At 43.3% G+C, this 282,532-nt stretch overlaps 1 protein-coding gene across 1 annotated transcript; it reads right to left on the bottom strand.

Annotated features, from left to right (window-relative positions):
* Nucleotides 1-743: 743 nt before the first annotated feature.
* Nucleotides 744-135,826, bottom strand: LOC126202969 (UDP-glycosyltransferase UGT5-like). The gene is made up of 6 exons (XM_049937111.1): nucleotides 135,632-135,826; nucleotides 78,867-79,107; nucleotides 68,797-69,374; nucleotides 52,611-52,833; nucleotides 13,983-14,202; nucleotides 744-2,405 (listed from the first exon to the last, which is right to left on the bottom strand). Exons 2-6 carry the CDS (start codon nucleotides 79,105-79,107, stop codon nucleotides 2,105-2,107), a joined length of 1,563 nt encoding a protein of 520 aa, XP_049793068.1. The 5' UTR covers nucleotides 135,632-135,826; the 3' UTR covers nucleotides 744-2,104.
* Nucleotides 135,827-282,532: the final 146,706 nt, after the last annotated feature.

Raw genomic sequence — 282,532 nt, forward strand, 5'->3', positions numbered from 1 at the left:
TTACGATAACAGAAATTCTTCTACGGAACAGAAGGAGTTGTCGAGGAGAAACTTTTTCAGTTCGTTTTCAAATTTTACTTTGGTCTGTATCAAATGTTTTGTATCACTGGTTAAGTTTCCAAAAATTTTAGTTGCAGCGTTGTGTACCCCTTTTTGTGGTGAAGACAGCTTAGTGTGGAGTAATAAATTTAATTTTCCCTTCTGGTGTCTGCAAGATGATTGTGTTCGTGCACCAATTCTTATGGCATGCTTTTAAGCAACGAAGACTTACTTTCTTAATGATGATTGCACTAGAACATTATTCCATATGATATTATTGATGAAAACATGCAAAATGTATCTACTAACCAATTTCTCTCTTTCCAAGATTTGCAGTCATTCAAAGTGCAACTGTGGCTGAACCAAGTTGTTTTAAGTGTTCCAAAATGCACTTTTTCCTAGTTTAAATTTTCATCAATATTAGCACCTAGGAATTTTGCAGTTTTACCGTATTTCTTCTTCCTTATCACATGTTACTCTTGAGACTGATGTAGTACCCCTAGATGTGCAGAAGTGAATATGTTGTGTCTTTTAAAATTGAGGTCAAGACCATTGGCAAAAAACAAGTCTATGATACTTTTAAGAACATTGTTCGCCATTTATTCTCTTTCCGTAGGGATGCTTGGAATAAACTATGCTGTATTTATATTTTGTGGATTGCCTGAGAATGTGACTCGCACACTATTATGATACAACTGCACACGAAGTGTTTGATCGCTTTATTTCCACACACAGACTCATACTGCAAAATTGAGTACAGAATGCATAAGAGAGCAAAAGTAATAACTAGTTTACACACTGTGGTGTTATACAAAATGATTCACATTTCTCAAGTCTCAAACATTTGCACTTCGTAACATACAATAAATTACAATAATACTCACTCCACTTTGACATTAGCAAACATTCTGACTGCTCGGTACATCTGGTAGTTTTTGTAGCATACTACTTCTCTGAATAGTGCCGTAACGAAATATACTAAACAAGTTGAGTGTTCATGTGTAATAATAATAATTAAAAAACGCTTTCGCAACTTTTGATAGAGGGAGACAAGGGAGAGAAGGTAATATAAGAACTTTGATGCTTGGTCTTTGGAAAGAGGTATGACAACGGACTCAAAAATGTGAACAAGGCACGATAAATAATGTGAGTAAATAACGGGTAAAGAGGAAAAATGGGAACCACACAGGAATACAGCTGCAAACAATATAGAAGAAAGACGGAATGAAATGCTATGTTGCAAGGGTTGTGTAGACTACAATGATGGGGGGAAAGGGGGGGGGGGCACTACGAATTGGTGTCTTCGCTAGCTGTGGAAACTTAACTCGTCCGTCATACTTTATGAAGTGGGGTAATTCACTGGTATATTTATGACCAAAAAATTTTCTTATGTTTACTGTTAGTGTGCACTTTAACTGGTTAGTAAATCTAGAAACTTTAATGGGACACCATTTCGCTGAAGGCGCCGATAGCGAAGTGCTCGGAAAAAGGCGTGTATTCAGTCCTTATCAGTAATCAGGACAAAAAAAAAAAAAAAAAAAAAAAAAAAAAAAAAAAAAAGGTTCAAATGGCTCTGAGCACTATGGGACTTAACATCCATGGTCATCATTCCCCTTGAACTTAGAACTACTTAAACCTAACTAACCTAAGGAAATCACACAACACCAAGTCATCACGAGGTAGAGAAGATCCCTGATCCCGCCGGGAATCGAACCCGGGCGTGGGAAGTGAGAACGCTACCGCACGACCACGAGCTGCGGACCAATCAGGACAAACTTTAGAAAGTGGAAGAGACATCTGACAGGGAGAAGATATGGAAATAAAAGGAGAAATAGCCGAGGAATCCGAAAGAAGAGGAAAGAACGGCATTGGAAACAGCAAAATAGGTCGACCAAGAAAAAATAAGAGACTTTCTTGAACAACAGGCAATGAAAATTAGCGAATGAGACGAGGAGAAGACAAGGTACGCTTAGAAATGAAATGAGAAGACTCAACGATGTAAGAGAATATCACTTTTCAAGGACTGAGAGATCACTTGAGCTTTTGATGGGAAATATGTGAGAAATTAGTCCCTTTTTTTAGAACTTTTTGCCTTCGTCTTTTTTGGGACTGGCTTCCGAAATAACCTCAGGAGATACCTCAGTACCAGAAGCAGTGCTACCAACACACCGACAACAACGAGCACAATGAAGGCGATGACGTCGAGCAGCAGGTACTGGTACCAGGTGAGGTCCAGGGCCGCCGAGCGCAGGTGGGGGGCCCCTTTGTGCCTCAGCACGTACTCTATCCAGTAGGCGGCTTCCTCCTTCAGCGGCCTCGGATTGTCTCTGAATACTCGAGAGCGTTGCTGTGCCGTTTGTCGGTAACTGGAAAGTAAGAATTATTGTGTGAGCTTAGTCAGTGCTAAGGCAGTAACAGGTAGGTTTCTCGTATTCAGAGCTATGTATGAGTGTAGCAATTCTACTGGTTTCTATAGCTACATCGGTAAACTGCAATACAGCGTTGAGACATTGCACTGACTATCAACAGCCACATTCCGTTAAGAATGAACGCGCAAATTGTGATCATGGTTCCTCATCAGCTGTACAATATTTCAGAACAAATGAAAATTTCTGTCAGACTGGAGCTCGAACCCAGATAGCCCGCTTGTCGTGAGTGGTCGCCTTAATCACTTTGGCTGTCCGAGCATGCTTCCAGGAGAGAACAAAATCCCTATTTGTCCTATTATCTGCTCTCCATTGTGCTCGCACTATCTACATCCATACTCCGCAAGCCACCTGACGGTGTGTGGCGGAGGGTACTTTGAGTACCTCTATCGGTTCTCCCTTCTATTCCAGCCTCGTATTGTTCGTGGTAAGAAAGATTGTCGGTATGCCTCTGTGTGGGCTCTAATCTCCCTGATTTTATCCTCATGGTCTCTTCGCGAGATATACGTAGGAGGGAGCAATATACTGCTTGACTCCTCGGTGAAGGTATGTTCTCTGAACTTCAACAAAAGCCCGTACCGAGCTACTGAGCGTCTCTCCTGCAAAGTCTTCCACTGGAGTTTATCTACCATCTCCGTAACGCTTTTGCGATTACTAAATGATCCTGTAAAGAAGCGCGCCGCTCTCCGTTGGATCTTCTCTGTCTCTTCTATCAACCCTATCTGGTACGGATCCCACACTGCTGAGCAGTATTCAAGCAGTGGGCGAACAAGTGTAATGTAACCTACTCAGATTACTAAAGTCATGTGATGGCGATATGCATATACAGGATGTAAATTTTAAGTTGATAATCTTGGGGGACATCTGCTGCTGCTGCTAAAAGTAGTCCACCACCCCAGCCCCCTGGCGTTGGGGCGGGAGGCAACTTTAAAATTTGAAATGGGAACCCTCATTTTTTATTGCAGAACCAGATTCTACATAAACTATGTACATTTTGTCTTAAACATTTCTTTTGATTCGTGTTAGTTGGCACTGTAATTCAAGAAAATCCATGTTCTAATTTTTGCTTGGAAAATGGTCACGGACAAATAAAAAATACTTTTTTACTTCGTAAATGTTGATTCGCTAAAACTAAAACTCTCCCTCTCTCCCCATAGGGCGGTGTTTGAGAGAGAGGAATTAGAGTTTTACAAACAAAACTTATCCGAATCTGCGGAAATAATTAATTTTTGGCTCAACATTTGTAAAACTCTAATCCCACTCTCTCAAACGCCATCCTATGGGGAAACTTCGAGAGTTTTAGTTTTAGCGAATCAAAATTTACGACGTAAATAAGTATTTTTTATTTATCCGTAACCATTTTTCACGCAAAAATGAGAACATGGATTTTCTTGAATTACAGCGCCAACTACCAAGTAACAAAACAAATGTGTAAGAGAAAATGTACGTAGTTTTTATGTAGAATCTGATTCTGCAATAAAAAAATGGGCGTTCCCACTTGAAATTTTAAAGTTCCCTCCCGCCTCAACCCCAGGGGGCTGGGGTGGTGGGCTAATTTTAGCACCAGCTGATGTCCCCGTCGAAAATAATCAACTTTGTATTCTACACATTTTTTCGCGTCAAGCTTGTTTTCCGAGTTATTCTGGTTTGTCAACTTCAAATTTACACCCTGTATACAGATGGCGGTAGTTCCGCTTACGCAGGTTATAAAAGGGTAGTGCATTGGCAGAGCTTGTCGTTTAAGCTTAGGTGACTCACATGAGAAGGTTTCCGATGAGATTATGGCCGCACGAAGGGGCTAACAGACTTTGAACGCGGATCCACAACGTCAAGAGTCTGTCGAGAATACAAAATCTCAGTCATTATCTCTCACCATGGACAACGCAGTGGCCGATGGTCTTCACTTAACGACCGAGAGCAGCGGCGTTTGCGTACAGTTGTTACTGCTAGCAGACAAACAACACTGCGTGAAACAACCGCGAAGTCAATGTGGAACGTACGATGAACCTATCCTCTAGGACAGTGCGGCGAAATTTTGCTTTAATGGGCTATGGCAGCAGACGACCGACGCGAGTGCCTTTGCTAACAGCGCCTCTCCTGGGCTCGTGGACCACGTCGGCTGTACCCTAGACGACTAGGAAACAGTGGCGTAGTCAGCTGAGTCCTGATATCAGCTGAGAGAAGGGCTCGAGTGCGGCCGAGACCCCACGAAGCCACGGATCCAGGTCGTCAACAAGGCACTGTGCAAGCTCCATGATGGTGTGGACCGTGGCCATATGGGATGGACTGGATCTCTGGTACAACTGATCATTGGCTGGGAATAGTTGCGTTCGACCACTTGAAAGCTATTTGCAGCCATTCTCGGACTTCATGTTCCCAAACAACGGTGTAATTATTATGGATGACAATGCGCCATGCAACCGCGCCACAGTTGTTCGCCATTTGCTTGAACATTCCGAACAGTTCGAACGAATGATTTGGCCAACCAGAACACCCGACACGAATCCCATCGAACATTTATGGGACATAATCGAGAGACCAGTTCATGCACAAAATCCTGCAACGACATCACTTTCGCAATTATGGATGTCTACAGAGGCAGCATGACTTCGTATTTCTGCAGGGGACGGACTTCCAACGGCTTGTTGAGCCCGTGACACGTCGAGCTACTTCACTACGCCACGCAAAAGGAGGTCCAACACGATATTGAGAGGTCTCCCCCGGCGTTTGTCCTCTCAGGGCAGTGCGAGCACAAGGGAGAGTAGACACCAGGACAAACGAAGGTTTAAGGGGCTCCGGAAAGGCTCAAAATCATGAAAAGTTCAATTTTTACTTTTTTGCGTTTTCTGAATCTGCAGAATATTACCTTTTAATAGATATATAATTTATTCAATTCCGAAGACTACAACTATTTTTAAATTTTTTTTGAAATGTGTTCTACATGGGCGTGACCCACTGTGGCGTTGTTAAACTGCTGTCAAATGGTGTTATTATTAACGTCCGTGTTCATCAGGTACATTTTAGTGATGTGAGATAAAGTATGTGTTGTGGCTAACCTGTGATGGTTCAATATATATCGCTGGTGTCGATTGTTTCATGTTTATTTACTCTGTCGTTATCTCGAAAATATTCGTAATTAATTCTGTTTCTTGAGTCTCTGTTTTGTTGAAGTATAATAATGAGTAAAAGTAAAGTTATTAGAAATTTTCTGAAGGCTTTTAAGAAAACGAGAAATGTTGGAAAGCCAAAGGTATGTGTTATTACTGTAAACAATAAAGACGATGAAAATCCCCAACATAGCTTGTGTCCCAAAGAAGAAGACAGTTGGTGTAAATATAACAAAGGATTGCTAACTGGTGAAGTGTACACTCATAAGCATAGTCTGCCTCATGCAATAATGGAGGTGATAAAACCTATTTTCAGAGACTTAGCAGTACCTGAACTGTTGAAAAAGTGTATTCACGGAAAAACTCAAAACCCCAATGAAAGTGTAAATAGTGTTATATGGTCGAGAATCCCCAAGACTGTATTTGTTGGAATAGAAACACTTCACTTTGGTGTGTATGATGCTGTTGCGACTTTCAATGATGGCAACATTGTAAGGTGCAAGGTATTTAGAAATATGGGAATGAAGATAGGTTCTAACATGGTACGAGCGATGCTTGCTTTAGACAAGGAACGCCTTCGGGCTGCAGACAGGGCTGTAAAGAGTCTAGAAATATAAGCAAGAGTAAACAGGAGGAGGAACAAGAGGAAGCTGGAGGAGGAGTTTGCAGAGGATGAAGATAATCCATCCTATGGACCTGGAATGCACTAAAAAGTTAATCCAATCTTTGTCGCTCGATTCCCAAAACTTTTATTTTCTCATACTAATTACATGTTTTCTAAGGATCTTCCGAACATATTTGTTTCAAACTTTCAGTAAATGTTACACAGTACCTTCTGCATAATTTAACACAGCCTTTTTCCAAAAAACTGTATATTTTTGAATATATAAATAAAAAATTGCAAAAAAATGTTGTGAATTTTCATTACAATTGAAAAAAAAAATCATCTTTAATAACTGAACTAAAATTTTGTAAAATCCCTGTGTTAAGTTGTAGCCCATATTCCAATAAATAATCTGTAAAAAGTTCAACTTCCTACCTCAAATACTTTGTGAGGAAAGATGTAATTTATAAGCGTTATTTTAACATTGCAAGTATAGGGCGTTCCGGAGCCCCTTAAGTCGGTGCTGGAAAATGGTTCAAATGGCTCTGAGCACTATGGAACTTAACTTCTGAGGACATCAGTCCCCTAGAACTTAGAAATACTTAAACCTAACTAACCTAAGGACATCACACACATCCATGCCCGAGGCAGGATTCGAACCTGCGACCGTAGCGGTCGCGCGGTTCCAGACTGAAGCGCCTAGAACCGCTCGGTCACCCCGGCCGGCTCGGTGCTGGAAGCGTGAGCAGACAGCCGAAGTGGTTAAGGCGACGGGTTGCGACAATCGGGAAATCTGCGTTCGAGTCACGGTGTGGCACAAATTTTCATTTGTTCTGAAATATTCCACAGCTGATGAGGTTCCATAATTTAAATCTGCAAGTCCATTCTCCGATGGGTAAAGATAATCTGCTACGTCCTGGGGAGAACATTGCGACTCTGACAGCTTCGAACATAACCGTCCAACATCAATATACACTAACGCTTAAAAAGAAAGGAAAGGATGTGACAAAATGAAAAGGTAAGAAATCACTGTAAACCGATTTGTTCCTGACGTACACTACAGCACTAATAAAGTTCATTAAGGACAGAAACATTCCCAGTCGAGCTGTTCAACTCTTAAAAAATGCTATATTGTGCACTCGTTAGTAGTTTCAGTGTTAGGTCACCTCAAAGAGAACGTTGATGTTATGTTGATGTACCTAGCATCGACACTGATCAGTAGCGCAAAATAGTCTTTATTCCAGTTCCACAGACCGAGTGGGTATGTTTCCGTCTTTCACTGCCTGTAAATGAGTCGGGAAATTTACTCCCAAACCAGAGTTTTGTTGCCCGAATAGGAAATATCTATCCTCTGTTTCGGATAAGTAAGTGATTCAAGGTTACTATGAAAATCAATGCCTCATGGCTACGTCGTAGTAAATGAAAATTTATATCCCGTTGAAAATTGAAACTGGATAATTCTGGTTTTCACGAGCAATCGCCTTGTTTGTTGTAGTTTCAATCCGAAGAACTCTACCCATTGAAAATCTCCTTATCTCTGCATAAATATTGCAACGTAGGATTCATTTGAATGTGCTTATTATAGTAAGCCTTGGGTCACCCGCTACGTTCTACTGAGCACAAGCGCCATAGAAAACAAACGGAGCTTGACAAGTCGGCCATAGCAGAGCATTGCCTAGAAAACGGACATAAAATACAGTTCGAAAATACAAAAGTGTTGGTTCATGCATCTACATACTGGGACTCCGTTGTAAAGAACGGGGCCGAGATTCGTTTAAACAACAACCATTTCAACAGAGACCAGGGGTACACACTCAGCAGGGCACGGGGGCGGTCGTTGGACATCGAAAGAAGGCAGAGACAGATGCGCGACGTGGGAGCGGCAGTTTCAAACGTGGCGCCTGCCCCTGGCGCCACGTGACGTCACCGGTGCTGCCACGGGCAATAGCTCCGCTACCTGCCCGGGTCGACTTACACGCACGCGCCACAGTAGGTCTATCTGATTGGCTGCTGCTGATGTCATCACGCCTATATAAGCGAGAAACGGTAGAATAATTGACACCATCAAGACAGCCATCGACGCAGCCATCCCCACCAAAACCATCGCCTCCTTCAAACCGCACCTTCCCCCCGAAATACTCAGACTGATCCGAGAAAAAAGAAAACTCTACCGCGAAATCAACAAAGACAGAAACCCCGACCTTAAAACAATCTGGAACAGACTAAACAACGAAATTAAGCGACTCACCTCTGAGCACAGACAAAAACAATGGGACGAAACCTGCTCCAAACTTGACTACAGACAAGGACGCAAATTTTGGAACAAGTTCAAGACACTCACGGGACAAAACACTGACAGGACATTCAAACTAAACGTAGACGACTCCCCCACCACCGACCCCACCCAAGTAGCAGAAGCCTTCAAAACCATCCTAGAAGACACCCACAAATTCCCACAGGACCCCCTATTTATCGAACCATTCCACCACACAGTCACCACAGAACTCCCCCTGCTACTCGTCTCCCCCACCGCCCCCACAGAAGAAGAAATTAAACTGCAGAATGTAATCACCGACAGAGAAATTAAAAAGGCCATCTTCTCAGGCAGAAACTCAGCCCCTGGTGAGAACGGGATTCAGCGTCTTCACCTCCGCAACTGTCCCCTCAACACTATCATCCCCCTCCTGTCCCTCCTTTTCAACTTCTGCCTCTCCCACAACACCATCCCCACAGCGTGGAAATCCGCTAAAGTCGTCATGATCCCCAAACCAGGCAAACCCAAATCAGACCCCAAATCCTATCGCCCCATATCCCTCCTTGACGTCCTCCGCAAGACCTTCGAAAGAATAATTACAGACAGACTCACACACTTTACTGACAAGCTCCAACTCATCCCTCACCTCCAGTCCGGCTTCCGAAAACTCCACTCCACCAATGATCCCCTTCTCCGACTCACATCAGACATAACAAGACACCAGAACCTTGGACAGTGCACGCTCGCTATCTTTCTGGACATCGAGCGAGCATTCGACAAAATCTGGCATGACGGACTTTTATACAAGCTGCTTAAGACAGGCTTCCCACCGCAGACAGTACGACTAATCAAAACCCTATTAAACGACAGACGCTGCCAAATCCACATCAACCAAACCACCTCATCCCCTTTCCGTCCCGAAGCAGGAGTAGCCCAGGGTGGGATTATCTCCCCCCTGCTCTACTCCCTGTACACCATTGACATCCCCACCCCGACAAGAACCACCGAACAACTCCAACTATACGCAGACGACACAGCATACTGGAATTCGGGACCCTCGATAAACACCATCAACAACCAGACAGCGACATACCTGACAAAACTAGAAGACTGGATGCGACAATGGCGCATCAAACCCAACCCCACCAAAACCCAACTTATCCTATTCAAACACCGCAACATACACAAAAAAACAAACCAAAATCCCGACCACATCTCCCTCACGCTGTGGGGCACCCAGCTCCTCCCCTCTTCCAACGCCAAATACCTAGGCGTCCACCTTGACAAGTATCTCAACCTAAGCAACCACATCAAGGAGACCCTGGATAAAGCCCGTCAACGACAACACCTCATACGACGGGTACAAGGCAAATTTACAGGCTGCAATGATAAGACAGCTGTAAATACCTATAAAACCTTCGTCCGTCCACTATTTGAATACGCGGCAGCGCCTCTCGCCTGCATCTCCAAGACCCAAGCAGAAAGAATCTTTCGCACCGAAAGGCGAATACTTCGCAGCATCCTACGACTCCCACCCTCCACACCCAGACAAGAGGTCTTTGAGGAAGCAAAAATCACCCCTGTCCAAACAAGATTAGCCATCCTTAGAGCCCGCTATGGGAAAACCACCCTCACCTCCCGACCTGACCTACACACAATATACACCCACAGACCCAGACACAGAAACAAACCCAAACACAAATACACCTACCCACCAAGAACAATCATAAATAACACCCTCCACACCTTCCCTGACACTATACACCAACACGAACACGCAAGACAATTACACATACAGAACAACGACACTCCTACCCCCCCACACCTCCAGGCGTTGAACCCCGACCGCCCGCCACCATAAACCTTACCGAATCGATAGCAACAAAACGGCACATAAACCTAACTCCACTGTCGCCCTGACTTTTGTACCCTTGTACTTTTGTTTTTATATTTCTATTTTCATCTCTACCACTAGCTCCATCTCTAAATCTCTAATTCTATTTGACTTCTACAGCTTAAAAATTGTAAAAATTGTAATTAGTCTGTAAGATAACAAAACAATTGTAAATTGTCAAACTCTATTTTAGGAAAACAGTAACTAGTATGTAAGTTAGCATTAAGTACAAAATAAATACAGAAAAGAAAAAATGTAATACCCTCATCTCTGGCCCCAATAGAGCAACAAGCTCTCCAGCGGCCCATCCGCCTCCCTTCAGGAGCGGAAATGAATAGTATAAAAAAAAAAAAATAAAAAAAAATAAAAAATAAAAAATAAAAAAAAAATAAAAAAAATAAAAAAAAAAAAAAAAAAGCAGCCCCGGCAGTCAGTGAACTGACGACGGTGGCGGAGGCGGTCATCGAAAGCTCGAGGATTTTATTCGAAAACCGAGAACCTTTTATTCAAACTACGCAAAGACTGTGCATGAAGTAACCTGGCTCTTAACTGCAGACATGGGGTGCTATGGGAGGGGACAATAGTTGTGGTGGAGGGTATGCTCCCAGAGGACACAGCACTGAGTGGAGATGAAAAGCTGTAGACTAAGCATATGCAGAACTTCTAAGCCGCAGCCACAAATACAGCAAACGATTGTATTAATAGTTTATGCCAGTACGACAAATAACTCAGTACTCCCGAAGTACAGAGCCGAATAAGGAATTCAGCACACAAACAACTGAACTGGCCGTTTCTAATGGGCTAACCACACTGCTGAAGAGACCATAGCAAACCTTCGGAAGGAAGGATAGTCTCGCACAGCGCTGAGAACGAGTATTCCTTTCTGTGGGGCATGTTATTTTGTAAGGGTTCTATCCAAGGCGTGTTTATGATGGCTGAAATTCACTCTGAAGATCTGTTTCAGGAAGGCCAGCACCTTCAATGACTGTTCGCTATATGGAGACTGCTCTACTCGCTGTCAACATCTACCTTGAAAGCTAAAAAGAATCTCAATGAATCCATGAAACGTGATGGTCACATAATATATTAGATGCCATTAATTACGCCATCTCTGCTGTTTCCGAGTCGCTTTATGAATGCAGAAATTGCCCTCATGTCTTGAGGCGTAGAGGGAAAGGGATTGCAGTGGAACTATATCCGTGTAAAAAATGGCTCTGAGCACTATGGGACTTAACATCCGTGGTCATCAGTCCCCTAGAACTTAGAACTACTTAAACCTAACTAACCTAAGGACATCACACACATCCATGCCCGAGGCAGGATTCGAACCTGCGACCGTAGCAGTCCCACGGTTCCGGACTGCGCGCCTAGAACCGCGAGACCACCGCGGCTATATCCGTGTATTCCAGCATATCGTACTGTATATTATGGTAACCAAAATGAAACAGTCCCATAAATATCTTCAACATTTCGTAGCCCTGTCATCAACTGTATAAACATTAATTTTAATTTTAATAATCAACAGCCTCAGTTGCATCGTTTACCTAGAATTTACCTAGGTTTCAGTAGGGGTAACCCAACCTTCTTTAGAATAACAGTACCGTCTTTCCATAGTAGACATCGTCAAGCTAAAACTACAAATGCTTACAACGCATGAACGTCCTATTGACTTGATTCTAGACCATTTCAGGTCAAATATAAAATGGTTCAAATGGCTCTGAGCACTATGGGACTTAACATCTATGGTCATCAGTCTCCTAGAACTTAGAACTACTTAAACCTAACTAACCTAAGGACAGCACACAACACCCAGCCATCACGAGGCAGTGAAAATCCCTGACCCCGCCGGGAATCGAACCCGGGAACCCGGGCGTGGGAAGCGAGAACGCTACCGCACGACCACGAGATGCGGGCAGGTCAAATATACTAACCTCGAATAATGACCATCTATTTTATATGGCCCGTATTGCCGTTTGTTACAGATTAGATATAGACTTATTCATAGGTTCAATCATGTCCATTTGTGTGTTAAGTCAATAGGACGTTCATGCGTTGTAACCACAGATAAGCAAATGCTTAACAATTACGCCTTAAAAATTTCTAGACCTAGTCGTAATAATGACGATGTTGGCTTTATATTATCCTTCCCACTCCTAAGTTCTTTTTAGGTGATTAAACTTCGTGCTTTAGCACAAAAATTTTCTAGATAGGCCATACCTTGTAAGCACATGATTTCTTCCTCATAATATGACCAACGAATACTTCATAAATGTTAAGACAGTCAATCTACGTACGTTCTGCACAGGTTAACATATACGCCCTTTTCCTCAGTTATACCTATTATTTCACTTTACTAGTAAATTCAAGGTCAGGAGTTAAGTTCACGCCTTGTCACAACAAGTAACTATCACACAGTTTAAGTGCAGGCGCAAGGTATTGTGTCCGCCTAGGCGGGCCTCATGACGCTACGGTCAGTTCCAGTACAGCACTCGTGGCTGCGGCATCGCGGTCGCGAAGTGGGGCCGAGGCAGTTCCACATAAGTTTTATAGTCTGACGATAATTTATGGATTTGTAGTTTTAGCTTGACGATGTCCACTATGTCCAAACGGTAGTTACTGTTATTCTGAAGAAGGTTGTGTTATACCGACTGAAACCTAGGTAAATTCTAGGTAAACGGTGCAACTGAGGCTGTTAATTATTTAAATTAAGTCCCATAAATGCCGTACAAAAAACCGCACAATATGTTACGGTTGCTGAACATACCGTACTGACGAGGTTTCCTGATGGATAATGGCACACGGCCGGCCATGGTGGCCGTGCGGTTCTAGGCGCTTCAGTCCGGAACCGCGCGACTGCTACGGTCGCAGGTTCGAATCCTGTCTCGGACATGGATGTATGTGATATCCTTAGGTTAGTTAGGTTTAAGTAGTTCAAAGTTCTAGGGGACTGATGACCTCAGATGTTAAGTCCCATAGTGCTCAGAGCGATTTGAACCAATGGCACACATTCTGGATGTCCCGAATCAGACTCATCAGAAAAAAATGAAAAAATGAGGATCGAGATGTCGCCGATATCATTTATTCAGAAATGAACACGCGCATTTTGGTGTGGAAGCTTTCACTCACGCACAGTAGAAAAGTTGTAAGGATGAAGCTGCAGGTTTATTTTTGAAAAATTTCTAAGACTAACCTCTTCAAGTGCCACTTGCAAATCTGAAGAATGAAGGTAGATCCAGATACATCTAAGACTTCTTGAATTTTTTAAAATTTTTGTGAAATTTACAGGTGGACTTCGCAATGCAACACTCAATGGAGTGTAGATCCTCTGCAGCTTATATCTGTCTTGTGTAACATTTCCTAGTGATCAGATTCGTTCCAGACTATAGCTCATGACCATATTATTGTTTATAATACGTTGTTAGTGCAACACTCAAATACTGTTAAGGTCTTTTTTGCACTTGGTCAGACTATATATACTTCCGACATCTGATGTCTTTGGCAATTAAATTCTGTGTTTACGATACGTGATGTCCGTTATGACCCTGAATTATTTAACCACAAAATACTTCACTAAGTAAGCATTTTTATGCTAATCGCAGAAAAATGCAAGCTGAGGATTTAGGATGTGGAATTAAATTGCAAAGAACGACATCCATACCTTGGCACTTCCAAGACTTCTTTTATAGCCCAAGTGAGTGATTCCACGGACACGTTTGAGATTGGTATTTTGATTCCAAGTCCGATCCACTCCACGCGGTTCATGTTGCAGTTCTGGTCTCCAAACACAGGGAATCCTATGAGTGGAACACCGTGGTACAGCGCCTCTTGAATGCTGTTGATGCCGCCATGCGTCATGAACAACCGTACGTTCTTATGTGCTGCAAGACAAGAGCATAGATTAAGTACAAGAATCTAAACGTTACTAAACGAGAGTCGTTAAAAACAATCAGCTGCAGTTTTTTATGTGCTATGACTGCAGAGTAAAATGTGTTTTCGTTTATTGCTGTTTAATAGTGTTGTATTGTACACATGAAAATTTCTCTTAGATTTGATATATATGTCCATAGATACACAGTGAGAAAATCGTCAAGAATGTGGAACATCTCATAACATAGGAACATGTAACACATATTTACAAAAATGGAAACGCTAATGTTCTAACCCTCAGTGAAATGGTTCTTGGGTTGTAGAATAAATGCCTTCCCAAAAGAAGACGAAGTAAATATTCCAGAATTGGAATCCAGAACAGGTGCCAAAATGTGCAACGTAGAAGTAAATATCCTCGTAGTAGTGAAGTAACTTAAATCACTTAATAAAAGAAAGTCTTATGGTCCGCACTGTATACCTATTAGGTTCCTTTTGGAGTATGCTGATGCATTAGCTCCATACTTAACCATATACAACCGTTCGCTCGACAAAAGATCCGTACCCAAAGACTGGAAAGTTGCACAGGTCACACCAAATTCAAGAAAGGTAGCAGGAGTAATCCACTAAATTACAGGCCCATATCGTTAACGTCGATATGCAGCAGGATTTTGGATCACATATTGTGTTCAAACATTATGAATTACCTCGAAGAAAACTGTCTACTGACACACAGTCAACTTGGGTTTAGAAAACATCGTTCGTGTGAAACACAACTAGCTCTTTATTCATATGAACTGTCGAATGCTATTGACAAGGGATTTCAGATCGATTCCGTATTTCTGGATTCCCGGAAGGCTTTTAACACTGTACCAAACAGGCGGCTAGTAGTGAAATTGCGTGCTTATGGAATATCGTCTCAGTTATGTGACTGGATATGTGATTTCCGGTCAGAGAGGTTACAGCTCGTAGTAATTGTCGGAAAGTCATCGAGTAAAACAGAAGTAATTTCTGGCGTTCCCCAGGGTAGTGTTATAGGCCCTTTGCTGTTCCTTATCTATATAAACGATTTGGGAGACAATCTGAGCAGCCGTCTTCGGTTGTTTGCAGATGACGCTGTCGTTTATCGACTAATAAAGTCATCAGTAGGTCAAATTAAATTGCAAAACGATTTAGAAAAGATATATGAATGGTGCGAAAATTGGCAGTTGACCCTAAATAACGGAAACTGTGATGTCATCCACGTGAGTGCTAAAAGGAATTCGTTAAACTTCGGTTACACGATAAATCAGTCTAATCTAAAAGCCGTAAATTCAACTAAATACCTAGGTATTGCAATTACGAACACATTAAATTGGAAGGAACACACAGAAAATGTTGTGGGGAAGGATAACCAAAGACTGCGTTTAATTGGGAGGACACTTAGAAAATGTAACGGATCTACTAAGGAGACTGCCTACACTACGGTTGTCCGTCCTCTTTTAGAATACTGTTGCGCGGTGTGGGATCCTTACCAGATAGGACTGACTGATTACATCGAAAAAGTTCAAAGAAAGGCAGTACGTTTTGTATTATCGCGAAATATGGGAGAGTGTCACAGGAATGATACAGGATTTGTGCTGGACATCATTAAAAGAAAGGCGTTTTTCGTTGCGACGGAATCTTCTCACGAAATTCCAATCACCAAGTTTCTCCTCCGAATGCGAAATATTTTGTTGACACCGACCTACATAGGGAGAAACGATCACCACGATAAAATAAGGGAAATCAGAACTCGTACGGAAAGATATAGGTGTTCGTTCTTTCCGCGCGCTATACGAGATTGGAATAATAGAAAATTGTGAAGGTGGTCCGATAAACCCTCTGCCAGGAACCCTAAATGTGATTTTCGGAGTATCCATGTAGATGTAGAATAAGTAAAATATCTGAAACCTTTCATTTGTTCGATAATACCAAACTTGTAACAGACATGTAGAGGTATACACGCTGAAGTTCGTAAGACTATTCTTAGGCTATTGTGGATAGATACCATGAAACAGAAAGCTGCTTATATCTCTTATTAAAACAGATAGCACTTCTACACTGAAGATTTGGCGGAACACTTACATTATTTCGTACTATTAATAACATATACGTCAACTTGTTCTACCAAGGAATTCATCCTCTGAATAGAACGCCTTTGAAGTCAATAAATCTTCTAAGGTTCTGGTGAACTGAATTGTTCACCAGTCGACCTTTTTATGGCTGTTAACAAGTTACTGAAAATTTGTGTTCCTGAATAATGAATACACCGACCAGTCAAAAGGTTGAAGAACCATCTTTTGCAGAGCGGAAATTCAGGGAGAGAGTGAATGAGTTTCAGGAAAATATCGACAGTGATGTGGAGCCACGCTGATCCCAGTGCCGTAGCCAGCTGCGCTAGATTTACAGTTGAGGGGATCCATGGCACGAGCAGCCTGATCGACCTGGTCCCACAGATTCTCGACTGGGTTTTCATCTGCAGAGTTTGGTGGCAGGGAAGTGCTGTAAAGTCGTCCTGGTGCTTTTAGAACCGGGCCCGTAACACTGCCAGCCATGTGACACATTGCATTCCCTTCTGGTAGATACCATTGTGCCGAAGAAAAAAAAAAGACTACATGAAAGGGTGGACATAGTCCCCAAGAATAGACGCATACTTGTGTAGATCCATTGAGCCTTCCAGAATAACGTGATCACCCAGGGAATTACATGAAAACATTCCCCAGATCATAACGCTCCATCCTCTGACCTGGTCCGCAGCTCGTGGCATTTCGGTAGTGTTCTCGCTTCCCGCGCACGGGGTCCCGGGTTCGATTCCTGGTGGGGTCAGGGATTTTTCCTGCCTCGTGATGACTGGGTGGTGTTGTGTCGTCTTCATCATCATCATCATCATCATCCATGCCCATTACGGTCGGAGGAAGGCAAAGGCAAACCACCTCTGCTAGGACCTTGCCTAGTACAGAAGTGCGGGTCTCTCGCTTCTTCCCCTACGATCCTCGGAGCATGGGACCTCATCATCATCACTTCCGACGATTATTGCAGGGCAGTACACGTCACCGGCCATGGACCATAAAACGAAATTCATCTGAGAAGGCCACCTGTCGCCACTCGATGGACTTCCAGTGCGGTACTGGCATGCAAATTTCAGCCTTCGTCGCCAATGAACAAGTCAGCTTGGATGCATGTACCGTTTGCTGAATGGTCATTGAGGAGACGCTGGTAGGAGCCCTGTGGGTCATCTGAACGGTCAGTTGCTCAACATCTGCACATCTATTCGCCTGTACACGTCTCCGCAGTTGTCGTTCACTCGTGTCATCTATGGTTCATGGTTCACTGCAGCTGCGTCGGCGCTGGTTGTGGATAGTGGCATTTTGCCATGCACGGTGTACTTTAACTACGGTGGCAAGCAAACAGTTTACAGACTTAGCCAATTCGGAAACGCTTCCTCCACTGGTCTGAAAGCCAATGATCATGCACATTTGTACGTCAGATAAATCGGTCCTTTTCCACGTTACGATAACGACTGCACTGTTTTTCGTATCAACCGAGATACTTTTTTTTGTCCTCCATTGCCAGTGCTGCCACCTGTCGTATGTGAGTGGTTGTTGAACGTTGACGTGAACATAGGCAGTGATCATATTAATGTGACTGGACTGCATAAATGGCGTTAAATATTTATGTAAATTATTACTATTTATACTACTGTTTCTATGAACTGAACTGATGGTTTGAGAAAGAGATAAATTATTTATAACACGTTTCATGAAGAAATAAATGTGTATTTGTTGGAGAGGGAGGAGGAGAAGGCGCGGGCAGTTAGCGTACATGCGATTTCATGAAGAACTTTAATGAATTCATTTGTTGTGAAGCTATAGGTACAATTTCGAAAACTATAATTGAAGGGTCAGGGACAGGAAACTAGTGATCACGTTTGTCGATTTTAAAAAGCCTACGATAGTATCCATCGTGAATCTCTACTGTCAATTCTTAAAGAATTTGGTTTATATCAGAAACTTGTCAACCTCGTTGCAGTCACCCTTCGAAATACTAAAGCAAGAGTAAGGTTCAGAAATGAATTCTCTGAACTTTTTGAGATTCATACTGGCCTTCCACAAGGCGATGGATTGTCTCCATAATTGTTCAATTGTGTGCTGGAGGAAATCATGAGTGAATGGAACAAGATATTCCCACCGTATGTTAAGACTGGAGGAAAGATTCGACTTAACTGCTTGCATTTGCAGATGCTGTTAGCAATCAATATTGATGAAGCAAAGGTTCAAGTAGAACAACTAGAACGATTAGCGACAAAGGTCGGATTGCAAATTTCGTTTGATAAAACAGAAATGATGCCCAGCTTCCCAGTTGACACATCCCATATCATACTCTATAATGATCAAAAAATTGAAGTAGTAAAAAAGTTTAAATATCTTGGTGAGATTATTACCTTGAATGTTAATGAAAGAGCGTCAATAGATAGTAAAACATTAAAACTTCAGCGAGCGCATAGAACCACTTGGCCAACCTACAAAAACGGTCTCTCTCAATAAATGCTAAATTTCGACATTACTCCTCCGTCGTTAAACTGGAAGCAACATACGCAAGTTCAAAAATGGTTCAAATGGCTCTGAGCACTATGGGACTCAACTGCTGTGGTCATAAGTCCCCTAGAACTTAGAACTACTTAAACCTAACTAACCTAAGGACAGCACACAACACCCAGCCATCACGAGGCAGACATACGCAAGTAAAACACTACTCAGGTTAAATACTCAAGCAACAACTGACAAATCGCAGAAAGTTGATAGAAGAATACTTCGAACGAATTATCTGTAAGAAACATCAAGTCAATGGGCAGTGGAGACTTTTGCCCGATTCAGTAGTGTATAAAGAAAGTGAATCCATTATTGATACAATGCGGAAAAGAAGGATTGCATTTTTCTGCTACATATCTCTCCTAGCAAATACTTGAATCCTGAAGCAGCTTTTTGAATACTTCTGGAACAGTAAAACCAAAAACATCTGGTTTAAAGAAGTACAAAATGATCTGGATGAACTGAACATCACCACACACCAAATTCAACCCAGAGAAGAGAAACTGCTTCTGAAGAACAAATACACACGGCTGACATTCAAACCATCAGAACGGAAGAAGTATGTCATATCTGCAGAAAAACGAGCAGCCAGATCACAGCGAGTGAAGTTTTGGGAAACGAAGAAATTGCTGACTGCTAAGACCTAAACTTAATCATTGTAGACTCTGTTGTATTATGTTGATTTTAGTGCCCCAATTTGGGAGTAAACTATGTTAATAAATGAATTTTAGTTTCGAGTCGTTCGTAACACAAGTTTATTTCGCCGAGTAAATGTCACTCAGATATCACTGATACACAATAGTACGGGAATACACTGATAAATGATAGTCTGTTGACGGCCTTATCCTGGTCCACGCAAAAAAAAAAAAACATTCACATGACTACCAATGTTCGCCGGCCGGAGTGTCCGTGCGGTTCTAGGCGCTACAGTCTGGAGCCGAGCGACCGCTACGGTCGCAGGTTCGAATCCTGCCTCGGGCATGGATGTGTGTGATGTCCTTAGGTTAGTTAGGTTTAATTAGTTCTAAGTTCTAGGCGACTGATGACCTCAGAAGTTAAGTCGCATAGTGCTCAGAGCCATTTGAACCAACCAATGTTCGCTAATAGGCGAGATCTTAACCAACAACAGCTAATTCATCATATAAGGAAGATTAGGCTGTATGTATTATGACTGTCATAATTGCTGCCCCTGTTGGGTATCCTTTAAATAAGAGTTTTCCCAGACTTCGTCCCTCGTCTGCTTCTTCTGATATCTCTGGTAAATTTTCAACGTCTCGCTCCACGTACAGGACATGGTGGAGAGGGAATAAAGCTTCAGAATTCTATATTCAGATGGACCCAGTATTTTTGTGCTACTTCTCGCTTCCTTCACTTCTGGAAATGAACTGTATACACTACTGGCCATTAAAATTGCTACACCAAGAAGAAATGCAGATGATAAACGGGTATTCATTGGACAAATATATTATACTAGAACTGATATGTGATTACATTTTCACGCAATTTGGGTGCATAGATCCTGAGAAATCAGTACCCAGAACAATCACCTCTGGCCGTAATAACGGCCTTGATACGCCTGGCCATTGAGTCAAACAGACCTTGGACGGCGTGTACAGGTACAGCTGCCCATGCAGCTTCAATACGATACCACAGTTCATTAAGAGTAGTGACTGGCGTATTGTGACGAGCCAGTTGCTCGGCCATCATTGACCAGACGTTTTCAGTTGTTGAGAGATCTGGAGAATGTACTGGCCAGGGCAGCAGTCGAACATTTTCTGTATCCAGAAAGGTCCGTACAGGACCTGCAACATGCGGTCGTGCATTATCCTGCTGAAATGTAGGGTTTAGCAGGGATCGAATGATGGGTAGAGCCACAGGTCGTAACCCATCTGAAATGTAACGTCCACTGTTCAAAGTGCGTCAATGCGAACAAGAGGTGACCGAGACGTGTAACCAATGGCACCCCATACCATCACGCTGGGTGATATGGCAGTATGGTGATGACGAATACACGCTTCCAATGTGAGTTCACCATGATGTCGCCAAACACGGATACGACCATCATGATTCAGAACCTGGATTCATCATGAAAAATGACGTTTAGCCATTCCTGCACCCAGGTTCGTCGTTGAGTACACCATCACATGCGCTCTCTGTGACGCAACATCAAGGGTAACCGCAGCCGTGGTCTCCGAGCTGATAGTCCATGCTGCTGCAAACGTCGTCGAACTGTTCGTGCAGATGGTTGTTGTCTTGCAAACGTCCCCATCTGTTGACTCAGGGATCGAGACGTGGCTGCACGATCTGTTACAGCCATGTGGATAAGATGCCTGTCATCTCGACTGATAGTGATACGGGGCCATTGGGATCCAGCACGGCGTTCCGTATTACCCTCCTGAACCCACCGATTCCATATTCTTCTAACAGTCATTGGATCTCGACCAACGCGAGCAGCAATGTCGCGATACGATGTACCGCAATAGCGATAGGCTACAATCCGGCCTTTATCAAAGTCGAAAGCGTGGTGGTACGCATTACTCCTCCTTACACGAGGCATCACAGCAACGTTTGACCAGGCAACGCAGGTCAACTGCTGTTTGTGTATGAGAAATCGGTTGGAAACTTTCCTCTTGTCAGCACGTTGTAGGTGTCGCCACCGGCGCCAAACTTATGTGAATGCTCTGAAAAGGTAATCATTAGCATATCACAGCATCTTCTTCCTGTCGGTTAAATTTCGCTTCTGTAGCACGTCATCTTCGTGGTGTAGCAGTTTTTATTGGCCAGTAGTGTATATGCCAAACAGCACTGTGTATCGGTGTCTACATTGAACTACAACAGGCTGAATAATTTCGTTCAAAGGTCGGAACAAAACAAGGGAATATAGTAGGTTCAGAAAAGCACTAAGAAGTTCAAACGAACCTTGAGGGCAGGTTTACTTTTAGAGGATCAATACATATAAATTTTCACTCAAATTAGACTCATCAAGGTAATGGAAATGTATGAAAGAGGAAGAAATCTAAATAGATTTAGGTTAAATAGACAGGGCGGTACGTTGTGTAATTTGTCTCGTGCGCTGCACACTGCCAAGAGCGCATGGATTCTGGCCACAGCGACGAGTGTGACTTCGCATGATACCACAGCAGCTCTTTGGCATGGGCAAATGGATCGTTGCAATCTGCCATTCAGTCTTCGAAGTTCTGCGGTCACGAAAGCAGATATCTCAAGGTCGCCGGCTACGCCTCATCCCGCGCTGCAGTGTTGCCGTGTCTGCTATCGGCCCAGTCTATCGTCACGCTTCGCTGCTCTCGAGTGTTTGGTTTGGTTTCGCTTGTTCTGTGAACTCATTCTGCTTTACACACAGCATGTTCCAGGAGGAAGTGTCAATATTCAAGGATGTGATAGGAACGCTCATTTGAAGCAAAAAGCTTCATTTGGACTTATGCCCTGCCCTCTTCTTTATTGTTTCTGAATAGAACACATTTAATGCAAATTATTTATTTTCTGTATTATTGTATTATTCGATACGTTGCCAGGTTTACACATGTACACATATACTGCAATCAGTAAACATAACAAATATTTCACAAAGATCAACTGAGAAAGTCGCTATGTGTTTGTAGCATAACTGCACTGCACCATTGCAACAATGTGTTGCTGTTCCTTGCACAGACTGTTGAACTACACATTCAGAAGAGAATGGGAACCTCGAAGAATATCCATTCCACGCAGTGTGCTGAGAACTCTGGCAAACACTCTACGATCAGGTATTCGACTTGTCAGTAAGCGCCAACGGTATTCTTTGATAGCAGCTGGAATACTATCATCGAAAAAGCCGTAAACGTTCGTCATGCACGCATGGTCTTCAGTAGCGTAGATGTGTGGCATTTTAGCCGGTGTGTGTTCAACACAGTTAACCGTTACTTCTCTCTGATACACTTTCAATCCTTCACACTGTTTCTCTCTCAACACACTACGGACAATAGCGCATCCTACGGACGGGTCTAATTGGAGAAAGACATCCTGAGCAAAGAGGTTCAAAGCACCAAGACAGGTTGTACTAGAATAAAACGTTAAAGAGACCGGGTGTATCAGACACACATGTGCGCACCGCTAGCCCAAAAACAAATGTACATTATCTATAAAACCTCATTTTAGGCTATCATCAGATGTTTATTTTTATGCTCAATGTTGCTGATTTCGATCACCAGGCCATTATCGTGCCGAAGCAAAGCGTAACCATCTTGTCACTGCAACATTTGAAGTAAACAACTTCGATGTGGCTAGGAAAATGTAGCTTCTTTTACAATAAATAATCTTCAAAAGTGGAATGAACAACTTCGTTGTAGGTAGAAAAACATAGCTTCTGTTACAGTAAATAATCTCTAAGAGAGATAGATATGTTGGAGGCACACACAGAACGATTATACATAATCGTCTTGTTTGCTTCTGCTACATATCTGTGTCTTTTGGAGATTATTTAGTGTGACAGAAGCTATGATTTTCTACCTAAATTGTTCACTTCAATGTGTTAGTGAGAAGCTGGTTACGTTTTGCTTCGGCGTGATAATAATCTAATGATCGAAATCGGTAGCACTGAGCATAGAAATAAACAGCTGATAGTTACCTACAATGAAGTTTTACATATATTTGACAGCTGTAAAGCCCCACCTCATCACAAATTTAAATGTGCATTTAATGTGTTCCATTTCGGAAACAATCCGAATAGGACATATGTCCACACGGAACTTTTCAATGAAATAAGCGTTCCTTTCGTAAACACTGAGTATTCCTCTGTAGTTATGAGTGATACTGCCCAACTGCAGTACGAAACTGGGTACGGGGGCTTTAAATGATATCGGTTTTGGATACAGAATAAGTGACGATTGACGCAAATTATTTTACAGAACCTAGGGATATTTCCACCCCGAGGGCTACATTTTTTTGTGGACTGCGGATTTGCTGCGTGCGGTACACAACAGACGTGTGATGTATGTGGACAAAGCTTGGGTTTCGAAATGCATACCAACAAATTTACACTTCTTGAAGAATTATGGGAACATGAATTTGGGCGCCAGCCATACTCCTTCGAGCGATGTTGAGAACTTAGTGTGTTACCAAATTATACCTTCATCTTTCGCAAATTAAGTACATAACAAAACATCATTACGTGGTTGATTGTTTTTATAAAAAGAACTGGCATGTTCCACAGGTGTCGAAAACAAAGTGAAAACAACCATTCATCCTGTCATACTGGACGGTTTTCATTGAAATTTGAGAACTTCAATAACATGTATGCCCTTCGTGAGCGTTTACCACTTCCCGACGCCTACGTAGCATGCTCTATGTCACGGGGGTCACGCTATGGTATTCGTTCTCATTCTTCAACGAGAGCCCATGAGAATTCTTTGAGCGTCTGTGGTGGAACAGGACGACCACGAACATGTATGTCAAGCATGACCCACATATATTTTATTATTTATTGCCAAACTATAGACCTGTTACCTGATGTTTAAAACAGGTCGTACATCTCACAATTTTCGTTTTTCATCTTTTTACAGTTTTCTTTTCTTTTGTTTTCTTTTGTTTTATTTACAACATTTACAAAGAGTGATACTTTTCAAAATAACTATAATATAAGGTTGAAATATAAATAAAATTTTGTTGTTTTTTTAAGAAGAATATAAAAAGAAGATAGTATAGAGGAGAGATTTGTTAATACCATCGCCGAATGTGACTGACGGTGAATACCTCGGAATGGTTTCTTCGAGCCGTTGACCGCCAATCTCTCACACACACACACACACACACACACACACACACACACACACACAAATGGTTATTAGTAGAGAAATAATGTCGCTTATCCTATTTATTACTAGTCCTATGTATTAACTACTTTAGGTGCCCATCCATGTACAGCATTTGGTGTTTCCTTGGCTAGATCGCCAGCACTTTTGCTTATTTACTGTCACATCTCAGCTTCCTCCTCCTGTTCCTCCTCATTGTCACTATTTTCGCTGTCACCGTGGGAATCTTTTTTTTTTGTTTTGGTTTTAGGGCGCAAAACTGCTATGGTCATTAGCGCCCAGTCTGTGACTTAGGAAACGGTAAAAAACGAAAATGGAAAGCAGCATCAATGGGAACGAAACTCAAAAAAATTGGAGAAACTAAAAGGAGAAGAAAAGCTTAAAAATCCACTACAGAAACGGGTTGGTTGTCCCCAAAAAGAGCTTCAAATGACAGACGTCATCTCACTGGCACTAATAAACTCGAGAACGCGATCGGCCGAGCGCATGTCATCTGCTAAAATGGAAGATATATCAGGCGACAGGTTTTAAATTGTAAGACATTTCCAGGGGCAGATGTGGATTCTGACCACAATCTATTGGTTATGACCTGCAGATTGAAACTGAAGAAATTGCAAAAAGGTGGGAATTTAAGGAGATGGGACCTGGATAAACTGAAAGAACCAGAGGTTGTAGAGAGTTTCAGGGAGAGCATAAGGGAACAATTGACAGGAATGGGGGAAAGAAATACAGTAGAAGAAGAATGGGTAGCTCTGAGGGATGAAGTAGTGAAGGCAGCAGACGATAAAGTAGGTAAAAAGACGAGGGCTAATAGAAATCCTTGGGTAACAGAACAAATATTGAATTTAATTGATGAAAGGAGAAAATATAAAAATGCAGTAAATGAAGCAGGCAAAAAGGAATACAAACGTCTCAAAAATGAGATCAACAGGAAGTGCAAAATGGCTAAGCAGGGATGGCTAGAGGACAAATGTAAGGATGTAGATGCTTATCTCACTAGGGGTAAGATAGATACTGCCTACAGGAAAATTAAAGAGACCTTTGGAGAGAAGAGAACCACTTGTATGAATATCAAGAGCTCAGATGGCAACCCAGTTCTAAGCAAAGAAGGGAAGGCATAAAGGTGGAAGGAGTATATAGAGGGTTTATACAAGGGCGATGTACTTGAGGACAATATTATGGAAAGGGAAGAGGATGTAGATGAAAACGAAATGGGAGATAAGATACTGCGTGAAGAGTTTGACAGAGCACTGAAAGACCTGAGTCGAAACAAGGACCCGGGAGTAGACAACATTCCATTAGAACTACTGATGGCCTTGGGAGAGCCAGTCATGACAAAACTCTACCATCTGGTGAGCAAGATGTATGAGACAGGCGAAATACCCACAGACTTCAAGAAGAATATAATAATTCCAATCCCAAAGAAAGCAGGTGTTGACAGATGTGAAAATTACCGAACTATCAGTTTAATAAGTCACAGCTGCAAAATACTAACACGAATTCTTTACAGACGAATGGAAAAACTGGTAGAAGCGGACCTCGGGGAAGATCAGTTTGGATTCCGTAGAAATGTTGGAACACGTGAGGCAATACTAACCTTACGACTTATCTTAGAAGAAAGATTAAGAAATGGCAAACCTACGTTTCTAGCATTTGTAGACGTAGAGAAAGCTTTTGACAACGTTAACTGGAATACTCTCTTTCAATTCTGAAGGTGGCAGGGGTAAAATACAGGGAGCGAAAGGCTATTTACAATTTGTACACAAACCAGATGGCAGTTATAAGAGTCGAGGGGAATGAAAGGGAAGCAGTGGTTGGGAAAGGAGTGAGACAGGGTTGTAGCCTCTCCCCGATGTTATTCAATCTGTATATTGAGCAAGCACTAAAGGAAACAAAAGAAAAATTCGGAGTAGGTATTAAAATTCATGGAGAAGAAATAAAAACTTTGAGGTTCGCCGATGACATTGTAATTCTGTCAGAGACAGCAAAGGACTTGGAAGAGCAGTTGAACGGAATGGACAGTGTCTTGAAAGCAGGATATAAGATGAACATCAACAAAAGCAAAACGAGGATAAATGAATGTAGTCAAATTAAGTCGGGTGATGCTGAGGGAATTAGATTAGGAATTAAGACACTTAAAGTAGTAAAGGCGTTTTGCTATTTAGGGAGTAAAATAACTGATGATGGTCGAAGTAGAGAGGATATAAAATGTAGACTGGCAATGGCAAGGAAATCGTTTCTGAAGAAGAGAAATTTGTTAACATCGAGTATAGATTTAAGTTTCAGGAAGTCGTTTCTGAAAGTATTTGTATGGAGTGTAGCCATGTATGGAAGTGAAACATGTACGATAACCAGTTTGGACAAGAAGAGAATAGAAGCTTTCGAAATGTGGTACTACAGAAGAATGCTGAAGATTAGATGGGTAGATCACGTAACTAATGAGGAGGTATTGAATAGGATTGGGGAGAAGAGAAGTTTGTGGCACAACTTGACTAGAAGAAGGGATCGGTTGGTAGGACATGTTTTGAGGCATCAAGGGATCACAAATTTAGCTTTGGAGGGCAGCGTGGAGGGCAAAAATCGTAGAGGGAGACCAAGAGATGAATTCACTAAGCAGATTCAGAAGGATGTAGGTTGCAGTAGGTACTGGGAGATGAAGAAGCTTGCACAGGATAGAGTAGCATGGAGAGCTGCATCAAACCAGTCTCAGGACTGAAGACCACAACAACAACATCAGGCGACAGCTGTAGACGGGCGCGTAACGGAGTAAAATAGGGGCACTCAATTAAAAGGTGTCTTACGTCCACAGCTGAGAGCAGTGGGGACAGAGCGGGGGAGGATCGCCGCTTAAAAGATGTCGATGGCTAAAAAGACAGTGCCCAATCCGGAGTCTAGTTAAAAGTACCTCCTCCCGACGACGCGTTCGGGAGGAAGAGGTCCAAGCACGGGGAAGAGCTTTCACGTCCCGCAATTTATTATGGGGAAGCGTCGACCAATGTACGTGCCATAAAAGAACAACACGACGACATAAAACGCTCCGTAGATCGGCGAAGGGAATCGATCGAATAGCTGGCCGAAGAAGAGAGACTGCAGCCTTGGCCGCTATATCGGCCGCTTCATTGCCACAGATACCATCGTGTCCTGGGAGCCAGAGGAACGCCACAGAGACGGCCCCCAAATGGAGCAAGCGCAGGCAGTCCTGAATCCGGTGGACCAGAGGGTGGACAGGGTAGAGAGCTTGGAGACTGAGGAGAGAGCTGAGAGAATCTGAACAGATAACATACTGTATCCGCTGATGGCGGCGGATGTATTGGACAGCCTGGAGAACAGCGTAAAGCTCCGCAGTATAAACCGAACACTGGTCGGGAAGCCGAAATCGATTGGGGGTGTCGCCAACAATATAGGCACTCCCTACACCTAACGATGTTTTCGGGCCATCAGTGTAAATAAATGTGGCTTCCTTCATTTGTGCACACAGAGCAGCAAATGCCCGACGATAAACAAGTGAAGGGGTACCATCCTTGGGAAACTGACTAAGGTCACGGAGCAGGCAGATCCGGGGACGGAGCCAAGGCGGTGCTGTACCCCAAGTTGTCAAGAAGGTTTTAGGAAAGCGGAAGGAAAGAGAATGGAGCAGTTGACGGAAGCGGACTCCCAGTGGTAGTAGGGAGGAAGGGCGGCCTGCATACCCTACATCCAAGGAGGAGTCGAAAAAAATGTCATGGGCCGGATTAGCAGGCATGGAAGACAGATGGCTAGCATAACGACTCAGAAGGACAGCTCGCCGATTGGGCAGCGGAGGTTTAGCAGTCTCAGCATAAAGGCTTTCCACAGGGCTGGTGTAAAAAGCTCCAGACACTAAACATAATCCACAGTGGTGGATAGAGTCGAAACGCCAAGAATAGACGGCCGAGCAGAGGAGTAAACTATGCTTCCATAGTCCAATTTCGAGCGCACTAAGGCGCGATACAGGCGGAGAAGGACCACTCGGTCCGCTCCCCAGGAGGTACCATTCAGGACACGGATTGTGTTGAGGGATCGCAGACAGCGAGCCGAAAGATAGGAAACGTGGGAGGACCAGCACAGTTTTCTGTCAAACATTGTTGTTGTTGTTGTGGTCTTCAGTCCTGAGACTGGTTTGATGCAGCTCTCCATGCTACTCTATCCTGTGCAAGCTTCTTCATCTCCCAGTACCTACTGCAACCTACATCCTTCTGAATCTGCTTAGTGTATTCATCTCTTGGTCTCCCTCTACGATTTTTACCCTCCACGCTGCCCTACAATGCTAAATTTGTGATCCCTTGATGCCTCAAAACATGTCCTACCAACCGATCCCTTCTTCTAGTCAAGTTGTGCCACAAACTTCTCTTCTTCCCAATCCTATTCAATACCTCCTCATTAGTTACGTGATCTACCCACCTTATCTTCAGCATTCTTCTGTAGTACCACATTTCGAAAGCTTCTATTCTCTTCTTGTCCAAACTAGTTATCGTACATGTTTCACTTCCATACATGGCTACACTCCATACAAATACTTTCAGAAACGACTTCCTGAAACTTAAATCTATACTCGATGTTAACAAATTTCTCTTCTTCAGAAACGATTTCCTTGCCATTGCCAGTCTACATTTTATATCCTCTCTACTTCGACCATCATCAGTTATTTTACTCCCTAAATAGCAAAACGCCTTTACTACTTTAAGTGTAGAAATGATAATTAAATGAACACCCTTTAAATGAACACCCTTTAAATGAACACCATTTAATTATCATTTCTATTCTAGCAAAGCTGCATGGTCATATATAGTTAAAATACTTTAAGTGTCTTAATTCCTAATCTAATTCCCTCAGCATCACCCGACTTAATTTGACTACATTCATTTATCCTCGTTTTGCTTTTGTTGATGTTCATCTTATATCCTGCTTTCAAGACACTGTCCATTCCGTTCAACTGCTCTTCCAAGTCCTTTGCTGTCTCTGACAGAATTACAATGTCATCGGCGAACCTCAAAGTTTTTATTTCTTCTCCATGAATTTTAATACCTACTCCGAATTTTTCTTTTGTTTCCTTTAGTGCTTGCTCAATATACAGATTGAATAACATCGGGGAGAGGCTACAACCCTGTCTCACTCCTTTCCCAACCACTGCTTCCCTTTCATTCCCCTCGACTCTTATAACTGCCATCTGGTTTGTGTTCAAATTGTAAATAGCCTTTCGCTCCCTGTATTTTACCCCTGCCACCTTCAGAATTGAAAGAGAGTATTCCAGTTAACGTTGTCAAAAGCTTTCTCTACGTCTACAAATGCTAGAAACGTAGGTTTGCCATTTCTTAATCTTTCTTCTAAGATAAGTCGTAAGGTTAGTATTGCCTCACGTGTTCCAACATTTCTACGGAATCCAAACTGATCTTCCCCGAGGTCCGCTTCTACCAGTTTTTCCATTCGTCTGTAAAGAATTCGTGTTAGTATTTTGCAGCTGTGACTTATTAAACTGATAGTTCGGTAATTTTCACATCTGTCAACACCTGCTTTCTTTGGGATTGGAATTATTATATTCTTCTTGAAGTCTGTGGGTATTTCGCCTGTCTCATACATCTTGCTCACCAGATGGTAGAGTTTTGTCATGACTGGCTCTCCCAAGGCCATCAGTAGTTCTAATGGAATGTTGTCTACTCCCGGGTCCTTGTTTCGACTCAGGTCTTTCAGTGCTCTGTCAAACTCTTCACGCAGTATCTTATCTCCCATTTCGTCTTCATCTACATCCTCTTCCCTTTCCATAATATTGTCCTCAAGTACATCGCCCTTGTATAAACCCTCTATATACTCCTTCCACCTTTATGCCTTCCCTTCTTTGCTTAGAACTGGGTTGCCATCTGAGCTCTTGATATTCATACAAGTGGTTCTCTTCTCTCCAAAGGTCTCTTTAATTTTCCTGTAGGCAGTATCTATCTTACCCCTAGTGAGACAAGCCTCTACATCCTTGCATTTGTCCTCTAGCCATCCCTGCTTAGCCATTTTGCACTTCCTGTCGATCTCATTTTTGAGACGTTTGTATTCCTTTTTGCCTGCTTCATTTACTGCATTTTTATATTTTCTCCTTTCATCAATTAAATTCAATATTTCTTCTGTTACCCAAGGATTTCTATTAGCCCTCGTCTTTTTACCTACTTGATCCTCTGCTGCCTTCACTGCTTCATCCCTCAGAGCTACCCATTCTTCTTCTACTGTATTTCTTTCCCCCATTCCTGTCAATTGTTCCCTTATGCTCTCCCTGAAACTCTCTACAACCTCTGGTTCTTTCAGTTTATCCAGGTCCCATCTCCTTAAATTCCCACCTTTTTGCAATTTCTTCAGTTTCAATCTGCAGTTCATAACCAAGAGATTGTGGTCAGAATCCACATCTGCCCCTAGAAATGTCTTACAATTTAAAACCTGGTTCCTAAGTCTCTGTCTTACCATTATATAATCTATAGGATACCTTTTAGTATCTCCAGGATTCTTCCAGGTATACAACCTTCTTTTATGATTCTTGAACCAAGTGTTAGCTATGATTAAGTCATGCTCTGCGCAAAATTCTACAAGGCGGCTTCCTCTTTCATTTCTTCCCCCCAATCCATATTCACCTACTATGTTTCCTTCTCTCCCTTTTCCTACCGACGAATTCCAGTCACCCATGACTATTAAATTTTCGTCTCCCTTCACTACCTGAATAATTTCTTTTATCTCGTCATACATTTCATCTATTTCTTCATCATCTGCAGAGCTAGTTGGCATATAAAATTGTACTACTGTAGTAGGCATGGGCTTTGTTTCTATCTTGGCCACAATAATGCGTTCACTATACTGTTTGTAGTAGCTAACCCGCACTCCTATTTTTTTATTCATTATTAAACCTACTCCTGCATTACCCCTATTTGATTTTGTATTTATAACCCTGTATTCACCTGACCAAAAGTCTTGTTCCTCCTGCCACCGAACTTCACTAATTCCCACTATATCTAACTTTAACCTATCCATTTCCCTTTTTAAATTTTCTAACCTACCTGCCCGATTAAGGGATCTGACATTCCACGCTCCGATACGTAGAACGCCAGTTTTCTTTCTCCTGATAACGACGTCCTCTTCAGTAGTCCCCACCCGGAGATCCGAATGGGGGACTATTTTACCTCCGGAATATTTTACCCAAGAGGACGCCATCATCATTTAAGCATACAGTAAAGCTGCATGTCCTCGGGAAAAATTACGGCTGTAGTTTCCCCTTGCTTTCAGCCGTTCGCAGTACCAGCACAGCAAGGCCGTTTTGGTTTATGTTACAAGGCCAGATCAGTCAATCATCCAGACTGTTGGCCCTGTAACTACTGAAAAGGCTGCTGCCCCTCTTCAGGAACCACATGTTTGTCTGGCCTCTCAACAGATACCCCTCCCTTGTGGTTGCACCTACGGTACGACCATCTGTATCGCTAAGGCACGCAAGCCTCCCCACCAACGGCAAGGTTTATGGTTCATGTCAAACATAAGACCCAAGAATTTAGCGACGTCCGAAAACGGAAGGTTGACAGGTCCTAGATGTAAGGAGGGTGGAAGAAACTCCTTACGTCGCCAAAAATTAACACAAGCGGTCTTACTGGGAGAAAAACGGAAGCCGGTTTCCATGCTCCAAGAGTGGAGGCGATCGAGACATCCTTGAAGACGTCGTTCAAGAAGGCTGGTCCGTTGAGAGCTGTAGTAGATCGCAAAATCGTCCACAAAGAGGGAGCCCGAGACATCAGGAAGGAGACAATCCATAATCGGATTTATGGCAATGGCAACCAGTACAACACTCAGCACGGAACCCTGGGGTACCCCGTTTTCTTGGGGGAAAGTACGGGAGAGAGTGGTGTTCACCCGCACTCTAAATGTGCGCTCTGCCATAAATTCGTGAAGAAAAAGGGGCAGCCGACCTCGAAAGCCCCAAGAGAACAGTGTGCGGAGGATGCCTGTCCTCCAACAGGTATCGTATGCTCTCTCCAGATCAAAAAATATTGCTACTGTTCGGCGTTTCCGGAGAAAATTGTTCATGATATAAGTGGAGAGAGCAACAAGAGGGCCAACTGCAGAACGATGCTTTCGGAAACCGCATTGGGCAGGTGTTAAAAGACTGCGGGACTCCAGCCACCAAGCTAAACGGCAATTCACCATACGCTCCAAAACCTTACATACACTACTCGTGAGAGAAATGGGGCGATAGCTAGAGGGAAAATGTTTGTCCTTTCCAGGTTTCGGAACAGGAACGACGATAGCTTCCCGCCATCGTCTGGGAAAAGTACTGTCGGTCCAAATTCGATTATAAAGGCGAAGGAAGTAACGCAGACTATGGTATGATAAATGCAGCAACATTTGGATGTGGATACCATCCGGTCCTGGGGCGGAGGAGCGAGAAGAAGAGAGTGCATGTTGGAGATCCCGCATGGGGAAAAGTGTATTGTAGCTTTCGCGATTTTGAGAGGAGAAAGCAAGAGGTCGCACTTCCGCTGCACGTTTCTTCGGGAGAAACGCTGGCGGGTAATTTGAAGAGCTCGAAATCTCAGCAAAGTGGTGACCCAATGAGTTAGAAATTGCGACGGGGTCCACTAATGTATCATGCGCGACAGTGAGCCCAGAGACCGGGGAGAAACTAGGCGCGCCTGATAACCGTCGAATCCGACTCCAAACTTCCGAGGAGGGAGTGAAGGTGTTAAATGAGCTAATAAGGAATTTCCAGCTTGCCTTCTTGCTATCGCGGATGACGCGACGGCATCGCGCTCGGAACTGCTTATAGCGGATACAGTTGGTGGTGGTGGTGGTGGTTAGTGTTTAACGTCCCGTCGACAACGAGGTCATTAGAGACGGAGCGCAAGCTCGGGTGAGGGAAGGATGGGGAAGGAAATCGGCCGTGCCCTTTCAAAGGAACCATCCCGGCATTTGCCTGAAGCGATTTAGGGAAATCACGGAAAACCTAATTCAGGATGGCCGGAGACGGGATTGAACCGTCGTCCTGCCGAATGCGAGTCCAGTGTGCTAACCACTGCGCCATCTCGCTCGGTATAGTATATAGCGGATACAGTTGTCCAAAGTAGAATAGGGCGGAAAACGCGAAGAGCACGTCGCCGCTCACGTATTGCTTCACGGCATGCCGCGTTCCACCAAGGAACTGGGGGGCGCCGGGGCAATGCGGAGGTGCGTGGTATTGAACGTTCCGCAGCTGTAACAATAACGTCTGTAATATGAGTGACCTCATCGTCGACGCTAGGAAAGTGACGGTCATCGAATGTCGCTAGAGACGAAAAAAGTGTCCAATCGGCTTCGGCAAACTTCCAGCGTCGCGGGCGCATATATGGCTGTTGAGGCTGCAGTCTAAGGACACATGGAAAGTGGTCACTCGAGTGTGTATCGTCAAAGGCGAACCATTCGAAGCGCCGAGCTAGCGAAACAGTACCGACCGAAAGGTCCAAATGAGAGAAATTTGTCGTGGAGGCAGACAGAAATGTAGGGTCCCCAGTGTTGAGGCAAACTAGATCCGTTTGGTGGAAGACGTCTATCAATAGTGAGCCACGCGGACAAGGATGTGGAGATCCCCAAAGCGGGTGGTAGGCATTCAAGTCCCCAACCAGCAAATAGGGGGGTGGAAGCTGACCAAGAAGATGAAGGAGATCAGCTCGTGCCATTGGTGTGGACGATGGAATGTATACAGTACAAAGAGAAAAGGTATATCCAGAAAGGGAAAGACGGACAGCGACAGCTTGGAAGGAAGAGTTTAAGGGGATTGGGTGATAATGGAGAGTATCATGGAGAAGAATCATGAGTCCTCCATGGGCTGGAGTGCCTTCAACAGAGGGGAGATCAAATCGGACAGACTGAAAATGGGGGAGAACAAAGCGGTCATGGGGACGCAGCTTTGTTTCCTGTGGACAGAAGATGACTGGCGAGTAGGATCTTAAGAGGATCGACAATTCATCCCGATTGGCTCGAAGGCCGTGGATATTCCAGTGGATAATGGACATAGGGTGAACATAAAATGGAGGAATGTGACCAAGGTTGCCGTCAACTCAGCGACTGCTCAGAGCTTGCGACCGACAGCATGGAATGGCATTCAGCCGAAGGCAGAAGATCCTGATCCATAGGTTTTTCAAGAGCAGCTCCTGCCACCAGCGATCGGCCGGTTGATCGGCCGCCAGCAGTGCGCCTCGGCGACACAAAAGACGGCCGTGGGCGATTACTCCCACATGGTGCTGTAGATGAGACACGCCGTGGCGGAGAAGGAGAGGAACTGGGTTTCTTACTAGCCTTCTTGGAACCATGATGTTTAGATGAAGGAGGAACCGATGGTTGTGAAGTTGGGGTACGTAAAAAATCTTCACGAGTATGCTCTTTTTTCGAAGTCTTGGTGTCTGACTTTTGGGCTCGAGATTTAGCAGAACCCGATGAAGGGTGAGCCGTAGAGTGGGCAGGCGAAAGTTGTGAGGTTGAACAGGCGATCTTTGCGCTGGCCGATCTGACGACTGTGGCACTAAAGGTGAGGTCGCAAGTCTGCGTGGCCGCCTCCTTTGTTGGCCGAGGAGAAGCAAGGATAGTGCTGTATTTTCCTGTCGGAGGCACGGTGGGCTGTCGACTGTCGAATAATTTTCGAGCAGCAAAGGTCGACACCTTTGCCTTCACTCTGATTTCCTGTATGAGCTTTTCGTCTTTACAAATGGGGCAATCTCGAGAGGAAGCAGCGTGGTCACCCATACAGTATATGCAGCAACGGGATGGAGATGGACAAGCACCCTCATGGGCATCCTTGCCACACGTAACACATTTGGCCGGATTGGAACAAGACTGGCTGGTGTGATTGAACCGCTGACACCAATAGCAACGCGTAGGGTTTGGGACGTAAGGGCGAACGGAAATTATCTCATAGCCTGCTTTGATTTTGGACAGGAGTTGAACTTTGTCAAATGTCAAGAAGACAGTGCGGGTTGGAATGATGTTCGTGTCAACCCTTTTCATAACTCTATGAACAGCCGTTATGCCCTGGTCAGACAGGTAGTGCTGAATTTCGTCGTCAGACAATCCATCGAGGGAGCATGTATAAACAACTCCACGCGAGAAATTTAAAGTGCGGTGCAGTTCTACCCGGACAGGGAAGGTGTGGAGAAGTGAAGTACGCAGCAATTTTTGTGCCTGGAGGGCACTGACTGTTTCTAACAACAAGGTGCCATTCTGTAATATGGAACAAGACTTTATAGGACCTGCAATTGCGTCGACACCTTTCTGAATAATGAAAGGGTTGACTGTGGAGAAGTCGTGACCTTCATCAGACCGAGAAACAACAAGAAACTGTGGCAACGATGGAAGAACTGTCTGTGGCTGAGACTCAGTGAACTTACGCTTGTGAGCAGATATATTGGAAGGTGAGGAAACCATTGCGTAAGAATCCCCTCTCTGAGGGCACTCCCGCCTTAGGTGATTGTTCACACCTCAGGTCACACCTCCTGACAAACGGACGGAGGGACCAATCGGCACTTTCGGAAGGTATCAGCTTGGGTAATCACCCCTCCCTGGGCCTGGCCGTTAGCAGGGGGTACATACGTGTCCTACCTGTCTACCCGGGGCGGGGAATTACGCGTTACCCCGTCACCGGCTACGCATGGAAATGCGTGGGTCGGCCTTCAGACACGCACAGGGAGGAAAAAAGAGAAAGGGAAAGGAAGAAGAGATGTCTCAAACGCCGCAGCGGAGAAAAGGGCAAAGAGAAGAGGTAAGGAAAAGAGACGGACAAAGGAAGGACGAAGACTTGCAAGCGGAGAAAGCAAAGAATTTGTTACAGTTTCGAGCGTCCGTCTCCGGATGTAGGCACAAAACATACTCCCAGAGGGTGAGAAAGGGAAGGAAAGAGGCGGAGGTGTGGGGAGGGGGGCGAAGAGGGGGGATGGGGAAGGATGCGGAAAGGGAAGGTATGCAGCCCGGAAAGGAAGGAAGGCCACATTAGCTCGGGGTCCCATGCTCGCTACGCACGTATCCACAAAAGAGTTGTAGACCCCCTAGGGAGACTGTGTGTATCACTGTCCATCCTCTGGAGATTGTTGTTACGGTGCACATAGGCATGTCTGTAATGTCTTGTCCGCATGTACTCTTCATGTGTTGTTTTTGAAATACTGTTTGTCAGTGCATTTAATTGTGCCCATTGTTCTTCGTCTCTTATTGCTGTGTATATATGTCTGTATCTGTGTAGTATAAGCGTAGTGTATGTCTATTGTTCGCGTATTGCCCGCAGAGACAGTGTGTTCTGGGGAACCTTTTTCCCCGCATGTGCGTGTAGGTGTCTGCCTCAGACTCACATTGTTTAAGTGCATCGGATAAGGTCAGTGTCCGGTTAAGAAATGTACCATACCGTGGCTGGGATCGATATGTCTCATTCTCAACTGCTCTGTTACGTCAGGGAGGTAGTCGTGCAGTCTACGTCCCTTATCACTTACATCCCACTCACCTCGCCATGTATCCAAACGCCAATTTTGAAGGTGACGTATCGTCTCTATCAGCACACCGGTTATTGTATGTACCTTATCTAGTCTCCCCACCTTTAACCAGTACCTTGCAGCTTTGTATTTGATCGTGATATCTATGGGGCATATTCCGAGCACCACACACAATGCATTTGCTGAGGTGGTACCGAATGCTCTAGATAGCCTAAGTGGGACACTTCTCTGCCCTCATCTGACCAATGCTTTGTTGGTGATCACGTTCAGTCTATGTGCCCACATGCTACCTGCGAAGCTGAGTACTGATTCGAAGAGTGCACAGTGGTATGTACGTATGACTGGTAGAGGTAGTCTGTACTATTTTGAATTTAGCCTCACCAGTTTGTGTAGTATTTTTTCTGCTTTGCCTGTTGTTAGCCTTATGTGTTCGTAGAAATTCAATTTTTCATCTATGTGTACCCCAAGATAGCGCGTAATGTGTGCTCGTTTGATGTTTGTGTCCCCAATTTTAACTGAAGGATTCCTTTGGAGTGATCCTTTCAGTAAAGTGTATGTTTTGTTTTAGGTTATCCTGAGTTTGTTGTTGTGACACCACCGAGTAATTGTTTTTAGAATTCCACTGGCTCTCTCTTCTAACTGGGCTCTGTTGTTTGCAGTGACTACAACTAATAGGTCATCTGCATAGGCGACAATTCCGTCTGACCTGTCATCCCCATCCAGAAGTTGTAAGAGGGGTTCGATTGTTATGTGCCAGAAGATGGGGCCGCAGATCGATCCTTGAGGACAGCGTTTGGTGATTCTTTTAATTACATATGCACGATGGGTTTAGGTCGGGACTCACCGCTAGTCATTCCATTACTCCAATGTCCAGGCTTCGCAAGACATCGCTGCTGACACCTGTCGCATAGGTCCTGGCACTGGAAGGAATTCAGGGCCACCATCTTATGCAGCAACCACCACATGATCCGGCAGGATATGTTCGATGTACTGCCTGGCGGTAAGGCAACCATGGACAACTACAAGATTCGTATGGCTGTCTACATTTGAGGCCTCTCCACAGCATCACAGAACCTTCGAAATATGTCAATTTCGTAGACAACATTAGGCAGGTACCGTCCAACATGGGTTTCCACACATGAACACGACCATCACTTCTCATCAGAGGACATCTGGAATTATGAAATTGGCAGTTGACATGGGATCGGTAAAACTGAAGGCGAGGTGCAAGATGATGTCTTGTCAAGCGGGATACTGTAACAGGACGTCTGGATCACATAGCATTACAGTCAGATAGGACAAAGCGGCGCCAGTGCTCTGACGTTATCCGTACGACGTTGCAACTCATAGATGTCCAGATGTCAGTCTTCACATGTTGTTGTAATGCCCAGGCGGCTTTGTGCAGTTCGTCTTGTGTGCTGTCTCGCTATAGCGTGTCCACAACCCATGGATGACACATGGAGAGGCATTGGCAACTGTAACAACGGACCGATAGTCTATACTTTCTGGATCAAACAGACAGCCCTTGCAACTTTAATTGCATTAAGATGTCGCAGTCAGTGTGCTTGGTGGAATACAATGTACACAAATGACAAACGCCATGTGCGTACCTCACTTAAAACACTGAGACACTGGTACTCACACCCGTCTCAGGAGTCAACTGAGAATGTGATGCATAACACTGCCAATAGACGGCAAATGGCTCTGAGCAATATACGACTTAACTTCTGAGGTCACCAGTGGCCTAGAACTTAGAACTAATTAAACCTAACTAACCTAAGGACATCACACACATCCATGCCCGAGGCAGGATTCGAACGTGTGACCATAGCGGTCGCTCGGCTCCAGACTGTAGCGCCTAGAACCGCACGGCCACTCCAGCCGGCGACGGCAAATGCTTTTGATTTTTGCCTACAGTGACAGTGAAGATCGCAAGCCATACTATAAGGGTACAGCTGCCACCTGCATCAAAACAGATCGGAAAGACATGAATTCCACACTAATCCCTTACCAGCATGTCGATGCTTGTAGACCCGCATCGGAGTCGCACTTCGTTGCATATATGCTGCAGCAACACCCTCAAACGGAAACTTTTTGGCCGCCCTTTGTATCACAGAGCTTCCATCATCACAATGCACCAACGCATCACTCTCGATTACAGACAGAATGATCATAGAAACATCTATGGCGTCCCATGTCACGTGACTGTAATATGCATCCAATTATTAAGTTTCCAAGAGCTGTGGGCGGCAGTGGCCGAGCAGTTCTAGGCGCTACAGTCTGGAACCAAGCGACTGCTAGGTTCGAATCCTGCCTCGGGCATGGATGTGTGTGATGTCCTTAGGTTAGTTAGGTTTAGGTAGTTCTAAGTTCTAGGGGACTGATGACCTCAGCAGTTAAGTCCCATAGTGCTCAGAGCCATTTGAACTATTTTTTGTGGGCGGCATTTCAGCGATGATGGATGAGGCCGGCTCCCAACTCATTCGGAGTCTCGTTTAGTCGTTTCCATGCAGCCTGACCATCATCATTAAAGAGGAAGGCGTCCATTCAGTGAGAGAAAATCCCTGTCGGTTGGCACCGCTATTACATCGTCTAACGTTAGTTGTATAAGGCTACTGGTAATAACCAAGACTCAAAATGGTCCGTACAGCGAGTACGAACGAAATTAAGTTGTTCGCCCTTTCCCTATTCGCACATTCGTTGTTCCGAGGCGCGTGTGGTCCATCCATGCAACGGCACCTAATGACAAATGTTAGCCCATGGTTATATTACATTTTCTCCATTCACTGCTAGTACGTCAAGAAGGAAATGATATTTCCACCCTACAGTGTTTCCATGTCCTCTTTCAGAAGATTTTCCATCTGTAGCTAATCACCCCTAACACAACTGAAAACCATGTCCTGACTACCTACGAATATATCGAAGTAATCAACTCTTGAACTGTCGCGTACTCTTTCTTGTTCTGATATGCTTATACAGGGTTGGTCAGCTGCCGCCAACTATGGGTTTTATGCAACCCACAACACTTTCAAAAACCACGTGCGTCATTTTCATGTTCTCTCGTTCGCCACACGCACACTATTAGTCTTATAGAAAAAAATGAACAGGACCTTTTTGTATGTTGTTGTTGTTGATGTGGTCTTCAGTCCTGAGACTGGTTTGATGCAGCTCTCCATGCTACTCTATGCTCTGGAAGCTTCTTCATCTCCCAGTACCTACTGCAGCCTACCATCCTTCTGAATCTGCTTAGTGTATTCATCTCTTGGTCTCCCTCTACGATTTTTGCCCTCCACGCTGCCATCCAGTACTAAATTGGTGATCCCTTGACGCCTCAGAACATGTCCTACCAACCGATCCCTTCTTCTAGTCAAGTTGTGCCACAAACTCCTCTTCTCCCCAATTCTATTCAGTACCTCAATAGATATGTGATCTACCCATCTATTCTTCAGCATTCTTCTGTAGCACCACATTTCGAAAGCTTCTATACTCTTCTTGTCTAAACTATTTATCGTCCATGTTTCACTTCCATACATGGCTACACTCCATACAAATACTTTTAGAAACGACTTCCTGACACTTAAATCAATACTCGATGTTAACAAATTTCTCTTCTTCAGAAACGCTTTCCTTGCCATTGGCAGTCTACATTTTACATCCTCTCTACTTCGACCATCATCAGTTATTTTGCTCCCCAAATAGCAAAACTCCTTTACTACCCTTAAGTGTCTCAGTTCCCAATTCCCTCAGCATCACCCAACTTAATTCGACTACATTCCATCATCCTCGTTTTGCTTTTGTTGATGTTCATCTTATACCCTCATTTCAAGACACTGTCCATTCCGTTCAACTGCTCTTGCAAGTCCTTTGCTGTCTGACAGAATTACAATGTCATCGGCGAACCTCAAAGTTTTTATTTCTTCTCCATGGATTTTAATGCCTACTCCGAACTTTTCTTTTGTTTCCTTTACTGCTTGCTCAATAAGCAGCTTGATAGCATCGGGGAGAGGCTACAGCCCTGTCTCACTCCCTTCCCAACCACTGCTTCCCTTTCATACTCCTCGACCCTTATAACTGCCATTTCTCCTGATAACGACGTCCTCTAGAGTAGTCCCCACCCGGAGATCCGAATGGAGGATTATTTTACCTCCGGAATATTTTACCCAAGAGGACGCCATCATCATTTAATCATACAGTAAAGCTGCATGCCCTTGGGAAAAGTTACGGCTGTAGTTTCCCCTTGCTTTCAGCCATTCGCATTACCAGCACAGCAAGGCCGTTTTGGTTAGTGTTACAAGGCCAGATCAGTCAATCATCCAGACTGTTGCCCCTGCAACTACTGAAAAGGCTGCTGCCTCTCTTCAGGAACCACACGTTTGTCTGGCCTCTCAACAGATCCCCCTCCGTTGTGGTTGCACCTTCGGTACGGCTATCTGTATCGTTGAGACATGCAGTCGGTGTCAACGAAATATTTTCGCATTCGGAGAAGAAATTTTGTGATAGAAATTGCGTGAAAAGATTCCGACCCAACAAAAAAGTCTTCGTTTTAATGATGTTTACCCCAAACCCTGTATCACGTCTTTGGCACACTTTTCCCTATTTCTCGATAACACAACGCGGGTTGCTCTTCTTTGAATTTTCTCGATGTACTCCGTTAATTCTATCTGGTAAGGCTTGCAGACCTCGCAAGCAGTACTCCAAAAGAGGACGGATAAGTGTAGTGTGGTGATGGTGGTGGTGAGTTCCATGGGACAAACCGCTGAGGTCATCGGTCCCTAGGCTGGCACACCACTTAAACTTACGTTAAGGAGAAAACACACACACACACACACACACACACACACACACACACACACACACACACACACACACACGCCCACGCCCGAGGGAGGACTCTAACCTCTGCCAGGGCGAGCCGCGGAAACTTTGGCAAGGCGCCTCAAACCGTGTGGCTGCCCCGCGCGGCACAAGTGTAGTGTAGGCAGTCTCCTTAGTAGATCTGCTACATTTTCTAAATGTTCTGCGAATAAAACGCAGTCCTCTCCACAACATTTTTGTGTGGTCTTTGCAATTTAAGGTATTTCTAATTGTAATTACTAGACATTTAGTTGAATTTACGGCCTTCGTAGTTAACTGATTTCAAGAGAACTCTTTTGAATGCCACTTTTGGACGTTTGTCTTGAATAATTCGAAAACTACGGTCTGTAGCGAAAACGTAATCTAGTAAAAAAATTTAACTATATTAAATTTTCTAAAAGAATGTCCTTTTCATTTTTTCTGTAGGAGTAATGTGCGCGTGTAGTGAGCGAGAGAAATTCAAAACCTTGACCCTTGCGTGTGGTATTTGAAAGTTTCATGGGATACATAGAACCCTTAGTAGTGGTACCTTGATCAGCCTGTATATGCTGCGTAGTTAAGTCAATACCTGCCACACCGTACTGTTTCTTCTTGGAAATATTCAACGATTCTGCCACTCTGCTGATTGATTTGCTGACTGGAATCAAAGGACTGCTGTTGGCCCCTTTCAAATTTAAAACCTTTTGTCGTTGTTGTGGTTGTTATCTTCAGGTGGGACACAGCCGTGAAGGAGCTCTCCACGCTGGTGTATCATGTGCAAGTCTCTTCTACTTATGTTAGTCAACCTAGGTCTCCCACACTCCTCCCCATTACCGAAGTTGACTACTCCACGGTGTCTCAGGATGTGTGCTATCGACAGATCCGTTCTTTTAGTTAAATTGTGCTACGCATCTCCTTTCTCCCCAATGCCACGGAATCGTCATTAGTTATATGATCTACCAATTCATCTTCAACATTTTTCTGCAGCACCACATTTCGATAACTTCCATTCTCTTTCTATATGATCTGTTTGTCTTCCACTTTTCATGCATTCCACGCAACACTGCGCTCCAGCCTAATACCTGTAGAAAAGACTTATAACACATTTTTGTTAGATATGAAAATACGTCACTTTTTCGGAAATAGTTTTCTTGCTATTGTCAATCTGCTGTTTTGTAACCCCGCAAACACATAATCCGTTTCTAAATTTTTATGCTTCATCCTTCGGTGTCAGATTGGAGACTGTAAGGTAGCGGGATCGAACCCTTTGAACGCCAGAATATTTCAGTCTGCCCTTACGCTAGCCTTCACCTGGAAGGTATGCCAGGAACGATGTGTGGTGTGGATTCCACGTTAAACTGTACATCCCCTTCACCCGGTAGGATGTCTGTATAGGTAGAGGGCTGGCAGTAAGTGGCGTCCAGTCGAATGCAGTTGCTGATAGGCAGTTGAACATCCACCTTGAGACACTCCCAGCGCATCATGCCATTTACTGACCTGATGTATATATAAATGTCGTTGAACCGGCGCAGCTGTAGTGCCCAGGTCGCGTGTCTGTCGTCTTGAACTGAAGCGCTGATGTCACTGAGGAAGTGGTTAAAGCTCTCGATTCTACTAAATGATCTGATGAATTTCAAATTAGGGATACCAACAGCTTTTTCATTAATAAAAAATAAAGCAGATGAAGTATAGACAGCTAACAAGGAGTTTTGCATATATTTCATTACAAAACGCCTTATTAGCTGTTTACACATTGTCTACTTTGTTATAACAATTAGTCAAAATTCACTTGCATTAACTCTTTAGAAAACATGTTCACACAAAATTATGCACGCTATTATTATATTCTTCTCTGATTTGCACACAGAGTCGCGTTATTTCAATACGATGTATGTGGCTCGCATCCTAGATATTAATTGTAACAGCCAATAACCCGAACCTCACCGCTGCAAACTAACTACACAGCCATAATCACTCGACTTCGTAGCGCATATTTGGCGGGAGCCGAAGGTGCACGAAGTGCTTCGCCTGAATATTATTATACTAAAGCTAAAAATGAGATGTGAAATAACTGGATTTTAACTTGCTAAACATGTAAATGTCGTGTGACCAGGGCCTCCCGTCGGGTAGACCGTTCGCCGAGTGCAAGTCTATGGATTTGCCGCCACTTCGGCGACTTTCGTGTCGATGGGAGTGAAACGGCGATGATTAGGACAACACAACACCCACTCCCTGAGCGGAGAAAAAGCTCCAACCCAGCCGGTAATCGAACCCGAGCCCTTAGGATTGACATTCTGTCGCGCTGACCATTCAGCTGCCGGCCGCGGTGGCCGTGCGGTTCTAGGCGCTGCAGTCCGGAACCGCGGGACTGCTACGGTCGCAGGTTCGAATCCTGCCTCGGGCGTGGATGTGTGTGATGTCCTTAGGTTAGTTACGTTTAAGTAGTTCTAAGTTCTAGGGGACTGATGACCTAAGATGTTAAGTCCCATAGTGCTCAGAGACATTTGAACCATTTTTGAACCATTCAGCTCCCGGGGGCGGAGTTAAACTTTCTACCGAGGATGTTTCAGTGCGGTAGACAATAAAATCTGAATTACGCTTTATCAAATTTTAATAACTGCATCTAACAAATCTGGTGTGTTGGCTCCTGTGTCGACAGCCAGTCAAATCACCATCCTGCTATACTGGCCCAATTTCTCTCGGAAATGGTACTGACTGTAACATCTGTTTTCTTCCTCTCCCAGCATCTCTTACGTCATGTCTCATCTGCTGTAATCTCAGCCAAACTACGAAGTGAATCTTGAGAAGGAATATTATGGCTCCAGAGCCAGAAATATCACAAAATGTAAACAAAATCGTGTTACGTCATTAATTTTAGTAGCGGCAATCCCACTTCAATTGTCACGAATCTAGTCTGGGCGATAGAACGAACTGCAGATAAGTATCCCTAATTTCTCATGAATGTATAATCAAACATATACACTGCAGAGAGTAGATTTTTCATCTTAATCCCAGTGACAGATTTGCGGGTAACATACGTATAACAAAAGCAGCTGTTAACTTTCCGCTCGGCAGTGCGGACTGTGTAACCAGTGCAGCGCTTTTAGTATTATTATTGCACTGGGTTCACGTGTTAAAGGTCACCTCGCATACGGTCAGCACGTGTGCCACGCGCTTCTCAAGGCCGTGATAAGGCCTTCCTGTTGCTCACATGCCACGCTTCAGTGTTCGTGATGTCGCATCTTCACTATGTATGGTGCAATAATATTTTACTCGTGCATTCAGTGGTATATGTGAATACTGCTGGAAAATGTGTCCAGAATAGTAGAAATATGTAAAAAAATTAAAACGTCATGCTTCATGCAGCAATTTTACTGTATGAACAGCGAAAATGCAAGCAATACATTACTTTCTGCGGGTCGTCAACGAGAAAAGAATTCGTAAAGGTTTGAAATTATGCGTAAAGTTCATTTCAAGTCTCCAAGTGCTCTCATTTCCAAACACAGGATGACTGAAGTATGACTGTTCTCGCGTTGTGGACTCATTGCTTCTTCACCCCCACCGCATTGACAGGTGGCTGGTTCCTACCCAGACAGTGATTTTTTTCCAGACAATAAGTGATGTGTGTACCAAGTTTGGTTGAAACTGGTGCAGTGGTTTAGAAGGAGATGTGGAACGTGCACGCGTACATACAAGGAGGTCAGAAACAGCCTGAAAGCTAGTATTGCACAGTAGGTTTGCTGAGAAATAATTGATAAGAAAAAAATGCTGTGTGCTTTGCCGTTCCCCAGCTATACAACATGAAAATTAACCAGTCAGGGCGTTGCACGCCGAAATTCAAGCGGCCCGCCAGATACGATTACTGTCGTTTGTTATAATAAAGTATATCATAGAGCGCGAGACTGCTCGGCCTTTGTTGGGACTTCGATCCTTACCATCTCCCCATGTCCAATATCGCTCTCTTCTTCGGTTTTAGGAAACCAACCGAAGAATACATTATACAACACCTTGTCTGGAAGATCGCTTGAATTTGCGCGCGCAAAAGCCTGATTGGTTAAATTCAGTGCCAATAGACTCGGAAACAGCATAACGTATGGAACCTACCCTGGAACACCTTTCCAACTTTTTCAGGTTGTTTCTGACCAACGGTATGTAATAAAATATCCCAGAACTTCCAGTATGAAGAAGCTGTCGGCAAGATGAATCCTGCTCACTTATAACAAACGACGACGTGCTGCCAGTTCCCAGCACTTCTTTGTTGAATATATTCAAGGTCCATCAAGTCACGTTGTGTAAACTTCCAACTTGAAATTATGGGATAATCAAAGCAGTGGATCCTCCTCTGTGAAAGTGCTGAAAAGAAGAATAGTGAACTATGACCATGGAATTCAGGGCAATAATTTGTTGAGGATTGCTGAACCTTATCTATATCGACTGCCTCTAAGAGAGAAACACAAATCGGTATTGTGATTTGATTATGAGAGAAATTTTACTTCTCACGAAATGTGAGTGAATTTGATGAGGATAAAGTTTTATTTAGCCAGAACAGTGAGGTCGTTTGCACAACTACAGTTTAAAGAGAGAAAACTATTGGGTTTGAGGGCCGTTCTGCAGATTTGGTCTCTGTACATTCTTTGAAATGCGTCAGTCCATTCTCGTCTGACTTGTCCCATTTTTATTTCATTTCTGTCATTCAATATTCGCTTCTGAAACAGCCTTCTATCGAGTAAAAATATCGATGATGATTATGAACAGCCCCAGTGAGTGCAATGATTAAGCCATCAATTCCCATTTTAAAATTCTGTCCACATTGGATAGCTGTTGCATGTTCTAGCTGCAAGTCTGGGATCCTTAATGAGATGAGGAAGGCACAGGCGAATGTCAGTGACTACAGGCTACCCACTGGGAGATCACATCCATTTCAAAAGACACCCATTCACATCCCAACTGGTCCACCGACCCAATCACCTGTGTGTGGCCACTGGAGACTGCTTGGTGGACCCTACCAGCATGAACTGAGGGAGTGGGTTAGCAGGTAGCGGCCGAGGCTAGCAGGCTAAAGTCCACCAGTCAAACAGACAGACCCTGACCGTGTACAAGACCACGGAACCATCAGCCACACACAGGCCAATGGCTCAGAGTAGATATGCTCAGTTGACGGGTTGTATATATGGGCCATAAAGAAGTGCTGGCATCCCCTCCCTTCTCCTGAGCGGCTTTCTCCTCCTACTCCCCCTCCCTCTCCCTCTCTTGTGCTCCCCTTCAGTGTTCCTGCACTCCCTCCTGCCTTGTCTTCCCTCTTCATCTCCTGCCCCAGCTGTTTTCTGCCTCTTGGTGCACCCGCTGACGCCCCTACTCTTTTCATCCCGCCCCCTCCACTGCTGCCCCTTGCTCTCCCTTCCTTATCCATCCTCTCTGGCCTCTCCCTCGGCAGGTTCCACCTCGCAGTTTTATTCTTCATCGTGTGTGTTCGAAGTGGGTTTAAAGTGTGTTGTTCTGGAGTGTTTTTACTGTGGCCAACTTTTAACCTAAGCATGTGACTTCAGTGTCTTTTTTGTGTTCTACAACTCGTCAACTGTGTTTTTTAACGTAATGTCAACTTTTTAAATTGTCCCCCACGAACGTCTCCATGTGTCTTTTTACCTCCGTTATCACCCCTTACTCTGTTTTATGTCCCCCTTTTTTATCACCTTACATGTAAAATTTTATTCTTGTATTAGTTGTCATGTCACTCGGCTGAAGATCGGCGGATAGTGCCGCTGACAGCCCTCTCCTGCCCATATGGGGCAGGGGAATGAAACTACAATAAAGAAGAAAAAAAAAGTGCTGGCAAGGGCTGATGGGCCACAGGCTGTGCAGACAGCCCGCCGTCTGCTTTGTTTACGCCAGCTACCTAGCCACAGGCAGTCACAAACTACTACTCTGTGTATGGTGGACACACAGCATGAGTGTCCATCAGCTCCACCTTAAAATGCTGGTACAATGAGCTGTGGTGGAAACTTGGCCCAGTACTGAATACTGCTCATTTTTACAAGCCAAAGCTACAGGGTGACAGTTATTGAACTATGTGAAATAAAATCTTCATAATTTGAATGTTTTGGGTTGGGACGTTCAAACTGCATGGTTGGCTGCAGGGCATGATGGGAATTAGTATGCGCTGTATGGTTCAGTTTAGTGACGAACCCCACTTTAATCTGCATGGGTTTGTCAGTAACCAAAATTGGCACATTTGAAAGGGGGTGGGGGCTGAGAATCTGCCTTTTGTGATTGAGGAGTCTTGTCACCCTCAACGGGTGACTGTGTGATGTGCAATATCCAGTCACAGAATAATTGGTGTGATATTCATTGATGGCTCAGTGACTACTGAATGGTATGTGAAGACTTTGGAAGATGATTTCATCCGCATTATCGATAGTGACCCTGATTTCGACAAGATATGGTTCATGGAAGATGGAGCTCGACCCCCTAGAAGCAGGAGAGTGATGTCCTGGAGCAGCACTTTTGCGACCGCATTCTGGCTCTGGAGTACCCAGAGGCCACTGACACGGACCTCGATTGGCCGCCATATTCTCCGTATCTGACACATGCGACTCCTTTTTGTGGGGCTATATTAAAGATACGATGTACAGCAACACCCGCAAAACTATTGCTGAGCTGAAAACAGCCATTCAGTAGGTCTCAGGATATCGACATTCAGGAGGTATCGATGTACCGACACTTCAGCGGGTCATGCAGAGTTTCGCTATTCGTCTGTGCCACATAATCGCCAACGATGGTAGCTGTATCGAACATGTCATAACCTAAATCTGAGTATCTGTAGAAGTTTTCATGTTGAATGGAGTGTGTTCACGCCGTATCTTGTAACTAATTTACCTTTTTTTAAATATACACTCCTGGAAATGGAAAAAAGAACACATTGACACCGGTGTGTCAGACCCACCATACTTGCTCCGGACACTGCGAGAGGGCTGTACAAGCAATGATCACACGCACGGCACAGCGGACACACCAGGAACCGCGGTGTTGGCCGTCGAATGGCGCTAGCTGCGCAGCATTTGTGCACCGCCGCCGTCAGTGTCAGCCAGTTTGCCGTGGCATACGGAGCTCCATCGCAGTCTTTAACACTGGTAGCATGCCGCGACAGCGTGGACGTGAACCGTATGTTCAGTTGACGGACTTTGAACGAGGGCGTATAGTGGGCATGCGGGAGGCCGGGTGGACGTACCGCCGAATTGCTCAACACGTGGGGCGTGAGGTCTCCACAGTACATCGATGTTGTCGCCAGTGGCCGGCGGAAGGTGCACGTGCCCGTCGACCTGGGACCGGACCGCAGCGACGCACGGATGCACGCCAAGACCGTAGGATCCTACGCAGTGCCGTAGGGGACCGCACCGCCACTTCCCAGCAAATTAGGGACACCGTTGCTCCTGGGGTATCGGCGAGGACCATTCGCAACCGTCTCCATGAAGCTAGGCTACGGTCCCGCACACCGTTAGGCCGTCTTCCGCTCACGCCCCAACATCGTGCAGCCCGCCCCCAGTGGCGTCGCGACAGGCGTGAATGGAGGGACGAATGGAGACGTGTCGTCTTCAGCGATGAGAGTCGCTTCTGCCTTGGTGCCAATCATGGTCGTATGCGTGTTTGGCGCCGTGCAGGTGAGCGCCACAATCAGGACTGCATACGACCGAGGCACACAGGGCCAACACCCGGCATCATGGTGTGGGGAGCGATCTCCTACACTGACCGTACACCACTGGTGATCGTCGAGGGGACACTGAATAGTGCACGGTACATCCAAACCGTCATCGAACCCATCGTTCTACCATTCCTAGACCGGCAAGGGAACTTGCTGTTCCAACAGGACAATGCACGTCCGCATGTATCCCGTGCCACCCAACGTGCTCTAGAAGGTGTAAGTCAACTACCCTGGCCAGCAAGATCTTCGGATCTGTCCCCCATTGAGCATGTTTGGGACTGGATGAAGCGTCGTCTCACGCGGTCTGCACGTCCAGCACGAACGCTGGTCCAACTGAGGCGCCAGATGGAAATGGCATGGCAAGCCGTTCCACAGGACTACATCCAGCATCTCTACGATCGTCTCCATGGGAGAATAGCAGCCTGCAATGCTGCGAAAGGTGGATATACACTGTACTAGTGCCGACATTGTGCATGCTCTGTTGCCTGTGTCTATGTGCCTGTGGTTCTGTCAGTGTGATCATGTGATGTATCTGACCCCAGGAATGTGTCAATAAAGTTTCCCCTTCCTGGGACAATGAATTCACGGTGTTCTTATTTCAATTTCCAGGAGTGTAGTTCAATCATTATCGCCCTGTATCTGATCAGAGCACTGCTCTATAGTTTTGTTTGTTATTGCCGACAGCCGTCTTAGAAGTCAGGAGTCTGGGGTGCAACTCTCAGATACAGATCTGTCTGTTTAGTAGGAAGAGAAATTGCCGAGTTCGTTTTAGAATTTTTTTTCTCTTTGTGGCAGGGAGGTGCCAACAACAATAAGCGTTCTCCATGTAGGGAAACAGTTTCTCATGTCATAGAAAATGCGGAAAAGAGCTCCTCCGGCTGTCCCTTAAAGAACTACCCGACAGTAACAAATAGCAGGGTGGTTTTTAAGAATTACAGACACGGAAGAACTGAGGATAGGCTGTAATAAAAATATCTTTGGAGAATGGGAATTTTGCTTCATATTTTAAGAACAGTTTTCGAGGAAACACAAGCCACTGGCTGGTTGATAAAACTTTTCCTAGGAAGGCAGTTTAACAGTTCTGTTACGAACATTTTCGTTGGCCACATTTTGACGGAGCTTCATCACTGGGAAAGGATAATTAACGTGAACTTCGAGGAGTGCAGACAGGGGACAGCTCTGCAAGGGCCCTCTGGTTTGATAGCTCTGGCGGAGCATCCAGGACAGCTCTGTGAGAACATGGGGGGGGGGTTCTACACCGACTTTTGTCACTCTTGTTGGAGACAGGGCTACTTTTAAGGGAGGAGATATATCCAAGGGGGCAATCTGTCTGCAGCCGTCCACAATACTACAGCCTGCAGTTTAAATCCTGTTCAGAGTCTATACAGCACAGGTGACCGTGAAGGGGAGTTGTCAGTCGTTTAGCAGGTGTTTAGTTTGGACTAAGCTAGATTGAGAGCTATTGGTATTTTTAATTAGGGGTTGCAGGCCTCGATTATGACTCAGTTATGATAGCTGCATGGCGTTCTATTTTTTTTCTGACAAATTTGAAACTGGCTTCTTTTTACCATGGTCTTTGTCAAGTGAATATATCATTAGCTTAGATAGCTCATTATCCATAAAGGTTGGTTGTTTTATTTGCTGTGTGTACCATGACTTTCGGTATAATTTTGTCTGAAACTTCGTCGGGTGGTTGTGGGGGAGGAGATCAGACAGCGAGGTCATCGGTCTCATCGGATTAGGGAAGGAAGTCGGCATTGCCCTTTCAAAGGAACCATCCCGGCATTTGCCTGGAGCGATTTAGGGAAATCACGGAAACACTAAATCAGGATGGCCGGAAGAGGGATTGAACCGAAGTGCTCCCGAATGCGAGTCCAGTGTGCTAACCACTGCGCCACCTCGCTCGGTCTGGAACTTCGTATTGTTGAAACTTCCTGACAGATTGAAACTGTGTGCCGGACCGAGACTCTAACTCGGGACGGACCTTTGCCTTTCGCGAGCAAGTGCTCTACCAACTGAACTACCCAAGCACGACTCACGACCCGTCATCACAGCTTCAATTCTGCCAGTACCTAGTCTCCTACCTTCCAAACTTCACAGGAGTTGTTCTGCGAAGAGGCTGTGGCTTAGCCATGGCTGTGGCTTAGCCATCTTCCAGGAGTTATGGTTCTGCAGGTTCGCAGAAGAGCTTCTGTGAAGTTTGAAAGGTAGGAGATGATGTACTGGCAGAATTTAAGCTGTGAGGACGGGTCGTGAGTCGTGCTTGGGTAGCTCAGTTGGTGGAGCACTTGCCCGCGAAAGGCAAAAGTCCCGAGTTCGAGTCTCGGTCCCGCACACAGTTTTAATCTATAAGGAAGTTTCATATCAGCACACTTCGCTGTAGAGTGATAATCTCATTCTTCGTATTATTTATTGGACACACATTTTATAATGAAATGCAGTCAGTGTGGACCGATATTTTATTTTAGTAGATTGAAGGAACCCCCCCCCCCCCTGTTATTGAGATCATTAATGCTTTTTTAAACAACTAACATACAGGACTCATTTTTCGGAGCCACCCTTTTCATGTCCTTATTCCACTGCGCAACAATTTCATTGCCGCATATGAGTTCGAGTGATCTGCCTCTCAAGAGGTCCAACTGATGCAAATCGTTGTGACTGCAGGAACCTGTGTCCAGATCGTTTGGCGTCGTTCAGGTTTTTCTTTGCGAACTAGAAGAAAAACTGAATTAAATGTATGCTAGTAATCTGTTTCCTTTTTTCAGTATATGTCGTTTTCTCCAGATCCTTGTGTGATCTGTGAAAATGTTCACAAATTTTACAGTCACAGGAAAATTTGAAGCGAAATCAATCGCTTTAAAGTGACAAGCTTTCAATATTCCAGAGGAATGCTGCCTAAGTAAATCAGACCTGTACAGTCATTTCCTTCTGAGTTTTTAGTTTTATACTCTATAAGACCTCTTGTTGTAGCATCTTAGCAACCTTCCGAAATGTACTTACCGAGTATGTCAGCCTGCGGCAGCCACTTGGAAATCATGACATTGTCCGGCTTTCCAGGCAGATTGTCGTCTTCGAACTTCCAAAGGACCCTCTGCTTAATGCGGGAGAAGACCTCAATGAAAGCCTTTTTGGCCTGCGGCCTCAGGTCGGTGCCTTTGATGTAGCTGCCCAGGCTGAAGTATATCACCCCGTCTGGAGCTTCATCGAGGAACTTTTGCAGGTCCTGTAGGAAAAAAATTACGGTAAATATGTAGTTATAAAATCGCATAATGTGTTCTAAATTCAATAGTTTGGGCGATAAAAGATGTTGTGATATAGAAGACAAACGAAAGTGGTTAGGTATAATTTGTAATGTAGAACAAGACAGAGAAATGAGGATATGGGGCAAAAATTAAACATTTTATCTGATTTATGAAATAATGAATTACAGGGACAAATGAAAAGAGCATATAACAAGAACAGGATCATAAAGTATCTGTTGAACAATAAGCCGAAACACAGAAGATAGGAGGTCCGTCTACGTCTACATCCACATGCTCATCAACATCCATACACTGCAAGCCATCTTACGATCCGTGGTGGAAGGTACTTCTCGTAATACTGTCATTTTGCTCCTACCGTGCTCGATTCGTAAGTGAAATGTGCGAAGAAATTGTCTGTAACCTCTCTATTAGCTCTAATTCCTCACATTTTCTCGTCGTCGTCGTCGTCGTCATTTCGCGAGACGAGTGTGGGAGAAAGTAATATGTTGCCCGATTCTTCTTTGCATGTTCGTTCTAAGAATTTCAACAGGGATGCTCTCAATTATCTGCAGCGTGACTACACCGAAATGCCCTATTCTTAGAGGATGCTTAAAAATAGTAAATCTTTGTTTCAGATTGATTGATAATAGTAATACTACTAATATTTAAGTGTATTAAGCAAGGTGAGAAACGATCACGAATTCATACTGTATGTGGTCATCAGTTCGCAAAAGCTGCCAGTCGGATGACAGTAGTCAGGGTTATTTCCAGGTGCTTATGAATGAACGTCAACCAGCTCATCCTGGGTTCGGGAACAGCATCCACAACGGAGCTGCGTTTTTGCTGCTGGAATGTTTTACAGGACTGTGAACAAATAACTTTAAACTAAGCCTGCTGATTATCTTTTAGTCTCTTGAGCTACAAAGCTGCTAACTGCCTGTAGGAATTGAAGTAAATACATAAAACGAGATTTCTATTAAGGAAACAGAAAAAATGGTGGTAAAAATTACTAATTTCCTACAAATTTTGAGGTTAAGTATGGTTATTAGTAAACTCTAAAATAGAGTTAATTTATCATCTCATTTAAGGAGAAACTAAATGTAACAGAATATGCTAGTTGGAACATATGTACAGTAACTAAATCACAAGCGCCGATTTACTAAAAATTAGATTATGATATGACAATGACAGCTTCTGAGAAATCTCAAAACTGCATGATTCTTTGCGTTGAAGTTCAGGGGTTATCTATTCTTTCGCAGTATCTGTGAAGCATAAATGCTGATTTGCTACGAAATAAGTTACGTATCCAAAACACCTGCTGCTACGGTCGCAAGTTGGAATCCTGCCTCGGGCATGGATGTGTGCGGTGTCCTTAGGTCAGTTAGGTTTAAGGAGTTCTAAGTCTAGGTGACTGATCACCTCAGATGTTAAGTCCCATAGTGCTTAGAGCCATTCGAACCATTTGAACAAATCTCGTAGGTGCAGTCTCACGCGAAGGAAAATTCTGTAGTCGGCTTTTATATGTAAATAAACGTGCGGATTGCTGGTGCACGCACAAGTGTTTCGGAGAACACCGTCTACCGTACGCTGTTGAACAGGTAGCTCTGCAGCAGACCACCCCTACGTGTTCACGTGTTGACCCAACGACATCGTCAATCAGGATTGCAGTGTGCACGGAACCATCGGGATTCGACCGTCGATCAATGGAAACGTGTTGGCTCTTCGGGTGAAACACATTTTTCCTACACTACGTCATGGTCGTCTCCACAAAGGCTGTCAACGAGGTGAACCACGACTCGAAACGCGCAATGCACCACGGTCGCTAGTTGGTGGGAGCAGCATTCTGCTATGGGAGACATTTTCCTGCGCTTGGATGGGACCTGTGGTGGTAATCGAAGACACGCTGACAGCTGTGAACCACCTGTGCCGCACCCCACTTGAGGTCTTCCCCAAAGGCGATGTCACCTTTCAGCAGCCAGAACCGCGCTACCGTGGTTTGGGGAGTATTATAGTGAACTCTCGTTGATGGCTCGGCGACCACATTCGCTTGATGTAAATCCTGTGAAACCCATCTGGATCGCTATTGGGGCCATCACCGGGTCGTTATTTACGTGAATTACATGACCTGTGCTTAGACATCGAATGCCACATATACCTGCACAAACCTACCAACACACTGTCGGATCGCCGATACGCAGAGTCAGTGATGTATATCGTTTCAGAGACGGACAGTCAAGCTGGTGGTCATCATTTTTTAGCTCATCAGTGTATTGTCTGACGTGGTTGGTTTCAGTTAAGACTTAATTAGCAATCTCAGGTTTCTAAATGAAAGAACTCAATCGGCAGACATACTGTCTGCCGCGATCGATATTGGTTAAAAACTTAATTAGCAGTCTCTGGGCTTTAGACATGTGATTGGGAACTATTTTGACGATAATTACGGCCGGCCACTGTGACCGAGCGGTTGTCCCACACGGTAGCTCAGCGTGTTCGGTCAGAGGGCTGCTCGCTCTCTGTAATAAAAAAACTGAATGAGGGAATCAACGATCAACTTTATCAGATGTCTTGTGACGTCCGCCGAGGCCAAACGCAACGAGCAATACCGAACAAAAATGAAAAAAAAAAGCGGTTCTAGGCGTTTCCGTCCGGAACCGCGCTGCTGCTACGGTCGCAGGTTCGAATCCTGCCTCGGGCATGGATGTGTGTTACGTCCTTAGGTTAGTTAGATTTAAGTGGTTTTAAGTCTAGGAGGCTGATGAATTCAGATGTTAAGTCCCATAATGCTTAGAGCCATTTCAACCATTTGATAATAATTACGCAAACATGCAGTTCATTATTTTGCTTGTTCTCTGTGAAAGTGCAAAGAACAGAAATTGTTTGTGGTTTATGAAATGGACTACAATTGTAGCTTCTCGTACTCTGCTAATAAAAAACGAGGGGCGTCCCATTTAAACAAACCAGTTCAAAATTTAACTATTCATATAATACCAGCTCCTCGCTAACGCTTTATTACAACCTCAAGATAACGGATTCACAACCCAGGTGCCGTTTTATGCGCAGGGGACAGCAATTACAGAAAACTGTAGGTTGCTGAAGACTGTTCATAACTTACGCATTCCACTCAGGGCGGTGGAAGCAAATAGACAACTCGAGTGTACTGAAATCTTAGTACAAATGAGATCAGTGACACGTCATCTGTTGTAACACAGAGGAGATATGAAGGAAGGAAACTTTCGAGCGAAGGGGTTTACAATAAAAACGTAAATCACTCTCGATATGTCTTTCACTTACCGTAACCTCACATCCGTGGAGCTTGTTTCAATTACTTTTGTACTGAATCATTTGTTAATTGTTAGGTCTCTTCTGTGTAACTGTGCCACCCAAAATGGAAACAAAAAGCAGAGAGCAAAGCTCGTCTGACAGCCCACGGTTAAGCTGAGCTGAAGCTTTCCAAACGCAAGCAGGGAGACGGTTAGCAAAAAAGCAAAGATTACAAGAGAGAATAATTAAATCGCTAAAAGGAAAGTAGGAACTGTCCGTTCAGAACGACCAGCTGGGCTATCAAGCCATCGCAGTAAGACCAAATTTTAGTGAAAAAAATTGGAGAAAATAAAGATTAGTCTGTAACAAAGAGTAGAGAACTCGAGAAACAACTTGAGCGAATGCAGCAGCAAATCTTTGCCCCTCCAGCAGCAGATAAAGAAACGCAGGTCGATCGTGAGGTAACAAGACCGGTAGAAGTAGATTTCAGTGTTAAGTATCCGTTGAGGAGGACGGGACCAATACGTATGTCCTCCTCACTGGCTGTAGTCCGCCGAACGCGGTCAGTGACGCATATAGCCAAACAAGCAGTTTAGGCGCATTATTAGAGAGAATAACAGACTTTGCGGTGGAGCAGAGAGAAGCAAAACGGGAATTAACACTGCTACGCCAACATGTAAGCCAACACTTTTCTGGCAGTTGCTTTTCAGGTTAAGTGGGCTCCTCCAGATCCCTGCACGAAGCAGTACGGGTATCTATCCTCTGGGAATTACGTCCACTTACCAGATGTTAAATGTGTGTGAATGCCTAAGAGATCAAACTGCTGAGGTCATCGGTCCCTAGACTTACACGCTACTTAAACTAATCATCTTGGGGTTGAAGCTCTTTTCTTCCGTGTTTGCTTTAACAATACGTATGTTTTTGGATGAGTCCACCCTTAGCAAAAGAATTGTTTTTTAACCCAAACATGTTTCACTGCAGTTGCAGCATCTTCAGTGGGCTTTTATTTTTCATCTGTTAGAGAGTGTTCTTTGCTGTTTGTATACATGTAGCTATTAGTTTTTAAATCGTAATTACAGATATTTAAAAAAACACTTAAATTACGGCTTCATACCTTTTTACCACATGGTGTGCTTTTTCTGATGTGTTGTTTTTCTACATTGACCGATTTGTTCCACAGTTTGTGGCTTAAACAATTTATCTACATTAAGGTGTAAGTGATTGCTGATGACAAAATGTGGAACAGAACGGTCACTGTAGAAACACAACACATCAGAAAAACCACACCATGTGGTAAAAAGGTATGAATTCGTAAATTATGTGTTTTTCAAATATCTTTAGTTACGATTTAAAAACTAATAGCTACATGTATACAAACAGCAAAGAACACACTATCTTTAACACATGAAAAATAGAAGCGCACTGAAGATGCTGCAACTGCTGTGAAACATGTTTGGGTTAAAAAACGAAATTGTGTTTCGCTAAAGACCGACTCTATTCAAAAACATACGTAATGAAACTAGATTAACCTAACTTACGCTAACAACAACAAAACAACAACAGCAACAAAACACACACACACACACACACACACACACACACACACACACACACACACACACACACACACACACACACGCCCGAGGGAGGACTAGAACCTCCGAACCTCCGGTGGGAGCGGCTGCGCAGTCTGTAACATGGCGCCTCAAACCGTATGGCCACTCCGCGCGGCACACTTATCAGACACAGTTACTTAACTTGCAGTGTATAACCTATCTTTTACTTCCCTATGGTTGCTATAAGAGATCTTTGCAGTTTATATTACACCAGTTATTTCTTAAACTTGAATTTGGCCGTTACGGAGAAGTAGATTTTAACTATTATCATCCGATACTGTTTAGTGCACTTTCGCATATTTTACTGGCACTTTACTCAAGTGAGTTAATTCAAATTGCTCTTTCCTTTGGAATCCAACCAATTTCACCAAAACGCCCGGCAGTGTGGTTTCCCGAGCACCCTTTACGTGTTTTTGTGGAGTAAGACACGATAAAGTTTGTAAACACGAATACTGAAGAGAAATTAGTACAAATGGTAAGTACATACTGAGTACACATATCGCCGTGATAAACACCTTCGCGCCGAAAGTTCTGAAGTTACAGCCACTTAGTGAAAGCAAGAGGAAATACTTTTAACATTTTGTGACATTGCATTTGGTTATGAATTGGTCATTCGCGTGATCCAACCTGATACGCGTATCGGAGTCACTTCATAGCTATTTAAATTTGACGGCCGTTCAAGTACACGAGACTCCATCGAGTAGAGGCGAAGCTTACTCTTCCCGTTACCTCCATCCTGCGGCTCACGCTCACAGCTGTTTCCTCTCGTGGACGTCAGCTGAGCCAACGAACTCTTGCCCCCTTCCCTTCCACCCTCACCGGCCGCTGCACATGAGAGCTGCTATGACGTCAAGCTGCCACAGCTGACTTTGTGAGATACTGCGCTATTCAGTGACCAGCTGATAGTGCCTTCACTAGAAATTCTATTCGCGGAGCGGACCCAAGAAACAAATTCGTACACAGCAAACCAAGAGGAGTTTACAAACCTCTCTGGTAGACTTCTCATTCGAAAAGGCCCCTCCTCGACTGGTAGATTCGTTAAAGCAATAAAACCGCCCTTAATTAGTCTTCACAATGAAGTTTGTCGATAATCCTGGAAACTTCTGCTGCGAGTGGTAAGGAAATTAACCGACAGGCAGAGTCGAATACAGACGAACATCAGAGAGGCATTGCTCCTCCCCTGTCGTAATACGAGGTGTGGCTAGAAAGAAACCGGACTAGTACTGGTGAAACAATAAAACGAATGCAATAAGGCTGAAAGTCGCGTGGCCTGTCACGTGACTCTCGCTCCGCCTACTGCTCGAGCTTCATCTGCCTCCTGCACTCAGTCTGCCCGTGACGTCTGTTTTAAGTAGTTGACGTTTTGTCTGTGCGTCGGAAAATGTTGAGTGTACAGAAAGAACAGCGTGTTAACATCAAATTTTGTTTCAAACTAGGAAAATCTGCAAGTGAAACGTTTGTAATGTTACAACAAGTGTACGGCGATGATTGTTTATCGCGAACACAAGTGTTTGAGTGGTTTAAACGATTTAAAGATGGCCGCGAAGACACCAGTGATGACACTCGCACTGGCAGACCATTGTCAGCAAAAACTGATGCAAACATTGAAAAAATCGGTAAACTTGTTCGACAAGATCGCCGTTTAACAATCAGAGCAGTATCTGAGTTAACAGGAGTTGACAAGGAAAGTGTTAGGCAGATTCTTCATGAAAGTTTCAACATGAACAAAGTGTGTTCAAAAATGGTTCCAAAGTGTCTCACAATTGAACAGAAGGAACGCCGAAGAATGATTTGTTCTGACATCCTGGAAAACAATGAAAGTGATCCCACCTTCTTACAAAATGTTATTACTTGCGATGAATCGTGGTTTTTTACTTACGATCCCGAAACTAAACGCCAATCGATGCATTGGAAAACTCCTGGTTCTCCACGACAAAAAAAAGCACGAATGTCAAAATCGAAATTCAAGGCAATGATAATTTTTTTTTTGACATCAAAGGGATTGTGCACATTGATTGGGTACCAGAGGGACAAACAGTGAATCAGCATTACTACATTAGCGTCCTGGCTACCCTACGTGAGCGAGTACGGAGAAAACGGAACGATTTGTGGAGAAAAAAGTCATGGATCCTTCACCAAGACAATGCCCCAGCTCACAGTGCGTTGTCAGTGAAGACGTTTTTGGCAAAACACAACATTCCCATCTTAGATCATCCACCCTACTCGCCTGATTTGGTCCCCTGTGACTTTTTTCTTTTCCCTAAAGTCAAGTCAGCTTTGAAAGGAAGTAGATTTGAGACTGTTGAAGCAGTAAAAGAAAAAGCGACGGAAGTAATGTATGGACTTACCGAAAATGATCTGCAGCATTGCTATGAACAGTGGAAAATTCGTATGGAGCGGTGTAGAGACCGAGGAGGAGAGTACATTGAAGGAGATAACATGAAATTGTAAATAATTGTAAATAAATGTTTTTTCCAGCATCAGTCCGGTTTTTTTCTAGCCGCACCTCGTATCTGACAAACATTCGTCTCCTGAAGCTTTAGAATACTGTGTCCGTCGTCCCTGTGACCTCGATCACATCAGTATCCTCCGATACCGATTCAGTGTTAAGCAGCGCGAATCAACCTCTTAATGCTTGGAACAGCCGCTGGGCTCTACTGTATGTGTCTGTAGAGGTACCACATTTTGGGGGATGATATCTAGGCAAGGCCTCCACCTTTGTACAACCACCCTTTTGAGATGTAGACTGAGGTGACGAAAATCGTGGGGCAGCGACGTAAATTTGTTCAGATTGCGATAATATCGAATACACAAGGTACAAAAGGGCAAGGCATTGATGGAACTGTCATTTGTACTCAGATGTGAATGGAATTTACAGACTTCGAACGCAGAATGGCAGCTCGAGCTAGACATTGGGCACTCCATATCGGAAATCGTTAGGGAATTCCATATTCCGAGATCCACAGTGTCAAGAGAGTGCCGAGAATACAAAATTTGAGGCATCACCTCTCACAATGGACAACACAGTGGCCGACGGCCTTCACTTTACCACAGAAAGCAGTGGCGTTTGTGTAGAGTTGCCAGTGCTAACAGACAAGTAACAGTGCTTGAAATTACCTCAAATCAATGCGGCACGTACGGCGAATGTATCTCTTAGGACAATGCGGAGAAATTTGGCGTTAATAGCCTATGACAGCAGACGACCGACGCGAGTAGCTTTGGTAACATCATGACGTCGCCTACGGCCCTCTCCTGGGCTCGTGACCATTTCGCTTGGACCCTAGACGACTGGGAAACCGTGGAATGGTCGGCAAGTCCCGACTTAAGTTGGTAAGAGCTGATGGTAGGGTTTGAGTGTGGCGCAGAACCCACGCAGCTACACACCTGAATTGTCGACAAGGCACTGTGCAAGCTGGCGGTGGCTCCCTAATGGAGTGGGCTGTGTTTGCATGAAATGCACTGGATTATCTGGTCCAACCGAACCGATCATTGAATAGAAATGATTATGTTTGGCTACCTGGAGACCATTTTCAGCCATTGATCGACTTCATGTTTCCAAATAACGATGGTATTTTGGTGGATGATGATGCATTGTGTCAGCAGGCCACAACTGTTCGCAATTGGTTTTAAGAACAATCTGGACAATTCGAACGAATAATTTCGTCACTCATATCGCCCGACATGAATCCCATCTAACATTTATGATACATAATTGAGAGCCAGTTCGTACACAAAATCCTGCACCGGCTAAAGAGGCAGTATCGCTCAATATTCCTGCAGGAGACTTCTAACGACTTATTGGATGTATGCTACTTCGAGTTGCAAAAGGAGGTCCGACACGATATTAGGAGGTACCCCTTGACTTTCTGACACCTCAGTGTAAAACCCGTTAAGGTACATCCTATGCAAGATTATCACGTCATTATTAAAGCCACTGGCTTGTTTGTTTTGTGGTCCTTGAACGTTGAATGTCCGAATGGTTTAAGACTCGTACCATATGATGCCACAAATCTGCCAACTGTGTCTCTCTGCTTTCCGCATTGTAAATACCTCATTTATCTAGAGACATTAGCGAAGGTGCAGTGAAAAATTACAACCGCTGGTACAGTACCTCCGGACCACCTCTACACCGTTCCGGTAAGTTATTTAGCTTTAAAACTGTGTCCATCCCTACTAACCTAAAACTCGTTTCTGGAAGAACGCCTATCGCCTATTGACCTGGCCCCTACCACACTTTCGGCATCTGATCCTGTGCAAAGCAGATAACCTACGTAAGGCACCATACGCAGATCTTGAGACGCTGTTGATTAAAAGTGAAATTACGTTTCAGACTTACACAAAAAAAAAATCCTTTGAAAATCTATGTGACCCATGACGCTAAGTGTCTTTAAACCTAACCATACCTGCGAACCGCTGTTTCGGTTGCTTCTGCACGTTTTTGCGTTTGTGCAGATGCTGACGTATTCCCTCCTCGTTAATGCCGTCAAGTACGGCCTGGAAGCCGGCGTCTTGCCTTTTAATGTTCAGGTAGTTTTATCTCAAAGAGAAACTGGTAAGCAGTTCAGCGAACCACTGAAAGAAGCGCCGGCCGAAGTGGCCGTGCGGTTAAAGGCACTACAGTCTGGAACCGCAAGACCGCTACGGTCGCAGGTTCGAATCCTGCCTCGGGCATGGATGTTTGTGATGTCCTTAGGTTAGTTAGGTTTAACTAGTTCTAAGTTCTAGGGGACTAATGACCTCAGCAGTTGAGTCCCATAGTGCTCAGAGCCATTTGAACCATTTTTTGAACTGAAAGAAGTGAGTGTAAGAACCTCAGCCAGTAGGCCGTTTTACCACCTAGAGTGTATGTATGTATCCGAGGCATGTACCCTCCCTTAAATTACTACGCAGCTGTAAGGAAAAACTAATGAACCTTTGTGACTGATAGGTAATATAACAACTTCATTAATGTACTAACGTCAATATACCTACACTACTGGCCATTAAAATTGCGACACCACGAAGATGACGTGCTACAGACGCGAAATTTAACCGACAGTAAGAAGATGCTGTGATATGGAAATGATTAGCTTTTCAGAGCATTCACACAAGGTTGGCGCCGGTAGCGACACAACGTGCTGAAATTAAGAAAGTTTCCAACAGATTTCTCATACACAAACAGCGGTTGACCGGCGTTGCCTGGTGAAACGTTGTTGTGATGCGTCGTGTGAGGAGGAGAAATGCGTACCATCACGTTTCCAACTTTGATAAAGGTCGGATTGGAGCGTATCGCGATTGCGGTTTATCGTATCGCGACATTGCTGCTCGCATTGGTCGAGATCCAATGACTGTTACCAGAATATGGAATCGACGGGGTTCAGGAGGGTAATACGGAACACCGTGCTGGATCCCTAACAGCCTCGTATCACTAGCAATCGAGATGACAGGCATCTTATCCGCATGGCTGTAACGGATCGTGCAGCCACGTCTCGATCCCTGAGTCAACAGATGGGGATGTTTGCAAGACAACCATCCGCACGAACAGATGGACGACGTTAGCAGCAGTATGAACTATCACCTCGGAGACTATGGCTGCCGTTACCCTTGACGCTGCATCACAGACGGGAGCGCCTGCGATGGTGCACTCAACGACGAATCTGGGTGCATGAATGGCAAAACGTCATTTTTTCGGATGAATCCAGATTTTGGTTACAGCATCATGACGGTCGCAACCGCGTTTGACGACATCGCGGTGAATGCACATTGGAAGTGTGTATTCGTCATCGCCATACTGGCGTATCACCTAGCGTGATGGTACGGGGTGCCAATGGTTACACGTCTCGGTCACCTCTTGTTCGCATTGACGGCACTTTGAACACTGGACGTTACATTTCAGATGTGTGAGGACCCGTGGCTCTACCCTTGATTCGATCCCTGCTATACCCTACATTTCTGCAGAATAATTCACGACCGCATGTTGCAGGTCCTGTACGGGCCTTTCTAGATACAGAAAATGTTCGACTGCTGCCATGGCCAACACATTCTCCAGATCTCTCACCAATTGAAAACGTCTGGTCAATGTTGCTCGTCACAATACGCCAGTCACTACTGTTGATGAACTGTGGTATCGTGTTGAAGCTGCATGGGCAGCTGTACCTGTACACGCCATCCAAGCTCTGTTTGACTCAATGCCCAGGCGTATCAAGGCCGTTATTACGGCCAGAGGTGGTTGTTCTGGATACTGATTTCTCAGGATCTATGCACCCAAATTGCGTGAAAATGTAATCACATGTTAGTTCTAGTATAATACACTCCTGGAAATGGAAAAAAGAACACATTGACACCGGTGTGTCAGACCCACCATACTTGCTCCGGACACTGCGAGAGGGCTGTACAAGCAATGATCACACGCACGGCACAGCGGACACACCAGGAACCGCGGTGTTGGCCGTCGAATGACGCTAGCTGCGCAGCATTTGTGCACCGCCACCGTCAGTGTCAGCCAGTTTGCCGTGCCATACGGAGCTCCATCGCAGTCTTTAACACTGGTAGCATGCCGCGACAGCGTGGACGTGAACCGTATGTGCAGTTGACGGACTTTGAGCGAGGGCGTATAGTGGGCATGCGGGAGGCCGGGTGGACGTACCGCCGAATTGCTCAACACGTAGGGCGTGAGGTCTCCACAGTACATCGATGTTGTCGCCAGTGGTCGGCGGAAGGTGCACGTGCCCGTCGACCTGGGACCGGACCGCAGCGACGCACGGATGCACGCCAAGACCGTAGGATCCTACGCAGTGCCGTAGGGGACCGCACCGCCACTTCCCAGCAAATTAGGGACACTGTTGCTCCTGGGGTATCGGCGAGGACCATTCGCAACCGTCTCCATGAAGCTGGGCTACGGTCCCGCACACCGTTAGGCCGTCTTCCGCTCACGCCCCAACATCGTGCTGCCCGCCTCCAGTGGTGTCGCGACAGGCGTGAATGGAGGGACGAATGGAGACGTGTCGTCTTCAGCGATGAGAGTCGCTTCTGCCTTGGTGCCAATGATGGTCGTATGCGTGTTTGGCGCCGTGCAGGTGAGCGCCACAATCAGGACTGCATACGACCGAGGCACACAGGGCCAACACCCGGCATCATGGTGTGGGGAGCGATCTCCTACACTGGCCGTACACCACTGGTGATCGTCGAGGGGACACTGAATAGTGCACGGTACATCCAAACCGTCATCGAACCCATCGTTCTACCATTCCTAGACCGGCAAGGGAACTTGCTGTTCCAACAGGACAATGCACGTCCGCATGTATCCCGTGCCACCCAACGTGCTCTAGAAGGTGTAAGTCAACTACCCTGGCCAGCAAGATCTCCGGATCTGTCCCCCATTGAGCATGTTTGGGACTGGATGAAGCGTCGTCTCACGCGGTCTGCACGTCCAGCACGAACGCTGGTCCAACTGAGGCGCCAGGTGGAAATGGCATGGCAAGCCGTTCCACAGGACTACATCCAGCATCTCTACGATCGTCTCCATGGGAGAATAGCAGCCTGCATTGCTGCGAAAGGTGGATATACACTGTACTAGTACCGACATTGTGCATGCTCTGTTGCCTGTGTCTATGTGCCTGTGGTTCTGTCAGTGTGATTATGTGATGTATCTGACCCCAGGAATGTGTCAATAAAGTTTCCCCTTCCTGGGACAATGAATTCACGGTGTTCTTATTTCAATTTCCAGGAGTGTATATTTGTCCAATGAATACACGTCTATCATCTGCATTTCTTCTTGGTATAGCAATTTTAATGGCCTGTGGTGTATATTGAACGTTAAGAAGAGTATGAGAGTATAATTTAGTACCAAATTTCCGGAAAGAAATTAGTACACCTGGAAAGACCACGTCGATTTTGATCCGATGACAAATGCCCCCTGGGGTATATTAGGTTTACTGTTAATGATTTCAACGTCTTCATGCAAGAGGTAGCGTAATGACATGTCTACCGGAGTGCCATCTGTGTCTATACTTTAATAGGGAACGCTCAAAACCAGAAGGCTCAGTGCGGTGCAAACCTGAGTTCGAAGCAGGTAAACATGCTAAGGAGACGCACTCGTGCTTCCTACAGCCAAGTGAGCGAGTTTGAAAGGGGTCAAAATGTAGCCTTGTGAGTGGTGAGATGGTCCTTCCGTAGAACTGCCACGTAAGTCAGACGTGCTGTGCCGGTTATTCCACGGTGCTAGTATCAGTGGTCACGTGAACATTTTCACACCTATAGACGAGGCTCTGAGCGTTCACGTAGTGCAGACGCTTCCCAGGATCGTCGTACTTTAAGGGCAGGGGACCATCATGTCTTTGAATACAAGTGTCATTTCTGTTCGTCTCATTGCGTATTCCTTTCAGTTACCTTTTGTACCATACTGTACCAGTTCTTTCTGTGTATGGTCCAAGTTTAATAGAGTAATGTTACTTTACAATGACACGCATGCGGCCAGTACTTTCGTTCTGATGTTTTGCACACCATAGCATTAGTGCAAAGTAGATAGTCAATCATAAAATCCATGTGAGACGAAGAGGCGGCATGGCTTTCAAAACAGCTCGAAGGGATACGTTGAAGAGAACACTTTTGAAGGGAACGCTACGTTCTACTGATAATATAAAGATATTTGGAGGATTTCAGTCCATCTTTTCCTCAATACAACAAAAGGAAATTTACTATCATCTCCTTTTGTCGGAGAGAAGATTTTTCGGCCTGACAGCTAAGTATTGCGATAGTCAGTATCCGAATTGTGACAAGAATAGCTGTGAAGGGATGGATCACTGGTTTCTGGAAAAGGCTTCCAACACTGACATTGAGATCAAGTGCGAAGGATGTGCAGTGTGGACCCACAAAGAGTTGGCAGCTATTAGTGAGCACGAAAGTGAGTCTGGGTGCGAGAACTGTGCCTAAAATGTTTCGAATCACTACTTTTTCTCGGTAGTAATAATGATTTTTTCTTAAAAAACATGATGCTTATTATTTTATTATGTAATATACTATTACGTAATTAATTTTTTACTCTAAGCGGGATAATTTGTATTGTAAAGAAGTTATTTTTTCTCTGAATATGCTTTTTCAAAGTTACAACTTGTTTTCTCAGTTTATTTAACCCGTTTTCGCTATGTGGTCGTTTTGCCTCAACCCCGTTGGGCACAATGGGGACTTGAGTGTTTTTCGGATTATTGATCTTTTGTGCAGCGAGAATGAAAAAATTCAGCCAGGCAGGAGAATAGTCGGACTGTACAGAGACCATGATTTTGGAATTTCTAGACAGACTGCAACTTAGCTAAAAACATCGTCAAATCCTAGGGTAGTCGTCATGCCTGCCTTTGCTGTACTTGTCAGGGGTGTAGTTTGGTACGGAAAGCATCGGGGGTAGCCACCTGGTCTTATGCACCTTGCCGCAGTTCGTGCTGCTCTCTCTGCCGGAGGTTCGAGTTCTCCCTCGGGTGTGTGTGTGTGTGTGTGTGTGTGTGTGTGTGTGTGTGTGTGTGTGGTCAATAGCGTAAGTTAAAGTTAGATTAAGTAGTGTGTAAGCCTAGGGACCGATAACGTCAGCAGTTTGGTCGAATAGGAACTTATCACCACCATCATGTGTGGAAATGAAACGTGGACGATAAATAGCGCAGACAAGATGGGAGTAGAAATTTTGAAATTTGTAGCTATGGAAGAAAATGGAAGATTACATATGTATATAAGGTTAATATAATGATGATGATGATGTTCGGTTTGTGGGGCGCTCAACTGCGTGGTTATCAGCGCCCGTACAATTTCCCAACCTTTGCTCAGTCCAATTTCGCCACTTTCGTGGATGATGATGAAATGATGAGGACAACACAAACACCCAGTCATCTCGAGGCAGGTGAAAATCCCTGACCCCGCCGGGAATCGAACCCGGGACCCCGTGCTCGGGAAGCGAGAACGCTACCGCGAGACCACGAGCGGCGGACAAGGTTAATATAAGGTAACGAATGAATTGATGACAACTTCACTAAATGAAGGGTCCGTTTGACAACACATCCTGAGGCATCTAGCAATCGTCAATTTGGTAACAGAAGTGTGTTAGGTAGAAAGACACCAAAGCTTGTATGTAGTAAACAGTTTAAAGTGCCATGGTTAACACAGAATTGAAGAGACTAGTAGCGAGACTCAAATTGGTTCAAATGGCTCTGAGCACTATGGGACTTGACATCTTAGGTCGTCAGTACCCTAGAACTTAGAACTACTTAAACCTAACTAACCTAAGGACATCACACACATCCATGCCCGAGGCAGGATTCGAACCTGCGACCGTAGTAGTCCCGCGGTTCCGGACTGAAGCGCCTAGAACCGCTCGGCCACCGCAACCGGCGTAACGAGACTCCATTAGACCAGAACTAGAGACGAAGACGAAGACGTTAAAGGGAAATGAGTAAAAACTGCAACCAGCGCTTACTATTACTATCGATAGTCAGCTCAACAGTGCCTCACAGCATGTATACGCAACGCCATGATCAGGATACTCCAAGCGGCACTATGCCTCTCACATGTAACCAGCAACTAGCCGTACATTACATGTAGATCGTCGCCGCTGTAGGCTGACAGCCGTTTTCGGTCGTGCCTGTATGTCTCCAGTCCAGCCTACCTTCAAACACAGTTGTTGGACATGGCCACCCTGTGATTATGGACCTCTGTTTAGGCCGGCCTAAACAGAGTCGTTTACCAGTCGTTGACGTTTGTTATTGTCTGTTCTCCATAAATTGTAATTATTTTCACTCCCATAGCAGGATTAGCTTAGTGCCTTGTTATTGGGCATTTATTGTTCTTGTTCTGTTCTTAGTTTTTTAGGAGACCAGACAGCGAGCGAGGTCATCGGTCTCATCGGATTAGGGAAGGATGGGGAAGGAAATCGGCCGTGCCCTTTCGAAGGAACCATCCCAGAATTTGTCTGGAGCGATTTAGGGAAGTCACGGAAAACCAATATCAGGATGGCCGGGCGTTTATTGAGTTCAACAAATTCGGCCTCTAGCGCTGTAACAAAAGCAGAGAAAATCGTTGACTGTAGTTGAGTTGTGGAAGGAGAATTACCTGTGGTAGTTTCTTGGGAGGCTTCAGCTGCATTCCTCCGTAAGTGACGACTCCGGGGACCATCGGCCTCGGCACGTTGAAGGCGACGTGCGAGTTGAGCAGCACGAGCGCCGTGGTCTGCTCCAGCTGGGCGATGCTGGGAGCGTCCGGCACGTGGCGGCGCACGATGGCGTCCACCCTGGGCAGGTAGACGTAGCGCCGGTACAGCTTGGTCAGCAGGCTGAAGGCGGCGTTGCCAGCGCGGTCCAGCAGCGAGTCCAGCCGGCCGTAGTCCAGGAAGATGTTGGGCAGGTAGGCCAGCGGTGTCGGGTTGCCCACCATGTCGTCCATCCAGGGCGCGCCCTCGAAGGGGCACAGCCCCACGATGGGCACCTGGAACTTGTGGGCCAGCACCAGGAAGCAGTCGTTGAAGAACAGCTCGTTGATCAGCAGGTCGAAGCGCTCGGTCTTCGACTTGAGCAGCCGCTGTACTGCCTCCTCCTCCATCAGCCGCTCGCAGGCGCGTTCTCCGTAGCGGAACAGTCTGCTCATTATGTCGATTTTGTCCTTGCCGTAGTCAAAGATGTCCACCCCGACACCTAAAGCGAACAATGCAGTAAGTCTCAAAATTTCAACTCTACAAATGGGTATATATTAGCTCAAACGGAATAAAGACAACAACAACTCACAGAAACTGTAACGCACAGAAATAAATGGGACAAATATAATAGAACAGTGAAACTTACAACAAAAGTAAAAAAAGAAAACTCGTCCGATTAGCTGAGCGCCTTCCAGAACACAGGGAAGCGCGCTCGTCCAAAATCGAATCAGCCCACTGGGTTAACGATGGGGGCTGGTGTGCCTACCAGCCAGAATACACATGCATGTCCAAAGGAACATAGCGTAGTAGGGGTGTTCAGGAAGTCTCTCCGCAGTGCCGTATGAATGTTGGCCGTGCATGCCGTATGATTGCCTGCCTGGGTTACTTCCCTTCAAGTGGACTCTCCCAACATTCTTCTGTTTCGTTTATCTCAGCCAGCGTCGGTAGTATGGTTGGTGTGTTCGTTACGTGTTGACGTGAACGTTTAAGTTTAGTTCCTTTGTTCGTTTCTTTCGTTTTTGTCACTGTTAAAATGCTAACCATTGAAGAACGTGTATTTTTAGTCGAACAAGTGTTCAAAGCTGGCTGTAAATACATAGTTTCAGTTAGTCAAACATTTAATCCAGTTTTCCCGGAGACAACACTCCCACATCGCGATATTGAGCGAGATTTGATTAATAAATTTCTAAGTACTGGTTCAGTGACAGATGCACCAAGGAGTGGTCGTTCTAGCGTTTTGTCTGAGGATAAACTACTCGATTTTTCCAATAAAATGTCCTCGAGTCCGAACAAGTGAGTAAGAAAACTCGCCCAGGAAATCCGTGTTAGTGTCGGAACGGCCCACACAGCTGTAAGGGAAAGAAATTAGAACTTTTCCCATACAAAGTGACAGTCGTGCAAGAACTGAAAAATACTGATCATGGCAAGAGACTGCATTATTGTCAATGGTTCAAAAATTTCGATAAACAAAATGGAAGTGATATTCTTAATGAAACGTTTTTCACTGATGAGGCGTGGTTCATTTATCCGGGTACATGAACTCACAAAATTCTCCTATGTGGAGTACTGCAAATCCATTGTGTATTCATGAGGAACCACTTCGTTCTGTGAAAATAGGAGTTTGGATTGCAATTTCTAGACGTCGGATTGTGGGTCCCATATTTTTCAATGAAACAAACGCACAACGGTACTGCAGTGATATTCTGTACCCATTCATAGCAGAACTTGTGTTAAGTGAAATACTGAACGGTTATTTTCAACAAGATGGTGCAACCGCGCATACAGCTCGGGTTTCAATGACACTGGTTGCTGATGTTTTTGGTGATCGCGTAATTTCACAGGGACTTTGGCCTCCACGATCGCCTGACTTAACACCACCTGACTTTTTCTTCTGGGGTGCAGCGAAAGCAACTGTCTATAAAAACCGTGCAAAATCCATTGATGAATTGAAAACTGCAATATCCACTTTCACTGCTTCTGTTACAGAAGAAATGTTACAGCTTGTGTTTATAAACATGATTAGATGAATTGAATTGTGTATTCAACAACAGGGCGGACACTATCAAAATTTAATGCGAAAATTTGTAAGTAAAAATTAATATTCAATAAATTAATAACTTGTATTTCACTGAGTTTCATTTCGGTATATTCACTGCGGCATACGGCACGTGCGGCTATCATACGGCACTGCGGAGAGACTTTTTGAACACCCCGTACTTATCGAGAATATACATAATGGATGTGCGAGAGCAGGTTGTGGACACACGGAAGTTTAAGTCTGTCCGTGAGCTGTGCTCGGATAGCCTAATGGTAAGGTGACCGCTCGCGACAAGCGGCAAATCTAGATAGGAATACCGGTCGGGCACAAATTTTCATTGTGCTCATTCCATTATACTCTAACAGCCGATGGTTGCCCATATTCGCAGCTGCAAATAAATTTCATGTACATGATTTCTAAAGACGGCTTCGAACCCTTGAGATATGAATTTAACAGCAAATTACAGCACGTTTAGTGGACGACGTTGACTTATGTTGCAAAATGGGAACAAGAAGTAAAAATTGTAGATATTGTAGATATTTTGTCTAGAAAAAAGGTAGTTTTTTTATTGGTTTTCGGGACGCACCCATACAGCCATCTCAACTGTGGAATGTCATTTATGACGATACGAACAAAACGACTGAGAAAAGCCAGTACTATAGCGGAGAAAGTATCTGACCCCCTCCTTCCCCTCCCCCCCCCCCCTCCTCAACTTCCCCGCGAGTGTCCCTGTGCTGGTTCCTCACATGGATATGGTACTAGGTTGGTTTTTTTTATTTCATTTATTATTTTTATGTTTTTTCCTTATTTGGTTATTGATAGATATAAATTCCACAATTCTGGGATTCAAAAGAAAACAAATTTTTCTTTACAAAGGCTCCAGAAAAATAAGAAGAAAGCTATCCATTTCCTTGACGATTTTCAAATAAAGCACGAAAACATGGGAGCCTCTGCCACTTCCAGTGCGCGTTCACCATATATTGGCGAAAAACACGGGGATTAGTATCGTTATCACACGCAACTACATAGCGGGCATAGTGTCCGAGAAGCCATACGATCGAAGTAGTCTTCGTCCGAGGGAAAACGGAGAAGTCTGGACTCTGAAGAAGTTCAACCGAGAAGGCAGCTTCAGTTGGTTTGGTAAGGAAGGTCAGTAGTCGGCGGATCCAGTGCCAGCGCCCGCATCTCGTGGTCGTGCGGTAGCGTTCTCGCTTCCCACGCCCGGGTTCCCAGGTTCGATTCCCGGCGGGGTCAGGGATTTTCTCTGCCTCGTGATGGCTGGGTGTTGTGTGCTGTCCTTAGGTTAGTTAGGTTTAAGTAGTTCTAAGTTCTAGGGGACTTATGACCACAGCAGTTGAGTCCCATAGTGCTCAGAGCCATTTGAACCATTTGAATCCAGTGCCAGCGTTACCGTCCACAAGAGAGAAGCCTTTGGCGTAACGTATCAGGTTTATGATATGCGTCGCATAGACCAGTCGGACTGAGACTAATGCAATGGAGGCGTTCGTTAGATGAGATCAGATTTTGAGTGACTGTATACCACGGTAAAGTGACTTTCATTGGGAGAATAGGAAGACACGTGAAACCACACTGTTTTCCGTGATATTAATGGCGCGGCCATTTCAACTGGGGAGAGGGATTGCTGTACTCCTCGAAAAAGTAAAGATCTAGTTGTAAGGCGTGTTAATGATAAAATGTCGACTCCCAGAAATCTTATAAAATTCACGAATGTGTCACAATTTGGATTTGATCCGGTCAACATCGGCAGGGAGAGGCAGACTGGCCGGTCGAAGACACGAAAATCAGTGAGATCTAATAGAATGAGTACATGGTGAAACGTTACACGGTGTAAACAGCGTTGAAGCCTTCTCTCAGATATTGGGACGGGACCTCGCAAACACTTCATATCGAAATCTAAAAATATTTTTCCAAAGGAAACGACGACAGTTCCATCAATTTTCGCGCCATCATCGGGGGAGCGGGAATATTTGTGCAACACAGTACACTTTGCTGAAAATGTAGGAATCTCCGCATTTCGTGAAGAAGACTAAGGGAATGGCTATCTTATTTCCGAATTGTCCCTTGAATTCGATTCGTCACCTACCACCAATTGATTGCAGCCCAAAGATCTGTGGCCCGTAGGCCATGAAAATAAAACGTGATGAAAACCCCGCAATGGTAACTGTATAGGTTTTCGTTCATTAATGCGGACCCAGAGAGAACAAAATGAATCTAGTATGTCCTTGACCAAGGATATGTCGTCGATACGACGTAGAATTACATCATCCACATACGTTCGTACCGAGAAGGTTTCTCCTAATATCTTCCAACCGCATAATTCATTGCCAATACGGCGAAGCAGAGGTTCTAGGGACAAGACAAAAGCGATGTGGAGAGGGGACTCCCTGTGGTAAACCCCGTCGGATGGTGATCTGGAGAGTAAATTGTCCACTCGCTATGACAAATGCTTGAATACCATTAAAAAGATTGGAAAATACCTGAGCCTCTTACGATGTTCATAAATGGATTTTAAGACCGTAATACGACGCGGGCAATTTGTGCGAAGTCGTCCACTTTCATTACATACAAAACAGCTTCCTTTTCGTCCTGCGTAAATTATATGTATCTGATATCCACACAACTGTAACTGGGAGTGGATATTCCGGTTGACCATTATGTCCATGGATCGAGATCCATTATAAAAGCACTCCGTCTTCAGGCCACGAGTGGCCTACCGAGACCATCCGACCGCCGTGTCATCCTCAGAGGAGGATGCGGATAGGAGGGGCGTGGGGGCACCTCACCACTCTCCCGGTCGTTATGATGGTATTCTTGACCGAATCCGCTACTAGTAGGTCGAGTAGCTCCTCAATTGGCATCACGAGGCTGAGTGCACCCCAAAATGCAATATAGACTTGTAAATCGTGCTGAACGGATCAGCATTCCCACCGAATATTCCCTATGTCCGCAAACGAAAGCAGAACGATCTTGAGGAAGCTGTCATCACCTTTGGCGGAACTTAAACACCGTAACATTCGTATATTTCACCGCCGTGTTCGATAGAAGAACCATGTTGTTAGAGCCACTGCAGTGAGTGAAAGGGACTTGTCCTCGAAAGGAGCCTGTCAATCTGGTGCAGGTACAGATACTAGACATAAAACACTTCAGAATCGAAGTAAGCTGCTTGAACCTGTTCTGTAGTCACCATGATCGTATTCACAAGCCAGTCATGAATTTCTGATGAACTTGGCTGTTCTTGCCGCGTGGACTTGTCAAAAATTAACCTGACGGTACTGGGACGTGAGATGTTCCTGGGAGCCATGGACAACATTGTGGTATAACACAATGCTATGTCAAAGTTGAGTCACAAACACGAGATGCTGAGAGACAATGATGTGACGCCCACAACGACTCACACGATACTGAGGACAAACAAGGAAGCTCTCGTAGTTCTACGATAGAGGCGGGAACAGGTAGAATCTACTCGCCCGACACGCAAAGCTGGAACGACACTACCGAGGCGGACAAAAAGTTGGACGACAGAAAATTCTTTGATCAGTAGTAGAATGTTACGAAATTCACGCAAAAAAAGGAGACCCAGATTTTTTATCTTAAATCACAATATAACGTAGACTTCTCTTCAGAATTTTTGAAACTGGCAGTCTACTGTTTTGCAGTTCAGGCCGTATGGCCAACGTGGATGGGGTGTTCTCTTTCCTAAACTCGCAGTCGACAAAGGAATCCAATAAATTGCAAACCGACACAGTCATAAAGATGATGATTTGTGTAATTTAAAATTTTCCTGTAAAGAGTTCCACAAAGCGAATAGCAAGAAAAATAACGTTCTGGATCAAATGGGTCCAAATGAGAAATATTAACACTTAACCAAAGATTATTATTGCTATTACTTTTTGAGGTTAGGAAGAATGATCAGCGTTACTGAATATCTTATCGTATACTGTCCCAGAAAACAAGATAATCATTTAGTTTTTTTAATGAACTTTTATTTTATTTTGATGTAAGTTTATCTTACGGATAAGACTGAGCAATTAGGAGACTGAGCACTTAGTTGGTATCATAATCCAAACAACACTATTTACTGATTTGGTTCCTTTTGAAGGTTGAGCACACAAAAAATACCGACAGTTACTGATTATTAATAAACGACTGAAAATATCCGAATGACTACTTACGTTAGAAATACAGTACCGTTTGAGGAAATTGCAACACCAAGAAGGAAACGCATGAATTCAATTTATTTAACACTACAGGTTAGCTGCATGACAAGTAACGAATGATTACCTTTTCAAATCTGTACATGTCCTTTGAGCACTATTTAGTATGTCGTGTGGCCACCATATGCTGCAATTAGAGCTGCTATACGCCGTTGCATTGAATGTATAAGGTTTGAATACGTTCCTGAGGGATTTACCTCCACGCAGTATGTATCCGAGTCCACAAATCAGTGACACCAGTTACTGGAGGACCCTGACGCACCAAGTGCCAATCAATCATATCCCAGACGAGTTCGATGGGCGACATGTTTGGCGAGCCTGCAGGCCAGGGAAGCAATGGTACCCGTCGCTCTTCAAAGAAGGCCTCTACATTCCTCGCAATATGTGGCCGGGCATTGTCCTGTTGAAATGTGGCCTGTGGAGATGCCTGAAGCAGGGGGAGTACCTCAGGCTCCACAACCTCCGCTAGGTACCGGGTAGTGTTCAAAGTGCCCGCAATATGTACGACGCGAGATCGGTTGTTGTAACCAATGGCGCCCCGGACCATCACACCTGGTTGTTTGTCCGCTATGCCGCTCCACAATGCAGCCCTCCAAGTTGCGCTCACCACAGTATCGCCGGACACGTATGCGGCCATCACTGTAGGACACGTTGAAGCGGGACTCAACCGAAAAGATTACATGTTGCCACTCAGCACCACAGTGACGGTGTTCACGTTCCATTTGCACTCGGAGGAGCTTGTGGTTTCTGGACAATGGAAGCCGACGTAATGGCATGCGTGCAACCAGTCCAACCTGCAGCAGACGCCGACGAACCGTCGATACCAAGTTCACACCTGTTGCAGTGCTCCAGCGACGAGCCAACACTGTGGATGACGCTGTACGGTCCGTGATGTCCATACGGACAAGATGACTCCAGTGCTGTAGTCATGTGTGACCAGTTCCGACTCGTCGCTGCGTACGACCTTCCTCTATCCACTGCTTCCACACACACATCACTGTCGAAGCAGCTTGTCCCGTGCGAGCCGAAATGTCACGGTATGACAACACCGTTTCCCGGAGACCGATCACTCTGCCCCGTTAGAACTCTCTCACATGCCGACATGGCTCCCTTCGAAGTGGACGAGGCATACTGGCACTCACTGTACTGTTTCCACCTTCTGTGACAGCTCTGCGCCGACTACACTGGGCGCAACATCGACCCTGTCTGACCGACACGAGGGCTCTGCTCGGCCTTCGTGTACCCCATGTCGCTGCAAAACTTATCACGTATTGCTTGCACACCCATCACCACTTCCACCAAGTGCGGTGCTATTCGGGTGATTCCTTCTCTGTGTTGCACTTTTCACAAACGGCAGTGTAGGTAGTCGGGCTTTTAATGCAAAATGTCAGGCTAAATAAAACGCCCAACCCGGTTTCTCAGTTTTTAGTCCTGGCAAATCTAATTCTGTATTACTTATTACTATTACCCCTAAACGTACGATGTGACTTGCTTAAGATGTTCACAACTTTTCTTGTAATCGGCCAATTATTTCTGGGTTATTTCTCTGGGCAATAGGAACTGTCTTTCATTCATCCATATTTAAAGAAAGCTGCCATTCTAGAATGAAATTTTCATTCTACAGCGGAATGTGCGCTGATATGAAACTTCCTGGCAGATTAAAACTGTGTGCCGGACCGAGACTCGAACTCGGGACCTTTACCTTTCGCGGGCAAGTGCTCTACTAAGTGAGCTACCCAAGCACGACTCTTCGCGTTATCATTTATGGAAGAGTCAAAATACTTGTTACCAATGAGAAATTAACTTGAAGATATTGTTGGACAAATGTCGCAGCTGCTGACCGACTTGGGGAATAGAGCAGAGTGGTTCGCCAGTCCTTGTAATGGCCATTAGGATGGATGGAAGTTCAGATCAACATATAGTTCAGTTCTGATTGCAGTCAGACCGTGGCTGCAAGTAAGTTACATTGTTACATTTCTGATGTAGCAACACACACAGGTTTTGCTGCAGTGCTTGTAGTTATCAAACTTTCCCGGAAATGCAGTGAACATATAGTTGTCGCCATGTCCTAAGATAGCTGTAGTGAGATAATAAAAGCATTTCCATTGCATTTGAGTCGGGTCACGGACCTATTCAATCATTAGGATGGCGGTAACAGCCCTCCCCCCCTTCCCGAACAGGAAGAAGAAGCATTGACTTACCATGTACACTCCTGGAAATGGAAAAAAGAACACATTGACACCGGTGTGTCAGACCCACCATACTTGCTCCGGACACTGCGAGAGGGCTGTACAAGCAATGATCACACGCACGGCACAGCGGACACACCAGGAACCGCGGTGTTGGCCGTCGAATGGCGCTAGCTGCGTAGCATTTGTGCACCGCCGCCGTCAGTGTCAGCCAGTTTGCCGTGGCATACGGAGCTCCATCGCAGTCTTTAACACTGGTAGCATGCCGCGACAGCGTGGACGTGAACCGTATGTGCAGTTGACGGACTTTGAGCGAGGGCGTATAGTGGGCATGCGGGAGGCCGGGTGGACGTACCGCCGAATTGCTCAACACGTGGGGCGTGAGGTCTCCACAGTACATCGATGTTGTCGCCAGTGGTCGGCGGAAGGTGCACGTGCCCGTCGACCTGGGACCGGACCGCAGCGACGCACGGATGCACGCCAAGACCGTAGGATCCTACGCAGTGCCGTAGGGGACCGCACCGCCACTTCCCAGCAAATTAGGGACACTGTTGCTCCTGGGGTATCGGCGACGACCATTCGCAACCGTCTCCATGAAGCTGGGCTACGGTCCCGCACACCGTTAGGCCGTCTTCCGCTCACGCCCCAACATCGTGCAGCCCGCCTCCAGTGGTGTCGCGACAGGCGTGAATGGAGGGACGAATGGAGACGTGTCGTCTTCAGCGATGAGAGTCGCTTCTGCCTTGGTGCCAATGATGGTCGTATGCGTGTTTGGCGCCGTGCAGGTGAGCGCTACAATCAGGACTGCATACGACCGAGGCACACAGGGCCAACACCCGGCATCATGGTGTGGGGAGCGATCTCCTACACTGGCCGTACACCACCGATGATCGTCGAGGGGACACTGAATAGTGCACGGTACATCCAAACCGTCATCGAACCCATCGTTCTACCATTCCTAGACCGGCAAGGGAATTTGCTGTTCCAACAGGACAATGCACGTCCGCATGTATCCCGTGCCACCCAACGTGCTCTAGAAGGTGTAAGTCAACTACCCTGGCCAGCAAGATCTCCGGATCTGTCCCCCATTGAGCATGTTTGGGACTGGATGAAGCGTCGTCTCACGCGGTCTGCACGTCCGGCACGAACGCTGGTCCGACTGAGGCGCCAGGTGGAAATGGCATGGCAAGCCGTTCCACAGGACTACATCCAGCATCTCTACGATCGTCTCCATGGGAGAATAGCAGCCTGCATTGCTGCGAAAGGTGGATATACACTGTACTAGTGCCGACATTGTGCATGCTCTGTTGCCTGTGTCTATGTGCCTGTGGTTCTGTCAGTGTGATCATGTGATGTATCTGACCCCAGGAATGTGTCAATAAAGTTTCCCCTTCCTGGGACAATGAATTCACGGTGTTCTTATTTCAATTTCCAGGAGTGTAGAAGATACACCGAAATGGATCGTTAGGTGATAAAAACTACTGCTTCATGTGACAATAAGAAGTAGTAAATGGAATCCCACCACTTACTGGGCATGATGTCTTGGTTGGCCGCGACAGGCACCATGGTCCAGTTGCGGTGGGGCTCCTTCTCGGCGAGCGGCGTGATGATGGTGACGTGGTGGCCCCTGTCCGCCAGCTCCCACATGAGCGCCCGGAAGATGTGCCAGTGGCTCCACGCCGGGATCGGAACGACGTGGAGGATGCGCGCCCCGTGTGCCGCAGACAGCAACGAGGCCACCAGCAGCAGCTGCCGCAACAGCGGGGCCATCTGCAGCAGAAGGGACGGTCAGATTTGTTTCTCTCTCTTACTGCATTCTCCGAGTAGGACACGCTATCAGTATCCAGTTCACAGCTCGTCAGTGATAACATCAAGAAACTGACTTTCTTTTTATATTTTCATTCACTAATGTCTTGCAGCCTCGTAATATAGGGATTTCTTCACCGAGAAAGAATTTGTGTTGTGTACGTCTTCATACACAACGGTAAGGAGAGGTGCAACTCAACTATTTGCAGACCTTGGCTCTAGATAGTGATTCATCACAAAAATAGTATCAGCAGGAAAGAAAAGTTAACTCCAAGAAGAGCTGTGTCGGCAAATGTAATAGAAAGGAGAGTATTCCGAAATTGCTCGAGGATAAAGTAGATAAGTAGCATTTGCGACTAGTGTCTTAATAATCTTCGTTGATCCATTATGGATCATGGGACGACGGCTGGCATGAACTTCTTGATGCAATAATTTACCAACAGTCGTATGATTTGTAGAAGTTTATTTTATTTTATGAACTATGTGCTACCAGTTTCGGCATTACATTGATGCCATCTTCAGGCCCCACTCGTCATAGTCGTAAAATGGCCAGGCGACACGAAGAGCTGTTGCACGACGATTGATTCACGGATCCATTTATATGGCTCCTTCCGTGTATAGTGATTTTACGACTATAACGAGTTGGGCCTGAAGATGGCATCAATGTAATGCCGAAACTGGTAGCACATAGAAGTTCATAAAATAAAATAAACTTCTACAAATCATACGGCTGTTGGTAAATTATTGCATCAAGAAGTGTCTTAATAGTTTAAAATTCATAAACTTAAATTTTCGCTAAACTAGTGACTGGTGCTAGTGACGAAAAAATGTGCAAGATGTTCTAAAATTTTTTACATGTGAATCAACCATGATTAATGACGGGAATAGTCTGAAAGCTTGTGTCTTGGACATGTATATGCTGAAAAAGATTGTGTGACATGCGACAGACTCTTGATGGTTCAATAGCAATGCTACGAACTTCCTAGGAAATTAAAGAGGGTTTCAGCTCAGATTTTAACGAATTCAAAGCTTTACTGACAAACAAAAGATGAACAGAATCAAAACTAGCGCATGGATTAGTGTTCATTGTGTTCAGCAACCGAACTGACGAAAAATTCTAGCTATTTTTGGTTATGGGTAAAGTGAGTAGAGAGATCAAAAACCGTCTTTATGGTCGCTCAGTGATTGTATTAGAACTGAAAGGAAGATGATACAGATAAGCCTGAGACTGGATTCAGTCTCCGCTGAGGAAGCTGGTAGTACAGTTACTTGTTGCAGCCATCGCGATGCTCCGACATGACGTTTTGAAATAAGTGCTCGTAGAACATATCAACTAAAATCACTCAACAAAGAAAAGACGATAGGAGCTGCCGTTCCTATAAGAACTACGGTAAATCTTCGGCAATTCTAGCTGCAGTCTGTGGTATGTCGCTGGAGCAAAGAAGTGTCCCGAGGGAATGGCGACTGGATGAGTAAACTGGAGGGGTGGGCTGCAGAGTACTGCGGCAGCTGTCATCGCAGAAAAGCTGGACAGGAGTAGACATGATTACTGAACAAGGTAACGCATCAAATAGGACATTTAATTAACTTCTAATTCTCCAAGACTAATTACAAATACTGTTGCAGGAACTGGAGTCGCCGGCCGTTGTGGCCGAGCGGTTCTATGCGCTTCAGTCCGGAACTGCGCTGCTGCTACGGTCACAGGTTCGAATCGCGCCTCGGGCGTAGATCTGTGTCATGTCGTTAGGTTAGTTAGGTTTAAGTAGCTCTAAGTCTAGGGGACTCAGATGTAAAGTCCCATAGTGCTTAGAGCCATTTTCTTGAATTGGAGTCCAGATCAAAGTCCACAAGGAAGAGTCTCTCTGTACTAAAGCACGGACTAGAAAGACAGACATCTGACCAGGCGGCTTCTGCGTAGTATTATCTTGGGAAGGGTCTCTGACCGCGAGTGGACTGACCCATTGCCACCTACCATCCTACGAGGGGCGTTTGTGAAGTCCGAGAGATGGCACCGCCGGCGCGTATCGGGGTCATGTTTAGTTAGTAGCATCTTTGGAAAGTACGCACACCGAGTTTCAGCCATATTGGTCTATTTCTTTGTGTTTGGCATTCGTGAGAATCAAGGAAGTCGAGTGACTGTCAAAAAATGGGCGAAAAAGAATTTCGTGTGGTGATTAAACATTACTTTATGAAAGGCAAAACGCCTCAGGAGACTAAAGAGAAGCTTGATAAACATTACGGTGACTCTGCACTTTCGATTAGAACAGTTATAAGTGGTTTCAAAATTTTCGGAATGTCCATATGGGCGCAAGTGATGCTGAATGTTTTGGACGCCCTGTAGAGGTTACCACTCCAGAAATCATTGATAAAATCCATGATATGGTCGTGGATGACAGAAGAGGTAGGATGCATGAGATTGCTAGTGCTGTGGGCATCTCAAATGGGTATATAATCTTATGCATAAACAATTGGACATGAGAAAGCTATCCGCAAGATGGGTTCCACGATTGCTCACGCTTGACCAAAAACGGAATCGTGTGAAGTGTTGCAAGGATGGTTTGCAGCTGTTCAGGAAGAAGCCGCAGAACTTTAAGCGTCGTGTCGTCATTGTGAATGCAACTTGGATACATTACTATACTCCTGAGACCAAACAACAATCTAAACAATGGGTTGCCAAGGGAGAATCTGCACCGAAAAAGGCGAAGACCATTCCTTCGGCCGGAAAGGTTATGGCGACTGTCTTTTGGGATTCGCAAGAGAATCCTCAACGACTATCTGGAAAAGGGTAAAACTATTACGGATGAATATTATTCATCGTTATTGGATCGTTTGAAAACCGACTTGCAAGGAAAACTCCGGCGATTGGGCCGCAAAAAAGTCCTTTTGCATCACGACAATGCACCAGCACACACCTCAGCAGTTGTGGCCGCAAAATTAATGGAAATAGTGTTCCAACTCGTTTCACATCCCCCATATTCTCTTGACTTCCCTCACTCGGACTACTATTTGCTCCCCAATTTGAAGAAATGGCTGGCGGGACAAAGATTTTATTCAAACGAGGTGGTGATTGCAGCATCTAATAGCTATTTTGCAGACTTGGACAATTCCTATTATTCGGAAGGGATCAACAAATTAGAACAGCGTTGGACGAAGTGAATAAGTCTAAAAGGAGACTATGTCGAAAAATAAGGAAGGTTTACCCCAAACACGTAAGTAGTTTTTATTTTTGCACGAACTTTTCAAACGCCCCTCGCATATGGCGGCGGCAGAGGGCGCTCGTGGCATGGAGCCACTGGGGCGTGGCTCACCACTCTTGCACTCCCGAGTCCGACAGAACCTACAGTACTGCTGTCAGCGTCAGTCAGAAACGTGCATGATGCCCATAGGGTGGTATCGATACGTGATGCCGCAGTTCGTCACTCAGTTGTGTGCAACAAGTATAACAAGCACACCGCGCAAAAAATTCGTTACCGCCACGAATAATCATGCTGATATCGTCTAACGCCGACTCTGGACGTGATAATGACCTCAGCTCTGAAGGTCGAGAGAGCACGAGACTCATCAAGCGTGTCATAGCCAGCAGAAGCAGCTCATTAAAGACAAGACCACATACAGCTACAGGTCAGAAATGAGGTCTTTATATTCGCTTCAAACTGGCCAGCGGATCCTCTGACGCCATCTTTTATGTCGCTGTCTCCATACACTCGAAAATTCGACTCGTCCTGTCTCAGCTGCTGCGCATTTAACTGAAAACTCGTCGAGTGAGTCTTATCGAGTACAAGAAGACAGTATCAGTTTAGAAAGGACACCTAGTACACGAGTTTCCAAGTATAAACGTGGACACGCGGCTTTGTCACTATATACACAATTAAGGATTTACCAGTACACTGACAGATCGGATAGCAGTGAATATAGTCCAGCTTATACATATGTTTGTATATGAATATATGTGAGTATATGTACGTAATTATGTTTGTCCCATATATGTTCGAGGGTTGGAACTTAAAATAGTGGCAACTATTTATTCACAACCGAAAAAAAAAGTTACATGTTTGCACCTGTTACTGTCCTTCAAAGTAGTCACCAGCGTTGTGTAGAACCCGTTGCCAGTGATGTGGAAGGCGTGGTATACCGTTAGGAGAGCCTGTTCTGTTGATGGTGCGAATGGAGCGGTCTACTGCCTGTCGAATCTCTGGAACAGTTCTGAAGCGATTGCCACGAAGAGGTTCCTTCATCTTCGGAATCATATCAAAGTCACAAGGAATTAAGTACGGGGAGTATGGTGGATGGCACAGTACTTCCCAGTCCCATGGACCGAACAGAGCAGCCACAGCTTGCGCTATATGCGCCTGCACATTGTCGTGCAAAATGATGGGTGGGTTGGGCAGAAAGTGTCGCGGCATCTTTCGCAAAGCTCGTCGCAGATGATGTTCCAAAAACTAACAGTAATACTGTGCATTGACGGTCTGCCGTGGAGGCACGTAATGAATTAGGATAACACCATCACAGCCGTACACGAGAATCACTATAACTTTCACCATATTGGGGCTCTGACACACTTTCGACTTTCGCGGCGACCCATAATGACGCCACTCGTTTCATTGGCGTTTCCGTTTTGGCTCGTACGGTGTGGCCCATGTCTCATTCAGTGTTACGATACGGCATAAGAAAGCGTCTTCTTCGCGCTCATAGCGCTCCAAGTGCGTCTGAGCAGCATCGTAACGCATCCATTTCTGCATTTACGTCAAGTCATGCGAAACCCATCGTGATGCTATTTTTTACATGCCCAGGCGTTCCTTCAGGATGCGAAGCACAGTCGTATGCGCTAATCCGGTTTCGTGGGCGAGCTCAAGGATCGTATGTCGTCGATCACTGTCCACTAACATGGCAACAGCATGCACCTCTTTTTGAGACTCTCTAGGACGACCTGCCCAATGCAAGTCTGCCGACTTTCGTTGAAGGTTTTTACCCAATGTACCACTGTTTTGTGTGGCAATGCCGATTCCCCGCACGCCTCTTGCAGACCTTTATGACACTGTCGTGCTGTACGACCGCTGGAACATTCAATCTTTATCCAACTCCGTGTTTCGAAAACATAGTGACATCGTTACGTTAGAGCGCTCGCTCACAAGTGACTGTTACCCTCGACTGTGTGCACGCCGTTGACGTGGGACGGGAGAGTCAATTGGCTCGGAGGTATGGTAGGTGTGTTATAAGCGACAATAGTAGATTCCATTGCATAATGTCTCCACAGCAGTGTGCCATTATTTAAGTTCCAGCCTACGTATACACTGCTGGCCATTAAAATTGCTACACCACGAAGATGACCTGCTACAGACGCAAAATTTAACCGACAGGAAGAAGATGCTGCGATATGCAAATGATTACCCTTTCAGAGCATTCACACAAGGTTGGCGCCGGTGGCGACACCTACAACGTGCTGACATGAGGAAAGTTTCCAAGCGATTTCTCAAACACAAACAGCAGTTGACCGGCGTTGCCAAGTGAAACGTTGTTGTGATGCCTCGTGTAAGGAGGAGAAATGCGTACCATCACGTTTCCGACTTTGATAAAGGTCGGATTGTAGCCTATCGCGATTGCGGTTTATCGTATCACGACACTGCTGCTCGCGTTGGCGTGGAATCAGTGGGTTCAGGAGGGTAATACGGAATGCCGTGCTGGATCCCAACGACCTCGCATGACTAGCAGTCGAGATGACAGGCATCTTATCCGCATGGCTGTAACGGATCATGCAGCCACGTCTCGATCCCTTAGTCAACAGTTGGGGACGTTTGCAAGACAACAACCATCTGCAAAAGCAGTTGGACGACGTTTGCAGCGGCATGGACTATCAGCTCGGAGACCATGGCTGCGGTTACTCTTGACGCTACATCACGGACAAGAGCGCCTGCGATGGTGTACTCAACAACGGAGCTGGGTGCACGAATGGCAAAACGTCATTTCTTCGGATCAATCCAGGTTATGTTTACAGCATCTTGATGGTCGCATCCGTGTTTGGCGACATCGTGGTGAACGCACATTAGAAGCGTGTTTTTGTCATCGCCATACTGGCATATCACCCGGCGTGATGGTATGGAGTGCCACTGGTTACAAGTCTCGGTCACCTCTAGTTCGCATTGACGGCACTTTGAACCGTGGACGTTACATTTCAGATGTGTAACGACGCGTGGCTCTACCCTTCATTCAATCCCTGCGAAACCCTACATTTCAGCAGGATAATGCACGACATCATGTTGCAGGTCCTGTACGGGCCTTTCTGGACACAGAAAATGTTCGTCTGCTGCCCTGGCCAGCACGTTCTCCAGATCTCTCACGAATTGAAAACGTCTGGTCAATGGTGGCCGAGCAACTGGCTCGTCACAATACGCCAGTCACTACTCTTGATGAACTGTGGCATCGTGTTGAAACTGCATGGGCAGCTGTACCTGCATACGCCATCCAAGCTCTGTTTGTCTCAATGCCCAGGCGTATCAAGGGCGTTATTACGGCCAGAGGTGGTGGTTGTGGGTAGTGATTTCTCAGGATCTATTCACCCAAATTGCGTGAAAACGTAATCATATGTCAGTTCTTGTACACTCCTGGAAATGGAAAAAAGAACACATTGACACCGGTGTGTCAGACCCACCATACTTGCTCCGGACACTGCGAGAGGGCTGTACAAGCAATGATCACACGCACGGCACAGCGGACACACCAGGAACCGCGGTGTTGGCCGTCGAATGGCGCTAGCTGCGCAGCATTTGTGCACCGCCGCCGTCAGTGTCAGCCAGTTTGCCGTGGCATACGGAGCTCCATCGCAGTCTTTAACACTGGTAGCATGCCGCGACAGCGTGGACGTGAACCGTATGTGCAGTTGACGGACTTTGAGCGAGGGCGTATAGTGGGCATGCGGGAGGCCGGGTGGACGTACCGCCGAATTGCTCAACACGTGGGGCGTGAGGTCTCCACAGTACATCGATGTTGTCGCCAGTGGTCGGCGGAAGGTGCACGTGCCCGTCGACCTGGGACCGGACCGCAGCGACGCACGGATGCACGCCAAGACCGTAGGATCCTAAGCAGTGCCGTAGGGGACCGCACCGCCACTTCCCAGCAAATTAGGGACACTGTGGCTCCTGGGGTATCGGCGAGGACCATTCGCAACCGTCTCCATGAAGCTGGGCTACGGTCCCGCACACCGTTAGGCCGTCTTCCGCTCACGCCCCAACATCGTGCAGCCCGCCTCCAGTGGTGTCGCGACAGGCGTGAATGGAGGGACGAATGGAGACGTGTCGTCTTCAGCGATGAGAGTCGCTTCTGCCTTGGTGCCAATGATGGTCGTATGCGTGTTTGGCGCCGTGCAGGTGAGCGCCACAATCAGGACTGCATACGACCGAGGCACACAGGGCCAACACCCGGCATCATGGTGTGGGGAGCGATCTCCTACACAGGCCGTACACCACTGGTGATCGTCGAGGGGACACTGAATAGTGCACGGTACATCCAAACCGTCATCGAACCCATCGTTCTACCATTCCTAGACCGGCAAGGGAACTTGCTGTTCCAACAGGACAATGCACGTCCGCGTGTATCCCGTGCCACCCAACGTGCTCTAGAAGGTGTAAGTCAACTACTCTGGCCAGCAAGATCTCCGGATCTGTCCCCCATTGAGCATGTTTGGGACTGGATGAGGCGTCGTCTCACGCGGTCTGCACGTCCAGCACGAACGCTGGTCCAACTGAGGCGCCAGGTGGAAATGGCATGGCAAGCCGTTCCACAGGACTACATCCAGCATCTCTACGATCGTCTCCATGGGAGAATAGCAGCCTGCATTGCTGCGAAAGGTGGATATACACTGTACTAGTGCCGACATTGTGCATGCTCTGTTGCCTGTGTCTGTGTGCCTGTGGTTCTGTCAGTGTGATCATGTGATGTATCTGACCCCAGGAATGTGTCAATAAAGTTTCCCCTTCCTGGGACAATGAATTCACGGTGTTCTTATTTCAATTTCCAGGAGTGTATAATATATTTGTCCAATGAATATCCGTTTATCATCAACATTTCTTCTTGGTGTAGCAATTTTGATGGGCAGTAGTGTATATTTTAGTGCGTATATACATGCATATAGGAAAATATGTATGTGCATGTATACAGCGTGAATCACCTAGAACTTGCACTGCAAATATTGCGGAAATGGAAAGTGCTGTTGGTGTGCAGTTTTCACAGTATGGACTGGTAGTCAGAGGCTCGTATTTTTAGTCATTAAACAGATTGTAATAAAGCTTAGGAAGTCTACTTTTTTGCGCAGACATACATTTTTTAAATCAAACGTTGTCTATTGATGTTAATAAACAAAGAGAAGGGTAAATCAGAACGGCGGTGATGTTTGTTGCAAGATTCTAGTGCGAGTCGTTTACGAAATACTGTATTTTGAAAGTTCCTATAGTGACACTTTTACAATATCTGCGACAGAACACACTAAAGAACAACATAAATGCATACACTAGTTGTGTGGATTCTGACCAGTAACGAGTCAACTGAGGATGGAAGGGTGTGTTTAAAATGACGCTGGCAGTGGCAATACACGCTTTAGTCTGGTCTAGAATGGCTACTGCACACGTGCTTGCATTTCAGTGGAGATGTCTGAACAGGCTACAGTAATACATCATTGCATATCATTGAGTGTAGTTGGTGTGTCTTGTAAACAGTATCTTTCAGCTTTCCGCGCAAAAAAAAAAAAAAAAAAAAAAAGAGCCTACCGGCGTCAAATCTGGGGAATGGGCTTGCCAAGGTACAAGTCTCCTGAGTCCAATCCAATGTATGGAACCAATTCGTGAAGACATGCTGTAGTACTGCATGCACTGTAGGCTGGACAGCCATTATATTGGTACCACAGTTTCCTCCTAGCCTAAGAGGAAAGTCTTCTAGCATCTCTGGAAGATGGTCTCTTAGAAGGCTGCAATACTTGTGTGGATTTAATGTTCTGTGTATGAAACAAGGGCCTGCAGATTGATGGTTCACTATGCAACAACACACATTTACACTCCTTGGACTCTGACGTCCACCTGATGAAATCAATGGGCATTGAAACTTCCTGGCAGATTAAAACTGTGTGTCGGACCGAGACTCGAACTCGGGACCTTTGCCTTTCGCAGGCAAGTGTTCTACCAACTGAGCTACCCAAGAACTACTCACGCCCCGTCCTCACAGCTTTACATCTGCCAGTACCTTGTCTCCTACCTTCCAAACTTTACAGAACTAGCACTCCTGAAAGAAAGGATATTGTGGAGACATGGCTTAGCCACAGCCTGGGGGATGTTTCCAGAATGAGATTTTCACTCTGCAGCGGAGTGTGCGCTGATATGAAACTTCCTGGCTGATTAAAACTGATTAATCTGCCAGGAAGTTTCATATCAGCGCACACTCCGCTGCAGAGTGAAAATCTCATTCTGAAAACACCCCCCGGCTGTGGCTAAGCCATGTCTCCACAATATCCTTTCTTTCAGGAGTGCTAGTTCTGCAAGGTTCGCAGGAGAGCTTCTGTAGAGTTTGGAAGGTAGGAGACGAGGTACTGGCAGAAGTAAAGCTGTGAGGACGGGGCGTGAGTCGTGCTTGGGTAGCTCAGTTGGTAGAGCACTTGCCCGCGAAAGGCAAAGGTCCCGAGTTCGAGTCTCGGTCCGGCACACAGTTTTAATCTGCCAGGAAGTTCCATATCAGCGCACACTCCGCTGCAGAGTGAAAATCTCATTCTGGAAGCAATGGGCATTGTCAACAGACCAGTAATGCATGTTTCGGCGGTTTACCTGGCTTTGATTGGTAGAGATACAGGGGACACATGGAGTATCTTGTTTTAATACAGCTGCTGATGGAGAGAAATGTGATAAGGATGGAACTTAGGTCAATGGAGAATGCCTGACTCGTACCACTTCCTTGTGCGACTGTACTGGAGCTAATGTGTGGTTCAGCTCCAGCAGCAGCAAGAACATTAATTTCCCCCTCTTCTGTCGATATTTGTATCCTTGTGGCACGTTGTTACATGCTACACTACCACTGTCACGTAAGTGGTTGAAGATGCTGGTAAACGAGTGCCGAGATGGTTGCTGTCTATGGGGATGTCCTGCCACATACACCATTCAACGACGAACTGAATTCTTCCTACACTATCCATATTCCATTAGCACGTTGGCACTGTAAATCCCATAGTATACTCACGACCTGCTGTTTGGACTGTCATATGCTAACTGATTAACAAGTTGCAATGCACTCAAGGAACACATAGGCACAATGTAAGCAAACATAACATTGTACGAGCATATCGTATTTAGCAACTACGCACTCAATGGCACAACCAGGTGTTGACGTGGAAAATTTCCGAAATAAGGTCTCAAACGACTAGCACTAGAATCCTGCAACAAAAGCCACCGACATTTTAATTTAACTTACTTTTAGCTTGTTAAGGTCAATAGGCCTTTTTTTTGCTTAAAAAAGTATGTTTTCACAAAAAATAGACTTTGTAAGTATTATCACAATTTCTTTATTGGCTAACGGTACGAGACTGTGACTTCCAATCCATTCTATGGAAACCAGAAGTCAGTAGCACTTTACATTTCCACAATGTTTGTGACGAAGTTCCATGTGAGTTACCCTGTATGAGAAAGCGTGTGTGCGCGCGTGTGCCCGCGCTTTTGCGTGCGCGTGTGCGCGTGCGTGTGCGCGTGTGCGTGCGCGTCCGCGCGCGTGCGCGTGCGCGCGCGTGTGTGCGTGTGCGTGTGAGTGCGCGCGCGCGCGCGTTTGTGCGTGTGCGTGTGCGTGCGCGCGCGCGCGTGTGCGTGTGCGGGCGTGTGTGCGTGTGCGTCCATAAAAAAATTTTGCAGGCTCTTGTAAATTTTTTGTTAGTATTCGAGGAACTTTCTATGTATTACATCTGAAATGTGCATTACAGCACCAAACTCTTTCCAGACACCAATCTTCCTCCTACAGAACAAATTTACAATTGGATATGCTTACGTTGCGTGATTTAATTTCCCTCTTACACCATCCACAGTCTCACAAAACATAGCTTCATTAGAGGCCTGTCAGTACTAGACTATAACCGAAAGATCGTACAATCAACTCTCGCCCAACGAGTACATCACTGTTCTACTCATTCACACTTCACTAAGAGAGAACGGGTCGTCGTCTTGGAAGAGACCGCAACATCACCATTCTCAAACTCGTCAGCTGTGGGACTATAATGGGAAGAATGGAAGCCAGTATACTGAGGTCACGCTACTTTTGCCCGCCATAGTGTAGCAACTTTATGTTAACAACTCTTTGGAAGTCTCTGGCAAAAACATTGAGTGGTGCTGCCTCTATAGCTGTCCATAACACTGGAAGTGTTGCCGGTGAAAGATTTCGTGCACGAACTCATCTCTCGAATATATCCCATAAATGATGGATGGGATTCATGTCAGGCAATCCGCGTGGCCAAATCGTTCACTAGAATTGGCCTGATTGTTCTTTAAACCAATTGTGAAAATTATGGCACAGTGACATGGCATATCGTCATCCATAAAAATCCCCTCGTTGTTTGATCTGCAAGTAACCGAACATAACCATTTACGATCGGTCATTTGTTCAGCTGGACCAGAGGACCCAGCCCATTCCATGTAAGCACAGGCCACACCATTATGGAGCCACCACCAGCTTGCACAGTGTCTTGACGACTTGGTGAGATCAGCGCCACACTCGAACCCTACCATCAGTTACTACTAACTAAAATCGGCACTCATCTGACCAGGCCACAGTTTTCAAGTTTTTTAGGGCCCAACCGGCTTTACAAGCCTAGGGGACGAGCTGCAAGCGATGTCGTGCTGTTGGCAAAGGCACTGCCGATGGACGTCTGCTGTCACGGCCCATCAACGCCAAATTTCGCCAGACTCTCCTTGTGGATATGTTCGTCGTAAGGCCCTCATTGATTTCATCGGTTATTCAGGGACTGTTGCTTTTCTGTTATCACTGACAACTTTACGAAAACGCCACTGGTCTCTGACATTAAGTGAAGGATGTTGGCCACTTCATTGTCTGTGGTGAGATGTAATGTCTGAAATTTGGTATTCCCGGTCCTCTCTTGGCACTTTAGATCTCGGAATACTGAATTTCCTAACGATTACTACAATGGAATGTCCCATACGTCTAGCTCCAACTACCATTCAGTCTTGAAACTCTTAATTCCCATCGTATGGCCATAATCACGCAGGGAACCTTTTCCCGTGAATCACCTGAGTACAACTGACAGCTTCATCAATACAATACTGTTTTATGCCTTGTGTATGCTATACTACCGCCGTCTGTATATGACCACACAACTCTCCCCCAACTTTTGTCACCTCAGCATACATCACTGACCTAACAGCCGCATCATGTTTTCTAATGTATGCAATCCTCAACAGTGGAGTCTTATTCCCTCAGTTTCTAGTAACCAGTATCTATCTACTTTTGCGGATGTCGACTGCTACGCTTCACCCGCTGTTTCAAACAGGCCCAGGCATGTTCTATGCGATTAAGACTGGGTAATTTAACAGGGAAGTCGAAGTGCGATTGATTGAATATTCGTTAAACCAGGAACGTATGCATTCAGAATTATGAAAGCGGCTGTTATTTTAAAGACGGGACTGACTACGGCCTACCCATCATGAAGGTGAGGAATTCAGACCAATACTTGTTCACCACGAATGCTCGAAAATGTTCGTTCATGTTCGCGGTAACCCGAATAAGTAGATATTTAAGATGGTATGAATGACACCCCCAAAACAACAATGCCACCTGTGGCGTTAACTACATCCCCCACGCACTGTGGATTAAATGCCTCACAGGGTACCTGACGCCTAACATTATTTGAAAAGAGTAAAATTGTGACTTTTCCAGAGACTGCTCATCCAGTCAGCTACTGTTCAATTTCCGCTTTGTTTGGGGCATCAAAGATGTGCAGCTATATTTACCACTGTGAGCAATGCCCTATTGCGAAGTTTCTGACTTCAAATGTCCTTTGCATGAACGTCCCTTACCAATGTACCAAAACATGACATGGAATGCAACCAGACGCATATACGCTGAAGAGCCAAAGAAACCGGTACACCTGCCTAATATCGTGTAGGACCCTCACGAGCACGCAGAAGTGCCGCAACACAACGTAGAATGGACTCAACTAATGTCTGAAGTAGTGCTGGAGGGAATTGTCGCCATGAATCCTGCAGGGCTGCCCAAAATTCCGAAAGACAACGAGGGGGTGGAGATCTCTTCTGACTAGCTCGTTGCAAGGCATCCCAGATATGCTCAATAAAGTTCATGTCTGGGGAGTTTGGTTGCCAGCGGAAGTGTTAAACTCAGGAGCCGCTCTACAGCAATTCTGGACGTGTGGGGTGTCGCATTGTCCTGTTGGAATTCCCCAAGTCCGTCGGAAGGCACAATGCACATGAATGGATGCAGGTGATGAGACAGGATGCTTACGTACGTGTCACCTGTCAGAGTCGTATCTAGACGTATCAGGGGTCCCGCAACACTCCAACTGTACACGCCCCACACAATTACAGAGCCTCCGCCAGCTTGAACAGTCTCCTGCTGACATGCAGGGTCCATAGATTCATGAGGTTGCCTCCATACCCTTACACGCCCATCCGTTAGATACAATTTGAATCGAGACTTGCCCGACCAGGCAACATGTTTCCAGTCAACAGTCAAACGTCGGTGTTGACGAGCCCAGGCGAAACGTGTAGTTGTGTCGTGCAATCATCAAGAGTTCACTAGTGGGCCTTCGGCTCCGAAAGCCCATATCGAAAATATTTCGTTGAATGGTTCACACGCCGACACTTGTTGATGGCCCGGAATTGAAATCTGCAGCAATTTTCGAAAGAGTTTCACTTCTGTCACGTTGAACGATTCTCTTGAGTCGTCGTTGGCCCCGTTCTTACACGATCTTTCTCCGGCCGAAGCGATGTCTGAGATTTGATGTTTTACCGGATTTCTGATATTTACGGTACACTTGTGAAATGGTCGTACGGAAAAATCCCCATATCATTGCTACCTCGGAGATGATGTGTCCCATCGCTGGTGCGCCGACTAACACCACGTTCAAACTGACTTAAATCTTGATAACCTGCCATTGTATCAGCAGTAACCGATCTAACAACTGCGACAGACACTTGTTGTCTTACATAGGCGTTGCCGACTGCAGCGCCGTATTGTGCCAGTTGACATATGTCTGTATTTGAATATGCATGCCTATACCTGTTTCTTTGGCGCTTCATTGTATTTCGAACAAAACTACGAAAAAGTACAAACAAAAAAGTATCTCGAGGACACAAAGTAGCCTCCTGGAACGTTAGAAAAGAAATAAAGAGGAAGAACGAGTTAAGCTGTTGAAGAATATTAAAATAGACATCACTGCTATAACTGAGAAAGGAATAAATTGCAATGGAATAAAAATGCACCCTCGGAACAGCTCTACAAGAGAGCCAGGAATGGTTTAGCAATTTACACCCATAAAAAACTGAGGAGAAAAGTATAAGACTTTAAGTAGGTTAGCGACAAAAACACAGTATTGGCCATCCAGCAGGAAGAAGAAATTGGTAGTAATTAAGAATCTGGGCACCTGAAGAGGGAAAAACTGACAAGTCCACAGATTTTTCTAATATCATCTATGCGATTTTAGATAAATACAGTAAACACCGAATAATACCTCCGTGGAATGTGAACGCCAGCTAGGAGAGATCCCCATCTAACTAGTGGGAATAGTTGGGGAGAAACGGGAAGTTTTATGCTGTTTGTAAAAGATTAAAATTAACAAACATACTCACTCGAAAAGAAAAAAAAAGACAACCACTAATTTACGTTGTCAGCTATTATAGAAATGGAAATGGAAAAAAGAACACATTGACACCGGTGTGTCAGACCCACCATACTTGCTCCGGACACTGCGAGAGGGCTGTACAAGCAATTATCACACGCACGGCACAGCGGACACACCAGGAACCGCGGTGTTGGCCGTCGAATGGCGCTAGCTGCGCAGCATTTGTGCACCGCCGCCGTCAGTGTCAGCCAGTTTGCCGTGGCATACGGAGCTCCATCGCAGTCTTTAACACTGGTAGCATGCCGCGACAGCGTGGACGTGAACCGTATGTGCAGTTGACGGACTTTGAGCGAGGGCGTATAGTGGGCATGCGGGAGGCCGGGTGGACGTACCGCCGAATTGCTCAACACGTGGGGCGTGAGGTCTCCACAGTACATCGATGTTGTCGCCAGTGGTCGGCGGAAGGTGCACGTGCCCGTCGACCTGGGACCGGACCGCAGCGACGCACGGATGCACGCCAAGACCGTAGGATCCTAAGCAGTGCCGTAGGGGACCGCACCGCCACTTCCCAGCAAATTAGGGACACTGTTGCTCCTGGGGTATCGGCGAGGACCATTCGCAACCGTCTCCATGAAGCTGGGCTACGGTCCCGCACACCGTTAGGCCGTCTTCCGCTCACGCCCCAACATCGTTCAGCCCGCCTCCAGTGGTGTCGCGACAGGCGTGAATGGAGGGACGAATGGAGACGTGTCGTCTTCAGCGATGAGAGTCGCTTCTGCCTTGGTGCCAATGATGGTCGTATGCGTGTTTGGCGCCGTGCAGGTGAGCGCCACAATCAGGACTGCATACGACCGAGGCACACAGGGCCAACACCCGGCATCATGGTGTGGGGAGCGATCTCCTACACTGGCCGTACACCACTGGTGATCGTCGAGGGGACACTGAATAGTGCACGGTACATCCAAACCGTCATCGAACCCATCGTTCTACCATTCCTAAACCGGCAAGGGAACTTGCTGTTCCAACAGGACAATGCACGTCCGCATGTATCCCGTGCCACCCAACGTGCTCTAGAAGGTGTAAGTCAACTACCCTGGCCAGCAAGATCTCCGGATCTGTCCCCCATTGAGCATGTTTGGGACTGGATGAAGCGTCGTCTCACGCGGTCTGCACGTCCAGCACGAACGCTGGTCCAACTGAGGCGCCAGGTGGAAATGGCATGGCAAGCCGTTCCACAGGACTACATCCAGCATCTCTACGATCGTCTCCATGGGAGAATAGCAGCCTGCATTGCTGCGAAAGGTGGATATACACTGTACTAGTGCCGACATTGTGCATGCTCTGTTGCCTGTGTCTATGTGCCTGTGGTTCTGTCAGTGTGATCATGTGATGTATCTGACCCCAGGAATGTGTCAATAAAGTTTCCCCTTCCTGGGACAATGAATTCACGGTGTTCTTATTTCAATTTCCAGGAGTATATATATATATATATATATATATATATATATATATATATATATATATATATATATATATATATAAAATGGGAGAAGAACAGAAAGGTACTCAAATAACGAGCAAATGACGATTTTTATAGAGTACTTGTTTTACGATGACCTGCATCAAAGACGACTAAACAGGAGTCTGCAGCGGACAGAAGCTGTAGACGATATTGAGCGAGAAAGAAACAATATAACAAAAGCAATGCCGATGAAGCACTGGGAAACAAGAAAAAGATACGATCACACCTAGGAGCGGTCATAAAACTCAGACATCAAGATTAGTTTTAGATAAAAAGCTCTTTTGCAAAGGATCGAGCGACTTTCTGTCTGAGTCTAAAATGATCAGAGCTTTTGCTCCGTTTTTGTGACCTCGTCGTTAGCGCAGAACATTCCTCCCCTCGGTTCTTCTCCCAACGTGCGGTAGAATGAGCGAACGTGTGGCCACCTTCAGCCGTTATCCGTTAAAATACACTCAGTTCCCCCAACTGATTTTTTTGTATGAACATATAATTAACGTGACGGCAATGAATTCTGCCTCCATTACATATCCTACTACAACAGCAGGACGTTATACAGATCGAAAAAAAAAAAAATTCAAATGTATGTAGAATCTTATGGGACTCAACTGCTAAGGTCATCAGTACCTAAGCTTACACACTACTTAACCTAAATTATCCTAAGGACAAACACACACACCCATGCCCGAGGGAGGACTCGAACCTCCGCCGGGACCAGCCTCACAGTCAATGACTGCAGCGCAATAGACCGCTCGGCCAATCCCGTGCGGCCATACAGATCTAGTTGAGTGGAGTGTCTAGAGACACTTAAGAGTATAGTACGCATTTAAACGATATTATGAGATATAATTGTTACCCTCTACAGTGCACTGCGATTCTCCCATGAAATCGTGAAACGGTTTCTGAAAATCATGACTAAAAGCCCTTCGTTGCTCGATAATCTTTCGTACAACAAATATTACTTTCTTTTACACAGTTCTCTTGTTCCTCACCGAACTTATGATTTGTTTTCGTTCTGTTGTTAATTATGAGATACAGTTCGTCAGGACGACGAAGAAGACGTTTACCTTTATATTGGCAGCTGTATTATCTCTAATTCAGTGCAGTTTCTACGCCTGCAGCGGATGGTATAGCATTACAGCTGTCTGCTGTGAAGAAATTATCGTCCATATTTATCTCAGCATTAGTTGTGTCTACACTGTTACTACGCGAAATGATTTTCTAGCTTTCAATACAGTTGTTAGACTTTCCATATTAATGGCGTTCAGTATGTAATCAAAAGTATCCGGACATCCTTAGATAATGCGGAACTGACCATTAAATGTTATGAGAAGCGGACCCACCAGTATAGGAGGAGGCGGAGAGTGCTGTCAGTAAAGAAGCAGTGATAGCGGTGTGGATCGCTGCAGTGACGTAGAACGTGGACTAGTCATTGGTTGTCAGCTGAGTAACACATCCACCAGGGAAATTTTCTAACTTATACCGCTACCCAAGTCGCTCGTTGGTGATGTGATTGTGAAGTGGAAACGTGAAGGAACAACCAAAGCTAAACCAAGATCAGGCAGACTGCATGTACTGACGGACAGGGACTGTGGAGGACTGGAGGACTGTGGAGGGAGGTTGTGCAAAATCGCGTGAAATCAGCAGAAGGAATGACTACTGAGTTCCAAAGTGTTACCAGCAGTTAGAGCTATTACTATACGCAGGGAGCCAAAACAACCGGGTAAAATTGACGAGCAGATCCTCATAAGCTACACTTTTCTGCAGCGACTGTTAAACAATACTAGTGTTGGCGCAAAGAGTGACGGCACTGGACATTGGATGACTGAAAAGGAGTAATTTGGTTGGTCGTGGGGTTTGATGGGGGCTAAACATCGAGGTCATCAGTCCCCTGTTCCAAACAGACATACTTGTAAAAGGCTATACAGTAAAAGCGTAACCTCTGCACCCAGAGGGAGGGAACACCAAGGGGTACAGAGCTAAAATGAACACCGCAGTAACACAAAATTGAGGACACTTAAAAGGAGCAGAGCAAATCGTTGACTAGAGTAAAACAGACTACAGTGGTTGATGGATCAGGTAAAAGGTCAACCACTCAACTACAAACGAAGAATCTCCAGCTGGAAAGCGTTGATAGAGGTACCAACACAACTTGTTACCAATAAAAGACACTATTTTGGTATCCACATCACAATTAAAAGTCGCTGTAGTGGGTGTAACCTGAGAAATCAAGCGAGAGCGCCCACACTAGAGTGAGTGATAAACCCCAGCTGCACGGATAAAACGTAAAACTGAGTCAGCTATAGAGGCATCGTCACCTAGAATTAAAGGAAGTGCAGCTGGTAAATTAAAGGACTGCCGCGAGGGGGCTAAAAGGGGGCAGTCCATCAGAAGATGGACCACTGTCAGCCCTGCATCACAGTGACACTTGGGCGGGTTCTCACGGCGAAGGAGGTAGCTGTGGGTCAACCGCATATGTCCAATTCGGAGACCGCAGAGAACAACTGAGTCCCTACGCGTGCTCCTCAAGGATGATTTCCATACGGCCGTGGAAGACTTTACCATGCGGAGCTTATTTGGCGTGTTCAAGACAGGCCATTCAGAGCTCCACACATCGTGGACTTTGCGATACAGGGCTGACCGGAGGTCTCTTTCCACGAGACCATGTTCCAGGGGTGGTGGAGTGGTGGCCTGCTTGGCCAACCGATCGACACGTTCGTTTCCTGGAATGCCGATGTGGCCCGGGGTCCACACAAACATCGCTGAACGACCACACTCGGCGAGAGCAAAAACAGCATCTTGAATACCGCGCAGCAAAGGGTCCCGAGAAAAACACCGGTCGAGTGCTTGCAATCCACTCACGGAGTCACTGCATGTGACAAATGGCTCCACAGGTCAGGAGGAAAGGCGAGCGAGTGCACGATAAAGAGCAACCAGCTCTGCAGTGGAAACACTGCTCCCACAAGGCAGGGAATGCTGCTCAACGTAGTCGCCGTGGATGAAAGCAAACCCAGTGCGTCCATCGACCACAGAACCATCGGTGTAGACTACATCTGCATCGCGAAACGAGGCAAGAAGAGCCATGAATTGTTGACGAAGACTGGCAGGTAGAACGGAGGACTTTGAGTCGCAGGACAAATCCAAGCAAAGCCACAAGCGAGGGAGGGACCAAGGAGGGGTAGAAGAAGAGGGCCATAAGGATGGAGGAAGGGGGAGAGGACTCGGGAGAAATTTGGAGTGATTTATCACGTTATACTCTGCGGCAATCCGACAGAAGAGTTGGGGCTAGGTGAGTCCTTGGAGAACGTTACCTGTCATGTGCCGTGCCAATAGCGTGCAGAGGAAATGGTGTTACGGCACGGGGGGGGGGGGGGGGCTGTTTTTAATGTTTCAGGTGTAGTCCCCTTATTGTGTTTAATTAAACGCGAAATGCAGAAGGAGACGAACACATTTCACAGTATTGTGTAGTGTGTGAAATAGAGGAACAGTTCGGAAACCAAGACTGACTGCATCAACATGACATTGTACGCCGTCATAAAGCAGCGTCCGCGACGCAGTGGTTTGTGGTCAATAATATTACAGGAAAGAACTGACTTTGCATGAATCTCGACGTGAACCCAATGGTACCCTTTTTCCAAGGGTTAAAACGTCAACTTCTCTCTAACATCGCTACCCATTATAATTTCGACTCTTGAGGAGAAATGGACTGTCATTATTCCACGGACTAAAAGATGTCTGCACACTTCTGAACATGTGATACCTATCAATTCGATGAAGGCAAAACCTTAAGGACTCCTTATCCATGATACAAGTCGATGTCGAAGGAAGGGCTGAACACTTTTTTGTGATTCCTCGGATGGAGTGTGTTCTGTTCCCTCTCGCTACGTTTGGTCAGGCAGTGTACGTTAACATCTGCCGGTGACTCTCCATCCAAGATGACAGGCTGCGTGTACCTATCAGGAATGCGCAGTTCGATTACACTAAATATGAAATCTTCCTACGGCCACTTGAGTGTTTGATGTAACACAAATGAATTGAATTAATCAACTGCATCGTTACGTAGCAAAATTTCACAAAGTTTCATTTAGTATTCAGATATTCCTCCTCCCACTGTAATAAAATTAGTCAGTTGGACGTTTCGAGCAGATCTGAAGAAAAGACACTCTCCATATTAACGTTCATTAATACATGGCTGGATAATTTTGATCAGATTATGAGATAAGTCACAAATCTAAAGGCTGTAAATTCAACTAAATACTTAGGGATTATAATTACAAATAACCTAAATTGGAACGATCACATAGATAATGTTGTGGGTAGAGCAAACCAAAGATTGCGATTCATTGGTAGAACACTTAGAAGGTGCTACAGGTCTACTAAAGAAACTGCTTACACCACGCTTGTCCGCCCTATTCTGGAGTACTGCTGTGCGGTGTGGGATCCGCATCAGGTGTGACTGATGGATGACACCGGAAAAGTACAAAAAAGGGCAGTTCGTTTTGTACTATCGCGAAATAGGGGATATAGTGCCACAGACATAATACGTGAATTGGAGCGGCAATCATTAAAACAAAGGCAGTTTTCGTTGCGGCGGGATCTTCTCATGAAATTTCAATCACCAGTTTTCTCCTCCTATTGCGAAAACGTTCTATCGCACCCAGCTACATAAGGAGAAATGATCATAACGATAAAATAAGAGAAATCAGGGCCCGCACAGAAAAATGTAAGTGCTCTTTTTCCCACGCGCCGTTCTAGAATGGGACGCTAGCTTGAAGGTGTGGTTCATTGAACCCTCTGCCAGGCAATTTGTTGTGAACAGCAGAGTAATCACCTATATATATATATAGTCCTAGCATAGCATGTCGTCAAAGAGGTAGAGATGAGTGAAGTGTGTATAGATATTTGTCATTGTAGTATATTTCAACCACACTATTAGTTACAATAGATACCCTCTGTAGTTCACTACAGTCCACAGCGCTTCTGTCATGAAATAAAACTGTGAAACGAGTTCTCAAAATCGCGTCTGAAATCCCTTTGTTGTTCGATAATTTTTGGTAGGATCAATACATTGACGGAAGAAAACGCAACACCAAAAAATAAAGTAGAGTAATGAAATTTCGGGAATAAATTTGTCTACGTAACATATTTAACTGATTAACATTGCAAGTCACAGGTGAATGTGAGCACAAGACAAGCCATTGAAAATGTTAACATGCTGGTATGTTAATAACAGGTGTAACCGCCAGAATGCTGCATGCGAGCGTGCAAACCTGCATGCATTGTATTGTGCAGGTGCCAGACGTCAGTTTGCGCGTTGGAGTCCCATGCCTGCTGCACTTACTCAGTTAATAAATGGACGGTTAATGCTGTTTACGAATGACGCTGGAGTTGTCCGATGATGTCCCATATGTGCTCAAAATATATTCAAATGTGTGTAAATTCCTAAGGGACCAAACTGCTGAGGTCAACGATCCCTAGACTTACACACTACTTATACAATCTTACGCTAAGAACAACACACACACCCATACCCGAGGAGGACTCGAACCTCCGATGGGAGGGGCCCCATATGTGCTCCATTGGAGACAGATCTGGTGATGTAACAGGCAAAGGCAACATGTCGACATTCTGTACGTGTTGGGTTGCAACAGCGGTATGTGGAGAACACCCCATGGAGTTCTGTTCATGAAAGGCAGCACTACAAGTCGATCGCCAGATTGATGTACAAGTCTGCAGTCAGAGTGAGTGGGATAACCGCGACAGTGCTCCTGCTGTCATACGAAATTGCACCCCAGACAATAGCTGCAGGTGCAGGTCCGGTGTGTCTAGCGTACAGACAGGTTGGTTTCAGGTCCTCAACTCGCCTCGTCCTAACCAACACACAGCCATCACTGAAACCGAGGCAGAACCAGCTTTCATCAGAAAACACAACAGACCTTCACCCTGCTCTTTAATAAGCTCTCGCTTGACACCACTGAAGTCGCAAATGGCGGTGTTTTGGGGGTCAGTGGAATGCACGTTACAGGGTGTCTGGCTCAGACCTGTCTTTGAACCAACCGTTTGTCTCAATGTGATGCCAACTCCTGCTCAGACTGCTGCTGCAGCTGCAGTACGATGCGCCAGAGCCATATGTCGAACACGATGGCCTTCCCTCTCGGTATGACCACCTTGCGATCGTACTAGATCCCTGTGACCATCGCTGCCCACAATCGTGCACAGAGGTTACATTACCGCCAAGTCTTTCTGCAGTATCGCAGAAGAAACATCCAGCTTCTTGTAGCCCTATTATACGACCTCTTTCAAACTCCTTTGTTGATCCATTATGGACTGTGGGACAACGGCTGGCACGTATTTCTTGATGCAATAATTTACCAACAGCCGTATGCATTGTAGAAATTTATTTTATGAACTTCTTATGTGCTGCCAGTTTCGGCATTAGATTGATGCCATCTTAAGGCCCCACGCGTCATAGTCGTAAAATCGCTATATGCGGAAGGAGCCATATAACTGGATCCGTGAATCAAATCGCTAACCAACAGCTCTTGGTGGCCAGGCGACACAGATTTTACGACTACGACGTGTGGGGCCTGAAGATGGCATCAATGTAATGCCGAAACTGGTAGCACATAAGAAGTTCATAAAAAAAATTCTACAATACATACGGCTGTAGGTAAATTATTGCATCAAGTCTTTCAAACTCAGTGAGGTGTTGACAAAGGTGTCTTTCTCGGCTTAAAGCCATTCTCGGCTAACATCAGCTTTTCTCAAAGATAACTAACGCTCACGACGTTTTTTTTCTTTATTGTATTTCAATGCCCCATCTGGCACGGGCTGACAGCAATCATACAATAGAAGACATTTAAAATAACAAAGGAGAGAATATGGGTACATAGATATAAAAAAGGGGGAATATCATGGAAGAGAACAGACAAAAAAGGGGGCGACTGTATAAAGGAGATAGTAAAAAATGAGTGCACACAAAACAAAACCACACACTGGATCATAAAAGTATCGACGAACGACGTAGCACATAACAATCACTGACAATAACACTATGTACAAGTGCAGCACACAATTAAAATCACTGCTCTTGACGCACAGGAGAACAGCACCAAACAACACTGACATAGTACAATGACGATGATGAACAAACAGAGGATATGCCAGGGTCATACAAACAAGGGAGGAGGGAAGAAGGGAGGGAGGGGAGAAGAGAGGGGAGAAGAGGGGGGAGAAGGGAGGGAGGAGAGGAGACGGGGGGAGAAGAGAGTAAGGAAGGGAGGAGAGGAGATGGGGGGAGAAGAGAGTAAGGGAGGGAGGGGTGGAGATGGGGGGAGAAGAGAGTAAGTGAGGGAGGGGTAGAGATGGGGGGAGAAGAGAGTAAGTGAGGGAGGGGTGGAGATGGAGGGAGAAGAGAGTAAGGGAGGGAGGGAGGGGTGGAGATGGGGGGAGAAGAGGGTAAGGGAGGGAGGGGTGGAGATGGGGGGAGAAGAGAGTAAGTGAGGGAGGGGTGGAGATGGAGGGAGAAGAGAGTAAGGGAGGGAGGGAGGGGTGGAGATGGGGGGAGAAGAGGGTAAGGGAGGGAGGGGTGGAGATGGGGGGAGAAGAGGGTAAGGGAGGGAGGGGTGGAGATGGGGGGAGAAGAGGGTAAGGGAGGGAGGGGTGGAGATTGGTGGAGAAGAGAGTAAGGGAGGGAGGGGTGTAGATGGGGGGGGAGAAGAGAATAAGGGAGGGAGGGGTGGTGATGGGGGGGGAGAAGAGAGTAAGGGAGGGAGGGGTGGAGATGGGGGGAGAAGAGAAGAAGGCAGGGAGGGATGGAGATGGGGGGAGAGACAGATGGGTGGCGCGCCAAAGAGGGCCGGGGAGGGAAGCAGTTGAGGAAGGGAGTGCACGGACTCGGGGGGGGGGGGAGGGGGAGGAGAAAAATCCGCTCTGGGAGTCGCTCACGACCTTTACATCTTGTATTTAAATCAAACCCGATTTGCATCTTCACAGTGGCGCCATCTAGCGCCACTCTTATGCGACTGGCGCGAATTTGGAATAGGCATCTTTCAGATGTAGAAATACGTCTAAACCGCTTTCGTTTTTATCGCACAGCTGCTGCTTTGTGCTGTAAATTTTCCGTCAGAATTATGTTCTATGCAGTAACTGGCTGTTCCATCGGTTCTTGGTTGAATATTTTATGCATTATGAATGGAAACACATATGAGGCTGGTGTAATATTCTAAAATATATTCTACAAGATTTTAGCGGTGTTATCATACGTAGCTAACTTTCTATACTTCCAGCAGTTAGTACGGAACTACTGTGTTGTGAAGAAATTCTCCACATATATCTGAGCATTAATAGTGCTACTTTTTCGAAAATTTTAGCTTTAAATATAGTTACCAGATTTTCCATATCAATAGCAAACGTCGTTTTTCCAACCATGTCCGAAAATTTTGCTTCATTATTTAACGTCTCGTATCAGTATTTTAATTTTTCTCTTGAAATATTCTTCGTAATTTATAAGCAATCGGACATTTTATGAAAAGAGAGTTATCAACAGGTGACATTGTGCAATATCTGACCTTTATGCCCGCACCGCGTGGTACGCTTATCATCAGAAGTAAACTATCATCAGTGTCTAATCTTTGGTGCCATAATCGGTAATAGGTGAGTCGTAATTTGTCGGCTATCTTCTGTAAATATCCTCCACACAGTCCCGAAGGTAGCAAGCGCAGATAAGTGCAGAGAACGTACGCTCAACCAGCTTAATGTCTCATGAAGCCAACGTGATGTAGTAGAAAGCGTCGGATGCTCTTCAAGGCTATTCACAGATTATGCAGTTGTTTATACCAAAGTAGCAACGCCAGAAGATAGCAACAACTTTCTGAATGATCTGCAGAGAACTGATTAATGATGTAGACTGGCAGTTGACCCTGAACGTAAATAAATGTAACATATTTCGCATACATAGGAAAAGAAATCCACTACTGTACAGCTACACTAGCGATGACAAACAGCTGGAGACAGCGTCTGCCGTAAAATATCTAGGCGTAACTATCCAGAGAGACCGTAAGTGGAATGACCATGTGAAACAGATAGTTGCAAAAGCAGACAAGACTCAGATTCGTCGGAAGGATCTTAAGTAAATGTAACTCATCCACGAAAGAAGTGGCTTATAAGGCGCTTGTTCGCCCGATTCTTGAGTATTGTTCATCTATCTGGGATCCCTATCAGGCAGGACTGATAGAGGAGATAGAGGAGATCCAACGAAGAGCGGCGCGATTCGTCACGGGATCGTTTAGCTGGTGAGAGAGCGTTACGGAGATGCTAAACAAACTCCACTGGCAGACGTTACAAGAGACGTTGTGCATCACGGAGAGATTTACTATTGAAATTTCGGGACAGCACTTTTCAGGAGGAGTCAGACAACATATTACTTCGCCCCACATACATCTTGTGTATTAACCACGAGGAGAAAATTCGAGAAATTAGAACCAATACAGAGGCTAACCGACAATCATTCTTCCCACGCACTATTCCCGAGTGGAACAGGGTTGGAGGGATCAGATAGTGGTACCGAAAGTACCCTCCGCCAGGCACCATTATGTGGCTTGCGGAGTATGATATAGATGTAGGTGCTAACGAGAATAGTATACAAAAGAATGGAAACGAATTTTGGGTACGTATTAGATGGGCAGTTTGGCTTTAGTACAGGTAAACGCACCAGAGAGACATTCAGATGTGTTGAAAATGAAAGCGAGACGTAAGAAAAGAAACATTTTTAGGATTTGTCAACCTACACAAGCATTCAATGATGTATAATCGTGTGAGACGAACGAAATTTTTGTGATAATTCTTGTAGGCCCTACTGTACACTGCTTGAGAAATTGGTAAGGAACAGACATCTTTGGACAAGTATAAACACAGGCAACGATGAATGACATGAAACAGTACGTACGTAATAGAGGTGGAATGGTGCATTTATAACAAAAAATGGTACAGATTTCACCACATGGGAAAGCAGGATATCATACATAATAACGCTCAATTTTGACAGACTTTAGACTCCCAACATTAAGGTCGATATCGACCTCTGAGTAAGAATACGCCCTCCTCGGGTACTAATGAACATTTTGTACCTGTTATTCATGCTGGCTACACTTTACAGTGTGTCCGACACTTCAGCACTCCTGTGCAGGCGGGTAAACAAAAATCCGGGACTTACCGTACCCCTAAACAGACGGACGTGATCCAGAATAATTGCCCTGTAATAGCGCTGTGCTGTAATGGTATCTCGCGCAGATATATGCAGCTGTGTTCGGCCATAGTGCACGGTGCCTGCCGACACCATAAAGCATAGGCCAAACCGATGGCGTTTATGAACATTCTGTGGTGGGTAACGCGCTACCCTCTCCCTCTCCCTCCCTCTCTCTCTCTCTCTCTCTCTCTCTCTCGCTCTCTCTCTCTCTCTCCACGCTAACTGGTGCCCAGAATCACTTGTCACAGTGAAGCTGGGTTCGTCGGAGAACATCACTCTGAACCACTGCTGCTAACTTCAAACTGCATCCTCACTATACTAAGGAAGGCTTTCTCGACGATGGTGTGTTTTAAGTGGGATGCATTTAACACACTTTCGAGCATGCAAACCATCCTGATCTCACCGCCGCAAAATTGTTCTGGCATAGACGCATCTATCGGTGGCTGTCGCGAGGTCTGTAGCTATCTGCCTAAGGGTGAGATGCCCATTTCTTTTCGCCACTAGGGTTACGTATCGGTCATTTTGTGGTGTAGTAGACCGTATACGACTACCAGAATGTTTACAGCGGCCTTTTTTAATCGTGGGATGACGCTTTTGGACACACCCAATACTGTGGCCATCAATGGCCTTGCGACAGTGGTAACACCAGTTACCGTCACATCACCGAACTTGAGCGCTGTTTGGCTTGGCTAGCACTTGTAAGTTTGACCGTCCAGGTCTGCCGAGCGTTGCTTCGAAGGGGGGAGGGCGTGCACTCAGCCCCTGAGGCCAACTGAGGAGTCACTTGATTAACAAGTAGCGGCTCCGGTCACGAAAATTGACAACGACTGGGAGAACAGTGCGCAGACAACATGCCCCTCCATATCTGCACCCAGTGAAGCCTATTGGCCGAGGATGACACGGCGGTGGGTCGCTACCAATGGACCTTCCCACGCCTGTTCAGACGGAGCTACTGTGGCTACTGCAGTGATACCTCGACTGGCTTCGGGCCTCCGACTCATCGTCCACGTTCGTAAGCACTCAAACAGTGTCTTGCAGACACGTTGGCGTACCACACGCAATGTCACACCAATCGGTTCCACAACTCCTTGGTTAAGCACGGTACTGCATGAACTGTCGCAGGCATACAGAGCGTTAGTGCGCAGGCATCGCTGCACTTAACACGTCCGGCCCTCCACATTTCCTTTTACTATCACTGGTCGGGCGTTCCGTAGCAGCTTTTGGTTGTTCCATAGCAACTGGCAGTTGTTTCTTAGCAAGTGTCAGTTGATCCTTAGCGGTTGTCAAGCAGTGTACAACACATACAAGATCCAAGATGGAAAAGTAAGAATGGAAGAAGAAGAAGAAGAAGACGAACGAAGCACGGGGGCTATGAGACTGTGATTTAGTGTCTTTCCGCTACTGCGCTATCAATGCGTCACAAAAGCCATGATGGAAATTACAGGAAAGATCAGATCGGGCGGAATACTATCAAATATGAGATTCGCTCATGACATTGCTATTCGCAGTGACAGTGAGTAAGTATTGCCCAACCTTTTGAATGCAGTGTACAGTCAACTGTGCACACGCTAAGAATTGAGAGTAAACTGAAGGAATACGAAGGAATTGAGGCGTAGCAGAAATAAAATTAGCGACAAACTTAACATTAAAATTGACGACGATCAAATACGCGAAATGAAAGAATTTTGCTACCTTGGAAGCGGGATAACCCATGACACAAGAAGCAAGGAGGACATTAAAAACAGACTAGTACAGGCAAAGATGGAATTGCTACCCAAAATAAGTCTATTAGTATGAAACATTGGCAATTTTAGGAGGAAATTTCTGAAAATGTACGTGCAGACGCGGAATTGTGCAGAAGAGGATCATGGACTGCGGGAAAATAATCGGAAAAGAAGACAATCGGAGCGTTTGAAATGTGAAGTAATAGATGAATACTGAAAATTAGGTGGACTGATAGGAAATGAGAAAGTTGTCCGTCACTCCTCCGCAAAAAAGAACTGGCCAAGAAATCGTTCATGTAAAATCGCAAAGCACACTGACCAATCTGGTGTGGCAGCAGAAGACAGCAAAAGGAAAGCCGAAATTTTGAATTTCGCGTTTGAGAAATCGTTCATATAAATAAATTGTAAAAAGATCTTCTGGCACCAAACTCCTTAGGTCATCGGTCCCTAAGCTTACACACTACTTAATCTAACTTAAACTAACTTACGCTATGGACAACACGCACACACACCCACACACACTGACACACCCCCACACACCGACACACACACACCCCCACACACCGACACACACACACACACACACACACCCACACACTGACACACACACACACACCGACACACACCAACACCCCCCCCACACACACACACCAACACACCCACACACAAATACACACACCGACACACACACACACCTCCGACGGGGGCAGCCACGCGGACCGTGAGAAGACGCCTCAGACCGCGCGGCTACCCCATGCGGAAGTCGTTCATGCAGGATAATCGTACATACATACCATCAGAATGAGATTTTCACTCTGCTGCGGAGTGTGGGCTGATATGAAACTTCCTGGCAGATTAAAACTGTGTGCCAGACCGAGACTCGAACTCGGGACCTTTGCCTTTCGCAGGCAAGTGCTCTACCATCTGAGCTATCGAAGCACGACTCACGTCCGGTCCTCACAGCTTTACTTCTGCCAGTATGTCGTCTCCCACCTTCCAAACTTTGCAGAAGCTCTCCTGCGAACCTTGCAGAACTAGCAGTCCTGAAAGAAAGGATACTGCTGATACATGGCTTAGCCACAGCCTGGGGGATGTTTCCAGAATGAGATTTTCACTATGCAGCAGAGTGTGCGCTGATAAACTTCCTGGCAGATTAAAACTGTGTGCTCCTTTCTTTCTGGAGTGCTAGTTCTGCAAGGTTCGCAGGAGAGCTTCTGCAAAGTTTGGAAGGTAGGAGACGAGATACTGGCAGAAGTAAAGCTGTGAGGACCGGACGTGAGTCGTCGTGCTTCGGTAGCTCCGATGGTAGAGCATTTGCCTGCGAAAGGCAAAGGTCCCGAGTTCGAGTCTCGGTCGGGCACACAGTTTTAATCTGCCAGGAAGTTTCATACATACCATCGTTTGACCATCGCACAAACTCCCGACTGGACGTCATGGTAATATGCATCCCTGGCGTAGAGAAACTACTCAAAGATTTGAAAACAAATAAGTCACCATGTGTGCATGGAATTCCAGTCCTGTTTTACAACGAATACTCTACGGCATTGGCCCCTTACTTAGCTGCCATTTAGCGAGAAGCTCTCGTCCGGTAGAAAGTCCCAAGTGACTGAAAAAAAGTGCAGTCGACTCCTGTGCGCCGGCCGTTATGCCCGAGCGGTACTAGGCGCATCAGTCCGGAACCGCGCTGCTGCTAAGGTCGCAGGTTCGAATCCTGCCTCTGGCATGGATGTGTGTGATGTCCTTAGGTTAGTTAGGTGTAAGTAGTTGTAAGTTTAGGGGACTGATGACCTCAGATGTTAAGTCCCATAATGCTTAGAGCCATTTGAACCATTTTTGACTCCTGTAAAAGAACGGGCCCGCAAAATTACAGACCAGTATCCTTAACATCGGTTTGCTGGAGAATTCTTGAACATACACTCCTGGAAATTGAAATAAGAACACCGTGAATTCATTGTCCCAGGAAGGGGAAACTTTATTGACACATTCCTGGGGTCAGATACATCACATGATCACACTGACAGAACCACAGGCACATAGACACAGGCAACAGAGCATGCACAATGTCGGCACTAGTACAGTGTATATCCACCTTTCGCAGCAATGCAGGCTGCTATTCTCCCATGGAGACGATCGTAGAGATGCTGGATGTAGTCCTGTGGAACGGCTTGCCATGCCATTTCCACCTGGCGCCTCAGTTGGACCAGCGTTCGTGCTGGACGTGCAGACCGCGTGAGACGACGCTTCATCCAGTCCCAAACATGCTCAATGGGGGACAGATCCGGAGATCTTGCTGGCCAGGGTAGTTGACTTACACCTTCTAGAGCACGTTGGGTGGCACGGGATACATGCGGACGTGCATTGTCCTGTTGGAACAGCAAGTTCCCTTGCCGGTTTAGGAATGGTAGAACGATGGGTTCGATGACGGTTTGGATGTACCGTGCACTATTCAGTGTCCCCTCGACGATCACCAGTGGTGTACGGCCAGTGTAGGAGATCGCTCCCCACACCATGATGCCGGGTGTTGGCCCTGTGTGCCTCGGTCGTATTCAGTCCTGATTGTGGCGCTCACCTGCACGGCGCCAAACACGCATACGACCATCATTGGCACCAAGGCAGAAGCGACTCTCATCGCTGAAGACGACACGTCTCCATTCGTCCCTCCATTCACGCCTGTGGCGACACCACTGGAGGCGGGCTGCACGATGTTGGGGCGTGAGCGGAAGACGGCCTAACGGTGTGCGGGACCGTAGCCCAGCTTCATGGAGACGGTTGCGAATGGTCCTCGCCGATACCCCAGGAGCAACAGTGTCCCTAATTTGCTGGGAAGTGGCGGTGCGGTCCCCTACGGCACTGCGTAGGATCCTACGGTCTTGGCGTGCATCCGTGCGTCGCTGCGGTCCGGTCCCAGGTCGACGGGCACGTGCACCTTCCACCGACCACTGGCGACAACATCGATGTACTGTGGAGACCTCACGCCCCACGTGTTGAGCAATTCGGCGGTACGTCCACCCGGCCTCCCGCATGCCCACTATACGCCCTCGCTCAAAGTCCGTCAACTGCACATACGGTTCACGTCCACGCTGTCGCGGCATGCTACCAGTGTTAAAGACTGCGATGGAGCTCCGTATGCCACGGCAAACTGGCTGACACTGACGGCGGCGGTGCACAAATGCTGCGCAGCTAGCGCCATTCGACGGCCAACACCGCGGTTCCTGGTGTGTCCGCTGTGCCGTGCGTGTGATAATTGCTTGTACAGCCCTCTCGCAGTGTCCGGAGCAAGTATGGTGGGTCTGACACACCGGTGTCAATGTGTTCTTTTTTCCATTTCCAGGAGTGTATTTTCAGTTCGAAGATAATAAAATTTCCTTGAGATAGAAATGTGTATGTCCACGAATCAGCATGGTTCTAGGAAGCATCGCTCGTACGAAACTCGAGCTTGTCCTTTCCTCACATGATGCACTGCGAACGATGGATGAAGTGTGTAATGGTACTTGAATTACGTAACCATTACGGCACCTCACCTCAACCTCTCGATACCAGCAATATTCTACTGTGTTTCTGTAGAATAGTTAACATATTTCTGTGACAACATTAAGATTTGATTTCATTAATGTAGAGGTACTTTGATACATCGATCTGTATATATCGCAATGATATTATTCTTATGTGTATTCTTCCTTTTGTCACTATGATCTTTGACGTACTTGTAACTCTGGTTTTTTGGTGTAAGCTGTTATTAGAGAGTCAAGTCTTGGTCGTCATGTTGAAAAGACGCAAATTGTAGTCAGTTTATGAAATGTGAACTTTAACAGTGAGGAAGATATTTTCAAGTATGTTTTATATTGTGAAGTGATATTGCAACAAAAGTAATAAAAAAGAAGTGTGACTTAATTTCGGAGTGCTGATTACTTTTTTACAGCACCATTGTGCTAAGTTGCAAAAGTTTAATCTTCAAGAATAGTTTATGAAACACATTTATAAAACTTTTGAATACCTCAGAATAACACCTAGGCCTCTTTGCATCCGAGCTTGGAATCATCACCACCTAGATTTTCGACGATTGAGCCATGAGTTCACAACGAGACGAGCGTGGGAAACACGAAAAGATGAGTGCCTAGTTTATCCACTATTTCAAGAAATGACTTTATTAACTGTGCTCTAATGATACCTGCCACATAATACAACTTTGTTGTTGCCCGAAAATGCAATATTTAAAAAAAATGATTCAAATGGCTCTGAGCACTATGGGACTTAACATCTGTGGTCATCAGTATCCTAGAACTTAGAACTACTTAAACCTAACTAACCTAAGGACGTCACAAACATGCATGCCCGAGGCAGGATTCGAACCTGCGGCGTAGCGGTCACGCGGTTCCAGACTGAAGCGCCTATAACCGCCCGGCCACCAAGGCCGGCCTGCAATATTTAGCAGCGTGAGCAACACTACAATCATAATTAATTTTTGACCTTTGTTGTGGTAGGGTAGTTAGAAGTGTAACAGGCAGATTCCATATTTACAAATTTCCGAAAAAACATTTGACACAGTGCCCCACTGCAGACAATTAACGATTGGACCAACATGTGGAAAAGTTTCCCAGAGATGTGAATGGCTCGAAGACTTCTTAAGTGATAGAACACAGTACGTTGTTCTCGATGGCAAATTTTCATCAGAGACAAGGGTATCATCAGGAGTGCCCCAGGAAAGTGTGATAGGACCGCTGTTATTTTGTACACACATAAATGATCTGGCGAACAGGCTGAGCAGCCATCTGCTGTTGTTTGCTTGTAACTCTGTGGTGTGTAGGAAGATGATGTTGAGTGACCGCAGGAGGATACAAGATGACTTAGTCAAAATTTCTAGCTAATGTGATGAATGGCATCTAGCTCTATAAGTAGAAAAAAATTTAAGTTGATGCGGATGAGTAGGGAAAAAACGCGTAATGTTCGACTACTGAATTAGCAGTGTACTGCTTGACATAATCACGTCGTTTAAAAATCTGGGCGTAACGTTGCAAAGCGCTATGAAGTGGAACGAGCACGTGGGGATTGTGGTAGGTGAATGGTCGACTTCGGTTTATCGGGAAAATTTCGAGACAGTATGGTTCATCTGTAAAGGAGACCGCAATTCCTGAAATCTATTCGATTGTTTGCGTTGCGAAACAGATAGGATTAATAAAAGACGTCAAAGCAATTCAGAGACAGGTTCTAGTTTTGTTACACACAAGTATTACGGAAATGCTTCGGGAACTTAATTAAGAATCCCTGAAGGGAATGCGACGTTCTTTCCGAGCAGCACTGTTAAGAAATTTTAGAGCACCGGAATTTTAAGGTGACTGCAGAACGCTTCTACTGCCGCCAACGTACATTTTTCGTAAAAACAACAGGAAGATAAGGGAAATTAGGGCTCATACGGAGGCATACAGACAGTCGTCCCTCCCTCGCTCTATTTGCGAGTGGAACAGGAAAGAAAATAATAGTAGTGGTACAGGGTACCCTTCGCGACGCACCGTATAGTAAGTTGCGCAGTCTCTACGTAGCTGTAGAAGAGATGAATACGTAGATCATAGACGAGAAGGAGAGGATGGTAGAGCGTGTGTTGAAACATCAAGGAATTAGTTCCACGGTTCCTGAGGGAGCGGTAGGGGGTAAAAACTGTAGAAGAAGCCAATACTGCATTATATACAACAAATAAATGAGGACGTAGGGGATATATGTTACTCTGAGATGAACAGAATGGGAAAAGTCGTGGCAGGTTGCATCAAACCAGTCAAAGAACTAAACATCAAAGTAAAATAAAAAATAGAAATAAAATACCGAAGCAGATTTTGTTGTTGTTAGCGGTGCCCCCTGCTCACTGGTTTCGCGTTTTGCACCAGTATTCGCCACTTATTCCGATCCAGTAAGTTATCTGGTCGTAGGTCTGCAATATATCTTTACTGAGTGTGTCGAATCTTATGTCTTCGTCGCGGTGTTTACTCATCCATAATGAGAAGGTACGCAGAAGTTATCAATGTGCCATGAGCTTCTCTCTATACATGCCTGTACATCAAGGGAACTATTCCCCGAAATTTGGGGACGTCATTGACATCCCTACACATGCCGTAGCCACGGACGTAGCTGCAACACCTTCGTAGGAAGCCACTATCTTCCGCCATCTCGGATTCGCTATCGCACTGATCACGTCTGGGCGGAAGAATACGCGCCCTACAACATTTCGACAGCTAGGTAGCTGACAACCAGCATATGGAAAGCCGTCTGCGGAAAACCTCTTTGATCTAGCTGACGAGCAGAGGAGGATTCTGAATGTTTGCAGTTATTTGGGCAATGACGATAACCGACACGAAACTTAGGTGGCTTATTGTGGATGTTAATTTAATAAATGAAGAAACAGGCCAGGTGCGAGTGGGACTCGCTTAAAAACTTAATTACCTTTATACACAGGTCATCCACCCTAGGAATCGAAAACCCTAATGAGATTTACCTGTTATCGGCATTGATACTGGCAAGATATCAGTCGAGGGAATTCCAAGACTTTAGAGGATATTTTAATTTTGGACTCGGATAACAACGGGCAACAGACAGTCCGATGAGTGACAAAAAATTTTAGTGTGATAAAACCACAAATTTGCAACTTTAGGATTTTTTCTTTAGTTTTACTGTGAGACCTTGCTTCTTGCCAGATTTCATACTTCTAGGTCAATGGGAAGTACTCTATGGGTTTTGAAGAATGCGTTTGCGAAATTCAGCGTATGTGACATAAATAGCCGTATCTTTTGATTACATTGACTTGGGACCTCACATTTATTATACCGCGAAGAGACCATACACCTTGTTACGTGACGTAAATTTTAGCTTGATACGACTATCCGCTCCTGAGAAAATGGGCCTTTAACAGACAGGCAGGCAGGCAACAAAGTTATCACATAAGGGTTCCTCTTTTACTGACTGAAGTACGGAATCCTAAAAAGAGTGCCGGTTTTAGAACGAAGCTACAGTTGAGAAGAATCCTTCTTCGGTGTTGTCGTATTACAGGACGTTCGTGTGGTAATAAGCGTGCTGCGCCTTTGCGTTTGCGTTTATCCAGGAGCAGTACTATTCACTCACATGGCAGCGTCATATTTTAGGTAAAAAAATATAAATGTTCATGTATTTTTTGTTTTTAAAAATCAATACATTTACTTTATTGGTTTCCCTCGCAAAAATATGGAAATTTGTGGTAAGTTCCTATGGGGCCAAGCTGCTGAGGTCATCGGTCCCTAGGCTTACACACTACTTAATCTAACTTAAACTAACTTACGCTAAGAACAACGCACACACCCATGCCCGAGGGGGGACTCAAACCTTTGATAGGGGCAGCAGCGCGAACCGTGGCAAGACCCCCCAGACCCCGCGGTCGGTTTTCCTCGCACATACACACTTACAGATTTATTTTAAGGAACAGATAAACCAACGATTACACTTTTTGACTAGTTTCGTTTAACCGACGCGAAGCTAACCTCAGCCCTTCTTTACCCTGGTGGCAACACGTTACATGAAACTTCCTGGCAGATTAAAACTGTGTGCCAGACTGAGACTAACTCGGAACCTTTGCCTCTCGCGGGCAAGTGCTCTACCAAGTGAGCTACCCAAGCTTGGGTAGCTTAGTTGGTACAGCACTTGCCCGTGAAAGGCAAAGTCCCCGAGTTCGAGTCTCGGTCCGGCACACAGTTTTAATCTGCCAGGAAGTTTCATATCAGCGCCCACTCCGCTGCAGAGTGAAAATCTGATTCTGGAGACGTTAGATGTTTCAACTGTTTAGTGTTAACTAACGAGTCGAGCTTTCGTCTCTTTTACAATGACGCAAGGCGTCAACTACATCGGTGGTCCAATGGCGCGCATCTAATCAATAAATGAGGCGCTTCATCTAGATGTGGAATATCCGAAGAAACGTGTGGACCCCACGCCGAAAGACGTAACCCACAAAATACTCTGTCAGGTTAGAGCTGGACACTTACGTACTGTTCGTCAGCTGGACTAATTGACAGAGGCGAAGAAAATGCAAGGATGTTTGTATTTCGGTATAGAGTTTTTAAATCATCGCTAGAGTGTCACGCGAATCCTCACGAAAGTCTAGCTGGAGGCGCTATAGCACATTTACTGTGCACCTAGTAAATCGTTGCCGTTAAAAGCGTAGGTTCTAAGGCGAGTAACGAAATTATTGCATCGTTCCATATACATTGTGTTTTAGATAAGGCGCTTTTCTATGCAGCTTACAAAATAATAAGTCAAGGAAATACACTCCTGGAAATGGAAAAAAGAACACATTGACACCGGTGTGTCAGACCCACCATACTTGCTCCGGACACTGCGAGAGGGCTGTACAAGCAATGATCACACGCACGGCACAGCGGACACACCAGGAACCGCGGTGTTGGCCGCCGAATGGCGCTAGCTGCGCAGCATTTGTGCACCGCCGCCGTCAGTGTCAGCCAGTTTGCCGTGGCATACGGAGCTCCATCGCAGTCTTTAACACTGGTAGCATGCCGCGACAGCGTGGACGTGAACCGTATGTGCAGTTGACGGACTTTGAGCGAGGGCGTATAGTGGGCATGCGGGAGGCCGGGTGGACGTACCGCCGAATTGCTCAACACGTGGGGCGTGAGGTCTCCACAGTACATCGATGTTGTCGCCAGTGGTCGGCGGAAGGTGCACGTGCCCGTCGACCTGGGACCGGACCGCAGCGACGCACGGATGCACGCCAAGACCGTAGGATCCTACGCAGTTCCGTAGGGGACCGCACCGCCACTTCCCAGCAAAATAGGGACACTGTTGCTCCTGGGGTATCGGCGAGGACCATTCGCAACCGTCTCCATGAAGCTGGGCTACGGTCCCGCACACCGTTAGGCCGTCTTCCGCTCACGCCCCAACATCGTGCAGCCCGCCTCCAGTGGTGTCGCGACAGGCGTGAATGGAGGGACGAATGGAGACGTGTCGTCTTCAGCGATGAGAGTCGCTTCTGCCTTGGTGCCAATGATGGTCATATGCGTGTTTGGCGCCGTGCAGGTGAGCGCCACAATCAGGACTGCATACGACCGAGGCACACAGGGCCAACACCCGGCATCATGGTGTGGGGAGCGATCTCCTACACTGGCCGTACACCACTGGTGATCGTCGATGGGACACTGAATAGTGCACGGTACATCCAAACCGTCATCGAACCCATCGTTCCACCATTCCTAGACCGGCAAGGGAACTTGCTGTTCCAACAGGACAATGCACGTCCGCATGTATCCCGTGCCACCCAACGTGCTCTAGAAGGTGTAAGTCAACTACCCTGGCCAGCAAGATCTCCGGATCTGTCCCCCATTGAGCATGTTTGGGACTGGATGAAGCGTCGTCTCACGCGGTCTGCACGTGCAGCACGAACGCTGGTCCAACTGAGGCGCCAGGTGGAAATGGCATGGCAAGCCGTTCCACAGGACTACATCCAGCATCTCTACGATCGTCTCCATGGGAGAATAGCAGCCTGCATTGCTGCGAAAGGTGGATATACACTGTACTAGTGCCGACATTGTGCATGCTCTGTTGCCTGTGTCTATGTGCCTGTGGTTCTGTCAGTGTGATCATGTGATGTATCTGACCCCAGGAATGTGTCAATAAAGTTTCCCCTTCCTGGGACAATGAATTCACGGTGTTCTTATTTCAATTTCCAGGAGTGTATTTATTTCAGTAGGTAATGGCGAGAATCAGTCTCTTTCTGAGCCGTTGTGAAAACAGTTTATATAGTTATCTTCCTAATAATCACAACAACTAGCATAATTTTTTAAACGACACATTATTTATAGAGTTCCGTGCAGAAATCGGTAAAACAGAACCCTTGTAGCATCACTGTTGTCCACATGTATGTCTGACTATCCGTCAGTTAAAAATCCGTTTTCTCAGGAATGGATAGACATATCAAGTTGAAATTTATGTCACGTACCGAAGTTTATGGTGCCTTGGTGGTGTAAAAAAGTTAAGCTTTTAAGTCAACACAATCAATAGATACGACCACTTATGTGACATATACTCGCTAAATCACTCATTAGAACCCATAAGACACTTCCCCTTGACGTATAATCATTAAATCTGATAATAAGAGAGAACTGACAGTATAAGTAAAGGAAAAACCAGAAACCTGTTATTTGTAATTGTATCACATGAAAAGCAATTTTGTTTTGTCATTTGTTGCCCGACTTCAAACTTAAAATTAAAACACATTCGAAAGTCGTGGAATTCTCGAGCCCGTTATCTTGCCAGTATCGATGTCGATAAGAGATTATCGATTCCCAGAATGGATGAAGTGTCTATACACGTACTTAAGTACGTACAGAACCCTCAGAACGCAAATCCTACCCGCACGTGGTCCATTTTTTCCCTAATGTGTAGCTGATGTTTTTATATGAACTACGTACAACTGATTCTAAATGAAATTTCTGTCAGTTTTAGTTAAGGAGCTACAAACGTACTAAGTTTTAGGTGCGGATGCAACATGAAGCTACAGGCGTCACGGAATGAGAAGCTTCCTCGATGCACTGTTTGAAGTCATCTGGGATGTTTGGTGAAAAACGCGTTTCTTACACATCTCCATAGAAAGAAATCTCATTCTGTTAAATTGGGCGAACGTGTGGGTCATTCCCTAGGACCACAGCGTCCTAACCTCCTTCCAGGAAATTTGTTTTTCAGTTCTTGCACATCATCGTGAGCAGTATGAGCTGGGTAACATTGTCTGCTTCCACATCGAACTGTCACTGATGTCCAGACTGACATTTCCAAACAGAGGACCTAAACTATCAACGATAAAAATTAGATTTATTTCACCTGTCCGAACACCTGCGAAATAATCTGTATCGATGATTTCATCTTAGAGGATGCCACACCACATATTAATGGGCCACTCTCTTGGATCTTTGAGACGACTTACCCACCAAGGGTTTTCTGTGGCCCATAGTTTGTAAGCGTGGATTGATGAGAGAACACAACGCTTTGTGAGACATCCAGGATGAAATTGTTCACAGCCAAATCGCAGAAACTAACTCTCCTACGGAAATCTTTCCTTTTCATTTCCTGTGTCAATGATAGGTGGTATTTGTGAAACTGTGTGTAGTATTCGCGACACAGACATAAGGCAATTCCTCGTTTGCTGGCATAGTTATCGAGGGGTATTGCACTTTCATGTCCTTCCGTCTTGCTAGTGTTTATCTTACCGCCACGCCGTCTCTAATTATTTGTACTTGTTCCTTGAAGTCGTTGTTCAACAGGTAAGTGTGTAGTGGTTGATGGATCTCTTTAACCTCGTTTGCTTGGTATTCCGACCTGCCCTGTATATGGCAGTGCAAGGATACATTCTACTAAGTAACCGACAATGACTTCAAAGAGCGCATCGAAGAAGTTTATCGCCCCGCCTGGTAAGTAGCTCACACCCCAAACTTCGAACGTTTCTAGTTTCGAAACTAAAATTGGTAGAAATTTGATTTTTGTTAATTTGTACGCTGTTTGTTTATATGCTACGGCTGTTTTTAAAAAATACGAGAGAGTAGAGTTTAGTGCGTCTATCCATCTAAGTAATTATTCCAGTAACTTATTATTTTGTGAGTTCCAGATAAAAATACCGTACCTGAAATAAGGGTTTTATCTTTCCTAATGTACCTGATGGCAAAATTAGTTATTCGAGTTTACACTGAAACTTCATGGGAGCAGTTCATATCCCGCAGTACCAGTGAACGCAGCAATAAGGCTGTGTGAAGGAACACACCGTATCGCGGTTTCCGGAGTGCAGTTCTAGATGTAGATGAAAGTGCTTCGTTGAAAAACTTAGGGTATTCTAATTTCAGGCTCACAATTTTGGGTTGATGTGTATGAGTATATAGTCCGACAAAGATCCGGTGACCCACCCAGCTACGTAAGACTCACGCACCGGGGGTATCATACAAGCTTAATTATGTGTATGGACAGTTCATCCATTCCAGGAATCTATGAACTCCATTATTTTTGCCTGTCATCGACATGGAGACTGGCAACATATCTGTCCCAGGGATTCCAAGACTTTCGAGCAGCCGGCCGGTGTGGCCGAGCGGTTCTAGGCGCTTCAGTCTGGCACCGCGAGACCGCTACGGTCGCTGGTTCGAATCCTGCCTCGGGCATGGATGTGTGTGAGGTCCTTAGGTTAGTTACGTTTAAGTAGTTCTAAGTTCTAGGGGACTGATGACCTCAGATTTTAAGTCCCATAGTGCTCAGAGCCATTTGAACCATTTGAACTTTCGAGCATGGTCTAATTGTAAGTCTGCAGTCGAATAGCAAATGACAAAAATACTTTTCTCGTATGGTATAATTACAAATTAACAATTTTCCGATTATTCCCCTTTACTTGTACTGTGAAAATTTTCTTCTTGCCAAATTTAATGATTGCACGTGAAGGGGAAGTACGGCATAGGTTTCAATGAGTAAGTTTGCGAGTATCAAATCATGTGACGTAAATGCCCGTATCTTTTGAATGCAATGATTTGAAGGCTATCTTTTATTATACCACCAAGGGACCTTAGTCTTAGTATATGACATGAACGTCAACGTGAAACGTCTACCAGTTTCTGAGAAAAACAGAGGTCCTAACAGACAGACAGACAGATAAATTCACGTTTTTTGGATCTTTTCCTTTGGCTGTAGTATGAAACCTTGCTACTTGCTAAATTTAATGATTCTAGGTCAACAGGAAGCACCCTGTAAGTTTTGATGACCGAGTTTGTAAACATAAAAAATGTAACGGAAATGGCCGTAGCTTTTGAATGCATTGACTTAGGAACTAACGTTTATTATACTTGGCATAAATTTCAAATTGATACGTCTACACGTTCCTGAGAAAAAAGGTCTTAACAAACGAGCAGACAGAGGTCTAGTCTGATAAAAAATGAAAGAAATACGAGTGATATAGATACGCGGTTTTCGGATTTTTTCCTTTGGTTGTTGTCTGAAACATTGCTTCTTGCCAAATTTTATGATTTAAGGTCAACGGGAAATACTCTACAGGTTTTGATTTCTGAGTTTGCGAGTATCAAATTGTGTGACAAATGGCCGTATTATTTGATTGCACTGGCTTAAAACTTCACTTTTTTAAATCGTCAACTAATAGTAGGCCTTAATCGGTGACGTAAATCTCAAGTCGATACGTCTATCCGTTCCTGAGAAAAAGCGCTTTCAGCAGTCGGACAAAGATAGACAGGCAGACAGAGGGGTAACAAAGTGACCCCACAAGCGCTGCTTTTTTTTTGACAAAATAAGGTACGGAACCCTAAAAAGAGTGAGCAGCCGTACGAAACCTCTTACTACCCAAGCTGTGTGTTAACTGTGGACAGGTTCGCATGGCGCCTAAAGAGAAATGAATGGATATCCATGTCATCTGCACTATGGCGGACCAGGCGTTTCAAAAATTGCTGTGAGTAAATTATAATGTACTGATACTGAACCAATCTCTTTAGGAGGTACGTGGAATCTCGCCCTGAACTTTGAAAACAAAAGAAAGTACGAACGTTCTATTCGTATCTTCTTATGATGCTAGCCGGTTTAACTGTTTGTCTGAACGTGTTCTTATAGGCCGAAATCTGTTCCGCAAAGTAAACACGATTAATACTCAACACTTCTGTGCTTATTATTCTTCAGTATTAATTTATTTATAAAAGTGACGGAAGGACATTTAGCTGAAGAGTAGTTTCCAAAGGTACTGGGGCGCGTGCGCACTGAGAGAAGCAGACGTAGCGTGTGGTATTCTACTAACTTGTCCGGTAACAACCAACTTGACTAGCCATATGAAGCACCGACACGGTCATATCCACGAATGTTGCAGATCTAATGCACCTTCTTGCTCAGTATCAACCATCTTGTGTTTTTACTACTCATGAGACGTTGAATTACATTGTAATAGCGGTTCAAATGGTTCAAATGGCTCTGAGCACTATGGGACTCAACTGCTGAGGTCATTAGTCCCCTAGAACTTAGAACTAGTTAAACCTAACTAACCTAATGACATCACAAACATCCATGCCCGAGGCAGGATTCGAACCTGTGACCGTAGTGGTCTTGCGGTTCCAGACTGCAGCGCCTTTAACCGCACGGCCACTTCGGACGGCGTAATAGCGGAAATTGTAAGTAGGCTGTTTAGGTTTTTTTGGTAACGCCACCTCTGTATGAAAATCACTGGCTGTGCTGTGTGCAGTCTGTGGCTGCTTTGCATTGTTGTAATACTCGCCATTGTAGTGTTAGGCAGCTGGCTGTGAACAGCGCGTAGCGTTGCGCAGTTGGAGGTGAGCCGCCAGCAGTGGTGGATGTGGAGAGAGAGATGGCGGAGTTTTGAAATTTGTCATAAACTGATATATATATATCAAGGTAAATACATTGTTTGTTCTCTATTAATATCTTTCATTTGCTAACTATCCCTATCAGTAGCTAGTGCCTTCCATAGTTTGAATCTTTTATTTAGCTGGCAGTAGTGGCGCTTGCTGTATTGCAGCAGTGGGAGTAACCAAGATTTTTGTGAGGTAAGTGATTTGTGAAAAGTACAGGTTAATGTTAGTCAGGGCCATTCTCTTGTAGAGATTATTTAAAGTCAGATTGCGTTGCGCTAAAAAATATTGTGTGTCAGTTTAAGCACAGTCCTGTAGAATTGTTCAAGGGGACGTTTCATATGTCGACCCTTAGCCGAGGATACCTCACTGGAATCTTCTGATTTTTTTCTTGTATTTTGTGTAATTAGTGTAGCTTTTGTTTATTGCTAGCGCGTAATTGTAGAGAAAATCTCCTTTGTAGTTGCTGTCTTTCATTGTTGTACAGTAAAACAGTTGTGGCATGCATGTAGATTTGCACCAAGTATTTCGCAGCTGCAATTAACTACATATTATTTTCAGTGCTATGTTAATGTGTTCTCTTATTTTTGCTCTTCAAATTGTGCTTTTCTGTGTTATCGTGTGAAATATTGTGACAATAATGGCGTGTGAAAAACGTAACACTAGGCTCCAAAGTAAACTGAGAAATGACAGCGAAGACGAAAGCAGTGTGTTAGCGCCACCGAGTAATGAATTAACTGATGTTCAAAGTAATAATTTGGTAATTGTGCATAGGGAAATGGAGCGGGCGGCAAACAATGGCGTAGACAGTGAAACAATTAGTGAGCAGGGAAGCATTATCGATCGGTCGGTCGGCAACAGCTCGCCTCAGGAATCCGAAATGACAAGACACAATTTCGCAAATACTATAGATTCAGGTTCTGGGTCACCACCGTTTTCTCAAATGAGTCAAGACACTTTTTCTGCTTGTCAAAATGTGAATGTTGCCGGTGAAAATGCACTGCCAAAAAGCATTGAGAAACAGATTCCAGACACTAATACATTATTATTGCAATTAATGCAACAAATGGAACAAAATCAGAGACAAACACAGCAACAGTTAGACACAATGGAACAAAATCAGAGACAAACACAGCAAAAGCTTCAAAAGTTAGACACAATGGAACTAAATCAGAGACAAACACAGCAACAGCTTCAAAAGTTAGACTCATTGGAGCAAACTCTTGAACAAACACGTGAGGATTTAACTACTGAGTTACATCACATTGAATCGAAATGTCGAAAAGTCTGTAATGACGTAAAAACACAAATTTGTGAGCATTTCCAACCTATTTTTTCGCGGCATGAAAAGGCACTACAGAATCACGAACCAGCCATAAAAGAACTGCAAACTACTGTTCACGAAAATCATGAGACCTTGCAAGCTAAATTTGACTCAGTTGCATCTACCGATTCGGTTACGCAACTTGCAAAAACTCAGGAAAACTTAAAGGACACAGTAGATACTCTGAAACTTGGTTCAGAAAAACATACTGAGGAAATGTGTTCACTATCGGAGAAAGTAGCCGAACTTTCGGATCAGTTCACTAACTTATCTACGAAGGTAGATGATAATCTGAATGACACAAAACCGGTAGTCTTTAATGACACAGAAGAGAGCGAACAAATTAGGAAACTGAAACAAAATCTGAATCAAATTAATACGCAACACCAAAGAGAAATCCGCGAAGTACAAGATCAGCTGACACAGGTAATACAAGAATTACGTATTTCAGAGGACACTCGCGCCCCAACACGGGAAGAGGGACTTAGAAATACGGAAAAGACGCAAAATAATAACACAGGGCATTTCGGAAGTTATGAAAGAAACTGGCAATGTGCACCGAATTTTGAGATGGAACGGCCGACACGACCTAACAATGACCGATATGCTACTCGCCGACACGATGATTTTGACTATAAGCTGTTCATTACTACACGTAAATTCAAAACGTTTAAGAATTCTGCCAACGACATTCATCCACAAGCGTGGCTCCATCAATTCTCTCATTGTTTTCCTCCCAACTGGTCATTGGAGCACAGGTTAGAATTTATGTGTGGCTACTTGGAGAATGAACCAGCTGTAAGAATGCGATCGGTCATTCACGATTGTCACAGTGAAGGAGAATTTTATCATGCCTTCCTCTCAGCGTATTGGTCTCAAGCTACACAAGACCGAGTAAAACATAGCATCATAATGATGAAACGTTTCGAACAATCTGAATTTTCCAGTCTTATGAAATATTTTGAAGACATGTTGCATAAGAATCAGTATCTTTCAAACCCATACAGCCCCTCAGAACTCATCCGCATTTGCTTAATCAAATTACCTGAACATTTACGGCATATTATTTTAGCAGGACGTTGCAAAGACGACATTGAAGCTTTTCAGGGACTCTTACAAGAATTAGAAATTGACACTGACAATCGCGGGATGCGAAAACAGGAAAACAATCACTACAGGTCACATCCGTCACGATTCCGCGATGAAAGAAATAATAACTGGACTCGACAAGGCTATTCTCACAACACAAATCGTGACCAAAACAGACACCACCCGTATGACAACCGTTGGCAGAGTAATAATAATTACAGGGAAAGATCGCATTTCCGTAGTAATGAATATGACAGAGACAATCATAGAAACAGACAATATGGGAACCAAAACAATTATTATCAAGGGAGACAGAATAACTTTAGACGCAACGGTCCAGCGCGCAGTTACGATTCAGGGAGAAATTCTCCACCACTTACCCGACAAGAAAGAAACTACAGGAACTACCAACATGACGACAGACGATGTGATCGTAACGACAGACCTGAATTGCATCAGAACTGGCGGGATTTAAACAGGGCAGGGCCCTCTCGTCATGGTGAATTTGTAGAAGTTAAGTCTCCAAACCCCAATAACGACGCGCGCCAACAAAGAGACAGACAATGACTCGCACAGCAGGCAGCTGCGTGCGCCGGCTGGCTCCGAGAAAAATAACATAGACGCTAACCTTGAGAAAAACTTCAGTATTCTTTACTGACGTATACCACATGATAATTGCGTTAAAGTTGAAACTCTGCGTACTAGGAAGAGTAAAGGTTTGCACCACATTTCACATGTAAAACCGTTTATAGAAAGATAATCTGCTTTTTAACTTTGTCTTTGCCATATAACTTTTCACTTTACATTACTAGTATGCTTTGTTAGACTTAAGTAACTGTTAACATGCAACAATGTTTGAACTAAGTATCCAGTCTAGAACCTAGGGAACATTTTTAAACAGAAGTTACGAATGCATTTTTATAGTGAACAGACGACACAGTGTTGTATTTGTACATTCTTGCTTGTTAGTTGCACGATTACATAACGACTATCAGGCTTACATACTTAGGACACATACTGGCACTGCTAATGAGATTCTAATGCAACATTTTGGTTTACTTGAAAATACATTCTGGATTTAAAGTACTTTCCGTGAGATACCAGATGACACAGTGGTTAGTTTATGTGACAGCTACACGATTTTATCACGACACTACTAATGAGTGACAGTTTACAATGTTACTTTTGCAGTGTTTCTGTTTTATATCTGCACAGGTTTCTGTTTTATTCTGGAAAGTAAAACATGTTTTAGTAGTAACTTTTGTGGTATAGCTACAATGAGACAGCCTTTTCCGTGGCACAACAATACGTCACAGCACAGTACTTTCTTCATCACAACAATAAGCGTAATAACTAAGATATCTATACGCAAAGCATTTCACTTTTGTTTATCATGAGGTAAGTACATTGACTTCTGCAGAACTTAGCTTTTGGAGGACGATAACTACGACACTTCCACAGATATTATGTTGCAACAAGACGCACATTTAGTGCTACAGGACACGTATTTGAGAGATTAATTTTGTACTTAAAACATTTATTTTTAAAGATTTTTGAATTGCAAAGAAAGTTTTCCGTGATACATTTCATTCCATTGCTGTAATCTGTAACACCTGAGGGTATAATTATATTAATCCTCAGGGGGGTACACGCCTACTTTGTGTACCATGTGTTTGGCAAGCACAAGGAGCCCTAGCTAATATGGTATTTGCTTATACAACTTTACACATCGGTACCATATTTCTCTAACACATAATTACACAGCTATCTGAACATTTAACTGAGAGAGACAAACATTTTTTTACTACGTCAGTGACAGATGTTTACGTAACTACACCGTTGGATAACGTCATGTTTACGCAATTTCACAGTTGGGTAACTTCACACTTATGAAATTGTATTTTGTCTGTACTTTGTGAACTGTTCATATTTTTTCGGAACCATTGTGATACTATGAGAGCTTTGAATGATGTATTTGGTAAGGGAGCATAATTTTAAAGTACGTTTGAGGTAGATGACATTATTGAAATGAGCAGAGAATTTTTAAGAGTTATGAAATGGGTGTAAATGCGTGAATGTATCACAATGCCGACGAAAATTTTTTGGGCACTGTTATATCAATAAGATTTTGTTTCTACAGATTTGTAACGCTAATTCTTGACCTGTGAAATTTTTATATGAGACTGTCACTGTAGCGGAAACTGCTGTCGTAAATATTTCCGTACGAAAGTTAAGTGACCACCTGCACGTAATGCGTCGCGGGCACCCAGCTGTGTCAGACGCCTGGAGAAAAGGCCATTATTGCGAGCCCTTTTCAGCGGCACAGGTAGAAAAAAAAAGGGAGGCCATTATCCTCGCTAATGACGTTCCTTTGTAGAAAGCATTGTAAATACGACACGCTAATAATAACTTGGAAACATTCTTACATCTGCACACCTGATTAGGACAAGTGTATATCTACGAGAGTTGAGAGAATGTCTACTAACTTATGAAATGTCACATGACTATTGAATGATATTTTTATGCTTTGGTTTGCGTAATTGCTTATTTCATTTGATATCTGGTTTGCAACTGTCTTGCAGCATTGGTTTCATAAAATAAAATTAAATGCATTTGCTAATGTGAACACTTTCTGTCAACAGATCTATTAAATAATTACTTTATGATCCACATTCTTCGAAAAAGGAGCTCTTGGAATGGAAAGAACAATAAGAAGGGACTAGTAATAGGAACTGCATACATAATTTTCTTTTCAACTACTTGGTAATTTTTTTGGTAGAGTAAGTTATCGTGATGCATCACTCTAGTGTTAAGATGTGACATAGGTATTAGACATGGCCATTTTTAGTGTAATACTTTTTCTGCTTGAACTTTGTCATGTTTAGGTATAAGTTATGCTGTTTGCCAGGCATAGTGCTACTGAATTTTAATTTGTGTTACTCTGCTAAGCCAGATTTATTTTTCTTGTTTGCTGCACATTGCCTTATATTAGTCGTAATATTGCAATTGCTTCGCTAATTTCTAAAATGCTGCTTCCTTTGCAAATCTGCACTTTTTTGTCATTGCTGTTTGCATTAATTGTTTTATGTGCTGCTGCATTGCCTCGTCCCTTAGTTTAGCATCTGAGCTCGGTAGATTTAAGTTAGCTTAAGAGGGGGTAGACTATATAAGAAACTAGTTGTGATGAATGGAAAGAAATGCATTGAAGGTATATGAAAACGTTTTGGGCCAAAATGAGTATTGTACAATGATCCGTAATTATTTTGAAAGAAATATGAACAGAGTAGAGAAAGCAGGTATTGATAGGACTTTTTGGAAATAATGAGGAACGAAGGGAGATCTCCGAGAAGTAAAGAATGTTTTGTTTGCAAAATACTGCAGTAAAAGAAACCCTGTCCTTTCCTTGTGTTATCCCACTATGTGTTTGTGTACCCATGTGTATTTGTTTTCTTCCTGTCTCTGTGTACTGTTTCATAGAATTTTTTTTCTCTTCTAATACTAAGCTACATTCACTATGATGAGGAATACTGTTATCCTCAAATATAATTTGCATTAACAATATGTTATTTTCTTTGTAAAGATGTTTAGACATTATTTATTCTGTTTTGTTTTAATGCTCATGTGTGAAGTTGATCTTTCAAAATTTATTCTGATCTTTTATGTATCTACTTATCTCATAATTCCTGTAACACTGATGTATATGTTTATTTCTATTCTGTTGTAAAACCTGTACTACAAATGTTATCTGTATTGTTATGTTCTTTAATGATGTATTTTGTACCTTTGTAATTGTATTCTCATGTTATAATATTGTAATTGACACCAGTTCTTCAAATTAAGTATCATTTCACTGCACACGTTTCTGTTGGTCATAGTATATGGACAATATGTGAGAAGTAGGGACTGTTAGTGTTTGTATGTGTGTTAATAATTCAGAAAGGGACTGGATAACAGCATTGGTGGTTCTAAGGATAATTAAAAAACTTTGTGAGTGCACAAGTGGTGGGTTATGGACTTGCTATATTATCCGCAAGACTCTTCAATGGTGATTGTGCATCTGCACAGTCACAACAGATGGCTGCTGGCCATCTCTACAAGGACTACAGTGGGTCTGCATCTTTGATGACTCACCAGTACCATCATCTCTACAAGGACTACAGTGGGTCTACTGATGATCCATCAATACCATTATTTCTACAAGGACTGCAGTGGGTCTGCACCTCTGGTGGCCCACCAATACCGTAATCTCTACCAGGACTACAGTGGGTCTGCTCTGTGATGACCTACCTACCAATATTCTTCAACTTCGACTGACTCTGCTGTGGGTTTGCTCTGTTGTGGCCCATTACCTATCTGCATGTCAAGAGTCAGCACCGTCTTTCCGTTGGAAGGACAACACTACTTCTTCAAGACTGCATGGAAATCCACTACTTCCGTGTGCATTTTCTTTTACTGCTCAGACTTTGAGAAAAACACTGATATTTTACTGTGATGAACGATTAGGACTGTCTTTATGGACTGTGAGAAAATTTTAGCTTTTGACCAACATTGTATCAATAAGTGTGTGCATTTGATTTCTTTGTTATTGTAATTGTGAAAAATTTTTTTAACAAATATGTATTGGCCAGTGCCCAAACCAATTTGTAAAATTTTTTGTGGGTAGCGTGGGGGCTATGTAAGTAGGCTGTTTAGGTTTTTTTGGTAACGCCACCTCTGTATGAAAATCACTGGCTGTGCTGTGTGCAGTCTGTGGCTGCTTTGCATTGTTGTAATACTCGCCATTGTAGTGTTAGGCAGCTGGCTGTGAACAGCGCGTAGCGTTGCGCAGTTGGAGGTGAGCCGCCAGCAGTGGTGGATGTGGGGAGAGAGATGGCGGAGTTTTGAAATTTGTCATAAACTGCTATATATATATATATATATATATATATATATATATATATATATATATATGAAGGTAAATACATTGTTTGTTCTCTATTAATATCTTTCATTTGCTAACTATCCCTATCAGTAGCTAGTGCCTTCCATAGTTTGAATCTTTTATTTAGCTGGCAGTAGTGGCGCTCGCTGTATTGCAGTAGTGGGAGTAACCAAGATTTTTGTGAGGTAAGTGATTTGTGAAAAGTACAGGTTAATGTTAGTCAGGGCCATTCTCTTGTAGAGATTATTTAAAGTCAGATTGCGTTGCGCTAAAAAATATTGTGTGTCAGTTTAAGCACAGTCCTGTAGAATTATTCAAAGGGGACGTTTCAAAATATGCTCGCAAACTTTCTGGGGGCATGTGGGCGGGTGCAAGTCCGCCGGCGGACGTGGCGGCAGTTTTCTCCGCCCAGTTTAAATACGAGTACTCATCCAGTCGCCAATCCTTTGGGACGATTCTTTTCTCCAGCGACGTACCATAGATGGCAGCTAGAATTGGCGAAAATTTTACCATAGTGCTTTTAGGAACGGCAGGCCCAATTGTCTTTTCTCTGTTGAGCGATATTAGTTGATCTGTTCTACGAGTACTTATTCCAAAACGTCACGTCGGCGTCACCGCGAAGGCTGAAACAAGTAACTGTACTACCATCTTCCTCAGCGGAGACTGAATCCAGTCTCAGGCTTACCTGTATCATCTTCCTTTCAGTTCTAATACAATCACTGAGCGACCGTAAAGACGGATTTTTATCTCTCCACTCACTTTACCTATAACCAAAACTAGCTAGGATTTTTCGTCAGGTCAGTTGATTATCACACTGAACGCTTCTCCATACGCTAGTTTTGATTCTGTTCATCTTTTGTTTGTCAGTAAAGCTTTGAATTCGTTAAAATCTAAGATGAAACCCTCTTCACTTTCGTAGGAAGTTCGTAGCATTGCTATTGAACCATCAAGAGTCTGTCGCATGTCACACAATCTTTTTCAGCATATACATGTCCAAGACACAAGCTTTCAGACTATTCCCGTCATTAATCATGGTTGATTCACATGTAAGAAATTTTAGAACATGTTGGACATTTTTTCGTTACTAGCACCAATCACTAGTTTAGCGGAAAATTTAAGTTCATGAATTTTAAACTATTAAGACATTAGTTTCCAAATGCTTCCTATCTACTTTATCCTGAAGCAATTTTGAAATACTCTCCTTTCTATTACATCCGCCGACAGTTCTCCTTGGTGTTAACTTTTCTTTCCTGCTGATACTATTTTTCTGATGAATCATGATCTAGATCCGAAGTCTACTAAAACCTGAATTGCATGGCGCTTAGTACTCCTCACTACAATGAGAGATTTATTATTCTTATCGTTATCTTCAGAGCTCTTGCTTGGAAAAGGACACAAGGAGTTATTTATCCATTATCGGTGTAAAGAAATCCATGAAAGTTTCTGCAATGATGTAACGGAAACTGACAATACTTGGCCACATTTTATTTTTATTTGCTGTATCCCCTTTCGAGTGACAGGACGGAATAGTTCTGTTCAAATGGTTCAAATGGCCCTGAGACTATGGGACTTAACATCTAAGGTCATCAGTCCCCTAGAAGTTAGAACTACTTAAACCTAACTAACCTAAGGACATCACACACATCCATGCCCGTGGCAGGATTCAAACCTGCGACCGTAGCGGTCGCGTGGTTCCGGACTGAATCGCCTAGAACCGCTCGACCACTCCGGCCAGAAATAGTTCTGTGGTTAGCACACTGGATTCGCATTCGGAAGGACGACGGTTCAAATCAGCTTCTGTACATCTAGACATAAGTTTTCCGGGACTTCCCTAAATCTCTCCAGGCATATGCTGGCATTGTTCCTTTGAAAGAGCGCCGCCGATTTTCTTCCTCAACCATGAAACATTGCGAGCTTGTGCTCCGTCTCTAATGATCTCGATGTCGACGGGACGTCACACTAATCTTCCTTCCTTCCTTCCTTCCTTCCTTCTCGAAATAGGCTTATCTTCAACTGACAACTCATCTACTGTTACGACAGATTACTGTATGCTAAATTTCTTCATTAATGGCATTATTTAACAAGAGTACAGGGTTATTACAAATGATTGAAGCTATTTCACAGCTCTACAATAACTTTATTATTTGAGATATTTTCACAATGCTTTGCATACACATACAAAAACTCAAAAAGTTTTTTTAGGCATTGACAAATGTTCGATATGTGCCCCTTTAGTGATTCGGCAGACATCAAGCCGATAATCAAGTTCCTCCCACACTCGGCGCAGCATGTCCCCATCAATGAGGTCGAAAGCATCGTTGATGCGAGCTCGCAGTTCTGGCACGTTTCTTGGTAGAGGAGGTTTAAACACTGAATCTTTCACATAATCCCACAGAAAGAAATTGCATGGGGTTAAGTCGGGAGGGCGTGGAGGCCATGACATGAATTGCTGATCATGATCTCCACCACGACCGATCCATCGGTTTTCCAATCTCCTGTTTAAGAAATGCCGAACATCATGATGGAAGTGCGGTGGAGCACCATCCTGTTGAAAGATGAAGTCGGCGCTGTCGGTCTCCAGTTGTGGCATGAGCCAATTTTCCAGCATGTCCAGAGACACGTGTCCTGTAACGTTTTTTTCGCAGAAGAAAAAGGGGCCGTAAACTTTAAACCGTGAGATTGCACAAAACACGTTAACTTTTGGTGAATTGCGAATTTGCTGCATGAATGCGTGAGGATTCTCTACCGCCCAGATTCGCACATTGTTTCTGTTCACTTCACCATTAAGAAAAAATGTTGCTTCATCACTGAAAACAAGTTTCGCACTGAACGCATCCTCTTCCATGAGCTGTTGCAACCGCGCCGAAAATTCAAAGCGTTTGACTTTGCCATCGGGTGTCAGGGCTTGTAGCAATTTTAAACGGTAAGGCTTCTGCTTTAGCCTTTTCCGTAAGATTTTCCAAACCGTCGGCTGTGGTACGTTTAGCTCCCTGCTTGCTTTATTCGTCGACTTCCGCGGGGTACGCGTGAAACTTGCCCGCACGCGTTCAACCGTTTCTTCGCTCACTGCAGGCCGACCCGTTGATTTCCCCTTACAGAGGCATCCAGAAGCTTTAAACTGCGCATACCATCGCCGAATGGAGTTAGCAGTTGGTGGATCTTTGTTGAACTTCGTCCTGAAGTGTCTTTGCACTGTTATGACTGACTGATGTGAGTGCATTTCAAGCACGACATACGCTTTCTCGGCTCCCGTCGCCATTTTGTCTCACTGCGCTCTCGAGCGCTCTGGCGGGAGAAACCTGAAGTGCGGCTTCAGCCGAACAAAACTTTATGAGTTTTTCTACGTATCTGTAGTGTGTCGTGACTATATGTCAATGAATGGAGCTACAGTGAATTTATGAAACCGCTTCAATCATTTGTAATAGCCCTGTATTATCTACAGGGACTTTTACGTTAATCACACCAGTCACCCTATCTAACGACCTACTTTCATTTTCCTTCCATTACGAGATCAATGGTGAAATACACGCGTGTATGTTATTAATCTTTTCATATATCAGTTTCTTTGCCGTGACTGCTATGTGATGTGGGTTATGAAGTAAAACCACTCCAAATCCAGAATTGAAATTTTCGGAGGATACTGTGTACCTTTGTTAGAGGTTCTACTGCTTCGCATTTCTAATTATCTCTGCAAAGCACTCACGTTTTCCGTGCTACAGTTGCACACGTTTCATTCTTCTCGGTCCTGTCGTACACTGCTTCCAGGGATTTGGGAAAAAACGATGAATAGGTTTTTAGAAGCAGTTTTTAAGCTAATAATTTATACATTTGGTGCCTTTTCCCCAACTCAAGCAAAATATATCTTGTTCTCGAAACATTTTGCCGTCAGTTCACACCATCATTGCTAAGCGTTTACTTTGTGTGGCTTCAGTTATAACTCTGTAGTCGCCTGGAACGTCGTTATCTCACTTTTTGACTTATTGGCTGATAATTCCATTAAGAGACTGCATCCACATCTCACAACTTCTAATCTTATTAGACTTTAACTAGTTACTCGTGCAAATATGTTTCAACAAAAGATCTATTTTAGTTATCTGCAGAACCCAGTCAGCTCAGTTAATTATTTTTTCTGAACCTTTCAGATCTTTACTTCATGCCAAACCATGCATTTTTACTGTTACGCCTCCAAGAGGCTAAACAACTCTCTTGCCATCATAATACAAACAGGTGGTGTCACTTGCCTAGTTTACTACCTGTGCTCGTTCATAAAGCAACGATATTTGTGAGCCTTGCGCACGCCAGGTTTTTGTCGACAGCTGCGGTCCTGCATTGCATGTCTTTGGCCGTTGCCTAGGAACGAGACCACGCGCACACTTTGCCCGAATTCTTACGGCATTCGTCACCTTAGTTGGCGCGAGTAATGAGTGAACTGGCAGATATCCTTTAGGAACATTACGAATGTAGGTTGTGGACAGTTGGGAATGTGTGTCTCACGGGAAGCGTGCAAGGGATAAGTCCCTGCAGCCGCGCTATCCTATGTGCCCTCGATGGCTCAGATGGATAGAGCATATGCCATGCAAGCAGTAGATCCCGGGTTCGAGACCCGGTCGGGGTACACATTTTTAACCGTCCCCATAGAGGTATAACAACAACACCTGTTGGTAGCTGAAGGTTTCGTTTAATTATCATTTCATTAAAATAAAATTCGCAGACTTCCAACTGCCAGAAACTTGGAGAATTCAATAATGTGCAGAAAAAGAGGATCAAATGGCTGACTACGAGGTGGTTACATTATGAAATAGAATATCCATTTACCCTTACGTTTAAGAAGCCTCAGAACCCTGATGTGTAATGTGACGAAATCGACTTAAAGAAGCATGGGGATCTCATTACTTACTTTCACAACATCCACAGGACCCTTTTTATACTACTCGTCAATCAGCAACAAAAGCGAAGGAAAAGGACGTGGAGGATTTACTACTGTACATTCCATCTGGTTATCACCCTGTTTTCAATACCATACCGTGTAACACTGGCACAAGAACTTCCTCTGCTCTGCAAGAGCAAGCAGATGAAAGTGAATCTAAATTGCATTAAGTTCCTCTTGGGAAATATTTGCTACGAGCAAAGAGAAGGCACAAAATTGTAATTATGTACTTCAGAAAAGGGATTTTCATAACTGTTTCTTTATAAAACCTGAAGACTAGAACAAAGGGGAAGATATGAGAATAATAAATTCGGTGCGCAAAAGAATCAAATCCAAAGTTTTACTTTTCTTTTGAATGTGTGATATTTCTTTATATCCGATGAATTATTCTGATACAATTCTACTCTTGAATGACGTTTACTAATTTTCTACCTTCATACTCGCAGAATCCATGAGCAAAGTAGTTTCATACAATAGCTATGCCATGAGCGCATAACTATTCTTTGTAGTACTCTCTCTGGTGGTTGTTAGAAAAAAGCTTCCGAGATTGTATTCGTGCCGATTAGCCTGAGCATTGTTTGAAGAACTGTAATCTGAATATTGAGATTTATGACAAAAGATAACTGATACGAAATTGTACGATTAAAAGGGAAATATATAGATTGCTCCTTCATACAAAAGGTGTGTATTTGACATTTGAGAATTAATGATATTCATCGACATAGTAGGTGTTAATCAGAACGACTGGATACGAACCGACATTTAATAATCCAAGAGCTCCATTACTTCTTCGGAAGGTTAAACTTCATCAAAGCCAAATATCCGCTTGATCTGAGGTTTCCCGACTGATTATACAACGCTCCTAAAAATACGAGGCACTTTATTTGTACAGATTAGCAGACTGCCGCAAAGCACGAGCCTACAGAGAAGAAGAATCATCGCCTGATTTCATTCTAACAAGTAAAATTTCTGAATCATTTTGAGTGACTGAGCTATGACTGTGTTCATATTATGAATGATTGATTGCTCGAACTAATTGAGAACTACATGATTACATAGCTAGGAGGAAAAATTACAAATGCAGCAAGTAGTACCACTTAAATTTGCCCTTATTCTGTATGGGAATACAGTATACAAAATATCTTTTATGATTCAAACACATTAGAACGCTGTAAACGTTTCCCTGTAATTATCATGCATGTTTCTCATAGGATCTTGTCAACCGTATCATGTTCGTTTTTCTGAGAACTTTCTTATTCGCTTGTGCACTGAACGCCTCACACATTACACTGTGAATAAATGTGGTCAAAGTGAAATTCTCAAGATGCCGGTAAATGTTTAATTCTTTTCCTATGTAAACCTTCGGCATGTAGACGAATAGCGTGTGGCACCGCCCTGCTTGTAAGGATGTTGGAGTGTACAGTGTTATGATTCCTGTTCGTCGCGCGTAAACATAGCGATGCCGTCACGATGGTCAAGTTCACGTTGTTGCGTAACGTGTGTCAAGCATTAGTACTTCTGAAATGTATATACACACTTGTGTAAAAGCAGGTCAGGTCTTACCTCGTGTCCGTCGGATGACTGGTGATCAGTGGCCCTACGACGACGCGGCGCTGCCTGCTTGTGACTGCACCACAGCGCACACACACACTAGGTGTCGCTGGTCGCGAACAGATATACCGGCGCGCGCTGACTTGTGGGAACTGGCTGCAGATCTGATATCTGCGCTTCCGCGACTGCTCCGGCAGCAGCCGTTCTGCGCGCTTACGGCGCAAGAGCTAACGAACGCCCGAGGTCTTCGTGACGTAGTACCGCACCAGCGCGTGTGACGCACGGAAATACTGACTCAGCCAGAGTCGCCAGATTGCGCGAGTTTCAGGCAGGTGGCGTTCAGAGTCGCACCGACAACGGTCGGCAGACGCAGTCGCCAGAGTACGTGGCCACATCGGCCGACAGCCTGTTCTCAGTGCGTCCTATTTCCTTCGTAAATTTTTGGTAGGATGACGAAGGTTACAATCTATTTTAACTGCCGTGGGGAAGATGAATGCCCCGACACCTCCGTGCTCGGAGAGGAGTGCTGCATTGCGATTTTTGCTATTAATAGAGGGCCGAATGATGCGAGTGAGCTATCTGTATCTCGAAAAGAAATGGCGAGTACTGCACATTCTTTCCTCAATTACAGGAATAATAACAAACGAGTTTTAAGACTATGTCAGCTGTAGAGAGAAACGTTGTTTTACGTAATCGAGATGATTCGTGGTGATACTGACAAGGAGACGGCACGACCGTGGGGTCGGGGATTTGTCCGAAATTTTGTGTGGTGAAAGAGGACCCCTAAGACGTCACGTGGTTAAAGTATTAGGACGCACTACTCGGAAAATCCCTGGAAAAATAGATCCAAAGTTTCTTAGGTGCCGTATGAGCATAAAATGTTAGTGAATTGCCGAGCCGCCGTCTGTCTTAGATAATATCTCTGGTTACCAACGTCAGCAACCATCAGTTTTCGTGTGGTTCTCGAGAAATATTGAAAAATATAGGTAATTTAGTGTGTGTTCACCTACAAATTAGTGTTGCCGTGTGTTTTTGCGGTGTCAACGAGTCCCTGAGCAGCGCCAAGTCGTGCTTCGGTGGGCGAGCTGTGCGGACGGGCCTTGTCTACGTGCTCGCTGCGGCCGGCCGCCTGCTGACAAGTGGCCGCTCTTGCGGCTTACACGCCAATTGTATATTTGAAAATGAATCGAACATGAATATGACGCAACCGCTTCGCAAAGATACTTTGAAGTTCACGTTCGATGAACGCTTTGCACGACCTAAAGCATTCGAAGTAGAACAGTTCTTGCACGGTGTAGTAAAGCTCAGTTCCACTGATATAATTGGGTTCCACTTATCGATTGTGAGTAGCACAGTTTATGTAAAGATGGTGAATGCTAAATGCTGTGATAGGATTATTGAAGGATGTGGAGGATCTTTTAAATTTAATCACTGTGATGGAAACGTCGGTGATGTCAAAGTAGATCATGCAGGTTTCGGGATAAGAACAGTCCGTATTTTTTAACTTCCCTTTGAAATAACTACGGAACAAATTAATTGCGTCCTCAAAGCATATGGGAAGGTCATTAGTAATGTTGTGGAAAAGTGGACCCTCTTTCAAACGTTTCCAGTTTTAAATGGTGTCAGGCAAATAAAAATAGATCTTCAGCAGCATATTCCCTCGTATGTTTACGTATGCGGTTATAGAGCTATTGTGATGTATGATGGACAGCCGCGTACTTGCTCCGGCTGTGGACAGACTGGACACGTACGTTCAGAATGTATACAGAGGAGAGTGACGCAGGTACGATGAAGACCTTACCAGTGACATATGCTACGGCCACCCGTGGCCACACTGTAACGACATCGAGTTTCGCTGTGGAGAGCAGTGGCGACAGAAAAGACGACGACCAAAACTTGTCAGCGACCACTAGCTCTACTGAAGTAACGACTGTCGTTCCGTCGCCTGAAGCGGCGCCCATCACAGAAGCAGGATGTCTTTCCAAAAATGACGGAACTATTGAGCAAGATGTACAGAGAGACGAGAACGAGGATGCTGCACAAGATCCCAGCACGGCTTCCGAGACTGAAGAGCGACAGAAATCCGGATCCCTTCCCAAAAAGCATAAAAAACGGAGGATAGCTCCACCTGACGCTCCTCAAAAGGTACAATCAGTGCGTGAAAAGGCACAAAAAATTGGAAGCAAAATCAGTGGTATGACATTCGTCAATTTTGACGTAGACCCACAGACCCCGCATACAGCGGGAAAAGACGAGTTTCGAAAAGTGAAAACGCAGACGCAACAGGATGGCGAAACGAAACGGTCCACAAGTAAAGAAACAAAGAACAGAACTCCATCTCAACGTGGGCCAGAGATAGAGTTGTCTCAACGCAGTGATACGAAAAATTGGGCAGATGACATTGAAGAATTTCCCGCAGATGAGGAAATGAAGGAAGTCTCACCTACCAGGAGGAAAGATTCCAGTGCAGAAAGACAAGCAAATGAGGGACGAGACATCGTCTCGGCCATTACGTGGAAAACCTTAGGCTTTGTCGACAATGGGTCATAACGACTTGTATACTTACTTAATTAATCATGAATTAATTAATCGCCGGCCGGTGTGGCCAAGCGGTTAAAGGCGCTACAGTCTGGAACCGCGTGACCGCTACGGTCGCAGGTTCGAATCCTGCCTCGGGCATGGATGTGTGTGATGTCCTTAGGTTAGTTAGGTTTAAGTAGTTCTAAGTTCTAGGGGACTGATGACTTTAGAAGTTAAGTCCCATAGTACTCAGAGCCAATTAATTAATCATGAATTCATTACAAGCTTATAGAATCGGGACTTTGAATCTAAACAAGATCCGTAGCGACTTAAACCTTAAGAACTTGCAAGACATGGTCGACGCCGCTGATATTGATGTTATTATGTTACAAGAAGTAACAGATATTAGACTGGATGCCATCACAGGTTACAATGCAGTTGTAAATCCAGGGAGCGACAGTGACCTTGGAACTGCGATACTCGCCAAAGAAGGAATTATCATCAAAGATGTCGAGAAACTGGTAAACGCCAGAGGTCTAGCTGTCACCATTCACGATACGCGTTTTATAAATATTTATGCACCATCTGGCACCGGGAACAGGAGGCGAAGAGCTGAATTTTATAAAGATGATATAGTTCCCATTTTCGGTGGCCGCTACGAGCATATCATTTTTGGAGGTGATTATAATTGTGTGCTGTCTCCAAAAGACCAGACGCCGCATTTTAATAACTGTGCAGAACTCGGAGCCGTAATTACAGAACTCCGCTTAATTGACACCTGGGAGCTCAAGAACGGTGCATTGCCGGGTTTCACTCATACCTGTATTACGAATCATTCCGCTGGTCACATCGACAGGATCTATGTAACAGTGTAAAAGTGTTTGGCAAAAACGGACGATAGAATATTACTTCCAAGTCCTTCGTGACCTACATCAATCTGATGCGTCCGTAATCGCCAACTACGTGGAAATAAAACGGATTCAGGCTAAACTTCTCGGACTGAAGCGGAAACAGCTGGAAGGTCATCAAGTAAGAGCAGTACTTCACGATGCTCTAAAAGGAGAGCAAACATCTATATATCATGTGATTAATAAGAGGAAAGGGCAACGCAGGAAAATAATAACCGAACTAAGATCTTCTGACGGCAGGTTAGTGACGCAGCAAAGTGACATCAAGAACGAAATTCACAAGTACTTCGCAGAGTTATTAGGCAAAATGACAATGGATATCCCTGTGGACAATGACATCATGACGGGATTCACACGCGGGCTCGATCGGGTAGAAGCAAACAACTTGTTAACTGAAATTACAGAAGAAGAAGTCGCAGACGCTATAACACGAAGCCCGAAAAATAAGTCTCCTGGGCCTGACGGAATCCCGGCGGAGTTTTATCAAATGTTCAGAAGGTAGTTGATTCCCAAATTAGCGTGTATCTGTAACGAATTAATGAATCCCGCCAATGGCGTCCCACGCGACTTCCTAGAAGGAACCATTGTTCTAATCCCGAAACATCCTGCAGGAAAATCTGTAACAAATTTTAGGCTTATCACTCTCCTAAATTCGGACTGTCAAATATTTGCCCGCATCATAAACGAAAGATTAAAATCAGTATTGAACACAGTCACTGGATCCCATCAATCGAGCGTTGGAAAAGACAGATCAATTTACCAAACACTGTGCGACTACAGAGATATTATTTCCATTACCGCACCTGTAAAATAAAATGCGCCATCGTATCATTGGACTTTGAGAAAGCGTTCGATAGAGTCGATCATGCTTACCTTTTTCACACCATGCGTGCCATGAACTTTCCGTAAGGTTTTATCAACATTATTACAAATCTTCTGCAGAAGTCAACATCGACAGTTATGGTAAATGGTCAGTCCAGTAGGCCCATTGTAATGAAAAGTTCGGTGCGACAAGGGTGCCCGATGTCTATGTCACTCTTTGCAATATCAATCGAGCCATTGCTTTTTCGCCTGAGCCACAACCTACAAGGATTCACTACACGCGGCCGTAGGATTGTCTGCAGGGAATATGCCGATGACGTTGCATTTATTGTCAAAGACAACGACGAGATAGAGAAAGCACTCGACATATTAAACAAATATGAACAAGTATCTGGTGCGACACTGAATACAGATAAGTCTGGCATAATGAATATTGGAAGCGGATTAGGAGTTCCCATTCATGGGCCAATAAAGGAAATCGTCACCATGACATGTCTCGGGGTGGAGTATACAAGGAATATTCGGCAGACCATTGCAGTTAATTACAGAAGAATCCTCAACATCATCCGTGCCTGTATACGTCAGCACAATCTCCGTACTCTTGATGAGATACAAAGAGTGGCTCTCGTCAACATCTATTTGTCCTCTAAATTAAATTACGTGGCGCAAGCCCTGCCAATGCCGAGGGAAGTGGCGAACAGGATTTTGGCTGCTTTTGGCCACTTCGTCAGCCGCGGCCACATCTTCAAAGTCATGTACCAACATTGACTCTGTCGATTGAGAACGGAGGATTGAATCTCACAGACGTGTACAATAAAGCACAAGCACTGTACGTCTGTAAAACATATAAACTATGGAAGCGGTCAGTCGACAGTGTCACCGCATTCTTGTTAAATGAAATAGCGCCGGCCAGCCAGGACGCCCCAATAGACGTTCAGCACATCCCAAATGAACTTTACTACCTAAAACATTTCTTCGTAGAATATAACTACATACCGAGAAAGATGTCATCAAAGTCAAGAAAATATACCAAAACTTAATGAACTTTCAGACCAAGAACATCATAGAACAAAAATACGTCGGTCACTCTTGGCATGATATCTGGAGGAACATACACAACCCGTATTTACCAACAAAAGTGCGGTCATTGTGGTACTACTTTGTGAACAGGAAATTTCCAACGAACTCCAGACTACATTCCATTCATCTGGCTGATTCCCCTTTGTGTACCACTTGCAACCTGATTGATACAGATGAACATCAATTTGTCTGTGGAAATGCGAATAATATATGGTTGTCAATCAGAAAAAAATTAGCAGCTATGCAGAGAAAACCGCCGTATTTGATAACGCTAGCGTGCCTCTTATACCCGGAAGAAGAGCTATACCCCATCTGGAAGAAAAATGCCGTCAACTGGTTGAAGGGACACGCGGTATTTTACCTGCTGTTCAGTAAAGAAAGGAGCGAAGGAGATTTTTGGACGTACATTTCTGACCAGTATCACAAGCTACTAAGCATGAATAATTATTATGATACATACGCCAACTTCCTCAGAAGAACAGTCATGTGAACTCCATTTTCGATGATGCGATTCAGAACATGAAGAAACGAGAGACAATTTGATCTTTGAAAAACAAATACGATCAAGGGATGACGAACATCACTATCTGGTTTAGACTTGGATTTTTTTCTAAAATGCCAAGGAACCTGTAATTAAGTTTAGTTTGTTTTATTACTTTTAAATGTAAGTAGAAAATTATGTACTACTGTGGAATGTTATGACAAAAAAAAAAAGAAAAAAAAGATGTTTAGGGCTCAGACTATTACGCCAGAGGTTTCTGGTTCGATTCCTCCTCTGGCACATTTTTTTCTTCTGTTTCATTTTCTTTTGTTATTCCACCAATCATTCAGAAAGTTTCCCAAACCTACATTATCTTTAACAAATTAGTTACATTCTTCAATAAACATTATTTTCTTTATGTCCAACAACACAATTCATGGTGGTGGGTTTTCCATTTTTCACTGTAAAGTACATGAAGAAAAAACATTGGGTTTTTAATCAGAATAACAAAGTCGATTGGGAAACATTCAATTTTTATACATATAATAATTATAAACAAGAACCGCAGTGGTAATTATCGTAAAAACAAACAAAACAATAATTTTTGTGACATCTTGCGCAACATATGAAAGCGGATTTTTTAAAATCACAGGGCATTTGCAATAAATCTGTACAAAAACATGCCCCATTAACATTTACGAAAATGTTTTGAGTTTCTGATGATTTTGAGGCAAACCAGGAACATTGAATCATGTCTCGGAATATTGGTGACGGTAATTGATGGTGATTTATAGAATGAATTTTTATACAATCTTCTAGGGAATTAATTTCACGATTCTCCTCTAAAAATGCGCTGCAATTTTGCAAGCAACAGAAGAAAAAAAAAGTGCAGGAGGAGGAATCGAACCCGAGATCTCTAGCGTAACGGTCTGAGCGCTAACCATGTAGGCCAAACGGCGACTCGGGAATGGTTTAACATTTTATACTCATACGGCACCTAAGAAACTTCGGATCGATTTTTCTCGGGATTTTCCGTGTAGTGCGTCCTAATATTTTAAGCATGTGAGGTGTTAGGGGTCCTCTTTCAACATACAAAATTTCGGACAAATCCCGAACCCCACGGTCGTGCCGTCTCCTTGTGAAAAGCAAAATTACAAACATTCTACACAACCTCAAATTCAGCGAACCAGAAACATGTCAATTAACTTTCGATGACTGCTTTTCAGCATACGTGTGAAAGACAAAAGTAAAATTTATAATAAGATACTCTGAAACCTAAAGCTCTGAAAAAATGGGAAACACTTTCGCCACATTTGCAAAATATCTCGAATAACAGAATCACCACCCTACAGGCACAAGAACATCAGTAAGTGGCAATTATAATTCATAGACAGCTAATGCTCACCCATCTCAGTCTAAAAAAGATCCACTACAGTAACTTAAGATATGCCACGTTTCTCACTTAAAAAAAATTATTCTTTAACGTTGTAATTTACGCCTAAAATTTCTGATAAAGATTTTGCCTACGGCGTAGTTTCCATTAAAGGACGCTTCACACGTATCACCCGACAGTGCCGTGACCGGGCTGTGGTCGCAGTGCGGATACATATGAGGGGGTGGGGGTGGGGGGAAACGTGCCCCCCCTCTCCCTCCACCACACCCTTGCCGGGCCGCTCACATTGCCACCGGCGCCGCACCCGCCAGTCAGTTAGCCTGCAAGTTATCCGTTCATCTCTTTCGTCAGTCGACTCGACTGAATCGAGTTATCGAGTAGTCGTACTTCCCTATTTATTTATTTATTTATTTCATTATCAGTATGGAGTAACCCACCGCCTTGAAATGTAAGGTGGGTCAGATTCTTCTAAATCTAAAAGCAAAGACTTCTCATTGTTAAATCTTATTGGTGTTCAGTTGTTGAAGCTTTTTTCTTTTTTTATATAATATAAAGAACATAATATATAAAGATTTCTCTAAGGTTACAGCGAATTGAATGCTCAACAATTGTTAGAATGGTTCCATATACAGTAATTTGTTCCTGCCTAGTTGATGAGAATATAATTTATAAAATGCAAATGCCAAAGAATAATAAAAAACAAGAAAATGTAATACAATGAATGGGGCGAAAAAATTTGCAATATGTAGAGGGAAGTGATATACTGCATTTGGATGTGTGATATAGTCTAAGTAGCATGTTGATTGATAATGGCCTATTTCTACCTATTTCAGATGAGAAGGTCTCGGTAGAACCTCGATCTATTCTCATCTGAAATGGTTTGTGCCTATGTATGCTCTCTGTGTCTGTCTGGATTGGTATATTACTGGGAGTGTTGCAAGTCAGAACACTACATGATACTCAGCAGCTGTTTGTCCTACTATTGGTAGTTGTGGTATATTCTTTGTGATACCTTAGATACATACACCTGGTATTATACAGATTAAATACTGATTGAGCATTTCGTACATGGAATACAGGAATTTTAGCTTTACATGTCAAATACATTTATGTTTCTAAATTTTTTAGTAGAAATAGAATATAGTTCGTTGCTACTTGAATGCATTATTCCTTAAAGAACTTATGCATTACTTCTTCTTCTTCGCGGATGGATCACTTAGGACCACGCGTAATCAACATTTGTTGGCCTTCCTTTTCGCCCAGTATTCCTTCATAAACAACGAATGAGCTAGCTTTCGTTGCGTAGACCATGTATGTCGGTTAGTTTTTCTCTCTTCTTCCTCAAAACCCCGTGTGTTTGTGATTTTTCTGATTTCATTTCTATCATGTAGATTTGGAGACCATAATTCTCACAGGTCTTTTTCCGTCTGTTTGTACCAGTTCGGTCTTGTGGTTTTGTTCTTTAAAAATGTATGGATTTTGTGCGTTAACCTGTTTGAGTCAATTCTTTCTAAGTGCCCCATGAATTGGATTCTTCTCATGCGCATTGTGTCTGTTATTTTGGAGATATTTTTATATATTTTATATATTTTATATATTTTATATATTTTTTCCTCCCCGTGAACCATGGACCTTGCCGTTGGTGGGGAGGCTTGCGTGCCTCAGCGATACAGATGGCCGTACCGTAGGTGCAACCACAACGGAGGGGTATCTGTTGAGAGGCCAGACAAACATGTGGTTCCTGAAGAGGGGCAGCAGCCTTTTCAGTAGTTGCAGGGGCAACAGTCTGGATGATTGACTGATCTGGCCTTGTAAAATTAACCAAAACGGCCTTGCTGTGCTGGTACTGCGAACGGCTGAAAGCAAGGGGAAACTACAGCCGTAATTTTTCCCGAGGACATGCAGCTCTACTGTATGATTAAATGATGATGGCGTCCTCTTGGGTAAAATATTCCGGAGGTAAAATAGTCCCCCATTCGGATCTCCGGGCGGGGACTACTCAAGAGGACGTCGTTATCAGGAGAAAGAAAACTGGCGTTCTACGGATCGGAGCGTGGAATGTCAGATCACTTAATCGGGCAGGTAGGTTGGAAAATTTAAAAAGGGAAATGGATAGGTTAAAGTTAGATATAGTGGGAATTAGTGAAGTTCGGTGGCAGGAGGAACAAGACTTTTGGTCAGGTGATTACAGGGTTATAAATACAAAATCAAATAGGGGTAATGCAGGAGTAGGTTTAATAATGAATAAAAAAATAGGAGTGCGGGTTAGCTACTACAAACAGCATAGTGAACGCATTATTGTGGCCAAGATAGACACAAAGCCCATGCCTACTACAGTAGTACAAGTTTATATGCCAACTAGCTCTGCAGATGATGAAGAAATAGATGAAATGTATGACGAGATAAAAGAAATTATTCAGGTAGTGAAGGGAGACGAAAATTTAATAGTCATGGGTGACTGGAATTCGTCAGTAGGAAAAGGGAGAGAAGGAAACATAGTAGGTGAATATGGATTGGGAGGAAGGAATGAAAGAGGAAGCCGCCTTGTAGAATTTTGCACAGAGCATAACTTAATCATAGCTAACACTTGGTTCAAGAATCATGAAAGGAGGCTGTATACATGGAAGAAGCCAGGAGATACTGACAGATTTCAGATAGATTATATAATGGTAAGACAGAGATTTAGGAACCAGGTTTTAAATTGTAAGACATTTCCAGGGGCAGATGTGGATTCTGACCACAATCTATTGGTTATGAACTGCAGATTGAAACTGAAGAAACTGCAAAAAGGTGGGAATTTAAGGAGATGGGACCTGGATAAACTGAAAGAACCAGAGGTTGTAGAGAGTTTCAGGGAGAGCATAAGGGAACAATTGACAGGAATGGGGGAAAGAAATACAGTAGAAGAAGAATGGGTAGCTCTGAGGGATGAAGTGGTGAAGGCAGCAGATGATCAAGTAGGTAAAAAGACGAGGGCTGCTAGAAATCCTTGGGTAACAGAAGATATATTTAATTTAATTGATGAAAGGAGAAAATATAAAAATGCAGTAAATGAAGCAGGCAAAAAGGAATACAAACGTCTCAAAAATGAGATCGACAGGAAGTGCAAAATGGCTAAGCAGGGATGGCTAGAGGACAAATGTAAGGATGTAGAGGCTTGTCTCACTAGGGGTAAGATAGATACTGCCTACAGGAAAATTAAAGAGACCTTTGGAGAGAAGAGAACCACTTGTATGAATATCAAGAGCTCAGATGGAAACCCAGTTCTAAGCAAAGAAGGGAAGGTAGAAAGGTGGAAGGAGTATATAGAGGGTTTATACAAGGGAGATGTACTTGAGGACAATATTATGGAAATGGAAGAGGATGTAGATGAAGACGAAATCGGAGATAAGATACTGCGTGAAGAGTTTGACAGAGCACTGAAAGACCTGAGTCGAAACAAGGCCCCGGGAGTAGACAACATTCCACTAGAACTACTGATGGCCTCGGGAGAGCCAGTCATGACAAAACTCTACCATCTGGTGAGCACGAGGTATGAGACAGGCGAAATACCCTCAGACTTCAAGAAGAATATAATAATTCCAATCCCAAAGAAAGCAGGTGTTGACAAATGTGAAAATTACCGAACTATCAGTTTAATAAGTCACAGCTGCAAAATACTAATGCGAATTCTTTACAGACGAATGGAGAAACTGGTAGAATCTGACCTCGGGGAAGATCAGTTTGGATTCCGTAGGAATGTTGGAACACGTGAGGCAATACTGACCTTACGACTTATCTTGGAAGAAAGATTAAGAAAAGGCAAACCTACGTTTCTAGCATTTGTAGACTTAGAGAAAGCTTTTGACAATGTTGACTGGAATACTCTCTTTCAAATTCTGAAGGTGGTAGGGGTAAAATACAGGGAGCGAAAGGCTATTTACAATTTGTACAGAAACCAGATGGCAGTTATAAGAGTCGAGGGGCATGAAAGGGAAGCAGTGGTTGGGAAAGGAGTGAGACAGGGTTGTAGCCTCTCCCCGATGTTATTCAATCTGTATATTGAGCAAGCAGTAAAGGAAACAAAAGAAAAATTCGGAGTAGGTATTAAAATTCATGGAGAAGAAGTAAAAACTTTGAGGTTCGCCGATGACATTGTAATTCTGTCAGAGACAGCAAAGGACTTGGAAGAGCAGTTGAACGGAATGGACAGTGTCTTGAAAGGAGGATATAAGATGAACATCAACAAAAGCAAAACGAGGATAATGGAATGTAGTCAAATTAAGTCGGGTGATGCTGAGGGAATTAGATTAGGAAATGAGACACTTAAAGTTGTAAAGGAGTTTTGCTATTTAGGGAGTAAAATAACCGATGATGGTCGAAGTAGAGAGGATATAATATGTAGACTGGCAATGGCAAGGAAAGCGTTTCTCAAGAAGAGAAATTTGTTAACATCGAGTATAGATTTAGGTGTCAGGAAGTCGTTTCTGAAAGTATTTGTATGGAGTGTAGGCATGTATGGAAGTGAGACATGGACGATAACTAGTTTGGACAAGAAGAGAATAGAAGCTTTCGAAATGTGGTGCTACAGAAGAATGCTGAAGATAAGGTGGGTAGATCACGTAACTAATGAGGAGGTATTGAATAGGATTGGAGAGAAGAGAAGTTTGTGGCACAACTTGACTAGAAGAAGGGATCGGTTGGTAGGACATGTTTTGAGGCATCAAGGGATCACAAATTTAGCATTGGAGGGCAGCGTGGAGGGTAAAAATCGTAGAGGGAGACCAAGAGATCAATACACTAAGCAGATTCAGAAGGATGTAGGTTGCAGTAGGTACTGGGAGATGAAGAAGCTTGCACAGGATAGAGTAGCATGGAGAGCTGCATCAAACCAGTCTCAGGACTGAAGACCACAACAACAACAACAATTTCTGCATTGGGTTTTGGATAATGTACCCCATCTTTAGTTCTTGGTCCTAGGATTTTCCTCATTATCTTACGTTCTTTCTCTTCTAATTCCTCTTTTAGTGTTCTGTGTTGAAGGTTTAGTGTCTCAGATGCGTAGAGAGCTTCGGGTCTAATTACTGTTGTGTAGTGTCGTATTTTGCAGTTCCACGAGAGACTATTTATTGTAAATGTTTTTTGTTAACTGAAACGCCGTCTCCATTTTCTGGACTCTTGATCTGACAGATTTCTTTTCATTACAATTTTCTGCAATCCATTCACCTAAATATTTAAATTCTTTTACTCGAGAGATGTAGTTATTACCAATTATGAGATCAGAAGGTGCATCTTTGACGTCAGTCATAAATTTTGTTTTTTCAAATGAAATTTGTAATCCTATTTTAGCTGCCTGTTCTTGTAATAATTCTAGCTGTTTCCGTGCATCAGTAATGTCTTGTGCGATCAGTGCCATGTCATCAGCAAATGCTAAACAGTGTAATTCTATGCCCTTATGTCTTGGTCCCAGTCTGTGTGCTGGTGCACCTGCTTCTTTCCATTCTCTAACAACTTTTTCAAGAGCACAATTGAAGAGCACTGGGGACAGTACATCCCCTTGTCGTACTCCTGTGTCTATTTCAAATTCTGTGCTCAATTCTCCCATAAATTTTACTTTGGATTTGGTCTCCGTGAGTGTTTCTTTCATGATGTTTGTTGTCTTTTGATCTAGTCCAAATTCTGCTAATACTTCAAAAAGGGATTCTCGGTCTATACGGTCATATGCTTTTTTAAAGTCGACGAACGTGATGACATAACTTTTGTTTGAAGTACTATGTAAATATTTCATTGAGTTTTTCAAGTTAAGGATCTGTTCTACGCGAGATCTACCTTTTCTGAACCCACCTTGGTATTCGCCTAGTTTTGAATCCAGCTGAGGTTCTGCGCGGTTTAGTAGGGCTTATGCATTACATTTTTATTTTTATACATACTTTATACAGAAAATATATTTGAAATATAAAATTCATTGACTGTATCTTTGAATACTGTAGACTTCTGTCCACACACAGTGAGACGAGTAATAAATTACTGCTCGTGTGCAGTATACTTTAAACACTACGCAATATGTCGTTGGGCAGGAGGAGCATCGGAATAAAAGTTCTCCCAGCCTTCTCCTCCCAAGCGACGTTACCTTCTTACTATTGTCTTAGAATGTGGCGTCGGTGTTTTTTTGTTTTATGACAGTTACTGCCTGTTGTGTTGTTTGTGACTGTGTTGTGGCCTACAGTGTCATGCGTTGTTGGTTTGGGTCCCTTACGTATTGATCCCTTCTGAGTCATATTCGCTTTGCGTTCCTTTCTCGGTTTCCGAATCTGTGCTCGTTCTTGTGTGCTCCCATGTGGTTTGTTGTGTTGTTTGTGCTTGTTTAAATCTCCTTCCATATGGGGTTTGGCGCTGCAGAGTGTTCGATACAATATAGGCTACGCAATTTACTGTGTTTTAATCATCGGGATTACGTATTTTTCTGGCAATGTCATTGTCGTTCTGTATAGATCTCACTTGTGCTAGGGTGTTGCATAGCAGTGTGATATGTCCTGGCGTCCCAGTTTCACCGCAAAGGCAAACTTCTTCGTTACTTAGTCCCATGCGGTTTAAGTGTAACGGATACGGCCCGTGGCCCGCCAGGAAATGGACCATCCCCCGGTCTGGGTCGACATGTTTCAGCTGTAATCTTTCGCGTACATCGGGAAAGAAAGAATGTACTCGGCGACCCTTGTCGGATGCGTCCCACTATCTCTGCCATGTTTGAATCCGTTTCATTTGTGTTTTGTTCATAATGATGGTTCCCGAAATTTCGGTGACTTCATCGAGCCTGACCGTCTTAAGCCAGTAAAGTGCAGCTCAGTAACGTTTTGTTATGTCTATAGGGCAGGTCCCCATCTCAACGCAAAGTGCCTCTAGTGATGTGGTGTTGAAGGCTCAGCTCATTCTCAGCAGTACACTACTTTGACCTCGTCTTGCAACTGTCTTGTTAGTCTGTATGTTCAATCTGTGAGCCCAAGCACTTGCGGCGAAGCATGCGATGGATTCAAATATCGCAATGTGGTAGATCCTTGTGGTCTTAATAGGTAATTTGTACTGAATTGTGTTGAATCTTCGTGTACCAGACGTCCACTCCGTCATTCTGCCTCTGTAGTAGTCGAGGAGGCTATTGTAGAGGGAAATTGATAGCTTCATTTCCCTTAACCTGGTGAAGAGGTACGGACACCACAAGTTGTCAAAAGCCCCGGCTATGTCGATTAGTATGGCGGCCACGTATTTGTCGCTGAAGCTATTTGTAACTGTCAGTTGATTGACGGCGTCTTCTATTGATCTGCCTTCCCTGGAGCCGAATTGATGGGGCGTTAGGTGTAGGAGGCATCTGTGCTATTGTCAACGGTCACGCCGGAGCCTTTCCTGTACCTTGTCGAGAGTGTTTAAGAGGCAGTTAGGTTGGTACGTTTTGGGCTCTGTTGGCTCTTTGTCTTGTGATTTCCTGATTATTACTAGATTAGCAGTTTTCCAGAGGTTTGGAATTCTGCCTGTTAGTAGTGCCACGTTGAACATATTAGTAACAAAGGTGTGATCTGCGTTACTGTTTGTTTTAATGTTCCTGGAAGTATTTTGTCTGGGCCTGGTACTTTTCGGTTTTTAAGCCTGCGGATTGCCATCGCGACTTCTTGCGCGAATGGCATATTTACACTGTCACTGATTTATGGTTGCCTTATCCTTTCTCTTAGGTCAGCGTGTTATCGTTCGTCTTATGGGGGTCATCATCTGACACGAGCTTGTTCAGAAGATATTCTGCTGTGCTTCTCCATCCTCTGGTCATTAGGCCGTCAGCTTGTTTTAGTGTTGACGGAACTGTCGGTGTCTTAACTCGTTCTGTTTTATCTTGTATGGTTGTCCCCAGATGTCGTTCTGCAGCTGGATTTTGATAAAATTGGTCTAGTAGTCTTCCCTTGTTGTATTTAGTTGTTTTTGGTATTTCTATTTAGCGTCACGATACAGGCCAAGTCTTCTCTGTCTTGCAGGAGTTGTCTTTGTTTGTTGGTAGTACTTTCTTTTGCCCCGTGAATCCTTCCTTAGTCTTGCCAGTTCTGTCGACCACGGTTGTTTCTGTCCCAGCCCAGTTTCTGCCCGTGGTATAGCTGTTTCCTGTGCTCTTTGTCGGACCTCTGTCAGTACATGCGTTTTGTAATCTATATTGCCTTGAACAGTGTGTATTGACGACGCCTCAACAATATCTCGAACTTTTTGCCAGTCGGCTCTTCCTATGAGTAAATGCTGCCGTTCATAGTCCATGTTATGCGTATTGGCATATCTGTCCGTGGTTATGACGATTGTGTTGTGGTCCCTGTGTGTGGCTCTATCTAATACCCTCCATGTGTTGACTGGTGGAAGAGATTTTTCGTTCTCTAGAGAAAGGTCTATGTTACTTACACCACCGGCGTCTCCGCGGTAGGTAGGTGGCTGACCCTCCTAATTCAGTAGGAAGAAGTTGCATTCATTTACTACGTCAAGCACTAGTTGCCATCTGTCGTCAGATAGGTCTCGGTTCCACAAGGGGGATTTTGCGTTGGTATCGGTTAGAATGAGAAGCCTTTTTCTTTCTGAGTGTAGTGCAATGTCTTTTATTTTGTCTAAGAAAGGTTCTATATCATACGAGCACTGAGCGTAAATAGACGACATGAGCCATATATTGTCCGTCTGTTATTTCTGCTGTGGCAATGTGTTCAGAGCAAACCTGGGTGATCTGTGTTACTGTGAGGTTTTATTAACTACTAGTATTGCGATTTTCGCGTCTGGTGTTCCTGCTATTGTGATGTAATGTAAGGGGAGCCCTGAAATCTTCCCGCCTCGCAGAAAAGGTTCCTGAACGCAGGCGATGTCTGCTTTTGTTTCTTTTAAGAGCCTACCTAGTTCCATGTTTACTAGGGTACTGCCTGGCAATTTAATTGTATTACCTTTAGAAGGGATATCTAGTGAAGGAAAAACACTTGGGTGTGGTTTCTTTAAAATCCAGAAACACGTGTTCATGTGCTTCACGAAGTCCTTATATACTTTCTCTAGGTTTAGGCCCTCTCCCTTTCGCACACATGCCTCTCCTAACAAAACGGTTCAAATGGCTCTGAGCACTATGGGACTTCACACCTGAGGTTATCAGTCCCCTAGAACGTAGAACTACTTAAACCTAACTAACCTAAGGACATCACACACATCCATGCCCGAGGCAGGATTCGAACCTGCGACCGTAGCGGTCGCGCGGCTCCAAATTGAAGCGTCTAGAATCGCTCGGCCACACCTGCCGGCCCTCTCTTAACAGCTTACACAGTTCTTTGGGGTTCGTTGGGAAATTTTCAAGTCTTAGGATCATCCTGTCAGTTTGTTCTGTAGTTGGGAAGCAGATTTTATCCCCGTTTTCATGCTTAGTTCGTATTACAAAGCGAAGAGCCGTTTGAAATATATCCTTGTTTTCTAGTCTGCTAAACCGTAGGTAAGCTTGTAAGTTTTCGTAGTTTACGTGATAAACGATATTCAGCTTGGGGTTCTTGATTGTGTCTTGTTGGTGTTGTTGACTGTTTGTTTGTTGCTCCGATTTCCATTAATTCTGTAGTGTAGCATGTCTTTTCTGGTTTCTGGTAGTGTGGAGTTTGATGTGTTTTCGCTGAGCATTTCCCCTGATAGTGACTTGTTGTTTTTGATCTCTACCGGGGACTTGCTCCTGAAAGGTGACTGTTGTATGTCCGTTTCTGGGGTGTTTGCAGCCGGCCGAAGTGGCCGTGCGGTTAAAGGCGCTGCAGTCTGGAACCGCAAGACCGCTACGGTCGCAGGTTCGAATCCTGCCTCGAGCATGGATGTTTGTGATGTCCTTAGGTTAGTTAGGTTTAACTAGTTCTAAGTTCTAGGGGACTAATAACCTCAGCAGTTGAGTCCCATAGTGCTCAGAGCCATTTGGGGTGGTTGCGTTTGATATTGTGCTGGTACAGGATGTGTCTTTCTGTTCAGCTACATTACTGTTTTGTTTTTCGTAGTGACTGTGTTCGCCACCCCCGAAGACAAAACGAAATTGTGTAATATAGGGTCTATATTTGGTTGTATTACATTCTACTTGTTGCGCGGGTAGTGTACAATTGTCTTTCTTTGTTTTTCCCTGTGGTGTTGGATTTCTTGTGAACTCAGTGACATTTTCATTCTCAGGATGTTCAAGGATATCGTTATATTTCTCTGTACTATCTCGCAGTATTTTGTCTTCCAGTTCGTCAACTCGTAAAAGGAGACCAACCTGGAAGATGGCTCAATCAAACATGGGATATTTCAGGTGCCTGATAACTTCATATTCAATTGCACCCTGCATGCACATATCGTCTATATAGTTGGTAATGCTGAAGTACCTAAACTGTATTGTCTCCCACAACTGAGGTATTACAGTGATATTAGTATCTGCATTTGGGGGTTCTAATATCCCCATGTGCTACCGCCAGGCAACGGCTCACCGCCAACCTCTCATCCTAGCCGACGGCGATTTGTATCTTTGCCTGTTTGTGTTATTAGTTACGTCTGTTCCTGCTTATTTAAGGGGTTGGGTTTCTGAAAGTTATGGTAGCACTCCTTATTAATGGACGTTGTCTAGAAAATCGTACTCAATGCGCTCTATTTGTCTTTCGTAGAGCTGTTTATATGTAGGACAGTCTGACCCCCATGTCTTATCGTATGTCCTGTTTCTGTGTTTGCATGGTACACAGCCTACAGGATTCTCCTCCTCCAGTCTGACTTTTTGTGTCCCGGTTTCGCACATCTCCCGCATACTGGATCCTTGTCACTACGCTTCGATGGGTGACCGAAGCCCCAATAGTTAAAACATTTTTCTACAGCAACAAACTCATTGATATACAAAGATTCAGAATGAATAAAAACCCTTCCTTTTTGAAGCATAAGTAGTCGTACTCTTGGCGGCACTTCTAGAATATTGTTTACTGTCCTTTTGCCCTTTTGTCCTGTTTTTAATTTCATTATAGTCTCGCTACCGAACTCGTCTTTAGTAATGTGTTCAACTTCAAATGGCTCTAAGCACTATGGGACTTAACATCTGAGGTCATCAGTCCCCTAGACTTATAACTACGTAAACCTAACTAACCTAAGGACATCACACACATCCATGCCCGAGGCAGGATTCGAACCTGCGACCGTAGCGGTCGCGCGGTTCCACACTGAAGCTCCCAGAACCGCTCGGCCACAACGGCCGGCAGTAATGTGTTCACTCAGGTTTATTTTGTAGAGTTCTTCTAAGAATTCCTGATCACTTAAATATGTTGAGACATGGTGCACTGCCAACAAGGGTCTGAACTTATTGGTTTCTTCACTTCCTAATGGCCTTAAGCTGTGCTGTTTACTTGTGATTCTGTTCCAGTTATAACGGTGTTTGCTGTTGACCTGATTGATATAATTTTTAATTTGTCTTGCTTTGGGTTAATTGTTTTTACTTGTGGTTTCTCTAATGGTTCTCGCATCTTGCTTGGTGTCTGATTGAAAGAAAAGTGTTTGGACTGTTTAGCTTTTGTTTGTTGAATGCGTTCCTGTACTTTGCTTTTAAGTTTTGCGATCGGACCTGCAGCCGCAACCGCTGCAAATGAGTGAGAGGGGTTTGTTTTCCGACTTAAGTCTTTGATCTTCGGATTTGAGTTCTGGTATTTCTTGTTCCAGGAGCTGAATGCGTTCCTGGGCATACGGTGCGTTTGTAACCGTTATTTCGTTTCTGAGTGTGGCGTTTTCTGTTCTGAGCTCATTTTGTCCATAAAGCCTTGCTTGACCTAGTGCGAGCGCCCACGTTTTGTCTCTAACCTGTGATGTAATTGTGGCTGACGCCCTTTTTCGTTTTAGTTGATTCTGGAACTCCGCTAAGATCTCATCTACAGCTTTTATCACTTTAGTTTTCATTTTCTTTCTTTTGAGAATTAACTCTTCGCTCGTATTATTGCCGCCGTGCTCCTATCCGTCGGAGTCGCGTCACTGTTTCGACGTCCTCCGACTGATGTGTGGCTCACATTCATTCAGGGGTAACGTTCGGAATTTTCGAAAGTAGCAGCAGCTGCCGCTGCCACTTTTTATGAAATGCGGCATTTTTCGTAACATTATAGGTCATGTGGATGGGAAACACGTTTCTATTCAGGCCCCTTCTAAAACTGGATTGCTATTGTGTAATTTCACAAAGACATTCTCCAGTTACACAAATACATTCTCCATAGCTTTATTACCTCTTGTAGACACTCACTGTAATTATATTGCCATAGATGTCAGAGCATATGGAAAGAGAATGTTACAGCTGTAGCCAACACTCTTAAACAACAATCTTTTACGTAGCTGGCTGTATTCATTGACGTTAACTCATAAATATACAGTATGTACTTACTTGTTGTTTCTATTTTTGCTCCTAACTTATACCACAGTGTATTAATTAGCTCTGAGTCCATGAATTTGGGACTGGAGTGATCATACAAGTGAGGATAGTTGGGCACTAATTCAGTAAGTTTTTCGCCATTCATGTTTATGACGAAAAATTGCTGTACTGCAACACAACGACTTGACCGCGCCATGGCCGTGAAGTGAGAAATTATCGGCCGTAAGAAATACGGCGGTTACTGTACGGCGTTGGCAGGAAAATGGTTTGAACTGTCACGGCCACACCAGGGGTGAGCGTGAACACTGCCCTTTAAATTCATACAAAAATACCATTAAACATGTCGGCGGTGTAACGGGCCGGTCATGGCACTGTTGCGTCACTAATGTATGTGAAGTGGCCTCAAAACTACATCAACCCAGAGATTTCGAACTATGTCCCAATTATATTTTTCATCCGTAGGATGCCATAAATTTCTTCTTTCTTGGACGAAATTTATCTATTTCTTACAGTCCATACTGCGAGAACGTCGCCCAGCTCGACGGAAGAAAACCGATATGAATTTCACCGAATGTCGTCCGAGGTTTGCACGTTCGGGCGATGAGATCGGCTCCACTGTGACTGCGCACGTACTAGTATAATGATTTGGAAAAGACGCCATCTTCTGCCGAGGTCGGTCGTCGGCGGAATCCACAGATGTCGGTGCCAATGTACCTCAGGCGGTGACGTAGACCTGCTGTGGTTTGTGTGCCCTGTGCGCTTCGGACTGTGCTACGCAGTGACTCGGTGAAATCTGTCATCATAACCAATTTCAGTCTGAGAGTTAAAGAGCTACCACGACTGTTTTTATTTTTTTAAGTGCCTTTCTTAAATAGGACCGCTGCAATGCTGTGCGCGGCGATCTGCGAGAGAGCACCGATTAACCCCTTCCCTCGGCTGCTTGCCACTGGGATCAAACTCGAAACTCGTATAGGGACTTCCAGTAACGAGACTTTGGTTCGCTGCCAGTCTGCTTGGAGAGCTGAAGTTTAACAGTCCGTTATCATCCCGTTTTCTTTCTGGACGATTAAAGTCGTCCATATTCACTTTTGTTTCGTTTTCAACAGAAGCTGGTTTCATCACATTGTGTTTCTGATTACCAGTTCTTGTTTCTGAATTGTATCATAAATACACTGAAGCGTCAAAGAAACTGGTATAGGCATGCGTATTCAAATACAGAGATATGTAAACAGGCAGAATAAGGCGCTGCGGTCGGCAATGCCTGTATCAACAAGTATTTGGCGCAGTTCTTAGATTGGTTACACAAGATTTAAGTGCATTTGAACCTTCTGTTATAGTCGGCGCACGAACGATGGGACACAGCATCTCCGAGGTAGCGATGAAGTAGGGATTTTGCCGTACGACCATTTCACGAGTGTACCACGAATATCAGGAATCCGGTGAAACATCAAATGCCGCGCAGGATTAGCCGAGCGGTCAAGGGCGCTGCAGTCGTGGTCTGTGCGGCTGGTCCCGGCGGAGGTTCGAGTCATCCCTGGGGCATGGGTGTGTTTGTTTGTCCTTAGGATAATTTAGGTTAAGTAGTGTGTACGCTTAGGGACTGGTGACCTTAGCAGTTAAGTCCCATAAGATTACACACACACACACACACACACACACGCAAACATCAAATCTCCGATATCGCTGCGGGCGGAAAAAATCCTGCAAAAACGGGACCAACGACGACTGAAGAGAATCGTTCAACGTGACAGAAATGCAGCCCTTCCACAAACTGCTGCAGATTACAATATTGGACCATCAACAAGTGTGAGCGTGCGAACCATTCAATGAAACATCATCTATATGGGGTTTCAGAGCCGAAGGCCCACTCGTGTGTCCTTGATGACTGCACGACAAAAAACTTTACGCGGTGCCTGGGCCCGTCAACACCGACATTGGACTGTTGATCACTGGAAACATGTTGTCCGTTCGGACGAGTCTCGTTTCAAATTATATCGAGTGGATGGACGTATACAGGTATGGAGACAACCTCTTGAATCCATGGGCCCAGCATGTCAGCAGGGGACTGTTGATGCTGGTGGTGGCTCTGTAATGGTGTGGGGCGTGTGCAGTTGGAATGATACGGGATCCCTGATATGTCTAGATACGACTTTTACAGGTGTCACGTACGTAAGCACTCTGTCCGAGCACCTGCCTCCATTCATGTTCATTGTGCATTCCGACGGACTTGGGGAATTCCAGCAGGACAATGCGACACCCCAATCGTCCAGAATTGCTACAGAGCGGCTCCAGGAACACTCTTCTGAGTTTAAACACTTCCGCTGGCCACAAAACTCCCAAGACATGAACATTATTGAGAATATACGGGGTGCCTTGCAACGTGCTGTTCAGAAGAGATCTCCACCGTCGTATTCTTACGGATTTATGGACAGCCCTGCATTACTCATGGTGTCAATTCCCTTCAGCACTACTTCAGAAATTAGTCGAATCCATGTCACGTCGTTTGCGGCACTTCTGCGTGCTCTCGGGGGGGGGGGGGGCTACACGATATTAGGCAGTTTTTTTGGCTCTTCGGTATATGTTGCTTGCCTTCTGCTTCATTTCTGTTCTCATCAGTAGTATTGGAAAGAATAAATGATTCGAGCTTTGTTTTTGTTTCATCTAAAATACAAGCTGGTTTCGTAACATCGTGTTGTATTGACTCGTTTATTACATTTGTTAGCGCTTATGAATCCGTGTGTGAGCTGCTCGATTTAAAAGCATTGTTAAGTCCTTGTAAGTAGACTGTTTAGTTTTTTATTGGTAACGCCACGTAGCGCTCTTTATGAAAACCACTGGCTGTACTGTGTGCAGTCTGTGGCTGGTTTGCATTGTTGTAATATTCGCCATTGTAGTGTTGGGCAGTTGGCTGTGAACAGCGCATAGCGTTGCGCAGTTGGAGGTGAGCCGCCAGCAGTGGTGGATGTGGGGGGAGAGATGGCGGAGTTTTGAAATTTGTAAGACTGGATGTCATGAACTGCTATATATATTATGACTACTAAGGTAAATACATTGTTTGTTTTCTATTAAAATCTTTCATTTGCTAACTATGCCTATCAGTAGTTAGTGCCTTCCGTAGTTTGAATCTTTTATTTAGCTGGCAGTAGTGGCGCTCGCTGTATTGCAGTAGTTCGAGTAACGAAGTTTTTTGTGAGGTAAGTGATTTGTGAAAGGTATAGGTTAATGTTAGTCAGGGCCATTCTTTTGTAGGGATTATTGAAAGTCAGATTGCGTTGCGCTAAAAAAATATTGTGTGTCAGTTTAAGCATAGTCCTGTATAATTTTTCAAAAGGGGACGTTTCATATGTCGACCCTTAGCCGAGGATACCTCACTGGGATCTTCTGATTTTTTTCTTGTAGTTTGTGTAATTAGCGTAGCCTTTGTTTATTGCTAGCGCGTAATCATAGAGAGAATTTCCATTGTAATTGTAGTTTTTCATTGTTGTACAGTAAAACAGTTGTAACATGCATGTAGATTTGCACCAAGTATTTCGCAGCTGCACTTGCAATTAAGTAGACATTATTTCCATTGCTATGTTAATGTGTTATCTTATTTTGCTCTTCAAATTGTGCTTTTCTGTGTTATCGTGTGAAATATTGTACTATTATGGCGTGTGAAAAACGTAATACTAGGCTCCAAAGTAAACTGAGAAATGACAGTGAAGACAAAAGCAGTGTGTTAGCGCCACCGTCTAATGAATTAACTAATGTTCAACATAGTAATTTGGTGATTGTGCATAGGGAAATGGAGCGGGCGGCAAACAATGGCGTAGGCAGTGAAACAATTAATCAACAGGGAAGCTTTATCGATCGATCGCTCGGCAACAGCTCGCCTCAGGAATCCGAAATGACAGGACACAATTTTGCAAATACTGTAGATTCAGGTTTTGCGTCCTCACCGTTTTCTCAAATAAGTCAAGACACATTTTCTGCTTGTCAAAATGTGAATGTTGCCGGTGCAAATGCACTGCCGAAAAGCGTAGCTATTACAGCTAATGCAACAAATTGAACAAAATCAGAGACAAACACAGCAAAAGCTTCAAACGTTAGACACAATGGAACAAAATCTTCAAAAGTTAGACACAATGGAACAAAATCTTCAAAAGTTAGACACAATGGAACAACACCAGAGACAAATACAGCAACAGTTAGACACAATGGACAAACACAGCAAAAGCTTCAAAAGTTAGACACCACACTTGAACAAACACGTGAAGATTTAACTACTGAGTTACATAACATTGAATCGAAATGTCAAAAAGTCTGTAATGAAGTAAAAACACAAATTTGTGAGCATTTTCAACCTATTTTTCGCGGCATGAAAATGCATTACAGAATCACGAAGCAGCCATAAAAGAACTGCAAACCATTGTTCATGAAAATCACGACACCTTGCAAGCTAAAATTGACTCAGTTGCATCTACTGATTCGGATACGCAACTTGCAAAAACTCAGGAAAACTTAAAGGACACAGTAGATACTCTGAAACTTGGTTCAGAAAAACACACTGAAGAAATAAGTACACTATCGGAGAAAGTAACCGAACTTTCGGATCAGTTCACTAACTTATCTACAAAGGTAGATGATGATCTGAATGACACAAGACCTGTAGTCATCACTGACACAGAAGAGTATCAACAAATTAAGAAATTCAAACAAAATCAGAATCAAATTAATACGCAACACAAAAGAGAAATCCGGGATGTACAAGATCAGTTGGCACAAGTAATACAAAAATTACATATTTCAGAGGACACTCCAACACGGGAAGAGGGACTTAGAAATACGGAACAACCACAAAATAATAACACAGGACACTTCGGAAATTATGAAAGAAATTGGCAAGGCACACCGAATTTTGAGATGGAACCGCCGAAACGACGTAACAATGACCGACATGCGACTCGCCGACATGATGATTTTGACTGTAAGCTGTTCATTACTACACGTAAATTCAAAACATTTAAGAATTCTGGCAACGACATTCATCCACAAGCATGGCTCCATCAATTCTCTCATTGTTTTCCTCCCAACTGGTCGTTAGAACACAGATTAGAATTTATGTGTGGCTACTTAGAGAATGAACCAGCTGTAAGAATGCGATCGGTCATTCACGATTGTCACAGTGAAGGAGAATTTTATCATGCCTTCCTCTCAGCATATTGGTCTCAAGCTACACAAGACCGAGTAAAACATAGCATTATAATGAAACATTTCGAACAATCTGAATTTTCCAGTCTTGTGAAATATTTTGAAGACATGTTACACATGAATCAGTACCTGTCAAACCCATACAGCCCCTCAGAACTCATCCGCATTTGCTTAATCAAATTACCTGAACATTTACGACATATTATTTTGGCAGGACGTTGCAAAGACGACATTGAAGCTTTTCAGGGACTCTTACAAGAATTAGAAATTGACACTGACAATCGCGGAACGCGAAAACAGGAACACATCAATTACAGGTCACATCCGTCGCAATTCCGTGATTAAAGAAATTATAACTGGACACGACAAGGCTATTCTCACAACGCAAATCGTGACCAAAACAGACACCAGCCGTATGACAACCGTTGGCAGATTAGTAATAATTACAGGGAAAGATCACCTCTCCGCGGTAATGACTATCACAGAGACAATCAGAGAAACAGACAATATGGGAACCAAAATAAATATTATCAAGGGAGACAGAATAACTTTAGACGCAACGGTCCAGCGCGCAGTTACGATTCCGGGAGAAATTCTCCACCACATGACCGACAAACAAGAAACTATGTAAACTACCGACATGACGACAGACGATATGATCGTAACGACAGACCTGAATTGCATCAGAACTGGCGGGATTTAAACAGGGCAGGGCCCTCTCGACAAGGTGAATTTGTAGAAGTTAGGTCTCCAAACCCCAATAACGACGCGCGCCAACAAAGAGACAATAGGCAATGACTCATACCGCTGGCAGCCACAAATCGTACGTATGAAACTAACGACGCAGCTGCCATAGCTAGTAATTACGTAAAAATGGAAGACATTAGGGACATCTTACTCCAAGAACACGACGTAAAACATAACAACATTGCATATCCTGTGAATCACATTACAGTAAATGACGTAAAATTTACGGCAGTACTTGACTCTGGCAGTCCCATTTCAGTAATTAGTGAAACAGCCTTTAGCAAATGCAACAAATCGAACGATTGCCCCACACTTCCGTTACGTAAGATTAAATTACAAGATGCAATCTTTGGAAAAAGTGTAGATGTACGCCAACAAACCAACTTAGAATTCTTTTGTCAAAGACACAGCTTCTCTATGAACTTTCTTATTGTTCCATTATTGTCGACGGAAATTGTACTGGGAGTGGACTTTTTTAATGAATACAAAGCAATCTTAAACTTTCACGATGCTGAAATAAGTTTAGAAAAAGAAGGTAAGTCAGTAGCTTCGAAAGATTGGCTCTCAAACCATGACGAAGAAATTAATCGGCTTTACCTCCTGTTAGACAACAGTTCGGAATTTTCGACGGAACGTGACACTAACAATCACTCTGCAAGTACTGACAGGGATGATATCGACGGCGCATTTGATACTAATGAGTTAATTCAGAATAAAATCAAACAATTGAGAACTGTAATGACACTGATAGGCAGGAGCTTTTTGAGATTTTACAAGCACATTCCACAGTTTTTACTCACAAAACAGGAACAATCAAGGGATTTCAATACCAATTTCGTGTTCGTGAGCATACTAAATTTTGTGTTAGACCATACGTAATTCCGGTGCATTATAGGGACCATGTTAGAACAGAAGTACAATCTATGCTTGACGAGAGGATTATTGAGCCTGCAGTAAGCTCATAGAACAATCCATTACATGTTGTTGAGAAGAAAAATGGATCGATCAGGCTTGTCTTAGATTCGAGACAAATCAATACTATCATCATTCCTGAAACAGACAGGCCGCAAACGTTGGAAGAACTTCTTCAAAATTTTAATGGTGTTAAAGTGTTGTCTTCCATTGATCTCAGATCCAGCTTTTATCAGATCGAACTTCATCCAGAATGTAGAAAATACACAGCTTTCCTTTGTTTCGGCGTTTGTTATCAGTTTCGGAAACTTCCTTTTGGTTTGAACATTTCTTCGGCAGCATTCATTCGCGGGCTTAATTCCATATTACGTGAGTTCTTAAAACGTCACATCACCTTATATGTGGACGATATTCTAATAGCAGAAGCTTCATGGGAACAACATAATCGCATCCTCAACAGTTTGTTACGTATTTTTGCAGAATCTGGAATTACAGTTAACTTGGAAAAGTCTGAATTCGGTAGGTCAAAGGTGAAGTTTTTGGGACATATTATTTCTTCTGAAGGCATTCAGCCGGATCCTGAAAAGTTAGAAGCAATCAGAGCCATTCCAGTTCCATCCACAAAAAGACAAGTCCGCAGTTTTCTAGGTCTCGTAAATTTTTACCGTCGTTTTCTGAATATGCAAATTCTAGTTACACCAAAACTTTGTTCTCTCACTGGAAAAAATACTATTTCGAACTGGGACGAACAAGCACAGTTGGAATTCAATTCTTTGAAAGAATCGCTACTTAACGCGCCAATACTAGCTCATCCAGATCTGTCACAAGATTTCTGCCCTAGCACGGATTCTTCTAAAGTCGGTCTTGGTGCCCATTTATTTCAAGAAGCCACAGAAAATGACACTACTGTTCAGAAAACCATTGCTTTTGCTAGACGAGTGCTAACAAAATCTGAAAAAAATTATTCCGCTACTGAATTAGAAGCTTTAGCTATCGTTTGGGCATTTAACAAATTCCGTTTCTTTCTTTCTGGTAAGCACGTAAAAGTATCTGAAAAAAATTATTCCGCTACTGAATTAGAAGCTTTAGCTATCGTTTGGGCATTTAACAAATTCCGTTTCTTTCTTTCTGGTAAGCACGTAAAAGTATACAGTGATCATCGTGCATTACAATTTCTTATGTCTTCAAAATTAAATCATGACAGGTTAAAACGTTGGGAATTGTTTCTGCAAGAATTCCACTTCACAATAGTCTACATTCCCGGCAAGGAGAACATTGTTGCGGACGCACTGTCACGCGCACCGGCTGGGCTTGAGAAAAGTACGACAGAAGGCAACCTCGAGAAAAATTTCAGTATTATTTACATTCAGAAAGTCGCCTTTGAAAACTTCATCACCACATCTTTAAAGGACATTGCTCATGAACAAGATAAAGATCCGATTTGGAAAGACATCAAAAGTAAATGGCATGGAAAGCCGCACACTCAGATTCGGCATTATTATCTGGTTAGAAACAACATACTCTTCAAACGCTGCACTGTTGATGTCAAGCTATGGGTACTTTGCATTCCTGACGATTTTGTTAATAAGCTCATTTGGTACATTCATTTCAGTTATGCACATTTTGGTCCACGAAAATGTTATCATATTCTTCGGACGACTTGTTATTTTAACAATATGGAAAAGAGAATTCGAAGAGTCTTGTCTATTTGTAAACTTTGTCAAAAGGCGAAACCATCTACTATCTCACATCGTGCTCCGTTGTTTCCTATTATTCCTTCTAAATTAAAAGAATTTGCTGCTGTTCATCTCTTGGGATCCCTTGTCAGAACATCGAATGGATTTTCGTACGTTTTAGTCGCTGTCGAACTTACTTCAAAATTTGTTTCTTTCACTCCGTTACGTAAAGCCACTGGACGGTCTGTATCCAACGCATTTATTAAAAATTTCTTACGTGAAGTTGGCCACGTTGCTAAAGTCATTTCAGATAACGGACCGCAATTCAGATCTGCTGTTTGGTCACGCATGCTTCAGAATCATAAAATCAAACCTGTTTTTATTTCATTGTACTCACCACATTGTAACCCGTCTGAAAGGATTATGAAAGAAATCAATAAGCTTTGCAGACTTTATTGTCACAGAAAGCATCAGCATTGGGACAGATATTTACACTTATTTCAAAATGTGCTGAATGAAATGCCTCATGATTCCACTGCTTTACCACCTACTCTTGCACTGAAGAATGAAGAACCACCAAACAGAATCAGAGAGCTTGTACCTTTCCCGAATACACGTAAACTTCGACACAAGGACATAATTGATTTGGCTATTAAAAATATAAAATCTGCAGCAGACAAAACGAGAAAACTACACGGTAAAGCAAATGCAAAGAAATTATTCATTGGTCAGAAAGTTCTCATTAAAGCTCATTCATTATCACATAAGAAGAGACACTTGAGTCACAAATTCTTTCTAGTTTACAATGGACCTTACAGAATCCGACCTATACCACATGATAATTGTGTTGTAGTTGAAACTCTGCGCACTAGGAAGAGTAAAGGATTGCACCACATTTGACATGTAAAACCGTTTATTGAAAGATAATCTTTCTTTTTAACTTTGTCTTTGCCATATAACTTTTCACTTTACATTACTAGTATGCTTGTCAGACTTAGAATCTGTTAACATGCAACAATGTTTGAAGTTAAATATCCAGTCAAGAACCAAGAGAACTTATTGAAACAGAAATTACGAATGCATTGTTATAGTGAACAAACGTCACAGTGCTATTGTGTGTGTACATTCTTGCTTGTTAGTTGCACGATTACGTAACGACTATAAGGCTTACATACTTAGAACATATATTGGTACTGCTAATGAGATTTTAATGCAACACTTTTGGTTTACTTGAAAATACATTCTGGATTTAAAGTACTTTCTGTGAGATACCAGACGACACAGTGGTTAGTTTATGTGACAACTACACGGTTTTATCACGACGCTACTAATGAGTGACAATTTACAATGTTGCTTTTGCGGTGTTTCTGTTTTATATCTGCTCAGTTTTTCTGCATTATTCTGGAAAGTAAAACATATTTTAGTAGTAAATTTTGTGGTATAGCAACAATGAGACAGCCTTTTTCGTGGCACAACAATACGTTACTGTACAGTACTTTCTTCATCACGCCAATAAGCATAATAACTACGATATCTATACGCCAAGCATTTCACTTTTGTTTATCATGAGGTAAGTACATTTGCTTCTGCAGAACTTAGCTTTCGGAGGACGATAACTACGACACTTCACAGAGATTATGTTGCAATAAGACGCACAGTTTAGCGCTACAGTACACGTATTTGAGTGATTTATTTTATACTTAAAACATTTATTTTTAAAGATTTTTGAATTACAAAGAAAGTTTTCCGTGATACATTTCATTCCATTGCTGTAATCTGTAACACCTGAGGGTATAATTACATTCATCCTCAGGGGGGTACACGCTTACTTTGTGTACCATGTGTCTGGCAAGCACAATGAGCCCTAGCTAATATGGTATTTGTTTATACAACTAAACACATCGGTACCATGTTTCTCTAACACAGAATTACACAGCTATCTGATTATTTACCTGAGAGAGAGAGAGACATTTATTTTACTACATCAGTGACAGATGTTTACGTAATTATACCGTTGGATAACTTCACACTTATGAAATTGTATTTTGTCTGTACTTTGTGAACTCTTCAAATTTTTTCGGAACCATTGTGATACTGTGAGAGCTTTGAATGATGTATTTGGTAAGGGAGCATGATTTTAAAGTACATTTGAGGTAGATGACACTATTGAAATGAGCAGAGAATTTTTTTTAGGTTTTGACATTATTGCAGAAAGCTACGACGTTTTTGAGATTTGACTGAGGTGTTATGATGTTATTTTTATGACGACGATGTGTATTATGCTGTTGAGGTATGTTTATGATCAATAAGCTGATGCTATATGAGGAATTTGATTATGCTACATATTTATTATGATGAAATATTGAAGAAGTGTCTACGAATATGTATATGTGTAATAAAGCAAGGAATAATGAGTAGTGGTTAGGGACTCTGGCTTGTGAAAAAGGATGTTGGAAACTGAGAATCGTACTTTAAGAGTTATGAAATGTGTGTATATGCGTGAATGTATCACTATGCAGGCGAAAATTTTTTGGACACTGTTATATTTACAGGATTTTGTTTCTACACATTTGTAACGCAGATTCTCGACCTGTGAAATTTTTTATATGAGACTGTCACTGTAGTGCAAACTGGTGTTGTAAATATTTTGGTAAGAAAGTTAAGTGACCACCTGCACGTAATGCGTCCTGGGCACCCAGCTGCACGACAGTCACCTGGAAAAAAGCCATTAGTGTGTGCCTTTCAGAGGCACAGGTAGTAGAAACAAAAAGAGGCCATTATCCTCGCTATTGACATCTCTTTGTAGAAAGCATCGCAAATACGACACGTTCAAACTTGAAAACATATGATAACACTGTGGAGCTCTTAATTTATGATATTTACTGAAATGCCTAATGAAATGACGAGAAATATCTTTATGTCTATACACCTGATTGTGACTACTGTCTTTCTAGTTGAGAGATTTTTTACTACCTTATGAAATGCCATATGGCTAATGAATGATGTTTCATGCCTTCCTTTGTACATATTTAGTCATTTTCTTTAATATCTAGTTTCTAGCTGCACTGCAGCATTGGTTATTATAAAATTTAATAGATGTACTAATATCACTATTTTCTGTCTACAGACCCAGTAAATAATGCGTTTCTGATATACTTTCTTAGAAAAGAGAGCACAAATAGACACTTCCCTTAACAGGAATTGCATAAATAATTTTTTTAATGACTTGGTAACTTTCTTGCAGAGATGCATCACTCTAGTGTTAAGATGTGACATAGGTATTAAACATGCCCATTTTTACTGTAATATTTTTTCTGCTTGAGCTTTGTCATGTTTAGATATAAGTTATTGCATTTGCTGCTGCTGTTTGCCAGGTATAGTGCTACTAAATTTCACTTTAGATTACTCTGTTAAGCCAGTTTTACTACGAATTTATTTTTCTTGTTTGCTGTGCATTGCCTTATATTACTTGTAATATTGCATTTGCTTTGCTAATTTATGCTGCTTGCTTTGCCATTTGTATTTTTTATCATTGATGTTTGTGTTAATTGTTTTGTGCTGCTGCATTGCCTCGTTCCTTAGTTTACATCTGAGCTCAGTAGATTTAAGTTAGCTTAAGAGGGGGTAGACTATATAAGAGAATGAGTTATGATGAATTGGAAGAAATGCATTGAGAAGCTATAAGAAAATGGTTTGGCCAAAAAAGTATTTTGAAAGAGGATATGAGCAAAAAAGTAGGGTTTAGGGACAACAGGTTTAGGTAGGATTTTCTTTGAAATAAATGATGAGGTAAGATAATGGAAAATAAATAGTAAGGTAAGAAATATGTGAACATATAAATACAGAAAGCATGCTTGGATAGGAATTTTTTGGTGGAAACAAATGTTGAAATAAGACGAAAGATCTATGGAATGAAGTTTTTAGGTTGGACTGCAGTTCGAAATGTTACACTGAAAACAAACCCTGCCCTTTTCTCTTGTGTTATTCTGCTATGTGTTTGTGTACTCTTGTATATTTGTGTTTTTCCTGTCTTTATGTGTTTAGTTGATATGAGTTATGTTGTGGAATTTTTCTAATAATATGTTATTTTCTTTGTAAAGATGTTGAGACATTATTTATTCTGTTTTTTTTTGTTGCTCATGTGTGAAGTTGATCTTTCAAAAGTTATTCTGATATTTTATGTATTTACTTATGTCATAATTCAGGTAACACTGATGTATATGTTTATTTCTATTCTTTTCTAAAGTCTGTGTTACTACAAATGTTATCTGTATTGTTATGTTCTTTAATGCTGTATTTTGTACCTTTGTTATTGTATTCTTATGTTATAAAATTGTAATTGACACCAGTTCATCAAATTAAGTAACTTGTAAGTTACCTTTCACTGCACACGTTTCTGTTGGTCATAGTATATGGACAATATGTAAGAAGTAGGGACTGATAGTGTTTGCACGTGTGTTAATAATTCAGCAAGGGACTGGATAACAGCATTGCTGGTTCTAAGGACATTTCAAACAAATTTTTTGTGAGTGGACATATGGTGGTTTATGGACTTGCTATATTCTCCGCAAGACTCTTCGATGGTGATTGTGCACCTGCACAGTCGCAACAGATGGCTGCTGGCCATCTCTACAAGGACTACAGTGGGTCTGCATCTTTGATGGCTCACCAGTACCATTATTTCTACAAGGACTACAGTGGGTCTGCACGTTTGATGGCCCACCAATACCGTAATCTCTACCAGGACTACAGTGGGTCTACTCTGTGATGACCTACCTACCAGTATTCTTCAAAACTTCGACTGACTCTGCGGTGGGTTTGCTCTGTTGTGGCCCATTACCTGTCTGCATGTCGAGAGTCAGCACTGTCTTTCCGTTGGAAGGACAACACTATTTCTTCAAGACTGCATGGAAATCCACTACTTCCATGTGCATTTTCTTTTACTGCTCAGACTTTGAGAAAAACACTGCTATTTTACTGTGATGAATGATCAGGACTGTCTTTATGGACTGTCGGAAAATTTTAGCTTTTGACCAACATTGTATCAAGGAGTGTGTACATTTGATTTATTTGTTATTGTAATGATGAAAATTTTTCTCAAATCTGTATTGGCCACTGCCCAAAACAATTTGTAAAATTTTTTTTGGGGAACATTGAGGCTATGTAAGTAGACTGTTTAGTATTTTCATTGGTAACGCCACGTAGCGCTCTTTATGAAAACCACTGGCTGTACTGTGTGCAGTCTGTGGCTGGTTTGCATTGTTGTAATATTCCCCATTGTAGTGTTGGGCAGTTGACTGTGAACAGTGCATAGCATTGCGCAGTTGGAGGTGAGCCACCAGCAGTGGTGGATGTGGGGAGAGAGATGGCGGGGTTTTGAAATTTGTAAGACTGGATGACATGAACTGCTATATATATTATGACTATTAAGGTAAATACATTTTTTGTTCTCTATTAAAATCTTTCATTTGCTAACTATGCCTATCAGTAGTTAGTGCCTTCCGTAGTTTGAATCTTTTATTTAGCTGGCAGTAGTGGCGCTCGCTGTATTGCAGTAGTTCGAGTAACGAAGATTTTTGTGAGGTAAGTGATTTGTGAAAGGTATAGGTTAATGTTAGTCAGGGCCATTCTTTTGTAGGGATTATTGAAAGTCAACCCCCCCCCCCCATGAACCATGGACCTTGCTGTTGGTGGGGAGGCTTGCGTGCCTCAGCGATACAGATGGCCGTACCGTAGGTGCAACCACAACCGAGGGGTATCTGTTGAGAGGCCAGACAAACATGTGGTTCCTGAAGAAGGGCAGCAGCCTTTTCAGTAGTTGCAGGGGCAACAGTCTGGATGATTGCTGATCTGGCCTTCTAACATTAACCAAAACGGCCTTGCTGTGCTGGTACTGCAAACGGCTGAAAGCAAGGGGAAACTACAGCCGTAATTTTTCCGGAGGACATGCAGCTTTACTGTATGATTAAATGATGATGGCGTCCTCTTGGGTAAAATATTCCGGAGGTAAAATAGTCCCCCATTCGGATCTCCGGGCGGGAACTACTCAAGAGGACGTCGTTATCAGGAGAAAGAAAACTGGCGTTCTACGGATCGGAGCGTGGAATGTCAGATCCCTTAATCGGGCAGGTAGGTTAGAAAATTTAAAAAGGGAAATGGATAGGTTAAAGTTAGATATAGTGGGAATTAGTGAAGTTCGGTGGCAGGAGGAACAAGACTTTTGGTCAGGTGAATACAGGGTTATAAATACAAAATCAAATAGGCATAATGCAGTAGTAGGTTTAATAATGAATAAAAAAATAGGAGTGCGGGTTAGCTACTACAAACAGCATAGTGAACGCATTATTGTGGCCAAGATAGACACAAAGCCCATGCCTACTACAGTAGTACAAGTTTATATGCCAACTAGCTCTGCAGATGATGAAGAAATTGATGAAATGTATGACGAGATAAAAGAAATTATTCAGGTAGTCAAGGGAGACGAAAATTTAATAGTCATGGGTGACTGGAATTTGTCAGTAGGAAAAGGGAGAGAAGGAAACAAAGTAGGTGAATATGGATTGGGGGGAAGAAATGAAAGAGGATGCCGCCTTGTAGAATTTTGCACAGAGCATAACTTAATTATAGCTAACAGTTGGTTCAAGAATCATAAAAGAAGGTTGTATACCTGGAAGAATCCTGGAAATACTAAAAGGTATCAGATAGATTATATAATGGTAAGACAGAGATTTAGGAACCAGGTTTTAAATTGTAAGACATTTCCAGGGGCAGATGTGGATTCTGACCACAATCTATTGGTTATGAACTGCAGATTGAAACTGAAGAAACTACAAAAAGATGAGAATTTAAGGAGATGGGACCTGGATAAACTGAAAGAACCAGAAGTTGTAGAGAGTTTCAGGGAGAGCATAAGTGAACAATTGACAGGAATGGGGGAAAGAAATACAGTAGATGAAGAATGGGTAGCTCTGAGGGATGAAGTAGTGAAGACAGCAGACGATGAAGTAGGTAAAAAGACAAGGGCTAATAGAAATCCTTGGGTAACAGAAGAAATATTGAATTTAATTGATGAAAGGAGAAAGTATAAAAATGCAGTAAATGAAGCAGGCAAAAGGGAATACAAACGTCTCAAAAATGAGATCGACAGGAAGTGCAAAATGGCTAAGCAGGGATGGCTAGAGGACAAATGTAAGGATGTAGAGGCTTGTCTCACTAGGGGCAAGACAGATACTGCCTACAGGAAAATTAAAGAGACCTTTGGAGATAAGAGAACGACTTGTATGAATATCAAGAGCTCAGATGGCAACCCAGTTCTAAGCAAAGAAGGGAAGGCAGAAAGGTGGAAGGAGTATATAGAGGGTTTATACAAGGGCGATATACTTGAGGACAATATTATGGAAATGGAAGAGGATGTAGATGAAGACGAAATGGGAGATAAGATACTGCGTGAAGAGTTTGACAGAGCATGGAAAGACCTGAGTCGAAACAAGGCCCCGGGAGTAGACAAAATTCCATTAGAACTACTGATGGCCTTGGGAGAGCCAGTCATGACAAAACTCTACCATCTGGTGAGCAAGATGTATGAGACAGGCGAAATACCCTCAGACTTCAAGAATAATATAATAATACCAATCCCAAAGAAAGCAGGTGTTGACAGATGTGAAAATTACCGAACTATCAATTTAATAAGTCACAGCTGCAAAATACTAACGCGAATTCTTTACAGACGAATGGAAAAACTGGTAGAAGCGGACCTCGGGGAAGATCAGTTTGGATTCCGTAGAAATGTTGGAACACGTGAGGCAATACTAACCTTACGACTTATCTTAGAAGCTAGATTAAGAAAAGGCAAACCTACGTTTCTAGCATTTGTAGACTTAGAGAAAGCTTTTGACAATGTTAACTGGAATACTCCATTTCAAATTCTGAAGGTGGCAGGGGTAAAATACAGGGAGCGGAAGGCTATTTACAATTTGTACAGAAACCAGATGGCAGTTATAAGAGTCGATGGGCATGAAAGGGAAGCAGTGGTTGGGAACGGAGTGAGACAGGGTTGTAGCCTCTCCCCAATGTTATTCAATCTGTATATTGAGCAAGCAGTAAAGGAAACAAAAGAAAAATTCGGAGTAGGTATTAAAATTCATGGAGAAGAAGTAAAAACTTTGAGGTGTGCCGATGACATTGTAATTCTATCAGAGACAGCAATGGACTTGGAAGAGCAGTTGAACGGAATGGACAGTGTCTTGAAAGGAGGATATAAGATGAACAACAACAAAAGCAAAACGAGGATAATGGAATGTAGTCAAATTAAATCTGGTGATGCTGAGGGAATTACATTAGAAAATGAGACACTTAAAGTAGTAAAGTAGTTTTGCTATTTAGGGAGTAAAATAACTGATGATGGTCGAAATAGAGAGGATATAAAATGTAGACTGGCAATGGCAAGGAAATCGTTTCTGAAGAAGAGAAAGTTGTTAAATCGAGCATAGATTTAAGTGTCAGGAAGTCGTTTCTGAAAGTATTTGTATGGAGTGTAGCCATGTATGGAAGTGAAGCTTGGAAGATAACTAGTTTGGACAAGAAGAGAATAGAAGCTTTCGAAATGTGGTGCTACAGAAGAATGCTGAAGATAAGGTGGGTAGATCACGTAACTAATGAGGAGGTATTGAATAGGATTGGGGAGAAGAGAAGTTTGTGGCACAACTTGACTAGAAGAAGGGATCGGTTGGTAGGACATGTTTTGAGGCATCAAGGGATCACAAATTTAGCATTGGAGGGCAGCGTGGAGGGTAAAAATCGTAGAGGGAGACCAAGAGATGAATACACTAAGCAGATTCAGAAGGATGTAGGTTGCAGTAGGTACTGGGAGATGAAGAAGCTTGCACATGATAGAGTAGCATGGAGAGCTGCATCAAACCAGTCTCAGGACTGAAGACCACAACAACAACAACAACATTGAAAGTCAGATTGCGTTGCGCTAAAAAAAATATTGTGTGTGAGTTTAAGCACAGTCTTGTATAATTGTGCAAAGGGGACGTTCCAGTTAGCGCTTATGAATCCGTGTGTGAGCTGCTCGATTTAAAAGCATTGTTAAGTCCTCTGCTTTTATTTATTTTTTGTTGCATCTGTTTTCTGTATTTTCCCCCGCTCAATGGAGAACGTATTAGCAGGTTTTTATAGATTTGGTATTCAGCTTTATTACGTCTTGTCCCGGAAAGAGAATGTAATTCTGCTTGGAATGGCGTTGCTTCTTGCCACTGGGTGCAATGCGTTTTGCAGTGATTTGGTGAGTATGGACGTATATGTTAATGAGTATGCTTTGTAGTCATAATTATTAGAGTATTCTTCCTTGCAAATGCTAAAATTGCTGCAATAGTTACTCAGATGTGTTTACACATTTAACAGGTACTACAAACAATTTATTTTAGCAGAAATAAAAGCACTACAATCACCCCTGACTCCAAGAAAAATTTCGGCCTCCATCAAATTTACGAAGTACAAAAAACGGATGTGAACAAAAGTAACGTAGAACAAGAGCAGTATACTTACAATGCATTTAAATTGATCAGTTCATAGATGGATTCATAAGCACTAACAAATAGACATAAGTACACGGAACACCAGCGTCTGTTTTCTGTAAAGGAAAAACGTTTATGTATTCATTTAGCCCACTTACCACTGTTATGAATGCTACAGAAATTAAGCAGAATACGAACAACATATTTACAATGCATATTTACAACCGAATTCGAAGAGTGCAATACACACACGAAGATCGTAATCAGGAGTAGAAAATATTGAAGCATGCCTCTGTTTCATGTCATTTCAGATGATTTTTAGGTTTAGACATGTGTTAAAGCACAATTATTTCCATTTGATTTTGGCTACGCAGTTGAAATTCCAGTGTTGGGTCTTACAAATAAATAATTTTACTGTTTAAAGGCTAGCACGATGTCATTAAAAAAAAGTCACTTGACTTGGAACCCCAGCTAGGAGAAAAGAATTTTGATTTTTGATCTGTGTTTCTCAAATATGTAACTTTCTAGAACACTTCCAGGTACTCACTTTACAATCAAACTACGAGGTCGACCCATAAAACGTAAATGAAATATTTTATCACCTAACACCCGTATTTTATATAACAGGAATACGGATTTTCGTGCCAGATTTTTCCGTATTTCACTTTCAGGCCGCTCAGAGCGTAGCTGTCGTTTCCTGTTCCCATATCTTAACGAGGACTTGTACTTCTTATAATATGGTGACTTGTGGCTGCTCACAGACGCTGTAATGGAAGAATTCTTCAGTGTTCACGTGGTTTTTTAAACTGCCTCAATCAACAGGAAATCATCGGGAGATTGGGAAAATTTATGGAGGAAACACTACATGCAATGGAATGATAAGAGTGTTCAAATATATCCGTACTAATTTTCATGATAAGGTGCGAAACGAGACGCTATTCGACATCACTTAAGAATTGGTGGGAGAAGCTGACACAAAAGTCATGTGTGAAATATTTATTAGAAACTACCAAAAAAACCCTGATTCGCTATAGAATCGAACTCCCACGTACAGAAAAGCTTCAAACGTTTGATTGCTTTACAAATGATTTAACGTTTCATATATTTAACGTTAAGCACGTAAGCGAGAAATAGTTTAGAAAATATTTGAAATTGTGCTTAAAGTTTGTAGAAATCGCTAGGTGCTCTCATTATAAAGTATTGGATGAATATAGTCTGTGTAATAGATGCTCCATTTAAGCAGAAGGTAGTCTTTTACGCAGCTCAGTGTTTATGACGCCTATAATCTTGCAGGTACATTCAATGGTACATGTGGATACTGTCTGCAAAGTTGCGCAGCACGTGCCGATAGTCTGTTTATCTGCTTAGTTTAGTTTTCCACGGTCTTTATGTAATGGCTTAGGGTTACACAGCTTGAGGCAGCAGTGGATGGGCACCACTGTTGTGAGCCGGCCGTGGGGATCCAACGGATGTCCAGCACGTCAGAGTCCTTCGATCGGTCCTCACCGGTGGCCAACCCAGTTACTTCTCGCACTGAGGTTGACCCCTCACCTATGGTCAAGACGGAGGTCACCCCAGGGCGAAGCATGCGGCGAAAGACTTCTCACGTAGCCGCACGAGAGGCCTCTCCGGTTTGTCTGACAAACAGGTCCCAGGTGCTGTCTGTGGCTGATACTGTCGCTGAGCCAGATGCTGTCGCCTGTCCTGTTTCAGAGGAAACCACCCAGCCTGCAAGATCCGGGCTACCACAGAGGGTGGGATTATTGGTACGTGAGAGCACCAACATTAGGAGCGTTATGGGGCTTCTTAGGGACATGGCTGACAAAAAGGGAAAGAAAACCAATGTGCACTCCGTGTGGATACCGGGTGGAGACATTCCAGATGTGGAAGTGTGTCACTTTGGATCAGATGAGATTCTCTCTGGTTTCGAGCGGCTAAAAGGAGTGGTAAAGACTGCCAGTCTTCCTTGCAAGATGAAATCAGAGCTGACCATTTGCAGCATAGTCGACAGGACCGATTCCGGACCTCTGGTACAGAGCCGAGAGGAGGGTCTGAATCAGAGGCTCGGACGGTCCTGCGACCGTGTAGGCTGCAGATTCCTCGACTTGCGCCAATGGGTGGTTTGGTTTCGGTTTCTGCACAATGATCAGGTGTCCACTATGCGCAGGAGGCAGCTACACGGGTAGCAGGGGCTGTGTGGCGTGGACTGGGCGGTTTTTTAGGTTAGAGGGTCTCTGGAAAACACAAGAAGGGCTTCAGTCGCGAATGGCGCAGACTGAACACAGGAAGAAGTTAGATACAGGAACCATATGGTATAACAGTTGTAAATTGTCGTAGCTGCGTTGAGAAAGTACCAGAGGGTCAAGCGAAAATAGAAAGCACTGATGCTCAAATCGTTGTAGGCACTGAAAGCTGGCTAAAGCCGGATATAACCTCAGCCGAAATTTTTGCGAAGAACCTAACGGTGTTCCGAAAGGCTAGACTAAACACGGTAGGCTGTAGCGTGTTTGTTGTTGTTAGAAGTAGTTTAACTTGTCGCGAAATTGAAGTGGATACTTTCTGTGAGTTAGTGTGGGCAGAGGTCATTGTTGGCAACCGCAATAAAATAATAACTGGATACTTTTACCTACCTCCCAATTCAGATGATACAGCTGCTGAAAGGTTCAAAGAAAACTTGAGTTTGATTTCAAACACGTACCCGAGTCATACGATAATAGTTGGTGGTGTCTTTAATTTACCCTCGATATGTTGGCAAAAATACATGTTTAATTCCTGAGGTACGCATAAAATATCATTCGAAATTGGGCTAAACGTATTCTCTGAGAAATATTTCGAGTGGTTAGTTCATGAGCCCGCGCTAATAGTAAACTCTTGTGAAAACACACTTGACCTCTTAGCAACAAATAATCCTGAGTCAACACCGAGCATCAAAACCGATACAGGGATTAGTGAACGCAGGGTTGTCGTAGCGAGATTGAATATTGTAATCCCCAATACCTCCAAAAGTAAGCGAAAAAATATATCTACTCACAAAAGCAGACAAAAATTCACTTGACGACCTCCTGAGCGACAATTTTCACTCATTCCAAATTAATAAGTGTAGTCCAGATGTGGCAAAGAAATAATATCGGCAGCAATTGAGAGATTTATACAAAATAAATTAACAAACGACGGAGCTGATACGCCTTGATACACTAAACGGGTTAGAAAACTGTTGCAGAAACAACGAAACAAACATAGAAAATTTAAACAGACGCAAAATCCCCAAGATTGGCGATCTTTTACAGAAGCTCGAAATGTAGCGCGAAGTTCAATGCGAGATGCTTATAACAGCTTCCACAACGAAACTTTGTTTCGAAACCTGGCAAAAAATCCAAAGATTCTGGTCGTATGTAAAGTGTGTTAGCGGCAAGAAACAATAAATCTCTGCGCGATAGCAATGGAGATAGTATCGAAGACAGTGCTACCAAAGCAGAGTTACTAAACACAGACTTCCGAAATGCCTTCTCAAAAGAAGACGAAGTAAATACTCCAGAATTGGAACCGAGAACAGCTGCCAACATGAGTAACGGCCGACCGGAGTGGCCGAGCGGTTCTAGGCGCTACAGTCTGGAACCGCACGACCGCTACGGTCGCAGGTTCGAATCCTGCCTCGGGCATGGATGTTTGTGATGTCCTTAGGTTAGTTAGGTTTAAGTAGTTCTAAGTTCTAGGGGACTGATGACCACAGCAGTTAAGTCCCATAGTGCTCAGAGCCATTTGAACCATGAGTAACGTAGAAGTAAATATCCTCGGAGTAGTGAAGCAGCTTAAATCACTTAATAAAAGCAAGTCTTCTGGTCCAGACTGTAAACCAATTAGGTTCCTTTCGGAGTATGCTGATGCATTACCTCCATACTTAACAATCACATACAACCGTTCGCTCGACGAAAGATCCGTACCCAAAGACTGGAAAGTTGCACGGGTCACACCAATATTCAAGAAAGGCAGCAGGAATAATCCACTAAATTACAGGCCCATATCGTTAAAGTCGATATGCAGCAGGATTTTGGAACATATATTGTGTTCAAACATTATGAATTACCCCGAAGAAAACTGTCTATTGTCACACAGTCAACATGGGTTTAGAAAACATCGTTCATGTGAAACACAACTAGCTCTTTATTCACACTAAGTATAGAATGCTATTGACAAGGGATTTCAGATCGATTCCGTATTTCTGGATTTCCGGTAGGCTTTTGACACTGTACCACACAAGCAGCTTGTAGTGAAATTGCGTGCTTATGGAATATCGTCTCAGTTATGTGACTGGATTTGTGATTTCCTGTCAGAGACGTCACAGTTCGTAGTAAGTGACGGAAACCCATCGAGTAAAGCAGAAGTGATTTCTAGTGTTTCCCAAGGTAGTGTTACAGGCCTTTGCTGTTCCTTATCTATATAAACGATTTGGGAGACAATCTGAGCAGCCGTCTTAGGCTGTATACAGATGACGCTGTCATTTATCAACTAATAAAGTCATCAGAAGATCAAAACGAATTAGAAAAGATATCTGAATGGTGCGAAAAGTGGCAGTTGACCCTAAAGAAGGAAAAGTGTGAGCTCATCCACATGAGTGCTAAAAGAAACTCGTTAAACTTCGGTTACACGATAAATCAGTCTAATCTAAAAGCCGTAAATCCAACTAAATACCTAGGCATTACAATTACGAACAACTTAAATTGGAAGGAACACACAGAAAATGTTGCGGGGAGGCTAACCAAAAACTGCGTTTTATTGGCAGGGCAATTGGAAAATTTAACAGATCTACTAAGGAGACTGCCTGCACTACGCTTGTCCGTCCTCTTTTAGAATACTGCTGCGTGGTGTGGGATCCTTACCAGATAGGACTGTCGGAGTACATCGAAAATGTTCAAAGAAGGGCAGCACGTTTTGTATTATCGCCAAATGTGGGAGGGAGTGTCACAGAAATGATACAGGATTTGGGCTGGAAATCATTAAAAGAAAGGCGATTTTCGTTGCGACGAATCTTTTCACAAAATTCCAGTCACCAACTTTCTCCTCCGAATGCGAAAATATTTTGTTGACACCGACCTACATAGGGAGAAACGATCACCACGATAAAATAAGGGAAGTCAGAGCTCGTACGGAAAGATACAGGTGTTCGTTCTTTCCGCGCGCTATTCGAGATTGGAATAATAGAGAATTGTGAAGATGGTTCGATGAACCCTCTGCCAGGCACTTAAATGTGATTTGCAGAGTATCCATGTAGATGTAGCTGTAGAAGTGTACCGCGTGGGGCAGTGCAGTGGTTAGCACACTGGACTCGCATTCGGGTGGACGCACCCGCGTCCGGCCATCCTGATTTAGGTTTTCAGTGATTTTCTCGAGTCGCTAAGGCAAATACCGTGATGGTTCCTTCGGGAGGGTAGGGGCTCTTTCCTTTTCCATCCTTCCCTAAACCGAGCTTTCCTTCTCTACCTTCCATAATCCGACCTTGTGCCTCGTCTCTGTCGGGACGTTAAACACCAATCTCCCCCTCCTCTTCCTCCTACTCCTCTTCAAACTGTGTTACGAATAAAGTCGATAGGAAGAAGTAATAAAATAAAACGTCAGGTCTGATGCTGGTATTTTACTGCATGAACAGTGGAAATGTAGTAAGCTATAATCTTTCTTCCTCTCATCGTTTTGTGAGAGCTGTCAGCGAGAGAAAGTTTCGTAAACGTTTGAATATTACGTGTAAGGTTTGTTGGACGTCACTAAGTGCTCCTGTTCTCATATAATAGATGACTGAAGTCAGGGTACTTGGGCGTCGTCAGTTAGGCTTCCTCAGGACAACCACACAGGCTATAAACATAATACTTGTCTTAATGTGTTTCACTTTTAACGTAAGGCTTTGCATCTTAATGAATAAATTATAATTGAATGTTAAATTTATAAATTCGGCCAATAATTTTTGTTGCCCTGGAAGTTATTGGATAGACAACCTGCCGCTGTCTTCGATTTCTGGTATAGTGCCTTAATAATATTACAGGTTGGTGTTTCGAAGCGAATCGGTCTGTGTACGACATTGCACGTTGCTAACGTGTTCCAAAAAAACCGCACCCAAAAATGCTATTTTTCGGGAGTGTCGTATCTCGGTTCTCTTCATCAGAGAGACAAAATGTTCTAGTGTTCTGGATAGTCCTTGACCTAGCGACCGTTTGTATACCTATGGGAAGAACGTGCACACTGTAGATATCCCACAGCACAAGGTCAAGACTGAACATAGTTTAATTCAGAATGAAATTTTCGCTCTTTAGCGGAGTGTGCCCCAGACTGCTTAAAACTTTGTACGGGGCGAAAATTCGAACTCGGGACCTTTGCCTTTCGCGGGCAGTGCTCTACCGACTGAGCTACCCAAGCACGACTCACGGCCGGTCCTCGCAGTTTTATTTCCGCAAGTACCTCAGCTCCGACTTCCAAACGGGTCCTGAGTCGTGCTTGACTAGCTAGATCGGTAGAACACTTGCCCGCGAAAGAAAAAGGTCCCAAGATCGAGTCTCAGTCCGACAAACAGTTTTAATCTGCCAGGAAGTTTCATAAGACACTTCCTCGAGCCCACGTAATTTGAGCAACTGAGTTGGTTCTTTTGCATTATGTGTGGTCTATGGTGGACCTTAGGCGCCTTATAAAAGCACCGTTTGTTCGTGTGCGGTTCCTGAGAAAACCTCGAAAAGGCATGATTTTTGAATACCAGTTATGGCGACGGCCCGTTCTATGATTTCTTTTCGTGGCAGAACGTCCAAATTTCCAAATTTTTACGATGTGTTCTTAAGATGATATTCTTTTTCCTTCTTGTTATATGAGACATTCATGTTGAGGTTTTGCTGTCGAGATATGAAAAACGCTGTATTTCTAATAACATATTTAATCTTATAAGATCCAAATCGTAAGCTGGGTACTTTAGATGAACTGCTGTCGAGAAGCAAAGTATCCAGAAAAAATGTAAAGTAAATTTTTTATGCTAACCTTAAATTATGCATACTTACTGGTTGTTTACGTGTTTCCAAGTTTTATATACGAGGGCCGTTCAGAAAGTAACCTCCGGTTGATTGAAAAAAAATACACCAAGTTAAATAAAAATACACTCCTGGAAATGGAAAAAAGAACACATTGACACCGGTGTGTCAGACCCACCATACTTGCTCCGGACACTGCGAGAGGGCTGTACAAGCAATGATCACACGCACGGCACAGCGGACACACCAGGAACCGCGGAGTTGGCCGTCGAATGGCGCTAGCTGCGCAGCATTTGTGCACCGCCGCCGTCAGTGTCAGCCAGTTTGCCGTGGCATACGGAGCTCCATCGCAGTCTTTAACACTGGTAGCATGCCGCGACAGCGTGGACGTGAACCGTATGTGCAGTTGATGGACTTTGAGCGAGGGCGTATAGTGGGCATGCGGGAGGCCGGGTGGACGTACCGCCGAATTGCTCAACACGTGGGGCGTGAGGTCTCCACAGTACATCGATGTTGTCGCCAGTGGTCGGCGGAAGGTGCACGTGCCCGTCGACCTGGGACCGGACCGCAGCGACGCATGGATGCACGCCTAGACCGTAGGATCCTACGCAGTGCCGTAGGGGACCGCACCGCCACTTCCCAGCAAATTAGGGACACTGTTGCTCCTGGGGTATCGGCGAGGACCATTCGCAACCGTCTCCATGAAGCTGGGCTACGGTCCCGCACACCGTTAGGCCGTCTTCCGCTCACGCCCCAACATCGTGCAGCCCGCCTCCAGTGGTGTCGCGACAGGCGTGAATGGAGGGACGAATGGAGACGTGTCGTCTTCAGCGATGAGAGTCGCTTCTGCCTTGGTGCCAATGATGGTCGTATGCGTGTTTGGCGCCGTGCGGGTGAGCGCCACAAACAGGACTGCATACGACCGAGGCACACAGGGCCAACACCCGGCATCATGGTGTGGGGAGCGATCTCCTACACTGGCCGTACACCACTGGTGATCGTCGAGGGGACACTGAATAGTGCACGGTACATCCAAACCGTCATCGAACCCATCGTTCTACCATTCCTAGACCGGCAAGGGAACTTGCTGTTCCAACAGGACAATGCACGTCCGCATGTATCCCGTGCCACCCAACGTGCTCTAGAAGGTGTAAGTCAACTACCCTGGCCAGCAAGATCTCTGGATCTGTCCCCCATTGAGCATGTTTGGGACTGGATGAAGCGTCGTCTCACGCGGTCCGCACGTCCAGCACGAACGCTGGTCCAACTGAGGCGCCAGGTGGAAATGGCATGGCAAGCCGTTCCACAGGACTACATCCAGCATCTCTACGATCGTCTCCATGGGAGAATAGCAGCCTGCATTGCTGCGAAAGGTGGATATACACTGTACTAGTGCCGACATTGTGCATGCTCTGTTGCCTGTGTCTATGTGCCTGTGGTTCTGTCAGTGTGATCATGTGATGTATCTGACCCCAGGAATGTGTCAATAAAGTTTCCCCTTCCTGGGACAATGAATTCACGGTGTTCTTATTTCAATTTCCAGGAGTGTATTTTAATATATACATCTTACAACTACATCTTTGCACTATTTTTCTACATAGTCTCCATAGCGATTGAGGCACTTATCGTATCTCTTCACAAGCTTTGAAATTCCTTCTGCATAAAAATCACCCGCTTGTGCCTGGAGCCAGCCTGTGACCGCATCTTTGAGCTCTTCGTCGTCATCAAACCGCTGTGACCCGAGCCATTTCTTCAAATGCATGAAGAGGTGATAATCACTTGGCGCCAGGTCTGGGCTGTAAGGTGGATGGTTGATAACGTCCCACTTGAAGGACTCAAGAAGGGCCGTTGTTCTGCGAGCAGGGTGAGGACGGGCGTTATCGTGCAAAAAAACGATACCGGAAGTCAGCATACCACGGCGTTTGTTCTGTATAACCCGTCGTAACTTTTTTATTGTTTCACAGTACACGTCTTGATTAATGGTCGTACCACGTTCCATGAATTCAACCAACAACACCCCTTTGGCATCCGAAAACACCGTTGCCATCAGTTTTCTGGCAGAAAAACCTTGCGAGGCTTTTCTTGGTTTGGTAGGCGAATTTGAATGTGCCCACATCTTTGATTGTTCTTTTGTCTCAGGGTTCACGTACTTAATCCAGGTTTCGTCACCAGTCACGATTCTGTTTAACAATGGTTCTCCTTCGTCCTCATAACGTGACAGAAAGTCTAATGCAGAGGCCATTCTTTGAGTTTTGTGGTGGTCAGTAAGAATTTTGGGCACCCATCGTGCACAGAACTTACGGTAACCCAATCTTGCTGTCACTATCTCGTACAAGAGAGTCTTAGAAATCTGTGGAAAACCAGTAGACAACTCCGACATTGAGAAACGTCGATTTTCACGAACTTTTGCATCAACTGTCTGAACGAGTTCGTCAGTCACCAATGATGGTCTACCACTCCTCTCTTCATCATGAACGTTTTCTCGTCCACTTTTAAATAAACGTACCCATTCACGGACAACTCCTTCACTCATAACTCTTGGTCTGTACACGGCACAAAGCTCACGATGAATAGCTGCTGCAGAATATCCTTTGGCTGTAAAAAACCTTATGACATCACGCACTTCACATTTGGCGGGGTTTTCTATTGCAGCACACATTTCAAACTTCCACAAAAACTAAACTAGCGCAGGTACGACGTTCACTCGACCACGGCTTGATGCCGACTGACCTGTTGAGTGCGTGAAAGCACAGATGGCGTCGCTACTCCCCCCACAACCCGCACTGTGACCAATCGAAGGTTACTTTCTGAACCGCCCTCGTATATGTATATCTCCAAGTATTTTAATAAACTGTTAAAACTTTACTGACCTATAGAATTCGTTTTGTATAGGCAGCACATTCTGCTATAGCAGGGAAAAAGAAGGGAACCAATGGAAGAAATATTGCTGTTAGAGCACAAGAAGTAGAATATGTTCCTCTTAGAAAGACTAAGAGGATAGTAGGAAACCAGCTGCCTCAATCTTCATTCCGCCTTCCTCACCAAACATTTTGGCATGCGAACATATTCATGCTCTTCTGTGGTGAAAGAGCGCAGCAGATAGACAGTGACGGGGGCAGAGATAGAAGTCAGTGTCTGTACGGTGGGAGAGAGAAAGTGGGAGTGAAAGAGAAAAAGAGATGGATGAAGACAATAGCAGTGGGAGGTAAAGAAACAGGAGATATTGATGGCCAGTGAGAGACAGCGTCAGTAAAAGAGGAAGAGAGATGGGTGGAGATAGAAGTAGTTGCAGCAAAACAGAGAGGAGACAGAGAAAATGAAACGTGCAGATGAGTGGAGAGCATACATAGGCTTCGGGGGATTAGGATTCCCCCTTCATACCGGCGAACTGTAACACATAGGCACGAGGCAGAAATTTTAAGCACGTGGATGTAAGGAAAAAGTATGTTGGATACCCCAGAATTTTTTGACTGCCGAGATGTGGTGGAGACAGTGGCAACGGAAAAGAAATGTTAGTAGGCTGTTTAGGTTTTTATGTTGGTAACGCCACGTAGCGCTCTGTATGAAAATCACTGATTGTGCTATGTGCAGTCTGTGACTGGTTGGCATTGTTGGAATATTCGCTTGTGTAGTGTTGGGCAGTTGGATGTGAACAGCGCGTAGCGTGGTGCACTTGGAGGTGAGCCGCCAGCAGTGGTGGATGTGGGGAGAGAGATGCCAGAGTTTTGAGAGCGGACGATCTGGACTTGTGTCCGTCAGAAAAAGGAAATTTGTTTAATTGGATGTCACAAAATTATGTATATATTATGACTGTTGGACGCTATTAAGGTAAATACATTGTTCTCTATCAAAATCTTTCATTTGATAACTAGGCCTATCAGTAATTAGTGCCTTCAGTAGTTAGAATCTTTTATTTAACTGGCAGTATTGGTGCTCGTTGTATTGCAGTAGTTCGAGTAACGAAGATTTTTGTGGAGTAAGTGATTCATGTTTTTTTTTTGAAAGGTATATGTTATTGTTAGTCAGGGCCATTCTTTTGTAGGGATTATTGAAAGTCAGATTGCGTTGCGCTAAAAATATTGTGTGTTAGTTTCATGATGATCAGAATAAGTAAAGAGAAAACTGAGTACGTTGAGTTTTACTCATCTGTTTCCGTATCAAATAACGTAAGAGTTTTTCCAGTACTGTCATTTTTAATTTTTCTAAGGGGACGTTTCAGAAAGACAAAAGGAGACAAAGTAATTGTGAGAGGAGATAGCGGCTGTGGGATATGTTGTAAATGAATGGGTGAAATAGGAGAAGGTTGGAGAGAGACATAATATATAGACAGTACCAGTGAGAGGGAGAAGTTGAGTATCGCCAGAATTGTTAACACATTTATCCCATTTGCAGACAAATAGTCAATGGATTCATGGAAAAATGTTTGCGGCTATGGCACCACAGTTGTACCCAGGTGTGTATATTTTCGTCCAAAGCAAATCGTCAGCCATGAATGTGTTTCTTCAGGGCTCCAAAAACATGGAAATAGCATGGGGAGAGATTGGGACTGTATGGAGGATGTGAAAGGACTGCCCAGTATGGTTCTGTGGGCGGGCTCTCATGTAGCCTGGTTGTACACTATCGAAGGCTCGCTGGGAAGCTCTTCTACATCATCCATATAGCTCCAATCTCTTTCTATGCTGTTTCAATATTTTTGGAGGTATGAAGACAGACATCTGTGGCCATCAATTTGCTTTGGACGAAGATCTGCACACCTGGATACGATCATGGTTCCGCAGACAACGGAAAAAGTTTTTCCATGAAGGCATTGACCAGCTTTTCTCATTGTGGGGTAAGTGTATTATCAGATACAACGATTACTTCTGAAATAATATACAGTTTACTTACTTTTTTCCATCTGACTTGCTTTAATTTTACTGCCCCTATGTTCCTTTAGCATAAATGCTGTCTTCAAAGACTTCTTTCAAAACATTCTTCCAGATTATGAAAGAATCCTTAACACTATGACAAACTAATTTAGTCCAAACTTATCTCCTGCTAGTGTCTACCACTACTACAGTAGTATTTGTAGTAAGTTAAGAGGAAACTGTATGATGATTTATAAGTTTTCACTTAACTTGTAGTTGGCGCCAGCGTCCAAGAATTGTGATCTCTGCATAACCTTATTAAAACAAGGATTAGATCAAGGATTTGTAAACAGACTATACTGAAGTATCTTTGCTTAATTTTTACATATCTGCCATTTATTTCGACTTCTTGTTGTTCAATTAGCACAAAGTCATAAGCACTACTTATATCCAGCAAGTTCAAAATATTGTGAAGAGACATTTTGCACAGTTGTTCATTGATATCTAGCTAAGTGCTTCATGTACTGTTACTGCATTGTCGAAATACTAGTGATGCTTTCGATGTCAGCTCTGCAAAATATATTAATTAGGCTTTGTTCAAAAAATATGAAAAACTGACAACTCAAATTAACAATTTATAGACTAGAGCTTTTAAGATTTGTCATAATTGCAAAATATTCAATATTTTACAAATAGAAAATTTCTACAATTACTATCAGTGCAAAATTTATTTATGAAAGCAACAAAATAAATTACACATTTTTGAAAACTACATTGTTGTGCCTCAATAACAATGTAACATAATATCAATAAGCAAGTTAGTAAAAATATTATTATTAAAATGATTTTGGAAAACAGAAGTAAAAATTAGGTTGTTTCTTACAAGTTTTTTGTGATATGAAAACTAGTATTCATATTATAATATGGTATTGCTACATAATTGGTAAAACATATGTAAGCCAGAGCTTTGCCTGAATGTAAATATAATTCACAAATGTTGAAGAACATGAATCAGATCCCTTACAATTGAAAATAGATCTAAATATATCTAAAAACCAAATGATATTATCAACTCCAATAATTAAGAACAATTGCATAAGATGCTAATTTCCCTCACGCAACATTACTCATGGAATATGCATGAGATGGTATGATTCTGTGGAACGTATATGAAAAATGTGAACCGAAGGAAAATTTTTACATTTATGTGTATAATTTACTTAGATGTTAAATGTAGAACATTATTTAGTTATGATACCACAACACAAGTGATATATGTGGTCTTAGAATAATGTTATGAGAACTAAGAATATATTTAAAATATTGAAATTTTTATGCAGCAAAGTTTACCTAGAATTATCTACTGAGAATAAAAACTGTTGAAATCACCAAAAAATTAAATTTCTTTTATAAACAATATATCAAATGATATACTGATTATTCATAAATAGCAGAATTCTACAAATTTTAAAAATATTTTAAGTAACTATTACAATACATATGGTAACAGAAGGATCCATTAAATCAAACTTTTTGTAAGTGGACAGGAATGTTCAATAGTCTTGACAACCTGTAACCATGCAGTCCATGACAAATTCTGTGACAAAAATGTTCAATTTAACTACGAAAGTGAAAATCTTTGAAATCCAAAATTTTTTTAAATAATGTCTAATGATCAATAAATTTTTGTACTCAACAAATCATAAGTTCCTCCCATTCATGAACATTCTTTTTCTTTTGTTTTTGGTTACAGCAGGTGTTATGTGCTTGCTCCAGTGACTTTCCCCTTATTAGTTCTTTTATTAGGGTGGAAGACTGACACACACACACACACACACACACACACACACACACACACACACACTACTAGCATGTGGGTATGAATTTCTTTTATTTAAAAGTAGCAAAATATATTTGTATTAAATAGAATAAGAATTATTTTAGCACAGAAATGTAAAATTTCATAAGAAAAAATCGATTGAGCACTTTACCCACTACTGTAGATTTAAAGGGTAAAGTATTGTTCAAACTTTGCTCTAAGGGTTCTCAACTTTAGTGGATGGGAAGAATGATGGAAAACGTACTTCTGAAGAAGTTCAGCCAAAACTTAACAGTAGGAGAAGAAAGAAAGGATAGCAATAGTAATAAGGGAATAAAATAAGAAATGAAAGGGGAAAGCCTGGGAAATGAAATGAGTAGTATTCAAATTTGGCAGAAAAAAGAATTGTAAACATGCCCCTAATGTGACTTAAACAACCTTATTACTGAAAATTTTGTTTGAAATTGACTTCTTGACATCTAGCAATTAGCCACAACTTGACAGTATCCCAAAATACAAAACAAAATCAGTAATGGTCGGTCCACAACAAAAATAGACAAACCACACAGACAATTTACACATATAAGCTATGAGATATTAATCACAATAATGGAAAAGTTATCTGTCATGTTTTAAGGTAAAAAGTTAATGAATTCCAATTTTTAATTAATTATGTGAATGCATGAAAGTTAACATAATTTCAATTTCTCCTAAATTTCTTCCACTCTAATTGCAAATGCACAAGTTAATCATATTTTATGTTCAACAAACCCAAAAATAAAAATATGAATATCTTCTTAATATACTATTTTCTGTAAAGTAACTTTAGTCAACAATGGATTACATATCAAAAATTACTTGAATTCCTTGTTCCCTGACAACTACAACAAATATATTCGTATTTAGATGTAATGAAATTGTAAATATCTTTCCATTCTCTTCCTGTTCTACCAGTGTCAAGCATCGTTATATTTTATATTATAACAAAATGCATGAAGTACCAATAACAACATCTAAAAATTATTTAAATAGTCACAGCACTTAGTTTACTGTTAAGCACACACTGTACACAAATCTGCGTTTTAAATAATTTAACTTCATCCCCCAGTTTTGTTTTATCCTATATGAAAATGATATGTTTTAAATTTATAAAAGATCATTATGTGATTTTTATCACATTATCAGAAATTAATTTCAAAATTATGCATCAGGATACAGTCTTTTATATTTACACAAAAAATATACAACTGAGGTAGGGATTAACATGTGGCATTTACAAAAGTTATGTTGCAGTCATAGTAATGACACCTTATAACAAAAGAATGTACAGAATTGAAGATGTCGATTTCACTAAGTCTGTAACAAGCAAGTGTTTGAAGCAAACTGGAGGAGATATAACATACAAAGAATATATCAACAAAAAAATATGACAAAATAAAGGTGGAGTTCATAAACATGATGATTCAGTATTTTTAGTTTCTAGAGGCAGGATTTTACATTATATCAATAAATACAGTTTGGTTCAAAAAATCTTAGTACAAGAAAATCACAGAAGTTCCTAACACCTATAGACAGGATAGTGAAAGAATGGAATGATTCAGGAAAAGATATGTGACACAACCCTGATGATGTAGGCATTATGCACCAGATAGCATAATCACAATAGTGATTTCTCTACCTTTTCTAACTTATGATGGGATATGTTGTAAACTATTTAAACTCCTTGTTCTTTGACAAATAGAACAAGTGTGTTTTTATGAAAATATAGTAATTACAATCTTCCTTTTCCATATCAATCAGCATCAAATGTCTTTGCTTTGTACTAACTGACAAGTAAAATACATGAAGCATTATCAAAAATGTAACAAATAAAATTTGTGTACTGCAGATGATATTTGGTTCTGAACAGCAAGAGACAGAGTGCCATAATATCAGCAAATGGCAATGAAATTAGTTTAAGTACGATTAGTAAAATACTGAGACATTAGTTTACCATGATTTAAAAGTCTGAAGTATGAATGACAAGGCAGAGACAGATGCATTGGTTGGACTTACGTGAACTTATATATAAAGAGAAATTGACTTAATCAACCAGACCATTCAAAATGATCTTCATATATACAATAATATGGAGAAAAAACACGAAATAGTTATGATTTCTACTTTATGTAACCTCACAGTACAGGGTGATTCAAAAAGAATACCACAACTTTAAAAATGTGTATTTAATGAAAGAAACATAATATAACCTTCTGTTATACATCATTACAAACAATATTTAAAAAGGTTTTTTTTTCACTCAAAAACAAGTTCAGATATGTTCAATATGGCCGCCTCCAGACACTCGAGCAATATCGACCCGATACTCCAACTCGTTCCACACTCTCTGTAGCATATCAGGCGTAACAGTTTGGATAGCTGCTGTTATTTCTCGTTTCAAATCATCAATGGTGGCTGGGAGAGGTGGCCGAAACACCATATCCTTAACATACCCCCATAAGAAAAAATCGCAGGGGTAAGATCAGGGCTTCTTGGAGGCCAGTGATGAAGTGCTCTGTCACGGGCTGCCTGGCGGCCGATCCATCGCCTCGGGTAGTTGACGTTCAGGTAGTTACGGACAGATAAGTGCCAATGTGGTGGCGCTCCATCCTGCTGAAATATGAATTGTTGTGCTTCTTGTTCGAGCTGAGGGAACAGCCAATTCTCTAACATCTCCAGATACAGTAGTCCAGTTACAGTAGCACCTTCGAAGAAAAAGGGACCAAAAACTTTATTGGCTGAAATGGCACAGAAAACGTTCACCTTAGGCGAGTCACGTTGATACTGAGTTGTTTCCCGCGGATTCTCAGTGCCCCATATACAGACATTGTGACAGTTGACTTTCCCGTTAGTGTGGAAAGTTGCTTCATCACTAAACACAATCTTTGAAACGAAAGATTCATCTGTTTCCATTTGAGCAAGGATAAAATCACAGAAATCGATTCTTTTAATCTTATCAGCTGCAGACAGTGCTTGAACCAATTTGAGACGATAAGGTTTCATAACTAACCTTTTTCGTAGGACTCTCCATACAGTTGATTGTGGAATTTGCAGCTCTCTGATAGCTCTGCGAGTCGATTTTCCTGGGCTGCGAACAAATGCTTGCTGGATGCGTGCTACATTTTCATCACTCGTTCTCGGCCGTCCAGATCTTTTCCCTTTGCACAAACACCCATTCTCTGTAAACTGTTTATGCCAACGTTTAATACACCACCTATCAGGAGGTTTAACACCATACTTCGTTCGAAATGCACGCTGAACAACTGTCGTCGATTCACTTCTGCCGTACTCAATAACACAAAAAGCTTTCTGTTGAGCGGTCGCCATCTTAGCATCAACTGACGCTGACGCCTAGTCAACAGCGCCTCAAGCAAACAAATGTACAACTAAATGAAACTTTATAGCTCCCTTAATTCGCCGACAGATAGTGCTTAGCTCTGCCTTTTGTCGTTGCAGAGTTTTAAATTCCTAAAGTTGTGGTATTCTTTTTGAATCACCCTGTATAATATGACCCTGCCTTTGTTAAATTTATTATTATCATGACATATCTTTTATATCTCTAAACAATAACTACCTGCTACCCGATTTTGTTTAAGATTGAATAAAAGACTCATTCCAAGCATTGCACAGAAATCATCAACGCAATAACAAAAAAAACTTTTACTGCACCAAATAGCATAAATTCACTTGAGTCATTCTCGAGAATCATATATAGCATACCAGCATAAATGAGAGGAAACGAACTTACAAAACAAAGCACCAATAAGTCCCTAACACATGAAATTCTCCGCCTTATCAGCATCATTATCGTCATATACATCACAGAACATCATAAACATCTTCACAATATGTAACTTAAATTGCAGAATATCATAAACCTCTTCACAATAGCAGTACCATAAAATATTTCTTCATAGCTTCCACAAATCGCAGTAGTACCTCAAGTAGAAAAATGCTCTGAATATACAAGTAATTCATATTTCTCACTCATGACAACAAATTGTCTATATTAAACCAAGAACCCTTTTACAATTGATTTTTCAATCAATCTCACTGTATAAGTAATCTTTTGATCTGACAACCACCCTCCCCCATTAAGTCTTTGTATCATTATGCCACCACAACAGTAATGAAGTTGACATTGGTTGGAAAAAATGTAACAATTTCGTACCTTCTATTTTTTCAGTCACCAAGAGTTAAGATGTTTTGATATTCTGACGATTATCAGAAAACGGAAAATTATTTTCAGTCTGGCTTTTTCCCTGATATAAGGACTAAAGTTGCTTTTCAAAAAGCCACAAAAGTTACCCAAAACAACAGTGATCCCAATCAATTTACCTGCAGCTGTTTCAACAGAGCACGATATTTTGTATTGCTGCTCTGATGAAACAGCTGCAGGTAAATTGATTTGTATCACTGTTGTTTTGGGTAACTTTTGTGGCTTTTTGAAAAGCAACTTTAGTCCTTATATCAGGGAAAAAGACAGACTCAAAATAATTTTCCGTTTTCTGATAATAGTCAGAATATCAAAACATCTTAACTCTTGGTGAATGAAAAAACAGAAGGTACGAAATTATCGCAGGTAAATTATGTTACAAAAGAGCAGAAAGAAACTTTCCATAGGCAAGTTTCGTTTACATTACTTTCATAATATTTAGACACAGTAAAATTTCAAATTGAGAAAATATTACTTTTGAATACATTATGGGAGTGGCAGTGATCAATGTGTTACAAATATTTACTATTAAAAACATTCTTGATCACAATTTATTTAGTACGGTGACTGGTTTCGACCACTACTGTGGTCATCTTCAGACCTACAAGTGGTATACAAAGCTTTAATTAGAGGGGTACATACATTAAGGAAAATACATAAGTGATGAATTACCAATGAGTAAGAACCTCCTTCTGCTAGAGAATCACTATTGGAGAAACCAGTGTATGTGTTACTATATATGATGGAGGCTCTGCCCACTTCTGATGATATGATGTCATCACTAACCAATGAGTTATAAGTCGAATAATGATGTAAAATTACTTAGTTAAAAGAACATTGTCAAGAAATAAAACTAAACACACACTAATCTTAGCTTATTTAACAGCTATTGCCAATTAAGAAGCGTTAAAAATATTTAAACATGTAGGATAAATGAACTTCTTTTTGACAGAACATGTGTTGCCCTCTCAAGGCCTGTTAGTGCACCATTTGGAACCACTGGTTGCCATGGTGAAGTTGACGCCGTTCCAAAGATGAGGCAGCCGGCTTCTTTCCACTGAAGTTGTAAAGTCGATAATCAAACGAGTGGTTGCCATGGTGTAGATAAACGCCAGTGCAAAGATGTGGCAGCAGGCTTCTTTCTAACGAAGTTGTTGCGAAAGTGGAATGGCAAAGACTGTAACATCAAACGATGTACTACTGAGCAGCAACATGTCTTTATTGAAACGATTTTCAATGAGTAGGCTGCAGTAGTCTTTAGCTGACATTCTGCACAGATACGTAAATCTCTTACAAAAATGACATACATGGGACCTATTTAGGATAAAATAAATAAATTATTTAAGAATACAAGCGTGAATAATAGCATCGCCACTACTTTCAACTGTGTCATTCTCTTGATGTAACTCTGTTTTTATACTTTATTCATTTTTTTGTGCTACTTGCTTCTATAAATTCCTTGTCTGATAGATAAATCTCTTTCTCTTCTTCACCCCACGGAAAATTACCTTCTACCACGCAATAATTAATAATGGTCAGTCAAATCATCCACATTTATTTACGTTTGAAAAGTATCTAATCAGATTTCCTAGTAATATATGCGCCGACAGCTCGTCGACGCCAAGGTATTTTTCTAGTACGTTTATTCTTTGGAACAACAGAGGTACGAAGATGTATGCTCCATGGTTATTATAGCGAGAGAAAGGAACAGCTTCGGAAAGTATCGGTTGGGAGTTTTTTCGGATTGCTAAAAGAGATTTATTTACTCTTCTTCGCGCTAAAGCGAGATAGGAAAGTTTGTGCCGCTAGCGTGATAGGTCAAGAGAAAGAAAGACTGAAAAAACAAATTTCATGAGACTGAAAATCCACAGAAAACGGAACATGTACGGAAATGGATTCAATAGACGATTTTCCTCAGAAATAAGGTTTGTGACCATTTTATTCTAGAGTGAATGACGAATGAGTTCTCTGTCTGAATCATTGATGATTGTCTGGGCCCTGTAATTAATTGGGAAGTTTCAGCTGTGACGGAGAGAGCCTGCAATCTCTGAGTTTTTATAAATCGTCCAAAAAGGCTTCGTCCACATCTGAAATTTTAGATCTGTCGTAAACTGAACGAATTGTTCAAACGATCGATTTTCCCAACTGAATGCAGCGCTTAATAATAATAACAAATACAAAGATCTTTTCTAGCAAGCCAGCCGCTGAATATTAAGACGAAGGGCGTCACCAGAGATTCTACTAGGCTGATTTCATGTAAATAATAGATTTAAACTGTACACAGATAAAGGACAGAGAGAGAGAGAGAGAGAGAGAGAGAGAGAGAGCGAATGAAATTCTAGAAATTACTCAGAATCCTCAATTAGCATACTTGTTTGTCTGTCTTTTCATAAATCAGCCTAACTAGGAAACACGAAGCCCTGACTTTATTGTAACGATTTATGTGTGAGAGTGAAAGAGCGATAAAGGCGACAGATACACTTCTGTACAGACAAAACATTACACCAAGTTAGCGGCAAGCTGCATTCACATAGACTTTCATCATTTACAAAAACAGTAGTGAGAATTCATTATATCTTCTAGAAAATTCCCATCGGAATCGTACATGTAATCTTCCTCTTTACCCTGCACTTACATTGTATCTTCCACATTTTCTTCTACTTTAGTAGAACTGCATGTTCGGAATCGCTTGTATTGTGGTGAATTTCCGCCTCTACTCAGTGAATGTGTAAAGTGGAGTGGGTATCTATTAATTTTATTCTAGGATCATCTTTATTTTGCCCTTCAAAATCTACCTTCTTTTTGAAAGTCTACTCTAGTCATTTTTCACGTTTGGAGAATAGTATTATCTCATCAAAATCTATTTACCAAAGATGTGTTGGGATGCAGACATACGCAATTAGAGAAGAATCAATGGCTAAGGAGGTAGATGAAGTTGAAAATGTTCAAATGGAACTATGTTTTATAAGGGGAAGAGAAACAGCGATCATGGATTAGGAATAAGATGGTCTGGAAGTACCGAAGAAGGTTCATATTGTTGCAGAAGGTAACAATAAGTGCTGCCCAGAAGTGGGATCGGACGATGTCGCTTGGTTTGGGTAACTTTGAAAATATATAACAGGTTGAAAATGGGAAAGTCGAACAAGATACGAGAGGAAGTGATGCGAAAGAGTCTCTACCGTCAGTGGCAGAAAGGAATATTTCCTTGATTGACATTACCGAAGAACTCGTCGGCCGTTTCATGATTGCTACCGACATAGCACTTCGAATCGTCAGACAGTTACTTCCTTAATTCCCACACTATCTCTGACTTTCAACGTCTATGTTTTAAATACTCTAAACTCTTCAGTCACAGTAGTCTTTAATGGTACTACATACAAAGTCAAAAAGGACTTCACAAATTTGAAAATTCATATAAATTAATTCATAGTACCTACAGAGGTGATTGTACTATCAATTTGCAGGGAAATACATCAAGTTTTGTCTTGCGTAGTTCGCTAGTGTCGAATCGCACAGTAAGGAGCACTAACAGCAGCTGTGTTAACGATGGCTGGCTTCACTGGATCCGAGTGTGCTAGCTGTGTGTTTTGGTTTGAAGAATCAAAGTCGTCGACAGCATTTTAGCGTAATTTCAGTACCAAATATGCTAAAGATCCTCCTAGTAGGCCAAAAATTTATGAGTGGCACAAATGTTTTGTAGAAACAGGGTGCTCGGTAAGACATGGGAAATTATCGGGTCATCCAAGCACATCTAACGACGTCGTTGAGTGAGCGAGACAATGTATTTTCAACAGCCCTACTAAATGGACCTTGCATGCATCTCGCAAACTGCATATCCCACATACGGCTGTTTTGCGTGTGTTGAGAAACCATTTGCCTTCGAAACCGTACCGGTTGATGATTGTACAAGCAGTAACAGGCACTGATAAATAAGCTCACAAGAACTTCTGTGCAGTTATGTTAAATCGATTACACGAAGATGAACATTTCTAGTCTAGACTTTTCACTTAAGTGGCAAGGTTAACGTACACAACCGTAGGATTTTGAGAGTGATAATTCACATCAAACATTGCAACATATTCGTGATAGCACTAAACTGAACGTTTTTGCACTTTGAGCAAGAACAAAGTGTACAGCCCCTTTTTTCCATGAGAGAACCAACAGGATAGTGTACCTGGATATGTTACAACAATTTTTGATACCACAGCTAGATGAGGATGACCAAGAACGAAATGTTTATTCCATGCAAGATGGCGCACCACACCACTACCTGGCTGATATCTGGGATTTTCTTAGTGACTGCTTTCCAGGTCAATGGATCGGCCATTATGTGCCAATTGTATGTCCCCCACGTTTCCCAGACCTGACACTACTCGATTTTTTTTAAAAGGGGGATTCATCAAGGATATCGTGTTGTACCTCCAGTGCCGGCTAGTCTACATGAACTTAGGGCTAGAATTCACGCCACCACTGAGCAAGTTATCCTTGCAATGCTACAGCGAGTGTGGGAAGAAATTGACTAGCGATGGGTGTATGCAGGATAACCAATGGAAGCCACATACAAAATCTTTAGATTAAGGTAAAAAGAAAACCTTGATGTATTTTCCTACAAAATAACACTAAACCCATCTCTATATATTCTTTCAATAAATTTATATGAATTTTTAAAGTTGTAAAGTCCTTTTTGAACCATACTGTAATGCTGTAGAATTTTTGCCACGCTGAACTCATACCACAATATATCCTGTTTTTTACAAACCAAAATTCCTCTAAAAACTTCTCTTTGAACTTCGAGAACACAATATTTAACGTCTGTAAGTTCACACGACATTTCTTTGCAACTACTTGCCATAGCATCAGTTGCTGAATTAATTGTTTCCTAACCACTCATATCGATTGGTAGCACTCCCTGTTTAGTCTGAGGACTATATTTCTTCTATCTGCTCAACAGCTCTGATTTTTGCACAAGTAAAGGAACATTAATCGCTTATTTATGTAATTCTGTATATAATGACTCTACTTCATTACGAATATGTGTAGTTACGTCACCTACACTACTTTGTAATTGCATAACACCAGACTGTACATCTGTGACAATATCTTTGAGGGCCACAACGTCAACTTTCGTTTCGTCTGTAATTTCTGTCTTCATAACCAGGACGAGGCCCTGCAGTTTATTCCCAACGGTTGGTTCTACATTTTCTTCTATTCTTCCTATTTCAGTATCAAATCTTTCGCTGATACGCGTTACTTGGTTCTTTACTTTCGTTGAGTCTCCATTTACTGTGGAAATGAAGTGCTGAGTTCAGTAATCCTTCGGCTCCATAAATTCAGTATAACCCAATCCATATCTATCTTGTTAAGTTATATTCTGGCTAAGAGATTCTGGTCTCCAATTTCGGGTTATCAATTTTAATGTGAGACTTCATCATCTGATTACCAGTGTAGGTCTAATTTTAGATCTGAGTCTCCAATTTCTGGGTGTCAGTCGTAATATTAGTTTGTAGAGCCTCTATATTACAGCTCATAGTGGTCATGTTAACAGCTGTGTTTTGCATCACTCATATGATTTTGGAGCTGGAAGATCGATGTTATACTCCCATTCTTAGATTCTGTTTCGTGTTTTTCTTATCGAAAGATGTTGTAGACTCATTCTCTAATTTTATGTGGATTTGCTCAATGGTCACGTATTCTCAGGCATACTATCGTTAGTTAATGATGGCAGAGATGAATATAGCTGCTTTCCTCTTTCCTGTGCGGGGGTCGGGGAGGAGATATTACTTTGACAGTGCTGGGGGGAGGGGAAGAAGGGAGTGTTGTAGGTTCCAAATTTTAGAGATATCACACTTTAAAAATAGCAGTGGTATGCATATTTAAAAATTTACATTAATCTCTAATATTTAACTAAACTGTGTGTAAATAATAGATAGTTTTAGTCTTAGTTAATTAATCATTTTAAAGAATAAAATTTTAAGGGCAGCAATAAACTAAAGTTGTTGCATACAATAACTTACATTTACAGCCAACTAATGCTTCGAGACATTTTTGCAGCATATCTGTTACATCATCAATGAAACTTTCTGTGGGTTCCTCATCCATTTCTACTGACACCTCCAAACAAGCCTGAAGTGTATCCTGACCCATTCTATTTCTTACTTTTGTCTTCACTATTGCACTGAATGACCTTGATACACCGGTAGTGGACACAAAAATCCACAGCATCCATTCAGTGTCCTTAGCGGTTCACGTTGATGCCAGCCCATAAGATATAAGAAGCAACATCAAAGACAAATCTTCTGATTTATTATGAGCAACATACTTAAAAGAGCGCACCTGCATTGTAAAGTCCTAATGTCAAGCATAGTTCTTTAGAAACATTATCACTAAATTCTTAAAAGTTTTAAAGCTTTCGAAATATGCACGTAGATCTATCACTTCGATAGCCTTGCACTGAGCCATTATCCAAATGCATTACTCACACTTTTCACTCATTTACTTGCATTTCTCATAGTTTGTTTCTTGTTCCTCTTACCAACTTTTAACTTCTGTTGCATCCATTTTTCGTCTTTTAATTTTATTTAATGTTTCATTTTCTGCACTATGTTCATTGAAACGCAGAGGCAGTTGATATATTTTCAATGTTCCATAGTTCCCGAAACAAGTATAGGGAGTTGAAATTTTGAGTCATTGTTTTTGTAAAATGTCACTTAAGTTTGACACAGCATTTAATGTATTATCCTAATTCACTAAAGGCACAATGATATTTTTGTTGTTGTTATGGTCTTAAGTCCAGAGACTGGTTTAAATGCTTCTCTCCATGTTGTGTAAGCTTCTTCATCTCTGAGTAACTACTGCAACCTACATCCTTCTGAATCTGCTTAGTGTATTCATCTCTCGATCTCCCTCTATGATTTTTACCCTCCACACTGTCCTCCAATATTAAATTGGTGATCCCTTGATGCCTCAGAATGTGTCCTACCAAGTGGTCCCTTCTTTCAGTCAGTCAGGTTGTGCCACAGTCTCTTCTTCCCCCCAATTCTATTCAGTACCTCCTCATTACTTACGTGATCTAATCTTCAGCATTCTTCTGTAGCACCACAATTCGAAAACGTCTATTCTCTTCTTGTCTAAACTATTTATCGTCCATGTCACACTTCCATACATGGCTACACTCTATACAAATACTTTCAGAAAAGACTTCCTGACACTTAAATCTATACTCGATGTTAACAAATTTCTCTTCTTCAGAAACGCTTTCCTTGCCATAGCCAGTCTGCATTTTATATCCTCTCTACTTCGACCATAATCAGTAATTTTTCTCCCCAAATAGCAAAACTCACCTACTATTTTAAGTCTTCATTTCCTAATCTAATACCCTCAGCATCACCTGACTTCATTCGACTACATTCCATTATCCTCGTTTTGTTTTTGTTGATGTTCATATTGTATCCTCCTTTCAAGACAACAGCTATTCTGTTCAACTGCTCTTCCAAGTCCTTTGCTGTCTCTGACAGAATTACAATGTCATCGGCAAACCTAAAAGTTTTTGTTACTTCTCAATGGATTTTAATTCCTGCTCCAAATTTTTCTTTTGTTTCCTTTACTTCTTGCTCGATATACAGATTGAATAACATCATGGACAGGCTACAACACTATCTCGCTCCCTTCTCAATGACTGCTTCCTTTTCATGCCCCTCTACTCTTATGATTGCCATCTTATTTCTGTATGAATTGTAAGTAGCCTTTTGCTCCCTGTATTTTACCCCTACCACCTTCACAATTTTAAAGAGAGTATTCCAGTCAACATTGTCAAAAGCTTTGTCCAAGTTTACAAATACTAGAAAAGTAGGTTTGCCTTTCCTTAAATTATCTTCTAAGATAAGTCGTAGCATTGGTATTGCCTCGCTTGTTCCAACATTTCTATGGAATCCAAACTGATCTTCCCCGAGGTCGGCTTCTACCAGTTTTTCTATTTGTAGGTAAAGAATAATTGTAACTCATCATTTATAACAATATCCTCCAACCAAACTTGCTAACTCTACACCATACTTGTGGATACGCCATCATAATGAACTTCTACCATAGGAATATAGCATGAACTGTGCAATAGGTACCTGACCAGTAGATGTCAACAGCTTCAGGTATTTTTCAAAGAGGTTGTTCTAAAGCACACTCGTTTTTCCATTTAAGAGTAGCATGAAAAATTTTATGAATGCCCTTAACAATATACAATGTGCGTTTTATTATATGAGTAGGACATTCATTCTTACAGTTGGTGGCAGTAACCGCCAAATCATGTCCTCTGCAATGAGTGTACAGTTACTCGTGCCCTTCTTTTCTCTGACGACTGAGTGTGGACCCCAGTGACGGCGCTACTAAAATTACCAGCACCACTAAAAGAGCATTGTAACAGCATCAGCCACATGGGAGATACCCTGTGTGGGAGATGACCTCGATCGTTACGCATCCGCTTATCTCTCTGTGTTTACAAACATGACAACGGGTAAATTCGGACTGAAGTGCCTAGAACCGTTCGGCCACAGTGGCCGGCAGAACTACAGGAAGACCTAGCATTAGGTGGGAGGGCACAGCTAGGATGAGCATCAACACCAAATCGACAAACTGGGCACTTGACAGAAACAAGAAATGAAAAGGCCCATAGAGAAGGCATATGGTCGGTAAGGCCCATAGAGTAGGCATATGGTCGATAAGGATCTTGCCACACGTAAAGTGAAGTAGAGTCAGTAAGCACGTAGACCAGGAGGATTACACACTATAGCTGACGAAGAGGAATCAGCAGACACTGGCAGACACAAGTGAAGTATGGCTTTGTTGAGAGAAAAGAAGGCCGCTGGTAGCAGATATCGACACAGAAAGGAGAGTGACTGACAAATGTTGAGAAATAAAAATGGCAACATTGTCATATATTTTCGAAGTGCGGAACTCAGCGATTAGGGTAAACCTTGAGGGAGGCCAGTTTCCCTCAGTCGCAATATATGGAAATATATGGATAAAATATACAGCTGATGATTGTATTTTTCCTTTGCTTCAGACGTCGGCACCACTCTGTTTCCGCGTGCGTGTACGTAAGCCAGTACCAATATGAAATGGAAATATGTAGATGAAAATGAAGGCAAATAAGGATCATGTTGTATGTTATAAAATTTCGGTCAGGTGTAGTGACGGAAGTAGTAGTTTCATTCGTCGGTGTGTCACTTCGGTAAGAATAACGGACATTTCATGGTAATGCAGTTTTAAAAAAAGACCTTAATTCATCAAAATGGCATTTAAATAGTTACATGATAGTTTGACAAGGATAGTGGCCTTATAGTAGGGACAGTCCAAGTACTTGCCTGAAGTAATTTAGGAAAACCTTGGAAAATCTAAATCGGGATGGCTGTATGGAGACTGAAGCGATCACCCTCCCGAATACAAGGCCATACTGTTCAAAAACAGTGCTACCTCAATCGATTTATTCTTTGTTTAAAGTACTGTTTTGAAATGGAGTTGTTTACTGAGAAAAGGTAATGCTGCACTTTTCATTAATTTTTCTATACTGGTTACCACTCAATGCACAGGCGACATGCATTTTACATTGGAGCAGGGTTTTGCACAAACAGTACCCTTTTTACTAATAAATAACAATTTTATTATGACATATAGTATTAAAATGATTTGATTCTCTATAGTGACAATTTGAGTCAATAATGACAACATTGAACTAAAACGTTACTACTGGCAGGACTTGTGCTACTGCTGCTGCTCTCACTATAGTGATAATACTAATAAATAATGATGACAATAATAACAATAATGATAGTGGCAGATATAAAGGTTTTGGGTGTACAAAATAGATGTTTTATGATATAGCGAATTCTGTGAAAGGAAATTTAAGGAGACTGCACCAGCTCGAATACTGGGAAATGAGGAAGATCTGATTGGTAAGAAGCACGTACAGAGGTAAAGACTGCATTGTGTGTCAATGGTAATCATTATTGTTGCTTTTGTAGCTATGTCATTAGCTGTCTAAAAGCTGGTGATGTTATTCAGTTCTCTACCATAATGCAGGAAGTTGTCTCAAAGTCGGGATCCAGTCCCTGAGAAGAACTTCGTGAAAGTGGCTGAATTATGGAGTGGATCAGAACGAATTTTGCTCTGACAGGAACAGGTGTTTCTGCCGTGTTGTTCAGACAAGTGCATTAAATTCGAGGAGAGATATAAAAGACAGTATACGTTTATAAGACAGTAGAAAAGACAGAGAGGGTGTAAATCTCTGCATGTGTCTGCATGCAGCCAGGATAGCTGTGCATAAGATGGTGAAATATGATGAAAGAATCGAACATCACAGATACAACGAACACACGCATTCCTCACCAGTGTCAGGCACTGTGAGCTTTCCTGAGAAAGATCTTGCAAGATAACATCGCCATAATTAATAACTGGAGGTATAAGCGATTCTAAGAGTTTCTTTTTGAGGGCAAGAGGGAACAGATTTTATATTTTTGTAGGGCATGGAGAGATGCTGATGCCTTTTTGCGCACTGCAGTTATGTGCTCAGTCCAATGGAGATTTTCATCTGTTATTACTCCAACACTCTTTGCTGAGTGAGAGAAGATATTTGCCCCATTTAGGGTTAAAGTTGACTGCGATTCCCGATATTTCAGGCCAATGAGCCTAAAACGACCAACCAGTACTGCTTGGGTTTTGAATGAGTTGAGCTAGAACGTTATATCCTAAGCTCATTTTGATAGTGGACAAAGGTTGGTATTGAGATTCTCTATAGCTGTCGTTAGGTCATTGATACAGTTGAGTGTCATCAGTGTACAAGTGAAATTTACGTTAGGATAAAACTGGTGACACATCATTGACAAACCATGAAAAGAGTATAGGACCTAATATCGAACCCTAGGGGATGCCTGATACTGCCTGTCTCTTTGTAAGTAGCCTGGTTGTATGTTGGCAGCGCTATAGACTGTGTTAATATCGCTGACAGCGCTCTGAGATTCTGTGGTTGGATGGACTAGCAGCTAGCGAGTAGATAGAGAAGTGTATGGACTTGTTTTTCTTAGTGGAGACTCTTTGTTGGTAGGACATGCATTGTAAAGTGAGATGCAAGGACATGCTAAATGAGGATGGATGTTGTTGATAGTATTTATTATTAGTTACTGACAACTATACAATTTTTAGAACTGGATGTCACATTGCTGTTGTGGTCTTCAGTCCAAAGACTAGTTTGATGCAGCTCTCCATGCTACTCTATCCTGTGCAAGCCTCTTCATCTCCCGGTACCTACTGCAACCTACATCCTTCTGAATCTGTTTAATGTATTCATCTCTTGGTCTCCCTCTTCGATTTTTACCCTCCACGCTGCCCTACAATACCACATTGGTGAACCCTTGATGCCTCAGAATATGTCCTACCAACTGATCTCTTCTTCTAGTCAAGTTGTGCCACTAATTTCTCTTTACCCAATTTTGTTCAATACCTCGTCATTAGTTATGTGATCTACCCATCTAATCTTCAGCATTTCTCTGTAGCACCACGTTTCGAAAACTTCTATTCTCTTTTTGTCTAAACTATTTATTGTCCACGTTTCACTTCCATACATGGCTACACTCCACACAAATACTTTCAGAAAAGACATGCTGACACTTCAATCTATAGTCGATGTTAACAAATTTCTCTTTTTCAAAAATGCATTTCTTGCCATTGCCAGTCTACATTTTATATCCTCTCTACTTCGACCATCATCAGTTATTTTGATCCCCAAATAGCAAAACTCATTTACTACTTTAAGCGTCTCATTTCCTAATCTAATTCCCGCACCATCAGCCGATTTAATTCGACTACATTCCATTATCATCGTTTGGCTTTTGTTGATGTTCATCTTATATTATCCTTTCAAGATACTGTCTATTCCATTCAGCTGCTCTTCCAGGTCCTTTGCTGTCTCTGACAGAATTACAACGTCATCAGCAAACCTCAACTTTTTTGTTACTTCTCCATGGATTTTAATTCCTGCTCCTAATTTTTCTTTTGTTTCCTTTACTACTTGCTCGATACACAGATTGAATAACATCATGAATAGGCTACAAACCTGTCTCACTCCCTTCCCAACCACTGCTTCCCTTTCATGCCCCTCGACTCTTATAGCTGCCATCTGGTTTGTGTACAAATTGTAAGTAGCCTTTCGCTCCCTGTATTTTACCCCTACTACCTTCAGAATTTGAAAGAGAGTATTCCAGTCAACACTGTAAAAAGCTTTCTTTAAGTCTACAAATGCTAGAAACGTAGGTTTGCCTTTCCTTAATCTTTCTTCTAAGATAAGTCGTAGGGTCAGTATTGTTTCCCTTGTTCCAACATTTCTATGGAATCCAAACTGATCTTCTCTGAGGTTGGCTTCTACCAGTTTTTCCATTCGTCTGTAATGAATTCGAGTTAGTATTTTGCAGCTTGGCTTATTAAACCGATAGTTCGATGATTTTCACATCTATTAACACCTGCCTTCTTTGGGATTGGAATTATTATATTCTTCTTGAAGTCTGAGGGCATTTCACCTGTCTCATACTTCTTGCTCACCAGAAGGTAGACTTTTGTCAGGGCTGGCTTTCCCAAGGCTATCACTACTTCTAATGGAATGTTGTCTACTCCTGGGGACTTATTTCGACTTAGGTCTTTCAGTGCTCTGTCAAGCTCTTCACGCAGTATCATATCTCTCATTTCATCTTCATCTACATCCTCTTCTATTTCTATAATACTGTCCTCAAGAACGTCGTCCTTGTACAGACCCTCTATATACTCCTTCCACCTTTCTGCTTTCCCTTCTTTGCTTAGAACTGGGTTTCCATCTGAGCTCTCGATATTCATAGAAGTGGTTCTCTTTTCTCCAAAGGTCTCTTTAATTTTCCTGTAGGCTGTATCTATCTTACCCCTAGCGATATACGCCTCTACATCCTTACATTTGTCTTCTAGCCATGCCTGCATAGCCATTTTGCGCTTCCTGTCGATCTCATTTTTGAGACGTTTGTATCCTTTTTGCTTGCTTCATTTACTGCATTTTTGTATTTTCTCATTTCATAAATTAAATTCAGTATCTCTTTTGTTACCCAAGGACTTATATTAGCCCTCGTTTTTCTACCTACTTGATCCTCTGCTGCCTTCACGATTTCATCTCTCAAAGCTACCCATTCTTCTGCAATATTTCTTTCCCCCATTCTTGTCAATCGTTCCCTAATGCTGTCCCTGAAACTCTCTAAAACCTTTGGTTCTACAGTTTGTCCAGGTGCCATCTCCTTAAATTCCCACATTTTTGCAGTTTCTTTAGTTTTATTCTACGGTTCATAACCAATAGATTGTGGTCAGAGTCCACATCTGCCCCTGGAAATGTCTTACAATTTAAAACCTGGTTCCTAAATCTCTGTCTTACCATTATATAATCTATCTGAAATCTGTCAGTATCTCCAGGCTTCTTCCATGTGTACAACCTTCTTTTATGATTCTTGAACCAAGTTTTAGCTATGATTAAGTTGTGCTCTGTGCAAAATTCTTCCAGGCGGCTTCCTCTTTCATTCCTTGCCCCCATTCCATATTCACCTACTACATTTTCTTCTCTTCCTTTTCCTACTATCGAATTCCAGTCACCCATAACTATTAAATTTTCGTCTCCCTTCACTATCTGAATAATTTCTTTTATCTCATCATACATTTCATCAATTTCTTCGTCATCTGCAGAGCTAATTGGCATATAAACTTGTACTACTGTGGTAGGCGTGGGCTTCATGTCTGTCTTGGCCACAATAATGCGTTCACTATGCTGTTTGTAGTAGCTTACCCACATTCCTATTTTTTATTCATTATTAAACCTACTGGTGTATTGCCCCTATTTGATTTTGTATTTATAACCCTGTATTCACCTGACCAAAAGTCTTGTTCCTCCTGCCACCGAACTTCACTAGTTCCCACTATATCTAACTTTAACTTATCCATTTCCCTTTTAAGTTTTGTAACCTACCTGCCCGATTAAGGGATATGAAATTCCACGCTCCGATCCGTAGAACGCCACTTTTCTTTCTCCTGATAACAACATCCTCCTGAGTAGTCCCCGCCCAGAGATCCGAATGGGGACTATTTTACCTCCGGAATATTTTACCCAAGAGGACGCCATCATCATTTAACCATACATTAATAAGATAAACTTTTCTGAATATATTGTTTGCTCATCAACAAAATCTTTCTTTTGCTAACCATATGCCTCCTAGTACTTAGAGTCTATAATAGTTAGAATCTTTTTATTTTGCTGGCTGTAGTTGCTGCTTGCTGTAACTCCTGTAGTTCATGTTATGAAAATTTTCTGTGGAGTAATTATAAAACAAAAATGGTGTTCGTTATTGAAATGAGTTTAGGCAATTAATGGAGTTGGAGATACTTTCACATTTCTTTAATTTCATTTTCTTTATTTTTTATTGTTTTGAGGATTTCTTGCAATGAAGGGCCATTCTTTTGCGTTAGTTATTGGAAGTCATGTTGTCAATCCATAGCAGTCAGACTGCATTGCAATATGACAATCATTGGCAGAATAACAATAATTACAGAGAAAGATCACATTTCCGTGGTAGTGAATATGACAGAGACAACTGTAGAAATAGACAATATGGGAACCAGAATAATTATTATCGAGGGAGAAAATAAGTCTTCGATGCACCAGTCCACCTCGTAATTACGATTCCGGGAGAAATTCTCCACCACTTAATCGACAAGAAAGAAATTACAGAAATGACCGACAAGATGACAGACGCTATAGTCATGACAACAGACCTGACTTTAATCATAACTGGCGTGATTCAAATTGGGCAGGGCCCCCTCGATAAGTTGAAATTGTAGAAAAGAGATCTCCAAGTTCCAATAGCGACAGGCGGCAACGAAGAGTTAATAGACAATGACTCGCACCGTTCTTTCTGGCAAACATGTAAAAGTTTATAGTGATAATCGAGACTGCAATTTCTAATGTCATCAAAACTAAATTATGACAGGTTGAAACGTTGGGCATTGTTTCTGCAAAAATTCCGCTTCACAATAATCTACATTCCTGGCACATAAAAGATTGTTGTGGACACACTTTCACGTGCACCTCCTGGTCTTGAGAAAAGCAACACAGAAGCTAACCTTGATAAAAATTTCAGTGTTCTTTACGTTCAAAAAGTAGCTTTTGAAAACTTCGTCACTACTTGTAGGACATTGCTCATAAGCAAGACGAAGATCCAATTTGGAAAGGTATTAGAAATAAATGTCATGAAAAGACACTCAGATTCGTCACTGTTGGTGCTATTCAAAGGTTGTGCTGTTGATGACAAGCTAAGGGTCCTTTGTATTCCTGGCGGTTTTGTTAATAAGCTCATCTGGTACATTCATTTCAGCTACGCACATTTTGGTCCACAAAAATGCTATCATATTCTACAGACGACTTGTTATTTTAACAACATGGGAAAGAGAATTCGGAGAGTTTTGTCTATTTGCAAACTTCGTCAAAAAGCTAAACCGTCTACCATCTCACATCGTGCTCCATTGTTTACTATTATTCCTACTTGATTAAAAGAATTAGCTGCTGTTGATCATCTGGTACCCCGTGTTAAGACATTTAATGGATTTTCGTACGTTCTCGTCGCTATTGAACTTCAAAATTTGTTTCTTTACAACGGTACGCAAAGCTACTGGACGTTATGTATCCAACGCCTATGGTAAAAATTTCTTTCGTGAATTTGGACTTATTGACAAGGTCGTTTCAGATAACGGACCACAATTCAAGTCTGCTATTTGGTCACGAAAGCTTCGCAATCGTAAAATCCAACCTGTTTTTATTTCATTGTACTCTCTACATTGTAACCCGTCTGAACGCATTATGAAAGAAATTAATAATCTTTGCAGACTTTATTATCACTGGACGCATCAGTATTGGGAGAGATACTTACACTTATTTCAAAATTTACTGAATGAAATGCCTCATGACTCCACTGCTTCACCACCTCTTCTTGTATTGAAGAACGAGGAACCACCGAACAGAATCAGAGAGATTTTACCTTTTACGAGTACACGTAAACTTCGACATAAAGACGTAATTGGTTTGGCTATTAAAAATATAAATTCTGCTACAGACAAAAGGAGAAAACTACACAGTGAGACAAATGCAAAGAAACTACACATTGGTCAAAACGTTCTCATTACAGCTTATTCATTGTCACATAAGAAGAAACATTTGAGTTACAAATTCTTTCTGATTTGCAACGGACTTTGCAGGATCCGACGTATACTGCATGGTAACTGCGTTGAAGATGAGCCTCTGCATAACAAGAAAAGTAAAGGATTACACTACCTCTCTCATGTAAAATAGTTTATTGAAAAATAATTTGCTTTCTGACTTAGTCTTTGCTATATAAAATTTTTCTCTTCAAGTTACTATTACGCCTTGTCACATTTAGAAACTGTTAGCATGCAGCAATGTTTGAGTCAACTATCCAGTCAAGTACCTGTACAACGTATTAAGAAAGTAATTTTTCGAGTATGCTTTTATAGGGAGCAGATGACAGTCTTATTGTGAGTACATTTTCGCTTGTCAGCTGCACGATTACGTCACGACTATAATGCTCACATTCTTGGAACCTATACTGCTAATGAGGTTTACTGCAACATTTTGGTTTACTTGAAAATACATTTTCAATTAAAGTACTTTCTGAGCGATCATAGATGACACAGTATTTGGTTTGTTTGACAGCCACACGATTATACTACGACGCTACATATGAGTGACACAATTTTCATTATTGCTTTTACGCTATATCTGTTTTATGCCTGCACAGTTTTTCTACGTTCTTCTGAAAAATAAAACACGTTTTGGTAATGACTTTTGTGGCGTGGGTACAACGAGACAGTTATTTTTGTAACTCAACAATATATTACAGTACAGTGCTTTCAAGATCACGGCAATGAACGTAGTAACTATGACATTTATACGCATAGCACTTTACTTTTGTATGTGACAAGGTAAGTACATTGATTTTTGGAGAACTTTGCTTATGAACGACGATAACTAGTGCGCTTGGCACTACTGAAACGAGCACAGAGGATTTTTTGGAGGTTTTGAGATTGGTGAAGGGAGCTACGATGATTCTGAGATTTGATTGACGTGTTATGATGATATTATTACGACGACAACGTGTATTGTGATGTCGAGATGTGGTTATGATCAATATGGAAAGTGAGTATATATGTGAATGAGAGTACCAGAAAGCCAACGGCAAATTTTGGATGCTGTTATTGAAGAGATTTCGTTTCTACACTTCTTCGGGAATTTTTCAACTTGTGAACTTTTTTGTTTGTTTGTATGAAACTGTTGTTATAACTGAAACTGTTGTAAATATGTTGGTAAAGAGTATATGTGATCTTGTCGTAATGCTCTACCGTGCTGGGATGCGTTGCAGCCCCCTTGAAATGACTCATTGTTGCGTTGCCTGTCAACTCTACTGGTGCTAATTCAGCCACTTTTAAGCTCGTCACACTCCTGCAAGCGCTCGCATAGCTGTAGAAAAGAGGTCATTGACCTCGCTATTGACATTTCTCTGCAGAACGCACCATAAACACGACGTACACTATTACTTGTTTGAGTTTCAACTTTGTGCTACTTACTGAAACGCTTATGAACTGATGAGAAATATTCTTATGTTTACATGCCTAATTATGACAAGTGTCTCTCTATGAGAGTTCAAAGAATTTCTACTGACTTATGAAATGCCACATGGCTACTGAATGATGTTTTTATGTTTTGCTTTGTACATATTTGCTTATTTAATTTAATATCTGGTTTCGAGCTGCGCTGCAGCATTGGCATTATAAAATAAAATTCAATACATATGCTAATGAGAACACTTTCTGTCAACACATACATTAAATAATAATTTTATGATCCACATTCTTAAAAAAGAACACTTGGAAAGGAAAGAACACTAAGAAGGAGAAGGGACTAGTAACAGGAACTGCATACATAATTTTTTTCAAGAACTTGATAATTTTTTTGGTAGAATAAGTTGTTGTGGTGCACCACGTTAGTGTTAAGATGTGACATATGATCACTGCATTTCACGTGAGAGATAGTACAGGTCTTGTTCCTTGTGTTAGCGCATTGCATACTTTTGATGATCACAGATTCTCACATGCTGTTGTAAGCTTACACATATATTTCCCTTATCTGCATTTCTGTCTTCGCTGTAGTATTTTTTCTGCTTGTGATGCTGCTGTTTGTCAGGCAATGTCCTCCTGAATTTTACTTTGTATTACTGTGCTAAGCCAGTTTTACCACTGATTTATTTTTATTGTTTGCTGCATATTGCCTTATATTATTTGTAATGTTGCATTTGCTTTGCTAATTTACATACGCTGCTGTTTGCTTTGCCAATTTGCATTTTTGTCATTGTTATTTGTGTTAATTTTTTGTGTTGATGCATTACCTCGTTCTCTAGTTTATGTATCTGAGATCAGTAGATTTAAGTTAGCTTAACAGGGGGTATGCTATATGAGAAAACGAGTTGTGAGGAGTTGGGAAGAAATGCATTGAGGAGCTATAAGGAAAAGGTCAGGTCAAAGAGTATTGTATAATGAGGAACAATATATTTTGGAAAAGGAACTGAACAGGTATAAGTAGGGTATAGCGACAACATGTTTAGGTAGGATCTTCTTGGAAACGAATGATGAGGTATAAGCACTGGTTGAAAGAGTAAATAGAGATAGCATGCTTAGATAGGATTTTCAGTGAAAACAAATGTTGAAGTAAGTGAGGTCTGCGAGAATTAAATGAAGTTTTGGTTGGAAATGAAGTAATTTTGGTTAAAAGTAAAGGAGATATACATGAAAGATATTCTTGAAAAGTGAAAAATGAAATAGAGGTATAAAATGCACACCACGAGTACTACAGTATCAAATGTTACATTGACACTTATACGTTAAACATTTACACTCGAAAAACAAATCCTGACCTTTCCTTTTGTGTTATTCCGCTATGCTTATGTGCACCCTTGTGTCTCTGTGTTCTTCCTATCTCTTTGTGTTTACCTGAATCGAATGAGTTTGGTAGAATTTTTTTTCCTTCTAATACTAAGATGCATTCACTATGATGAGGAATACTGTTATACTCAAACCTAATCTCTGTTTTTGTACTGTGTTCTTTACTTTAGGAAGATGTTCAGACATTATTTATTCTGTTACGTTTGCTTTTAATATTCATGTGTCAAGTTAATGTTTCGTCATAATTCCTGTAATACTCATCTACATACTTATTTCTACTATTTTTGTAAAGCCTCTATTACTACAGATGTTACTTGTATTATCATGTTCTTTACTATAATGATGTTTTCATTACATTTGTAATTGTATTCTTATGCTGTAAAATTGTAATTGTATAGACACCAGCTCTTCAATTTAGGTAAATAGTAGGGATTCTTTTAACTGCACACATCTGTCTGTTTGTCATACTATATGTATTAAATCTCAGAGACTATATGGCTGTGTTAGTGATTGCACATGTGTTGATAATTCAGAAAAGGACTGGTTAACAGCTTTGCGGGTTGTAAGAATATTGCAAAAACAAATTAGTGATTGCGCAAGTGATGGTTTAAGGACTTGTAATATGCATCAATATTGACTACACAGTACTGGCTCACAGACTTGGTATATTACCATCAAGACCCACACAGTTGCAATGGATGGCTTCTGGCCATCTCTACAAGGACTATAGTGGGTCTCCACCTTTGGTGGCCCACTACTATCAATCTCCACTAAGACTGTAATGGGTCTGCTCTGTGGTGACCCACCAAAACTACCGATATTCTTCAAGACTTCGACTGATATTACTGTGGGTCTGCTGTGTTGGGGCCCATTACCAATCTTCCAATACGAACTGAAATCTTTATTCCAAGAGTCAGCACTGTGTTTCCATGGGGAGGACAACAATACTTCTTCAAGGGCGGACAACAATACTTCTGCAAGGCTGCACGGTTGTCCACTACTTACTTGTACATTTTCATATACTGCTCAGTCTTTCTGTGTAAAACTGCCACACACTTCTCTTGTGATGAATTATTAGGACTGTCTTTAGGGATCATGAGGAGAATTTTTACTTTATTGACTCACAGCATATTACTTAATCTTTGTGTGCATCTGCTCTATTTGATATTGTTAATATAAAAATTTTAACAACTTAGCCTTGGCCACTGCCCAAAACACTTTGTAAAATTTTTTGAGGGGCGTTGGGGGGGGGGGGGGGCTGTGTATGTAGCCCGTTGTTCATCTGCAGAGCTATAGATAGCTATAGATAGCTGATAGCGATATACACGCTCGGCAAAAGATTCTGTGGTTGGATGGTCTAGCAGTTAGCGAGTGGATAGAGAAGCGTATGGACATGTTTTTCTTAGTGGAGTCTCTGTGTTGGTAGGACATGCATTGTAAAGTGAGACGCAAGGAAATATAAAATGAGGATAGATGTTGTTGTTAGCATTTAGGTAGTGGAATTATTGACAATTATATAATTTTTAGAAGTGGATGTCACATGAATAAGGTAAAATTTTCTAAATATATTGTGTGTTTTTCAACAGAATTTTTCTTTTGCTAGCCATATGCCTCCTAGTAGTTAGAGTCAATAGTAGTTAGAAAATAAAAAATTAGGTTCGTGATCGAAATGAGTTTAGGCGGTTAACAGAGTATCATATTTCTTTAATTTCATATTTTATTAATGTTAGGATTTCTTGCAATTCAGAGCCATTCCTTTGTGTTAATTATTGAATTGCACACAAAAATAATTCCAAGGCTAGGAAAGCAATCTACATATGACTTACATGCCATTGGAAGACATTGGCTGTTACACACTGATATCAGCACTCTAAGGGCATAAAATGCTGATTACATTCTGCTTTCAAGTATCTTTTTGCATTCATACAACTATAACTCAGAATCAATATTCATTCGTAGAAATTTTGCGTTTGTTTGCAGTCTTATAGAGGTATCTCACATCAATCATTGAACTATATGAAAAAAGCCGTAAATTAGTTACAAAGTACGGCGTGCATATACTTTATTCAACATGTAAACGTCACTACAGATATTCGGATTTAGGTTACGTGTTCAATATGTCTGGCATCATTGGCGATGATGTTGCACAGACGAATAGCGAAATTCAGCATCACCAGCTGAAGTGTCGGAACATCGATGCTGTCGATGACCCCCTGAATGGCTGTTTTCAACTCAGCAATCGTTTTTTTTGTTATTGTTGGACAGCTTGTCTTTAAAAATGTGTGTGAAATCTTATGGGACTTAACTGCTAAGGTCATCAGTCCCTAAGCTTACACACTACTTAACCTAAATTATCCTAAGGACAAACACACACACCCATGCCCGAGGGAGGACTCTAACCTCCGCTGGGACCAGCCGCACAGTCAATGACTGCAGCGCCTGAGACCGCTCGGCTAATCCTGTGCGGCCCTTGTCTTTAATACAGCCCTGCAAAAAGGAGTCAAATGTGTTCAGATCCCGAGAACATAGCGACCAATCGAGGCCCATGCCAGTGACCTCTACGTATCCTTGAGCCAGAACGCGGCCCCAAAAGTGCTCTTCCAGGACATCAAACACTCTCCTACTTCGATGGGGTCAAGCTGCGTCTTGAATGAACCATATCTTGTAGAAATCAGGGTCATTTTGGATAATGGGAATCAAATCATCTTCCAAAAACTTCACGTACCGTTCGGCAGTAACCGTGCCACCAAGCAATATCGCACCAATTATTCCATGACTGAACATTACACACCACGCAGTCAACCGTTGAGGGTGAAGAGACTTCCTGATCGCGAAAAGCGGATTCTCAGTCCCATAAATGCGCAAATTTTGCTTACTGCGAACCAATCCAAATGAAAGTGGGCTTCGTCGCTAAACCAAACCATACATGCGCGCACTAATTGCCATCACGTCTCGCTCCCAACCGTGCAAGTTGAACGTCCTAAAGCAGACAGTTAAGAAGTGATGACGATTTTATTTCATATAGTTCAATAATTGCTACCCTGTAACTTTACTGTTTATTGGGCAAACTGAATTTCCTTGAGGTTTTCGTACGGCTTCTTACCGAACGAGCTGACTCAGTGGTCAGCACACTGGAGTCGTATTCGGGAGGACGACAGTTGAAATCCGCGACAGATCGTCCAGATTTACGTTTTCAGTGACTTCCCTAAATTGATCCTGGCAAATGCCAAGACGGTTCCTTTCAATGGGCACTGCCGACTTTCTCCCCAGCCCTGAAACACTATGAGATTGTGCTCCACCTTTAATGATCTCGATGTCGACGGGACATTGAACACTAAACTTCCCGTCTCCCTTTTTCTGTTTTCTCTGCAAGGAGTTCTCATGTTTTCTCAGTGACAATAGCATTTCTGCCATCAGCAAGTAGGAATTTTTTCTCAATGACAAGCACTATTGGGAAAGTCACTGATGAAGATAAGGAACAATGTTGGTCCAAACATGCTGCCTCGAGGAATTCCTACATTAATGTATTTTGTTTCAGATAAGCGTTTCAGTAAAAGTTTAGCCTAGTCTGATGTTTCGCCCTTTGTAATCTGTTTGCTAGGTAGGATAGGAAGCAGTGAGGCTTCTTTATCAAGGTTATTTTTAAAAGTATTCAGCGAGATATATTCCTGTTCTGTGAGAAAGGAAGATACATGATTTCTCAGTAAACAGGATCCACGGTTTTAAAAATATCGATGAGGAGTGATTCCCTACACCGCTTTTAACACCTGTACGCCGACGTAATCTTATCTGCTACTCTTGAGGTGTGCGACTCGAGATTGTGGCTTATCTCGTTGTCAGTTATGTAAACTTGAATTCAAGCTATCACCGGTTACCGTAAATGTGGATTAAGGTCCAGTAACACGTTAGGCCAGAGGTAAGATTAGTCTGCGCACCTGGGGTACGTGGCGAATTTATTTTGTTTACGCAATCGCCTTGTTGCCTATGTGACTGCCAGTTTTCGTGTTCATACAAGAGGTTCCACAGATGTGGAAGGGTGAATTCACTGCATACTTACGACTGTCCCTGAAGCTGTAGTTTTCACTGGAGAAAAAGTGTGAACTGTAACAATGGTGACAGTGGGCGATGTTGCTCGCTGCAACAGCCTATAATTAGTAGTCGGTTGGTTCTAAATAATTTATGGTATCTTTTCAATAACTTTGCCAAAAAATCTCCAGAAAATACATTGTACAGTTATTGTACAGTTACTAGTCCCTGATCTACCGATTTTTAAAAAATATGTTCCTTTTGTAGCGCACATCTTTCTGAAGAGTTCAGTGTATAAAGCATTGTGCAGTGCCACGCCTCTTCACACAGCATTCTTCTATAGCACGTTACTGTATTTAGCTCTGTGGAATTCAGACAAGTGTACTTCGTAATGGAAGCCGTCAAGGCTGTACTCAGGACAATGGAATGGAAGTCATCAAGCCTATGCTCAAGACAGTGGAAGTTGAAGTTCCCTGTGATGTCTCTCCTGCTCCTAGTCGGCCGGTTGGACATCCTAGCCTTTTTAAAATAACTTCACAGTTAATACTGGGTAGGATTATTTGCGACTGGGAGAATAAGAACTCTTCAGAAAACTTGCACTTTTTATTGCCTATTAGCTAAGAACTTTCTCTTTTGTGTGACATAAAATTAAATATAGGAAAGATAAAACCAGTAAAGACAAGAGACAATCAGAACAGTGCACATTTCTTCAACCCTTAGGAAGCATTTTTTTCTCTCTAATATTACTACAGCTCTACACGGCGTGCTTTCCTTTCTGTGAAAGAATCTAATACTTCATCAAAGTTCGTGAAACGTTTTGCTACATGAATAATCAAAATGTTGTTGTCTAATATTGAAAAAGTTGTTAATACGAATAGTACCCAAGACTAGTGTAGTTTCTCGATTTGATTACGTCTATTTCGTCGCTGTCTGCTAGATAAAACGAAATAGACCTTCCCAATATTGCAGCAGTTGTAATAGATGCCGAATAAGCGAGACTGTTTTGGAACAGATGGTCATTTTCATGTATCTGATTTACATAAATAACACGACAGAATATAATTCACGAAGTACCAATACCATAGCCTGCCCGACTGGCCGCGCGGTCTAACGCGCGGCTTCCCGAGCGGGAAGGCGTGCCGGTCCTCGGCACGAATCTGCCTGCCGGATTAGTGTCGAGGTCCGATGTGTCGGCCAGCCTGTGGATGGTTTTTAAGGCGGTTTTCCATTTGCCTCGGGGAATGCGGTGTGGTTCCCCTTATTCCGCCTCAGTTACACTATGTCGCCGATTGCTCCGCTAACACTGTCTCCACAAACGCGTACGCCATAATTACTCTACCACGCAAACATTTGGCTTTACACTCGTCTGGTACGAGACGTTGGGGGGTCGGGTCGACTGGGGGCCGAACCGCAACGGGTGTGGGGCGGCGGTGGGGTGGGTGGACTGCTGTGGCCTTTTGTGGGATTGTGAACCACTGAGGTTTACAGGAGGACGAAGCCTCTCCATCGTTTCTTGGTCCCCAGTTTAATACACAATATACACACCAATATCATATGCCTATTAGGCCTAATACAAGCAAAAAGTTTTATGTGAGGGAATAGTTCCACCTTTCATTTATGTGCTCCAGTTTCTCAAGCATGAGGTCAAAAATAGTATTATGAAATTTTTATGTAAGTTTGAAATCGTGATATTCTTACATATAATTTCTGTGATGTCTTCGTTTCTTGTCCTTTCTCGTTCTAACAAAGTTAATTCTGTAACTATTCCTACCATTCTCGAAACATATTCTCCGGATTACTTCGCTAACGTTTCAGATTCACCAGATCAGTTATTTCTCGTTTATTCTCCAGTTAGGTGTTATTACGTGTTCGTACAACGCGTTTTCCACGCTGTTCCAAGAATACAACTTACTTGGGTACAAACTGGGGAATGTACGACTGGCTCTTAGTAGTGTAGGGATCCAGCAATAATTTTCTGTCAAAATTTCATTTTCTTGGATACATCTGGAACGTATTATGTAATATTTCTAACTTGTTATTCCTGTTAGTTGTTTATTTCCACTCTGGTAGTCTGAATCTATGGATTTTGTTACTAATTATATCAACTCTGATCATTCATATACCCAATCACCCACATAAACAAACAGCGACGGTCATTCATCCGTTCAGGTTTATTCGGCTAAGCTTGTATAGCCCCAAGCCCTTTTGTCTGCTGCGAATTTTCTTATTTCTAGATGCGATGGGGATTCTCCTGGCAGAGACATCAGGTACACTATGTACGCATTCAAAAATCAACTTACGATTCATTCAGAAATCAACTTAGAATGTGTTAAAAATGTTCAAAAACCAACTGTGATGCGCTTGAAAATCATTTGAATAATCGGTAGACCAAAGAATGCTGAATGATAGGCGCTTTGTGAAACTGAAACACGTATGTTGTGTGGCGGCGATGGGGGGCATTGCAGAGTCTCTGACCAGAGAGCTATTTGTCGTTCCTAGTCTGCGCTTGACTGCGCGAGAGTGCAGTTCAGTTGCGAGGCAGTTGCGGTCGAGTCGCAGTAGTGGCAGTTGCGCTCGAGTTGTAAGAGAGTTCAGTTGCATGTAGGGAGTTAGCTGTTGTGTGAGGAGTCGGCGGGCGTCGACATGGCACTCTGGTCAAGATTCACGACAAGGTATATTTTTTTTTAATAAGGTAACGAAGCTGCATTGCGCACATCTGATAATGTAATGTAAATTAACTGTAACTAATTTGTTCAAGAATCGCCCCAATAATAATTTTTGTTTTCAAACCAAGCACTTTAACAAAACATACATTTTATTGAAAGAATATTTGCTTTCCATTTCCTTTAAAGAAAAATTTACTTAAGTTCAAACAATGTTTGCGATGCATTTCCTCCAAGCTATGGCAAAAAATAAGAGCAGATGCAGTTTTACTGAGGTAAGAATTTGAGTTTAATCAGGGCCTAAAGATCGACATTTCGGTCTATTTGCATTTTTATTGTGACTGAGATTTCATTATCATTGAATTGACTTACATTTTTTGTGGGCAGCTTATATCTGGGTCAGATTGCTATTTTTCATTTAATTGTCATTATCAATAAATTATTTTATGGGCTGGGAGGTTACACTAGGTTCTATTCACGTTAACATTTAAATTTTTGACTTTAGAAATTTTGTGGGGAGGTTACACAAGAAGATTTACAAAATTCTACGGGGAGGTTACACTTGGAGTAAATCTTGTGTAACCTCCCCACAAAATTTCTAAAGTCAAAAATTTAAATGTTAACGTGAATAGAACCTAGTGTAACCTCCCAGCCCATAAAATAATTTATTGATAATGACAATTAAATGAAAAATAGCAATCTGACCCAGGTATAAGCTGCCCACAAAAAATGTAAGTCAATTCAATGATAATGAAATCTCAGTCACAATAAAAATGCAAATAGACCGAAATGTCGATCTTTAGGCCCTGATTAAACTCAAATTCTTACCTCAGTAAAACTGCATCTGCTCTTATTTTTTGCCATAGCTTGGAGGAAATGCATCGCAAACATTGTTTGAACTTAAGTAAATTTTTCTTTAAAGGAAATGGAAGGCAAATATTCTTTCAATAAAATGTATGTTTTGTTAAAGTGCTTGGTTTGAAAACAAAAATTATTATTGGGGCGATTCTTGAACAAATTAGTTACAGTTAATTTACATTACATTATCAGATGTGCGCAATGCAGCTTCATTACCTTATTAAAAAAAATATACCTTGTCGTGAATCTTGACCAGAGTGCCATGTCGACGCCCGCCGACTCCTCACACAACAGCTAACTCCCTACATGCAACTGAACTCTCTTACAACTCGAGCGCAACTGCCACTACTGCGACTCGACCACAACTGCCTCGCAACTGAACTGCACTCTCGCGCAGTCAAGCGCAGACTAGGAACGACAAATAGCTCTCTGGTCAGAGACTCTGCAATGCCTCGCCATCGCCGCCACACAACATACGTGTTTCAAAAAAGATTTTTTTTTCTTTAAGAATATAAATTTGGCGCCCCTTGACATTGCCGCCCAGGGCAGATACACCGGTTTCTCTCTCTCCCCCCCCCCCCCCCCCCCCCACTAGATCCGTATCTGACAGTTACCATTTATAGCGGGTATGCTGTTCGTTGTTATTAAAAAAGAGTAATACGGGAGGTATAATCGCATTTAAATTGTTGTAAAATGTGTTTCAATAACTTGGACATTATTTAAACCTAAAAACAGGTGACTTCTGAGACAATTGACGTGGGAAAATTCGCCTAAAAACTAAAACAATGCGCAGCACTTACTAAGTTGGTTATTCACAACGTATGTGTCTGACGCTCTCATTTTTTAGTTTGTCTCAGAGCATCTTATTTGTGTGATAATCAGTTCTGCTTTCTGAGCGAATTTACTGGCGGTATTTTCATTATGTCGCGCCACTGTTTAATTGAAAAAGGACAACTTTTCATGTGGACAGAATCTAATATCTTGAAACATGATGTTGACTTTCAGTAGGGCTTTTAAGTGCTTTTACCCGTTTGAAAGGGGGAAGTGTGCGTTGTAAGGAGGCTGTAACGAATGCACAGCTATAACAGATAACGCCAACATACAGAGTTCACTTAGTACAGTATATAATCTTCCGCTTGCTAATGGATGCTAATAGGAGATTTTTTTCAGTGAATTCTTGAAACCAATAAAGCACGGGAAGCTCGTCCTTCTCTCGAATACGACTGAAGGTACTTTTTTGAATTTATGGTTGAATTAAAAATGAAGTGACAGGAATGTTGGGTTGTTGTAGGTCGTGTTTGGAAGTATTTATCAGATACGTAAAAATGCAGCTGATCTATGGAGCCATATATTAGCACAAGTACTTTAACGAAGTATAAATTCCATTTATCATTATCGAAAGATACAATTATGCTTATCGGTTTGATTGGCAAACAATCATCTGCAGATGTGGTGGTGAGATAACACGTACACTGTCTTATAAATTATAGAGTGCAGCAATCAGTCGTCCTTTTTTGATTTTATTACGCAAATCCAGATTTCAGCTATTGGCTAGCCATTCTCAATGCGTTGTTTTTTTATTCGTAATGCATGTAAGTCCCTGTTGTTCGGGCGTCAATCACAGTTCCTTGAACTGAATAGTATTCAAAGAACTGTGACTGACGCCAGAACAACAGGGACTTACATGCGTTGAGAATAAAAAATAGCGCATTGAGAATGGCTAGCTACTGGCCTAAATCTGGATTTGCGTAAAAAAATAAAAAAAGGACGACTGATTGCTGCACTCTATAATTTATAAGTCACATACAGTAGCTCAGTGCATCCACTTCCCGAATGGAAGATAACCTGACGTACACTGTCTGCTGATAGCACCTTGAAACTCACTAGTCACATCTTCCGCTGATTTCATGTGATACTTTACAACAATACTCCTCAATGGTCGTTGGTTCCTGTCTGTCAGAATATGAGGTTTGCTTGGTCTTAGTTCAGCTGTTGTTGTTCCTTCGCGTTTCTTTTCGTAAGCACATTACCAACAGTGGTCCTGAGCATCTTTAGAAGTGCAGAGATGTCATTGAAGGATTTCTTAATCAGGTGACATCGTGTGAGTAGTCCACATTGTTAGTATAGTAATCGGTGTTTTGGCACACTTTTCGAGCCGTATATACACTACTGGCCATTAAAATTGCTACAACACGAAGATGACGTGCCACAGACGCGAAATTTAACCGACAGGAAGAAGATGCTGTGATATGCAAATGATTAGCTTTTCAGAGCATTCACACAAGGTTGGCGCCGGTGGCGACACCACCGACAGTTCGACGACGTTTGCAGCAGCATGGACAATCAACACTGACACCATGGCTGCGGTTACCCTTGACGCTGCATCACAGACAGTAGCGCCTGCGATGGTGTACTCGACGACGAACCTGGGTGCACGAATGGCAAAACGTCATTTTTTCGGATGAATCCAGGTTCTGTTTACAGCATCATGATGGTCGCATCCGTGTTTGGCGACATCGCGATGAACGCACATTGGAAGCTTGTATTCGTCATAGCCATACTGTCACATCACCCGGCGTGCTGGTAGGGGGTGCCATTGGTTACACGTCTCGCTCACCTCTTGTTCGCATTGACGGCGTTTTGAACAGCGGACGTTTCAGATGTGTTACGACCCGTGGCTCTACCCTTGATTCGATCCCTGCGAAACCCTACATTTCAGCAGGATAATGCTCGACCGAATGTTGCAGGTCCTGTACGGGCCTTTCTGGATACAGAAAATGTTCGATTGCTGTCCTGACCAGCACATTATCCAGATCTCTCACCAATTGAAAACGTCTGGTCAATGTTGGCCGAGCAACTGGCTCGTCACAATACGCCAGTCACTACTCTTGATGAACTGTGGTATCGTGTTGAAGCTGCATGGGCAGCTGTACCTGTACAGGCCATCCAAGCTCTGTTTGACTCAATGCCCAAGCGTATCAAGGCCGTTGTTACGGCCAGAGGTGGTTGTTCTAGGTACTGATTTCTCAGGATCTATGCTCCCAAATTGCGTGAAATGTAATCACATGTCAGTTCTAGTATAATATATTTGTCCAATGAATACCCGTTTATCATCTGCATTTCTTCTTGGTGTAGCAATTTTAATGGCCAGTAGTGTTTTCACCTTATGTTAGCACTGCCCCGTTTATACGTGCCTATGTCGTCACAGCCCAGCCTGGCAACCTTCCGGAAGCTTGACAGCAGCCCAGCGCGGCTACGCACGTGTGATGCGTATGGGCGCACACACACGCACGCACACACACACACACACACACACACGTACACACACACACACGTACACACCCCTAAATCAGCGTATGTAAGATGTAACTCAACTTGATTTACGCATAATTTTGCAAATTAATCCGGCTGCTGTGTGTATTGCTGAATCCAAGCCACTTTACTAGAGCTTTACTTCCTTTCTTATGTGTAAGTTTCTCAATAATTTATGTTGACAGATATTTTGTTTTTTGTAGCTCTTCAACATAGAAAGCTCCAGCTACGGGCTGATAATTGTAATCTTCGAGGAGATATGTTCTCGGAATAGGTTCTTGCCCTTTACGTATTTTGAAAGTTTCCGTGGACCAGTTTGCGTTAAAGGCTTTTTGTGATAATTGCCCTCCTAGGATATGTCCGGCGGGTAAGTCGATGAAGCTCATGAGCAATGGCTGCTTTCATCACGCTCTCTTCTTAACCCGTTCATTATGGAAGGCGATATACCTTTGAAATGACAGAATTTTGATAAACGTTTGCTTATATCGACTGGAGTGCTGGGGAAAAAATGAAGGAGGAGAAGAAAATGAAAGAACATTCATATATTCTAAGAGGAATTGTTATTGTTCTCAAAGTTCCACCTCATAATAAGTCTTACGTTAGTCTTTGCCAAACGTCGATCTTCAGAAATACTGAAAGATTTTTTCAGAGTTTTCAATGAGGGACAGTCGAAAGATCACATGTTTACTACTCTACCACGATGCACACCCAGTAAAGAAGATGTCCATTCTACTTTTTCTTGTCCCATCACCATAACATAATCACAGCATTTGCACAACTTCCTCAAAGTATTCCTCGCATTAATTACGACACATTCCTCGCTGCTCATGGTGATTAGGTGTTGGTCATCAGTTTATCTTCTGAGTTTCTTCTGATAGACTGCTAAAGGCTACAGCTTTAGCGATAGTGACATATTCCTCTGCAATATCATGCCTTCCATCTATGAGCATAGCAGCTGCTTGTTTAAGCACAATATTATTTGCATCATCTTTGAATCCTTCAGGATCTACGAATGCTATCTTCATTCTGGTAAAGAATGAAAGAAAGAAAAGTCAGCGGTGATATCATGTAATCTTTTTTTTAGTGCTACTGTGGTTGGTATCATTGTAAAGTTGTAACTAAGACACTTGATATTGTACACTATGTGATCAAAAGTATCCGGATACCTGGCTAAAAATGACTTACAATTTCATGGCGCCCTCCATCGGAAATGCTGCAATTCAGTATGGTGTTGGCCCACTCTTAGCCTTGATGACAGCTTCCACTCTCGCAGGCACAAGTTCAATCAACTGCTGTAAGGTGTCTTGGGGTATGGCAGGCAATTCTTCACTGAATGCTGCACAGAGGAGAGGTATCGATGTCGGTCGGTGAGGCCTGGCACGAAGTCGGCGTTCCAAAACATCCCAAAGGTGTTCTATAGGATTCAGGTCAGGACTCTGTGCAGGCCAGTCCATTACAGGGATATTGTGTAACCATGCCACCACAGGCCGTGCATTATGCACGCTTGCTCGATCGTGTTGAAAGATGCAATCGAAATCCCCGAATTGCTCCTCAACAGTGGGAATCCAGTAGGTGCTTAAAACATCAATGTAGGCCTGTGCTGTGGTAGTGCCACACAAAACAACAAGAGGTGCAAGCCCTCTCCATGACAAACACGACCACACCATAACACCATCACCTCCAAATTTTACTGTTGGCTCTACACGCACTGGCAGATAACGTTCACCCGGTATTCGCCATACCCACACCCTTTCCATCGGATCGCCACATTGTGTACCGTCATTCGTCAGTCCACAGAACGTTTTTACACTGTTCAGTCGCCCAATGTTTACTCTCCTTGCAACAAGCGAGACGTCGTTTGGCATCTACCGGCGTGATGTGTGGCTTATGGGCAGCCGCTCGACCATGAAATCCAAGTTTTCTCACCTCCCGCCTAACTCCCATAGTACTTGCAGTGGATCCTGATGCAATTCGGAAAACCTGTGTGATGGTCTCGATAGATGTCTGCCTATTACACATTACGACCCTCTTCACCAGTCGGCGGTCTCTGTCAGTCAACGGACGAGGTCGACCTGTACGCTTTTGTGCTGCATGTGTCCCTTCACGTTTCCACTTCAATATCACATCGGAAACAGTGGACCTAGGGATGTTTAGGAGTGTGGAAATCTCGCGTGCAGACTTATGATATAAGTAACATCCAATCACCTGACCACAATCGTAGTCCGTGAATTCAGCGGAGCGTCCCTTTCTGCTCTCTCACGATGTCTAATGAGTATTGAGGTCGCTGATATGAAGTACCTGGCAGTAGGTAGCAGCACAATACACCTAATACGAAAAACGTATGTTTTTGGGGGTGTCCGGATACATTTGATCACACAGTGTGTGTGTATGTGATAAGAAACTTCTGTTACCCGGTGTACCACAATGAGATCGCTATCAACCTCCATCATCTTCACCTGAAGTTGCCACTATTTTGCAGGTGCAGTAACGTAAGATTCCCTTGAAGACCATACAGGACTTGTAATTAACCATTCTGAGATGACTGGAAGCCGTTATGAATGAATGTCAACGGTTTTCCTGCTACATACTAGGCATGATAACGTGTTGCATTTTTGGTCTTTCCATATTTTTTGTTCACCGCTGAATTTAACTTAAACATTGGGGAAGGGGGGGGGGAGGGGCACCAATCCGGCATTCGCTGATAAGCTAGGGGTGCGTCAGATGCTCATCGTGCAATTCAATCAAAATACCAACATTAGTCTAATATTAATATACAAACTGGACTACAGATAACTGGAAGGTCCATATTTTTCAAAGAAATTTCGGGCTTGCAGCCAGTCGTCATTTACTAAGCTCCACTATGGTTTCGACAAGGTACCTGCTAGTTATCCTCAGCTGAGCCACCTAAGACTGACGAAGACTCCCCTTATCTTTCGCCGGCCGCGGTGGCCGTGCGGTTCTGGCGCTGCAGTCCGGAACCGCGGGACTGCTACGGTCGCAGGTTCGAATCCTGCCTCGGGCATGGGTGTGTGTGATGTCCTTAGGTTAGTTATGTTTAAGTAGTTCTAAGTTCTAGGGGACTTATGACCTAAGATGTTGAGTCCCATAGTGCTCAGAGCCATTCGAACCATTCCCTTATCTTTCAGTTGACAATCGCGCTGTGTGTATTTCGCACATGTGTTAAGACCGCAGTCATGGCTGACCACACTACCTGTTGGACAGCGCCACCACTAGTGGAATTGTGGAACTGTCAGTTGTCTTCCCGTTCACCGTGGCCACTCGAAATTGCTTTTGGAAACGCGCCCATGTGGACTGTTTACTACAGACTAACAGTTCACGTAGGAGTTGTGCGTGGACTTGTGCATTTCAAGCACACGTCGCAAAAGTTCTGTCCACTCACCTCGCATCTTGCAGTAGTTGTGTTTCTCTCCTAGAAGACATTGCACTGTCGTAGACCCGTTGATTATGTCCTTCGTGACTGTAATGAGGATCAAGGATTTTCTAAATCTGCTGAATGACTTTGTAATGTCAGACTAATTTATTGCCATGTTGCAATGTGAGCCACTACACTTCGTCATGATCACAAAGTTAAGATTACAAACGAATTACAAAACAAACTGTCGTACTGTAAATACCAGAGTGACCTTATTATCATAAATCCCCTTTCTAACGTGAACTTCCAATTAACTTCCAATAGTAAACTTACAAACTTAACTGCCAAGACTGAACTGTCAAACTCAACTCCCAAAACTGATGTGAGGCCGCAAACATGGTGTCCATTTATACTGTAGTCTCTGTTTTCAATTTTCATCCAGTTAAAGGCCAGGAAAGGCAACGCTTACTTTTAAGGCATAGTCCGTGGGAGACGAGAAAACATGTTTCATGGTTCTTTCACGTGATCAGCGACGCACTTTCTCCGTCGTTTGACGTGTCACACATGCAATTATTGTGTTTCACAACGCATCACGACGCAATACATGTTGACCAGTTGGATTTAAATCATATTGCACCACATTACATTTTCCTCAAGGGTCAATTAGCCATAGTTGTTATGTGACATCTTTATTCACAGGTAATAGTGGAAATGATGGACTTGCAAGCATTAACCATCTGGTAACAGCTATCAGACTTTAAAAAAATGGCTCTAAGCACTATGAGACTTAACATCTTACGTCATCAGTCCCCTAGACTTAGAGCTAGTTAAACCTAACTAACCTAAGGACATCACACACATCCAAGCCCGAGGCATGATTCGAACTTCCCACCGCAGCAGCAGCACGGTTTGGGACTGAAGCGCCTAGAACCGCTCGGCCACAGAGGCCGGCCAGCTATAATATTTTCGTCCATGCTTATTTCCACGCATTATTTAATAATGGAACTCGAGAAAGATGTTTCAGTAGTTCAAAATTATTGTGTTATCATAATCCGTTGAATGCTCGGTGGAGATAGAATGTTCAGCAACAACAGACTGGGTTGGCGAGTGCAGGGTTGATATTCGGTGCAGCTTTCTCGCAAGGTGCGAGAATTGTGGCCTACGCTAGTAGTATCACTTTGGAAAGATGTTTTTTAAATTCCAGCCTTCCACAAATAACAAATTGTTTTTCACTGATCCCAAAGGGTTTGCATTATTAGACGGTGGGCGGAAAACCACTTTCATCTGAAATTTCCGGAGGATTCTGGCTATGTTGAACGAAATATTGCCAACAAATAGAAGAAAAGCTACTAGAGATTTTGGTGGTGTGTTCTCTTCTATATCTACTTTTTGGTTTCTTGCTTTAACTAATAGTGCAATATCAATATACTGGATAGAATAATCATTTTATCTCAGCTTAGTCTTTAGGTGGGGTGACCTCTTAGACGAACGATGTGGATTGGAGAATGTGTGAACTCTGTGTGCTTGTGTTCTAAACAGACTCACAATTTGCTACTACTGATGACAGCTTGACGATTGTAAGTACAAATCTAAATGAGTAAGCCATCAATTTTCCGTGTAACCAAAACGTCCCGGAAAGGCAAACAACCATCTTCCTGTTCCATCATCTTTCGGGCGTGCACTCGGGACAGCGAGAATTCTTCTTGCGATATTTCGGCTAGAAACCTTCCAGCCATCTTCAAGGCGAATCGGAGACTGAGTTCATAGCGTTTGCGCGTGCCTATTTATACGGAGAGTCACGTGATACAAAGCTGCTGACAAGGGAACCTCCCCATCGCACCCCACTCAGATTTAGTTATATGGTGGCACAGTGGATAGGCCTTGAAAAACTGTACACAGATTAATCGAGAAAACAGGAAGAAATTGCGTGGAACTATGAAAAAAATAAGCAAAATATGCAAACTGAGTAGTCCATGTGCAACATATGCAATATAAATGTGAATATTGGCTATGGAACAGCGTGGTCCCGTGGTTAGCGTGAGCAGCTGCAGAACGAGAGGTCCTTGGCTCGTCTTCCCTGCAACGAAAATATTAATTTTTTATTTTCAGACAATTATCAAAGTTCAGGAACTTACACAAAATCAACTTCGCTCTCCAAAATTCCAGAACATGTTCAGATTTGCTTGGACATATGCAGGATTTGACTGTCTACACGCGGAAAAAATTGAAAACGTTAAAAACATATGTTTTGACAGAGCACAAGGAAAACTGTGCGACTGTGAAACTGTTGCATTCATTTGTTGCAGTTTATGTGACAAACTCTTATGTTTTCATCACTTTTTTGGGAGTGATTATCACATCCACAAGAAAACCTAAATCGGGCAAGGTAGAAGAATCTTTTTACCCAATCGCCAAGTGTACAAGTTAGGTGGGTCGACAACATTTTCCTGTCATGTGACGCACATGCCGTCACCAGTCTCGTATAGAATATATCAGACGTGTTTTCCTGTGGAGGAATCGGTTGAACTATGACCTTGCGATCAAATGTTTTCGGTTCCCATTGGAGAGCCACGTCCTTTCGTCTACTCATCGCACGGTTTTGCGGTGCGGCCGCAAAACACAGACACTAAACTTATTACAGTGAACAGAGACGTCAATGAACGAACGGACAGATCATAACTTTGCGAAAATAAAGAATGAAATTATTTCACTCGAGAGAAGACTTGAACCAAGGACCTCTCACTCCGCAGCTGCTCACGCTAACCACGGGAACACGGCGCTCCTGAGCTCACCATGTCTTTGATGTTGCAATATCTTGCATATGGACTACTCAGTTTGTATATTTTGCTTATTTTTTTCATGGTTCCACACAACTTCTTCCTGTTTTATCGGTTGATCTGTGTTCAGTTTTTCAAGGCCTATCCACTGTGCCAGCTTATAACTAAATCTGAGGGGGGTGCGATGGGAAGGTTCCCTTGTGAGGATTGAAAGCGCATGCGTCAAAGATATCAAAGTCGCCGCTACTGCGCTAGTCATAGATAAGATGTATATAACAAAGATAAACATATAAGCGCAGAGTGCAGACAAAATAGTGTTGCTGCGAATCCACAGTGCTTGTAAATAAATAATTAATCTTTAAAAGTGGTAACATCTGTCGGAAGTGAAGATGCAGAAATTCTTTCCGAACTAATGTGTGAAATAAGCGGTTTCCAAGCATTGTCAAGATGAAATCCTTCGTCGCGGTTTAGCAGGTTGTCGGCTAGTTGTATTTCTACAGCTTCCTTAACAACTGAGTCCCAGAAAGATGAAGCAGTAGTTCAAATCTTAACATTCTACTGGCTATGCCATGGATTATAAAGATGGGGGGGGGGGGGGGGGGGGGGTTAGCCCTATTAGTGGTTTGTTCTTTTCGTCACCTTTTACGACTGGCAGCAGTAAATACCGGAGGCCTATTCTTTTCCCGGGCCTCCACGGGGTTTATTATCTTTATTATTATTACAAGTGTTTGTATTTTCTATAAAAGTCCGCTGCACACCAAAACCTGACGTAGTCGGTGTCATAGCCGGGAATACTCCCCAATAACATAAGAGTGGTAATTGTAGGTCCATCAAACTGCAGAAAGGCAAATGTTCTAATGTCACTACTAACACAATCGAATGGAGTCCGCTTTGAGTATACAGGGTGAGTCACCTAACGTTACCGCTGGATATATTTCGTAAACCACATCAAATACTGACGAACCGATTCCACAGACCGAACGTGAGGAGATGGGCTAGCGTAATTGTTTAATACAAACCATACAAAAATGCACGGAAGTATTTTTTTAATACAAACCTACGTTTTTTTAAATGGAACCCCGTTAGTTTTGTTAGCGCATCTGAACATATAAACAAATAAGTAATCAGTGCCGTTTGTTGCATTGTATGATGTTAATTACATCCGTAGATATTGTAATCTAAAGTTGACGCTTGAGTACCACTCCTCCGCTGTTCGATCGTGTGTATCGGAGAGCAGCGAATTAGGTAGGGATCCAAAGGAAACGGTGATGGACCTTAGGTACAGAAGAGACTGGAACAGCACATTACGTCCACATTCTAACACCTTTTTATTGGTTTTTTCACTGACGCACATGTACATTACCATGAGGGGTGAGGTACACGTATACACGTGGTTTCCGTTTTCAATTATGGAGTGGAATAGAGTGTGTCCCGACATGTCAGGCCAATAGATGTTCAATGTAGTGGCCATCATTTGCTGCACACAATTGCAATCTCTGGCGTAATGAATGTCGTACACGCCGCAGTACATCCGGTGTAATGTCGCCGCAGGCTGCCACAATACGTTGTTTCATATCCTCTGGGGTTGTAGGCACATCACAGTACACATTCTCCTGTAACGTACCCCACAGAAAGAAGTCGAGAGGTGTAAGATCAGGAGAACGGGCTGGTCAATTTATGCGTCCTCCACGTCCTATGAAACTCCCGTCGAACATTCTGTCAAGGGCCAGCCTAGTGTTAATTGCGGTATGTGCAGGTGCACCATCATGCTGATACCACATACGTCGACGCGTTTCCAGTGGGACATTTTCGAGCAACGTTGGCAGATCATTCTGTAGAAACGCGATGTATGTTGCAGTGCTCTCCGATACACACGATCGAACAGCGGAGGAGTGGTACTCAAGCGTCAATTTTAGCTTACAATATCTACGGATGTAATTAACATTTTACAATGCAACAAACGGCACTGATTACGTATTTGTTTATATGTTCAGATGTGCTAACAAAACTAACGGGGTCCCATTTAAAAAAACGTAGGTTTGTGTTAAAAAACATACTTCCGTGCATTTTTTTATGGTTTGTATTAACCAATTACACTAGCCCCTCTCCTCACGTTCGGTCTGTGGAATCGATTCGTCAGTATTTGATGTGGTTTACGAAATATATACAGCGGTAATGTTAGGTGACTCACCCTGTATATGTGAATTTTCAAAAACGCTGTTTAAACTCAAGTACAAGCTATTGCAAGAAGATACTGTAGGGTGTTGATGGTGTAAGATAGACGACATTCAATCAAAGCAGTTAAATTCCCCCATCAGAAAAAGTAAAGCCAAACACTGTTCGTATTTGGTGATGTTGCTGTCTGTACCAAGGAAACGGACAGTTGCACAGGTCACACCATTACATAAGAAAGGGAATGGGATTAATTATAGATGGAGATTAATTATAGACCCATAACACGGGCGTCGATTTGCAGTAGAATATTGGAACATATACTGTTCTCGAACATTATGAATAAACACCAGCCGGCCGCGGTGGTCTAGCGGTTCTAGGCGCTGAGTCAGGAACCGCGCGACTGCTACGGTTGCAGGTTCGAATCCTGCCTCGGGCATGGATGTGTGTGATGTCCTTAGGTTAGTTAGGTTTAAGTAGTTCTAAGTTCTAGGGGACTGATGACCACAGATGCTGAGTCCCATAGTGCTCAGAGCCATTTGAATCAATAAACTCCAGACAAACGATCTGTTGAGTCGCAGTCAGTACCGATTCAGAAAATATAGTTCTTATGAAACACAACCAGCTCGTTATTCTTACGAAGTAATGAGTGTTATCGACAGGTGCCCTCAAATTGATTCTATATCTTTAAATTCCCAGAATGCTTTTGACACCGTTCCTCACAAGAGACTTCTAATCAAATTGCTAGCATATGGAGTATTGTCTCAGATGTGCGACTGGATTCGTGGTATCTTGTCGGCAAGATCACAGTCCATAGTGACTGACAAACTCATCAAGAAAAATATAAATGATATCTGGCGCTCCTCAAGGAAATGTTAAAGACCCCCTGATATGCCTAATTTATATATACAACTTAGACGGTTTAGGAAACAATCTGAGCAGCCACCTTAGATTGTTTGCAGATGATAATGTCGTTTACTATCTATTTAAAGTCATCACACGATCTAAATGAATTGCAAAATGATAAAGAAAATATATGAATGGTGCGAAAAGTGGCAATTGAACCTGAATAATGTAAAGTGTGAAGTCATCCAAAAGATTGCTGAAAGGTATCCGTTAAATTTCGGTTACATGATAAATTAGTTAAATCTAAAGGCTGTGAATTCAACTAAATATCTATAAATTACGATTACGAACAACTTAAGCTTGATCAATCATATAGATAATGTCGTGGGAAAGGCACACCAAAGACTGTTTTACTGACAAAACGCTTAGAAAATGCAACAGATCTACTAAAGAGAGTGCCTAGAATACACTTGCCCTTCCTCTTCTAGAGTACTGCTGTGCAGCTTGGGATCCTTACTAGATAAGACTGACGGAAACATGAAAAAGTTCAAGGAAGGATACCTCGTTTTTACAATCCCAAAATAGGGGAGAGAGTGTCACGGATATGATAAACGAGTTGGAGCAGCAATCATGAAAAAAAAGCGTTTTTCGTCATGGAATTTCTATCTCCAACATTCTTCTTGGAATGTGAAAATATTTTGTTTACAGAAATGATCACTGTAGTAAATTAAGATAAATCAGAGTCGAACAGAAGAATTTAAATGTTCGTTTCCCCAACGCGCTGTTGGAACGGTAGAGAAATAGTGTGAAAGTGGTTCCATGAATCCTCTACCAGGCCCTTGAGTGTGAATTGCACTGTAATCGTGTAGATTAGATGTAGATGTAGATGATCATCGGACATCTTCAAGCAGGCTAGGCACGAATCGTGGACAGAGTTACACTATTAGGATACAGAACATCATTCAGTGGCCAAAAACAAGTCGAGCAAGAGAAAACACTCCGTAACACATCTAATATTCTCCGTAATCCTACTACATATGCTAGGATATTGCTTGTACAGCTCACACCTGCCCCAGAACGAGTAGTTTGCTGGTTATTTGTCAGATACTCAGAGCAGCGGCCCAATACGCGGGGCTTCTAGCAGTTTATCTTCTGAACACATCATGGAGCTCATTTCATCTTGGATCCCTCTATCATATTTAAACTGCACTACTTGAAAGTTACGTAGGTAGGTAGGTAAATTTCCAGCAGGTATCCAGTAATTTATGTGTTGTTGTAGTCTTCACGTGAAGACTGATATGATGCAGTTCTCCACACTAATGCAGTGTAACTACATGTCCTAGGCAAATAGATGGTTCACTCATATTAATGTGGCCAATTACAAACGGAAGATGGTAGTACCAGCAATGGAGGTTATGTAGGGTGGTCAGAAACAGTCAGAAAAACTTGCAAGTGTGTTGCAGGGGAGTTGTATTGAGAAATAATTGTCAAAAAAAAAAAAAAAGTCGTTACGTGTGCCGTTAGCAAGCTATTACTATTGAAGTTAGCCAACCAGGCCGCTGCGGATCGAAAATTGAAGCGACCTGATAGAAACGGTGTCGCCAAACCTGTTCTTAGTTTGGTTTCCTAAAACCGAACAAGAGGGCGATACAGAAAGCGGACATGGGACGATAATAACCATCGAACCCGTGCCAAAGGCTGAATAATCTCGTGCACCATCATATACGCTGTGAGAGCAACTTACACTAATTGGGTCCGGCGGTACACCTAACTTTGCGTGTGCAACGACGTGACTAGCTAACATCAATGTTATTAACTCAGAAATGGAGCAACTTACCGAATTTTTTTTCGTAATTATCATCACTCAACACAACCTACCCTGCAACACCCTTACAAACTTTTCACACTATTTCTGACCACCCTGTACACAGGGTGTTTCCGTAAGAGCGTGTAGAAATGTAACAGGAGAAAGAGAACGCTCCACTGAACAATTTGAGGTAGTGAACGTGGGGTCGGAGAAGCTAGCTTAAGGATACATGGAAGTAAATTTGTCTACCACTTTGTCTAGCATTTCTGTTTTTCAACTAACATGCGTACAAGTTTACACGTTCTGTACTGTTTATTAACATCTACATCTACACCTACATCTACATGATTGCTCTGCAATTCACATTTAAGTGCTTGGCAGAGGGTTCATCGAACCACAATCATACTATCTCCCTACCATTCCACTCCCGAACAGCGCGCGGGAAAAACTAACACCTAAACCTTTCTGTTCGAGCTCTGATTTCTCTTATTTTATTTTTATGATCATTCCTACCTATGTAGGTTGGGCTCAACAAAATATTTTCGCATTCGGAAGAGAAAGTTGGTGACTGAAATTTCGTAAATAGATCTCGCCGCGACGAAAAACGTCTTTGCCTTAATGACTTCCATCCCAACTCGCGTACCATATCTGCCCCACTCTCTCCCCTATTACATGATAATACAAAACGAGTTGCCCTTTTTTGCACCCTTTCGATGTCCTCCGTCAATCCCACCTGGTAAGGATCCCACACCGCGCAACAATATTCTAACAGAGGACGAACGAGTGTAGTGTAAGCTGTCTCTTTAGTTGACTTGTTGCATCTTCTAAGTGTCCTGCCAATGAAACGCAACCTTTGGCTCGCCTTTCCCACAATATTATCTATGTGGTCTTTCCAACTGAAGTTGTTCGCAATTTTAACACCCAGGTACTTTGTTGAAATTCCAACGGATTTCTTTTGGAACTCATGTGGATCACCTCACACTTTTCGTTATTTAGCGTCAACTGCCACCCGCTACACTATACAGCAATCTTTTTTAAATCGCTTTGCAACTGATACTGGTCTTCAGATGACCTTACTAGACGGTAAATTACAGCATCATCTGCGAACAACCTAAGAGAACTGCTCAGATTGTCACCCAGGTCATTTATATAGATCAGGAACAGCAGAGGTCCCAGGACGCTTTCCTGGGGAAAACCTGATATCACTTCAGTTTTACTCGATGATTTGCCGTCTATTACTACGAACTGCGACCTTCCTGACAGGAAATCACGAATCCAGTCGCACAACTGAGACGATACCCCATAGGCCCGCAGCTTGATTAGAAGTCGCTTATGAGGAACGGTGTCAAAAGCTTTCCGGAAATCTAGAAATACGGAATCAACTTGAGATCCCCTGTCGATAGCGGCCATTACTTCGTGCGAATAAAGAGCTAGTTGCGTTGCACAAGAACGATGTTTTCTGAAACCATGCTGATTACGTATCAATAGATCGTTTCCTTCGAGGTGATTCATAATGTTTGAATACAGTATATGCTCCAAAACCCTATTGCAAACCGACGTCAATGATATAGGTCTGTAGTTAGATGGATTACTCCTACTACCCTTCTTAAACACTGGTGCAATTTTCCATTCTGTAGGTACAGATCTATCGGTGAGCGAGCGGTTGTATACGATTGCTAAGTAGGGAGCTATTGTATCAGCGTAATCTGAAAGGAACCTAATCGGTATACAATCTGGACCTGAAGACTTGCTGGTATCGAGCGATTTGAGTTGCTTCGCAACCCCTAAGATATCTACTTCTAAGAAACTCATGCTAGCAGCTGTTCGTGTTTCAAATTCGGGAATATTCCATTCGTCTTCCCTGGTGAAGGAATTTCGGAAAACTGCGTTCAATAACTCCGCTTTAGCGGCACAGTCGTCGGTGACAGTACCATCGGCACTGCGCAGCGAAGGTATTGACTGCGTCTTGCCGCTTGTGTACTTTACATACGACCAGAATTTCTTCGGATTTTCTACTTCGGATTTACTTGTACATTCTTCATTTCCTGCAAGGAAACAAGGAAGACGAGCCCCATTACCAGGAAGTCATGTATCAGGTTTTGTTTACTTTACATGCCCATAAGGTGGCTCTGTTCAAAATGGATCAAATAGCTCTGAGCACTATGGGACTTAACATCGGAGGTCATCGGTCCCCTAGAACTTAGAACTACTTAAACCTAACTAACCTAAGGACATCACGCACATCCATGCCCGAGGCAGGATTCGAACCTGCGACCGTAGCAGTCGCGCGGTTCCGGACTGAAGCGCCTAGAACCGCTCGGTCACAACGTTGTATCGTATTTACATTGTCCCCCGACAGAAAGTGCTGTAAATCAACGACAGACCCATTCATTACTCAATGCTGTTCAGAGACGTACTACAGTACAAACGAAGGAGCAGTACCGGTACAGTATTTCCTGGTCGCTGGACTGGAAGCGGAGGTCTGCGAGGCCACCCGGCCTGAATCCCCTTGATTTTATCCTATGGGAATACCTGAAGTCAATTGTGTATGAGACCCCTGTGCGTACGGAGATGGAATTAGTTGCCAGAATTGTAGCTGCCTGTCATGTAATTCGAAACACACCAGGGATATTTCTCGGGATGTGTCAGAACCTTTTTCGCCGATGTCATGCTGGCATTGGGGCTGATGACCGTCAGTTTCAGCACACTTTGTAAGGTACAGTACAAATGGCACTTCATTGTGTCAATGATGGTATTTGCAGTTAACTAATGTGAATGTAAAAGTATACAGTAATGCGATTTTATTTCTATTATCTCTTTAAGCTGGCTTCTCCGACCCCAGGTTCGCTACCAAATGGGGAATTTTTTTTGTCGTGTTCAATTTTTACACGCGCTTATGGCAACAACGTGTATAGCCTGTCCTGGCGAGAGGGGCCGTTAACAATGCATCAACAATGGAGTCGTTGGAGAAACTGTGGGAATTATAATTATCTGATATCCGAAAGGACGTGAGCAGTGATTTCGGGCTTTGGATGGAAGCATTTCGGAAACGAATAAGTTGGTGAACTGTTGCGTGCCGCTGTGGTTGTAATATGCCGCGCGTGGCAAAACTGCGCTATACAAAACCAGTGCCGCGGTAACTGTGATGAAACACGGGCCTTAGATGACAGTGTGAGTGATGGCTGTGGACATGTGTGTGGTCGAATAGACGTACAACTGTTGATCAACCGTCCACCCAGAAGAACCAAAGGACAACCAACAATGCTCAACGACCGTTCAGCGACCGTTGCACCTGGTTCATGCACCCACGGTGACTGCTGTTCACCGGCGACGAAGGCTGGAATATGCACGTCTGACGACCGGTGGTCTTTCCAGATGAATCACGTTTTACGCTACAGCGGACAAATGACCGTTGGTGTGTATGGCGTAAAACCTCTGTTAGCGAACATATTGCAACAATCATCGGAAGTGTCGCGGCCAGAGGAGGGAGCGTTATGGTCTAGGGCAGGGCTTCCCAACGTGTAGTCCACGGACCCCTCAGGGGTCCGCCGACTGTTTCTAGGGGATCCGCGGCCAAATTTTACCAAATCGTGTAAAATAGTAAGTAAAATTATTGAATAAAAATGTGAAAATCCAATTCATCACAATTTTTTTCGTGTGAAAAACATGTGTACTTTTGCTTCAGGTCGTATTCCCAAGCGGCCTTTGCGGTTCCTAAGTGAGAACGCATACACAGTTTAGGGCCGGATAATGCGGCTTCTCTGATCGACTGTTTCGCAACAATACGGAGGTCGTTTGTGCGCCGGCTCACGGCGCTAGATGCGCTGAAACCTTTTACGCATGCGCGGAGCGAGCTTTGTCGACCAATCACAGCGCTCGCTGGCACGTATGCGGCCCCAGGCATCGTCAAATGTTAAACTTGCTTTGACAGTGCACTAGCTATTTCGTAAGCCGATTTTTGACCAGTTTATTACTTCTAACATGGATCGGTGGCTGAAATCAGGATCATTGAAGAAGGGTGCAGTTTCTCCATCGCCTTCACAACAAGGGAAGTTTCCAGTTGAAATGAATGAGGAGGGAAGACGACCAAAGGAAAAAACAATCACAAGAAGCTCCACAGCCGGATTTATTATGTGAAAACGCTGCAGGTACTCCATTGGTGGCGATATCCTGTGGAAGTGGAATAACCAAGAAGCGTAAGTACAACGAAAGCTATTTAGAAATGGACTTTATGGAGACAAAGGAGGGTAAAGCTCAGTGTGTAATTTGTGCGCGAGTCCTTCCGAACAGTTCAATGGTTCCAGTTAAATTGCGCCGTAATTTTGAAGGTACTCACCAGGATTTCCAGGCTAAAGACATCGATTTTTTCAAAAGGAAGAGTGCTGAATTAGCAGCTTCTCAGCATTACATGAAAACTCATCCAAAAACAATTAATGGAAAATTCATTAAAAGCTTCATTCTTGGTTAGTTATAGAGTGGCAAAAACAGGCAAAGCTCATACCATTGCAGAAAATCTCATAAAGCCATGGGTTAATGATATTGTTTTCTTGCATGCTAGACGAAAAGGCAGTAAAGCTTGTATCTTCGGTGTCATTATCAAACAATACTGTCAAGAGACGCATTGTTGACATGTCAAATGATGTGAAAGACACTCTTGTTCCTCGCATCCAACACAATTCATTTTCTCTGCAGATAGATGAATCCACTGATGTTGCAGGATTAGCGATTTTATTGGCTTTTGTCCATTATGAATGTTCTGGATATTTTGAGGAGGACCTCTTATTGTGCAGACCACTACCTGCCAACGCAACAGGTGCTGAAGTGTTCCGTCTATTGGATGATTTTTTAAGGACTAACGAAGTTTCATGGTCTAATTGCATAGATGTGTGCACAGATGGTGCAAAAGCTATGAGGGGTCCTACAGTCGGAGCAATAACGAAAATAAAAGAAAACGCCAAGAATTGCAACAGTAGTCATTGTGCTCTCCACAGATACGCTTTAGGTACGAAACAAATGCCTGTTTCGTTCAAGAAGGTTTGAAACGAATCCATTCAAATCATTAACTACACAAAATCAAGGCCACTGAAGTCAAGACTTTTCACAATACTGTGTGAAGATATGGGAAGCTTTCATCGTTCCCTGCTTCTCCACACAGAAGTGTGGAATGCACTCTCTCGGTTGTACGAATTAAGATTGGAAGTCATAGCTTTCCTTTTGGAGCATAACACCATAGCAGACCTTATTAATGACGAAAATTGGCAGTGTATACTGGTCTATTTGTCAGATATTTTCTCCAAAATGAACGAAATGAATATTTCGCTCCAAGGGCAAAGTGAAACAAAGGTCACTGCTATCGACAAAGTTCGAGCATTCAAGAGGAAAATAAATTCTTGGGCAGAGAGTGTCGAGGATGGGGAGGTCAAGTGTTTTCATCTTGGGAACATGGAACTTGCATTAAGAAGCTTTCAGTTCCCATGGGTTTCGCTCTGAACTTTAATGTTACTGTGCTCTTGACTAACTAGGGGTCCGCCATGGATTTTCGACTGAAGAAGGGGTCCGCCAGCTGAAAAGGTTGGGAAGCCCTGGTCTAGGGAATGTTTAAATGGCTTTACCTGGGTGCTATCGTCATTCTGAAAGGCACAACAGATCTACACAATTATGCATCTATCCTTGGGAACCATGTCCGCCCCCACATGGAGTTTGTTTTTCCTCAGCGTGATGGCGTCTACCAGCAGGATAATACAACGTGTCACACAGCTTGCAGTGTACGTGCGAGGTTCCAAGAGCATAAGGATGAGTTTACCGTACTCTCCTGCTCATCAAATCCCTGACTTATACCTAATCGAGAATCAGCGACATCGTCTAGGTCGGGCTGCATACGCCATGGATCTTCGACCGAGAAATCTATTGCAGCGGGCCACAGAACTGGTGTCTGCATGGCTTCATATCCCTTCCGGAACCTCACCGACTCTCTTCCTCCACGTCTCGCACGGTCAGCACTGCAAAAAGCCGAGCGGAGTGGCGACGCGGTTTGAGGCGCCATGACACGGATTGCGCGGCCCCTCCCGCCGGAGGTTCGAGTCCTCCCTCGGGCATGGGTGTTTGTGTTGTTCATACCATGAGTTAGTTTAACAGAATGAGATTTTCACTCTGCTTCAGAGTGTGCGCTGATACGAAACTTCCTAGCAGATTAAGACTGTGTGCCGGACCGAGACTCGAACTCGGGACTTTTGCCTTTCGCGGGCAAGTGTTCTACCACTGAGCTACCCAAGCGGGACTCACGTCCCGTCCTCACAGCTTCAGTTCTGCCATTACCTCGTCTCCTACCTTCCAAATTTCACAAAAGCTCTTCTGCGCAGGTTCGCAGAAGATGCCAAATGGTTCAAATGGTTCTGAGCACCATGGGACTTAACATCTGAGGTCATCAGTCCCCTAGAACTTAGAACAACTTAAACCTAACTAACCTAAGGACATCACACACATCCCTACCCGAGGTAGGGTTCGAACCTACGACCATAACAGCAGCGCGGTTCCGGACCGAATCGCCTAGAACTTCTCGGCCCCAACGACCGGCTTCGCAGAAGAGCTCCGTGTTTGGAAGGTAGGAGACGAGGTACTGGCAGAATTGAAGTGTGAGAACGGGACGCGAGTCGTGCTTGGGTACCTCTGTTGGTAGAGCACTTGCCCGCGAAAGACAAAGGTCCCGAGTTCGAGTCTCGGTCCGGGACACAGTTTTAATCTGCTAGGAAGTTTCATGAGTTAGTTTAAGTTAGTTTAAGTTATGTGTAAGTCTAGGGGCTGTGACCTCAGCAGTTTGGTTCCTTAGGAATTCACACACACACACACACACACACACTGCAATAGGTGATATTCAAGTCTATGAAGGTGGTCACATTAATGTGACTGGACACTGTATAAGGTCTATAGTGTTCCCCTGCTTTCAGCCGTTCACAGTACCAATACAGTAAGGTCACAATGACTAATGCTACAAGACGAGATCGCCCAAGTTGCCTGCCAACTATTGAGAAGGCCGCTGCCCCTCTTCAGGAACAACATGCTCGCATGTCCACCCCGCAGATGCCACTCTGATGTGGTTACCCTTACGGTAACTCGGTATGTATCGTAGAGGTGCGAAAGCTACACCATATACGCAAGGTTCACGATTCGTAGACTGGACACTGTAATATCCTTCATGTGTTATTTTACTACAGCAACAATTTAAATTTCACCGTGCATCTGTATCAAAAGATTTGCTTTGATTTATACTTGACGTACGATCGAATCTCAAGACTATTTAGTATCACCATATCGTACCAAACGTGCCCCCAAAAATCGACACCCTCAGCTGATTTCCTTATGACGTTGACCTATTCTGCACGAATGCTCGTGGTACTTTTGACACTCGAATACTGCGGTACAATTCGATTTGAGGAGTCTTTGTACTCTCTGACATCAGCTGTATATGAACTGAACATCAAAATAAATTGCATCATGCATTTTTACTAGAATAAAGTAAAGAGCAGCTCAAAAAAAAAAAAGCTGGATATCGTACCAAAATTTACTGTGTTTTTTGTTCCAGCATCTTTGTTACTACAGTGCTACTCACGGAAAAAAGTTATGTTTTTCATGCCTATTAGACGCATCTGTGGTGATGATTGATGGCATATTCTTTTTGAATGTACCTGGTTTGAATCACTCGATTCTATTCCGAAAGACAATACTTACAACTCATTTCTATATTTAGCGCACACCAACAATTTGCAGTTGAACGCAGAAAGAAAGAAAACGCCTTCTCAACAGTGATGTCACTTTATCGTAATTATCATATCGTACCCAATGAGACTGATGTTAATTTAGTGCTTTATCTCATTCTTCACAAGTACGTACAAACAACAGGAGTTTCATCACGACTCGCAGTGTAGGTCACATTCTTATTTGCGGAGACTATCCGTAAAAAGTTATCGCACTATGCTTTATCTCTTAAGAAATCTTCAGCTCAGCCGCAAATACTTAAAATACGAGAAGATTTGCCAACAGAAATGGTGTTCATAATTCAAGGTAGTCAGAATATACCCTGTCCCTTAACACGCATCTCTTAGTATATCTGTCGTGAAGCAGCCTTTGTTAGCTTGGACGCGGTGGTTTAGCGGTTCTAGGCGCTCAGTCAGGAACCGCGCGACTGCTACGGTCGCAGGTTCGAATCCTGCCTCGGGCATGGATGTGTGTGATGTCCTTAGGTTAGTTAGGTTTAATTAGTTCTAAGTTCTAGGCGACTGATGACCTCAGAAGTTAAGTCGCATAGTGCTCAGAGCCATTTGAACCATTTTTCGGAGGACATCAGTCTTCTAGAACTTAGAACTACTTAAACCTAACTAACCTAAGAACATCACACACATCCATGCCCGAGGCAGGATTCGAACCTGCGACCGGGAGCATTATGGGCAGGGCCATTCAACCAGATCGGGATTTAACGATCTATCGCGCCAGTTGGACAGATTTGGCCCGATATTCCTCAGGACAGCCAAGAACTCTAGCAATAAATGCGAAGCCGAATAACTGCTTGCATAAGGATCAGACGTGGACCAACGCGGTATTCATTTGTTCAATTCGTGAAGCTGTTTTTCTTGAATAAATGGTCGAAATATTTTTGAAATTTTAATCATATACTCTACATTTACGTCTACATCTATACCGATACACCACAAGCCATTGTACGGAGCGTGGCGTAGTGTACCCTGTGCCACTACTTGTCATTTCCCTTCCCGTTCCACTCGCAAAGAGAGCGAGGGGAAAACGACTGTCTCTGCTCCTCCGTATGAGCCCTGACTTACCTTTGTGATCCTTAGGCGCAATGTACGAAGGTAATCCCAAAAGTAAGAACTCTGTTTGTGTGGCAGTTGGTCACACTGTTATGAAGAGTGCTTTCCGCGCTGTGTGTAAACATGCGCACGCCGCGCTGAGGCCCTCAGTCTTGGTTTGGTAGCCGTTGAGAAAGGAGCTCCCGTTGGATGTTACCGCCAAGAGCGAATTCCGCGCAATTGTTCGGTTTTTGAACTCAAAGTGCACTGCGCCGATTGAAATCCATCGCCAATTGAAGTGTATGTGGAGTCGTGCATGGATGTCAAAAATGTTCGTAAGTGGTGTAGAGAGTTTGCAGCTGGTCGGACTGAAATTCACGACGGCCAAAGGAGCGGGAGACCGTCAATTTCTGAGGAGACAGTGTTGAAGGTTGAGAAAAGCATGTGCGAAGATCGGCAGATCACTCTGCATGATGTCTGCACGTTAGTTCCTGAGGTTTCCCGAAGCACCGCTCACAGAATTTTAACAGAAAGCGTGCGCAAGATGGGTGCCACGCATGATGACTGAGGACCCGCCTCGCAGCCGAACAGGACAACTTTCTGGACTCAATTGTCGCGGGTGACGAAACCTGGGCATACCACTTTACACCTGAGACTAAGCAACAATCACGCCAGTGGCGGCATCCTTCTTCGCCAGAGCCGCAGAAATTCAATCAAACACAGTCTGCCGGTAACGTCATGACAACCGTTTTTTGGGATCGGAAAGGGGTATTGCTGCTCGACTTTATGCCCACTGGGACCACAATTAACGCTGACAGGTACTGTGAGACTCTGAAAAAACTCAAACGGGCAATTCAGAAGCGGAGAAGAGGAATGTTGAGTAAGGTCATACACAGTCTTGACAACTCTCGCCAACACATCGCTCGGCAAACCGTTGCTCTCCTGCAACAGTTTCGGTGGAACATAATCACCCACCCACCCTACAGTCCTGACTTGGCGCCCAGTGACTATCACCTGTTCCCTAGGTTAAAAGAACATTTGGCCGGAAAGCGATTCAGCTCCGACGACGAGGTGAAAGAATAGGTTCATAACTTTCTGAACAGCATGGCGCCGAGCTGGTATGACATGGGCATACAAAAACTGCCACAGCGTCTACAAAAATGCATCGACAGAAATGGTGATTAGAAAAAATAGCTAAATGTTCAAGCTGTAAACTGATGTAAACCATTGTTGAAATAAACAGGTCTATGTACTTATAAAAAATAGTATACCTTACTTTTGGATTTACCCTCGTATGTTGGCGGCTGTAGAATCGTTCGGCAGTCAGTTTCGAAAAGCCGATTCCCTGAATTTTCTCAATAGTGTTTCTCGAAAAGAGTTTCGCCTTCCTTCCAGAGATTCCCATTTGCGTTGCCGAAGCATCTCCATAACACCTAATTGTTGTTCGAACCTACCTGTAACATATCTAGCCGCCCACCTGTGAATTACCGGCCGGAGTGGCGAAGCGATTATAGGCGCTTCAGCCTGGAACCGCGCGACCTCTACGGTCGCAGGTTCGAATCCTGCCTCGGGCATGGATGTGTGTGATGTTCTTAGGTTGGTTAGGTTTAAGTAGTTCTAAGGTCTAGGGGATTGATGACCTCTGATGTTAAGTCCCATAGTGCTCAGAGCCATTTGAACCATTTTGAACCGACTGTGATTTTCTTAGATGTCTTCCTTGAATCTGACCTTGTACAGATCCCAAACGCTCCAGCAGTACTCAAGAACTGGTTGCACCTGCATCCTATATACGGTCTCCTTTACAAATGAAACCACTCTTTCCTAAAATTCTCACAATAAATTGAAGTCGACCATTTGCCTTTCCTACCACAGTTCTCACACACACGTTCCGCCTCATATCGTTTTACAGCGTTACGCCTAGATATTTAAACGATGTGACTGTGTCGAGCAGGACACGAGTAACACTGCATCCGAACATTACTGTTTTGTTCTTCCTACTCATCCGCATTAACTTACATTTTCACACATTTAAGACTAGCTGCCATTCATCACACCAACTGTAAATGTTGTCTAAGTCGTCTTGTATCTTCCTACAGTCACTCAACTTCGACACCTTACCGTACACGACGGAATCATCAGCAAACAACCGCATATTGCTGCCCATCCTGTCCGCCAAGTCATTTATGTATACAGAGAACAACAGCGGTCCTACCACGCTTCCTTGGGCACTCCTGAGGATACCCTTCTCTCTGATGAACACTCACCATCGAGGACAACATGCTGGGTTCTATTATTTGAGAAGTCTTCGAGCCACTGACAATCTGTGAACTTATTCCACATGCTCGTACCTTAGTTAACTGCCTGCAATGGGACACCGCGTCAAATGCTTTCTGATGTTGACGTTTATCCATAGTTCTCAGTATATCGTTTGAGAAAAAGGCAAACTGAGTTTCGCAAGAGCGATGCTTTCTAAAACCATGTTTAATCTCAAGAAAGGTTATTATATTCGAACTGAGAATAGGTTGAAGGATTCTGCAGCGAACGGAAGTTACTGATATTGGTCTGTAATTTCCTGAGTTCCATTCATTTGTATTTCTTTTATACTTGAGTCACCTGTGCTTCTTTCCAGTCGCTTGGGTCTTTGTGCCGTGCGAGAGATTCACGATGAATGTAAGTTAGGTAAGGTACGAAAGAGTACTCCTTGTAAAACCGAACTGGGAATCCATCCGGACCTGCTGATTTATTTGTTTTCACATCTCTCAGTTGTTTCTTTACGCCAGATTAGTATGTCATCCATACGGGAGTCGGTCCTATGGTCAAATGCTGGTATGTTTGTACGATTCTCCTGCGTAAACGATTTCTTGAACGTGAAATTTAAAACTACAACTTTAGTTTTGGTGTCTCCATCTACCACACAAGACCGGTCAACAAGTGACTGAACCGAAGGCCTGTCTGTACATATACGATCACATATGCCGATTTCTCTCTCATTCTGTTAATTCCTTCGCGGTGCGTCTTTTTTTGTCTTGGAATATAATTGTAACATAGTCTGTTTCAGTTTGATATTATCGATAACAGCTCTGTACCTCTACTCTCTGAACCTTTACCTCACTCTCACAACCATTTGTTCACATCTACCGTATTTTCTCTCCCATTCACACTTCAGTCCGGAACCACGCGGCTGCTACGGTTACGGTCGCAGGTTCGACTCTTGCATCGGGCATGGATGTCCTTAGGTTAGTTAGGTTTAAGTAGTTCTAAGTCCAGGGGACGGATGTCCCATTAACTTTTACACTACTGGTCATTAAAATTGCTACACCACGAAGATGTGCTACAGACGCGAAATTTTGGCGACACCTCCAACGTGCTGACATGAGGAAAGGTTCCAACTGATTTCTCATACACAAAAAGCAGTTGACCGGCGTTGCCTGGTCAAATGTTGTTGTGATGCCTCGTGTGAGGAGGAGACATGCGTACCATCACGTTTCCGACTATGATAAAGGTCGGATCGTAGCCTATCGCGATCGATTTCCAATGGAATTGGTGGGTTCAGGAGGATAATACGGAACGCCGTGCTGGATCCCAACGGCCTCGTATCACTAGCAGTCGAGATGACAGGCATCTTATCCGCATGGCTGTAACGGATCGTGCAGCCACGTCTCGATCCCTGAGTCAACAGATGGGGACGTTTCCAAGACAACACCCACCTGCACGAACAATTCGACGTCGTTTGCAGCGGCATGGACTATCAGCTCGGAGGCCACGGCTGCGCTTACCCTTGACGCTGCATCACAGACAGGAGCGCCTGCGATGGTGTACTCAACGACGAACCTGGGTGCACGAATGGCAAAACGTCATTTTTTCGGATGAATCTAGTTTCTGTTTACAGCATCATGATGGTCGCATCCGTGTTTCGCGACGTCGCGGTGAACGCACATTGGAAGCGTGTATTCCTCATCACCATAATGGCGTGTCACCCGGCGTGATGGTACGGGGTGCCATTCGTAACACGTCTCGGTCACCTCTTGTTCACATTGACGCACTTTGAACAGTGGACGTTACATTTCAGATGTGTTACGACCCGTGGCTCTACCCTTCATTCGATCCCTGCGAAACCCTCCATTTGAGCGGGATAATGCAGGACCGCATGTTGCAGGTCCTGTACGGGCGTTTCTGGATACAGAAAATGTTCGATTGATACCCTGCCAAGCACATTCTCCAGATCTCTCACCAATTAAAAACGTTTGGTCAATGGTGGCCAAGCAACTGGGTCGTCACAATACGCCACTCGCTACACTTAATGAACTGTGGTATCGTGTTGAAGCTGCATCGGCAGCTGTACCTGGACACGCCATCCAAGCTCTGTTTGACTCAATGCCCAGGCGTATCAAGGCCGTTATTACGGCCATAGTTGGGTGTTCTGGGTACTGATTTCTCAGGTTCGATGCACCAAAATTGCGTGAAAATTTAATCACATGTCAGTTCTAGTATAATATATTTGTCCAATGAGTACCCGTTTATCATCTGGATTTCTTCTTGGTGTAGCAATTTTAATGGCCAGTAGTGTATATTCCCGTGTCTTTATTCACTTCACTAACTTCGCTCTGCAATGATTCCACATTATACACAGAATTTTTTGTTTGTAAATTAGTGACATATAATCGTGTATTACCACAAGTAGTTTGCATGCTAATCCCATTTGGCAATAGTATACGAACTAGGTGCTGCATTTATTGCAGAAACCATTCGTCATCTAGAAGATAACCAAAGATGATGTATGTAACTGAAATAGGCTGTGAGTGGGTATATGAAATATCCTTCAAATGACATTTGGTGTCATAATACAGCTGACGTAATTGTGAAGGTCATACTCAAGATCACTGACAACACACGTCAAGGTAACCCCCGTGGAGGGGGAATGGGAGGGGCAGGAGGGCGGAAGAGCGAACGTCGGCCATTCGAGGGATGTATACAGTGGTCCATCAATCGGAATGAAGGTCCTCCACCCCCTGTTTTGCTCTCGCCCTAAGGGACGATTTGAGCTCTGTGCTGTGTATTGAGAAGAACGCTATGGAACGCTATCAGTGGTGATCACTCTCTGCCTCTCAAAAGCGAAAGAATATTGAAAGTGACTATTTGTATTAGCAATATTAGTTAATAATTGGAGGGGACTCTCTCAGGCCGTTTGCTCTGAATGACCTGAATTATTTATAAAAAAGTTTTACTACTAGAATGGGGCCCCATCTGCGTCAACGTATTGCATTGCGTAAAAGAATGACGTTGTTATTATCAGATACTTATGTTTTTCCCAGCAGAGATACGGAGCCTACAGATTTATCCATTAATCACGTACCACAGTGAAGCGGTAAACATCAACAGTTCCTATACACTGAGTTCCCGCTATCACCATCACCACCACCACCACACGGCACACCGCTAAGATGGAAAACCTCATCTGTTAAGGTGATGTTATTTTATATAACGTAAAACTAAATGCGTCTGGTAGTAAACACTTGCTTGCAGATTTACGCTCACACCAAGGGTTCAATGTAGGGGTGACGACTGAAAATGTAATAGTTCGACACAACAAATGAGAATATCTCAGATATATGTGCAATGTTCAAGAGCCGGTCGCCTCCTGCGGTACTGGAATAGTACGTGCTGGCGATTACCGAAAAACAATGAATATGTATGGTAACTGGAATACTGGAATACTGGAGAGTACACTCACATTCAGGAATCAGGATTTATGTAATATCGGAGCGAGGTACTGAAGCGGTGGATGTAGGTTCAGAACTCGCTATGAGAACAAAGTAAATGCAGAATGAGATTTTCACTCTGCAACGGAGTGTGCTCTTATATGAAACTTCCTGGCAGATTAAAACTGTGTGCCGGACCGAGACTCGAACTCGGGACCTATGTCTTTCGCGGGAAAGTGCTCTACCTGAGATAGCTCAGTCGGTAGAGAACTTGCCCGTGAAAGGCAAAGATCCCGAGTTCGAGTCTCGGTCCGGCACACAGTTTCGATCTGCCAGGAGCTTTCATGTCAGTGCACACTCCACTGCAGAGTGAAAATCTCACTCTCGAAACATCCCCCAGGCTGTGGCTAAGCCATGTCTCCGCAATATCCTTTCTTTCAGGAGTGCTAGTTCTGCAAGGTTCGCAAAAGAGCTTCTGTGAAGTTTGGAAGGTAGGAGACGAGGTACTGGCAGAAGTGAAGCTGTGAGGACAGGGCGTGAGTCGTGCTTGGGTAGCTCAGTTGGTAGAGCACTTGCCCGCGAAAGGCAACGGTCCCGAGTTCGAGTCTCTGCACACATGTCGACACACATTGACCTGAGAAAACATGTTCAGCCACCGACTCTCTCTCTCCTGGTGCAATCTTTTGGGACGACCATTTTCCCTAGTCTACAGCACATGTGTTGCAATATCAGCCGTTGATTACCAGTGCTGGTTTTTGTTCACGACAATTTAGATGTGTAATTAGAACAGCGTAGCACTTTTCATGAGTGTGATAGCGTGTGTTGGCTTTCCTGAATTTCCATTACCTGCAGGGTGACTATCGAGTAATGTATCCAGGGTGATTGTCGAGCAATGCAGTGGGAGACGTCTGTAGCGAACTCTGACGTCAAACAGCGATAGGCACAAGCCTCAGCTGTATGCTTACAGGTAATACACTTATTAAACTCCTCTCTGTCCAACACCGGCATCTCAACAGTTGAACATATTTCCGGCCAAAAAATATAGATAGTAACTTCCACTCCAGCCTTTTTCCCGCTAGCTTGCATGTGAAAGGTACAACTTAAGTGCGTCTGCCACTAGTTTCGAGTGGTATCGTGAAATTTTGTCCCAGCAAGATAACACCAGTAGCAGGACATCGTCAATTTTTGAGCTGCATTGCGAGTTTAGGCGCTCATTGTGTAGCGCTATGCATATAGTTGTGTAATTAGGACCAATATTTGTAGTTAATTATGTAATTAGGACTGATCTTTACTTTAGTACCAAAATAAATAAAGTGCACTAACCTAACCTTCCTCTCCTGCATCTCGATTGTTTCAGTGTGTTGGCGGGCGCACTTGGAATTTCCGTCCAGAAGGACCGGGGTTTGACCCCCAGAAAGGACACAGCCACTTTTAATTTCCAGCCAATTTCAGTTGGAGTTTGTGGTGCGGCATCAGCACAGCCCTCGACAAAGAAATTCCCGCCAAAACGAAATTTCCTCCAAAATTTGGAATTCCTTGAGCAGGGTAGACGGGGGAGGAGGGGAGGATGGGGAGGGGGAGGGGAATGGGGAGGGGGAGGGGACAGGAAGAGGGAGATGTTGGAGACCCAATTGCCAGCTGTGGAAAGCACATGACTTCATCAGAGGGTGGGTGTGGGCGTGGCTGGGTGGTGGTGGTGGGATCAATTTAATTAATTTGAATATCAATTTGGTATCAAAATTGTGCCAGGAGCCTCCTGTCTCTACTACTTGTGCATGGGGAAATAGACGTGCAACTGTTGAGCAACTGACCATCCAGATGAAACAAGGGGCTACCAGCTGAGCCTTCTCAACGACCATCCAGCGATCGTTGCTGCAGATGGGCCTCTACAGTAGCCACCTGTTTCAGGCATCCACGCTGACTGCTGTTACCGGCCGGAGTGGCCGAGCGGTTCTAGCCGCTACAGTCTGGAACCGCGAGACCGCTACGTTCGCAGGTTCGAATCCCGCCTCGGGCATGGATGTGTGTGCTGTTCTTAGGTAAGTTAGGTTTAAGTAGTTCTATGTTCTAGGGGTCTGGTGACCTCTGAAGTCAAGTCCCATAGTGCTGAGAGCCATTTTAAACATTTTTTTGACTGCTGTTCATCACCGACAAATGCTGGAATTTGCACGCCAATACCGCGACTAAACGTCCAGTGAGTAGCGACAAGTGACCTTTTCAGGTAGATCACGTTTTAGTGCTCCATCGGACAGATGGCCGTTGGTGTGTACGCCCCTGCAACAATCGTCGGAACGGTACAGGCCGTGGGAGAGGGAGAGTTAGGGTCTGGGAAATGTTTTCGTGGTTTTCTCTGTGTGATCTCATCATTCTGTAAGACACAAGGGATCAATATAAGTATACATCTACGCTTTTGGACCACGCCCACCCTTATAAGCAGTTTGTTTTTTGCCTCTGCATGATAGAATTTGCCAGCAGGTGGTGTATGTGTGTTTTCGGAGAACACGTGGATGAGTTTCCCAAACCCGCATTAAAACCCTTCCACAGAAGTGGAACCACCTCGATCGGGCTGTTCAAAAGGTTCAAATGGCTCTGAGCACTATGGGACTTAACATCTATGGTCATCAGTCCCCTAGAACTTAGAACTACTTACACCTAACTAACCTAAGGACAGCACACAACACCCAGCCATCACGAGGGAGAGAAAATCCCTGACCCCGCCGGGAATCGAACCCGGGAACCCGGGCGTGGGAAGCGAGAACGCTACCGCACGACCACGAGATGCGGGCGATCGGGCTGTTCCCGTCATGGATTCTCAACCGGGAATCATACACAGTTGACCACGGCACTAGAGTCGGCATGGCTCCATATCCTGTCAGTACCTTCCAGAGCCTCACTGACTTGCTTACTGCAGGTCCTCACTGCAAAAGGTCGTTATTTTGGCTTCTGACAGGTGGTCACGTTAATGCTGGACCGTGCAAATTCCGTAGACGTTTGCTCCTAGCCTCAGCCTCGAAATAGTCTGCGGTTGGAGCCAGTTCCTCGCGAAGGATGGGCGCATCAGTCACTGAGGACACGTCCCCACCCTACAACACTGTGTAAGCGGTTCTGGCCGTGGCACTGCATTGGACGTCGTTCTTGTCAATAATCACGAGTTACGTATGCTGTATAGGTGTTTCCAGCTGAGGACGAAAGATAAATCGTTTGCCGACGTTTTGTCGATCCGCCAGACTCCAGTTAAGCTTTCTCTCTACCCTTAACAACGAAAGCGTTCCGCATGTCCTCATCCGCTGATGCCAGGAGAGGGCTTGGAAAAACAAGTAAATTTCCCCAAAAGTGCGCGAGTTTTTGGCCCGAAGCTCAATCACCGTGACAGACCACCCGCCTTATTCACTCGATTTAGCCCCGTGTGACTTCTCCATGTTCCCGAAATGCAAAATGGTGCTTCGGGGGCGGCACTTGGGAGATGTGGAAGCCATCAAGGCGGAAACGACACGGCAACTGAACAGCATCACAACTGATGACTTTCAGCAATGTTATCAACAGTGGAAACGCCGTTGGCAGAAGTGTATGGCGTCTCAGGGCGAGTAATTTGAAGGAGACCATATTGTAACACCTGAATAATTGTAAAATAAAGTTATTATTCAACCTTTATACATATTTTCCGGACAAACCTCGTATGATTATATGATAGCGGAACAAACACTGGTAGCAGTTACTTCTGTAAAATTTCTGGGCGTATGCGTACGGAACGATTGGAAGTGGAATGATCATATAAAATTAATTGTTGGTAAGGCGGGTCCCAGGTTGAGATTCATTGGGAGAGTCCTTAGAAAATGTAGTCCATCAACAAATGAGGTGGCTTACAAAACACTCGTTCAACCGATGCTTGGGTATTGCTCATCAGTGTGGAATCTGTACCAGGTCTGGTTGACAGAGGAGATGGAGAAGATCCAAAGAAGAGCGGCGCGTTTCGTCACAGTGTTATTTGGTAAGCGTGATAGCGTTACGGATATGTTTAGCAAACTCAAGTGGCAGATTGTGCAAGAGAGGCGCTCTGCATCGCGGTGTAGCTTGCTGTCCAGGTTTCGAGAGTGTGCGTTTCTGGATGAGGTATCGAATATATTGCTTCCCCCTACTTATACCTCCCGAGGAGATCACGAATGTAAAATTAGAGAGAGGCTTTCCGGCAGTCGTTCTTCCCGCGAACCATACGCGACTGGAACAGGAAAGGGAGGTAATGACAGTGGCACGTGAAGTGCACTCCGCCCCACACCGTTGGGTGGCTTGCGGAGTATAAATGTAGATGTAGATGTAGATGAACCTGGTGTAGTAAGAAACGGACTTCAATTGTACGGATTCGCGAATATCCTGTTCGTCTATCACGAGTAAGTATCATTGCTGCGCAGTCGGTGTGTTCACAGAAATGTTGCGCTGACACTACACGCCCGCGCACCGCGCGATCTGTGCCCCAAGCGTTTCTTTATTGTTTGAGTTTGTTGCCAATCGCTACGCCGCCGTGTCAAAGAGCGAGACAGTGATGTTATTGCTTAAAGATAAAATGAAAGAATCGCTCATTTGTGACACCAATGATCAGTGTTTACAGGTCATGCTGGATGACGACATTGTTGTAAACATATTACACGCAAACGAATAGCAGGAAATAGAAGAAGACGAATCGGAAGAAAGCGTAGACGCAGAAAATGATGCAATACCATGTCGTGCGGAAGCATTTCAAGTCCTGGGAACAGCTTTCAAATGGTTCAAAAAAGAAATACGGCGTGAGTTTCCTATAATTAAAACGAATTCGTGATTTAGCCGATATGAAGAGAAAAAATTGTTAACGTCTAATGACAGTTACCAAACATTTTAAACAAAATTAAATATGACTTGTGTTACGTATTTCGTTGTCAAGGTTGCAGTATTTTAGTGATGTTAAGAAAACCTGTAAGCACATCCGAAAATGTGTCTCCAATCTCTTAACAAACATTGGTTTTTGTTGATATTAACAACTTTAATTTACCATACGTGAGTGACGTCGGTCACCTTTCTGAGGTTAATAATTAGAAAAAAAAACTGCTTTTCTTCGGAGGTTCATTTGTCCTGATTTTCGATTATCCGTATGACTTACAACAACTGGTCCAGTTAACTCAGTCTCCACTGTAATTCTTCCTGCCAGGAGTTTTCATTGCTGTAAACTCACTGCTCCCGTGCCAACCGCAATCCTAATTGACGGTGTCGTTGCTGAAGAAAGATGTATGTACGGGTCATCTGCTCCACTGTCCGATGTTCAACGATGTGCACCAGACGGTGTGCTTCGGAACACTTGTCCCTACAGAAGCGTTGTAGTTCGTCATCAGATCTGGCACAGATGGCCACAAACCCTGCTTCACAGAGCAGGAAAGCCTCAAGTCTCCCAGTCCTGTGACGTGGTGTGGAAAAGTCCAACACATTGTAGTGTAGTTGCGGTTACACACACCACTTTCCACAGACGTTCGTTCGCAGACACTCTGCCATAAAAATCTTCCCTTTGTCGGCCTCTCTCATGTCAGTGGATTTTCCCGTTTTTGGCCCATATCGTCGCTACGAAGTGTTATGACTTCCTTTGCACACTGTGTGGTGCTTTAGTAGATACAAGAGTGAGTAACAGATGCCGTTCATGAACAGAGAACTCAGATATTAATCTATTCTACATCTAATATAAAAGAGTAAAAATAATATATAACTTTGTTACTGCAGCTGCAGCTTCAGCTGCTAACGCTAGATGTGAAAGTAGAAATATGTAAAGATACTAAAATTCCTGCGCCCTTCCCCCTCCACCCATGAACCATGAACCTTGCCATTGGTGGAGAGGCTTGCGTGCTTCAGCAATACAGACAGCCGTACCGAGCGTGCAATATCAACAGAGGAGTATCTGTTGAGAGGTCAGAGAAGCATGTGGTTCCTGAAGATGGGCAGCATCCTTTTCATTAGTTACAGGGCCAACACTCTGGATGATTGATCTCACCTTGTAACGTCATCCAAAACGGCCTTGCTGCGCTGGTACTGCGAACAACTGAAAGCAAGCAGAAGCTACAGTCGTAATTTTTCCCGAGAGCATGCACCCCTATTGTATGGAGAGGGCTTCTCCTTGGGTAAAATATTCCGGAGGGAAAATAATCCCCCATTAGGATCTCCGGGCCGGGACTACTCAGAAGGAAGTCATCATCAGGAGAAATAAAACTGCCGTTCTACGGATCGGACTGTGGCATGTCAGATAGCTCAATCCGACAGGTGGGCTAGAAAATTTAAAAAAGGGAACTGGATAAGTTAAAGTTACATATACTGGGAATTAGTGAAGTACGGTGGCAGGAGGAACAGGACTTCTGGTCAGGTGAATACACTACTGGCCATTAAAATTGCTACACCACGAAGATGACGTGCTACAGATGCGAAATTTAATCGACAGGAGGAAGATGCTGTGATGTGCAAATGATTAACTTTTCAGAGCATACACACAAGGTTGGCGCCGGTGGCGACACCTACAACGTGCTGACATGAGGAAAGTTTTCAAGCGATTTCTCAAACACAAACAGCAGTTGACCAGCGTTGCCAGGTGAAACGTTTTTGTGATGCCTCGTGTAAGGAGGAGAAATGCGTACCATCACGTTTCCGACTTTCATAAAGGTCGGATTGCAGCCTATCGCGATTGCGGTTTATCGTATCGCGACATTGCTGCTCGCGTTGGCCGATTTCCAATGGAATCGGTGGGTTCAGGAGGATAATACGGAACACCGTGCTGGATCCCAACGGCCTCCTATCACTAGCAGTCAAGATGACAGGCATCTTATCCGGATGGCTGTAACGGATCGTGCAGCCACGTCTCGATCCCTGAGTCAACAGATGGGGACGTTTGAAAGACAACAACCATCTGCACGAACAGCTCGACGACGTTTGCAGCAGCATGGACTATCAGCTCGGAGAGCATGGCTGCGGTTACCCTTGACGCTGCATCACAGACAGGAGCGCCTGCGACGGTGTACTCAACGACGAACCTGGGCGCACGAATGGCAAAACGTCATTTTTTCGGATGAATCTAGTTTCTGTTTACAGCATCATGATGGTCGCATCTGTGTTTGGCGACATCGCGGTGAACGCACATTGGAAGCGTGTATTCCTCATCGCCATACTGGCGTGTCACCCGGCGTGATGGTACGGTGTGCCATTTGTTACACGTCTCTGTCACCTCTTGTTCACATTGACGCACTTTGAACAGTGGACGTTACATTTCAGATGTGTTACGACCCGTGGTTCTACCCTTCATTCGATCCCTGCGAAACCCTCCATTTGAGCAGGATAATGCAGGACCTCATGTTGCAGGTCCTGTACGGGCGTTTCTGGATACAGAAAATGTTCGACTGCTACCCTGGCCAGCACATTCTCCAGATCTCTCACCAATTAAAAACGTCTGGTCAATGGTGGCCAAGCAACTGGCTCGTCACAATACGCCAGTCACTACTCTTGATGAACTGTGGTATCGTGTTGAAGCTGCATGGGCAGCTGTAACTGTACACACCATCCAAGCTCTGTTTGACTCAATGCCCAGGCGTATCAAGGCCGTTATTAAGGCCAGAGGTCATTGTTCTGGGTACTGATTTCTCAGGATCTATGCACCCAAATTTTGTGAACATGTAATCACATGTCACTTCTAGTATAATATATTTGTCCAATGAATACCCGTTTATCATCTGGATTTCTTCTTGGAGTAGCAATTTTAATGGCCAGTAGTGTACAATGCTATAAATACAAAATCAAATAGGGATGATGCAGGAGTGGGTTTAATAATGAATAAAGAAAAATAGGAGCGCGTTTAAGCTGCCACGAACAGTACAGAGAATGCATTATTGTAGCCAAGATAGATACGAAGCCCACACCCACCACAACAGTACATTTTTATATGCCAAGTAGCTCCGCAGATGAGGAGGAGATTGAGGGAATGTATAACGAGGTAAAAGAAATTATTCAGACAGTTAAGGGAAACGAAAATTTAATGGTCACAAGGGACTGGAATTTGACTGTACGAGAAAAAGAAAGAGAAGGAAAAGTAGATTATGGACGGGGGGAAAGGAATGAAAGTGGAAGCCGACAGGTAGAATTTTGCGCAAAGCATGAGGTAATCATTTCTAATACTTGGTTTGAGAACCATGGAAGAAGGTTGTACACGTGGAAGAGACCTGGGGAGATCGGGAGGTTTCAGATTGATTCTATAATGGTAAGATAGAGATTTCGGAACCAGGTTTTAAACTGTAAGACATTTCCAGGGGCAGATGTGGACTCTGACCACAATTTACTGGTTATGACCTGCAGATTAAACCTGAAGAAACCGCAAAAAGGGTGGATTTTAAGGAGAAGGGACCTGGATAAACTGGAAGATCCAGTGTTTGTAGAGAGTTTCAGAGGTAGAATTAGGGAACGATTGACAAGAACGGGGGAAAGGTGTAGAGTAGAAGAAGAATGGGTAGCTTTGAGAGATGAAATAGTGAAGGCAGCAGAGTATCAAGTAGGTAAAAAGAAGAGGGCTAGTAGAAACCCTGGGCTAACCCAAAAGATATTGAATTTAATCGATGAATGGAGAAAATATAAAAACTCAATAAATGAAGGAGAATAAAGGAATACAAACGTCTCAAAAATGAGATCGACAGTAAATGCAAAAAGGCTAATCAGGAATGACTAGCGCACAAATGTAAGAAGGTAGGGGATACATCACTGTAAGTAAGATAGATGCTGCCTAAGGGAAAATTAAAGAGACCTTTCGAGAAAAGAGAAGCACCTGTATGAATATCAAGAGCTCCAAAGAAAACAAGGGAAAGCAGGAAAGTTTCAGGATATCTATTCAAGGGAGATGTACTCGAGGGCAGCATTATGGAAATGTAAAAGGACGTAAATGAAGATGAGAAAGGAGATATGGTTCTGCGTGAAGAATTTGATAAAGCACTGAAAGACTTAATACGAAACAAGTCCCCGGGAGTACACAACATTCCGTTAGAGCTATTGATAGCCTTGGGAGAGCAAGAATATAATAATTCTAATTCCAAAGAAAGCAGTTGCTGACAGACATGAAAATTACCGAACTATCAGTTTAATAAGTCACAGTTGCAGAAGAATGGAAAAACTGGTGGAAGCTGGCCTCGGGAAAGATCAGTTTGGATTCAGGAGAAATGTTGGAAAATGCGAGGCGTTCGTGATGCTACGCCTTCCCATAGAATATAGATTAAGGGAAGGGAAACCAACGTTTATAGCATTTGTAGACTTAGAAAAACGTTTTGACAATGTTGACTGGAATACTCTCCTTGAAACTCTGAAGGTAGCAGTGGTAAAATACAGGGAGCGGACCACGCAGCGTAGCCGCACGATCTTAGGCGTTTTGTCACGGTTCGCGCGGTTCCCCCCGTCTGAGGTGCGAATCCTCCCTCGGGCATGTGTATGTGTGTTGTCCTTAGCGCAGGTTAGTTTAAGTTAGATTAAATTGTGTGTGGGCTTAGGGACCGATAACCTCACCAGTTTGGTCTCATAAGGCCTTACGCAAATTTCCAATTTTTACAGAGAGCGGAAGGCTGTTTACAAAAATGGTTCAAATGGCTGACCACTATGGGACTTAACATCTGAGGTCATCAGTCCCCTAGAACTTAGAACTACTTAAACGTAACTAACTTAAGGACATCACACACATCCATGCACGAGGCAGGATTCGAACCTGCGACTGTAGCGGTCGCGCGGTTCCAGACTGAAGCGCCTAGAACCACACGGCCACTGCGGCTGGCGTCTGTTTACAGTTTGTACAGAACCCAGATGGCAGTTATTACAGTCGAGAGGTACGAAAAGGAAGTAGTGATTGAGAAGGGAGTGAGAGAGAGTTGTAGCCTATCGCTGATGTTATTCAATCTGTATACTGATCAAGCAGTACAGGAAACAAAAGAAAAATTTGGAGTAGAAATTAAAGTCCAGGGAGAAGAAATAAGAACTTCGAGATTTGCTGATGACATTGTTGTTCTGTCAGAGACAGCAAAGGCTTTGGAAGAGCAGTTGAACGGAATGGACAGTGTCGTAAAAAGAGGCTATATATATGAACATCAACAAAGGCAAAACGGGAATAACGGAATGAAGTCGAATTAAATCAGTGATGCAGAGGGAATCAGATTAGAAATAAGACACTTAAAGTAGTAAATGAGTTTTGCTATTTGGCAAGCAAAATAACTGATGGTCGAAATAGGGAGGATATAAAATGTAGACTGGCAATGGCAAGAAAAGCGTTTCTGAAGAAGAGAAATTTGTTAACATCGAGTATAGATTTAAGTGTCAGGGAGTCGTTTCTGAAAGTATTTATATGAAGTGTAGTCATGTATATAAGTGAAACATAGATGATATGCAATTAAGGGAAGAGAATAGAAGCTTTTGAAATGTGGTGCTACAGAAGAATGCTGAAGATTAGATGTTTAGATCACGTAAGTAATGAGGAGGGACTGAATAGAAGTGGGGAGAAGACAAGTACAACCTGACTAAAAGAAGGGGTCGGTTGGTAGGACACATTCTGAGGCATCAAGGGATCACCAGTTAAGTGCTGTAGGGAAGCTTGGGGGGAGGGGTAAAAAGCCGTAGAGGGAGACCAAGAGATGAATACATTAAGCATTTCAGAGGATGTAGGTTGCAGATGTTACTCTGAGATGAAGAGTCTTGCACAAGATAGCGTAGCGTGGAGAGCTGAATCAAACCAGTCTTTGGACTGAAGACCACAACAAAAACAACAAAAATTTATAAATATGTCGCTGTTCAATACAATGTGTATTCAGATGTGGAGCCCTGGCCACTATGAAAGTTTGTTAATGTTATTCAATTACCAAACACACAAAATGGGATCAGTTCGTGAGTGTTGTGTCTTAATTACGCCCGCCACTGGAGCTCGGAGAGGGGATGCTTGCATCTCACTGGCAGTGGCGTAATCGTTCGTAGCAGCGCCCTCTTGCCGCTATGGCGCCTGTAGGAAACGCGGCGGCGTAGTTGACTGCAGGTGTTTGAAAGTACGGCTGACCGGACGGAGCCCGATACTGCAGGATCCCCCATTCTTCTCAGGTTCGCTTACATACTTTCATTACCACCACACGAGCCGCAACGCAAACACACATTCAGTCTTGCTTAGAGCAGTAGCAATAGTGTTCTGCCACATCATTGATTGGCAAAGATAGTGTTTGTTTTCCCTCAAACTCTACTTTTTTTTAAGAGAATTAAATTCTACGGTAAGGGTATTAAGAGCGAAGCAGAAGCACAGAATAGGCTGTTTCATTTCATAGCAACTCTCTCGGCATTCAGCTTAAGCTACCTAGGGAAATAGGGAAAACCTAAATCTGGATGTCCATATGAGATTTCATCTGTTACCGTCCTGAATATGAGTCCAGCATATTGTTATACCACGTCACTCATTCGTTTCTCTGAATTCCTATACTATTAAGTACCTAAGTACCAGGCGTTGTCTGGGTACGTATTTATTCCAATCTCTTATTAGCACATCTCTTCCTTTCACTCTCTCTGGCCATCTCCTTCTCCCTCCTCTCTATCCATCTCCTTCTCTTCCCATCTGCTTCTCCCCCTCTGGACATCTATTCCTTCCTCGTCCTTGTCCTTCCCCCTCACCCTCTATTTCCTTCTCACTCCCTCTAGATCTATTTCGTCCTACACTCTCTCTTCGCCATCTTCTTTTCTCCCCTCAGTCTGCTCATCTCATAATTCCCCTCTCGCTGTCCGTCGACTCCTCCTCAGCTCTCTATCTACCTCTTTCCCTTCTCTGTCCATCTCTTCTCACACCCTCCGCCCCCCTCTCACTGTCCACCTCCTCCTCTTACATTTCTCTGTCCATTTCCTCCTCCCCTCTCTCTGTCTATCTCCTCCTTCGCCCTATCTGCGTTCATTCACTGCACCTTATCCCCGTAAGGAGGTTACTGTTTTTTACCCCATAGTATTATTTCCAGCTGTAAATTTGGTTGAATTCGATCAAGAGGTTTAGGAGGAGATTTTTATCGGCGGTTTTCCCCACCTACGTGCATGTCACACACATTTCACACATATTTGTACACGCGATACATAGTTATTGTTTCTCTAGCAAACTTCGCCCTACATTTTCGTTTTCAAGCAGCTCGATATTTACGACGTCATGTCTCCTGATCTATGAGTCGTACAGTGATAAAAATTTGTAGGTACACACAGCAGGATACATAGATACTGTCTGCAGAATGTGTTGCGGACCGAGGTCGTGGTAAAGAAGTAATAAATTTAAGCGCCATGATTGATGCTGCAGTTTATCACGCATCTCAGTGTTTATGACGTCATACCTCCTGAGCTATGAGTCGTGCAATGTTATAATTTTACACCCACATTCAGTGGTATGTGATAACACTGTCTCCAAAAGGTGTGGTCATTACAGATATCAGAAAAGAAGTAACAAATTAAAACGCCATGCCTTACGGGGCAGATTTTCTGCGTGAACAGCGGGAAAGTATTAAGCGATAAACTCTTCCTTTCATGAACTTGTGGGGGTTCACAGAAAGTAAAAGTTTCGTAAAGGTCAGAAATTTTGTCTCAAATTTCTTGCAAGACGCTAAGTGCTCTCTTTCTTGAATACTGAATGAATAAAATCTGGATATTCGCGCGTCGTGGGCTACACTTCTTTTTCATCCCCACCCCAAACCGTCGTTTTAACCCCTCCCCCTCCCTCCCACACAAACAAACACACAGCGATTCTCTCCAGACAATAGGTGATATGCGTACCACGTTTGGTTCAAATCGATCAAGTGGTTTATGAGGACATGTGGAACAAACAAGTGCACTCATACTGATTTTAAAATATGTACGAATTTGGATTTTGTTGCGTCTTATTTTGATAACGCCTCCATCTTATCCCTTCTTAATGCACAAAATTTAAAATGCAAATAATAAAAACTGAACAGTAGACATGATTTTTAAGTTAAGGACAACGGTTACAGGCCTTCGAGTGATAAATTAGCTGAGCGGTTTGAGGCGTCTTGTCACGGTCCTCGCGGCTCCCCTCCCGTCGGAGGTTCGAGTCCTCCCTCGGCCATGGTTGTGTGTTGTCCTTAGTGTAAATTAGGTTAATTTAGATTAAGTAGTGTGTGAGCTTAGGGACTGAACCGTAATTTTACTTTCAAAATCTTTTCTTAAAGACTTTACTTTATTTACTAGCGACTCACCAAGAACATTAACACATTTAATCACACCAGGTGAGCGTGGAAGTAGTTGCCAGGAAGTAACTGATGGAAAATAAAATTGTCTTTAACAAACGTGAATTTTATTCCTAAGTCTTTTCAAAAACATTTAAAATTACAATCAGAAAGCACCCTCTAAATATCAAGTTACAATATTCAGAGGCAGAATAACAATTCTCTCTCTCTCTCTCTTTTTTATTTATTTTTTTTTTTTTTTTTTTTTTTTTGCAATCTTCGGGCTGAGAACCGTGCCGCTCCCTTTTAACACGGCCGTAGTCACGACCGCTCACAACGACCTCTGAAAAACTACACTGGAGCAAATCTGCAACACACCTGATTACTTTAAACTAAAAATTTCAACAACTCACACAAAACACGTTAACTACGCACCCCGTAAGAGGGATGGAAATGGCACAAACACTCACACTAAGAAATTATTTGCCACCAAAAGTGCAATTTGTTTTTAAAGGGGCTCTTACGGTGGAAGGGTATTTAAATAAAACCCATGAAATTTAGACTTACATAAAGTGTACAATATGCTCTACATTACAGATATACCGCCTCGCAAGATGATAGGCAAGATAAAAACGTATTTCAGGAATTCGGCCTTTACCTTAATTCTATAAATTCGTTGACACCGAATCCGAAAAACATGACAGAGGCAGCTATTAACATACGGCAGATTGCCGGCGTGGGGGGGGGGGGGGGGTGTTTACTAAACAACCCGAACCGCAGATTGCTCTAAACCTCCCCAATTCCACAAGGGAAAAACGGACCACCCAATTCACAAATAACCACCTTCCCGCGTGTGGGCAAACGGAGAAGAATGGTGGGACGGCCCCAAAACAAAGCGGCTGGTGACCTCACCAAGAAAAAAAGTAGAATTTAACAAGGGTAAATCAAACAACGTATCACCAATCACTTAACTTCTAATAAACTGCGATTTCTCGAGAAGACCTGGCGCAGCACCCCCAAATCGCTCTTTCGACCCGTCCGCTGCCAGCCGCTTCAACGGACGCAGGAAGGCGCGCCGATCTCCCGTCTCACGGCGTCTCAGTTCGCCCCGGCCTGCTCGATGTCGTGATTTCGCTCCTGTTGCTCTCGTGTGAACCGCGAAGCCACTACCCCTTTCAATACGGCGCTGCCCTCTGGACTCACGTGGGGACCTCACATGCGCCGACGCTCAAGGCGGACACGTCATCTCGTGTCTCAGTGCGCGACCGACCAACCGACCGATCCAACCGCCAATGACCGTTGCCCGAGCAGCTCGAGCAGACAGGCGGCCTAACGCGCAGACTCAGATGTAGGAACTCAGCCCCGACCGGGCGACCACTAGCTGAGTTCTGTTACTGGCGGAGTGGCAAGACTCTCATTTTCTGGCTTTAAAGTTGATCCAAAGGACAGACATACTAGCACTCCGACGACAGACAGACACTAACTGCCGCATAAATGCAAACGAGAGACAGACCAGCAACTGGTGACGCGAGACTGACCTAGCCTCACTCAGACTGACCACCCTGCCGAGTTTTTTTTTTTTTTCCTTTATTGTTATTTTAAACACCTATACAGGCGGGCTGGCAGCAGCATAGTACGCTGCTCTTCAGCCTTAAGTGGAACAATAAACATGACAGAGGTGATATATACAATACAAAAAAACGGCGGGCAAAAAAAATGGAGATACAAAAAAACAATAAACAAGAAGCCGTTCACGGTGGACGAAAAAACACTAACACCTGGAGACACGGCGCACAACACACGGAGAACGGCGACAGCATAGGTGAACAGTTGAGTGGTAACTGCACGAAACACAAAACGATGCACACACACTAAACACTGATGGCGATGATCTCCGGCGCGCGAATGTTCACTGAGCGTGTACGAGTCCGGGGACCTGCCAAGAGAGGAGGTGGAGGAGGAGGAAGGGGAAATGGGAGAGGGGAGAGCAGAGATGCCATGGGCAAAGGAGAGAGCGGGAGGGAGGAATGGGGAGGGGAAGCCCGGGGGAGAGGGGAGGAGGGAGGGGGGAAAGGAAAGAGAAGGGAAGGGAAAGGGGGGAGGGAGGGTGCCTAAAGGAAAGGACACAGGAGGTGGGGGGGGGAGGATCAAAGTTGATAGGAGGGGTAGATGCAGGGGAGGAGGACATCATCAGGGAGGGGGAGCTGGCGGAAGCCACCTTGGGAGAGGGTAAGGAGGGTGGAGAGATGGAGACCAGGTGGGACGTGGGCATACAGGCGCGGCAGCGGGCGGGGGTGGGAGAGGATCGGGGAGACGAGCGGGTGAGGAGGGTCGAGTTTACGGGAGGTGTACAGGATCCGTATCCTTTCAAGGAAAAGCAGGAGGTGGGGGAAGGGGATGAGATCATACAGGATCCGCGTGGGGGAGGGGAGACGGATGCGATAGGCGAGGCGGAGAGCATGGCGTTCAAGGATTTGGAGGGATTTATAAAAGGGAGGGGGGGCGGATATCCAAGCCGGATGGGCATAACAAAGGATAGGGCGGATGAGGGATTTATAGGTGTGGAGGATGGTGGAGGGGTCCAGACCCCACGTACGGCCAGAGAGGAGCTTGAGGAGATTGAGTCAGGAGCGTGCCTTGGCTTGGATTGTCCGGAGGTGGGGAGTCCAGGAGAGGCGACGGTCGAGGGTGACGCCAAGGTACTTAAGGGTGGGAGTGAGGGCGATAGGACGGCCATAGATGGTGATGTAGAAATCAAGGAGGCGGAAGGAAGGGGTGGTTTTGCCTACAATGATCGCCTGGGTTTTGGAGGGATTGACCTTGAGCAACCACTGGTTGCACCAAGCGGTGAACCGGTCAAGATGGGATTGGAGAAGGTGTTGGGAGCGCTGTAGGGTGGGGGCAAGGGCAAGGAAGGCGGTGTCATCGGCAAACTGGAGAAGGTGGACGGGGGCTGACGGCGGCGGCATATCCGCCGTGTACAAGAGGTACAGAAGGGGGGAGAGGACGGAGCCTTGGGGCACACCGGCAGAGGGGAAAAAGGTGTAGGAATCTGTGTTATGGACGGTGACATTGGAAGGACGGCGGGAGAGAAAGGAGCCGATCAGACGGACGTAGTTAATGGGAAGGGCGAAGGTTTGGAGCTTGAAGAGGAGACCGGAATGCCATACGCGGTCATAGGCACGTTCGAGGTCCAGGGAGAGGAAGATTGCGGAGCGACGGGAATTAAGCTGTTCGGTAAGGAGATGAGTGAGGTGAAGGAGAAGGTCGTCGGAAGAGAAGGACGGCCGAAAGCCACACTGGGTAACGGGAAGGAGGCGGTGCTGGCGGAGATGCTGGTGCATGCGGCGGGTGAGGATAGATTCCAGGACCTTGCTGAAGACCGAGGTAAGGCAGATGGGGCGGTAGGAGGAGACGGCTGACGGCGGTTTGCCAGGTTTAAGGAACATGAGGATACGGGAGGTTTTCCACAGGTCGGGGTAGTAACCGGTGGACAGGACTACATTGTAGAGCCTGGCCAGGGTGGAGAGGAAAGAGACAGGAGCTTCACGAAGGTGACGGTAGGTGACACGATCGTGGCCAGGAGTGGTGTTGCGTTTCGTGCGGAGTGTAGCAATGAGATCCTGTGTAGTGATAGGGGCATTGAGTTCCGTGTGTGCAATGTTGTCCAAGTACTGGAAACCAGGAGCGAGGGGAGGGACAGATGTGTCAGTTCGATCGCGGATATCCGGGAAGAGGGAGTAATCGAACTGTGGATCATCGGGAATGGAAAATACATCGGAGAGGTAGGAGGCAAAGTGGTTGGCCTTACTAAGGGAGTCAGGGAAAGGGTGATCATCATGGAGAAGAGGATAAAAAGGGGAGGGCTTAGTTCCAGTAAGGCGACGGAAGGCCGACCAGAACTTGGACGAGTTTATTGGTAGGGTAGCATTTAAACGGGTGCATGTTTCGCCAGTCCCGGCGTTTCTTAGCCGCGAGCAAATTACGAATGTGTCGCTGGAGTTGCCGGTGGCGTCGTAGTGTGTCCGGGTCACGCGTGCGGAGGAAGGCACGGTAGAGACGACGGGATTCACGGAGGAGGAGGACGGCCTGTGGGGGTAAGGTAGGACGGTGGGGGTGGATGGTGACAGTAGGGACGTGGGCCTCCACGGCCTCAGACAAGGTCTGCTGGAGAAAGGAAGCAGCATGGGTAACATCGTCAGGGTGGTGGTAGGTGAAGGGGTGGCTATCGACCTGGGTGGAAAGGGTATCCCAGTAGGCATTCCAGTCGGCACGGGAGTAGTCATGGACATACTTAGGGGGAGGGTCATTACGAGGGTCAGGGCGGGGGCGACGACCGTCTGAAACGGTGAGGAGGACAGGGAGATGGTCGCTGCCAATAGGCTCCAGGACATCCACCGTTATGCGGCCAAGGAGGTTGGGGGAGGAGAGGATAACATCAGGAGTGGAGTTGGATTCGGGACGGGTGTGCTGGGGGATGGGAATGAGGTCGCCTTGAAGGGAGGAGAGGAACCGATGCCACCGCCGTAACTGGGCGGCGGAACGACTATGGATGTTGAGGTCGGCGGCGATCACGTAGGAGGAAAAGGTACGATCGACGTGGGAGAGGAAGTCGAAGGGAATAGGAGCGTTGGGGCGGACATAGATGGTGGCGCAGGTAACGGTAAGGCCGGGGAAGAAGAGACTAAGGATCAGGTGTTCGGTGCGGTCGGGAAGGAGAGGTTGGAGCCGAACGGGGATCTGGCGGTGGTGACCAATGGCAACTCCGCCACGCGCAATTGGGAGGGGATTATCGGAGCGGTGGAGGAGGTAGGGCGAAGTGTGAATGGTGTGGTGGGGTTGGAGGAAGGTTTCATTAAGGAGGAAGGCATCCACGCGGTGGGCCCTGCCGAGCTGATAGCGCCCCTTAAATGCACATGAACAGGCAACGTGTTCGCTTTCCCACCAGAGGGAGACACCAGCAGCTGCGATTACGACAGCGGCGCCACCACAAGAAACGGAGGGCGACTGCTTCACACAACGCGCTGCGGCGCGCTCTTCAAAACAGCAATTTTTTACCACAGCTGAGGGACCTATGACGTCAGCAGTTTGGTCCCATAAGACAAAAAGAGTGATAAATAATTTTTGAGAATATAACGAGACAAGCCCTCATGTAACACGGACAGATGGCCAAATTGTGGCTTGTAAGAGAGACATGGAATGGGATAAAGCCACAGAAATCGCCAAGAGCCGGAAGTCTTCGATGACACGAGGCCACACATGCAACCCGGACCCGGAGGTAATAGGTCGCAAGGACATGCGCCTCGTCCTGTCCTGAAAATTGCTGTGCACCAGAAAATGCGGATATTTGAGCAAAACCACGATGAGAATAAAAGTGCAAGGCAGTAATATTTGCCATGAAATAAGAGAAAAATCTGATCTTGGGCTGGAACAGACTCCATTTAATGGAGGAAAATCTGCTATATTTTTTGCTCCAAAACTGTAGCTTTTCTAAACAAACAGGAACGGACTAATGTTATTAAGCTGAGCTGAAACTGTGCCAGCCTCGTTTTGTGCGAAACTGGCAACTTACATAGGATACTTTTACTAATTTACAGACTGGGGTGATACTGATTGTAAAAAACGGCGAAAGCAGTAATTTTCTCGGCATCTTGCACACGTAATAACCGCCGCATTTTTACAGTTATGTGGTTGTTTTATAAAGTTTCTACATTCATAAAAACTTCTCTCTCATTGTGCAGTTTGGCAGCGAAACAACACACACTGCATCATTTCGCCAAAAATTGGCGAAGATAGCTGATGATGTAAAATTGAATATATTCCAGTGCAGTTTTCTCGGGACGTGTTTTCTTTTATGTCTCTCGCTGATATAAGAGACGCTTTGAAGCATTTACACCAAATTCTCTGCCTGAAGACTAAAATAGACGTCGAAGTATTGTACTAGCGGGGCACATTTGTGTGGAATTACTTTGATAATGCACTATGGCAATCCTCCATCTTAAAAGATCTCGTCGTATCTTTGGGGATTTGTTTTTCCTCCCCACGAGTGAGATAACAGAAGATGTTAGTGCTCCTGCACGTAGGGCATCATCACCTCACTCTAATTATTTGTATAAGACTGTTGTAAGATACCCAGATGTTGAATTAGTGACGTTGTTCCTATAATTTGATGCGCAATCATCCATCATTTTTTTGAATGCTTGGTTCAGAAAGAGCCCATACTCTCTTTTAGGCAAACGTAGAATGTTGGCAGCAATTTTCCAGAAAGGTTTATAGTATATTTCGCTGTATAGAGGGTTTCTTTGTTCATATTCAGTCGTCTCACGAGAATTAGTTTTGTCCCTCGATGGTACAGATTACCGTTATAAGTGGTTGGTACTGGCAACCTGGAAAGAGACATTACGAATTTAATTTTTGATTATACGTGACATTAGAAACAGTCTTTCGGTTGACATCGACGAATGAGAAGTCTCGACTTACCTGATTGATCGGCGTTGGTAATGTAAACACTGAAAAAAAAAGTCCACGGAATGACTCGACGTCACAACCCTCGAATTACCATTCTTCACTCTTTTTGCTGCGCCAGCCGCGACATGAAAACTACGTTAACATATTCATAAATGGCTCATGTTTCGGTCGACCCAAGACAAAAGAGATTTTTTTTTTTTTTTTTTTTTTTTTACTCTTGGCCGTCTCGAGCTACCAGTTCTGTCACTTTCATTTCCGTCCGAGATCTGCGTATGCAAAAGATTTGGAAGAAATCGGTTATGACGAGTAGAGTCCCCTTGTCAGATTTAGTGTGGCCTCTGTGATGATAGGCAGTGCGCGCCTTGTAGTAGGCATACCACCTTACACAGCGGCGAAGCATGCTGTCTTCGAAGAGGGGAAGGACTTCTGAAATAGGCGAAGAAGTTTCCACAGCGCTTCCTATTATCTGCATAATTACTTCACAATACACGCTTAAACGTTTGGTGAGGGTGAATAAAACCCGTTTCAGACTATTCCCTGTCGTTTCACTCTCGAATAGCGTATGAGAAAAATGAACACGTACTTCATTCCGTCCGAGATCTGATTTATTTCGTCACGATGGTGGTTTTACCGTATGGAGGATAAAGTCAACAAAATTTTTTACTTTCGAAGGAGAAAGCTGGACGTTGTAATTTCTTGATAAGATCTCGTCATATCAAAAGCGCCTTTGTTTTAATGATTGTTACCCCAGTCTTCGTACCATTTCCGTAACACTCTCTCCCCTATTTCGCGAAAATACAAAACAAGCAGCCTTTCTTTTAACATTTTCGACGTACTCCGTCAATTCGTTTTGGTAAGGATCCCATATCGCGTCGTAATACACCAGAAGAGGATGTACAAGCGAAGTGTAGGCTGTCCTTTCAGTAGATTTTTCACACCCTTCGAGTGTAGTGCCAACATAACCCAGTCTGTTTCACCTGCCTCATAAAATTTTGTAGGTGATGGTTTCAATTTAAGAGTTAGTATTTGTAACACTTAGATATTTGTTTGAAATGACAATCTTTAAATTTGTGTGATGTATCATGTAACGGAAATTTACACGCATTTTTTATTCATGTCAAGAACTTCACACTTTTTATTGGCCAGTGTCAGTTGCCGCCTTTAGCATAACGCAGCTGACTTCTTTAAATCATTTTGTAATTTGTTTTAGTATTCAGACGACTTCATTAGTTGGTAAAAGCAGCGCAAATTTGCTTCTAAAAATGTACGGACTGAAAACAGCAGAGGATCTTTAACATTTCCTTGTGAAACCCCATACTTACACACATCAAAAAAAGTTTTGCAGCACCCCGATTCCCAGAACTCCTGAAAACAGACGTTGACTGTAGATATTGTATCACAGACACAGTTCCTTTCACTGTTCAGAGATGTCACAAAACCCGCCCAAAGATGTAAACAACCATGCACGAGCAGCGCCTATTAGACGGAAGACATCCGACAGCCGATGAGTTCCAATCATTCCACCAGGAAGGAGGTACACGGCTCGTGTTGTCTGTAGTTCAACCATACCAAGACAGTCAATACCGTGGTTCGATTGCGTCCGCATTGTTACTTGGTGCCAGGAAGGGCTCTCAATAAGGGAAGTGTCCAGGCGTCTCGGAGTGAACCAAAGCGATGATGTTCGGACATGGACAGGAACTGTCGATGACATGCCTCGCTCAGGCCGCCCAAGGGCTACTACTGCAGTGGATGACCTCTACCTACGGATTATGACTCGGAGCAACCCTGACAGCAACACCACCATGTTGAATAATACTTTTTGTGAAGCCACAGGAAGTCAAGTTACAACTTAAACTATGCGCAATAGGCTGCATGACGCGCAACTTCACTTCCAACGTCAATGACGAGGTTCATCTTTGCAACCACGACACCATGCAGCGCGGTACAGATGGGCCCAGCAACATGCAGAATGGACCGCTCAGGATAGGCATCATGTGCTCTTCACCGATGAGTGTCGCATATGCCTTCAACCAGACAATCGTCGGAGACGTATTTGGAGGCAACCCGGTCAGGCTGAACGCCTTAGACACACTGTCTAGCGAGTGCAGTAAGGTGGAGGTTCCCTGGCTTTTTGGGCTGGCATTATGTGGGGCCGACGTACGCCGCTGGTGGTCATGGAAGGCGCCGTAACAGCTGTACGATACGTGAATGACATCCTCCGACCGATAGTGCAACCTCTCGGCAGCATATTGGCGAGGCATTTGTCTTCATGGACAATTCGCGCTCTCATCGTGCACATCTTGTGAGTGACTTCCTTCAGGATAACGACATCTATCGACTAGAATGACCAGCATGTTCTCCAGATATGAACCCTATCGAACATGCCTGGGATAGATTGAAAAGGGCTGTTTATGGACGACGTGACCCACCAACCACTCTGAGGGATCTATGCCGAATCGCCGTCGAGGAGTGGGACAATCTGGAGCAACAGTGTCTTGATGAACTTGTGGATAGTATGCGACGACGAATATAGGCATACATCAATGAAAGAGGACGTTCTACTGGGTATTAGGGGTACCGGTGTGCACACCAGTATGTATCACCATCTCTGAAGGTCTCGCTGTATGGTGATACAACATGGTTCAAATGGCTCCAAGCACTATGGGACTTAACGTCTGAGGTCATCAGTCGCCTAGAACTTTGAACTAATTAGCTCCGGAAAGGCTCAAAACCATTAAAAGTTCAATTTTTACTTTTTTGCGTTTTCTGAATCTGCAGACTATTACCTTTTAATAGATATATAATTTATTCAATTCCGAAGACTACAACTATTTTTAAATTTTTTTTGAAATGTGTTCTACGTGGGCGTGACCCACTGTGGCGCTGTTAAACTGCTGTCAAATGGTGTTATTATTAACGTCCGTGTTCATCAGGTACATTTTAGTGATGTGAGATAAAGTATGTGTTGTGGCTAACCTGCGATGGTTCAATATATATCGCTGGTGTGATTGTCGATTGTTTCATGTTTATTTACTCTGTCGTTATCTCGAAAATATTCGTAATTAATTCTGTTTCTTGAGTCTCTGTTTTGTTGAAGTATAATAATGAGTAAAAGTAAAGTTATTAGAAATCCTCTGAAGGCTTTTAAGAAAAGGAGAAATGTTGGAAAGCCAAAGGTATTTAGAAATATGGGAATGAAGATAGGTTCTAACATGGTACGAGCGATGCTTGCTTTAGACAAGGAACGCCTTCGGGCTGCAGACAGGACTGTAAAGAGTCTAGAAATACAAGCAAGAGTAAACAGGAGGAGGAACAAGAGGAAGCTGGAGGAGGAGTTTGCAGAGGATGAAGATAATCCATCCTATGGACCTGGAATGCACTAAAAAGTTAATCCAATCTTTGTCGCTCGATTCCCAAAACTTTTATTTTCTCATACTAATTACATGTTTTCTAAGGATCTTCCAAACATATTTGTTTCAAACTTTCAGTAAATGTTACGCAGTACCTTCTGCATAATTTAACACAGCCTTTTTCCAAAAAAACCGTATATTTTTGAATATATAAATAAAAAATTGCAAAAAAATGTTGTGAATTTTCATTACAATTGAAAAAAAATCATCTTTAATAACTGAACCAAAATTTTGTAAAATCCCTGTGTTAAGTTGTAGCCCATATTCCAATAAATAATCTGTAAAAAGTTCAACTTCCTACCTCAAATACTTTGTGAGGAAAGATGTAATTTATAAGCGTTATTTTAACATTGCAAGTATAGGGCGTTCCGGAGCCCCTTAAACCTAACTAACCTAAGGACATCACATACATCCATGCCCGAGGCAGGATTCGAACCTGCGACCGTAGCGGTCGCTCGGTTCCGATACAAAATGCAATATGTGGTTTTCACGAGCAATAAAAAGGGCGGAATTGATGTTTATGTCGATCTCTGTTCCAGTTTCTGTACAGATTCCGGGACTCTCGGAACCGAGGTGATATAAAACTTTTTTTGATGTGTGTATATAACTACGATTTCTCTTGATGATTTCTCGACAGTAACTGTGAACCGTGACCGTTCTGACAGGAAATGGCGAATTGAATCGCACTGCCGCACGATAATCGAGAAGAACTAAATTTGAGTAGAAGTCGCTTGTAAGGAACGCCGTCCAAAACTTTCTGTAAATATAGCATTCAATACTTCGTGCGAATAAAATGTCACTTTTGTTTCATCAGAACAGTATTTCCTAAATCCCTACAAGTCGTGCGTCAATAAATGGTTATCTTTGAGGTATTTCGTACTGTTACAGCACACTATATGTTCTAAAACCCTCTAAAATGTGTGTCAATGATAAGGACCTATAATTCAGCGGATTACTTCTATTTGCTTTCCTGTTGTGTGGGCGTGATCTACACAGCCTTCCATTGTTGAGGTACGGATATTACGCCGAATGAGCGTTTGTAAATAATTGCTAACAAAGGAGCCATTTCATCATCTGAAACTAGCGTTACTGGTATACAACCTGGACCGGAATAATTTCCTTTATTCAGTAATTTAAGTTGCTTCCCTACACTAATAGTATCTTCTTCCAAGTTACTCATAATGACAGCAGTTATTGTTTTGAATTTTGGAATATTTACTGCTTTTGAGAAAATTGCAGAACTTCAGTTCTGACAACGAAGTTCCACTACAAATCAGAACACCTTTATACTGACGAGCCAAAATATTAACCACCTGCTTAATAGCTTGTTTGTCCGTCTTTGGAACTAAATACATCACTGATTAAGTGTATCAGGGATCCGACAGTTTGGTGGTAGGTTTGTGGAGGTACGTGACATAAGATGTCTATGTCTATTTCATGTAATTCCCATAAATGACGGGCCACTGATTTGCATACGCGGTGGTGGCACCCGAAAGGTGTGATCCATAGTATTTACGTCAGGTGAATTTGGTCGCCCTGACATCAACGTGAGTTCACTGTCATCTCCTCAAACAACTGTAGCACGGTTCTGGATCCGAGACCGGACAATTATACTGCAGAAAAATGCCGCTGTCGGGAAGGACATCAAATATGAGGGGATGCAGGTGGTTCGCAGGTGTCATCGTGTCTTAGATTACTACCACAGGTCACGTGCCAGCGCAGGAGAATGTCTCCCATAACATAATACAACATTATGGCGCGCTGCACGTTTCGAGCCGCCCTTTGCCTTGATAACGGCGTTTGTGGAGACGACCATTGTAGCAAAAATGTGATTCACCCGAAGAACTGACACGTTTCTATGGATCGACAGTCGAATCGCTATGGTCCTGTGCCCACTGCAGCCATAAATGGCGATGCCGCTGGGTCAACACGTAGAGGTGGTCTGCTGCGGAACTCCATTTTCAACAATGTACGATGAACTGTGTGCTCCGAACACTTGTGCGTGCCCGATCATTGTGCTCTTTCGGCAGAGATACCACAGATCATCATCTATCCTACTTTACAGAGCAGACAAGCCTCCGAGCTCTAAATTCAGTGAAGAGTTGTGGACGCCCAAACTATGGTAGTGGAAGTTTCACTGTTCTTCTACCTCTTTTTGTAGATGCTCACGACAATGGTACATGAACATTCGACCGGCATTGACGTTTCCGATATGCTCATTCACAAGCTTTGCGTAATAATAATCTACCCTTTGTCAAGCTCGCTTATCTCATTGGATTTCCCCATTTCCACCCCATGTCTTCGCTAGCGTGGTCCCCATTCCGTGTCTGTTCCTCTTACGTACTTCCATTACGCGCCACGTGGCCTCAGTGCCACCAGGCGGCGCTCAACGTCGCTGTGGGCAGTAGTCATAACGTTTTGGCTTATCAGTATATCTGATGATTAAGAAAGAAAAGGAAGTCATCGCAGCTTAGTAGTTTATTAGGCATGGTTCTGTTGTAGACAGTGTATGCTTGCTGCCCCCGACCTCTACAGCGCCTATGTGATCATCACTCTGACGATTAGAAGGCTTCATTTTATACATAGGGTGCCTCACAAAATAAGGAAACTGTTGTCCAGGCAGTGTGTAAACTGAGTGATTACTGTCGTATACAGCAAAACGTCTAATCAGAAACATTCATTTCATATGCTCAGATTGTAATGACTGCTCTTCAGTTTCAACATTTCGTTGACAGGGAACAGCAGCTTTATTTAAATTCCTTAAAGCGTTTATTAATGGTTCTATCAACAGTAGCAGATATTTATTAGACGACTAATTTCGAATCCTTACAGGTTATTTTCAAGCCTGGTCCACTGAGGCTACAAAAACAGTACGTAGTTGTCAGTGCACAGTGAACGTAAAAGTGGTAGTACAACAAAAAGTTCAAATGTAACAGAAATTAATGATTTGAATACAAACATACCTGCACTGGCAGTGCCTGATCTATACAGGGTGAGTCACCTAACGTTACCGCTGGATATATTTCGTAAACCACATCAAATACTGACGAATCGATTCCACAGACCGAACGTGAGGACAGGGGCTAGTGTAATTGGTATAAACCATAAAAAAAATGCACGGAAGTATGTTTTTTAACACAAACCTACGTTTTTTAAATGGAACCCCGATAGTTTTGTTAGCACATCTGAACATATAAACAAATACGTGTACCTCACCCCTCATGATAATGTACATGTGCGTCAGTGAAAAAGACCAATAAAAAGGTGTTAGCATGTGGACGTAATGTGCTGTTCCAGGCTCTTCTGTACCTAAGGTCCATCACCGTTCCCTTTGGATCCCTACGTAATTCGGTGCTCTCCAATACATACGATCGAACAGCAGAGGAGTGGTACTCATGCGTCAACGTTAGGTTACAATATCTCCGGATGTAATTAACATTTTACAATGCAACAAACGGCAATGATTACGTATTTGTTTATATTTTCAGATGTGCTAACAAAACTAACGGGGTTCCATTTAAAAAACGTAGGTTTGTGTTAAAAAACATACTTCCGTGCATTTTTTTATGGTTTGTATTAACCAATTACACTAGCCCCTCTCCTTACGTTCGGTCTGTGGAATCGATTCGTCAGTATTTGATGTGGTTTACGAAATATATCCAGCGGTAATGTTAGGTGACTCACCCTGTATAATAAACACAGAGTAGCAGCACCTGCTCTATAAATGTTAGCAGGATGAACGCCACAATCCACACATGTCTGTTACCAAGTCAAAATGAAACTGCGTCACTACTAAGTGGACTACACCTATCAGTATAGACTGACGATTTTGCATCCAAACGTCCACGCTTCAACACCTGATCTGCTTCCCAGGGGAAAATAAGCATTAATGGCTCGCTCTTGCCCACATACTGGGAGGTTCTAACCACCGTACAAACTTATGACTTGTAATAACTATGATAGTTAGCCTGTGAATGGGATAAATACTGATGTAATGTCGTTCAATACACCATCCTATCACCAACATAAATAGCTACAGTTACGCCCATTACACATTGTATACTCGTACATCTGTACGTGAGTTAAAAACTTGATGAGCTACTCTGTCCACTGAAAAGTCTATTTTATGTACGTGTAGTACTGTTCTCGCATTCGTCTTCTTTATTCCCAAAGTTATTATGAGAGGCAATCACATGTCAGCAAGGTAATTGGGAATGTGTGTGTAAGTTAATCTTTGTTACACAGTTATTGTCATAATTTTTTGTATGTTTGTCACACATGTTGTCTAGGTCGTTTCGGTTACGTTACAAGTGATTGACTGCGTAGCCCTTACCCTCCATCCAATCTCAGCCTCTCCCGTACGATTTCCATATTTTTGAGGCCGCCGATTTGCTGCACACTGCGTACAATCATGGTCCCGTAGCAACCGCATGTTTGTAGGAAGACACTGAGCGTCTTGTCCAGCAACGGGGTAAATGTCTTGACAGATTACTTTCGAAACAATGAAAGTTTATTTACTCTTCTTCCATCTGTCTCTTTTTCATTAGACTGTCCCGTATTTCGATAATCCTGTAACGCAGACGGACAGCTCTGTGTAGGTCAGCTCACGAAGCGTGATGGGGCGAGCACAACAGGGGAGAAGTGGAGGAAAAATGGTTACAAAGCTTGATAAGTATTAGAGGACACATCTTTGATCTGAATACTGCTCTGTGTTGTAAGTGGGCTGTTTAGGTTTTTATGTTGGTAACACCACGTAGCGCTCTGTATGAAAATCACTGACTGTGCTGTGTGCAGTCTGAGGCTTGTTGGCATTGTTGAAATATTCGCTATTGTACTGTTGGGCAGTTGGACGTGAACAGCGCGTAGCTTTTCGCAGTTGGAGGTGAGCTGCCAGCAGTGGTGGATGTGGGGAGAGAGATGGCAGAATTTTGAGAGCGGACGATCTGGACGTGTGTCCATGAGAAAGAGTAAATTTGTAATACTGGTTATCATGAACTGATATACATATATGATGTCTTTTGAACATTATTAAGGTAAATACATTGTTTGTTCTCTATTAAAATCTTTCATTTGATAACTATGCCTATCAGTAGTTAGTGCCTTCAGTAGTTAGAATCTTTTATTTAGCTGGCAGTATTGGCGCTCGCTGTATTGCAGTAGTTCGAGTAACGAAGATTTTTGTGAGATAAGTGATTCATGAAAGGTGTAGGTGATTGTTAGTCAGGGCCATTCTTTTGTAGGGATTATTGAAAGTCAGATTGCGTTGCGCTAAAAATATTGTTTGTCAATTTAGTGTTGTTCAGAATAAGTAAAGAGAGAAATGTCTGAGTACGTTCAGTTCTGCTCAGCTGCTTGAAAAACAAATAACGTAAGAGGTTTACCAGCACAGTAATTCATACATTTTTCCAAGGGGAGGTTTCACTATATGTGAGATGTTGGCCTTACGTTGAAATAGTGGGACTGGTTTCGGATTAATTCACGCTATCTTCCGACGAAACTACAAGATAAAAGAAGGAACTGATTTTAAAGCTAAGTGAGCAGTACATTATATAAAAGACGTAGGTATGTCTGCTTATAATAGTTCCAATCTCAACGGTTCGAGCTAAGAAGTACCTTAGAGTGGAAAAACAGTCCAAATCACTCGGTTGTATCATATATCTGTCTCCCGACATGTACAATGTCGATAAACGAAGAATTTTATGACGTATGGTATTCCACGACAGTCAGTTTTACCCCTGACGAAGATGACGGAGGTAGTCATCGAAAGCTCGGGATTTTATCCAAATTTGACGCGCAAAGTAAACCGAGAACTATTTATGCAAGGACTCCATCGCGAAAGACTTCGTAGTCATATTAGTTTCCTCTACGGAGAGTTCGTAGCCATACGGTATTCCAGTTTATCCACTGCAGAGAAATTCTCTCAACGTGACTAAAATAAAAATCACTATTTCCAAACCTATTCCAGAGATCGCGTTATGGTACATGTGGCAACATGTTTTCTTCTTCAGTCCGAGGACTGGTTTGATGCAGATCTCCATGCTGTTCTATCCTGTGCAAGCCTCTCCATCTTCGGATGACAGGTGCAGCTCACATTCTTCTGAGTCTGTTCACTGTATACAGGTATTGGTATCCATCTACAATTTTTATCTCCCACACTTCTATTCAGTACTAAATTGGTGATCAGTTGAGGTCTCAGAATCCCTTCTTCTAGTCAGATTGTGCTACAATTTTCTGTTTTCCCCAATTTTATTGAGTACCTCCTCATCAACTATGTGATCTACACACCTAATCATCAGCATTCTTCTATAGCAGCACAATTCAAAAAGCTCCTATTCTCTTCTTGCCTGCACTGTTTATCGTCCATGTTTCAGATCCATACATTGTTACACTCCATATAAATGCTTTTTAGAAAAAAACTTTCTAACACTTATAACTATATTCCACATTAGCAAATTAGCTTTTCCGGCCATTACCAGTCTGCATTTTATATCATCTCTACTTCGGCCATCACCAGTTATTTTGCTGCCCAAACAACAAAACTCATCTACTACTTAGTTTCGTTTCCAAATCTTATTCCCTCAGGGTCACCTGATTTAACTGCCTACATTCCATTATTCTTGTTCTGATTTTGCTGATCGTCACCCTACATCTTCCTTTAAAGACACTGTCCATTCCGTTCAACTGCTCTTTCAAGTCGCTTGCTGTCTCTGACAGAATTACATTGTCATCGCCAAACTAAAAAATATTCACTTCAACTCCCTGGACTTTAATTCCTTTCCCAGATCTTTCTTCGGTTTTCTTTACTCCTTAATCTGCACATATTGAACAACATCGGGGATAGGCTGTTCTCAAGCACCTCTTTCCTTTCATTCTTCTCAGCTGTTATAACTGCCGTCTGATTTCTGTGTAAGTCCTAAACAGCCTTTCGCTCCCTGCATTTTATTCCTGTTACCTTCAGAATTTCAAATCGATTACTGCAGTTAACATTTATTTTCTCTTAGTCTGCAAATGCTATAAACGTTCATATGCCTTTCCTTAATCTGTCTTCTAAGATAATTCGTAGGGTCAGTATTGTCTCCCGTGTTCCTACATTTCTCCGGAATCGAAACTGATCTTCCCCAAGGTCGGCTTCTACCAGTTTTTCCATTCTTCTGTACAGAATTCGTGTTAGTATTATGCAGCCAGGACCTATTAAAAAGATAGTTCGGTAATATTCACACCTGTAAGCACCTGTTTCCTTTGGAACTGGAATTATTACATTCTTCTTGAAGGCTGATGGTAATTCTCCTGTCTCATACATCTTGCACTCCAGATGAAAGAGTTTTGTCATGGGTGGCTCTCCCAAGGCTGTCAATAGTTCTGACGGAATGTCATCTACTCCAGGGGCATTTTTTAGAATTAGATCTTTCAAGTTTCTGTCCAATTCTTCTCACGGTATCATACCTCCCATCTCATATTCATCTACGTCCTCTCCCATTTCTATAAGTACAGTCTTCATCTCCCTTGTATAGACCCTGGTATACTCCTTCCACGTTTGAGCTGTCCCTTTTTTGCTTAGGACTGGTTTTCCATCTGAGATCTTGATATTTATATAACTGCTCCCCTTTTCTCCAAAGGCCTCTTTAATTTATATGCAGGCGGTATCTATCTTTCCCCTAGAGAAATATGCTTCTAAATCCTTACATTTCTCCTCTTGGTACTCCTGCTTAGTAATTTTGCACATCCTGTCAATCTTATTTTTACGCGTTTGTATTCCACTTCGCCTGTATAATTTGCTGCATTCTTATGTTTTCTCCTTTCATCAGTTAAGGTTTTCTATTAGGCTTTGTCTTTTTACCTAGTTGATCCTCTGCTGCCTTCACTATTTGATTTCTCATAGCTACCAATTCGTCTTCTATTGTATTCCTTTCCCCTGTTCAAGTAAATTGTTGCCTAATGTTCCCTCAGAAACTCTCAGCATTCTCTGGTTCTTTCAATTTATCTAGTTCCCATCTCCTTAATTTCCTATATTTTCTCATTTCCTTCAGTTTTAACCTACAGATAATGATCAATAAATAGTGGTCATAACACACATCTTCCCCTAGAAATTTCTTACAGTTTAAAATCTGGTTCCGAAATCTCTGTCTTAGCCTTATATAATCAGCCTGAAACGTATTCAGCCTTCTTTAATGATCATTAAACCAAACGTTAGCGATGATTAAATTATGCTGTGTGCTAAATTCTATCAGACGGCTTCCTCTTTCATTTCTTTTCCCCTGTCCAAATTCAGCTGCAACTTTTCGTTCTCTTCTTTTTCTTACTATGAAATTACAATGTCCCATCACAATTAAATTTCCGTCCACCTTAACTAACTGATTACTTTATCTCATCATACATTTCTTCAATCTCTTCGTCATCTGCACAGCTGTTTGATATATACTTGTACTACTATGGTGAGTATGGGCTTTTTGTCTATCTTGTCTACAATAATGCGTTCACTGTCCAGTTCGTAGTAGCTTACCTGCCTTCCTATTTACTTACTCATCATTAAATGTACTCTTGCATTATGCCCATTAAATTTTGTATTTATAAACCTGTACTCACCTGATAAGAAGTCCTGTTCCTCCTGCAATCGAACTTTACTGTTTCCAACTACATCTAAATTCAACCTGCCCATTTCCCTTTTTAAAGTTTCTAACCTACCTGTGCAATTAAGGGATCTAATATTCCACGTTACGATCCGTAGAACACCAGTTTTGTTTCTCCTGATAACGACATCCTCCTGAGTAGTTCCCGCCCGGAGATCCGAATTGGGGACTATTTTATCTTCGGAATATTTTACCAGATGCCATCCTCGTTTAACTAGCCGTTCGCAGTAGCGGCATAGCAAAACCGTTTTGGTTAGTGTTACAAGGCGAATCTGTTTCCCCTGCAAGTCTGAAAAGTCTGTTGCCCCTCTTCGGAATCACACGTGTGTCTGGTCCCTCAACAGATACACATCAGCTTTGGTTGTACCTACGGTATGGCTATCAGTATCGATGAGGCAAGCAAGATATCCCAACGACGGCGTGGCCAGTGGGTGGCAACACATCCTAATAACATTTCATTGACGTTGAAGCTATCTATGAGATAGGCTGAGAATCTTCGCCTTGCTCTCCCATGCTGTTTTTGACTAGTAGATGAATACTGGTTTGTTTTCTCGCTTTGACATGGAAATCATCGTGTTGTGTTCCTATTCCACGACAACGCTGTTGAGGCCAGACATAGAGCGCTTCCAACGCTGTACGTAATGTAAGTAACATGTACATAGACTGTGACTTCTAATGCCAACGGTACTGTGACAGTTCCCGTCACATCATTATGGACTTTTCGTGCACTTTAGTCATTTTATTCCAAGTAATATTAAATCTGGAGTATTCATGCACAGGCATCACCTGTGCAGCTGATGGTTCATTCACAGAGCATAGTGAGCTGAACGCCACTCGTCCTCATTGGAAGAAACTATCCAGACGGCGGAATACTCTTGCAGTATGGGCGCCAGAATGGAATTTGTTAATAAAAAATTCAAGAAAAATATTCAGCTGCCACTGATGTCGAATAAGGGACAAATACTCCTACAAATATCCTTTATCAATTCTGTTTATAATTAATTTAAAAGTTTTATATAACAATTGCCGGGACGACGTCGGGCCGGAAACAGTCGAAGATGGAGGATGCCGAATATCTAACACTGTAATTTAACCCACTAAGAAGTCAGTCAGCTCTCGTATTTGGTTTAGTACACATTTCGTGTCTCTTACAATAACGCTGAAGTAATACTTTTTTCGTTCTCTGTGTCGCTAGGTCGTCCGTTATAGAACACGACGTTGTGACCAAAGTTTACTCCAAACTGCGGAGCCCTCACTGAACAACCTTCAACATTTAGATTAAATTCCTGACGTAACCGTGACCACAACATCACAGAATGGATGGTGCCATGTGAGAATCTGCCTTCTGGCTGTGAAGAACGCTGGCTGACAAGGATTAACGCCCAACAGGCTACGATTAGGAGTCGGTAGGTGTAAGACCAATCTGAATAACTGGCGATTTTCTTGCGACTCCACGCTGTATGAATGCGGAGAAGAGCTAATCATAGATCATTTCCACGTCTGCAAGCTGTGTCCAACTACGGAACACGCTCTCTAACAAAATATGGCAGCAGCCTATGAAGCCTGTGACATGGCTAAATATTGGCCACACAGCGTTCAAAGTGCGTCTTATTATGTGATACCTGTTTGTAGAAAACTGGTAATGCTTATATTATCAGATTAAAATTATCTATGTACGAGGGTCGGTCAAAAAGTAATGCCTCCCATTTTTTTTCTACTTAAAGAAATTAAGTTAAGTGAAAAATTTGAATTTGGCGCCATTCCTCAAACCTTCTTCTGCAATCCACTGCAGTAGTAACTTTCTGTGTCAACAAGTGGCAGCACAGCAGAAGTTTGTAAGATGGCCGACATCGATGTTCGTTTGAGACAGCGTTGTGTGATTGAATTCTTGAATGCAGAAGGTGAAACGCCCATACGCATTCATGAAAGACTGAAGAAGGTGTATGGTGTTGTGACAGTGGATGTCAGCACTGTTAGACGATGGGTTCGTCGTTGTAAGGAAGCTGAAGGGCAAACACCGTTGACTGACGAAAAGCGGAGCGGCAGGCCGGTGAGTGCAGTGACTCCACACAACATTCAGCAAGTTGATGACATCATTCGTGGTGACCGTCGGGTGACTGCAGATGAAGTGTGTCGCATTATTTCTCTTAGTAAAGGCAGTGTGATCACGATTATTAAACAATTGGGGTACTCAAAAGTTTGTGCACGGTGGGTTCCAAGAATGTTAACCGATCAGAATAAAGAGGCAAGGAAAACAATAGCCTCCCAACACTTGCAGCGCTTCCGTTTGGAGGGAGATGAGTTTCTGAAAAAAATTGTGACCGGGGACGAAACATGGGTGCATTTTTTTGAACCCGAATCAAAGAGGCAGTCAATGGAGTGGCGTCACACAAGCTCGCCGAGGAAGAAAAAATTCAAAACTGTGCGATCGGCAGGGAAAGTTATGGCAACAGTTTTCTGGGATACAGAGGGTGTGATTCTAGTTGATTTTTTGGAGCAGGGATGCACAATAAATTCTGTTCAATACGTCACAACCCTCAAAAAACTTAAAGCACGTCTTCAGCGAGTTCGCCCAACAAAATCAATGGCAGATGTTCTTCTTTTGCATGACAATGCAAGACCACACACCAGTCGTCACACCTCTGACGAGATTGTCAAAATTGGATGGGAAGTTTTGCCTCATCCCCCATACAGCCCTGACCTGGCACCATCAGACTTCCATCTGTTCGGGCCACTAAAAGAAGCTCATCGTGGGATTCATTTTGAAGATGAGGAGGCCGTCAAAACATCCGTGCGTCAATGGCTTAGGAAGCAGAGCTGTGATTTTTACCGTGCTGGGATACATGCCCTTGTTCAAAGATGGACCAAAACTGTAGAGATGGGCGGAGATTACATTGAAAAATGACAAAATGATCCTCAATGTTGTGGTTTTCAACCTATGTAATTGCATTTAAATTTCCTGACAATTAAACGTAGAAAAAAAATAGGAGGCATTACTTTTTGACTGACCCTCGTATGTGAGCCGTGCCGCGGCTCGCGTTAGTGCTGTTTGTAGGTTTCCGCCCTCTGTTGGAGGCCAGATCGTATCCTTTAGTTGGCATGGTAGCGGTTGTTTGTCTTCTTCTCGTCTTGACTGGGACCACTCGTTTCGCAAGCGTTGCCTGTCCGCTAGTGGCAGCAGCGACGGTTATCGATATGTAGTTACTGCTGCCCTATTTTTGGGGCGACGTCGTGTTTTTCTGGGTCGTGCGAGTGGGCAGTTCGGTTGGGGACTCAGGAGGAGCCAGGTCCGCGCAGTGCCAGAACACGCCGGGACTGCTGGCGACATGCATGGACTGCTGGATGGAAGGGCTGTGGTCACGAGGGTGCACGACCTCGTCATAAACCGGATCCAGCAAGCTTTAAGATGAGTGCATTTTAATCCAAGTAGAGTGGAGTCAGTCACCCGTGTGGGCCCCGTAGCATGTGTCTCATGTTGTGACAGATTATCTTCACGCCGTCATGTGCAGTTTGGTGGATCTTCGTACCGATTAGTACTTTAAGACCCCACTTTGTTAAAAACACTTGGCTCAGTGATTAGACGGTGTGGTTACTCAACTGTGAATTAAATAAATTAATAAAGCAGTGAAGAGATTTGTTTCATTCTGCAAACCGTCGTCAGAGTTGTCACAGTAAGTTCAGTGTGCGTTTGTGTGCCTAATGAATTTGATGTCACTCATTTGGTACTTGGTTTTGGCTCGCTTTGCGATTGCTTCTGCAATGACGTGTGGTTGCCGATTCTGGTTGGTTACATTTCGGTTTTGCCTCGCACGCAAATCGAGTGGGGTTTTAGTTACTGTTTGCTTGTCTGGTGTTCTGTACTGTGATTTGTTTGTTAAGATTTTCGGGTTTGTGGAATCGGACGGAAATCTTGTAGTGCTTCCTTTCTCGTTCCAGACGCTCTGAACACAGCATTCTGCGGACGTAGTGCAGACCGGCGGTTCCGGCTTTGGCGTATTGCTCCATCGTTGCATTTGGTTTATCGGACGTCAGGTAGCTTCAGCAAGATTATCATTAGTCATTCGTTAGACTGCCACTAGTCCGAGTTACCGTCTTGTGAATGCAACTCTTGGCTGTTTATCTCATCGCTCGCGAAAGTGCTTGTTGCCAGACTTTCTCAGAGGTCGATTCCTGGAGCACCGTCTGTGACTGGTCCTTGTGTTTTATTATTGTATTATTTATTACCATACCTTGTAATGTCTACATTAAAGGTTACGTATGTCTAGTTAATAGTTCCGGTCGCCTTCTGGAATAAATCTAGTAGTGTA

Source organism: Schistocerca nitens, chromosome 9 (genome assembly GCF_023898315.1).
Source record: "Schistocerca nitens isolate TAMUIC-IGC-003100 chromosome 9, iqSchNite1.1, whole genome shotgun sequence".
Lineage (NCBI taxonomy): Eukaryota > Metazoa > Arthropoda > Insecta > Orthoptera > Acrididae > Schistocerca > Schistocerca nitens.

Coding starts and splice junctions, on each gene's coding strand:
- LOC126202969 (XM_049937111.1), bottom strand. CDS start 79,107: ATGGCCCCGCTGTTGCGGCAGCTGCTGCTGGTGGCCTCGTTGCTGTCT. Junction 14,203..52,610: donor GCCGCAGGCTGACATACTCG/GTAAGTACATTT, acceptor CTTGTCTTGCAG/CACATAAGAACGTACGGTTG. Junction 2,406..13,982: donor GAAGTCTTGGAAGTGCCAAG/GTATGGATGTCG, acceptor CTTACTTTCCAG/TTACCGACAAACGGCACAGC.